This window comes from Artibeus jamaicensis, unplaced genomic scaffold (assembly GCF_021234435.1).
Source record: "Artibeus jamaicensis isolate MK-2021 breed Jamaican fruit bat unplaced genomic scaffold, CSHL_Jam_final contig_387, whole genome shotgun sequence".
Classification (NCBI taxonomy): domain Eukaryota; kingdom Metazoa; phylum Chordata; class Mammalia; order Chiroptera; family Phyllostomidae; genus Artibeus; species Artibeus jamaicensis.
Window position 1 is genome coordinate 14,636,605 of NW_026521812.1, and position 245,610 is coordinate 14,882,214.

Consider the following 245,610-nt stretch of genomic DNA (forward strand, 5'->3'; position numbering starts at 1 on the left):
TTCCCTAAAATGAAGCATCAGCTGGACATCTCCTAATACCCCTAAAGAAAGTTTATCAGACCCAATTGTCCTCATATCTGAGTGCACATGGCAGTCCCAACACCACACCAGTGCCTTTCTCATCTGGCTGTGGTGCCCTGAGTCTGTCTCTTGGTATGAAAGGCCTCTCTCTAGGCACTATGGCAAGAGTTGGGGGCATTGTCTAGGAAGTGGATGAGACAAGACAGCAAGGGAAGAAGGGCCAAGAAGAGGTGACAGTGTCCTCAGGGCCAGTGGACCAGGAGAACAAAGGGCTGAAACAGTTTGTGTACACATCTGGAAGTGTGTTCTGAGCAAGAGCCCTCAGAAGCTGGAGAGTAAAGCCTGTAGAAGATGAAATAAGCCGCAGGACAAAATGGTCTTTCCTTCCTTTTTTTTCTCCACAGACCACTTCCTCCTTCCACTTTAATCTTGTCTCCCTCGTTCCATGCATCTTCCCAGATGGAAAAACATCTCCTTCTCTTCCTCCATCTCTTCCTCCTTTCCCCTCAATTTTTCTTCACTCCTTTCTTTCATTTTTCTTCAGAAGTCTATAATATACATTTTGAATTGTTTTTGTCTATTAGATCAAATAGTATGTTCTATTTTCATTTTTTTAAAAAGTGAAGTAATTTAAAAATTGGGGTTTTTTTCCTTTCTTAAAGAAAACGACCCAGAGTTTGTTTCAAATTGTTCTTTACACACTCATTGCCTGAGATCATGTTTACCCTATAGGTCAAAGACCCCCAAAATAGATAGATTCCATGTAAGACCTTCTGAAGTCCTGCTTTCTAAAGTTTTGTCCCCAAGATTTAGTTTATTTCTTTCTTGAACTCAGAGCAATATTATACAATTTGAGTCCATGGGGAAAAGTTGGTGTCAGTGTGATTTGTGGAAGCTAGAGGTTGACCCTGCTCTGACACGGGATGCCAGCCCAAGAATGGGTGTGCTGGGTGTAAAATAAACACCATCTTTAGGAAGTAAAGGGTTTGGCCATATGAAGGCAAGTGCCTCTTTCTCTGGTCACCTCAGTGTCTTAGAGGAAGGATTTAGGACTCGTCAAGAAAGGCCTGCAGATTGGCCTTATGCGTGGATTTCATGGGTTGTTTATTTCACACAGTTATTTCTTAAAGAGAAGGATAGGGTTAGGGTGCTCAGGATCTCAGTCCTCAGACAAGCACTCTAACCTCGTCCCAGACTAGCTTGTCTTGCATATAATAATAGCTCCCTTTATTATGCCCATATTATGTGGTAATTATTATATACCCTTATACAATTTATTTCACTCATTAATTCTCTCAACTATCATGTATATATACATATAATATGTAAGTGTCATTATTTCTACTCTAGACATCAGGAAGCTGAGGCTTGGAGAGGTCCAATAATTGATCCAAGTTAAACGGATGAGACGAGACAAGACTTTGACACAAGAGCCCATGTTCTTTCCACCACGCTATATTTCTCATCTAAAATAATTGGCCTGGCATGGCTCTGCCTAACTCTAAGAGACTCAGTTATATGAAAATCCACATTTTTATCAATTTCAAACAATATCCTGTTCATTGTCAGATTTTTTTTATTCAAGTTACTTTTACTCTACCAATATGTTCTCTTTCCAAGAAAATTTTCTTTCAATTAGTTTCGCCTTCATATATTTGTCTAATGTGTAACTTGTGCTTTTTCATGTATGCATTTTAAAGAATATAGGTGACAAAAACATTTGCAACTCTGTTTTTTATTTTATAAATAAATTATTATATTTTTGTCAATATGTGCAAATATTTTTATAAAATAAAGTTTGAGGGTCATTAATGGATTAAATAGCTTTAAACTTTTGTACACACTATCAAATACCTTTCCAAAAGTGTAGGGCAAACTTAAACTGTTATTGGTAGCATTATACTTATGCACATACCCTTATGAAAGGTTTTGCTTTATTAAATTTCATTAGTTTTTGGAAAAATTATCTCTGTGCGATTTGCAGCTACAGTATTTCAAGTGAAGTAGTTTTGGGCTAACAATATATAAAATGCAATATATTTGGTAACAGGACAAAATAGATAGTGAGAATAAAGTTATGTTATAGTAAAAAATTACACTATCCTATATAATTTTATTAACAAATGTTACCTCTAATAAGTTCAATAAAAAATCTCATAAAAATGACACCAAATGGTAACACAAATCTACAAATGATAAATAAAAAAGTTAATGTAATAACTTCTATAAGTATAGCCCTGGCTGGTGTGGCTCAGTGGATTGAGTGCCAGTCTGCAAACCGAGGGGTCACTGGTTCGATTCCTAGTCAGGGCACTTGCCTGGGTTGCAGGCCAGTTCCCCAGTAGAGGGTGTGCAAGAGAGATTGTTTCTTTCCCACATTGATGTTCCTTTTTCTCTCTTTCTTCTGCCCTTCTCCCTTCCCCTTTCTCTGAAAATACATAAATAAAATATTTTTAAAAAGAAAAAAAAGAAAATTTTCTCAGCTTAAGCCTCAGAACCTCAATCTCCACAATGGTTACTTATTTTGGATAACAAATTCTTTATCTAGCTAAATCAGTCACCACACTATTATTCTCTCAATTACGCAAAGCTGAGCACAGAGCACTGCCTTTGGTAGATACTAAAATTGTGTGAAGAGGTGAACTGGATCTGGGGAGTTCAGTGAGCATGAGGAGTAACTGGCATAGATAAAATAGAGAAAGGAGGCTGGTCTTTTCTGAGGAATTGGTTTGCCCAGTAGAATGTGGTCATATTGGGAAAGATGCTGAAGGCCATGCGAGTAGTTTAAACTTGATGTTTCAGGCAAGAGGAAGCCAATAAAGATATTTGATTAGCTCTGTGGCAAAAAGAAAAGCAACATTTCAGAAAGATCCACCTCACAATATGGTGCAGGATGAACTACAGCTGGAAAGAGACTGGAGCCAGATGCAGCAGCCAATGAGTGATAGAAAAATTCAAGCGTGAACTAATGAGGGCTCAGACAGGGAGTCCAGATAGAAACAGTAATAACCTCTCAATGCATAACATTTATCTGTTTAAATTACTTAAAGAGCTTAAGTGGTGATATAGTTGTTAATGTGTTTAACAATGAAAAACTGATATATTACACTTAATATTTTCTTCTCAGATCCTTGCCACTTTTTATCTTAATACACTGGAACCATTATCTACTTCACAACATCTTAATAAACGATGTTTTTAAAAGCTGATGCTAGGGAGAAAACTCGAGTTTTCATTACAAGTTTACTAACAGGTACAGCTGTGGAGGGGTAGCTGGCATCAGAAGGCCTGGATTTTGATCCCGGGTCTACCAATTACAAGCTGTGTGGCTTTAAGCAATTTCACCATTCTGAACTTCAGTGTCCTCAGCTGTAAAATGAAGATTACAATACCTACTAATCTACAAGATTATGGTCAAATTTAAATGAAAAATAAACGTACATGAAAGTACTTCATACATTTTACAGTGCAATGTGAGTGCAAAATTTTTTTGTGCACTATTATATACATAAGTTAAAACTAAAGCTCTCACTCCTTCAAAATGAAACTTCATAGAAGATGTCTACAGTTACTTATTTCCTGCAGGTTTTGGGGTACACCAGCAGTAGAAACTTGGAAGAAGTGGCATCAGGTGACATCAGAAATACTGTCAATCAAGAACAGGACCCCAGGCAGGTCTGATGAATGGCAGTGATGCTGCACAACAAACAGAAAACACACCAAAACTTGGGGAAATGGGCTGGGTCTCAGGAAGGTCACACATTGGGTCCTGATATCTTGGAGTTCAGGCCAGGGAGGATTTTCCGGGATGAATCCAAACCCCAATTTCAGAGAAACTTAGGAACAGAAAAACCAAGGCAAGAGCCTAGGCACAAAGACAAAACCAGAAACAGCCGTGTTACCAGAGATGGGTCACAAGGAAAGAATTTGGCATAAGGAACAAGGCAAAAATCTAGCTGTGGAACCAGAAGTTAAGGGTGAGCCATGCAGCTGCAGCCAGGAGAATCACACAAAGCTGAGCTTCCTGGGCTACCGTGCTGGCCTAAGGTTCTGGATATTTCCCCTCTGCTAGCGAGGTTGATGTGTTTTTAAACTTGAGTGCCGGAGGTTCTATTTATACCTATTAAATTTCAGCTTGTTTTCTTTTGGCCCATCAGTCCAGCCTGTCAGTATCTTTTTGAATCTTGACACTGTCACCCAAGTAATTAGCTGTCGCTCCCAGCTTCATGTCATCTTCAGATTTGATGAGTGTGCCTTTTATGCTTTGCTGATGGTTTATTAAAAGTTTGATAGGGCCCTGTGGCACATCCCTAACAACTTCCTCAAGGAGATAGCCAGCTTCAAAGCCACTTCAGACACTCTCAGTGAGCCGCATTTCTTCACCTTCCAGCAACTCTCAAATGTCTTGCTAAAAGCCCAAAACTTTGAAAGTCTAGCTCTGCCCTCAATTTTCCACTCTCCACTCCCCTCCCACAGGGTCAGCTACCTCTGCACACATGCTCACCTCCTCCCCCACTTCCTCTCACTTCCAAGTCACAGTCACCCTTTCTGCCAAGGTCCTCCCCCTTCACCTGCGCCATGAATCCCAGCACCTGCAATCTCCCCTAGGTCTTTTAATGCATTATTTTTCCTGTTTCCCACCTTCTCTTTTTTGCCAGCTTCTCCCTTAGCCTAGCACAATGATTCTCAAAGTTTTAGCATGCATCAGAAACTGCTAAATCACAGGTTGCTGGAGACCAAGAATTTGCATTTCTAACAAATTCCAGTGGTTCTAACATGTGGCCCTTGGAGCAGCAGCATCAGCATCACCTGGGAGCTGGTTAGCTATGCACATTCTCAGGCCCCACTCTGGACCTGGTGAATCAGACACCAAGGGACTAGACAAAACCCAGCGGTCTGTATTTTAATCACTCCTCTGGAGGAGTCTCTTGCACACTAAACAGAGCACTATAGCCAGAGAAATTTGAGTTTGGATCCCTGCTGTGTCCCTTCCTATCGGCATACTAAGGTCACATGTCTTACTGTCCCTGTGCCTCAATAGTTTAATCCATAAACTGGGAATGATAATACCCACTTCTGTGAATGGTAATGAAGATTAAAGAAGATAATGTAGGTAAAATGCTGGTTCAGCACAATGTCTAACTATTCAATAAATGGAAGCCATATGTATTGATTTAATCTACTAGTAAAATCCTGCATCTCTATCATATAAAAATGAAAGTCTTTCTCTCTACCCCGTGTCACACTTTAACCTTCACAGCCAAGCCCATATAAATCTCAATTCTCCTTCTCCACTTTCTTCCATGTCATCGCTCCTTAGGTTGCCACAACTGGCTTCTATCCTCAATACTTCACTACATTGGCGTTGCTAAAATCATCAGTAATCAAATTCTAATGGTAATGGACTCTGCAGGTGTCATTTTTCTAATCTGTCTCCTTTGTTTCATGACACTCTCACTTCCCTTGGTTTTTACAACGCTACTTTTTCATGATGCTGCTCCTATCTTCCTGCTAATTCTGTCTCAGCCTCTTTAACTGGAAAGCCCCTACTAACAGCCTTTCACTGTTCACAATAGACTTTTTTTTCTTCTCACCCATGACTACAGCTTTGCCTACCACCTATCTACCCTCCCAGACAAAAGCCCTCTGGAGCTCCAGACATCTCCACATGACAACTAGATATCCCAACTCAGAATATCCATGGCCCTTCAAAGTTAACACAAGCCGAAGACCAAACCCTCTGTGCTCCTCCAGCTCTATTTCTCCTTCTCCATTCCTTATGTTCCCAGATAGACTGGGAGCTCTTGAGGAGAGAGTCAGAAACTGAGTATTTCTGATTAACTGGCCTCAGAGCCTGTTGAACACTTAATAATGTGTGTATTTATTGAATACATGAATCAACAAAGTGAATTGCCATATTATCTAGTAACTCTCATAAAAATAAATTTTAAATTCTCACAGGAAAAAGGAAATGAACTACTTTCTAAACACGTGGTTGTTCAAAGATATTACTTCTTCTAGAGCTTAATTTTAAATTCGCCAGTATTTAGTGCCTGAAATACACCTTTCCCCATTATTAATAACTAGAATACTTACCCATTTGAGACTCTGGATACTTTTCTTTGTAAATCCTCCAAAATTACCAAGAATAGTTTCATAATCAACCAGTAAGCACTTTAGTTCTGCTAGAATCTGCTTTACCCAGAGACTTGATTACCTTTCAGCAGTTAAGTGGGTTCTCACTATTGCCTGTCTGGGTTTCTGTTCCTTTTTAACTATGTTTGTTCTGCTGCTTTTAGTTTGAATATCATTCTCCTTGATAGAAAAAACGGAGGTGAAATAAAAGTTGAGGAGTTTTGTTCTCTTGGTCATTTAGCCTTACACCACTTATCCCTACTCATCAAGCCTTTACCCCTGCCTCATTCTTTAGTTCAAAAATAGAGTTTCCAGTGTACTTTTTAATCATCTTTAGCATTTTTATCATGACATTAGACTTGCTGATTATATTCTTACATTTTGAGCCACTTTAGGAATAATCATTATTGGCAATGAGCCTACCCTTCAATCTTCTGTTTGCTGGCCAAAAGAGATCAGGGTGAAGAAATGAAAGGGGGTAGATAGGAAGCCAAGCTGGAAATAGAGCAGGTGCCCCCAGCCCAGGGGAGCTCCAAGTAGTACAAGAAGCACAGATATCAGACGGACGCAAATTTCAAGCATCACATCTCAGCTACCAGAAAAGGCAAGCCCTGGGCTAGCCAGGTGTCTCCTGTTGAACCAGGCAGACAAGTATTTTAGCTTCCTATCTGATAACCTGAACATTTCAAATTTGTTGGTATTTTAACTTCAGATTTGCTTTATCTTAGTTCCAGATTGGTATTTAATCAGCAGCGGTTTGGAACAGTTCAGCTTTTAGTTTCTTACAAAGTTAAGTATTTAATGATCTGTAAACAAACACTTGAGATGCTACTTAAAGGGCCTCTACTCCCTCTGTACTTTGTTAAATGAATGAATTCACTCCTGAATGTATCTTCTGATTTTCATTCTGCTACTAGCATGGGGGGAAAATCTGGGTCTAGGAGTGGTGGAGGTTAAATATTTGGGGCTTTTTATTCCCCATTCTAAATGCAAATAGTCTTTTCGTGGAGGCTACTTGGCCATCACACCCGGGAGGTAAGGTGTGGGGAGGAGGAAAAAAAAGCAGGGAGGTGTGAGTATAGGATTGGGGATACACAGGGGCTTTGAGGGAGAAGGAGAACCTGTGTAATTATAGGTTAAAATCTAAAAGAAACTCCAACAAGAAATTCCAGGAATGAGGGAGATTTGAACACACAGGAGATTTTATAGGCAAAGGGGAATTAAAAGCCAGAGGAAAGATTAGAAAACAAACAAGGGAAATGGAACAAAGGCGAGTATGGAAGACAAGGCCACAGTAAAACAGCTGCCTATTACCTATACTCACTTCGGATTCCAAGAATGGGATCGATATTCTACATGTTGTAATGCCTGGAGCACATCCTTCTGAAATATGCACTGACCCTTGAGACCTTCCTATTTCTTTAGACAATTTAATTTCATCCATCATAAGAAAAAGAGCCGTCTCTTACAGGACTGTCAGATTTTCTTTCTTTTTCTTTTTTGATAGCCACTCATGCCTTTCTGGTCCCTTCTAGAATCTCAGGTTTGGGGATTATAGTTTTTGGAAAATCTGCCTCTCCCTAAAAGTTGGAGTTCTCTCCCCAGGCTATTACATATATCATAGTGTAGTCACTTCCACTTCAGCAAATAATCTTCGCTTGTTCAACAGACTTAGGTCCGGAGCAACAGTTCCCCTTTTCCAGTTCTAAGAAATTAAACTGTCAGAAGAACAAGTCAAGTATTCTCAGATCTTCTTCTTCCAAGTTATTGCCACCATTTTCTCATATTTGAAAATCTGTCATGATGAGGTTTCTGCTACCATCCTCTAAAATGTGTCCATCTAATTCTAACCTGAGGTTGTAGAAATAGAAACAGACCCACACTTCCAGACTGACTGTGATCACAGAAGCCGTCACTGTGCAGACAATGCTGCCAGGGAGACCACGGAGACTCCTTGGTCTCTGTAAAGGCCATGGCGTGGGAGGGGAAACTGGGCAGGTATCTCAGGGCCAAGGTCACCAGTGTGAAGTTCTAGCCTGAACCAATGGGAAAAGCAGAAGTCATAGGGAAAGCAAAACTGGAGGTGATAAGGTCAGTAAAAACCTCAACTGCCTGGAGGAGAGTGTGCAAAACATCAAATGTCAGCTGCTTCCCAAACGCTGCAAGCCAACATTTACGTGTGGAGCCAAGACTTCATTTTTTTTTTAAGTACAAAAATTGCTTGAGCAACCCAGTGGAGTTTGTTTGATTCAGGCATGATTCATCCAGTTGTGTTATTTTACAGGTTTGTGAAAGCAGCATCTCATCTGTTTGCTCACTACTCCATCCCTGGGGCACAGACACTGGCACACATTGAGTGCTCAAGAAATTAGTAATGAACCAGTCAAATACCAGTGTTTTCAACTTAAAAAAAAATAAACCAGCATAGTTGTGGTGCAAGGTGATTAGAACTGATTTAAAGGGCCAATACCAAGGTGGAGATTATCATGAAGTGCCGAATCAGCCAGTTGGTCAGGGTCTGTCCTCTGTCAGAGTTACATCAGTTAATAAACCTCACGCAGTTTCAACACTGTTAAACAACGTCCACTTCTAGAGATGAGAGAAACGGTTTAGGTACTTTTACTGTAGCATCTTTGCCATAGACATCTTTGCCACAAGTATTTTTGACATATAACTAACTGGCTATAAGGCAATTTTGCCATAAAAAAAGATACAATTATGACAAAAAAGTGAGACATTAAAAGGGACATAATGAAACAGGAAATATGAATAACAACATTGAAAAGATTAATTTTAATGTGTGTAGATTCATGCCAATGCCACACAAATAACTGTTGCATGTTGGCATTGTACCTAAGCACTAGTCTTCCTCCTGCAGGAAATGCCTGTACACCTCTGTACCTGCCATGAGGGCCCTTGGCTTCTCTTTCTCCTCCCTGTGTAGTGTGTATCCAAATAAGAAACCAGCTCTGCAGCAAATCATCTTCATCCGGAAGGAGTGCTAACTAGTTGAAGACCACCACCATATCTACTTGTTATTCTGTAGAGCACTATGAAGGCTAGCTAAGATTTATGTGTAATTCAAAAAGGAAAGTAAATGAGAACTTTGTCAATAAAATCATGAAACCAACCAAAGAAAAGAAAACCCAACTGTCAACCAGTTATTTTGTCTTTTTTTATAACAAAATTGCCTTACAGCCAATTAATTATGCAGTAAAAATGTTTACAGCAAAAATGCTCTGACAAAGATGTCGACAGCAAAGATGCCATGGCAAAAATATCAAACCTACATTTTATGTAAGTATAAATCAATTATACACTTCAATTACTTTTTTAAAAGATTTTTCCTCAACAAAATTAATCTGAAACCTTAAATAATTCTATTAAATGCATTTTCACCTTGGTTTAAAATTATTATTAGTGGCAGCCTTTAGAAAGGCATTAATTGGCTTTTAAAAAAATTTGTGTGCTGTAAAAACAAATGGACTTCATACCTATCCGTACTGTATAATTATTTAACAGTTCTCCAATTCCAAGCTAAAATTCCTATCACAGTAATAACCCCACTATCATCACTTATGTTGAAATCTGCCCAATGGATTAAAAAGATTTCTGCTTATCATAACACTGCAAAGCAAGATGTTTCCATTTGATAATCTCTGAGGAGAAAGAATACAAATAGCCAACTCTTTGTAACTTCAAAATGTTGTGAACCTTTGAATGCCACTTTTGTAAGAACATTGAACACTTTTTCATGCCAGTTGCCTGATCCAACTGCTACCCTCCTTTGCCCCACAGCCGAGTATGGTGGACAGACACCTAGTAAACCACCAGAAGGTCTGGCAAAGGGTGAGCACTCAAGAAGTCATTTCCTGTGTATGGATGAGATTTTCTGGGGTTCTTTCCTGATGCTGGTTTGCTTTGGGGATGATTATCTAGTGGATAGTTATGTCTTTGATGTGGAGAAGGCTGAGCACAAGGAAAGGTCATGAAAGGCGGAAAAAGGGGAGCAGCACCTTTTGTTCAATCTTTCTCAGATTGTCACTGAGACACGCGTCATAGAAGCTGCATTTGAGTGGATGTTAATAAAAGCTAAGTGTGTGGAAATCATTTTGAAATGTTCTACTCTATAAAGTGAAAGGAAAAAGGACTTAAAATGGGTCTTAAGTAAATGAGTGAGAAACCTCCTCTCTCTAAAACTCTTTCTTTCCAGGTACCAATAAAATGCTAGAATTCTACACTTAGCACACAGACACTTATGGCCACAGTTGGAACAAAAAAGAGTAAAAGCATTTTATTTTCTCTACCAACTCCTTTTCCCTTATCTTTAACTCTTGAGGCTATGGCTGATTATGGGATTAGGCAGTTAACATGCTCCTGAATGAGGAACAAATAGAAATAAATTCCAATGCTAAGTAAAGGTGAATGTTGCCCATGAATGCAGGACATATGATCAAAGGGGAGCAATTGTCCCAGATATGGTATGATTCTGACACCAATTCCAGTGCATGGAGGCTTTCCTACACCACCTAGCAATTCTTGGATACCAGCTGGGTGTTCCATAATTCAACTCAATTCAGACGCTATCTACCTGGAGATTGCATCAGATCCCACAGGTCATGGACTCATTCCTACAAGACCACCTTCCACTTCAGATGCCAACTGCAAGTCTACCTGGTTGCCTATGCTTCTGACCTACAAGCTACAGATCAGGGAGGGGTTCCCACAACCCCATCCTTGGGTTTGATTAATTTCCTAGAGTTGGATTAGTTGCCTCATTGAACTTAGAAAAATATTTTACCTATTTCCAGATAACCAATTTATTGTAAGAGAATATAACTCAGGAACAGCCAAAGGAAGAGACCCATAGGACAAACAGAACTCCTACCCATGCTACCAGTACATCCATCTCCCTGAATCTCCACTAACCCACAAGCTCTCTGAACCTGGTCTTTTGAGGTTTTTATGGCGGCTTCTTTATGGAGACAAGATTAAATCACAGACCATTGGTGATGGAATTTTCTCTCCAGTCCTTTGACCCTTCCTGAGGGGCTTGAGGGAGGCATCAAAAGTTCCAACCCTCTAATCACATGATTGGTTCCACTGGCAACCAGCCTCCGTTCTTAGGTTACATAGGGGCTTTCCTAAAGTCACTTCACTAACATAACAAAATTCACCTGAATCACTTTCTAAACTTAGAAAATTCCAAGAGTTTTAGGAACTATGTGCCAGGAAGGGGGATAAAGACCAAATATTTATTTCTTGCTATAAATCACAATACATATATGGACATGCTGGAAAGCAAGGGGAGCTCTAATGCATCATGACTAAGGTCAGATAGAAAAAAATGGGATCTGAAGCTGGAAGTCTATGTAAAAGAATAAGAACAGACAAGACCAAGAGAGTGAGTTCAGGAGACTGAACCTTCAGAGTATCCCCTGACATAATGCTACAGGGAAAGGGCTTGAGATCCATGTGAGCGCTCTTGACAAGAGGGAGTGGTTAAAGGGCATCATGCTTATTAGGACATTTTTAGGATCATACTCCCAGTTCTTTATATGCTGACATCATAACATAAGCACTTAATGTGTGTGTGCATGTGTGTTGAGAAGGATGTTCCTACTTGGTCCCTTAAGAATCACAACAGCTACTACTCAAGCAGAAGGCAAGGCCCAGCATTAGGCTGAAATAAATGCTGTTCTTCATATCATATGTGTAATTCATGCTCAGAGAATGTGTGTTGTTACCAAGAGCAGAAAAGTGAGCTAAACAAAGTCTCTTTTTCTATAGTGTTTATGACATTAGAAGAATTATGTAGGTTATTGTTAATGTCAAATAAGAGCCCTCTAAAAAATAAGAAAAATGCTCTGAGGGGATCTGAGTTACACACATGTGGCATATGCCCCTATCTGCTTAACCAACGTGAGTCACAGGGAAGGGGTAATGTGGACATAAAACAGGAAACAGGAAACAAACAAAGCCATTTATAACACATGAAAAATGGGAGGCGAGAAAGTTGGCATGCATGAGGTGTAGGAAAAAATACATTTGTAGCTAATGCTTCTGGTGAGTTGTTCAAGAACACCTCACCCTTGGAGGAGGGTTCCCTTTCATTCCGTCGAGGCTGGTGTCTGCATGGGTGATGTGCCAAGTAATTGTCCGGTCTCAAGTTCACAGTGTCGTGAGGCTATTTTAAAGATGAATGGGAACATAAAACATATTTTGTCCTATTTTCCACTTTAACTCTGTCTCTGGAACAAAACTTGTACTTGAAACAGAGCAATGTGATTTTTATGAGTTACAGGGGTGGTGTCTTTTCCTTCACACCACGGACAGTAGAATAAAAACATTTAGAGAAAGACAGCCCAATGTCATGGAAGTATGTGTACATTTGTTCTCCCCGTGGTACGCAGGGGACATTTGGAACACCCCCCCCAACTGAAAACCGGACTCCATTTAGGCTCTACCATCACACTCCATTGCTCTTCAATAGCTAAAAGAGTTTTGCATTTCTTCCCATAGGAACTATAAACTCAAAAAGAAAGATTCTTCTGCAACACACTCTATCAATAAATTGTATTCATTGTACTTTCTGAAATAGTTACTTTTTAAAAATGTATGCTAAGTAAAAGTGAACAGGAAAAAGGGGTCTCCACTTGTGAATTGCTCTTTTTTATTCATATGGCTCATTCACACCACTTCCAGGACCAGGCAAATCATCATAATCTTCCTAACAGAGACACACAATTCCACCTAAGAATTACCATTTTCCTAAACCAGCAAGAAGCCAAGTTTTCATTAGATGCTGAGATCAATCATCACTAAGTGCTCATATGTGCACCCTGGTAATTCCTTCTGAATTTCAAGGTTATTAATAATTTCCAAACTCGAGTTTGTGCTGGTATTTTAATATAGATTATTTGTACTCCTCTGTTGGTGTCATTTCTTTCCATTTAATCATTATCTTGTACAGGCTGGCACTAGTCCATTCAGTACACTCATGGGAACCAAGCCATCATCTCACATAAGACTATCAATTATGTTCTGAAAGCATACAATTTGATTCATGCAGAAACCACTGTACATGCATCATGGTGCTTTCATAAAGGCTCTTTTATTTACTCTAAACAGTATTGTTCCTTTCACTGTTTTTTTCATGTGGCAACTGTTTAACCTTCTTACGTCTTTTCAAGAAATCTTAAAGAACAAAAAGGAAATTCTGACCTTAAGATTTTTTTCCTTAGAAAAACATGCTCCTCTATGAATGGCTGAAATGAGGCAAAGCTTCAAAGTCTCAGCCTAAAGTACCATAAATACTGAACTGAAGAGATGGCTTTCATCCTGTTCTGATCCATCAGCAAAGGCAAGGCCCTCTCTGCCAGCTGATGTCTTCTTCACAAGTTTTCTCCTCGCGTTTATCTAAAAAAAAAAAAATACGAAGCCATAATTTCTAGTAGATCTCTTACTTCAGGCCTTTTAAAGGGATTCATACAGTAGAAGCTGGACACACACTCACACATTCACTCACACACACACTCACACCCTCACACACTGCCCCACTCCTTCACTCAGGATGATCAGGACTCAGCCCAGAGCCAGCTCCGCCTGCTCCCTGTGCTGCTGACTTCTAGAAGCACAAAGAGGCTCATGTAAGCCCAGCATCTGCCCCCACCATCAGAAAGATAAGTGCCTGCCTTTCTCTACCCCTTTTTAATAGGTCCATCACAGCCATGTCCACCTCCACTGCTCAAGCCCTATGATCCTATAGACCACACCACGTGCATCTTCTTCATACTCATGACTCACCCACCGGCACCAGCACACAGATTCACAGGTGCCTGCACACACATGCTCATAGCAACTTCAGGCTGGCCACCCTTCCATCTATAAGACCACAAACCCTATGATGAAGACAGCAGCAAGGAAGCAAAATCTCTTCACCTCCCCAAACCAGGTGAACCTGAGTACAGTGGAACTGGCACACACTTCTGCCTGGAAACTACCATGCAGGAGCCAGAGCCCTGTGCTTCTCCAAACACATAGTCATCAAGAAATAATGAGCACAGCTGGACAGTGGAGAGTACAGATAAACAATCACAGTACAGTTGAAAACTGCTCTGTGCAGCCGATTATCCAGAGTACCATGCTCTGCCAGGGTCAGTGAGGTAGAGAGAAGCTGTCACTCCCTGCCGTTTTTCTAGGATCGGCCGTGTCAACTCATGTAGAGAACTCCTCATTAAAAATAGCCCACACCAGAAACTGGTATCGAACATGAGAGAAGACTCTCTGAATGTATATTCATAACCCCATCCTTTGTGGTCTACAGCACAGGTTTGCCTGGATCTGCTTGCTATACTCCTGAGGATGAATTTTGAAACATGGTCAAATGATTTTGGTCAATTACTCACACTTTAACTTTTCAAAATAAACAAATGAGTTATCTTTGTGAATACTTCTTCAATGTGCATTTTTCTTAATTTAAGAATTGACCTCATATATTCCATCAAGCTTTTCCACTTACATATTTTATTAAATACTCTTTTATAATAATTTTTGTAATTAAGCATTCTTTGATAGCTTTTTGGCATTTATGATTTTAATTAATCCTTAAACATTCAGGTCTAAATAGGGACAAACTCATCTGTGGCGTGGATCTGATAAAGCCTGGGGAAGTCTAAATCCCACCTTGCATCATGGAGACTTAATTTTTTTTCTTTTCTATTATCAATATTTAATATACGAATTTTTTCATTCTCACTGATGTTTTCCAGTTCTTGGAGACTTTTGTAATGGTCTTTATTAAGTCTAGGGATGATAGTGTCTGACTGATTATGAAATATTATTTATCTCATTTTCAAAAATAGGCAATTCTTTACTAACACAGAACTACAGCCACATTGGTTGTTAGACACCCCATACAATTCTTATGATTACTCAACTCCAAATTTTAGGCTAACGGAGCATGGGCAGAGCTTATAATCTTTAGCATTCTTTCTCTGATAATCTTGTGAAGACATGTGTCAAGAGAAAAAGCACATGATATTGGTCACACAAGCAGATGTTTTGATATGAAACAAAAGATTGTTGACCGCCCTTGGCCTTTAACTGCAGGCTGGGAGCAATATAAGTTAAGACTATGCTCCCAAGCTAGGTCTTACACAGAACCTTCTCTCTAGCACCACCGTCAGACTTTGGATCTGTTGAAAGCTCCTTACAAGATCAAATGATCATTTAAACACTTTAAAAAGTGTATGATAATAAAATAAAAGCCCACCTTAGGATGATTTGAAAGCACATTCTGCAGTTAAAGAAAGAAATAAAAATATCCATCCCATGCATTGATGACATACTTTTATGGTCATGAATTAATGGCAGCAACAGACAATTAACATGTTTAGCTGTCTGATGATTTTTAGAAAGATTAGATTATGATCAATAATTCTAGTGGTAGAGATCATTTTGGCAGCTATTCCCTGGTTCACTCAGTTATATTTAATAATTCCATCCAACAAATTATGCCTATGGTTACTTAGCACCTTGGCAGTTTCAGTGAGAAGCTCTTTTGGCAAACGAGATGGCCTGAGAAAACTACTAAAAACCCTCTGTGACTGACAGGCAATTGGCAACTCCTTTGAAAACATTCCAGGATATATCGTATCCACCACATTCTATAGTGTAGAGCTTTGAAACACTCATAATTCATTTGTTTTTGTAAAGAACACTCTATACCCCACCCAAAGGTCTTTTGGACCATCTCACTGGAGAATTGACTTAGCCATTCATTCAGACATGCGTTTCAGTCAGATTCTAAGAGGAGAATCCAAAATTAGACTAACTGACAATGGAGGAAGATGAGATCAGGAGAGATTTCTAGAGAATGTGACCCCTGATTTGATTCCAAAGGACAAGTGGGTTGGATCTTAATAGAGGAAGGGGAGGAAATGTGCTCCAGGCAGAGGGAACAGCACATGGAAACAGACTTGCACTTCGTTGAGAATGGGGGAAGTGAGGGTGCCAGGAATGGGAAGGGTGGTGGGAGTGAGGCTGTAGCACAGCCATGAGAGAAGCCACAACGGACATTCTGCATTAAACCAAAGTGCCTGATCTTTATTCTGAAGAACACTGAAGTTCATTCAAAGATTTTAAAAGCAGAGACATGACATCATATGATTTGCCTTCTAGAAAGATTACTGTGGCAACAGTGTGGAGAATGAGAGTGGGTAAGACTGGAGGCAGAGGACGTTCAGAAGCTACTGAAGCAACACTGAGACGAAAGGGCACAGAAAGGTAGTGACATTGAGAATGGACAGAGATAGACGGGTGCACAGGTATTTAGGAGATAGGATTAGCAGGACAAATTGAAGATAAAGAAAAAGAGAACAATTAAGAAGAGTACTCAGGTTCCCGGTATGGGAGATTACATGAATAGTGGGGCCAGTTTTGGAAATCTGGAATCCTAAGGTGAAAATCAGAATCTTATGCCAAGATAACAAATTTGACCAGGAACAGTCAAATTTGAAGTGCAGATAGAGCTACCTGGTAGAGCCTCAGGTAGTCACCAAGGTGGGGCAACTTGCTTCACTGCTCTGCGCCTTTGTGTGAGTGGAAGGAAGGCTCAGAGAGGGGACAGTGCTACTGCCTGGCTTCTGGAGGCTTGCCTGACACTTGCCCCATCTCCAGTCACTTCGCCCACTTCCCATATGCAACTGGCCGCCTTCCACCTGTTGCCCCGGTGGTGAACCCTAAAGTGAATGTGTTTGTGTATGTCATGAGTCTCTGCAGCCTTTTAAATAGACTTTCCTGAAAATCTGGTTGTTTCTTCTGCCACCCAACCCCCACTGGTTTCACAACCAGAAGTTATGGGGACTCAACTTGCCAATTCTGGAATCCTGGGCTCTGCAGTCTGGCCTGGGGCTGGGATCACTCTCTCCCAAAGTATCTCTCCCATTTTTGATTCATCACATGTAAGTGTGTGACCACCCTTTGAGCCACCACCATTGGCCCCTCTCCACACCACACATCTCTGCACCTTTTCACCTGTCCCTTTGACTCTGCCCCTCCTATGCATCTAAATGGATGTGGCTTCTTTAAATCCTTGGTTGTTGGACTTCCATAGAGCTCGATTTTCTGACAGTTCTTGTTTGTATTTGTTTTGAGATATACCATGTTTTGCTGTGTGTGATGCACATCACATTTTTGTGTGCATTATACAATAGGATTATTATACCCATTATTATACCCATGATGTGTTATCATTATACTCAGGTATAATATGCATCTTTATTTGTACCTCAAAAATTTGGGCAAAAAAGTGTTCATTATACACAGCGAAATACAGTATTGGTCATATGAGGAGGCTAAGCATGTCTACCCCTCCATCTTGCCTGGAAGTCTTCAACAATCAGGTTAACTGCAACTCTTCCTCTCAGTAAGGATTAACAGAAAAAGTGGGTGGCAGAACAACAAAAGTGTTCACACCCACCCTTTCTCCCAGAGAGAAGGAATATTCCCCTGTGTATGGAAACATGTGGAGAAGAATGGAAAGCTCCTTCCCCGGTCAAGGGCAGCACCGTCTGAGCAGATCAAGTGGAAAATACAGAATCTAAAATTATGCATCAGCTGAGATCTTTTGGAACAAGAGAAATGTGTCAAAATGGATGTTGTTTAGAAGAAAAAATTAGCAGTTCTTTGCATAACCCAAGATGGAGAACAGGGTCAACAGATGAAAATAAAAGACAGAGTGATCAACTGTCCTAGTTTGCCAGGAGTGACGGCTACCACAGAATGCAGAATTTGTCGTTAAATCCAGGACATGGCTGGGCAAACAAGAACAGCTGGTCACCTGGGATGACAGATTTCAGCTGAATTAAAGGAAGACACCTTTTAACAGCCACAGCTGTCTAATGGGAGGCGACAAGTTTGCTCTCACTGGAGAAACTCAAACTCAGGTCAGCAGGAGGCTGCCAATAAAAGGAAGGTGAGAGTTGATGACCTTCCAAGGCAAACATGTCTGCGGAATCCAGGACTTCATGAGGCGTGTGTCAAATGAGGGGATAGATTCCATGAGTCATCAAGGAAAAGAGTTTCTTTACTTTCAGACAATCCTCATATTCTCTGTATTCATAGTTTTTTCTCATGGTTTACTGCTCATAGCTTAAAGCCAGTAGGAAGACCAGTGCTGGTACCCTGCCCCTGGGCCAGGCTTAGGGTCTCAATTAAAGGAGAATAACCAGGATCCACTCACAGGAGCCACTGCAAAGGAAACATAACATCCTGCTGTTGAAGCCTTTTCAAAATCTTACTGAAATATAAGCATTATCAAATTAATTTTTGGTTTGCTTTTGGCATCTCTGTAGTGACCTTCCTCTAAGAAATGTATTCATTCATGTATTTTGTAAAAATCTGTGTATATATATATATATATATATATACACATATTTACACAGTTTAAAGTTTAAAGGGGAGGGAAGAAAAATTTAGCTCTGATTCCAGTCTCAGTTCTTTCCTATTCTATTTTTCCACCCACCCCACCACACCTAATACACACATGCACACACACATTTATATTTTTCTCCTAGAAACTGCATTGCAAATAAGATGCTCTCTACAAAGGGCTTGGTTTTACTTGCCATAGTAGACTACAGTTTAATTAAATAGTGGTTGAATTAGGAAAGGGAAGTTAGTTCACACTCACCTCTCTCTAAGTTCCTTCTTAATTCATCAAGGGCCTGCTTTATTTTGTGAGCTGTGAGGTGGTAAATACTATAAAGGACATAGTCTGTGTTATCATCAACTTGTGAGATTAGCAAAATGTCCTTGTGACAATTAAATAAGTCCCTAGTTTATGACTAATTATGCCTTTTATATACCTTTAAGCCTGGGGACCAAGACCATTGATGACTTCTAGCTACAGGGGACAGACTCTGTTTGGTTTGCAGGAGAATGGAGTGGTACACAGTTATAAAAACAAAAACTTCTGTTTGGAATGACTATATATTCATATTTTTTTCAGAACAGCCTCAGTTTACTCCTGTTATTCCAGCATAATTGTTAACAGTTCCCAGCATTGGATGGTTAGTTAAACAATCACCCTACATGTGGTGCCTCTATTGGCCATGGTCAGAGTAAGGGCTGAAATTGCATCACCAGTGGTACTGGATTACCTGTCTCCATCCTTTGGAGTGTCAGGTCTCCAACAGACACACGCTGAGTTGAGATCTCAAGCAGATGTTATGCCTAAGTGCATATGGCAATATTTTTATTACTATTCAATCATGATTAAAAGTCATTTATGACCACTCAAAGAAAACACATAATAAAATTAGAATCCAAAATGTTTCCCGATAATACATTGTTTTGTTCTCATGTTTGTTTAACAACAGGAGAGGGAAGAAGAACATTGTCTGGTTGATAGTAGTGAATTTTTTAAGTGGAATATTCTTTTTAGCAGTGTTGTTCATCTTTCCTGTCAGACTGTCCAAACCCACCCTAGAAAAACAGAAAGGTTGAGATTCTCCTAGGAACACTCATTCTATTTTTCATTATCAGTATGCTTCACTGGATGGCCACAATAGAGGCTACATGACAAAAGTCAAGTCTGCAAATAACTGTGACCCAGATATTTAAGACTTCAGAAAACTGAAGACAAGATCTGGGACTTAGCCAGCTGGCCCCAAACTGGGAAATTTTCCAGGCTTATAGGGCAAGTAAAAGACTGTGACATTCTGAAACCAGCTCAGAGATGCCACCACTCACCGGCAACACAGTGACCTGTACTTCGTGCTTAAGAAGGAGATTTTAACGCTGAGGATCATATAGAAAAAAAAGAAAGATTAGAAATGTGTGACCAGAATGGTATGGATGGGTGGGAAGACAAGGAAGAGAAGGAAGATAGAAAACATAGACCCAAACTGAGGCTGGTCCTGTGGGGGACTCAGATCTGTCCAAGAATGAGGGCAGCTCCCCAGAAAGTCTCCTCGATTGAGGTCCTAGAGAGCTACACTAACACGAGAGAGAGTCCAACTGGCCAACTTCGTCCACTTAACAAAAGCTTTGTTGTCGGAGGGGAGAGAGGATTCTAAATACAGTATTGTGTCTATCACTCAACAACTCCTTACTGAGCATCTGTGATGTGCCAGGCACTGTTCTAGGTCAGGGCAGAAGACACAGTCAACAAATGAACAAACCCATGTACAAGAGAAATTCAGACAAGTGCAATGAGGAAAATAAAGGAGAGTGATGTAATGGCACCATTACAAGGGAAGGGAGGGAATATTTCAGCTAGAGTCATCAGAGAAGGTCTTTCTAAAGAGATGAGTCTGAATGAAAAGGGAGCTATCCTGTGAGTGAGCCAGCTGGTAAGATAGCATTGCATCGATTGGATTTGACCATGGAATTCACTGGTGACTTTACAAAACCAGTTTCATTGGAGAAGTGGTGTAGATGCCATGTAGGAGTGGGGTGCTGAGGTGGGGATACAGGAATGTGGGGCAAGGCCGTGGAGTTGGAAATTGCAGATAATGGCCCATCAGAGAGCAAAGCTTCCTCAGAATTGAAAGGATATGAGCAACTGTGTGAGTTCCTTCCTGGAACATTGCTGAGAGGGAGAGTTAGACACATGCAGAAAAGAGAAGGAAAGTGCTTATGAAATCAGCAGAGAATCAGATCCAGAATACATGTGGAGGCTGGTTTTGACAAGAAAAGGGATACACCCTCGGTATTAACAGGAAGAGGAGAAAGGAAGGGACTTCTGCAGGGCTGGTGTCATGGCTCTGACGGTGGGGAGTTGAAAGGGTTTCCATCCCATTGACTCTATTTTCTTAACAAAGTAAAAACAAGGCCAACAGTGAGAGTGAGGGCTAAGGGAAGGTGTGCAAAATGGGAGATGAGGGAAGAAAGTGTAAACCAATTATCATGAGAGTGGTTAAGTTTGGTAGGGAAATACTATACTGTAAAACAGTGTCAAGTGCCTACTTAAGACACTTAAATTTTATGGTTAATTTATCTAATGAAAAAATCAAGCTGCCTGGTTATTGATTTTTCTCCAACCATACACAGTTGTTCAGTTGTAGGTACAAAGAAGGTAGATAGTTAGGCTCAGCCTGTATTAAAGTCCTCCAGGGAGTGTGAGAGGCAGAGAAGTAAATAAAGGAACTGAGATTCTCTACATGATTATGATTTGAAACCAGAGATCCAAGCTGAGCAAAAAGACAAGTGAATAATACTTGACAGATAGTGAAGTTGTGGTGGAAATTATGGGGTGGGTGTCTCAGGGAGGATGTACCATTTCACTGCGGTGAAATAGTGAGGTCTGAATCGGTGATGTCAGAGGGGAAGGATTCGGGATGTGTTGTGGCACTGAATGGCTGAGGTCATGTGAAGAAGGCAGAAGAAGGAATTTCATAAAACTAAGTGCAGAATGAGCTACCCCACGCACTAAGAAAAAGCCTGGGGGAACTGAGGCAGAACTGGCTTCAAGAGCTATGAGCCCAGGATATCATTTCCAAATGAAGAGTACCAGTAGAATGTCACCAGGCCATGTGCAGTGATTAAGAACGTGCATTCTGGAGTCAGACCACCAGGGTTCAAACCCGCTTCTCCACTTTACACAGAGCCACCTTGGACAACAAAAATAGCAGCCAACACATCCATGGTATTTACTGAGCACTTTACAAGTATTTATACCTCACAATAACCCAGTGAGTCAGGCACCCATATCTACAGATACAGATGTGAACAAGTTTGGCCTCTGTAAAGCCCATAATGACGTGATAATGAGAGTTGCTACCTTATGGAGTTATCGTGTGTGTTCAGTGAAATAAACTGCACAAAGGGGTTAGCATACTACCTGGCTCAGTGGAGTGCTCAGTAAACGTTAACTGATACTGTTGGAGGAGAAGAGCAGGGCTGGCCTCACGGGGCAGAGCTTCAGCAAGAGGGAATAACGCTCTGACAGCAACCCTGGGAAGCAAGGACACTGACCCACTTCTGGCCTTGAGGAACATGGAACACGGAACACACACACAAATCAAATAAAAATCAAATCCTGGCTGAGAGGATCCAGCTAGCTTCAGGCAAAGAAAAGAACCAGAGGAAGGAGTCAGAGAAAAAAGCTAAGAATATTGGCAAGTTTGCTGCTCAAGAAAGAGGGGTGTTAGAGCCTGGAGCAAGCATGAGGGTAATGGAGGGTATCGGGCTGGAAGAGAAATGTACAGCGGAGTGCGGGTGGGGCTGAGGGTCCCGCAGGACCTCATCACACATGGGCGTGCACACACACACATCTGACAGGCTGACCAGATCTCAACCCTTGAGAAAGCTGTGGCCCCACTTTGTGGTAATGAGACTGATGGCCATAAAAATGACAGCCGTCCAAAGAGGAAAAGCTACTTGGCAAAACAGGAAACAGGTGGCCTATTTTCAAAGAGCAGTGTTTGCATTAATGTGACCAACAAGATTTAGCCTTGAATCCAGCAAACACTTTTTGAATGTTCACTGTATGGGGAAAACCCAAAACACCTGGAATTAATTTATTAAAAATTGTGTATTTATTCTTACATGTTTAAACTCCACTCACCTTCAAAGTACTGTCTAATTGATGCAATACCCCTACTGAGACATTTTTTCCACTGCTTGAAACAGTTTTCCAACTTACTAGTTTTGGTTCCTGCTAGTGCTTCTGCCATTTTTTGTTTGTTTGTTTCACCTTTTCCACATAGGCAAAACATTTCCTTTCGAGGACTTTTTTCATCCAGGAAAACAAACAAACGAAAACTCACTTGGGGCGAGATCTGGTAAATAGGGAGGGTGGGGCATGGGGGTCATGCTGTTTTTAGTCAAAAACAGCTGAAAACAGTGTGGGGCAACTGTGCTCATAAATCACCCATCATGAAATGGGCAAATGTGTTGACTCTTCAAAAAAAATTCACTGAAGTCGAATGCAGCCTTTCACAGCAGCAGCTAATACACGGATTCAGATGGGTTCCTAGACCACTCACCTGGTGCAGGAAGCCTGTACTACAAGAGGCCCACCCTCCAGAAGATAATTCCGCAGTTTTTTTTTCCCTTATAAGACATTAGACAGCACATAAGGTGGAATATTTCAGAGTCCTCCACCCTGTTTACAGCTGGGGATGTAATGATTACCTTGAAGGAGACAAGTCAAACGCATCTGCCCACACTCTTTCCCTTTGTTCCTCTCTTTGCAGTGGTTTCTCCTCAGTCTACCTCAGTGGTTCTCAAAAAATTACTGTAGAGAATCGTACCCTCAAAAACATGTGACCAATTTTGTATGGATAATTTAAAGGATTTCAAGAGTAATTCTGATTTTGCCTCAAACACTAACTGTACAGCCCTGTTCCAATATTCCTGTTCCAATATTTATTGATACATAGAGAGGCTTGCATTTTGGATGATAAGACAACAGGCAAGATGGATTGTTTCTAGTCCCATCTCCAGTGGTTGGAGAGCTGATCGCCCTAAAATCTCCTTTAAACTTTGGGTCACAAGGCAGTGGTACGTTGGCAACTTTCTAACAGAGTACTACATCCAAATAAAGAGAGGATGTCTCCTTAAACTGGCTTACAGAAGACAAATCTTGGAAGTACAGCTGAGGTCTGAGGAAAACCAGAGGTGGAAAGACATGGGATAGTGAGAGTGAGGCTTCTCATTAATTGATGAGACCTGTTTGTGTGTGTATATATACAGAGAGAAAGAGGGTGGGACAAAATTAACTTTAAAATTGTGAGTACACAAAGCAAGGAGTATATTCTTATTATTACTTACTTTATTATTTTCCATACTACACACATACATACAATGTTCTTGGTGAAACTGATATGAGGCTAGACCCCCATGTGATCAGGTAGGACAAGATTACAAATGGAAATTCTCAAAATCAAGAGAAATATTTGAGTGGTGGATTTTAGAAAGATTTGTAGGTGTTTGGTTGTTTATATCTTTGTTACTTGTTCACTTTTGATTTTTTTTAGATTCAAGCATCAGTAAGCATACCAGTTTATCTGTTTTTCAAGTGAACTTTGAATTGTAAGAACTTTTTGCCATTCCACAGAAGTCTAATATTATTTAAAGAACAGATATATGTTTTTTTTAATTTAATTATTGCTCAAGTACAGTTTTCTGTCTTTTACTCCCATCCCAGCCCACCCCCCAGTGCTCCCCACCTCCCTCCCATCCCCCCCCCCTTAGTTTTTGTCCATGTGTCCTTTATACTTGTTCCTGTGAATCCTTCCCCTTTTCCCCTGAAATTCTCTCCCCTCTTCCCTCTGGTCCCTGTCAGCCTGTTCTGTATTTCAGTGTCTTTGGTTATATTTTGCTTACTTGTTTGTTTTGTTGTTTAGGTTCCTGTTAAAGGTGAGATCATATGGTATTTGTCTTTCAACCCCTGGCTTATTTCACTCAGCATAATGCTTTCCAGTTCCATCCATGCTGTTACAAAGGGTAGGAGCTTCTTCTTTCTTCCTGCTGCAAAGATATATAAATGCTTATAATTGCAGCACCCAGCAATATGTTTTTAGACCCCTAATAATTACATGAGATTAAAATTACCGGCAATTTATTCACAATTCCAGGTAATAAAGACAAAAGTCAAGCCCATTATATTAGATCAAGTAGACAAAACATTTGGGTGACTGAATTGTTTTACTTCTCAACCATTACATTTGACAAGGTAGAGACAATATTAAAATGGCAATGGAAACTTGCTTGTGGTTGATAAACTTCATAAATGAACTCAGAAAACATGATAATAAAGGAATCTGTTCTTCCTGTAGATTTTGAAACTATATAGCTACGAAAATGATTATTGTGTTCTTTGTTAATAGAGAACATGTCCAGGTTACATTGTATTGTAATATTGCAGGTAACAATGCAGCCAAGAAAATGTTAATATCACTAAAAGAATACCTTAGAAAAAGATACCTTATAAATGAATCAACTTTTACATACATTACACCACTGAAAATACCTTAATGAGCAAAATTGCTTCATATGTAATTATCAGAGGACCTCGCACCCTGTCTTTAATAATGTTGGTGTACATGTATGTATTTGAAATACGTGTGGCTAGCAGACACAGACTTAATTTCTAAATTATATCCTGGACCTAAAATTCTATACTTGGGAAATTCTATTGTCAAAATCTATCAGAAAGAAAACAAGCAATCATCATCACAATCGATTCTATTTTCTAGATAATGAAATTGAGTGGCCCTGTCAAATCTCAGTGTAAGTTAGAACAGAATCTCAGAGTTCTTTTTATGACTCTAAGAAAACAGCTAATTTTCTTTTCATCCTGATTCATTCTTCTTCCATTTATTGAGCACCAATTCTCTATCAGTTTCTGTGTTTGCAGACACTGGAAGATCAGAGATAAAGGTCCCTGACCTCCAGGAATTTGAAGGGGAAAATAATTTCAATATAAATGAAAAAGTTCTATGAGCCAAGTACAGGATTTAAAATGAGCTCACAGGACAGACAAGTGAACTGCTCAGAAGTTTCTTTAAGGAGCTGATTTCTGAAGGATACATGTGTATGAAAGAAATAGGAAAGATGTACCAAACAGTAGTAATAGGATTGTCAAACATACACAGGAAGATGAAGACTTGGCCTTTTCCAAACTGATGGTGTGAAGACAACAAGAAATACATGGCAGAGTGCATTAAGAAAAGAGTTTGGAGAGTCAGAAAACAGCCAAATAAAAAACATTCTTTATTTCTGAAGACAGAAATAGTTATTTCTAAAGAACTATTAAAGATGTTAAACTGAGAATGACATGATCTGATCATTGTGTTTTAAAAAATAATATAATTTAAGGAGAAGAGTGGATTTTTAATACATTTTATTGATTATGCTATTACAATTGTCCAGTTTTTTCTCCCCTTCATTCCCATCTGCCCTTTATCCCCCTCCCACCATCATTCCCCCACCTTAGTTCAAGTCCATGGGTCATACACGTAAGTTCTTTGCCTTCCCCATTTCCCATACTATTCTTAACCTCCCCCTTGTCTATTTTGCACCCAACATTTATGCTTCTTATCCCCTGTATCTTTCCCCCATTCTCCCCCATCCCCCTCCCCACTGATGGACTTTGTTAGACCAGGGCTGGATTTAGAGAAGAATAGTACAGTGACTGTTATCCAGGAATGACAATGGTCAAAACCCAACCAGTGACAAAGGGAAAGAAGTCAGAAGATACTGAGTATGTATGTCAAAGTGATGAAACTCTGCCACTGATTAGACATGATATGAAGGAAAACATTGAAACCTAGACTGCGTACGAGTTTATCTTGGATAACTGGATGACTCCTGGTCCATTGAAGGAGAGAGCACACTGAAGAAAACCAGGTTCAGTAGAGATTCCAGTTTGACCAGGTTCCTTTGAGGTGCCTGTGACACAGTCAAGGGCAACAGTCCACACAGAAATCTGGGATGTAATGTGGGTCCGAGGGTCACCAGTATGCAGGTCATAATGGAAGGCCAGGAAAGTAAAAAAAGCCTTTCATAGAGAGTGTGTAGATTAAGTGAAAGGTCTGAGCACAGAGCACTAAGAAATACCAATGTTTACGGAAAGGTGAAGGAAGAGGATGCCAGACACATATCGTTGAAAACCATAGAAATTTGTATAATAAAGAATGAGAATATTTCATAGACAAACTGGATAATAATACTGAACACTGAGGAGAGATACAGTAAGAAAACAGATGAAAAGTGTCACATTTAGCAACCAGGACCCTGATGATTTGGAGAGAGAAATTTTAGTTAAGTGATGAGAGTGGATTGCAGGGAATTCAGCAGCAAAGATGAAGTGAAGTGGTGGAGACAAGTAGCTACTGGGGAGAAATTCAGCTATAAATGAATTGGAAAAAATAACCTAGTGGATGAAGGGTGCTGGAGAGCCGGTGGGGGCTTTGTGGGAGTGTGGGTTTGTGAACGTATTTGGTTTTTCTGTTTTTGACTGAGAGACCTCCCCGGGGTTCTGGGCTGAGGAGGAAATCCTGACAGGGATGCAGGAGACGGGAAGAGTCAAAGGGAGGGATCATAGTCGTCGGCAAAAGATACTCAACCACACAGAGAGGAGTGGGATGGATGGAACGACGGAAGACTAAGTCCTGACAGTAGGAAAAATAATCCCTCTAAAACGAGGGAGTAAGTTGCACTGTGGTCTAGCAGGAGCGATCTTAGTAGGAGGGGGTGGACAGGCGAATAGGAAGTTGAGAAGGTTGACTCCTGAGAGGCTTTCCGTGGTTTGGGGGACAAAGTAAGTGATCTGCTGAAAGCCCTGGGGAAGCCTGTGCGCCCGGGGAAGCATTTCAAAGTCTGAAGTAGCTTCATATATTTATGGATGTGCTTGTTTGCTTATTGGTAAATAGCTTAATAAAAAACTAATAATTTCACCATTTAAAACTTTGTCAAAATGAGTTAAAAACCATATTTTTACTCCCCTAACTTTTGTGTCTTAATTTCATTTGAATCTTTGTTCTCTGCCAATAAGCAGCACCAGCACTGTAAAAATATTCCACACAATCAGCAATATGCTTTCTATTAGGCAAATTGCAACACTGCTGTAACAAATATAAAAATTATTGTCCCAATATATTTGCCTTATGTTTACATTTACCATACATTGCATTTTTCTCCAAGATGGTGGGATTCCTTTCTAATACCAGGGGTACAAGACAGGCATGAGAATATTTTAATAGGAAATTTGTGTAAATTTACTTTTTACATGAAGAAAATACAATGTAACCACAGTATGCCTAAAGCCTTAACAAAGAATGTTATAATAAACTGTGACTTGTAATTTTTCTCTTATCCTGTCATTTTTAACTCCACTTTAATTGCATTTTTAATTATCTGAAAGAGAAGAGTAAAAACAAATAACACAATGATTTGCACATAGCCGTAGTTTAGCTTAGATTACAAATTGGTGATACATAACTTTGGTAATTGAAATATGCTACATGAGTGAGATTTTAAGGAAAAAATCCTGTATTTCATATGTGGTTAATAGTTGAATTCCTATGAAGTCACTTTCCTAAGCCAAAAATGATGATTTAAATCTAAGCAAGAAAATTTGGTGGAAGTCTCCCAATAATTCATTGAGAATGTAAATGCAATGAACTATAAATTTACATCACTTGCAAAGACTGAGCTGAACATTTCTCAAAGTAATAAATGTGCTCAATATTTTTTATATAATCTGTTTCTTTCCTATAAAGGACAAATGGCTACTGAGAATGACAAAAGATCAGGCAATCAGAGCAATGCTCATATAAAATAATTTAGCTGTGCCAAGTAAAGATTGCTGTTAGATCTATAATCTTGAATTTGGTACAACCCTTCCACAGCACTTCAGTAACTGGATATATCAAACTTGAGTTTAAACCATTTTCACTTTACAATAGTCAAGAATCAGTCATTGGCAAAAATTTTCAACACTGAACCCAGTACCTCTTTCTAGTGTTTACAAGAGTTGTATTGCGTTGGTGAACAGAAAGGCTACACATATAATTTCCCAGTTATAGTACAGTGTCTGATAGTAGGAAATAAATTTATAATTATAAAATGGGCAATCTGTTCATGAACTTTACCTATTAAATACAAATGGCACAGTTTCAACAAAATAGTTAATTTCAATTAAAATTCCTTTTTTACTACCTAGCTTCTTTTACTTACAAATGTAATTAAACAATCACTTTAAAAGTCTGAAAGTAAAAAATGAAAAATGGAGTTTATTTGTGCTTTCTCTTCTCAACCTTTAAATTTTAGAAGATTAAAGTGTGGTGCTTCGGGACTATTATATAACACTAATTGTAAAGTACTTAGTACATGTGCTATCCTTTATGTCTACAACGCTCTTGTAAAGAAAAACCATGTAAGTGTTCTGCCCAGTAGCAATGCCGTGAAATGCCGGGCAAACATTCGGAAAACAGCTGGCCAGGCCAACTAATGCAGTGTCAGAACACGGAAGACAGGGAAAGTTACCTGGCTCAAAGGAAGATAATTAGTGTCCAGTCTCGGATTAGAATTAAGTTTAAGATTAGGGTTAAACCTTATTGTCCTTTCTATCTAATTAAGCTAATCAGCCATCATACAGTGTTTACTTTTTTTAATTTTTATGTTTAATTGTGGTAAAAAAAATTAAAAATTTTACCATTAAGTGTACAGTTCAGTAGTGTTAAGTACATTCAAACTGTGTTGCAACAGAGCTCCAGAACTTTTTCATTTTGTTAAACTGAAATTTGTTACCTATTAACAACTCCCCATGTCTCCCGCCCCACAAACCCCTGACAACCACCATTCTACTCTCTTCCATTGAGTCTGGCCTGCTGTCTCATGACAATGAAACAATGTATCATCCGTCTTTTTGCAACTGGTTTGTTTCACTTAAAGTAATGTCCTTAAGGTTCATCCATGTTGTAATATGTGAAATGACTTTCTTATTTTTAGGCTGAAAATATTTGATTGTATATGTAGACCACATTTTCTGTATGCATTCATCCATTGATGGACATCTAGTTGTCTTCCACCTCTTGGCTGTTATAAATAATACCACTATGAACCTGGATACACAAAGATCTCTGAAATCCTGCTAGTATTTACTATTTCTAACCAAATAATTATAAACTAAATAAATCTGTTTATAAAACACAGACCATTGCATTTATCCTTTCATTAATTTGTATTTATTTGAGAGAGAGAAACATTGATTTGTTGTTCAACTTATTTATGCATTCATTGGTTATTTCTTGTTTGTGCCCTGACTGGGGATTGAACACATAACCTTGGTGTATCATCGGCCCCATGACCTTGGCATATCAGGAAAATGCTCTAACCAATTGAACTAGCTGGCCAGGGCCTGTATTTATTCTTTATTCTTTAATAAGCAGACAAATCTTTTATAGAGAAAGGGCCTAAACAAAATAATAAATAACTATGCACACAGACCATGTTCATTATGTAACTGGGCAACAACATCAGAAACAAAAAAACATCCCAGATATTAGTGAGGTTGTGTGTGAATCTCTTAAAGCCCTGGCCCAGTTGTTTGACTCACTTTAGCAGTCAAGGCAATTAGAACAGTTCAGTTCGTTTCTCTGGCCTTTAATCCTGGCAGAGCAGATGCCTGCATGTCACTCTGGGAAAGGTTCAGATGAGGCTTACATCACAGGGCTGATTGTGAGCAGCAGGAGTGAAAGGCTGTCACCAGGCAGAGCTTGGAGGCAGATGAATCAAGAGGTAAACACGGAAAGATGAGAAGAGGCTCCCTGGAAATCATTTACATTGTTTGTTTTTAGAATCTGACTTACGCATATATATTTTCTCATTATTTTCTAAAGAACTTGTCAAAAGTCAGTAGGAAGTTCAGGTTAAAAAAATACTTTGCTTTAAAAATAATAATAATAAATGTTGTCCCAAAAGATTTTAATTTTAAATCTGAATTCACACAATGAGAGAAAAACAATATTTAAATTAATAGTATCGCTAATTAACTTCCCAAAGCTCTCATTCATATGTTTGAATCAGAGATAACAGCTCTGTAGAGTGGGAAAAAGTAAGTTTACAGTTGTGAGTACACAAAACATAGTTTATTCTGATATTATTATTTATTATTTTTTGTGTTATTTTTAACTTTATTTATTTATTTAAATTATTGTTCAAGTACAGTTTTCTGTCTTTTACTCCCATCCCAGCCCACCCCCCACCAGTTCTCCCCACCTCCCTCCCATTTCCACCCTCTTAGTTTTTGTCCATGTGTCATTTATACTAGTTCCTGTAAATCCTTCCCCTTTTTCCCCTGAAATTCCCTCTCCTCTCCCCTCTGGTCGCTGTCCCCCTGTTCTCTAATTCAGTGTCTTTGTTTTTATTTTGCTTGCTTCTTTGTTTTGTCATTTAGCTTCCTGTTAAAGGTGAGATCGTATGGTATTTGTCTTTCAACACATTGCGTTTTCTATACAAACAACTGTAAACCTACTTTTGCCCCACCCCATATACTATAAATAGCTATGTTTAAAGTAAAATAGATTCAGTAAAATGAAATTTCAAGTCATCAAAATATTTGTACAACATATAATTTTTTTCCAAAATTCTTTACCATGAATTTTTTTCTTAAAAAGAAAAAGCACATAAATATTATTTTTAAAATACACAGAAAATCCATCAAAACCATCCATTGACCATCAAGTGTCTAAAATTATGGGTTACAAAAGGTTTTCATGTTTACAGATTGAGCTTGATGTGATCAGGAAGAACAGAATTTCATGCCCAGACATCACACGGGGCTGTGATCAGGTTGAGTCCAGGGCATTGTAGTGTCAGGCAGACATTTCCATCACTGGAGGGCTGGTTAAAATTGTGTTCCGTGCACTGTAATGAAAAGCTGTTTTTTTCTAACAGCTCTATGGTGATCTAGCCTAGATTAAATATTTAATGCCATAATCTTAACACAACTGATACTAATTATCTTCATGTTCACAGTCCCCCCCAAAAATCCACAAGAAGACAGCAGTCCCCAGTCGCCCCTGGTCCAGAGTCTTGCTTCCAGAGCCAGGCTAACATCTGTGGAAGTCGTCTGGGAAGCTGATGCCATTTCCTGTCTTGAAAGTAGTTTGGAATAAAAACTAAATATATGTATTCACTTACAAGACTGTCAACTACCACTTCTCAAAAACCTGCAAGACTTATGAGGGCTCCATCTTTTCTGATTTGTTAGGGTATTGAGGGGATTGGAGGAAATTGGAACTATTTTTAGAACAATATTACTCCCTTTTAATAGGTTTAATTAGTTAACAAATAGAAGATGCATTATTCTGACTTAATAGGAGACTGATAGAAATAAAATAATAAATAATACCAAAATGAACTAAGAACATGAGAATTCTTAAATCAATATTTTAGGCATATTCTCAATATTTATCCTGATGATAACATGAAATCACCTGGTATATTTTACATAAAATACTTTTAATTATGGATGATTCTTTGTACCCCCTGCTTGAAATAATTGCCAAGAATTCTATTTTAAATCTTTTAACAAGCAAAGCTGCCCAAGAATATGACATCTTGCATTTCTATGCCAGTAGTTTTCTCACTTTGCAAACTTTGTAAAAGAATTAATGAGATATTTGTAAAAATGCTACTTCAGGGGTCTGAGCCCTGGAGTGTCTGATACAGTAGGAACCTGACTGTATGAATATACCAGGTGATTCTGAGGCAAACAATCTGGGGAGAAGGACAGGCTATATAATTTGTGGTAGGCCAGTGCAAAAGGAAAATGTGGGCATCTTCTTCCAAAATAATCATTTCAACATGGCGACAGCACAGTCTTAAACCAAGATGAGGCCCTTCTAAGTCTGAGCCCTACATGACAACATAGGCCTGGTGCCCATGAAGCCAGGCCTGCTGGGGAGTTCAGAAACATTGTTTCAAGTAAAATTGAAGCCAGGCAACCTCAGATGTCTCCAGAATCCTTAGAAACTCAAATAGATCCTACCCCCCAAAGTAGGCATTAATCCAAGGAACAAGATAGCTTCTCTTTCTCGGAAATCCTTGCGGACTTGTGCCTGAGGACCTTCTTCTAGAACAGAACAATGCCTTTTTAAATTGTGTTTTTGGAAAAATTCAAGGAAGAGCCCAATGTCAATAGCTCAATTTGGCATGAATCTATTTATGTTCATTTTTCTCTTTGATAGCTCTTCTGCAGTTCTATCTGATCCATGAGGCCATTGTAAAGTACAAAGACAGGCAGAGGATTTAAAGAGCAATATGGTATGAGCCTTTTCTCCAGCTGTATACAGTCCTGGCCATGAGCCTGAGCAAGTTTTAAATCCATCCTCTAAACCACATATGGAAAGGGACAGAAAGCAGAAAATGACTGTGAACCAGGACGTCTGTGTTTCCTCAAGGACTGTCCTGCCTGAGGCCTTCTGCCTGGAGGCATTTCCTCCCCATTCAAAACTGACACACAGGATAATGGCTCCTCCAAGCGATTTGTTGGATTGAAAGGTCACATTAGAACACAACGAAAGAGTCTGAGCTAAAATGGTAGTGTCCAGCAATTGAACCAAGGGGGCTTCAGACTTGCTTTCTGAGCTCAAGAGACCTCCGAAACGTGTGTATTTAGCTTACATAACTCAGCACAAAATGTGCGTGAGGGAAACCAAGCCAGGCACAGGAAATGCATCACAGAGCCTATGGGTTCTGAACAGAAAGTAGCAGCTCTGTCAGGAGAGAATTTATTGAGGCAAGTGGCAAGTCATCATACGAAACCAATCATGAAGGAAAAACCATTAGAAAATTCTATAACAATGGTGAGGAGTAGGTGAGAATCAGAAGACTACAAAGAGGGCCCTGGCAAGAACTCAGAATTGGCCTTTAGTCCCAGGAATAGGAAGATGATGATAGATAGATGATAGATGATAGATAAATAGATAGATAGATGATAGATAGATAGATAGATAGATAGATAGATAGATAGATAAAAATATGCCCCATTTTGTGTAGGTAACAGTATAAAGAAGTCATTTTTTGTTGTACACATTGCAATGAATTCTCAAGTAATATATTTTGTTTTCTAATGTCCTGAGTTTAAAAGAAAAAAAAACCCTCAAGAATTATAAATGGACAAATTAAACCAAATGGACTCTACAGACTGTATCATGCTCTTAGTTTTTAATTGGGGAATTAAGTTTTCCAGGTCACAAGTTACAAATTTATTTCTGCGATACTGTTAATTAATTCAAACCAGGTATAGTCCTGATTGAGAATTTCTAGATTATTTCATTCTGCAAGTTGTGTTAAAATAAAATATCCCAATTTGGGTAATTGAGGCGAGTCTTTAATGTATTGACATCAGATAGTACATGGTTGAAACAGACTGTATGTGGTACAAGTTAATGAGGCAAAAAGAGAGAGTGTGGCAGACAAGAGAGGATAGAACATTAACATTACATTGAAATGTGGACAGAAAAGAAAATTACAATAGAAATAAACCTCATGTTATTCTATTTGAAAACTGGCTTCAAAATTCTTATGTTACAACATCATTCATTAGAAGTATTCCATTAAAAGCAAGCATATTTGGGGTTTTCAAAAGACCATGGTCAAGTCATGTAATTTTTCTGAACTTCTGTCTCCTCATCAATAAAATGGAAGTAACTTTGAAAAGTATTAAGATTAAAGTAATACTGTATGCATTAGGCTCTTTCAAGCTTCAAGGAAAAGAGATGCCTATTCTGGTTGCTTCCACTTCAACACCTACAGTGCCAGATCTCCTAGCTGGAGAAGAGACTGACCACCTCAACACTGAGCACCCCTGCTCCCCCCTCTAGCAGTTCCAGTTACTCTACCAGCTTCCCCATCTCTGCTTCTAAGTTTTTTTCCCTCTGATTTATGACTTTCTCTCTTTTCCTATTAGCCTCTGCTGCCTTGTGACATACTTCCTCTCTTCTGGATGCAAGTTTGTTCCAAACCATTTCTACCTACCCTGGTAACATACATTCAAATTCTCAAAAGAGAGACACAGCCAGAAAAACATTTCTGCTGGATACAGTTCTCTTGCCAGACCCACTCAAGGTCACTGACTTGCCTATGGATGTTGCCTTCAGATCATTCTGTTGTCTTATCAGCTGTTGGACAAATCAGAAGGAATCACCTGCAGTAAGGTGTCAAAGGGGGCAATAGCTGGCTAGGCACTTAGAGCATCCAGTCCTGTCTCTTTGAATGGGTAAGCTCTTGGCTCAGTAGGGAGCAGAATGTGCGGATGCCCAGATGTGCTGGAAGTATGAAGTGAAGAGGTAGTGATTGGAATCAGCCTTTCTGTTCTCTCCATTTTCAAATGGTACGCACCAAATCTTGATAAATATCCATCTTGATGAATACCAGGAGGCAAAAAAAATAGTGTGTGTGGCCTTTAGGGACAGGGAATATGAAAAAAATAGAGTAGTGAGAAAGGAGAAAAGAGTAAGTATGTGTGGCAGGAATGAGAAGGCAATGAATCAGGACAAGTGACAGACAATGTGAGCAAAGGAACAGACCCAGAGAAAGTGGGGAAGAGCAGAAAACTCCTAGGGACAGGAAAGGCCAGCCTCCCATACATCACAATCTGTCTGCTTTTAATCTTTATTCCCAACCAACTTCAGAGTCAAATGAGGGAAAGACAGGAGGCAAGAGTCTGAGTGGGCTTCTGATTCCCAGGCATTTCTCACCTTCTGCCTCTTAAAATGCGGTCATTCTTCAGAGCTGAATCTATTTCTCTGACAAGGAGACTTGACTTTGGACGGTGAACACACAATGCAACATACAGATGATGTATTATAGAACTGTACACCTGAAACCTATATGACTTCATTAACCGATGCCACCCCAATACATTCAATAAAAATATTGAAAATAATAGAAACATCTCATCAGTCATGTTAATTAGAAAAAAACATAATATCCTCTTGCCTGTTTGCTAAACTCAGGAATCAAGAACATGATAAAGACATAGCTGACAGTGCAGAAAAAAGACAGGAAAAAAAGGCTCCCTTTCTCTCCCACCTTTTCCACCTGTGTGCCCCCTACTGAGGTTTATCAGAGCAAACAGGTACATTTATCAACTCCCTTGAAGGTGGACATATCAAGTACACGCAGGGCACGAATACTGATAATGGCTGGATAAAAGCTAGGGTATTCCAAAAATCCCCAGAATATTTCCCTCAAACCCAGCACTTATTAAATCTTTTCTTTCTCTTCTTTCCTTTCTTCCTTTCCTGAATGTATTCTTTTTTTTTATCATGAAGAAACTTTATGCTCTTTTCAATTTAAATCAAGCAAATCTAGGTCACTTCTGCTTTCCTCTTTACATGTTATACCAGTTCTGCACAAAGGCCCCAGAATGACCTAGCCAAGGCCACACCGTGGAACGAAAGGGGAGCATTGGAGGATACACAGAAGTCAATTCTTCTCTCCATCATAGTCACATTTTTCCATTTGTAATTGATGACCTTACAACTTTAGATGGCCTATACCATGGAGAAAGCTTTTGTTTTATCCCTTCATGGGCCCAGGGAACAAAGGTCACCACTGGAAGTTTAGCTTTAAAAAGGAATCTTCTTCAAACCAGGCTTGGGATTCAGGAGGTTTTATTTTCAGCCCAGTTCAAATTTACACACTCCCAACAAAAATATGGCTCAGACTTTGTGTTTTGTTGGTGTGTTTCAGAAATCTTATTGTGCAAGTAGTTTATTTGAAAAACTGGCCTCTTTCTATTGCATTTGGTCCCTCTACAGAGGAAAAGTAGAAGGCCTTGTCTTGCTCATGTCTTAAACAAGAACAAATAAAATAAGTCAGAAAAATTCAAACTGCCAGTCAAGTCTTTAGCAAGCTTACCAAACAACCAGCTGACTCAGCTAAAATTTTATCCAATTTTCAGGGAACATAAACTAGACAAAGGAAAGCAAAGAGGCTTATTAAATTTGCTGTACAACATAATGAATTTTTTTGTTTATTTTAATTTAAAGCCATTAGTGTATATCTAAAATTTCCTAATCTAAACTTAAAGTCACTAAATCATCATTCCACAAATATAGGTCTTCATTTTCTTCCGTTAAGGAGGAAATTTCCAAATTGTTTAATTTGGACCAAGTTTAATACAGGTAAAAAACATGTGCATTATTATAAGATAAATAAAAATGTAGAGTAAAACTAACATATTGACGTGTACAGTGAATAAGTCTACATAGCTTTCAGATTCTAGTCTTTTCTTTAGCTAGGATGAGAAGCAAGTTTATTAGAAGCATGAGTGCAGGACCTCTCGCCTCTTCTAGTTCATCATGTTATAATTTATTATTAAAAACTCACAAGACTTGCAGGTCCCCATGACATAAGACACCAGACACCATTCCATTTGCCCTGTTTTCCTGCTTAATGTTTCTGAGTACTGAGGAGATAGTCCCTCCAGGCTGTTTGGCCTCCCAGGCTGTCTTTCCATGTCACAGGAGCTCCACCTGGCAGAGGAGGTTGTTAGGGAGTCCCAGCAATGGGAGTCGACCCCCAGTTTCCCCCCGGAAATCCTTTTCACTATATTCTTTCCATTTTAGTTCATAGCAATGCCATCTTTCTCATTGATGTGCAACAAAACAGGAAGTCATTTTTGGTGCCTTTCTCTTTCACATACACCCCCATCCAACTGTCCAGCAAATCCTGGTGACTCCAGCTTCAAGGCACCCAGAACCTGACCATTAATCACTATTGACACTGTTCTCCCCCTGATCCACGCCATCGCTATCTCCCAACCTTTTTATTGTAATAGCTTTCGAGTAGGTCATGCTCTCTCCATCCTGCTCTTCCACAGTCTATTTAGCGACTAAATTTTTACTATTAAAATATGATTCAGATCAGTCAGTCCTCCACTCCTCATTTCTTCCACAGTAAAAGCCAAAGTCCTTGCAATGATTAATTAGCCCTAAACAGTCTGGCCCCCATCACCTCTCCGACCTCCTCTCTCAGTGCCCTCTCCCACTCACCCCACTCTGGCCATGCAGACAGCTTGGCTTTCCTCAGAGCCTGTGACGGGCTGAATTATATTCCCCTCGAATTTATATGTTGAACTTTTCCTGGTGCTTCAGTTGTCCTTCACTGTTTTTATTATTATTTTCCATTAGTTTTGTGCTTTCACTGCTCCTTTGGAAATCCTTCCCAACCCTGGTTCATAAAGATATTCTTAAGTTTATTCTTTCAAGAGTTTAAAATGTTGCCTCTCACGTTTAAATCTACATTCCACCTGGAATTTTTTTCACATTGAAAATAAAAGGGTGCTATTTCTTTGTAAAAAAATTATCAAGTAGTTTGAACAGTGCTTGCCTTCTTCTCGCATAACATACAGTACAGAGTAAGCATCTTTTCCATGTGTTGGTGAATTGTTATACTCCCTTCTAAGTCTGGGTCAGCCTTCAACATTTTGCCCTTGGAGCATTACTGCTGTGCAACACCTTCCAGAGTGCCTTCAAAGAGAAGGTTACTTGTGGTGTCATTTCTGTGTTGAGCAATAAGATGTCTATTTCATTTTTTCCACATTGATAGTTATTTTCATATACAATATTGAAAGATAATTTTTCCCACTTATATTTAATAAAACCTTTATCATGTATCATATGCCCTTAGATGCCTGGTCCATTTCTGCATCCCTTATTCTGTGCCACTTATATATCTGTCACTGAACAAATATCTCACTGGATTAATAACTACAGCTTAACAATACAAGCTGGAAACTAAAGAAAGAAAATAGCCTCCGGGGTCTTCATATCTAAGTGTCCATTGGCCATTCTAAGCCTTTGACATATTTACATAAAATTTAGAATAAGCTTGTTACATTTGCAACAATTTTCCCCAACTCCAAACAGAACCTTTCTCAGAACTTTATTGGACCATAATTGAATCCACAGATCAATTAGGGAAGAATGGACATCTTTAAAATATTGTCTTCCAATGCATGAATATGGTATATCTCTTCTTTATTTAGGTCTACCCTGTAACTTTAATTAAAATTTTACAATTTTCTCTAAGGTAGTGATGCCCATGTATAATTTTATTTATTCTTCTATAGTGGATGATGACGATATTGTTGATGACATCATTTTTTAAATTTCATCCTCCAAATATTTTTTGTTGTTGTAGAGAACTTCAGCTAATATTTAACTCAAATAAATTTTTACCAGATTCTTTTGGATTTCCTTCATAATTAAATGTTTTTGAGAATGATAGTTTATTTTCTTTTCTATAATATCACATAGTTTTTCCTTGATGTTTTGTACTTTTTAGACCCTCCATTGTTATAATGAATAGAAATCAAAACAGAGGGCATCTTTATCACCTATATAAAAAGGAAAACATTTCGGATTTTACTATTAATTATAATGTTTTATGTAGTTTGTTTTTAAAAAACAGACATTCTTTATCATATTGAGGAAAGCTTCTTTCTATTGCTAATATGTTAAGAGAAGGTTTTAGTTTTATTCAAATTATAAACGGGTGTTAATTTTATCACATTCTTTTTCTATACCTATAGAAATTATCATATAGCTTTCCTTCTCTAATCCGTGAATGCTGTAAATTAAATTAATATTTTTATTTTTTATTTTTTAATATATTTTATTGATTATGCCATTACAGTTGTTCTATTCCCCCCTTCATTCCCCTCCACCCTGCACACCCCCTCCCCCACTGTTCCCCCCCTTTAGTTTATGACCACGTGTCTCAAGTTCTTTAGATTCTATATCTCCCCTACTATTCTTGCCCTCCCCCCTATCTATTTTCTACGTACCGTCTATGCAACTTATTCTCTGTACCTTCTCCCCCCTTCTCCTTCTCCCACTCCCCTGTTGCTAACCCTCCATGAGATCTTCGTTTCTATGGTTCTGCTCCTGATCTAGCTGTCCTCTTAGTTTGCTTTTGTTTTAGGTGTGGTTGTTAATAACTGTGCGTTTGCTGTCCTACAGCCAAGATTGCTCTATCCAGCAAAGCTTTCATTTAGAATGGAAGGGCAGATAAAGTGCTTCTCAGATAAGGTCAGGTAAATTAATATTTTTATACAAACTTTTCATTCCTGGATAAAGCCAAATTCATTATTCTTTCATTCCATAGCATACACTTCACTCTCAGTTTGCCTGGCACTCTTCTAGATATTACATAAATACCCTCGTAAGAGTACTATAGAAAGAAAGCAGTAAAAAAGAGAAATTGTGATAAGAAACTGAAATGCTTGCAACTTAGGATTTGGCTACTTTTAACAGTGATATTGAAAAGGTCTAATGCATGCTATTCAGAGTGAGTGGCTGAGGTAGAATAAAGAACATTATCATTAAAAGAGAGGAGTTCTAGAAACTGAAAGGGCAAGCTCTTGAAGTAATTACCTATGTGAGTATTAAAATTTCCTGCAACTAAGATAAGAATAAGGTTGGAGAGAGTAACAGGAAGTCAAGAGCCAAAATTTTAAGGAGTGAGGATAAATGACCTAGGTCTGAGGAAACGACTGCAAAAAGAAGGGATTGAATAGACTGATAATTTGAAATTCAAAGCTTGGCTGGTGTTGGGCTGGGAGGGAGGGGGAGAAAGGAAGAATGACCTGGAACAGCAATATGTCTCAAGGTCCATTTCTGGGAGCAAAGAAAATGTTGAAGGAAAAACTGCCACCACTGGAGAAGGCTGGATGGGATACAGTGTCTCTGGAGAGAGCCAGGTTTCCACTAAGGTGGGAAAGTGAAGAAAGTTTTCTGACAAAAAGGTTGAGAATAAAAGCTTTTGAGAAAAAAATGATGGAATGTTACTTCCAGAAAGCCCAGTGGAAAGCTTCGATGTTGAGGAGAGGTGAGAGAGCAGAAGAGCTAGAGAATACTCAGAGGTACAGAGAGAAAGGGCTGGAGATGAGGCTGACTTGAGAATAATAATGGGTTTCTTGGGGAACTGGCACAGAGAGGAAGAGCACGTGTAATGACACTGTTGCCATCAGGTTCTGATGAGCCTAGGTAGACAGTCATGTGAAGCTATACATTTACAAGGAGAGAGTAATGGGGATCTGGGCTGTCCTCTTCATCGTTAGACTTGAGAATAGCAGCCTTACTCTAGTGCACATGGAGTTTTCTTGACCCAACCAATGGACCAAAGGAAAGGGTTCAAGATGTATTTTCTCTGGTATATGTGCAGGGGTGGTGTATAAAATACATTTTACACATTGCTGGTTGTATTTACTAATATTTTTCTAAGCTTTTTCCATCTCTGTACATAAGTAAAAATGTCCTGTGCCTGTTCTCTTTCTTTGTTACATTTTGCTGTCAAGGTTAGGCCAGTTTCTAAAATGAGTTGGGTAATGTTCTTTTTCTATGGCCTTGAATAATTTGTGTAATATTGAAATTGTTTGTTCTTCAAATGTTTTGTAGAAATCATCCTCAACATTATATACATCTATACTTTCATTTGAGATATTTCAAAATAGCGGTTCAATTACTTTAATGCAAGGGCCAGCAGCCTCATTCAGCAAAGGGCTAGATAATAAACATTTTAGACTTTATGGGCCATGTACAGTCTCTATCACATGTCCTTCTTGTTTATCCTTTTTTTAAACCTTTAAACATGTAAAAACTTCTTTTAGCTTGCAGGCTGTGCAAAACCGACCACAGGCCAGATTTAGCCCAATGCAGCAGAGTTTGCTAACCCCAGTAGGGGTTTAATGACATAGGATATTCAGGGGGATTTTATCTATTTGAATCACTTTGGTGGATGACATATTTGGATGTGAATGTGTTCATTTCTTTTAAATTTTTTGATATGTTGGAATAAAGTTGTCCATAATAGCCTCTTAACTTTTTAATGTCTGCAACATCTGAAGTTATGTGCACTCCTTCATTTCCAATATTATTTGCTTTTTTCCCACTTTTTCAGATCATGTTTGCTAAAACTTTGTCCACTTCATTAGTCTAACAAAGTCCAAATTTTTATCTTTCTTGATCCTTTCTACTTAATGTCTGTCATTTCACTAACCTCTGCTCTCACGTTTATATGTATTTCCTTTTACTTTATTGGGGTTTACTTAGATTTTCTTTTTTTTAGGGTCATTTTAAGATGAATGCAAAGCTCAATCACTTTCAGCCTTTCTAATAAAAGTATTTAAGACTATGTGTTTTCCTCTAATAATGTTTTAGCTACTTTCTGTAAGTTTGTTAGACAGTCCTTTTGTTATCATTCAATTTTTTATGTTTCCTAATTTTCCTCTGAATTTGTCTTTAATAAATGTTATTTTATGTGTAATGTGCAGCCATGTTTTTGTGTACATTATACCCATTTTTATACCCATGGTATGTAGTCATTATACCCATATATAATGCCCATCCTTATTTTTCCCTTAGAAATTTGGGCAAAAAAGTATGCCTTATACACGGCAACATAGAGAGTTTAGAAATATGTTTTTTACTTTCCTAGCTACAGAATTTTTTGACAGATCATCTTTTTGTTAGAATTTTCTAGCTCAATTTTATTTTGGTCATATAACATGGTCTGAAAAATTCCAGTCTTTACAAAATTGTTGACACTTTGTTTTATTATTTTAGTGGTTGTTTGTGTTTTACAGTATGCATCTTTAAATTATCAATTTACCTTCAGCAACATTTTACAGCTTCAGCAATAGTCCAATAAGCTTATAAGGGCTTTCGTTTTCCCTCTCCCTATCTTTGTGCTATTATTTTGTTTCTATATATGCTATAAACTCCACAACATGTTATTGTTATTTTTTCTGTAACCAATCAATTATCTTTTCAAGATATTTAAATATAAAGAAAATAAAATATTTTATATGTAGCCATATAGTTTCCATTTCTGCTGTTCTTAGTCCCTTCGTGTGGGTCCAGATTTCTATCTGGTGTGTTCCTTCTCTCTTTCTTTTTTTTTCCCCTAGGGCTTTCTTTACAAATGTAAAACTGATCATGCCACTCTTACTCAAAAACTCTTCAATGGATTCCAATCACACTTGATGTAAAACTCCAAATCCTAATTCATGACCTGCTTGATTTTACACGACCTGGTCCCAGGCTACCTTTCTGATTTAATTTCTCCTCTCACTGCTTCCCTGGCCTTCTGCCAAATCCATGCCCCCTCAGTGTTTCTGTACTCACTCTGATCTTTACCTGGACAGCTTTTCCCCAAGTGATCCTGTGTCTTCCTCTCTTATTTCATGGAAATCTCTCCTTCAGTGTCAAAATGAACACACACACACACCATCTTCATTTCTCATGCTTTATTTTTTGGAGCATGTGTTACTTGAAACTTAGGTTTTTGTTGATTATCTCTTGTCATCATTAGAATTAATCTCCATGAAGACAAGAACTTTGTTTTATTCACCCACGTCTCCAGTGCCTAGAACAGTGACGGCTGGCACATAGAAATGGCTTAGAAGGAAAATTGCCTTTTAATAATTGCCAAAGTTAACTCTGGTAACCATTACTATCCTATACGCCCCCAAAAAATCTGAAAAAGAAGATCCAGAGTAGCCTGGATTCTGGAAAAAATCAAGAATAATACAGATGTATGGCAATCTTGAATTTACAATTCTTTTCTATTAACTTAAATAAAATAGCTTTCAATTTCAAAGCTGTAATTGCAGTTCAGCCTCAGGGCAATAGAGGATAAGAACAAAGAGCAAAAAAGGCGTTTTTTTTCTTCTTAATTGTCCTTCATATTCCCTAAACTCCCACATTTATTGAGTTTGCAAAGGCATTAAGAAGGAAGAAAGGGAGAGAAGGCTCAAGTACAAAACTTCCTTCAAAGAGTCAAGGAGAGCTACCTCCTCACCTTTACTCCCATCATCATAACCTAACCGGTCAATACAGATTTTAGAGTCCAAGGAATTTGGAAGTGGATGAAATCTGTTTACCTAGTTTATCTCCGAGCGGCTTGTTCAGTTATTTATCCATCCATCTAAGGACTTAAGGGATGACCAGAAGCCTGGACTATTGGACCCAGCCAAAGAGCCCAGCCCCAAGGTCCTCTGCACATGGCATTTCCACACATCTCTTCTGCACTCTGGTTCCCTGCAAGGACAAAGGGATCTTAGAATTATATTGTTAGTTTCCAATGTATACTTAATATTTTTGGCTTACACCAGTTTTAGTCATCAGTTTCTATAGCTTAGAGATGAATTTATGCTATGTAAATTCTACCTATGCCCTGGCTAGTGTGGCTCAGTAGTTGAGTGCCGGCTTGCCAATTAAATGGTCGCCAGTTTGATTCCCATTCTAGAGCACATTTCCAGTCTGGGTTCTGGGCCAGGTCCCTACTAGGGGGTCCACGAGAAGCAACCACACATTGATGTTTCTCTCTATCTCTTTCTCCCTCCTTTCCCCTCTCTCCAAAAATAAATAAATAAAATATGTTTTAAAATTCTATCTAATACAAACAATTTTCTATTTTATATTTTTTCACCCACAAAAAAATCTATGCTTATAACCAAAGAAGAAATTATTATGGTAATAAATTTGGGCAGAGCTTTATAAGCAAAAATTATTTCCCAAATTCCTTTTACCACACCATGTTTTCATATATTATATATTTGAGAGTATTATGCAAAATAATTGTAAGAAATAAAGATACCAATTTTACATTGGAGTCCAATTGTTATCTATGTTCCAGGAATATTCATGATTACAACAGAAGTTAGTATTTTGACTACTTTAGTCTTTACATATAAATTGTCTAAAACCATCCTTCTGTAATCCATAGTTTACTAATAAAATTATTTTTAAGATTAAAAAATAATTTATGCAAAGCAAATAATACATAACAAGCATTAAGAAATACTTGGTACTGTCAATTAACAAGTGATGGTATTTCATGTACATAGACTTATCTATCTTTTTTTTTAATTAGACTCTTTTTTTAAATATTTTATTTATTTATCTTTAGAGGGGAAGGGAAGGAGAGAGGGAGAGAAACATCAATGTATGGTTGCCTTTTGTGTGTCCCCTGCTGGGAACTGGCCTGCAGGGAACTGGTCTGCAACCCAGGCATGTGCCGTGACTGGGAATCGAACCACGATTGTCTCGTTCACAGGCCCGCGCTCAATCCACTGAGCTACACCAGCCAGGGCAGACTTATCTATCTTATGCATAACATCCTAAAATGATTCTGAAAACTTTTCTTCCAGACTTTACAAACCAAAATTACAAGAAATGGCTGATCAAAACAATATACAGTGGAAGACATAAATAAAATAAAGCAACTTTTTAGAAATTGCAGTAATTTTATTATTTCTTCAGTTTATTCTGCAGTATAACAGAAACATCTCTCATTCATCTAACGAGTATATATGGAACATCTATTATAGACCAGGTGCTGGAACACAGAGGCAAATGACACAGGCCAAGTCCCTGTCCCCACTGAACATGGCATCTACTATGAAAGAGAAGTAGTAAGCACATTACAAATGGGATGAATAATAATAATGAGAAACAAAAGCAAGTAACAGGCCCCGAAACTAAAATTGATCCAGGTTAAGAAAGGCTTCTTTGAGGAAATGACATGACTTTGTATTTCATCTAGATATATAAGATTTCATTCTTTCAGAGATTTTGACATACTACAGACTAGAATTTCCAGCTTGCGTAGGTGCTTATGACAAATGTAGTAAAGTCATCTTAAGCAATAGTTAGATTCTGTAGTTGCCACCTGATCATGGTATATAGTTTAAATTACCTTTGGAAACTTCTTAAATTATCCCCTGACATTCAGTATATGCAGTAATATTTATATGCTATTGACAATGTTGAATTTTAACTCCTCCCTGAGTTCCTAGGTAACCGCAAAGTTAATAAGCCCCTTCACCCTTTTGCATTCCAGGAAATGACTAACCATGAAGAACAACCCTTTCCTATGACTCAGATGAGAATGAGGGATGCCACCCTAGCTCCCTTGGATGAAATCAGACACAGATCCTCCAAATTCCCATTTTTTTTGCTACAAAAACAATTAGCTGAACTGCTCATCCCCACTGATCAATGTGAACAAAACGCTTCTTAGCCAAGTTAAGCTCCCTTCTTCCCCAAGGTTTCTGAACTGCGTCACCCTCAGCCTGAGCCAGCACACAACCCTCCTCACACAAACCCTCATACAACCCAACACACAACCCTCCAGCATGCAAGCCTCCTGGTAAAACCTCCTTTGAACTCCTGTCGGACTGTGCCTCTCTCCCATCCTACTTCTCCCCACCCAGTTCTTTCCAGCCTTATTTCTTCCGCTCCATAAAATAAAAACCCACCTGTTTGCCTCATTCTTAACATGCTTGCCTTTCCCCCACCCTGCAGAATCCTTTCAAATAAAGTCTCTCCTTGCTAAGTTCAGATTAGGTTTTTTGGTTGTTTTTATTTTTGACACTAAACACTGGAAACCAACACAGTTAAGTATAATATACTTCTTTTTTTTTAACTCCAGCATTTGAACAGTTTAATGTTTTCTCAGTTCAATAGATAAAATATTTATTTTGTAATGGGGCACAAAAAACTAAGTGCCTTCAAAACCTATAATCACAAAGCAAGATACTGGCTTCATGAGAGCCCTAAGAGTAACTGAGATCGCACTGACAACAAAGACCTGTCTTCCAAACCAGGCTTGTGCCAAAATACGTGTTCACTGAGTGGAATGGCTGCATAATTTTTTCCTCCCTTTCTTTCCTCTTTTTTTGTCCTGCATACATATGGTTGAATTTAGGTAAGCGTCTTTCCCATGCTCTAAACCACTACAATAGAAAGGGAGACAAAAGAAAGTATAATGAATCTCATCTATCAGGAATCTTTAGAGGATGTGTCTGTCACTCTGAAACATGGAAGATTTGCTCACTTAAATCTCTTTATGGAAATGGTTCTGAATTGTATTGCATATTTTATTGCTATCTTAAATAAAATACTCTAAATATAACTTAACCTTTTCTTGGATGATGTACAATGATCCTTGTTTTAAAATGAAATTCCACTCTCGTATAGAGCAATGATGACTGCATGATCTACTCTGGTGCACGGGGCTGCGTGTTACTGAGAGCTTTCTATGTTCTCTTTCCTCCAATTCTCCTCCTCCCCCTTCCCCGCCTCCTCCGTCTCCTTTTTCCTCTTCTTTGACTACTGTCTCTTTTCTATTACAAAAGGTCAAATATATATTTTTTACTTCATTGTATCTGTTGATGATCAGAACTCTTTTTCTTTCAAATGCTGCTTTTCATATGCTTTAGCTCTCAGTGGGGGAGGAGGAAGGACACAAATTTCTGTACCTCTAGGATCAGTTCCAGACCATTCCAACCCTGGGGGAGGGGTCCAGGAACTTTTCTACCTGGGAGACAATTCACAAGCTTTACTATTTTGGTCTTTTCTTCCACCTTGGCTGTGCAGAGCTTTCTTTATTTCCTGATCTTCGGCTATGTTCCAAATGCCAAAAAGTAAAATGTACAGAGAAGAACATCTTAGAGAAAGCATGGTGATGATAGCTCGAAGGCTATTTTTTAGAATATTAGCAGGGGCAGTCTGACAGGTCATGCGGAACAATTTGATTGGAAAAAGCAATTCCCTCTCAGTTAATACAATTTCCAAAATCAACTTTTTTTAAATAGGTAGAAGAATCTGGAAGTGCAATTTAATGAAAAAAACCACTGGACTCAGTTCAAACTAAAGACCTGTCCTGTATTAGCTGTGTGACTTTAAATAAGTGATTTATCTATATGAATTTTTAGCTTCTCAACTATAAAATGGAAATAGGAACATTTGCTCTACATATATGACAATTTTTCTGCCAAAAATATTAATATGTTTTTGAAGTGGCTTATAAACTATAAAAGTACTAAAAGTGAATGGACTGTCCAGATAAACATGATCTGTCACAGACAAATTCTCTAGTCATAAGTTTCTGTGACTCAAGTCTATAATATTCTTTGTGACAATTTCCCTAAATTTCCTAATGATTCAAAGCAACTAGAACAGTGCTTCTCAAACAGCAATCCTCAGGAATCATGTTAAAATGCATTGCCAAATGCAGAATCAGATTTAGAAGGCTCAAGATCAGATGGAAATTTTGCATTTCTAACAAACCACCAGACGATATAGGTACAAATGACTTGGAAGCAGTTTGCAACCCACCTGAGAGTTTGTACTGCAAAATCCCCAGCCTCACCTGGGCCTACGGACTCAGAATCCACATTCAACAAGATGAATGAGAAGTCATGTGTACTTTAAAGTTTAAGAATCATGTTCCTAGCCTTTGGTAGTGATTGATTCTCAAAGTTAAATATGCAAATTATCAAACCTTAGTCCACTCAGAGAAATTATGTGCATCCAAATATAATGGTGAGACAGGCATAGGACAAACATTCTCCTGGTGTGTCTGGTTTCAGAGGTCCACAGCTAGAGAAGAATTATACCTTCCATCTCACCCATATCTGATTTAAATTATATTTAGATAAGACTTTAGAGTTGATGCTGAAGTGAGTTAAGACTTTGGGGCTGTTTGGATAGAAGAAATGTTTCACATGTATCAAGGACATTGATTCAGAATACCAGGGGCAGAATAAATTGTGTCTGTACAAATCTGTGGAAGCCCCAACACTCAGTGTAACTGTACTTAGATATAAGGTCTTTAGGAGGTAACTACGATTAAATGAGATTACAAGGGTGGGGTGGTCATTAAAAAGAAGAAGACATCCACCCCCTCCCCTACTCCCAGCCTATGCACCAAGGAAAGGCCACATTAGGGCACAATAAAACTTAGCTGTCTGAAAGCCAGGAAGAACACTCTCACCAGGAAACCAATCAGCCAGCATCTCAATCTTGGGCTTCTCAGGCTCCAGAACTGTAAGAAATAAATGTCTGCATTTAAACCAACCAATCTACAATATTTTGTTATAGCAGCCTGAGCAGACAGGGTCAGAAGGCAATCACGAAGAAAGGATATATGACAAATGTGAAGGGTGAGCAGGAGTTAACTCTGTGAAGGATGGTAGGAGAAGAGAGCTTCAAAGAAAGGGAACAGCATACGCAGAGGCCTGGAGGAAGGAATCAGGAAGGGAATTTCCCTGGTGACTAAAAGAGAGGGATTTAACTGACTAATAGGGCTATGTGGAAGAGAATCAAATTTCATGTTTAGAAAAGAACAGCTTAGAGGAGGGAGAAAAGTACTGATACACCAAAAAGGTTGTTACTGTTCCAGATGAGATATGACGGTGGTTTGCATTAGTGTGTTAATGTTAATGTTGGTAGTACTAGAGAGAAGTGGATAGAGTCAAGAGATATTTAGGAGAGAAAAAAATCAATAGAATTTAGTGATGGATTAGATGTGGGATTGAGAGCGAGGGATTGTCAAGGATGTACCCTGGGCTTTTGGCTTGTTCAACTCAATAAAAAACAGTGCCATTCACTGAAACAGGAGATATTAGAAGAGGACCATGATTATGAAGAAAAGAGCATTAGCATTTAAATTCTGTTTCTTTTACGATACAAATAACACGTGCAAGTAATATAAATGAACTCTATTTAGTATAAGAAAATGGAGGAGAAATGCTACTGAGATCTCACCAAATCGAAGTACTGTGCTGAAACATAAGGCCTGGAAACCAGGCAGAAATCACAGCAGGTCTACACATCCAAGAAGAGGGAGTCCGTGAAGTCTTATGACACAAAACATCGGTCCAGAACACTTCTGACTCTGCAAAAATCGTGCCACTATGCTAACAATGATGACTCCTCACCCTATCTTTCTTACATGCTCCATATTCAAATGCATAGTCCGAGGTAGCAATGTCTAATTGGTTAGGGCATATGCCCAAGCCCTGTCTTCCAAGAGCATGGAGAGAAAAGAGCTGACACCTTCAATGTCAATGTGAGATGTGGGGCGCTTTTCGATTCCAAGACAATGCTCACTGGGAAATGCCCCAAATAGGAGTGTAGTTAAATGTATACAGAAATAAAATTTCAAAATGTACATCATGTTCCACACCTTTGGCACAACAAAATTCACTCATATCTTTCTTTCTAAAATTACACTTTCCCCCAAATTGTTCCTCCTAATATAATGTATATATTACTGGTACCACAAATGAAAACAATCCTAAATCTAATCATTTACTCCATGTTGTCAAAAGTCCACAAACTCTAGGTAATGTCTCTTCATCCTATAGTTTCATTGTGATATGTATTCTGTGACCTAAAGGATCATTTTTAGAGTTCACCACCACTAATAAGCCACATATATTATACCTTAGTATAGAGTATGAAGAAAGAGCTCTTCAGCAGACATGTAGTTTTTGGCTAGAGTAATAAAATGACCTTAATGGCTCAAGGATTTCATGCTTAATTAGTCACTGGCAAAGATTCCGATAGTCATCCTATTTCATACCCTGCTACCATTATACTAGCCAGGCTCACCATTCCTCTAGCAGGGAGTGACCTATCTGCCTTCTACCACCCTAGGGACTGACTGACTGCTCCAACTGAAATCAGGAAACCCATTTCTGTTTCAGTTTTTCCCACAGCCTCCAGAGAACAACCATTGCACCCCGCTTGTAATACGCCAGAGCTTCAATCACAATGCATATCTCAAAGCCCATGTGAATGGAGTATCTCCTGAAGCTGCCAGAGAAATACATGTATTGGGTTTTCAAAACGAGTCACTCCAACCTCCCAATATTTCCTCTACATTATTCTACATCATTTCCTACATTATTATTCTGAAACATTTCTGATATCTCAAGTTCATCTGTAAGTCTAGGTTAGTGTTAACCAGACCAGCTTCTTCCCATCACATGGCATCAGGAACCTCTGATGTAAACCTATATCAATATATTCAGCCTAATCTAAAACTATGTTCCTCCATCTTTGGTCATATATCTTAAAACTCTGTTTTTTCTCATGTTCTCCAAATTACCAATGATGTAAATTGGTAAAGTACTACAATCTTTTGATGTCTAAGCCTTCTCCTCACAGGTTTCACTTTCATAATTGGTGCCCTGGGGCTTTCTGGGTTCTAACTCTGGATACAATATGCAATATACTATAATTCTAGTTCTCTCTAGCAGCATAAGCACCTCATTTAAGGGAATAGTAGTCACATGTTGATTTCATGAACCATACCCTTCTAATAAAGCTTTCCTTACTGTTATAGAACAATAATCTAAAACTTTATGGCATATAATAACCAAAAGGTAATTAAATTATTATCTTTGGGCCCTGAACTCAAGGGCCCAAAAGATCTAAGGGATGAAGTTGCCACCACTAGTGAAGGATTCATCCAGTTCAATGGCCGTGGGTGGAAGTTAGTGGATTTGGTGGCATTAGAAATCTTAAAGAGATTGTTAAATTCAAATACCTAAATGAACTAAGACCTAAAAACTTTCAGTGAGAGGCTTTCATGTTTAGCAAAACCAGAGCCAAAACCAGAGTTTTCTCATTTCCAGCATGAATTTTTCCTGAGTTGCCACATTTCATTGTCAATTTAGTCAGTTCTTGAATGAAAATAGGCATTTATTGTGAAAGTGTGTACCAAAAGAATTTGGACGAAGGCATAGGAAAGACACCATCCACATAAGCATTCTTGCCCCCAGAAGCAAACTCTACTTTTCTGACTAATGAAGCTTCGATAGTAGATAAGAACAGAGATCATTCAACAGGTCTTAGAACCACAGAGAACCATAAGCATGTTTTAGGAGCAAAAATCTGGCCAGAACACCAAAACTACTACAGCAGAATACCATTGTTGCCATCTAACCTTGGAATGAATGCTGAATGTACCTTTGCCTTTCAACCAGTTACCTAAGAGGCAAAGAAGCCATTGGAAAAGCCTTGGTCATGTGTTATGAACTGGATGCCTTCATGTCAGGGAAAATGAGGACCAGGCTCTTCTAGATTTAGTAGTAGAAGGTTGGGGATTTCCTCTCATCATGATTGGGGAGTCTCCTCCGAATTAAAGGAGAAGTATTGGAATGAAGAGGCAGATGTCAACTGGAGATGTGTGAAGATTGAAATGTTTTGAGAAAAGAAGAAGAAGAAGAAGTAAGAGAAGGGGGAGGGGGAGGAAGAAGAAGAAGAAAAGAAGCAGGCAACTCAATATACAGAATTAAAACTCTGAGATGCCTAGACCAGATATATATATATATATATATATATATATATATATATATATATATGGCAAACAGTCTGAATGACAATGAACATTAAGAAGATATGAAGTCACAGCACTGAACCTTGAGGAAATGCCTACATTTAAAGGTCAAGGAGAGGATGAATAAGCCAGGAAAAAAAAAAAAGAAATTGAGTAGAGGTGTTTAAAACCAGGATACTGTTGTGTCTCAGAAATCAAAGGAAAACTGGTTTAAAAAAGCAAGGAGTAACAGAATTGTTGAATGTTACTGAAAGGTGAATTCAAATGAAGATTTCAACTTATCTTAGAAATTTATGATGTGGAGGGCATTGGCAGCCTCCACTGGAGCTGTTTTTAATGGAGTGAAGAGCCCAGGAGACAGATTAGAGTAGACTGAACAATGAGTGAGAGGTGAGGAACTGCAGACAGCTGGGGTCTTCAAGAGTTATTTGGAGAAATATGACTGCAAAGAGAGGACAGGTAGAACCTGGAGGGTAAAGAGAAGGGGTTTTTTTGGGGGGTGGGGGATGGGAGGGTGGGGAGATGGTTCTATTAGTTGAAGAAATGTTATGGTATTGAAAATCAAAAGGAAGAATCTAGAAGGCAAGATTAAAAATACATAGAGAAAATGAATAAATAAGTGAAATAAATAAACTGAATAATAAGTGTAAAGTTATAGAGAAAGTGAGAGGCTTTGAAGTAAAAAGCACAGGTGGTAGGGTTCACCTCGGCCAGGAGAAGGGGATAGCCCCTCTATTGTAATTAGATGGAAGGCTCTGTGTAGAAATATGTACTTTGTGTTTGAAATAGAAAAGATGAAGGAGTTCCCAGCAGTTGGCTGCTATTTTCTCCTTAAAGGAGGAAAGGCATCTGCTGAGCACAAAGGCGCTCTCAAAAGGTTTCTCAAAATTGTCATTATTGACCTATTAGACCAGATAGTTATATATTGTGTGGTACTGTCTTGTGCCTTGTAGGGTGTTCAACAGCACAACTGACCTTTACCTACTAGATATAAGTTGCAGTCCTCCCTCCCCTTCCCACTGCCAGCATGTGTGACTATCAAAATTGTCTTCAGACATTACCAAATGTCCCCTAGCATTTGGGGGTAGAAGGAAGAGAGCAAAAGTGCCCCCTGTCGAGAATTAGTGGGCCAGAGAAAGTATTGGAGTACAAAAATTGTTGTATAGAGTAGGAAAGCAAATTGACCAAGCAGACACAGAAGGCTTGCTGGGCAGAGTCAAGGCTCATTTGAGGTTGGATATGAGTCCTGGTGGAATCAGTCTGTCTTACTGTACGTTTTCTACCAAGATCTTGCTACTAGAGTACAGGCACTAAAAAAGCAGACAGTAGTGTTTCCCCAAAGTTTAGGTTTTGCCAGAGAAGTGTGACAAGAAGACGTAGAGACAAAGGGCTTGATACATCGGCAAAATACTTGTTGAAATTATAAACCACAGAGTCTATGCAGGTTGCATGTGGAGCAGCAGTGGAAAAAAAAACTTTTTTAAAAAACAGGAATGTTGAGATAACTTTAGAATCTAGAAATGAAGTTTTGGCCAAATATTTTTGAGACACACACACACACACAGTTATTTCAAAAAACAGTTTAAATTATCACTTCTTCATGTACTAAATGAAGGAAATGAGATTAAATAGAAAATAATATGGGTTCCATTTACTTTATATCTGAATTTCAATACATTGTTTCCATCATGCTCAGTTGTTTATGAAATAAGTCTCAAAGCTGAAGCAAATTTACCTTTTCATTTCAGATTTCAAAGTCCCTTAATTTGCTACAGGTAATGCATAAAGAGTAAGGAACTTTTGAAATGACAAAGGACTCTAATTTTACTTAAAGATTGGTGACTAAAAGGTCATGTAACGTTGTTGAAGGTCAGTGCCCAAAATTAAACCCTCGTCTTTTGGAAAGACCAGTAACACCGAAGGGAGAAATTAAGAACAACAGATTCTATTTTGAGAAATGGTAAGAACTAATGAGCCAGTTTCTTCTAACTGCATGTAGCATATGAGGGGTAAGGCAAAACAAAGCAAAACAAAACAGCCAAATATTTTTAACTGAACTAAATACTTCCAAACAAAGGGGAAAGCAAACCATTATCAAAATTGAAGAGTAGCTACAGCTTGTAGTCAACCAAATAGGACTGTGTAATTTGGCTCTAATAAGCAGGCAAAAAAAGAGCTTATGCTAAGAAAAGTTCACTTTGACTAGCTCACATAATTCTCTATACATGCCAAGTTTTTAAGTTTAAAAAAAATTGCTCTTGATTGTTTAGATGTTTTACATTTATAGGTTTAAAATTTGTGTCTTTATGCACAGTTTTTTAAGGACAAGAAAGATATAAATGTATATTAAATATGACCATTTCTGTGTGGTGAAAATAATTGGTTTTATTTTTCTTAATTTTTTTATTTTCCCAAATTTTAATAAAAACATGTCTTTGTAGTAAAATAAACAGCTACCACAATTTAATGATTTGGCATCAAGTGAAAGTAAAGAAATAGGTGGTTAGCATAAACAGAAAACTGCAATGATTAAAAAAAAAGAGGAAATCAGAATATACAGATGGCCCAGACATACGAAAAAATGCTTAACTTCACCAGCCATCAGAGAGATGCAAATTAAAAACAAAATGAGATATCACCTCACACCTGCCAAAATGGCTATAACTAATAAACCAACAAAAATGCACTAAGGATGACATGGAGAAGGGGGAATCTTAGTACATGTTGGTGGAAAGGCAGACTGGTGCAGCCACTGTGGAAAACAGTATGAAATTTCCTCAGAAAACTAAAAATAGAACTGCCTTTTGACCCAGTGATTCCACTGTTGGGAATATGCCCAAAAAATCCCAAAACACCAGTTCAAAAGAATGTATGCACCCCAGTGTTCACAGCAGCATTATTTACAATAGCCAAGATTTGGAAACAGCCTAAGTGCCCATCAGTAGATGAGTGATTGAAAAACTGTCATACACCTATGCAATGGAATAGCATGCAGCAAAAAGAAGGACTTCCTACCTTTTGCTACAGATGGATGGAACTGGAGACTATTACGTTAAGTGAAATAAGCCAGTTGGTGAAAAACAGACACCATATTATCTCACTTAAAAGAGAAATCTAATGAACAAAATAAACAAATGAGCAAAATAGAACCAGAAGCATAGAATCATGGAACAGACTGGCAGCTATAATTGGGGTAGGGGAAGGTAGGGACTGATTAAAGGGTGATGGGATTAGTAAAAGAACATATATGAAGGACCCATGGGCATGGACAGAGGTGGGGAGGCTGATTATGTAACTGGAGGTGGTATGGAGTGGAGGGGGGGCAAAGGAGGAAAAAGAGGGACAACTGTAATAGCATAAAAATATGATTTTTAAAAAAGAAACAATGATAAAACTTATTTCATTTCCCACTTGTTAGCATGTTTAAAAAAGAGAATGTTTGGAGGTTTACACATCCCCATTTAACTTCAAGGTTAATTTTTAAAGAGGTATCAGTTACCACAATAAAAGTTTTTAATGGTGACACAGGGAGAAGCAAGTCAATACAGAAACAATGTTTACTTGAACTCATTGAAAGAGAGCACAGCTTTGCTACTTTACAAGATATGTACAGATGCATTATTGTTGTAAGAATTTGGGGTTTTTATGTTTTAAATACTTTATTGATTATGCTATTACAGTTGTCCCAATTTTACCCTTTTGTTCCCCTCCACCCAGCACTGCCCACTCCCTCAGGCAATCCTCACACCACTGTTTGTGTCCATGAATCATGTGTACAAGTTCTTTGGCTACTCCATTTCCTATACTGTATTTTACATCCCCATAGCTATTCTGTAACTATCTATTTGTACTTAATCCCCTGAACCTCTTCACCCATTCCCCCATACCCGCCACCTATTAGACAACCATCAAAATGCTCTCTGTATCCATGATTCTGTTCTTTTTGTTTGCTTAGTTTGTTTTTTAGATTCAATTGTCAATAGATATGTATTTATTGCCTTCTTATTGTTCATAGTTTTTATCTTCTTTTCCTTAAACAAGTCCCTTTAAAATTTCATATAATAATGTTTCAGTGATGATGAACTCCTTTAGTTTTTTCTTGTCAGGGAAGTTCTTTATCTGCCCTTTGACTCTGAATGTTAACTTTGCTGGGTAGAGTAATCTTGGCTGTAGGTCTCTGCTTTTCATGACTTTGAATATTTTTTGCTAATCCCTTATAGCCTGTGAAGTTTCTTCTGGAAAATCAGCTGACAATCTTATGGGAACTCCCATGTAGGTAACTAACTGCTTTTCTATTGCTGCTTTTAGGATTCATTCTTTATCTTTAACCTTTAGTATTTTCATTGTGATGTGTCTTGGAGTGTGCCTCTTTGCATCCATCATAATTGGGACTCTCTGTCCTTCCTGGATTTGTGTGTCTATTTCCTTCACCAAATTAGGGATGTTTTCTTTCATTATTTTTTCAAATAGGTTGCCAATTTCTTACTCTTTCTTTTCTCCTTCTGGCACCCCTATGATGTGAAAGTTGGAATGCTTGAAGTTGTCCCAGAGGCTACTTACACTATCCTCATTTTTTTAATTCTTTTTTCTTCTTGTTCTGATTGTTTGCTTTTTGCTTCCTTATATCCCAAATCATTGATTTGATTCTCAGCTTAATCCACTCTACTGTTCTTTCCCTATAAGTTGTTCCTTATTTTAGTTACTATATCCTTCATTTCTGACTGGATCTTTTTTTATGCTGTTGAGGTCTAAGATCTTTGAGCATCCTTATAACTAGTGTTTTTGGCTGTGCATCTGATAGTTGCTTATCTCCATTTTGTTTAGGTTTTTTTCTGGAATTTTTGATCTGTTCTTTTATTTTGGCCATGTTTTTTGTCTCCTCATTTGGGCAGCCTCCATGTGTTTGTTTCTATATCTTAGATAAAAATTCCATGACTCCCTGTCTTGGTAGCTCGACCTAATGTAGTAGGTGTGTCCTATACAATCCAGTAGAACAATGTTACCTTATCATTGAAGCTGGATACTCAAGGTGTGCCTCTCACATGGGCTGAGTACACCCTCCTCTCATATTTAAGACTTGATGACATGATTGCTGTAGGTAGATCAATGGGAGGGTTTTACCCAAGCCAGTCAGCTACAAGGAACCAGCTGTGACCACTTACCACCAACCTCTACCCTCCATGGAGGATCACCTGTGCAGGGGCAGGGTGGCAGTGCTCCAAAGAGGTCTGTAGCTGTCCACTGGGTTCACAGGCTATGGGGTTTCCTGGGTGGTACAGGCCAAGGTCAGCCCCCAACTGGGTTTTGCCCAGGGAGACCCTGCCTGAGCTATAAAGCAATCTGAGATGGCTGCTACTTGTGCTGGGCTCAGAGATTCCCAGGAGAAGCCAAGCTATGAATCTAGGCTGCCTGCTGCTAATGCTGGGCCTGTGGCCCTTTTGCAAGTAGTATGGGGGCTGAGGGCTCACTGAGCCTGGCTGTTGCTTTTTTGAAAGTATTTAGAAAATTGTGAAGCATGAGCCAAGACGAGCCACTTATATAGAAAAGCTAGTTGAGTGGGCCCATAAGTTGGGTGGGACAGAGTCTCTGGGCATCTCCAGGGCAGGGAAAACCATGTTATTCAGGGTGATGGAGTCTCAGATATGGCACCCACCTGCCAGTTCTGTGGCTCTTGGAGGAGGGTTCTAAAAACAGACAATGGCCTGCCTTTCTGCCTGGGAGAAGGCTGTCCCCCAGTTCTCACCTTGATGGCAGACACTTCACTTTCTCCCTGAATGTCACTGGTGCCTTTCGAGCTGCTACCCTAGTGCTGGAGCTCAGAAAGAATGAGTCTGATTAAGTCTGTGGGTGGATTCTTTAAGAGGAACTGCTTGGGAGTCCAGAAGTTTCTTCCATCGACTCAATCCCTGCTGGTTTTCATAGCCAGAAGTTATGGGAACTTAATTTTCCTGACACTAGAACCCTGGGCTGGAGTCCTGGTTTGGGGCTGTGATCTCTTGCTCCTGAGATATTCCTCCTGAATTTTTATCCACCACATGTGGATATGGAACCAGCCCATTTCATGTCTCTGCCTGCCTCTCCTACCATCTTGATGGATATGTCTTCTTTAATTCCATAGTTGTCAGACATCCATTCGACTCAATTTCTGATGGTTCTGAGTGATGATTGTTCTATATTTTAGTTGTAATCTTGATGGGGTTGTGTGAAGAGGTGAGCCATGTTTACCTGTGCCTGTATCCTGACTGGAAGCCTCAGGGGTTTTTTTCTTTTTGTTGATCCATATCTCCTAAATTTCTGTAATAAACATGTGTTACATTTGTAATGAGATGTAACTACAACAGTGCAAAAAATAAAAGTCAAAGAGGGGAAAATATAAGCTTAATGGAGCTATGCATACTGTATGAAAACAGAAATGTAAAAAATGTATAGGTACCACAATTTTTTGATCCATTCATTTACTGTCTCAGGATGTCCTTGTTTTTGTCCTTATTGAAGATATGTATGAGAATGGTTTGTATTTTGGTAGGATGAAATGAACATAGAAGTGTCAGACATAAGTTATGCTATAAGTTGCATTTGTTCTATTAAGTATGATTTCTTTAAAAAACAAAATAGTATTATAATTTTCAAAATATTTCAACTTTTTGAGTTTCTGAAGATTAATAAATGATAGATAGATATAAATAGAGAAAAAAACAGAGAAACAAAGAGCTAAAGGAAGAAACAAAGAAAAATTTCCCTTTAGTTCTCTCAATGATTATTGTGTTGAAATTCTAATGCTAGCTTTTCAAATGCTTAATTATTATTATTAAATATTAGTATTAATCATTAATATTATCAATTATAAATAGCTGTTATAATACCTTATAGTTATAGATCATTCTCTGACATACATGTAATACCTATTTTTATTTTCACAACAATCCTTCCAATTAGGAGTCACCTTTTTTTTTAAAGGAGAATGTGAGGCTGAGTGTTTAAATTATCCAGAGATATCAGAGCTGGTTTTTAAAATAGGTCTTTTGGCCCTGGCTGGGTAGTTCAGTGGGTTAGAGCATCACCCCTCTGCACCAAAGTTATACATTTGATCCCCTGTCAAGGCACATACAAGAATCAACCAACAAATGCATAAAAAAAGTGGAACAAGTCAATGTCTGTCTGCCAGTCTGTCTATCTGTCTGTCTCTCTCTCCTCTCTCTCTCCCTCCCTGCCTCCATTGCTTCCTGTCTGTCTCTCAAATCAAAAAAATTTTTTTAAAGTTAAGTCTTCTGATTCCTAATCTAGCTCTCCTGCCCCTGAGTCATTTTGCTTAGTTTTAGATTCCTACTCTGAGCAAGTTAAGTTCTGGAAACATTTTGGTCACTCTAGTGCTGTGAAATACAGTTAATTTAATAGTAATTTTCCACACATCAAAAAAATATGAATGATGTTACTTGTCTATGTTTTACTTAATAGGAAAGAGTGTAGAAGTGATTCATAACTGTAAAACATTCCCTTGATCTGACTACTCAATAAAAATGTTTCTCAAACTGAAAAATTGCAGCATTTTCCCCTGCGAACTTAAATGTTTCTTGACTTCATATTCTCTATTTACTATTTAATGCATTTGAATATTTAATACCATTTAGTGTATTAGTACCATTTAATACCATTTAGTATTAACTTCATCTTGTTATTTTTATCTTGTTTGCAAAAGGTATTTTTTGGCTTTTGAGAAAGATTCTTATAAACCAATTTTGAAAGGAAACAATCTTTTTGCAATAGCTTTATTTAAATATAATTCACATACTATAAAAATCACCCATTTAGAGTGTACAATTCAATGGCTTTTAGTATATCCAAAGGGCCATGCAACAATCACCACAATTAATTTTAAACATTTCATCACTCCCCGAAAGAAACCTTATATCCTTTAGTGGTCACCCTCCATTCCCCGAGAACGCCAGCCTGAAACAATCACTAATATACTTAATGTCCCTACAGATTTACCTATTTGACACACTTATATAAATGGAACCATATCATGTGTGGTTTTGTGTAACTGGAATCTTCAAGTGAACATAATATTATCAAGATTTACTCATGTTGTATGTAATGTTGTATGCAGTAACATGTATCAGTACTTTGTTACTTTTTCTGAATTATATTCCACTGCATGGCTATACCACATTTTATCAGTTGATGGACATTTATGTTGTTTTCTTATAATGCTCTTATGTATTATCAATAATGGTGTAGTGAACAGTCACATACAGATCTTTATATACACATATATTTTTATTTATCTTGGGTGTAAATTTAGGACTGGAATTACTGGGTCATAAGGTAACTCTATATTTACCCTTTTAAAAAACTGCCAGATTCTGACTTCCATCCAATATGGAGGTATAGGTAGACACACTGTGCCTCCTCGCACAACCAACATTAAGGACAACAAAAATTTAGAAACAAAAAACAACCTCACCCAACAGAAAATTAAACTGTATGGAAGTCTAACAGCCATTCATCCAGACTGGTAAGAGGGGTGGAGTCATTGGCTGGTGGAGAAAAATCTCAGCAGGAAAAAGCAGTGGTTGACAGACCCAGGCATGCAGGCAGCAGCCAGCAGACCCCGGGCATGGGGTGGCAAAAGGCAGACCCAGTGAGGTGCGCAAGGCAGCTGGCTGACCGCTATCACACATTCTCATACAGATAAACCAGACAAAAATGGGCACCAAGACAGGCCGCGCAACCCAGGGCCCCAGCGCTGGGAAATAAAGCCTAAAAGCACCAATTGGAAAAACGTGTGGGGGTTGAGCTGCTGGAATAGACTCCCAACCTCACAGGAGAGTTTGTTAGAGAGACCCACAGGGTTCTAGAACATACACAAGCCCACCCACCCAGGAACCAGCACCAGAAGGGCCCAATTTGCTTGGGGGAAGTGGCAGAAGGGACTGAAATCTGAGAGAGCAGAACAAGTGCCATTGTTTCCTCTCTGACCCTGCCCCCATATACATCATCACAACCCAGCAACCTGGGTTGCCCCACCCTGGTGAACACCTAGGGCTCCTACCCTCACACATAACAGGCACGACCAGACAAAAAAAAAAAAAAAATGGTGCAAACGGAAGAACAAATCAAAGCCCCAGAGCCAATACATCTAAGCGACCAAGAGATAGCCAACCTATCAGATGCACAGTTCAAAGCACTGGTGATTAGGATGCTAATCACACAGTTGGTTGACTTTCATCGCAAATTAGATGAAAAAATGAAGGCTGCACTAAGTGAAATGAAGCAAAATGCACAGGGAACCAATAGTGATGGAAAGAAAGCTGGGACTCAAATCAATGGAGTGGACCAGAAGAAAGAAATAAACAACCAAACAGAAAAGAATTAAGAAATAAGAATTCAAAAAAATCAGGAGAGGCTTAGGAACCTCCAGGACACCTTTAAACATTCCAACATCTGAATTATAGGGGTACCAGAAGGGAAAGAGGAAGAGCAACAAGTGGAAAACTTATTTGAACAAATAATAATGGAGAGCTTCCCCAATCTGGCAAAGGAAATAGACTTCCAGGAAGTCCAGGAAGCTCAGAGAGTCCCAAAGAAGGTGGACCCAAGGAGGAATACACCAACGCACATCATAATTACATTACCCAAGATTAAAATGAAGGAGAGAATCCTAGAAACAGCAAGAGATAAGGGGACAGTCACCTACAAAGGAGTTTCCATCAGACTGTCAGCTGATTTCTCAAAAGAGACCTTACAGGCAAAAAGGGGCTGGAAAGAAGTATTCCAAGTCATGAAAGGCAAGGACCTACATCCAAGATTGCTCTATCCAGCAAAGCTTTCATTTAGAATGGAAGGGCAGATAACGTGCTTGTCAGATAAGATCAAATTCAAGCAGTTCATCATCACCAAGCCCTTATTGTACGAAATGTTAAAGGGACTTATCTAAGAAAAAGAAGATAAAAATATGAACAGTAAAAAGACAGCAAACTCGCAGTTATTAACAACCACACCTAAAATAAAAATAAACAACTAGAACAGGAACAGAACCACAGAAATAGAGATCATGTGGAGGGTTAGCAACAGGGGAGTGGGAGAAGGAGAGATGGGGAGAAGGTACAGAGAATAAGTAGCATCAGTAGTAGGTAGAAAATAGACGGGGGGCAAGAATAGTATGGGAAAGGTAAAAGCTTTGACATGTGTCAAATATAGAAACTTATGACACATGGACATGAACTAAAGGGGCGAATGTGTGGTGGGAGGGGTGTGCAGGGTGGAGGGGAATGAAGGGGCAAATGGGACAACTGTAATAACGTAATCAATAAAATATATTTTAAAAAATCAACCCCCCCAAAAACTGCCAAATTCTTTTCTGAAGCAAGTATACTGTTTTACATCCCCAACAGCAGGTTATGTTAATTTAAAACCTTTTCAAGGAGATGAAAATGATGAATCTTTAAGCACTTAATAAAATGTACTTAATGGCACATTAAATATAGCCTATTAGTTAATTGAAAAGTTTCACAAATTTACATTTCCTTTCTTCTTATAGTAATTTATTCTACCTTATGAATACCTATTGGACAAAAGAAATTAACTCTAGGGTTACTTAAGTAAACTAAATTCTTTATAGTGGCTACTTACTTCTAAGAATATTGCAATTAATTTGTTGATAGAGATACATGGGAATTTGAATATTAAAAATGTAAAATCGGGCCCTGGCTGGCGTAGCTCAGTGGATTGAGCGCGGGCCTGCGAACCAGGGTATCGCGGTTCGATTCCCAGTCAGGGCACATGCCTGGGTTGCAGGCCAGTTCCCAGCAGGGGACTCAAGAGAGGCAACCACACACTGATGTTTCTCTCCCACTCTTTCTCCTTCCCTTCCCCTCTCTCTAAAAATAAATAAATAAAATATTTTAAAAAAATAAATAAAAATAAAAATGTAAAATCAATGGCACTGTTGGCACTTGATAGTTTCATTTCCTGATGGTTACTGTTCAACACACAATATTATCATAATAGTAAAATGCATTTTTAATATTTGGGAGAAACCAGGGAACCTAATAATGTCAATGGATGATCAAAAGTGCTTATAATGTAAGAGCCAGATTAAGTATCTCAAACTCAACATATTTTAAGCCCAGTTATTTGCAGAAATCCTATTATCCTCAAACCCTGAGTTTGGGACCCTGGCAGTCCCAGACCATTAATTCTAATAGATACATGGGTCATGGGTTCGGAATTCTTCCCCTCTGTTTCCTATGTTAATTTCAGCAGGTCCCCCTCATTCCCATAGTGAAGACCTGAATTAATTATACCAAAAATAAAAATGAAAATAGACTACTAGTCACACATTCAGTAGATATTTGTTCAGGTACTAATGGGAGCACAGATCTGGTTTTCCTTAGCTCCTAAACGAGTCTATACATTGCAAGAGAATGCTCTGCCTCAACTTGAAAAACAAGTTCAGGGGACAGAGAATCACAGGTGAATTCCTATCCATTTACAGAGCCCCAGAGCTAAAGCAAAGTTGTGCCCTGAAGGACAACGTGAAAAACTGAACACGCAGTGCGGACAGCACACTTATTTTGCAATGAACTTGGGCAGCCAAGTGCTGTTGTGCCACAGTTGTGGATAGTTTCTCCAAAAGAGGAACACGCACATATGGTTTCATTTCACTTTATTTCATAAAAGTCTTTCAATTGGGCAGAATAATGTATCATAATTTTTCTTTTTCTGAGTTTGTTTGGTTTTTCTGGAAAAACATATGATCTTTTTTTGAGACAGGGAAAGGAGAAAAATATTTTTTAAAAGAAAAAAGACTTAAAAAGCGTACCTAGTAAATTAAAAACTAAAGAAAAGATTTATATCTGTCTTTGGCCATTGAAAGACAGTTTTTTTCCTTTCGTTTCCGCTCAGTTGAAAGAGTATATTCTCCTCAAGTCCTAACATTCAAATATTTTATGTGCAGGGTTCGTAAAGATTGTTGTTGGCAATCTCTGCCCAGCTTTTCTGTACCCAATCCTTGGTTTCCTGATTCTTCAAGCACTGAGTAATAATATCCTTCTTTTCACGTTGAAAATTTGCCATCATTCACATTTGCTCAAGGCTTTAGGTACTGCAAAGTTGGTTAGCTGGTAATTTTTTGGTCCAGTTTAAATAAAGAATAGGGAAAGAGCCCCTGTCAAACCCGAGGCTGTTGCTCCCAGTCCTTATCCAGTGCATATTATTTAAATAGGGCACAGAAATTGAAAAGTGACAACCACGTGAAGAATATCTAATCCAATTTTTTTCTCTGCCACCTTTTTCTGGTTCTTCCTTGTAAGAACCCCAGAGAAACGGTTATTGTAAGGGTTCTGACATTAATTCCCTTTTCAGGGGAGGGGAGAAATTGCATTAAATTTATTGAGTGCCTATTGTGCCAGACACATTAGTTAAATCATTTACTCTGAGAGCCACAGCCGTGTTACAGATGTAGAAAGAGATTCAGCAGATAGGTGACTCATGACCCAGGGTCACACAGCCAAGGACATGCACGTCCTCTACAATAAATTACTCTCACTCAAACCCTTGCCCAGTTACCTCAGAAAAACCTCTCTCTCTGCTTATTGCTTTTGATCCCTTTTTAATCAAATAAAAACAAAACAAAAACACCATAAGGGTAGGACTAGTGATATACTTGAAACCAGAAGAAACCTGTAGTTAGTGAGAGGAAACCATACCTAAGAACTTCCACATACCTTCCTGGCCTTGAGAGTTGGTTTAGAATTTTCTGAAACAATCATTATATATCCTCTTCTTCCAATAAATGTATTTGTCCTCAGGCTCCAACATTTGTGATAAATAATACACTTTCTCTTTCAATGCTACTTTGATTAGTAGCAGCATTTTTTTTCCATTTTATTTTTCCCTAGGGTCTTAGATATTAGTAGAACAGACTTGCAAACCCAAAGCACCATTTACAACTTTTGTTTCTTTAGAGAGAAATGCTCTGAAAGTTCCAAAGAGCTAAAGCACAAATGCTTTGTGGGACACACTGTTTTTATGTTGGGAACGGCCAATACTTATGAAATGAGTGTTCAAAACAAAATCAGATCTTTCAACAGGAGCATGCAGAGACAGAGAGACCTCCTTAACTTGACCACTTGCTCGCTCTCCCTCAATCCCCCCTCAGCAACACAGGTACACATGCGCATGCGCACACAAGTGATTGAGGAGCTAAAACAATAATATGCTACTTAGGCAGTTCCAAAGTACATTGGGGAGGGGAGGAGAGAACCAGAGATGTGACCATAGCCCCTCATATAATCATAAATATTATTGATAGTTTATTTTTAAACTTTTGTTAACTCCCATCTTAATGAGTTTTACATAAAATTTAGAGTTGTCCACCAAAGTACTGAAATATCAAGATGAATGTTCACAATGGACTTTTTTTTTGTTTTTGGCATGTTACATTTTCGGGGTTTTTTTCCTAATAAAAGCAAAAATCTATTCAGACCTAGAATTTGAAGACAATTAGAGAATTGGCTATAGGAAGATTTTAACAGAAATCTATCTTGATAGAGAGTATCAGTAGTTATTACATCTGTGTTAAATTAATTGCTTTTATTAGATAACTTTTTTATTTTTAAATCACAAAATAAAAATCCTCAAATGGATTCTCTGGTAAACTTCCATCTACTACCTTCTAGGAAATTCACACTAAGAAATAATTTCACACTTTAATTTTGAGAACTTATAAGTTTCTAAAACTATTCATGCACTGGTTTTATAAAAATGTCATAATTTTCCGTTTGTAATTATTATTATGTTTATTTTTAGACATGTTAGTGTAAAAGTTAAATATACTCTCTGTTAAATGTAATTTTAAAAACAGAGCTGCCAAATAAATTGGGAATTTCTTTATACTTATGAGGGATATCTCTAACCTAAACTAGGTTTTAAAAATCGCTTAATTCTAAAGATTTCATTTTGGAACTCAAAAATTTACAAATTGGCAAGGAAAGCTACAGAGATAAAAAGGATTGCAAAAGAAAAAAAGTTAGAAATAAATTTGCAAACAAATTTGCCAAAGGTACAAGGGAGTCATACTTCAGAACTGAATGGTAAAATAAGAAAACACAGCAAATATTTAAACAGAAAAACCACACAAAATTACTAAGGTTCCTAAGTTTACATTAGACTGACTATTCATAATGAGAAAATAGCAACTTTGTCACTATCATGGAATTCACAAAAATCATGACAGATCTTCAAGCATGTATATTAGGGGCTGGATTTACAGGTAATAATAGTCCATGTTTATTATTCAGGGACCAAAACAAGCTTTATTTTTGCTTTGTCTCAGGATACAAAGTACTATTTTTCCCACTGTGGAATATGACGTGCTTATGGTATTGAAATCAGAGCAAAGTGTCAGATTTTGCTTCAAAATGCACATTTTTTATTTATTGACCATTCTGTACTCCTCCATTTCTATGAATACACAAGGCTTTGCATGGTTATTTTAAAGGGTTTTATGAGATTAATTTAGTTGGTGTGTCTCTTCAAATACCTTCTGTGAGTTTTAAAAATTTGTTCCATCCAAAATACAAGTGTTCCCACATATTTCCTATCGTACCTAACACAGACTGTAGCCCTTTAATACATATCCCATAATCAACCACGAATGCTAATTTCATGTTTTCAAAGTATTATAGCCAGGCTTTACTCATAATTAGTCTCTGTTTTATAAGAAATACTGGTTTTTTTAAAAAGCAAACTTTATAAATATCAACAGAAATAAACACATCGATCACTTTAAACTATTCAAATACAATAAAGAGATCCAATTTATAGTTTTTAAGGAAAATAAAATCATCCTTAAGTCCATATGTTAAATTTTGAATGTTTACACACTGTAGGTGGTGGTGTAAATGTCCAACTCGTTTGGTATCATGGTTAAAGAAAGAGTGCCAGAAATAAAATTAGTTTTATAGCCTCCTTTTGCCACCATTTAATAGGCACCTAAAAGTAGATCTTATTGCTTTCCTAGAATACTTTGTAATATTAATTTTAAATCAAAGTTTCTAAATATTTTTGGCTATAAGAAATAGTTCCATTCTTAAAACATAATAGTTGAAACAATAAATTATTCTGAAAGAGATTGATTTCTAGAGTAACCCTAATCATGATCTATCTGTTATTTATCTATCCATGATAACTCAATATTAAGGCTGTTATTGAAAACAGTGTTATTTCACAGTGACTCAAACTTTTCAATCTATCCACAACTTTGAAACAAAAACTACCATTCCATCTTTTAAAAAAAACAACAAAATATTGTTTTCTTTTTCAATCCTTCTCAACTTACCCTGCTTGGGTATGCTGCACTCTTCTGGGCATACAATTTCATAGCAGTTATCGAAATAATCAAGCCAGAAAGTTGGCTTTATCAAACAATAATTTCCCATCAACAGAAACTTTGGATGTATGACTCATTTCACACAAAACAAATACACAGCAAATAATGATGGTAAAAATGAACACTAAAATAAAAACTGTAATAAAGCTTTGTTATTCACTTTTGTATTTTCTCAAACAGTCTAACACCTGAAAAAAACTATTGTGGGCACTTTCCTGAAAGGCGCCAGCTGTTTCCTCTGTTTTAAGACAACAAGCAGAAACTGAGCTAAAATCACGTTTCCGAGGGAGGGGGTGGGTAGATAAAGCCGCTACAAACTAGCTGTCAGAAATGGGAAGTCAGTCAACTTTTTCCTCTCTGATAACTCTTTATTTGCAGAGCAACAGGGGAATTACGAAAAATATTTTGGAAAATAATACTGTCTTAAAAACGATCTCTTTTGGACCAAGCTCTTACTTCCATGGAAGTACTCAAATCCAAGCCTTAATTTCAACAGTGTTCAAATTTATTACTTGAAACTCTGGCAACATAAAACCGTCTTCTTTAAATGGAAAATGTGACAACTTCTATGAGGTAAATGAATTTGAAAGTAGGAGTGGATGGGGGAGGCACAAGCTTTTTTTTTTTTTTTTTTTTTTTTTGGTGAAGGGGGAAAGCATGCCTAGGAAGACTCCTAAGCAAGCACAAACCCTGGGTCTCTAACGACGTTAGATCAGGCTGCTCAAGGCTCCAAGATCACAGCTCCACACTAGGGACTTCTGGTTTCACTGCTACGGGGCATCGGTGGAATCCCTGCCTTGGGTGAATAGAGCGTAATTGTTGAAAAGACGCGCTCCCTTACGACCCACCGTCTGGTGATTCTCCTGGAAACCCAGCCCTTCCCGGAGCCCCCTCGGGACCACCCGCACATGGCCCGGCACGGGTCCTCAGAGCGACAGGGAGGCTCCGAGTCCACCCAGGAACCTCTTCGACAACTCGAGAACCGCCACCACCCGGAGCCTGGAGCCGGAGGCCAGCGCAAGATAAACTCGACCGCGAGCCCCGCCCGTCGCCGCCTCTCGCCAAGGACCTCTGCTGCGAGCGTGACCGCCTTCCCCACCGCCGCAGCAGCCCGCTTCGCGCCTCTGGGACCTGCGACCTCCCCGCCCCCGGCCAGGCCCCCTGGAGGCTGCGCTTCCCGTAAACTCCCCGCCCCGCTCGGCCCCCTCCCCGCTGCGGCCCCGCCCCCAAGGGACCCTGAGCCGCGCACGATTGGCTCGGCCGCGCTGTCACTCTGCGGTCGCGTCACCGCCCCCATTTCCGACCGCGGGGAGACCGGCAGTGGTGTTAGTGCTCGCGGGGCAGCGGCGGAGGGAGGCGTGCTGTCCTGCTCGCTACCATTCGCCCGCGAGTCGGCGCACTCACCTATCCGAGCGGCTACCGGGGCTGCAGGTCTGCTGGGCGGCAAGGCTGCCGGGCTGCAGGCTCAGCCGCTGCCTGAGAAGCACAGGCAACTAGTCCCAGTCCGAGATGGGGAGAGGGCGAAGTTGACGGGTCCCCTACCCACGCTGCTTTCCTCCCGCCCGCAGGTGCGCTACTCTGTCTAGGAGGTGCCCGCACGTGGCCCTGCCCCAGGTGTGCGCGGGACACCCCGCCCCCGGAGACCCGAAAACTTCACCCCAAGTCCAAAGAGTGGACTGGAGGGCGGTGCCGGGTGCCCGACTCCTGACTGAAAAGTCCTGGAGGCTAGCACGGAGCGCGGAGGGCGGAGACCCGCTGGAAACTTTATCACCATCATCGTAATTACAACACTTTACTGTTTCTCTCCCCGCAGGGGCTGCAGCCAGCTGTCTGTCGTGCTTGCTTGTTTGCCAAAGGAGCCACTCCAGGAAGAAGACCCAGAGGGGAATTGTTAGCCCAAGGGATACCTGCAGCCCAGCCGAGGGGTTTGGGCGGCCTGGATGCGCAGGACCCAAACCCGCAGCCGCTGACGCCGGGCGGCGGCGAAGTTTGGCTGCTGGGCGGTGGGGTGCAGGGCCACTGGACAGCGGTCAGCCCGGCGGCCGCGACGGCGGGAGCGATGCCGGTGGGGGGCCTGTTGCCTCTCTTCAGCAGCCCCGCGGGCGGCGGCCTGGGCGGTAGCCTGGGCGGGGGGCTCGGCGGCGTAGGCAGGAAGGGGTCAGGCCCCTCCGCCTTCCGCCTGACGGAGAAGTTCGTGCTGCTGCTGGTGTTCAGCGCCTTCATCACGCTCTGCTTCGGGGCGATCTTCTTCCTGCCCGACTCCTCCAAGCTGCTTAGCGGGGTCCTGTTCCACTCCAGCCCCGCCCTGCAGTCGGCAGCTGACCACAAGCCTGGGCCCGGAGGGCGCGCTGAGGACAACGCAGCAGCAGGGCGAGCCTGGCGCGGCGAGGAGGGAGCGCCCGGGGACCCCGAGGCCGCCCTGGAGGACAACTTGGCCAGAATCCGCGAAAACCACGAGCGGGCTCTCAGGGAAGCCAAGGAGACCCTGCAGAAGCTGCCCGAGGAGATCCAAAGAGATATCCTGATAGAGAAGGAGAAGGTGGCCCAGGACCAGCTGCGTGACAGGGAGGTACTAAGGAGGTTGCCCCCGGTGGATTTCGTGCCTCCCATCGGGGCGGTTGGCCGGGCACCGGCCGACGCCACCATCTGCGAGAAGAGGGCAAAGATCAAAGAGGTGAGTGTGCACCAAGCTAGAAATCCCTCCCGACCCGCCGTTTTTAAAGGGAGAAACGACAAGCCTTTGAAACTCTTAGTACTGCAACATTACAGTGTAGGGGTACATGGAGGTTTACCACCTGCACCAGGTGTAGTGTCAAAGGCGCTTTCGTTTTCCTTTTTTCATTAACATACTAGATATGGCCAATTACCATCTGAGGTTGAATCCGGTTGCTTCTAACTTAACATGCTTGGGTGAACATCAGCCACATGGCAGGTGGTGTGCAAACCTTTTCTTTCACTGGCTGATGCTGTAAATTGACCCTGAGAACAGAGACGGTGAAGGTCCCCAACAGCCGCAGTAAGACTTGGACATGGCTTTGGAATGAAGCTTGAGTGTAAACGCTGCGCATCAATCTTGCCTTGTAAAAAGATTTTGACAGCAAGTCAGCACACCCCAGCGTTCAGTCTTGCGACCCCATTCTGCCAGGTGGCATCCTGTGTGTACTTACAGACTACAAAGATGAAACTTGAGAACTCGCTATCATAGGGGGCACACTGTTGTTTACTTTAAAAAAAAAGTGAAAAGTTGAAAAAGCCAAACCTACTGCCTCTTGCATTTCTAGTGTAGTCAGAAAAAAAGTATTTCGCGTGATGCAACAGGTTTGCCTCCACAGCAGCACCGCGATGACAGACTTAATCTCAGACAAACATGCACTTTGATAAGTCTTTCATAATTCCTTTCTCGTTATTTTCACGTAAAACTAGTAACACGTGGTGAGCTCATGACTGGCTTAAAGCTGAAGTGGACCTTAACATAATGTTAGACTATCGTTTTAAAAATGAACTTTGCAGGTCCCAGGGCCCAGAACCTGGTAATGACTGAGTCATGACTTAAAACCTGGCTTCTTCCGGGTCACCTGTCACCGGGCACATAGACATTTCTCTTTCCACAGCTGTTTTCCTGTATAAAATGATAGTAGCCTGGAGTTTTACATGGCCCAAGACCTGTAGGAACCGTATTAAAAACACTTCTCAAATCTTGATTCAGATTGCTAAACTACATTATGAATAGAAGTAATGTTTTTTTGTCATTTTATAAAATTTCAGAGTTTCTGAAAATAAACTTTGTCTTTTGACATTTGGTAGGTAATCGAGAGAGGAAGCTTCCTGATCCGCCCATTTTCAGGCAGTAGACTGAATTTTGAGGTGATAAAGAGGTATTTAGCTTGAATGGCCGCAGAATAGAGGCAGCTCGATTGTGTAAGACTTGTGACTGTTCTATAAGACCAGATGAATTTCGTTAATCTGTAATTGAGCAAGTTAGAGTGGATTTGGGCCCCTTTCGGTTGACTCGAGGTAGCTTGCTATCATCCCTCCTGTGCACACAGCTTTTTTCCATAGCCCATCAGCCTTTCCGCTTTGAGACCCTCCCTCAGGCATAGAAACCTGAACTCAGGGGGATGAATTTTACTCCCCCTGACAACTTCTGTCCAGCAGTTTTCCTTCCCCATGAAATTCCGTCAGAGCTGCCAATCCAGGAAGGTGGGAAAAGCTCTACCTCTCACCACCATCTCCCTCCTGTCTTCATCCCAGCCTCCTTAAAAATACCCTACCAAAACCCGTAAGTAAATTAACTCCAAGTCTGTATCTGCTTATATTTATTTCCCTTAAATTTTAATCAGTGTGATTCACACGTCTCATGCTGCTAAATTCCTATGAGCTGCCAGTTACTGCAGCTCATTGCTCTCCTCGGAAATTATTTTAAATACTAAAGATGCGTGGATGTTAAAAGAACTATCGGTACTGACCAGTAGCAATTACAAGTGCCTTTAAAGCAAAAGCAATGGGACAACAGCAATCAGTTCAGAACAGCACATTAACAGTTATGCATATGTGTTCCTGTTAGATTCATGTTGTCTGTGTCTCTCAATCAAAAGGTCTTAATTAACCATGTAAAGGAAATTTATGTAGCCTCGTGTCCATGTGGTGCCAATAGCTTAGTGCCTAGATGTTTTGAAACTGTCCAGTCTTGCAGAAAGTGGTGGAACTATGCATGTCCTTTAAATTCCATGTTGTGAGAATTTTAAAAAAAGCCAGCATAATTAACTTTGTTATTTAGTCAAAGTCTAAAGAAGAGAAATGTATTATGGGTTTTCATCAGATTAGCTCATGCAGATGTGTTCCTTTGTAAACCAAAAAAAAACAAAAAAAGTCATGCTAGTCTAAAATTGGGCTGTAAATGCTCAGTTTTAAAGGGGAAACAGTGGTTACTCATTATGAATAGGGCACTGGACTTTAATTGTACACATTTAGATTCAGTTTGAGGCACCACCATGGATTCCTTGTCATGGACCAATGGATCTTCATGGATCTTTACCTTCTTTTGCTCTTTATCATACCTGTGTTTTATAGTTCTCTTTATATACTTAGGTTCTCTATCACACCTGAATGTACTAATAGTTTCATAGTAAAATTTAAAGATATAGGCAAATCTAATATGTTGGGAGCTTAGACTATAATTTCTGGGCCAACCTTTTATTTTGTAAATTTGTTTGTTTAAAGATAGCCAATACTATTTTTATATTGCCAATACAGTTTGTGTCACTGCTACTGTGGTAAATTTTTGACAAATTTGTGCCTAGAGGAAACAGTCTATAATTTCAAATAGGATGTTGTCTGACATGCTTCACAAAAAGGCAGCACCTGCTTTCTACGACTTACTTGCTGGATATTAAAGCTTGATGTAAAACTTGTTGAAATTAAGACACCCCCCCCCCATGATAACTTTGTAAACAAATTACCTCTGGAATTTCCCTGGAATTCATCATATAGACAACATATTTTCATTATTTGATCTTTAAAAAATTGTACTCAACTTGTGCTTAGCTTTAAAAGCAGTGTTAGAATAATGAAGCACAGAAGTTAAAATTGCACCAGGGAATTAAAAAAAATAGTCAACTTCCCATTCTACCCCAACTTTTTTTTAAAATCAGGAAGCTTGCTTTTTGAGGGGGGATTCCCCGCCCAGCTAAATGTGGTGGGGATTGAGGGGGGTGATCAGGCAGTTTGGGGTCTATTAGATGAGGATTCAGGACCTGTCAGCTCTGGGGTCACTGTTGGCCTGTCTGGGTTTCTCAAAACAGGCTTTAGTTTTTTATTACGGACCAACTTATGTAATTATGAATTTTAAAACATTTTTAATGTTGATAGCTGATAGTTAAAATATATTTTTATACCTTACACTAGCCTTAGGTTGTTCTTGAGTCTATAATTTATATTAACTATTGACAGTTAATCCTTTTATTAAAGATCAGACATAGGAATATTCTACCTTGGCAAATTAAAACAGCACACTTTTATTTTGAAACTTAACTTTCCAGTTTATTTGTATGGATAGTTCTGGTATGGAAAATAATAAAAGCCACAGGTTGAAGAAATGACTCTGAAGGAGCTTATTAAATACCCTTGGATTGTTACCGTGCTTGTTTTGTTCATCCTGCTCTGAAATACACACACATTGAATATGGTCAAATGCAAGATATCCCCATTCCTAGGACTTTTACCAGAACAGGTACATCATGGGGTGTTTGTAAAGGTTTTTCTCTTTAACAAGTAGATGAATAAATTCAGATCTCAACAGTATAAGTACTGGGGTAGATGCCAACTATTGAACATTAATATAAGAAAGCAAGAAAAGATTGTTAAGGGGTAATCAATTATGTTCAGTTTAATTTTCTGTAAGCTGTTGATGATTTGAGAGAGTATTGTCTTCCTCTTATCAGATAACTTAAGATTCTTATAAAGAAGCTATATTTAGGACTTAGAACCTAGTTAAGGGCATGAAAAGAGGTTAAAAATGCATTTTTGAGTTAACACATCTGCATTTCTTACGTGAGCTAATAAAGTAAGCCATCTGGAGAAATTTATCCTAATATTTCACATGTAGAAAAAGTACCTTTGTATGAGATCTCAATTTGTGGGAATTCAGTGGAGAACTTACATATTTGCATTACATTATTATAGAGTTCATGTTAATACAGATTTTTTGTGTAAGGGATTCAAAGCATGTGTCCCAAGGTCAGAGGGGGGAATGCCCGCAGGTCTGTGTGAGTGACGAGGCCTGAGTACACATGCACACCTCGGAAGTGTCCTGGTCAGGTTCCAGGCCATGCCAACAAAACGAGCATTGCAGTACAGTGAGTTGTAATCTTTTCCTTTGGTGAAAGGTCTTGCTTTCAGTTGTATAAAAAAAAGTAACATCTGTGAAGTGTAATAAAACAAAATGCAGTAAAATGAGGTATGCCTGTACATAGGCAGATCAAAACTGCCCTGGAGCTGGGTTATACCCTATAGCCCAGTAGAGAATCTGCAGCCTTTTAGATTTTTTTATAACCTACAAAACCATGAAAGTGTGTGTTTGTCAAAGATGAGTTACAGTTGGTCAAAATAGATACAGCCATCCTGTGAGCTCCAGAGATGCTGTGAAATGCCTTTCCTGTACATAAGTAGACAAAAATGATGAAGGAAAAACCAGTGTTTGATAGTTTAAGGACAAAGTCCTCTCTTTGGGGAAAATTGAGTCTTGACTTCTCCCTCAGTGTTCTTAGCCTAGTGCCTTGTTTAGTGGTAAGTATGTAATTGAACTGTATCTAACCCCTTCCCCCTAACCCCTCAGTTCTAAATCTGTTTAAAGGTCCTTTACACAAACTCTACAAATTAATTTTTATTACTAACAATATGCCATAAAAATTGTAACCTTCTGGTTTTTAAAAGTAAACATATGCTCAGAGTCCTTAAGTATTGTATCTGGATGAGGACTTAGATATAGTTCAGTTTGTTCATTTTACCGTAGAGACCCCTGAGGCAGAAAACGTTCTGGAAATCACGTTGCCAGTTAGTAGTAGAACTGAACAGAGAATGGAAACCCCATCATTGGTGAGTGTTGCTCACTGTCCTATCATAGCTTACCTCCTAAATAAAGTGCCCAAAGAGTGTATAAATTGATTGTCCTTACTAATTATTTGCAGACCCTAATGTGGAGTGAGTACAAATCACATACAGTATAATCTTCAGAGCTGTAAATCTGACCTCATATTAGTTAAGTTACATTACCTATAGTAATTTTTTAATTTTACTAATGGCATGATTTAGAAGATTTCATCTTTCTAAACCTTTCCAGGGAAAGTTCAGTAGACATTTTTTTCTCTTTATAAAACTGACTGCAGGAAGCAGAGGTATTTGTAAACATCCAGGTGGGCATTCTTCATAAGGAGACGTAGGGAAGAAAAGGAAGGGAGAAGAGAGGAGAGGTGGCCTAGAGAAGACACTTATTTCAATATGGGGACTCTTTCAAACTGTGTAAACAAGTTTTATTTTTAAATTTATTTTTAAATTGTGGCTGACACCCAATATATATTACTTTTAGCTGTATGATATAGTGATTAGGCATTTATAAACCTAATGAAGTAATCACCACGAGAAGTCCAGAACCCATCTGTCCCATACATAGTTGTCACAATGTTACTGACTATATTCTCTGTGCTGTGCATCACATCCCTGTGACTTTCTCCAAAACTGGTCCTTTGCATGTCTTAGTTGTCCTCATCTTCTTCAGCTGTCTCCTCACCTCTCTCCCATCTGGCAACCATCAGTTTGTTCTCTGTATCTATGAGTTGTTTTTGTTTTGCTTGATTTGTTCATTTGTTTTTTAGATTCTACATATAAGTGAACTCATTAAGTATTTGCCCTTCTCTGATTTATTTAATTTAACATAATACCTTCTACATCCATTCATATTGTCACAGATAGCAAGATTTCATTGTTTTTTATTGGTAAATAACATTCCATTGCATGTGTGTGTACACCACGTCTTTGTACATACTCTTTTGACATTGCACCGCGTGTAACAAGGATTGACAGTTAACCTGAAAGACTTTAGTTTTAAAAAGTACTCATACATTTAAAAATCACACCAATCTATAGGCTGTTCATTCTAGGAGCACGCTGTTCTCTTCACCCAGATGGGTTCTGGGGATTCTGTGGATGCCCTCCTTTCCCTCCCCTCCCCCATCTGTTTGGAGCAGTACGGTGGTGAGAAGGGGTGGTTCTGAAGTCCCATGCACTGCGTCTGAATTTGACCTCTTTCATTCACAAGGTTTGTAACCTTAAGGAAGTTTGTTAATTTTTTAGAGCTTCAGTTTTGTCATTTGTAAAAAGGGGATAATCATAGTACCTATTTTGGGGGGATCAGAAGGCTTAAATGTGACTCTGCACACAAAGCCCTTAGAATGATGTCAAGCACGCAGGGAGCATATGATAAATGCTACTTGCTATTGTGACAGTTATTAGTCCCTACCTGAAGCCATCAAGCAGAGGTAACATTATTTCATTTATTGTTTAATAAATCATGGAAGTGGCTGATGAAGTTTCAAAAAGTTACCAAAAACAGTTCAGATAAGTTTGATGCTTAAAGGGATCAGGATGATCTTCCAAATAGCCATAATTTTATTGTGATACTGTCAACTCTGATTTTCTCAGATTTTTGACACATTCCAGAAAACCTTGGGTGTTTTAAAAATTACATGCTTCTTCAGCTTCTGTACTTTAAAATGTATGTTAAAGAATTAATTTGTCTCTTTCTCATGGTCTTGTGTACTTTCACTGAAGCTCCATCTTTTTGGAGCAGTCACAGTTCTTAAATTACCTCCTTAAGCATGGAAATTGGCCCCCAAAGGAGAGAGAAGGATCGAATAGAATGCATTTGAACCTGTTTTGTCTTTGGAGGAATGTTTTTTAAGAAGTGATAAGAAAATTATTTTAGACTTGGTAAAAATTTATATAATTATGATCAGTTCTATAATCACACCTCAATGTGGTCACCCAGTCAAACATCACATAAATCAGTCCTACTTTATAACTCAAAGATTTTGGCCTTTTTTTTTCTTTTTGTGAAAGATTTGGATTCAGATTTACTAGGGTTGTAGGCCCAGAAGGACCTCAGAGACTGAAGACCAGGGCTTACTTTATGTATGAGAAACAGGGCCCATGAGCTGGGGCACACGGAGGTTCCTCCCCCGGTGGTCTAGGGATGGAGGTGGGAACTGCCTGTTAGTGCCAGGCCTTGCCAAGCCCATGGTGTCTCCACTCTGATGGCTCCTGCTCAGCCCTGACAAGGAATTACCTGAGAAAGCAATACTGGCTAATTCCTTTGCTCTGAAGAATGCAACAGCCCTGCCTGCCAACCCCTCCCCCCCACACACACACACACACACCCACTGAGTCCTGATGAAGACTTCTGTGATCATTAGGTGCTTGGAAGAAAACTTAATAAGATTAAGGTTTAAGAGCTTTTAAAAGTGGTGACCCTCTTTTCTGTCTGGGATATACTCTGGCAGTTGTTTTAAGTGCTTTAGAGCCCAGCAGTCCTGCAGAAAATTCAGAACGGAGATAATAAAATTAAAAAGCACAGGTAGGTGTCCTTTGTAGTTACTTGACTTTTGTGACTAGAATACATCCCTTACTTCCTTTTTTTCTGTCAGTTTATTTGTATCCCTGGCTCTTAAGCTTATCAAAGGCCCAGTCCTTGATTTTCTTCAGTCTTTCTGATCACTCTTGCTCTAAATACAGTGACACTCAGGATACATTATTTGAGCTTTCATTTGCAGTTTTCCACGTATTTATGTGTGGGTGTCCCATTAGATTACTATCCTGCGTCCAGTTCTTAGTGTGAGAGGGGGCCCGGAAGTGAGGGGCTGAAAACCTTCAGAAGGATGCCAAGTTCTTCAAGCAGTGGTGTAATAAGCAAGCTGCACACTGAAGCTTTGTTGCAACACTGGTGGGGATGCCTGTTTGCCTAGGCCAGCAGTTTATGGAAAAGGGTGTGGCAATAATTGATGTACATAGGCTGTGAATGACCATATTTGAGGTGTGAACTCAGGTTACCCAGAGACCATGAGCTGAAATCTCCATATCTGCCAAATCCTTCTCATTGAATGGCCTTTGCAGAGTCCTATGAAGACACTTGATTCCTAAGGGACAAGAGAGTCAAAAGGTAGAAAGCTGGGGCTTGTAGCCCACACTGGCAGTAGCCGTGTCCAGCTTTCCTGAGCTGATGTCTGGGATATGACCGTCGGACCCTAGTTCCCGTTAACTAAGTAAGATTACGTCCTGGACCTACTGAACACAAACATAGTTGTTTCCTCACTGTGCCTCTGTTTGTCAGGGCAAAAGGCAAGAGAGAAGGTGGACTGATTAAGGCAGCAGGGGAGTGTCTGTTCAGTCTCAAAATCTCATTCCCAGCTCCCTGAAACTTCACCATCAGGCCCTTCCTAGGGCCAAAATGGCCTAGGGCCATTTGCTTCTTAAAGGCTGCTGTTGAAAGTATATCACTGAAGTTGCCTGGCAAAAATTGTTGTACTTTGAGATTTGTCTTAGCAAGGGCAAGAATATGTTTGTAGAAGTAAGCACCTTTCGTGTAATTTCATTATAAACTAACACTTGCTTAGGAAAGAACATTTTAAAAGTACACAAGAGTAGAAAAAAGATCCTCCATGGTTCAATCACTCAGTCACGAGTAGTGTCAACACTACAACCCACCCCAGCATATAGATTATTTCTTTCTATAGTTGTGACCACACAATATATGTATGTGCACGTGTGTGTGCATTTCTTTTTTTAAAGTGTCATTGTACAATGGTATAATATAATATAATATAATATAATATAATATATAGACATATCCTTGTCTATGAAGTTTCCACCTCATTTCTTATTGCTGCCACCCCAGAAGTAGAACTTCCCTTTAAATTCCTAGAAGGGGAAATGAATGGGTCAAAGGATCATATAGCACATTTTGAGGAATTACTTTCTAAAAACAATTTGTACTTCCACCTATAATGACTGTAGTCTGTTGAATCTTTATTGGTTTCATAAGTGTTGAAACAGTATTTTGTATATGTAATTTGCCTTTGAGAAACATTTCCTCTCACTTTGGTTGACTAGCTGCATTTCCTTATTGTGGGTTGTATAGAACAAGGACATTGTTCAAGGAGCTGGACTGGAAAGGGGGCAGAGCTGGGAGACCTGTTGGGTAGGGTATCATCAAAGGTTGATCTACCATGGCCAGTAAGACATGAACTTTCAAAAGAAGTGAAGTCTTGAAAAGCAATAGAGAGCATTTTATTTTTAAAAACTTAGCAAAATTTGCTTCTTGCCTGGGTTGATAACGTAGGATAAAAAGCCATCTTTATTGATAGGAGTGCAGTAGTTGCCCCTTATTCAACAGGGACACGTTGAAGACCCCCCAGTGGATACCTGAAACCATAGATAGTAGCAAACTCCATCAAAACGATGGCTTTTTTCTTAGAGATAGATACCTTTTAACTTGAAGAAAGCACTACATGTTAAGTTAAAGGTTCCTCTTTGGCATAGCCAAATTGCCAGCATCACTGCTCTTGTGCTTTGGGGCCATTATTAAATAAAATAAGGGTTACCTGAACACAAGCACTGCAGTACTGTAGTAGTTGATCTAAGAGCCTGGAGGGCTACCAAGTGACTAAGGGTAAGGTTCTGGTACGTGTATGACCTCCATACCCTGGACAAATGGATGATTCACACCAGGGGTCAGAGCCAGTGAGACATTTTACCATTTTATCACAGTACTCAGAACAGCACACAATTTAAAACTTATGAATTGTTTATTTCAGGAATTTTCCATTTAATAAGTTTTGAACCACAGCTGACTTTGGGTAACTGAAACCACGGATAAAGGAAGATTATTGGAAACACTTTGGGATAACCCATTTTACAAAGTCTAAGCTTCCATTGGCTCAGCTTCTTTGTTAAGTTACAGCTGGGTTTTTGTATCAGCTATTTGAGGAAGATATGTTATCTCTGGAGATCTGGGGAACAGGAGGGGGATCTTTCTCTTCATCAGGATGGTTTTCTATTATTTTAAGATTATAGTTGAAGATCAAAAATAGTCCTAATAGAATCTCAGAAGTGATTTTAGTGATACCAGAAAATGGCAAGTCTTACAAACCTGAATTCTTAAAGAAGAAAATTAACCAAAAGGAAATCATTCAAAAGACTTCCTAGCAATAACTGTATACATCTTTATGTTTGAAGGGGTAGACTGATCTTTTGGAAATATGTTAGAGGCCTTTAGTTTTTCTTTTTTAAATAGGGTAAATGTGCTTTTTATCTAAGGTATTTTATTTTAGAATAAAAGAAAAAGCATGATTTGTTACAAAGTTTGGTCTTATTTTTTATTTGATTTTATTTAATTTTTTTTGCTAATTTCTTCTGATAACATGTTTTTGGTCCTGCTTTTAAAAGATAGTGAAGAGATGCACATTTCAAAATGCATTTACAGTCTGATCTTGGTTAGTTCATAAAAGTCTGTCAAATGCCAGAACTGTTTAAATTTGGCTTTGACTATATTAACATGGTGAATAACGATTGACATAAATGTACTATGTTATTTATATAAATTGTGGTTTGAGATGATAGTAATTTTAGAATATTTAGGATGCTGTTCTCTAAGATGCTGTTATTTTTGCAGTCAACTAGCAGTGTAGAATGTCCACCACAGGTTTTCATCTAAGAGTGAGAAATGCCTCAGACAGTTCACATTGTATTTTCAGGAGTTATTGGCCCAAGTCAGCAATTTTATATGGCATTCTTAATAAGTGTAAAAGGAATTTTATGTAGTTAAAAAATATATTTTATAATTGGCATGTGTTAATACTTTGTGTACATTCACTTGTATTAGGCATTTTGGCCAGTCTTTGTTTTTAATCCTCCTAGGGGTTACTTAGCTTAGAGTGTATGATGAAGAATTCAGTAGCTTTAAGAAAAAAGTCGGGGGGGAGCAATATGAGGAGCATAAAAAATGAAGATGATTTATTAACTACTGTTGAAAGCTGCTTTAACAGTTAGGGTGAATAAAAATGATGATTAATTAAGTGTTCTGTGACTAATAAGATAAAATTGTAGCACAGGGCGGAAGTGCTTCTGTTTTCTTGTACTCCAAGAGTACAGAATCGCTGTGACATTGGCTATTCATAGCCATGAATCTGTTCCAGAACTACAAAGTTGAGCAGGACAAAGAGCTTCCCGCTATTCACCCACCAGGTCAGCTAGCCCTGGGCCTTGCCATAATATGACCCAGTAAAGACTTGTTGAGGGAATATGCTTTTTAAAACAAATATACCACGTGGAGTTACTCAGGTTAAGTGTGACAATCCCCCACCTTTATATAATCACAGAATCCAACAGTGGTATCCACTCATCTTTAGAGCCCCTTCTAACCTGTCTTCATGACCTACAAGCCATTGTATTTTGAGGGGAGACCTGAGTTTTTATACTCATATTAGTCAAATGTGACTTGTAAACTGGTTGCAAAGGTGGTTCCTAAAATATCTTTTGAGCAGATGTAATATTGCTGAAATAATTGTAAATACTTGTGAGGTTTCTTAAGGTCCACACTTACTTGAATATAAAGGCTCTGTTTCATTTAAAAGTTAGTCTATTTTATATTTATACTAACATTTTGTTTATCAAGTATAGTAGTCCATCCACCCTTATCCATGGCTTTGCTTTCTGTGTTTTTAGTAACATGGTCAACATGGTCTGAAAATATTAATTGAAAATTTTAGAAATAGACAATGTATAAGTTTTAAATTATGTATTCTTCTGAGCAGTGAGGTGAATCTCCACTGTGCTGCATGAGATGTGAATATTCCCTTTATCCAGTGTCTTCACACTGTATATGAGGTATGACCCCCTCGAAAAATAGGAATTATTTTTAGGGGACAGGCCCCTTGTAGTACAGGCTTTCCCCACTAGGTGTGCGTCCTAGGAACCCATCTGTATCAGTGCACCAGCTGGCATTGTGTTGAGAGGCTGCGTTTGGTTTCAGTGAATTTTCTTTGAAGACTTTCAGTGTGTCTGCTCATTTCATGATGGATGATTATTGAGCGCACCTGCCCACACTACAGTGCGTTTTCAGGAGTGTTGGACCAAAACCAGCATGACCCCCATGTCCTGTCCTTCTCATTCACCCAATATTGCTCCAAGAGACTCTTTTTTGTTTGTTTGTTTCCTGGATGAAAAATGTCCTCAAGGGGAAACGTTTTGCTGATATAGAAGAGGTGAAACAAAAGACTGCAGGATTACTAAAAGGCATCAAATCAATGACTTAAAACTCTGTTTTGAGCAGTGGAAATAACGTCTCGATAGGTGTATTGCATCAAATGGAGAGCACTTTGAAGGTGACTGAAGTTGAAACATGTAAGAATAAATGCAGAATGCTTTATAAATAAATTCTAGTTTTTTGGGTTTCCTCTCCATTTGTCACGTAGTAGCCATCCCAGTTATCAGGTCAACTTTTCCTGTGTGCCAGTGCTTGTGTTCAAGTCACCCTGCAGTCAGAAGGTCAGGAGGAGCCTCAGGCTATGTCGCAGTCCCTGTGACTTCCAACTCACTTTATCTCATCAAGTAGGCATTGCATGATCTCACAAGAAGAAGGGTAAGTACAGAACAATAGGTATTTTGAAAGAGGGAGACCACATTCATATAACTTTTATTATAGTATATTGTTAATAATTGTTCTAGTTCGTTATTAGTTAATCTTACTGTGACTGATTTATAAATGAAACTTCAATATAAGTACATTAGTATAGGAAAAACATAGTGTATGTAGGGTTTGATCCTGTCTATGGTTTTTCAGGCATCCACCGAGGGTCTTGGGATGTGTACACTGTGGATAAGGGGCACTACTGTATGTGATTTTAATTTAGGTAAAGTCCTCATTCATTTCTGTCCATTATCTGGAGTTGTGGACTATACTTAATAAGAGCTGTCTTTTTTTACATTTCAATTTCATATATGATATACCCAATTAAGGTTTTTTTCTTACACTAGCAAAAAATTATTTGAGGAACAATGGCATGTTTACAAGTAATGCTGACAGTACCACACTGAAATGAAAAATCATGTGTTAAGTGTGACTTTCTACAAGAGAAATTAGAATTTCATGAAAAATTTCTCTGTAGGAAGATATACTTTAAGAAAGAAACCCTTCTGTTTCCTAATGTGATATTGCCTCTCCTGAAAAGTACTATCTCAAATAAATATTTGCACGGTACAGGCTCTATGAATTTGCAAATGGTCCCTTTTGAATTCATTCTGCAGATCACTATTAGATTAATCTTCTTAAAATAGCATTTCTCTCCTGTTACCCAACTCATTGGTTTTCATGGGCCTTCATTTCCTGCGGAGAAGCTATGCAAAGAACCACCTAGAGGGCATGTTCACTGACGTTGCTGGGCTCTGCCTCTAAACTTTCAGACTCAGTAGGTCTGGGTGGGCCCCCTAATTGGCATTTTTAACATGTTCCTGGGTGATGCTGACACTGCTAGTCTGGTGACTAGTTTGAAAACCATTGCCTTGAAGTGCAGCCCCAACTGCGCACAGCTGATGTTGGTAGTCTTCTATAAATCTGGCTCGGTCTGCTCCTGGGGTCATTTCTCTTAAATTAGGAGGGACTCTGCTTTAGCTAACTTTGTAGTTACTATCTCCAAAACACATCTACTTTATGTCTTTGCCTCACTGACTTTTTTCCTCTCAAATGTGTCTTTTCACTTGTTCATTATCCATGTCTTTCACGAAGCCTTCTATCACATTCCCAACCTTTACTAATTTCACCCTTCTCCAAATTCCTGTGGCATTTACTATTTGTCTTTGGCCCATATGTTGCTAATTTCATGGGCATATATTTTCTTCCAAGCAGATTTCCTAAGTGTGGAGACACCTTTTTCTAGCTCAGAGGTTCATGGCCCAAAATTTATTTTTTTAATTAATTTATTTAATTGTTGATTAAGTACAGTTTCCTGTCTTTTACTCCCACCCCAGTCCCCCCCCCCAGTGCTCCCCACCTCCTTTCCATTTCCACCCTCCTTAGTTGTTGCCCATGTGTCCTTTATACTTATTCCTGTAAATCCTTCCCCTTTTCCCCCTGAAATTTCCTCCCCTCTCCCCTCTGGTCACTGTCCCCCTGTTCTCTATTTCATTGTCTTTGTTTTTATTTTGCTTGCTTGCTTGTTTTGTTGTTTAGCTTCCTGTTAAAGGTGAAATCATATGGTATTTGTCTTTCACCGCCTGGCTTATCTCACTCAGCATAATGCAGTTCCATCCATGTTGTTGCAAAGGGTAGTAGCTCCTTCTTTCTTTCTGCTGCATAGAATTCCATTGTGTAAACATACCATGATTCCCAACATCTCCCCCTTTTTTGTTTGTTAAATCAATTGAAACTGTTAGGCCTGTGACACCTACTGTTTGCTGTTTTCGAATCCAGTCAGGAGAAAACAACTTCCATATACATTGTAAAGCACAAATAAAGATTAAGACAAGGAGGAGCCCAAGGGCTGCCAAGACCCAAGCTCCTAAATTCAGTCTGTAGAAAAATGTTAGTAATGCAAGGAAATGACAAGAGTAACAGGTTACAATACACTTCAGTCTTTGGGAGAATTAGCACAGACTTCAGGAAGTTACTTTAAAGATGTGCAGCAAGGGCTTGTGTCTGAACTCAGGGTGAGAGAGTTTTAGAAGTTTCTGTTTTTTAAATTTTTACTTATTTATCTTTAGAAAGGAAGGAGATAAGGAGAGAAATATCAATGTATGGTTGCTTCTGGTGCATCCCCTGCTGGGAACTGGCCTGCAACCCAGGCATGTGCCCTGACGGGGGAATCGAACCACGATCTTTTGGTTTGCAGGCCCATGCTCAATCCACCGAGCTACACCAGCCAGGGTGGGTTTTAGCAAGAGCAAGTCACAAAACATTATTAGAATTGGTAAACAACCAGTGGCTCTAAAGACCTACGTTCTCAGATTAAGTCCATCAAACCAATTTTGGGGGATTCAGCTAGCCAAAATTGTCAAGGAGGGTCTGAAAAACCTCCTGCTTGGCTAAGGACTGAATGTCCTGAAGCTACTGATATAGCTTTAGCTACAATTTATCAATTTGTCCTTTTAAGTTAGTAGAAAAAGTCCCTCTTAGGTGATGTTGAATACTGCCCCAGGAGTGCTGGCTGGAATTCCACTTCAGGGGGAATGACACACAGCTTGGAGAAGTCTGGATCGAGAGAGTCCAATGGGTGGAGGCAGGTCATGTCAGGGAAGCCTTTTCCGTGATATGGCTTCATCCTCTTCGCCAGCAGTTCCAAAGTGCCATCCAGAGTTTGCATTCTGGAAAGCAGACACAAGCATACCCTCTTCCCCAAGTTAAGAGGTCTACAGGGCCCTGCAGAGTTCCATCTCCTAGCAGATCTCTATGTAAAATCTGAGGGTAAGGTGGTTTTGACTCTTATGTCTGAAAATATTTTTCAATTGGAGTACAAAGCAACTCATCGTAATTTAGAAAATTATAGGTAAATATGGCCAACAAAATCAAATTTGGGGGGGGAGAATCATGACTCCCCCTTTTTTGTTTTTTAAAAAGATTTTTAAAAGTGTGATCAGCTTGTACCATAATTGCCTGACCAGTTGGACTGTAAGGTACTCCTGTTAAAGCAGATGCATGAGAAGGTATCAGAATAAGTATCAATAGAAACATGAACATATTTCAATTTTCTAAGGAGAGCATAATGAGTGACACCTGTTTGCCGGATCATTTGAGAACTTAGACCCTGAGGATTAACTCCTGTAAATGGGGGTCCCTTGCTAAGGGCTTGACAATCAGGACATTCTTTAATAATTTGAAAAATGGTTACACGCCAAGGGCCTTTTGTGACTCGACTATTTGTTTCCCCTTGGGAGAATAGCCAGTTCTTCCCCCAAGGAAATGATCGGTGTTTATAGGTACTGAGTTAAAAAATGGCATTTTGTCTCCCCTGGAGAAGGGCTAGTTCTCCCCAGGAGATAGTACACCTATATTTCATTTTTACAATAAGGGTCACAGCTCTGGCATAAACAAGGAGGATTCTTAATATTTCTTTAACACGTCACACCTCCTATGTCACTTATATCAAGCTTTAGATTGACAAACTTATCATATTCATAACTTTTAGAAACAGTGTTTTCTCCATTGGCAAATACCTTTAATTTATTTTTAATTGGAATTTTGACCTGCTTCGTTTCTGACCTGAGCTGGTTCACCCCTCCTTAGGCAACCTGGTGGCTCCCCGCGCCCGGTGGGTCACAACTGCCCTGGCATGTCCTGGACTGCACCAGGTGCTGGCTCCAGGAAGGGTCTCCCCCAGGCGCAAACCTGGGGGAAAGGGAGGCAAAGGAAACCAATCTCCACCCTGACCCAGCCCCCACTCACCGCCAGCATGCAGGCATGGGCTGCCGCACCCAAACCACTGTGGAGCCCACCGGGCAGGTTGTGAGACTTGCAGCAGCTGGCTGGAACCGACAGTGCGCACTGGTCCTCTCTGTTCCATAGTTTAAAAACTAAAGATTCCTGATCTAGGAGATATTCAGCAGCCCAGTAACTGCTGAACTAGCTTAAAGCATTGCTCTTAGTCATTAGAGAGCTTGTTCCCCAAGGTTGAGGAGAAATTCCTTAACAAATAAATGAGCTTTTTCTGAAATCTTCCCCGCGGCAAGCCACAGCGATTACCAAACCAGTTTCAGGGTTCCAACCCGCCCGCTCTGTCCAATACCTCCTGCTAGCCAAGGGCGCATAGTAAACCGGAAACACTGGTCCAGCGCAGCCGCTGCTGTTGCTGTAAACACTGCCCTGGACAGTGTGGAGGGACAGAAGAGGGGACTTCTGCGATTGGAGCCTCGATCCCTCCAGAGACCACCCTGGGTGCTTGGGCTTTCCGCCCAATCTCAAACAAAAGAATCTTTTTCTAAAATTCCTTCTGCCACAAGAGGCGTTAAATTCAGTCACTCTCTTTGCCCGCACTCTTTAGATCCTATCTCTTGCTAGGGAGCAGAGTGTAGTAGGTCAGAAATGTTCTGTTGGTGAAAAGAGGGTCAGGAAAAGGGGCACCAAAAATTTCAGGTACCCTTAGTTCTGCGTATGGGTCTCGGGTTCACTTCCCAGGTGCCTAAACAGCTGGGAGTGCTCGGAGCACCGGGTGATCAGTCCTTATCTCGCGCTACACACACACACACACACACACCCGCCCCCAGCCCAAAGGTTCACGTGAGATGGATTCCCTACCAGGCCCCTGTACATCTTAGGGATTGGACCCCAGACACCTGCGTGAGGCGCCCACTCATGTAGGGATGCCCAGATCTCCAGGAGGAGGGAGGAAGTACCTCTTTTCTTCAGTGCTTCAGCAAGAAGCTGAAACGCTCATAAAATACCTCGCTACTAAAGATAAAAAGGGGATGTCTTTGCTTTCTTCTCCCAAGCCTAAAAACCTGCCCACAGGCCGCAGGGAATGCTTGGGGGGGGGGGGGGGTGGAGAAAGCAAGACTCTTATTATGAAGGAGAGTGCAGGGGAGAGAAATAAGAAAACCACTCAAGGGTGGTAAGAGGAACCTTTCCTCTTATCTGTAATACACCTGGGGTCCTTACTGAAAGGTGCCCCTGGTCCCTCTGGAGATGAAGCGCTATTTTCTGTCCTCTTAGGCATGCCGTCCATGATATTGGCTCATAGCCTCTGATTTGAAATGGGTCCCAAATCATCAGGTCCCTGTCCCAGGCGCCAGATGGATTGAAGGAGGTCCCGAATTCTCATTGGTATACAAAAATGCCTTTGATTTCTAGATACTGACTTTGTATCCTGCTGTTTTGCCAAATTTATTTATTAGGTCAAGCAGTTTTTGCATAGAGTCTGTAGGAGTTTCCATGTACACTATCAGGTCATCTGTAAACAGTGACAGTTTTATTTCCTCCTTTCCTATTTAGATGCCTTTTATTTCCTTTTCTTGTCTGATCACTGTGGCTAAAACTTCCAATACTTTATTGAATAGAAGTGGTGGTAAATGTGGACAACCTAGTCTTGTTCTTGATCTTAGTGGAAAAGATTTTAGTTTTTGCCCATTGAGTGTGATTCATGGCCCAGAATTTAGAAGTGGAAGGCAATTTGTCTTACATATAACCAAGAGTAAAACCAATTTAAGTATATCACCAGAGTTCTAGTCACGCTGTGAGGCTATGTGGCAGACCAGAAACACTTTGAACCTCCCTTTCCATATCTGTGAAAAAGAGCTAATAATTCTCTTTTGTAGAGTTGTACGAATTAAAGTAAAAAATGTATATGTGATTGTCTGCACAACTCCTGGCATGTAGCATATTCAGAAAACAGTATTAGCAACTAGGGATTGACTAAAACAATAGCTCAGACTTTTCTTAAGAAAAGGGGCTGTTAATGAGTAATTGGATTCAAGAAGTCATTTCCAGGAAAGAAAAGGAAGTTTTGGCTGCAGTTATTGCTGTGTTAATCAACAGTCTGTATCACTGCTACCACCCTCTTTAGTTGTTGTTGCACAAATCCCTGCTTCCTGTGGCAGGAAGGTAAGCTTTCCCCCCCCCCCTTCCTTTCAGTTGTTATCTCATGGACGTGATGCTCATCCTTAGGAAAACCAGGCAAAGGGTGTCCATTCTTCAGGGCCCAGTTGCATCTGGCTTCCCAGCCTGTTATCACTCAGATACAGAGGTTTCTCTTTTTTGCCCCCCTAGGAGACAGGGAAGAAACACAGAAGAATGAAATCTGGAGAAATACCTTAAGTGCACAGAAAGAAATATTTTGTGAGCCGAAAACGTTTCATTCAGAGATAGCTACAAGTATAAATTTAGCTCAGTAATTAGGCATATGGTGCTTTCATTTAGGAAACTGTCTACACCCTTTGTGATAAGATCCGTTGAATATTAGAGCTGCTGCAGCTTTTAACTACGTTGGGAGCAGAGATTCCTAATGCATTTAAAACAAGAATTGAAGAGTGAAATGGAAAATAGTTAATAATTTGTCCTTGGTTGATTTTAATCTGCTCTTTATTAACTTTTTAGTTTATGTCTGGAGGATTAAATTTGGAAACAGAATACCAACAAATGTTCTAAAAGTTTACTTCCTTTTACTGGAACATTATATTCTTAAAGACTTTCTGAAGCACATTTTGGCTGAATTTAATGTTAATGTAAGAGATGACGACATTTTTATGATTCAAGGTAAAATAATAGAAAGCTTTTAATCTGGGGTTTTATTTTTAACTTTTAAGTTATTTCATGTTAGAGTTCAAAGTAGGATTTATTTAATAAAAATCAATTAATATAGAGAGGTATTTGTCTCTGGCTACAAGTATGTTTTAGTCTCATTTAGCCCCCATCCCATCTGTTGTTTTCTTACTAGAATTTTAAATCTGCTTTCCGTTGATGGTAAGGAAAATAGGAAAAGTAAAAAGCAAACAGTATTTGTATTTCTCATGCCCTGTCAAATGTTTCTAAGGTTGATTGCAAACAAATAGACAATTATAATTTTATAAATGGGGAAGAGTCCTATTTTAAGATATATATTCCAAGATGAACTGAAATACAGAGTTTTAAAAACAGTCGCACTTGGTGGGGGAGTTGGGAAGGGTTAGATTGTGTTCAACTATTTCTTAATGCTTCAATAGACTGCCATTAGAATATGCCTGTGTGTCATGTATTTGCTTCTGTGGTTACAGTTCTCCACCCACCTGTGATCTAGTGAATTACACTCTAGGTTTTTATAAGGCAACAGCACCAGAATTTAGGATTTGAGGTTTCTTTTAGGGACTAAGAAAAAGCTTGACAAATTATTTTACCAGGTCTGAGTTAACTAGTTTTAGATTCCTCATTAGGAAAACTACTCTGGATGTATGTATTCTGATAAGTAAAAGTTTTTACCTGAATCCTCTATTTGACTCGAGGTGGTAAGTGAGGTTTAGGATTTTATAACCATATATATGACACAGGTCAGGATTTTTTAGGTGTCTTAATTTAGCTTTAATTTAGTGGTCGTTTTCTGTCATACTATTTTACCCACTTCTGTTAATCATCGTCCATCCCTTCATGTTTTGTCTCAGAGAGGTGATGCCAATGACACAAAGGTACAGAGCAGAAGAGTAGCGGAACCGGGAATATATATGTATATTGCTCATGTGAGATTACTTAGTAATCAAGGAGTGACCATCGTTAGCAGGGACTGAGCAGCTCTCTTGTTTCCTGGAACCTTGAGAGGTGAATTCTTAGACACTGGCGCTGACAGATCACCTTTTCCCTGACCGCTGGGCACTTGCTGCTACGTTTCAGAATTCCTGAAGGAGAAAGCTGTCTAGTTACATGTTCGGTTAGTATATTTGTAGGCCTTCAGTTCTCAATGGAATTGCTCAGAAGCTATCTCAGGAAAGGAATGCCTTTGATTTGAAATCTCATGCATCAACATAGTATTGCTATGGTTTTCCAAGACACTAGGAGATTTCTGTACATAGCCCTTTGAGGAGCTGATCTGGAGGAGGTAAACCAAACTGACAGGGAGGGAAGATTCTTCCTTCACCTCTAAGTGAGGTCAGGGCTTCTGTGCTTTACTCTGGTGTATCCTGTTTTCACCACCCCCGGAGGCACAGAACACATTAGTGGGCATAAAAAAAAAAGTGTTTGTTGTATGTAATGCACCCTAGAATTTTCCATCATTATATAACAATACTCCAAGTCAGATATTTTTAAAGTAGAATATACCTTATTTAAAATAAGATTTTTCTTCCTTAATTGACTCTTAAACCTCAGCTATTGGTTCGTGGGCATATTTGGTTTATGCTTGATAATTTTTTCTTTTTCTTAGGTTAAATAGAGGTGTCCAGTTAAGACCAACATTTAATGAAAATTATACAGCATCTCAGTTATACTCTAAAATATACTTCCTTCTTTCTTCTAATGTGATGCGTGTTACTCTTCTTGTTCTGAGAATAATCTCCTTAAGCTTGACCTAAATATAATCAAAGCAACCAAGAACTAGATGTTTACAACCTCATCTTTGCATAGATTTTTTTCTCCTTCATCTACACTTTTAGAATGGTGAAGGTGTGAAAATAATTACAGCATACCATTTGTTGAGTATTTACTTCTCGTCAGGCACTGTGCTAACCACTTTATATATATAACCTCATTTGATTTTCAGAACAGCACTAAGAATTCAGCATTATTTCCCCCATTTTTACACATAGGAAATTGAGACCAGAAGGGTGAAGCAAATTGGCCAGGACACAGAACTTCTGGGTGCCTCACCTGGCATTTGACCTTGGGTCTGTCTGGTCCTGTCTCACACCCTCCTCCCACTGCACTCACTCCCAGCAGACAGCCCTCAGTCTGCACCAAGCCCCTTGCCTTGGCATTCATGAGGGTCACACCCACCTTGATTACAGAATGAGACTGCTGTCTGAGAGTCACTGCTGCGTGGAGAAATAGCAGGGAAGCAGAGGCCCGAGGGCCGACACTGTTTCCGTCTCAGCTTGTGGCAAACAACATGCTAGGGTGTTTCATTTTGTTTGGTTTTTACCAATTCTGAAAGTAAAGCCCATAATCAGTTTTTTTTGGAAAAGCTTCTCTTAAGAGTAATATTGTGTTCAACATCAAGCACATATTTTATTATTGTGTATTAATGTATGTATATACACCTTAATGATAAGTATGATATATACATAATATATACATGCTTTATGTGTGCGTGCATGTAATTGTCTAAAATAATGCTTTAAGCATTAATGAAAGTAATTGGGAGTTCTGGAAAGTTGTTTAAATTAAAATGAAGGGAAAAAAGATAGTCTGAAAGCTGCCTCCTTTCCTCCCCTAGTCCTGAGGCCAACACAACTCCTAAATTTTGGAGGAACCAATCTTGCTGCTATTGAATTTTTAAGTGAGACATTTCATAAAAGATGACCATATTATCACAAAGGAGATGTGAATTTTAAATTCATAATGAGGTATGTTACCAAAAAAGATTCTGTGAATCAAAGTACTACACTCTCCGGAGTCTCATGTTGTATATGGAAGCAACAACAAAAGCATGTTGAACTCGTCCTAAGCGACATATGCCAGATAGTATAACTCTTTCTGAGAGTATATGCAAATGGGGAAATACAGTCGTCATTTATATCCAAATGCTTTTTTTAAATGAGCTTAGTATTATTTTCCTTCAGTAAAAGAAATTAAGAAGTATTTCCAACAATATCTCTTCCGGAAATATTTAGAGTACCATCCTGCAATGCTGTAGAGATAAGAGTAAACAAGACAGATGTAACAACTGCCAATCTGGAACCTGAAGAGATAAAGAGTAAAAAGCCAGTGTGAACTCATAGGGCTTTTGTCCTTTTCCATCTGACTTATTTTACTTAGCCAAGTACCCTCAAGATCCATCCATGTTGTTGCACATTGTGGAATATAAAACGAAACAGTAACAAACAAAACAGAAACAAATTCTTAGATACACACAACAAAATGGTGATTACAGGGTGAGGGGTGGAGGGAGGAGGGTGGGATGATTAAAACTGGTAGGAGTCCAATATGGTAACGAATGGAAACTAGACTTTTGGTAGTGACCTTGCACTAGAGTATACCCAATATCAAATTATAATGTCCACCTGAAATTTATATAGTGTTATTAACCAGTGTTGCCTCAATAAAAACAAATACATAAATAAAAATTTTTTAAAGTGTGACAATTGCTTTAGTGGGGGAAGTTCAGAGTGTGGAGGAAGAGTGTAATCGGGAGAGTTAACTCAAATTTGGGGAATTCAGGAACTCTTTCAAGAAGCAGTTAAGTATTAGAGAAGCTGAAGAGGAAGAGGAGTTCGCTGCATGAAGGGCAGGATGAAGGCTGCAGGCATAGGGCATGGCCTGTGTGCAGACTCTTGGGGTGAGCTGAAGAGCCCGACCAGGAAGCGTGGCGGAGATGAGGGCCAAGCAGTAGGCCAGAGAAATAAGGCAGAGAATGAATCTTATGAGGGGTTTGCACTTTATCTTGGGATCACTGGGGGCCAGGAAAAGGTTTTAAGTTGGGGAAATAATATCAGATTTGCATTTTTAGATAAGACCAGAGTCAGGGAGTTATGTTAAAAGACTGGAGTAATTCAGGTAAGAAGTAATAATGGCCTAAATGCTGAAAGGGGTAATGGAGATTAAGAAAGATCCTTAAGATATTTTTAAAATAACATTTACAGAACCTGTGAGCACTTATATGGAGTGGGAAGGAGGAAATGGAGTCCCAGACAGTGCTTGGGCTCCTGGTTTGTGTGAGGGCTTGGGTGAAGGAGGGTAGGACCCACATGAAAGAGAGGAGTGGAGAGGTATGACGGATTTAGTTTGGGGTGTTTTGCATTAGATAAGAAAGATGTCCAAGAGAAAAGAGTCTCTTGTAGGCAGGTGGAAGTAATACATTAAGCAGGGCAAAAAGAGGGGTCAACTAAAGGTACCAGTCTTAAGACCATCAGGCCATGGAAGTAAATAAGCACTTTTGGGGACATAGTGTCCTGTGATAAAGCCTGAGCAGCATCAACTTCAGGGATCTGCAGAATAAGAGACAACAGAGAGGGAGCCGTCAGAAGCATGCGGAGTAAACTAGCAAAGTGGGGCACTTTGGAGCATTTTTGGTTATTTAATATTTTAAGGGTGAGTCTCAACGCTCACATGCTGCTGAAAGGCAAAGTCATGAGAACTGGCCCTTGAATTTGGTAACAAGCAGGTAAAAGTGCTTCATACTGGAGCACATTTTATGGCATATTCTGGCGGAAGCCACTCTGCAGTGGAAGTGAGGAAGTACAGAGACGGCTCTTTGCAGAAGGTCACAGCGGATGTGACTGGAGAGGTGGAGTGGTAGCTACAAGGTGACAGAGGTCAACCAGAAGATTAAGTAGAGAAACTGGCGGCTTGCTGGACACTGCTGAGCACACAGTTGGGACTGGCAGCCATGGACTCAGGATGGCTCCATCTGCTCATTTGTTTGATTTTTCTTTGGCAGGATTCAGCCACTCTAACATGTTTGGGGAAGGCAAACTAGTGGGATTGACCTAGTTTTGGGGTTTTCCTAATTTTGGAACAGAGAAGATACATGGTCCTAAGTGCTTTGTTTGTGAATCTGATAAAGGATCACTGGTTTTTGAGAATGTAAATCCACTTAATTTAGTCTAAAGAAACTGGGGAGGAATGGGTATTATAAAGATAAGAGGGTGTATCACTTAGACCCAGGTCAAGAAGTACAGAAAGACTTCACTGAAACTGGAAGGCCTCTGGAACCCGGACTGTTATTCCTCTGGTTTCTTATCTTGAGCTACCTCGTCTTTTGTCTGTAGATATATCTGCTTTATTATCTCCTCTGCAAATAAGCTTCTTATGAATCAGTCCTCCAGTTTACATGGCCAGTGAGTTTAGCTACTAATAGAGGTTCTAAAAAGCATCTTAGAGATTCAATTCCAAATTCCCAGAATGGAGACTCTGACCCAGCCGAACTTCGGTGTCTACTCAGCTGTGGCCAAGGGAAGGAGTGATGATTTTTAGTAGCTGTGTAGCCGTGGCACACAGCCTCCTGCGTGGCAGAGGGGAGAGGGTTGCCTGGCTGCACAGTGGTCTCCCACTACCTCTGCTGCACCCAGCTGCATTCATCTTATTGGAAGTTTCTCTGTTGTAGGATTACTTGTTAGAGGCAGACTGTCTGGCGGTCTGCTGCATTTTAGAACTCTTAGAAAGTTCTGCCTTCTTGAAATGACAGTTTACCAGCATTAGCATTTTTAGATTCTTCTGTTCACTGTGATGCAAACATGTCTGCAAAATATCAGTTCAAGAACCTAGCACACCTGCCCTGAAATGTTCACCATTTAACAGCTTGCTGTATTGCTGCTTCACGTGATGAAGTTTAGACACTTTCATTGTTAACAGTGACCAAGTAAAACCCCCCACAAACACAAACACACACACACACCAGAATTCGATTTCAAATTTACAAAAACGGCAGGTCTTAACATTCTGTTTTGGAATCCTACCTGTTCATCAAGACCCAATTTAAAATCTCATCAGTTGCACAAATTCTTACCTATTTCTATTTCCCTTCACCAGAAAAGCATGTCTCTTGGCGATTTTATGACTTGCTTTGTTTAGTCCTCCATCATAAATTTATTACATTTTTACTATTAAAGGCAGCACATTCAAAAGGCAAAGAGATGAAAGGGTCATGGCTTTGTCACTTATCCTCAATCCAAATCTGTGTAGGTACACAGTGCCTTTGAGTTTTTCCTCATCTGTAGAAGGGAGGACAGAACCTACCTTTCGATGGCTGTTGGGAGCCACTGAGTGAATAGGTGCAGAACATTTACTTCCACTCTGATGCAGATGTTAATTAGTCAGGGCAATAGTCTGGGGATTGAAAGACCAGGTTTCTAAACCCCATCTGCCACTTGGTAATTCACAGCGTGGGAGTGAATGAGTTACTGTTGTTCTTCCTCATCTCAGGTAGGTTGTATGCTGTGTTGGTCTTCTGTCGTGGCTACAGTAAATTATTATGAAGAGCCACAGAGAGAACAGTACAAATTAATGTCTCCCAGAGGGCAGAGTCTGAGTGGGCTTATTTGGTTTCTCTGTACTGGGTCTCATAAAGCCCAAATCAAGCTGTCAGCAGTCCTGGGTTCTTACCTGGACATTCTGGAGGAGAATCTACTTAGACATTCATGCAGGTTGATGGCAAAGTTTAGTTCCTTGCAAACTGTAGGGCTGAGGTCCTATTCCCCTTTGGTCTGGGAGCCAGGAGCCTCCCTGCTGCTCCAGGCTGCCAGTGTGCATGTTCACATTGCCCCTCCAGTCTCACACTGGTGACCCCACGTACTGCCCTGTGCAGGTGACCCTGCCACTCCCCCTTCTGCTGCACCTCGCCTGCCCCCAGGTAAAGAGCCGTCTCTGCCTACAAGAGCTCAGGTGACTAGATTGAGTCCACCTGGATAACCCAGGCATATCTCAGTATTTTAAGGTCACTTTAATTATCCTCATGCAACATTCATTACATTTTCATTACATCTGCAAACTCTCCATTTGCCATGTAAAATGATGTATTCACAGGTGCAGGGATTGGGGAGTGGGCATCTGGGGTGGGGGGGTAGGGTTTCTACTTGCCATGTGGGTGCTGTGTGTGTGATGCCGTTCGTGCAGCCAAGTACAGTCCTTCACATGCAAGAGCTACTCAACAGCCACTGGAGAACGTGTGGCCTGTTGCTGTGATTTGTGATCAGCCAGAAAGGTTACTCAGGATGTCACTCACCATGCAGATGACTGGTAGGGTTAACCCAAATCAAAAGACTCGGGGTTGGATAGCAGTTTTTTTGTATAACCAACTGTAATTACTAAATGCAGATAAATAGGGAAGAGAAACCAAAGATGTATTAATGTGTAAAGAGTATGAATAAATAAGAAGAATATTCTATTCTGTATTCTCAGAGCTTCTGTTGAGGCCTTACTGAACGCCTTTGATAAAGTATCTTAATCTTATTATTGTTCCTATTTTGCAAATGAGTATTTTGAACTCAGTAGAGATGTATGTATGTAAGGTGCCCAACATTATAAGACTACTAAAACTCTTGAATGACAAAGAGTTCTGATGTGTTTTTTTGCCCCATCTCATAAGTACAGTGTCAGAGTTACAAGCCCAAACTCTGAGCCATACTCCTCGGGTTTGACTTTCCTCAGCTACTTATGTGTCCAGTGGGCAAGTTATTTATCCTCTCTGTACCACAGTTTCCTCATCTGTAAAGTGGGATTATGATAAGCCTTACTTTGTGGAGTTTTTATTGAGGATCAAATCAAATTCTGGCTAGTACGCAGTGCTATATAAATATTAGGATTATTCTAATTAAACAGTTTGTTTTAACCATTGGTTTTCAGCTGGGTCTATATTGCCCCTCAGGGGACATTTGGTAATGTTTGGAGACACTGGCTGTCACATCCAGGCATATGTACTATAGTATCTGGTGGATAGAAGCCAGGGATACTGCTAAATATCCTACAGGACTTCCCCCTACAACAGCAATTATCCACCCAAAATGTCACAAGTGCTGAGGCTGAGAAACCCTGTTTCCAACCCATGGCTTTTTGTGATTTCAGTAACAACTATTTTGGAAATGAGATATTCATGTTTCATTAGTGACTTTTAACACTGAGGATATTCATGCCTGATAGCCATGGGGCTCTGCGTTCTACAATCAAATAAAAAGAACATTTTCCAGTGTTAAAAAAGAAAAACCTTTACTCTGTGTCTGTTTTCATATGTATCATAGATTACACAAGTGAATGCTTAACCTCTAGCATACACAATTAGGTGTTAGAAATGCTCTGTTCGTGGGAAAAATAGAATGGAATTTCTAATTATCTTAATTCACTGAGCTGTCTTCTGAAGATCACAGGAAAGAAATGACTTGAATTTGGGAACTTGCTGTTGCTACCTATGTTGAAACACTTTAATAGTCAAGATAATTACCCACTACAGTTACCTGTTCACAGTGTCCCTACATTGTAGTGTATAGCTTGGAAAGGCCTGGAAAGTTTTGCCAGTGTCATTACTATTTCTGACTATAGTATAAGGCTTGTGTGTTTGCCGTCGTCACTGCCTCCTGTCCTGTTCTTATGCACATCTAGTGACTTAGAACATTCGGCAACTGCTCCTTTCTCTCTGCCGCTCACCCGTCACCTCCACCTCTCGTCCAGCTATCTGAATTGCCTTTCTCACTATCCAAGACTATCTTTTTTCATTCTAAGTTTTAAGAATTTGTTCCTTTGATGACTCAGTCAGTTAGCCATCAATACCTGCGTTACCACTGAGTACAGAGGCTGCTGAGACTGACATCCTGGGAGGGAAAGGACAGGACCTGGGTGCATGCCCACACCTTCCCCTCCCTCTCTTGCCAACCTGGAGAAACGGGCCACAAGGTACAGTTGTAAATACTTATGGGTTTTAAGGGAAGACTGACATGCAGAGTACCAATTAGTTGCTTAAAAATAATTAATAATTGATTACATAGTATAGTTACTAAGAATTGGTAAAATATATGATTGTGATCATATTACAATGGAAATACATTTTTCTTATTGTATTTAACAAATTCTTGGCTTATATAAGTATCCTCAGAAGGAAAGTATTAATGAGAGTGAGGATGCCATCCACTTTGTTCTTTTTGAGTCATTATGTTACAACTTTGAATCTTCAGGCTTAATGAAAAATACCCAGGCACTTCATTTAAAAGGAACAAAATGTTTTTGATACAAACCCTATGTGCCATGCTTTGTCATCAGGGCTAGAAACTGGGAAAAAACAGTTTACAACAGAATTACATTTTCTTAAATGTAAAGCTTCACAAGTGTTTTTGTGACCCTGTTTAAAAGTGGCGCAACAGTGACAACTGCCTCTTCACAGACTTCATGATTAAGAAGGATTAGCCTGAGTGTAACTGGCAGCTCTCAAGGGTTTGGACAAAGTCCAACTCCTTTCCTGTGATCTTGGGCGGTTTGAATGGAGAGCCTTGTCTGTCCATAGCCACCGTATGGTGGTTTGGTGACATCCTTGAGCACCACAGCAAAGGTCAAGCTACACAGTCAAAAACTAGTTAAGGCCTCCTTTCAATTTTGAAATGCCTGTTACCCAAATCTTATTTTGCTACTTTATAATTTAGAACCTTGTGCTGAAGGCATTTTGGAGAAACACTTCACAGCTTTGCCAGTGAAATATGGAGAAGTGCTTAAGTTTCTCCATAATTAGTTAATTTCAGAGAGGGAGACCCTGAATTACAATGAAGCAGCATTTATTTGTATTACTAAATAGAAAGAAATTTTGTAAATAAGAATCAGTTCAGTGGCAAACATCACAGGACTGTGCTTCTGTGAGTGAGTATAATGGTATTTTATAGTGATGGCCTCAAACCACAAGGTCCAAAGGGTGGATACGAGTTCATGCGAGGAAAGCAGTTCTTTTACAAGGGATGGCTGTGAGTAGTTCTGAGAACAGTGTTGAGGTGTGAAGCTGGGTTTCGCAGAATACCAGGACAGCATATCATCGTAGTCTTGGATCTAAGGTAAGCAGAGCCCAGGACCCAGCGACCCAGGTCAGTTGAGGAGAAAAACACAATGGAACCAGAATACAGCACATAGTAACGCTGATGAGACGTACCACATATACAGCTGTGCACACTTTAGCCCCCTGTGGGCAGGAATTAAATGTCATATTGCCCATGGAGCTACAGGCATGAAGATGTTTGTGAGAGGAATGAACAGTTCAGCCTGGCACAGAACAACAGATGGAAACAGAGTTGGGAATTGGGGTCCCACTGAATGGGAACTCTGTTCCAGGGTTTGCTCTCAGCCTGGCTGACAAAAGTTTGGTCTACCTCCTTCAGCGACAGCATGTTCTGCAGGAGTCAGCCAGTGTGATGGAGGGCTGAGGCTACTACACATCCTCTCCATTGCCCAGGGTAAACATTTGCAGGCCATGTATTCGATCTAGATGTCAGGATGGATTGCTGGGTGTGTGTCCTTCCAAGACAGGGCTAAGAAAGCAGGAAGAATGGACAAATCTCTCATAAATCCTGTAAAAAGGTAAAGCTCCCTGTAAAAAGGTAAACTATTTCTTTTGGTTCTGAGAAGCATTTAAACAAGGATATTTTATATCATTAGTGAGTCCTAAGCCAAGGACAGTATTTTTTATTCAGTACTGGGAAGCTATTTTCAATCAATAGTAGAAGGTCATACTTCTCTATTTGGAACAACTACCTTATTTCCAGAAAGGAAAAATGTGGAATTCTAATATTGTTCAAACAGTAAGAAGAAGATACACAATATAAAAGATTTGGTTTATATGGAAATTGATAGCTGAAGATCACAAGTACACTGACCTATTTTAAATAAGATTTGGTGTAGGTATATAATAAAACAAAAATGAAAGAAAGTTGTATTCTTTCACATATAAGTATATATATTTGATGGAGAGAATTTTTACATTTGAGAAAAAGAAATTGTAACAGCTAAAATGCTCTAAAGAAGTAGATAAAAATTAAACATTTCAACTAGTATTCTTACTTTTACTAACCAAAAGAACAGTATTTAGTAAAAACACTAGCTATGATTTTTAAACCAGAGCCTGTTTTTACTTTTTTATTTTGATTTTTTTCCATTACAATTTACATTTCATATTATTTTGCATTTGTTTCAGATATATAGCACAATGGTTAGATAATTATATATTTTACAAAGTGTTCACCCTGTATTTCCAATGCCCAGCTGGCACTGTAGCTATTACAATATTGTCGACTATATATTCTGTGCTATACTTTACATCCCCATGACTGTTTTTAACTACGAACCTGGACTTCTCAGTTCCTTCCCTTTTTCACCCATCAGTCTGTGCTCTCTGTCTAGGAGTCTGTTTCTGTTTCATTTGTTCATATTCTTCTTTATATTCCACATAAGGGAAGTCATACGATATTTGTCTTTCTCTGACTTAGTTCATTTAACATAATACTCTCTAGGTCCACCCATGCTATTGCAGATGGTAAGATTTTGTTCTTTTTTATGGCTGACTAATATTCCACTTATATATGTACGCAGCTTTTTTTATCCACTCATCTGTTGATGGGTACCTGGTTTACTTTCATAGCTTGGCTACTGTAAATAATGCTGCAGTGAATATAGGGGTGCTTATGTTAACTAGAGTTTTTCAGATAGCTTAGGCTAATTAATATAGTTAATAAGAGTTGATCTGAAAGTATTAGGATATCAGTTATTACTAGCATGATGTGTAACTCATAGAAGATACCTTAATTAATATTTAAGACTTAATGTTAAATAAGATATGTCTTTTTGATAATAATATTTACTCGAATAATTTACCCCATTTTTAAACAGATATTCTACTTTTTTCAAGTAAAGTGGAGGAAAACAACTCATTGTTCCATGAAGTTACTGTTTAAGGGGTGGATTGAGGAGCGCTAACTGCATCTATATTCTTTTTTAGTCTTTTGCACTCTTCCCCCTACCCCTGAAGTGCATCAGTCATTTAAAGCTTAAACAAGGACTCAGCTACTATATATTCATTGATAAAACACACCATTTATTATTATATAACTGTTCTGATCAAACATTTAGAGTAGTTTCAGCTACCAAACAACATTCTGAAATGAAATAATAAAGAGAAAAGCTTTTTATTCCCCCAAACTGGGAGGATAAGCCTAATTTTGATCTGATCACTCATTAAAAAAAAAACAAAACTGAAGGGTCGCTACTCAAATGTTTAATACATTAGTGGTTGGTAGTCGATGAGTTAAGAAACACAATAACCTCAGTTATTTGTTTGAACTGAGAACATCACTGGGGCCGTCTGTCACTGTGTCTTCCATCAGGGTTGTGCCTCTGAAGCTCTCCTGGGTTTACCCTCATTTCTAGGAGCAGCACAGGCCCTGGCTGCTGGCATCACTCCTTCATTCAAGGCCAAAAGAAGAGGGAAAGCAGGGCTGCTGGCCTGCCCTAACATTCAGGCCAATGTTACACTGGCCTGAACTTGGTCACATAGCCACTCTAGCTATAGACACACTTGAGAAGCACACAGTTGGCTTTCACAGCTCTGTTCTAGGGACAAGCAAGGGAAAAGAAGATTTGGGTGTGGGATGACTCAATCTATACTATTTGCCATAGGTAGACTATATATTAATTCTTGTCTCTATTTTTATTAGTGTTTTGCAGCTTTGTGTGGGCTTTTTGAATAGTAAAATAATCTGACCTCTGCTGATAAATGTGGCATCTTTTTTTTAATTCTTAAATTTATGGAAGTCTGCCTGATTTTTAAGCTGTGAAATAGCTGAACAAAATTGGAACTCGTTGTACTCAAAGCTAATACTAAGTAATGCAGTCTACTTTAACAGGTCACTGAATTTCGCATATATTTAATGCTGGGCACTTGCCAACCAGCAACAGTAGAATGAATGATGATTATCTTTTTCTACCATTTGAAAAATACTTCAAGCTTTATCATATTTTGCAGCTCTAACAGAATGGTTAGAGTAATGCATTTTCAGACCCAGGAAATATTTGCTATCGCTTATAGAACATCTCAAATGAGCTTCAATCCATAGAAAATATTAGTTTATAAGGTGGTAATGACACAAGCATATTAGATGTTAATACTTGCCTAAAAAATGGTACCACATATAGTACAAAATAACGGTTTTTCACCTGTAGTACTAACCTTAGTAACATAGTAGAAGTCTATGCAACTATCACAGAAACAGCATTGAAAAATAATCAATATATCTGAGCATTTTTTTCGTAAATGCTTAGCAAGAAATTCGATGTTGTTAATTTGGGGGTAATTTATAGAGTGTTATTGACATTCAAATTCATATTGAGCAATATGTCTTTTTTCAATAGCCATAAAACAAAATTATTAATGTGTTCTGTTGCTAATAAAATATCATCTGTAAAACCAGCAATTAAGGTTATGAGCTAACACTATAGGATGCCCAAATAGAGATGAACAGGTATCTTTCAAAGGAAGGGACTTTTAGATGTTAAACTTCATTTAAAGCAAAATTCTTTATCAGCCTACATAAGATATCTTTATCCTACAGGGCACTAGAAGCAAGAGAGATTCTCATTTTCATTTCAGCTTCTTAATCTACCAATATATGTAACATTTCCCTTCTGTATCAGTGAGGTTTTCAAAAAACAATTATTAGACGGTAGTTTTGCATGTCATGTTTCCCAAAGTCTCACTTAAAAGTTAAATTTAGCCCCAAATAATTAAATAGGTAATAGGAAACATAGGAAGAGGTATAGCAATGACACAGGGATTAACAGTTTATTTGGAAGCTTATTTGGCAGTCAAGTTCCTTAGACTGCATGGGTCCCAGGGTTTAGCTGAGGACAGTGTGTAAGACACTATGTTACAGGCTTCAGGTTCCGCTTGAATTCAGAACCAGCCTCCACTCATCTGGTAGAGGTCTGACCCCAGGAAAATTGCGTAACCTTCTGATTTCTTCATCTCTGCAAGGAATCTCAGAAGGGAGACTGCCTTCTCTGCAGTGGTTGCTGATGAACTGAAGGAATATGTAACTGTTTTACCTATTTCCTGACACAAGTATTCAATATATAACGGCTCTTCCAGTTTTTAAGTGTGATAATTAACTACCTTTTTTGTGACACACCAATTATGGATTTTAATTCTTATAGAATCACTAGTTGCTACTCCAAAATTATACTTGGGATCCAGCGTTTTTGGTATTCAGTACATATAAATACTGTGTTTCATGAGTAATTTTTAAAATACCACCTTTCATACAAACTCTTTATTATTCCTGTGCCCAAATAATAATGTCTAAATTTATTATCTGCAATATACAACAGGATTATTTTCAGAAGTTTAAAAAACATTTCTCTATGTGACATTTTATAACCAATATATTTTTAACAAATTCTGCCTTCACATAGTAATAACATAAAATTATGTCATAATTCTTTAGTCAAGACAATAGTAATTTCTGGTTTTAATTCGTAAAGGAAACACTTGTGCCCTGCAACTCTCCAATCCATAGCAGCTGTATTCATAACTGGCAACACTTGGAAGCCACCAAGATATCTTTTAGAAGGTGAATGGATAAATGGAGGAGCCTTAAAATTATACTTACTAAGTGCAAAAGCCAATCTCAAAGAGCTACATACCATATGATTTCAACTACATGACATCCTGGACAAAGTACAACTGTGGAGACAGTAAAAAGATCAGCGGTTGTCGGGAGAGATGAAGCACAGGAATTTTGGGGCAGTGAAATCATTCTGTATGATATTTTAATGGTGAATGGTGGACACAAGTCATTATACATTTATCAAAGCCCATAGTATGTAAAACAGCAAGAGCAAATCCTGGTATAAACTGTGGACTTTAAATGATAATGATTTGTCACTGCAGGTTCATCGATGTAACAAGTATACCTGTTACACAATGTTGCCAGGGGGGGAGGTTACTGTGTTCCAGCCGTGCGTAGATGGGATATCTTTGTACGAAAATCAATTTTGCTCTGAACCTAAAGCCGCTGTAAAAATTAAATGTATTTAAAGAACATACACACAAAAGAAAGAAGAAACACTCATGCCCTGCAACAAATGCTCTTGATAACAGAAGCAGAATAGGACTTGACTCTCTAAGGCTAGTTGGTTTGCTGAAAGAGACAGAGAGAGAAGAAAAGAATTTAAAAAGGTGAAACTTCTGGCTCTTGTTTATTTTTATAAAGCTCAAACTAATTCTTTTTTATTTAACAATAGTTCTAATTTCATAGTATTTGTGATGTTTAAAAAGAGAAAATTAAGCAACAAATAAAAGTTATTAGCCTTTATGAACTAGCTATAAGTGAGTTCCTTAAAGAGAGCACATTTCTGTTTTAAAAAAATCATCATGTCACTACTGCAAAAACTATAAATGTAGTGAAAATCTGAAGCTGTAGAACAACATGTGGGTGAAGGAATGTTTGGACTTACCTTTTAATTATAAATAATAAAACTAAAAAAAATTTTTTTTGAGATGAGATACCCTGTGAGGATAGTATTTTGTGGTCTGTGGGATAATTTTTTTAGAAATTCTTGTCAGAATAAAGGGAGTTTCCGGTACCCCAGCTGGGGATACCATTTTCTCTTGATTGGCTAGGAAAGGCCTGTGGCTGCTGATACGTCCCAGGTTTGGAAAAGCCCTCCTGAGCCTTTACCCGGGGACTGGTCAAGGAAGATCAGCCAGCATCCGGCCTGCAAGGGACCATGCGCTCATCTCCATTGACCACAGAGGCTCAGTGGGGGTAACCTAATAAATGCAGTTTTATAGGTCAATTAAAAATTAACCAGATAAACAGACCAAGAACTGGGAGGTTGACCTTTTGGACCCTAGAGACAACATCTGTGTAAAGAGACCCTAGTCATGAACCCACAAGACAGTTATTTTTAATGAGGAAATAACTGTAACTGACAGACCTCAGCTGACGCAAAACTTATCTGTGTAAAGAGTGTTCTCAGCAATAACGCTTCTTTCCAAAAGAGGAATGTACTAGTTACTCCCATGTGAACAAGCCTTTTTCTAACCTCTAAATTTTGAGATGCTCAATTATTATCCTTTAGGCTAGTTTAGGGATATGTCCTACATTTTAGTCAAGTTTCAAGGTTGTTTCTTGGTTTGTGGTATGTTTTTGTATGTTTTGGTTTGTTTTATATGTTTTGGTTTGTTTGTTTTTGTAATCTCCTGCGCTTGGTAACAGCACAGAAGTTTTCTAAAATAACATCAGAATTTGATCACAAAGCAAGAGAACTGTTAAATAGCATATGATCCAATTCCCTGAGCTAGACCTAGAAAAACTGGCTTTTTCTTAGGAAAATGAGATACTTCTTAGAAATAGGACAATCTGTCCTCTGAAAGTAACAATTAACTAGAATTCTCATTTTTAAAAACTGACTTTATCGGGCATTCTGACTCTTTTTCTAAAGAGATTGCTGCTGCTAACCACTCTTTCACTTCACTGGGAAATTAAATGCTCAGTGGCCCATTAGGGTTCATACAATGGCATTAAATAATTATCCCTCCTTTATATATCTCCTGCTCTCTGAAAAAAAATACTAAAATTATACATGGGAGGATTCAGGACACCTGGCTCTGAAGAAAACACGCACACGTATATCTCTGCTCAATGGTTAAGCGCAGCCACGAGTACTTGGTAACAAACAAATTGCACACACGGAGACAAAGAAGCAGAGTGGTGGAGAAAAACCAGCCAACATTAGCCACAGTGGTGGTGATAAAGCTCAGGAAATATCACAGCTGGAGACAGCAGGTGTTGGCGCAGTCAGAAGCTTGTGGTGAAGGAGAAGGAAGGGTACATGGCTCTCCATAAATTCAGTGACAGGCAGGGCCAAATAGAACAGAGCCATCGTCTTTGCCCAAGTAGACGGTAGGAGCAGGAGGAGAGGAGTTGGGGACAGGGCTGGACAGAGCTGAGGCGGAGGGAAAAGAAGATGATGAGAGTTGAAGGATGGGAGTCATCAGGCAAGGAAAGGAAGTGCTGGAAGGTTTCTTCCTTGAGCCAGCTCACAAGCCCAGTTTGGTGTGTGCTATTTGGTGCCAGGCCCAGCCTTTCTCCATAGATGCCAGATGAGGCTGCGCTCTATGCATGGAGCAGCAGGAGAGCTCAGAGGCTGCAGCTGACTGTCTTTAAGGTTTGCAAGCAGCAAGAATGTCAGGGCTCTCTTAAGAGATGAAGTGGAAAGAACTAGAAGGAAAAAGTTCACAGCCTACTCTTCCTCTGCACTATGCTGGGCCTCAGCTTCTTCATCTGTAAAATGGGTTAACGAGACCCCAGAAGGATGCTGCAAGGATTAAATGTGTGGTAAGTTGTTTCAAGTTCCTCTCACAGTGCCTTGTAATAGGTGTTTGACAGTTAAGTCATGTTCCCCTTTGCAGCGCCTGTGGTTGCATTTGCAGAACAGAGTATTTGGAATTCTAAATGCCTTCTAAAATGTGAACCTACCACTCATCCATTAAGAAGAGAATTACTGTTCAGAAGTGTATGCATAATACTTTATGTATCTCAAGTCTCTAAGACCTCACTCATTTTTAGCAGAGAGGTAGCCTGGATGGTGGTGCCAGGGCAGTCCAGAGCGGGCACTGAGAACAGGCTGCACCAGAAGTGAGCCGGCACTGCTGGCTGAGCTGTGGGAAGCAGGCTGGAGGGGAGAGACGTGTCCACAGGCCAAAACACAGAGCGGTCAGGTCTAGACCTGTGCCTGTAAACCAGAGCGTGCAGTACAGACTGCTGGTCTATGGGTGTCTGAGACTCAAAAATATATTTTTTATCCTTAGCTAGCATACTATTTTCTTTCTCTAGACCTCTGGAAAATATGGCTCAAAAACTTGAAAACAAGCTTATGTGTTTTTTCATAGTATTTTCTTAGTGCCGTTAATCAGGGTCTTCACTTTTGTTTTGCCAAATTCCCCATCATTTCCAGATGCTCTAGAACTGGTCATTCCATTCCTGTCTGGTTCTTGAGTTTTTCAACCTCTCTTTTGGGCCCACATCAAAGCAGGGTGTAAGCCAGGGAGCTGACCCTGGTTGCAGAACCAGAGACTGAATGTATTCTATCCCTCTGGCCTGGGGTTGCCCAATGAAGTGCAGGACTCTGCATTAAATTTGCATGTCAGATAAACAGAAATACTTTTTTCCAGTATCAGTATGTCCCCATGCAATCTTTTTATTTTTTTAAATCTGGCCACCCTACTCTGTCCTCATGTATAATTCATGTCCTGCCACCATTTGGGATCAATAAGTAGTCATGTCATTGCGACATGGGGAAAAAGCATCTTGAAAATATATATTTCAGTGTTTGGAAGAGATTGATCAAGGCACATGAATGAGCATTTTAATTTCTTATGGGATAAAATCAGAAACTGTCATAGCTGGGACGGTTTTTCTCTGTGCTGGGCGATAACAGAGAGAAGGTAACTGGACTCAGTTCTTGCTCAGTGGAAAACTGCCCAGAGAGTACTCCCGGGACTATCTCAGGTGGAATCTTCATAATAAAAGGGTGCTAAGTGCTGTGCTTCTCCCAGACTTAAGGCCTGTGACTGCAGACTCATACCAAGCTCTGCATTCTGTCACCTCCAGGTGACATTGGCCTCTTTCCTGTTATGTTCATTAACTTCTCCCTATGTTGCCCTGCCCCTCAGAGTGTAGTTACATGTCCTCTTTCCTTCTGGCTGTCCTTCCATATCTCTGTTTAACTCCTGTGACCTGGCAGGGCAGTGAGGAGTTGATGTGGACAAAGGCCAGGAGCACTCACTGGCTGTTTTCTACCAGCCGAGCACATTATCAGAGGTGCTTTCCAGACCGTGCGTTGTGGAAGATAACGTTATTCTTTTCTTTACATAGACTTTATTTTTTAGACTGGTTTTAGGGTCATAGCAAAAGTGAGGGGAAAGTATAGAGTTCCCAAATGTCCCTGCCCTGACCTGTCCTCATCCGCCCCCACTGTTAACATCCTGCACCAGAGTGGTCTGTTTCTTAGTATCATTACTGTTTTTTAAAGATGAGAACAGTAAGGGTCGGGAGGTCAGGCCTGTCACGGCCGTCCTTGGCGCCAGGTCTCTCCCTGGCCCAGGTCTCTCCCTGCTGGTCCTCTCAGTCTTCATTCCCACAGGGAGGTGTAGGTGGTGGGATAGCATCAGATGAGAAGTGGCGTCTCGATTGTTGTCCGACGTTCACATCTAAAAATTCTTTCCCAGTGGATAAGGGAGGGTCTGGGTGAGCTGTGACCTGGCTCCCTCAGGTTCATTTTGATCTTCTTTCCTTTCTTCATGGGCAAGTTCCACCAAATATTTTTTTAAGTTGATACAATGATCTCAAAGTGTTTTGTGTTGAGATTTCATCTGTAAGTTCTAGAAGTTACTTTCATGTAACAAGGAATTTCAGCCAAAGTTCTGTGGACACAATTCTCAGGCTTTTAAAATTAGTGTTTTTCAAAACATTAACTGTGAGTATAATTTTAAGAGCAAAGGCCATCAATTTTCACTTTAACAATCAGTAAGGTAGATTGACCTCCCGCCCTAGACGCCCTGAACCAGACCCCATCCTTCACAGTGGGAAAGTGAGTGTCACTAAAACGGCAGACCTTCCCTTCAGTGTCAAATGACAAGCAGTTACATAAATGAGCCAAAGATGGCCTTTGGCCCCGAGGTTGCCCATTTCTTCACTTTGTTAGCTCCTAATTTAGCTGACACCAAATTTTTACACTTCCAGTTATTTTTAAAATAGCCCAAACAAGCAGTTGTTTAGCCATTCTGAGATTGCTTGCTTTACATGCCCCTCGAAACTTTGCCCAGCATACGTTGGCCATTGATAAGACAGGGCCTTGTGGTTATAAGGTCCCAAGCTGCTGTAGCCCTTTGGAGTCCTGTGACCCAGAGACTCTCCACCATGCCTCTGAGGGACTTTGCTTACACACGGGAGCCCCTCTGGCTAGGAGTTTGCTTGCCTTTCCCATTCGGGACGTGGGCCCCCTCCCTTCATCCTCTGGGCAGTCTCATGCTGCCAGAGACTTTCCCTCTCATGCAGCCCTGTCCAAGCACCACACAATAAAGCGAGCTGAGCATTACTTACCCTCATGGCCATACCTTTTTTATACAGCAGCAGCCCTAAAATCCTTCAGGGAAATCTCCTACACAAGTGTCAAGGTTTCAAGAATGTCAATATATGAACTTTCAGAAACAAAGTTGACACATATTGCCTTAGAAAACTCGTTTTATTTTAGAGCAAGTCTTCATTCTTTTCTCCTCCATTTTGGATACCAAACAGTTGTGCATATTTACAAGGCATTTTTGTGTGCTATATAGGTTTGCCTGGTTTTGTGTATATTGGCCCCGTTTACAGTATGTGTTGTTACTACACAAAACTGTGAGGCTCTTTCAGATTGCAAAGATCAGAGACATGCTTGGGTTCTCAATAAAAATAATTAAAATGCCTATAATTTATCAAGCACTGTGTGTCATGTGATGTATTAAGCTCTTTACATGCATTATTTCATTTATTCATCATCGTAACCAATGAGACTGGTGTTTTCATTTATTTACACTTTATGGGTGCAGGAAGTGGGCTCAGAGAGGTCAGTTGCCTCACTTAGGGTCAGGGGTGGCAGCGCTCAGAACCCAGCTTGTCAGCTGCCTGTGCTGTGACCTGCTCTTACTCATTCCTCCTCAGTAAAGGAGAAGATTTTCTGTAAGGATGCACGGGGAAGAAAGTCAACAGTCTCAGCAGGCAAAGAGCCGTGTTTCATGGAGTAGAGTTAAGATCATTTATCAACATTCAGAATTTAACAACATCGTTTGCAGTTCCACGGCAGCTCTGCAGACCCAACAGAATCCCCGTGTCTGCCTCCCAGCCTCCTCTTACTTTTCTCTCCTTGCTTTTTGTCTCATGGTTTCACCTTATGCTTTCAGTTGCCCCATAGCTTATTTTTATAGCTTTTTCTCTTTTTGTGTTTTGTATTTCTCTGCTTCTACATCACTTTAGCCTCTGAATTCTCTGTGTCTCCCAGTGACACTCCCATAGGTAAGGTAGGTGATTAGGTTGCTCCATCCATTGGAGAGACAGCGTCACACCTGGATGCCTCACTGCAGTGGTCATGTCCAGCTCACAGTTGTCTGCCTTTGTGTCAGGCACCAGGCCCTGCATCAGTCAGCTGTGGCCAGGGACCTATATCGCCCTGTATAAACTATGGAAATTTTGTGTAAGAGCAAATGGGAAGGGGCTGTAAATGGGACTTGAATTTGTAGCTTTTTCTTCAGAGGACAGTGAAAGTTGAAAGCCTTTTTCTTTAAGTTGAAATTTCTTTTTTAACCTAGATTTTTAAAATTTAAGTATAGTTGTTATACAATATGATATTAGTTTCAGGTATAAAATAAAGCAATTCAGCATTTTTATACCTTACAATGTAATCATCTGTCACCATGCAAACTTATTACAATATTATGACTATATTCCCCATCACCTTTCACCCATCCTCCACCCCCCTGGCAACCATCGTTTTGGTCTTTGTTTCTATGAATCTCTTTTTGTTTGTTTGTTTGTTTTGTTTTTTTAGATTCCATATGTAAAGGTAACCATGCCATATTAGTCTTTCTCTGTTTGACTTATTTCACTTGGCATAATACTCTCTAAGTCCATCTATGTTGTAGCAAATAGCAAGGGGTTTTTTATTGCTGGGTAATATTCAAATATATATATATATATATATATTACATATATATATCGAATCATTTTTATCCATTCATCTGTCAGTTGACACTTAGGTTATTACATATATAAATTCAAATCATTTTTATCCATTCATCTGTCAGTTGACACTTAGGTTATTTCAATATCATGCTATTGTAAATAGCATAGCAATGAACATATGGGTGTATATGTCTCTTTGAACTAGTGTGTTCATTTTCTTTGGATAAATACCCAGAAGTGGAATTACTAGGTCATATCGTAACCTGCCTGGCAAAAACAGTGGCATTTTCAAAAGGATTTTCAATGTGACTATTATAAATAACTTAAGGTTATATGATTAAAGCATTGACCAGTAAAAATAATTGCTAAGGGTAGTTTCTAGCAATTAAAATGTAATTTATGAAACTAACACATACCTAGAAAATTTTAAGCAAATTTTTCTTTTTTTTCCCAAGATTTTATTTATTGATTTTTTTTTAGAGAGAGCAAGGGAAGGAGAAACAGCAAAAGAAACAGCAGCGTGGTTGCCTCTCAAGTGCCCCCTACTAAGGACCTGACCCGAAACCTGGGCATGTGCCCTGACTGGGAATCAAACCGGCAACCCTTCGGTTCTCAGGCCAGCATTCAATCCACTGAGCCAAACCAGCTAGGGCTAAAAATATTTTTCTTTATTCATGGTTTCTCATGTCCTTGACTAGGTCAGGCCATAAAATTGAAAACAAACTGTTAGGTACGACAGCACAACATTTAATTACTTTTCTCTTTGTTCTCTTACATATATATAAACATTTATGAGTATGTAAGGAGAATGTTAAGCTTCCATACATTATCTATTAGATTATAATGGAATGATAGAATTCCATTCTATGGAATGGAATGGAACAATGTACATTTGCCTTCTGGTCCTTTAGCATATTATTATTTATAATTTAGCTGACCCTCAATAAATGGCATTACATAATTACTCAGCCCTGATGCCAAATGATAAGAAAATGCTAATCAAAGAATCCTCTATAAGCACAGAGTCAAGGGGAACTAATGCTATTTTTAAATATTCTATGCCTTAATTCTAACTTCTCTGGGTAAAAATAATGGATTGGTATTATGAAATTTTTAAAACCATTTTCTCTTATTTGTTTCCACTCATACCTTGCTTAGCTGTACCTTTCACCAACACAAATATAAATACTCAGGAAAGTAAGCCAAAAATTAAAATTTTGGCTTACTTTCAATTTATCTTCTCTCATAAGCATTTCAGTATTACATGTGAAGTCCCAATCAACATCGAGTTTAGGCCTATTTTAATCCTTCTTGGGATGTCAAGCTGTACAACCCTAATTAACTTGATGAAAGACTACAAAACAAAATTAAGGAACCTGTGAAGAGAGAGGATTAATCCTATTCACGGACTTCTTCATTGGCAGTTGAATTCTAGAAGTGACCTTCTTGTCCTATCAGCTCACAAGCATGCAGAGTGTGGAGAGATTAAGTGCCTGCATCCCCCTGGTCCCTTAGCTGGTTAGCAGTTTAATACTGTGAAATTAGAAGCTAGTAGCATTTTGATGTTTTCAGATACCAGTGCAAGTCATAAACCTGAGTTGAAAAGTTCATTTTATATATGACTTGTAAATTCAATCTCGCTGTTATTGTGTGCGTGTGTGCGCACACCTGATGTCTTGTGTTGGGCCTTACCATGGTAAAGCATTTTCAGAGGTCACCAGTCACTGAAATTACATTCCTGGAGAAGCCATTCTTGATGCTCCATTCAGGGCATTTTGACCATCTTGTTTTCTTTTTCTTTAACTCATAGAGATCCCACAAGATGAGGAATCCATTTTGAGAAACATGTCACAGAAACTTTGAAATGTAAAAAGCTAAGCAATTAGTGTCAGATTTTCCCTTGGGGAAAGAAAAGATAAGAAAAGTTAATATATGCCACAGGGTGTACTGTAGAGGTTACTCAAGTAGGCTCTGTGATAGTGGCACATTTTGTAAATGATAGCTTTTGACAGAGCAGCAGTCTTCCAAGGGAGAGATTTATGCTTTCTTGGCGTCATTGATAATCTACATGACACCGGCTTCCATTCAGACCTGGTCAGGTGTATTCCAAAGGCTCTTGAATTTATAACGTATTTTTGGAAATTTACAGGAACAGAAAATTTATCAAATGTCATACATTTAAGAGCAAAACCAAATTAAACACAGGTATAATCTCAAGGTGTTTTTGTGGATTTAATGTACCTAGTTTTTCCAGAGGCTCATTGGTTTCTGTCTCTGCAATGTGAATTTAACTGGTTTCAGCATAAGGTTAAAGTTCGATAAACGTGTGATTACCCACCGTGTGCCCAGCAGGGTGCCAGGGCCCGTCCATCACACAGGCCACCTTCATGTAATCTTCCTGTATACACCCTCTGAGGAATTATAATTCCGGTGTTTCAGATAAAAGGAGTCTCACAAAAGCTGTGACTCATCCATGATTGTGACCAATCAGTGGCATCGTTGGGATTGTAAATTAGGCTATTTTACCCTCAAATCTATTATACTTTCCAGTAAAATTAACTTATAAGGAGAAAATCTTAAAAACACTACCTCATATGCATTTTATTGAGATCAACAGTCCGATTCACCAAAGGGAGACTTTGGTACCTACTCATGAAGGGAGGCAAGGCTTTGGGGTCAGGCCACACTGGGGTGAACTCTGGCTCCTCAGCTGTGGAGAATTGTCACGACTTTGGGCTGAGTTGTTTGCATTTTAACTTCCAAGCTTCAATTTCTGCATGTACCAGTGCTAATAAAACACATTTCATAGGGTTGTGATGAAAATGGAGTAGTACAATATTGAATGTAGAGCATTTATCAGAGTTCCCAGCAGACAGTGCAGGGTTATTTTTTTAATTATTTTTTCATTAAATTTATTGGGGTAGCATTGAGTAATGGCATTATGTAAATTTTAAGTGCACAACATTACAGTTCAACATCTGCATGCTCACCATCTGAAGTCCAGTTTCTTTCCATTACCATTCCATTGACCCCCTTTTCCCCTTTCACCCGCCTCCACCCCCTGCCGCTCTGGTAACCATCATTCTGTTGTCTGTATCTATGAATTTGTTTGCCTCTGTTTTGTTTGTTTTTGGTACTTTTTGTTTTATATCCCACATATGATTGAAATCAGATGTTTTCATTCATTTCTGTCTAATTTCCAGTTGGCCTAATACCCTCAAGACCTGCCCTTGTTGTTACAAATGGCAATATTTAGTCTGTTTATGGCTGAGTAGTGTTTTACTGTGTATGTACCACATCTTTATGCAATCATTTGTCAGTGGACACTTACATTGTTTCCATGTCTTGGCTATTGTAAATAATGCTGCACTGAACGTAGGGAGTACACATTTGGTAGAGCCATTGTTAGTAGCACAGTAAACATAGTGAGGTAGGAAGGAATGTACATATTGGTTAATGAAAGATATTATTGTGTTAGGGACATCTGCAGACTGTCTTACTCATAAAATTGTATTGATCTCACTGAAGATTTTTAATGATAAACAACTCATATAGTATTTATAACTTTATGTGATTTTTAAAAGAGATTTTAAAATATGAAGCCATATTAAAAGATTTTTAGATTATGTCCATATTCTAATAGCTGTTGTTAATGGATTTGGAATAATGGCATGAATAAGTTCTACTTGGGGAGTCCCCCTTTAAAAAATGTATACACACATAATGATATATATTCTTTAAATTTATACAACTTTTATACAATAGTTATACAACTATTTTGACAGACTCTTAGAACAATTTCTCCCCTAGAAAATTATTCACTTTCTGCTAGAGTTAATGTCTTGCACAGTAGATCAAAACGTTGTTTATCAGCCAGGAGAAATTAATTTGGTTTTCATTATATGTAGCTAAATTAATTTTGTTGAGAATTATAAAAGAAAAAATTATGCAACTAATTGGTGACAGAGAGGTTAGGACTTTAAAACCTTCCTGATACAAGGAGTCTAGGTTGGGAATATACAGGATCAGTCTTCAGTTGCATAGGGATGCACACATATGTATACTAGTAAAGATTGATTATATTAAAGTAAGCTGAAGTTTTCCAAAATCTAAATATAACCATAAAGTTTCATTTTTTAAATTTCCTGCAGATATTTAAAAATACTTCTATACAGACTTGGTCAAGATAAATCAAAGTGTTTAAAGCAATAACCTTGGATATTTGTTTTGGATGTTTGTGATATACCGTGAGGATGAAAGTAGAGAGAGCCTTGTATAAAAGCATGAATTTTAAATATAGAGTCTTTGCAGATTTAATCTGTCATGAGAATGAAATAGATAAATGTAAGAATGGTTCATCCTTTTAGGGATAAGCTAAATTTCTCTTGCTGGAAGCTGACTTTTGAAAATGATGTGTATCTTAAATAGGATTAAGTGGATTCAAAAAAGAAAAATATCCATTTATAAACATAAGAGGTGATGTATATATGTGTATTAATATGTGTTCTAGGGTATTCATACCATTGTTACCATTTTAATTAATCATCTTTTTTTCACAAAGCAGTGAGTTTTAATATTCTAACCTTTAGGTCTTTAATGTATGATCTACATTGTAGCAGGAACATTTAAATTCAAATCATAATCCCATTTCCACCTCTTTTCTCAGATGATGAAACATGCCTGGAATAATTATAAACGTTATGCCTGGGGATTAAATGAGCTGAAACCTGTGTCAAAAGAAGGCCATTCGAGCAGTTTGTTTGGTGAGTAGAATATACTTTGTGTCACTTGTCACAATACAAATGACTAATTTCTGTTTAATTGACTCAGCTTGTGGGTAGTGTAGACATTTATGTGACCCTCCAGACCATGTGGCTAGGACACGCGCACACCCAGTGAATTATCTGAACAGACTGTGTAGAGTTTGTCCTCCCGGCAGAGCACTGGTGCCTGTTAGAACGACCTGCGTACCTTAAAAATATTGATACCTAGGACAGAGCTCCAGAGATTCCAATCTAATGGGTATGGGTGCAGCATCGTGATTTCTAGGTCCCAGCGTGATGCGGGTGATAACCAGCAGAGGAGTATTTTGTTGGCTGAGTTAACTGCCTCCTATCAGATGAAAGCTGTGTCTTTATCAGTAAGCTGGCCAAGGCAGCCAGCCATGGTGATCTTCACTGTATCTCAGTGACTCTCAACTTTGGCTCTAGGTTTCTCCTGTTTACAACATGGATGAGAATGTGAGGATATATTAGGTTAGTTATGTGAACTTCCATATATCCTCCCTGGCCCTCTGTGGGCCGGTACTGTGGGTATTAATAGCATTCCTGTTCTGGAGGTGAAGACACTAAGTAACAGAAAGCTTAGTTGGATACCTTGGGTCACAGAGGTACCCAGTATTCTTTCCCCTGCACTGGGTTCCTTTTTAACCCTCACTGTTTAGTCTGTAAGTAACAAGATGAAGGGAATGAAGTCTTACTCTGACACTTCCAAATTCACCATAGAAAATGTTACTTTCTATACTTTAACTGAAAGTGTCAAATATAGCATCAAATCATATAATAAACAACAGTAACAGCTGTCACCATGTGTCAGGTGTTAGACACCTAATAACCGGCTGAGGTGGGCCTTAAACCCAGGTGTGGGTACAGTCTGAGTCCTCCCAGTCACCGCACTGTGCTTTCCATTCATTTAGGATTTTCCATGTGTTTGGCTCTACTGCCTGCACTGGTGTTAATAAATACAATACAAGGCTTTGCAGAGTTCATAGGGCACTGAAGAGACTTACGTGTAAATACTGAATTATCAAAGCTGTGGGCAGTTCGTAGATGTTCATATGAAGTTCTGAGGAACCAGGGGGATCTCAGGTAGAGGGAAGGGCATGCATTGCAAGAACAGGAAAGGAAAGCTGGGAAGGGTGGAAGAAGGCCTACCACAGTGACACATTTTAGAGAAGAGGAGAGCCTAAACCTGGACTCGTGGCAGTTAAGAGGATTTCAGATGTTTCTTAAGCAGTGTCTTGAGAACATGGTCAGCAGTTCACACAGGTGATGAGCAGTGGGCATTGAAGAGAGAAGCTTGGAAACTTTATGCAGACTCAGAAGCCTTTATTTTTTCTTTGTTTATTATAACTTTTTAAATGTAATTTCATTTTTGCTTTTTTCTCTATGAAATTTTCTTATACCATTAAGAAATCAGTTATGTGTTAAGTTGTTATAACCAAACATTATTTGGTCCTATGTTATATTGATGGTTTTTAAATTTATTATTGAACCTTAAGAACCTACTAAGTCTCTTACTATGGAATATAGAGATAACAAGACATGACTTCTTGATTTTAAGGAAGTTTACAGACTAAATGAAATGCATGTAAATAATTATTATAGAAAACAGAAAGGACAAAAGCAATGTAAAGTCGAGGGAGCTGAGAGGAAATAAATCAGAGTCAGTAGTGATTAGGTGAATGGAAGGGGAGGTCAGGATCAGTGAGGGCTTTAAAGAGGGAGTTGAATTCCATGTTGGAGTAATAGTTTCTTAGAGCTATCACTAAATAAGCTTAGAGCTAATTCTATTTAAACAGTTTTATACAGGTGCACTTTGATATAATTATATTAAAATTAATATGTGTGTTGCTCCTATTTTTTTAGATCTATTTTTTCCTGCTAGAAAATGCAATCAAAAATGAAATTTCTAAGAGATTTATTTTCTACAACTCAGAAGAATCTTTAAAGATTAGTGTATCCATCTATATATAGCCTGTGAACATTTTTCGTTTGGCTTTGGTGCCGTTTTTAAGTTTTCTTTCACTGGAATGACTTTAGACTGTGTTCACTATTACTGTTCATTAATAAATTCAGTATTACCCTCTCTCCAGAGTATGGTCAATTTGTATGTATGGTATCTGTTGGAAGTAATTTACTGAACACAGTTTTTTCTGGTATTTTCAGGTAACATCAAAGGAGCAACAATAGTAGATGCTCTGGACACACTCTTTATTATGGAAATGAAAGATGAGTTTGAAGAGGCAAAATCCTGGGTTGAAGAAAATCTTGATTTTAATGTGGTAAGTTAAACAGAAGTTTCCAATCCAGTCTTTAAATCTCAGTTAACCTGGGTGGATTATTGTGTTGTGCCCTCGCAGGAAGAGATTGTACAGCTTTTCAGTAGTATAATACTACGTTCCTGAGTTGTCCTCCTGTACGACACAAGTATGTGCCTTTGGTTTTTTGGCAACTTAAAAGTAAGAAAAAAGAAATTCATGTTTATCTAGGTCTGCGTGTGCCAAGTAATCTTATTCAAGTCCCACAACAGCCCTGTGAGCCAGGCATTATTTTCACACCTTTACAGATTAGAAACCTCAGCCTCGGAGCTCTACCCAGACCACACCGCAGTCTGCACTGTGCACTGTGATTCCATGACAGCTGTGTGGCTTTAATGCTCAGGCTTCGCACTAAGCCAAGGTGCATTGTTATGACTTTGTTAAATTAACATTTGCTGTGGGAAGCACAGGGTGCCAGATGGGAAGCTGCAGTTTAACAAAAGACCACAAGAGAAATTAAAATACAGAAGTTTATTACTCACAGGTCCCAAGGTAGTGCAAGGGTTGTCCCCGGGGGCCACAGAGGAAAGTCAAGGCATCTACAGACAGACTATAAGACAGCACCTGGGGCACATTCCTTTATTAGGGTAAGCAGAGTGCTTTGGAGTTTCCAGGCTAAGGCCAGGTTGGTCAATTCAAACAAACAAACAAACAAACAAACAAAAAGTGGGGTTTGATAAGCTCTACTGGCCTTTTCTATTTCTAAGAGGTCCAGGAGGGGAAGGCCCTGGGGGGTCTCATCACGAGGGCTGTCTGAGGAATCATATAAGACACTTACATTTTCTTACGACTCCACCAGCCATGCGTTGGCATAAGGGATGGCCTAATTTTAGTTTAAGGTGTTCACAGGCCACCTGGCCGTACCCAGCTGATGCGGAAGCAGCAATACCATGGTGTACCGCAGCCAAACTCCTGACACATCTCCCCCAGTAGCTGCCTCCACTGTCCCTTAAATAAGGCTTCAAACTTCGTTGACTGTATGCTCAATGATAAAATTTTGTCGATATATATTTTAAGTGTTTTTTAAACTTTTGTATGTATACTGTTACTCTTAACAAATACCTCAAAACCCATTGCACACCAAGGAAAAGATCCCAAATTAAAGATAGTGGACACTTCTAACACTTCCTAATAACTTTGATTCAGAAGGAGTAAGGACTTCACGTGTGGGGCCTCGTATTTAGTTCAAGTATCTGTGGAGGTACACAGATCTGCACGGAAGACTAAGGATACACTCCAGTGGATGAGTTTTCTGGCTTTAATTTAAAAATAATCCTAGGACAAAGAATCTAAAACAGACCCTTGGGTATTCCTTACTCATTCATTAGTTAATTCATGCATTAATTATTTACTAAATATCTTTTAAAGGTTAGGTACTTACCCTCCTAGAGCTTATAGTCTAAGAGAAAATGTAGTCCTAGTACCCAGCTATGGCTGATTTTCTTGAAAAGGCAGAAAGGACGAGGAAATTACTACTTAAAGAGTACTGGGACATATTAGGTAATCTCTTTTCGTGGGCTATGTTATTTAGTCTTTGTGATAACCACACAGGGGGAAGGTGGTATTTTCCCTATTTTTATAGATGAAGAGGTGTTTGCATTGTCTGCCCAGAATCATGCAGCAAGAGCTGTGATTTGAATGGGGTCTGCCTAACTCAGTGGCCCTGTTTTTGTTGGAGAGGAAATGCAGAGTTGAGAAGTACATAGGTATAGAAAATTTGAGTCTTCCAAGGTTAGGTTGTAATCTTGGTATCACAGTGCTCATTAAGTGCATTGTTCCATTGGTATCCAGTAAATATTAATTAAATGAATGAGAAGCGGAGCTGTCTTGTCCTGCTTCCTGACAGGCTCAGTGGAAGACAAGCCAACAGAGTGTGAGGGTGGCTGTAGCGTTTCATATTTTTATATGTTTGAATTGATCTGCAGTTCAAGTGCCGTTGATCTACTTGGTTTTACCTACCCTACTTTCAGAATGGATTTGTGCTGACTCCTATGTTCATTAGCATAAATACAAATGATCAGGAGGTTCATATTTGGGCATATGTACTGAGCTCCCTGTCTTTACTATCACTTTAAGGAAGTACTGATTACCCAGATCCTTACATGAGGAATATTGAAAACTATGAATTTTATAGGCCATGTAGAAATTTTCTCCAGATAACAATTTCTTATGTAAACTCTTAGTAAAAGCCAAAGTTACATTAAAATTATTCTTAAAAAGCTTTGTTCTATGTTGAGGTAAAGTGACATCTCTGTACAAGAGGCCAGGTGTTACAAATGACAAAGGAAGATGATGGGCTTGCTCTAGACACTAACCAGTGACACGCCAAGACTAATCTTTGACAGGCACCTGGATTGTGTCTTTGATTGTAAAGAACACCATATGTTTTAGGTAACAGAGATACTGGTGGCAAAAGTGAATTTGCTTCAAAGTTCCAGGCTCTTTTTTTATCTAGTATGAATGCTACCCTACTTTACAGGAAAATAAGTTGTAGGGTTCTTTATCTGAAGGATATAAATTGACCTCAAGAAGTGGCTTTGGATTTTGTCAAGTGCCTGAATGAGTACTTGACTAAAAGTCCGGAGCTCTGAGGCACACAGCCCTGAAGAAGTGTGCCTTGCCTCACCATTGCACTTGTAATAGGTCTCTCTTAGAGCTACATCCCAATGGGGTGTATATAACCAAGTTTACTGTCCTGTTGAATGGAGTTATGTAATTTTTTCCATCTGCATGCTAATCAGTGCTTGCTTAAAGTGATGATTTGGGTTTTGGCTTTAAGAGGATACTGAGCAGCTTTCTCTGATTGTTATTAGTGATAAATCAGGCTGCTATTTAAGGGCCCTTCTGGACCTGCATGGTAAAACCACCCTATTAACATAGAAAAGACATGTATTTGCCTATCTCTACGACTCAGAGAACTTACGTTTTGTTCATCTGAAGAGGTTTATGGTGTCACTTAAATGGGAAACTAAAAACTGCTAGGACATATGTTACGCTAAGTTACTCTGTTTAATATTACAATCTAATCTGTTAAAATGAGTTCTATACTTATTTTTAATTTATTAAAATGTTAATAAAACACATACTTTGAAGTGTTTTACAAATAAAGGTATATACTAAGCCTAAACATAGGCAAGGCTTATAGGCAGCTACCTGTCTTTAATCGGTGGCTTTGAAAAGTTTCATGTTCTCTCAAACATGTTTCTCAGTAAGAAAAAGCATAGTTATAACATGTTAGTAGTGGACAGTTATTATTAAACAGTCATTGCACTGGATTGTAGTGGGACAGTTGTTATTACAGAGAGTTAATATCAGATCGTAGTTGAGCAGTTGCTATTAAACATTGTTACTGCATTGGTTTGTGGTGGGAAAACCTGCTTGTATCTCGCATACGGGAACAAGCTGAGAAATCCAGGCTTGTCATTATTGAGTAGAAAGCTGACAGGGAATTTGGAAGAACAGCTAGTAAATAAGTAGTCTCTGAGAATTATTACAAGAGGGAGAGAGAGAATTACCTTTTAAAAAGTCTCTAAGAATTAGTATCAAATACTCGGAGTACAATTATCATATTTTTAAAAATAAAAGTTCTTTTCCAGGAGGGCTATTTTCAGTTTAGTGTGATCAATTGCATCTGTCAAGCTGTGTGGAATCACAGAATAACTAAGGAGAATTCTGGTACAAGTTGGATTCTAAATGATTGTCATAAGGCTTGAAGGTGCAAAGGAACAACATATCCGTCCTTTAGAGGAAGCTCTTACATCTATAGTCAATACTGTCAAGTCTGTTATTTTATTTACTAAGATCTATTAAAACAGGTTGTTTTATAGATAATTTTGGTGAATAGATTGGTTATTAAAAAAATACAACCTAGACTCTAGCTGTGTAGCTCAGGTAGAGTGTCGTCCCAACACACCAAGGTTACAGGTTCTATCCCTGATCAGGCCACGTACCAGAATCTCCCAATGAACGCAGTGAATGCATATGTAAGTGGAAAACAAATCTCTCATTCATTCTCTCTCTCTCTCAAAATTCAATAAACCAAAAACTTTTACAAATACAACCTACCACATTTCTCTTGAGTTATTTGAAAGCTATCATGTCTAGTGGGAGGAGGTCTTTCAGGTACTTGTACTGAAAGAGATATTTTGAAATACTCATTTTCCCACTTACCCAGATCGGGTTAGGATCTTCACGCCCATGAGCTCATGATGTGTTGGTTTGAAGAAAGCCTTTCTCAGTAGAGAATGGAAGATAATGTTAAAGATTGGGGGAGGAAGATATACAAAATGGTTTATTGACTTAACTTTTTTTTTGCTTTTAGAAATGTTTATCAATTTAATAATTTTATACATATGTATATCAAATCAGAGCATAGAAATAATAGGGAAAGGGATAAACACTCAAAGTGGGAATTATCAGTCTAAGACACCCAAGATAATTTGAGAGATTAGTACTGAAACCTAATTTTACTGTGATTTTTAAGACTTAACTCTCGATTTTAGGTATAAACTTAGTTCTGCCATATATTTTATTACATTTCTATATGAATTTAGTTAAGGATGTTCTTTGAGTCAGAGGCTATTGGTAGAAGAAAGTCAAAATTAAAGAGTAACTTTTCCAACCCAAGTATTTTTGTGAATATGCCTATAGTCAAAACTTTCCAGCTTCCATTTGCTCATCAGTTGTGATATTAACGGAGAGGTGCTTGCCATTTAGGCCTGGATCTGCATCTCAAACTGCAAATCACATAGGACTGTGTACTAGAAGCCATAGAACATGTAGGGCAGCTCTGGAAAGCAAGCACAGAGGAAGCAGACTGCCAAACTCACTTTTACCCGTAGGATAAATCCCTCAGGATTTTGGTGTTGCAGGCTGTTTGGGCTTCCCCTCGTACATGCCGTCCTCTCTCTGTCCCAGCTCCAGTTCTGTCATTAGGGTAAGTCACAGAAAAGTTTCAGAACACGTTAGAAGACACTACATGAATATTAACCGGAGGAATACATTCATTTAAATTTAATAAGATTACTTTAATTTTGGAAATTGAAACCAAAGTTTATAATAATGGCCTAAGATCCTCATACTATAGAAATTGACTTTTTAAAATCCAGATGTCATATAAATTATATCAAGCCCAAAGGGAGGTTTGGTCAGGATTCTATATTTTAAAGGAGAGATTTTAGCCTATGAGAAATAACAACTCCCCTGAGGGTCAGAGATGGATCAGTTTGCATTAGCATTTAGAATGTTATGATTCCAGTGTTTCTGACTTCCCAGCAACCTCTCCGGAAGGTGACTGAGGCCGAGCGTCTCCGTACAGCAGCAGTGCCAGCTGCTCTCTGTTGAGTGCTTTACCTGGGTCAGGCGCTGTGCACCCTGCCGTACAGTCCCAGACAGATAGTGCCTTGTAAGAGATGCATCGTTCCTTCCACAAATGAGGAAACCAAGACTCACAGAGGATACACGACTTGCCCAGGATCTCCCAGTCTGCCAGCTCCCTAACCACCTTCAGTTGCAGGTCTTTCTGCCCCTAGGGTAGTGTTTTTATAGTCAACTACCCCCAGTATAGCCAAGGAGTCTGTCGCAGTGGGAGAATTGTTATCTTCTTAGTCTTTTTTATCTAAGGATCTTTAAAGAGTGACCTAACATGTCTACATTTCAGTGTTCTGACCAAAGATGTATTATAACCCAGAAAGTTGAAAGAGCTCTCAAGTTAACGTTTCTAAATAATTTAGATTTCACTTTGAAAAAAAAAGAAAGGAGAAAAAATTATATGTTGAGCATTCAAATGTAATTCTAGTTTTCAAGGAAGCTGTGATGACTGTTGAGTGCAGCTAATGGTGAAGTGACATTCCTGAGCCAGATTTTTAAAGACAAGGACAGAGCAATCACTGGGATGCAGCGTGGATTCACTAATAGCCAGATTTGCTTCTTAGACAGGCTCATTACACTATTAGATCCATGAAATTCAAAAGGCAAAGCAACTGACCTTGAGCATGGCACTTTGCAAGGTCACCTCTCAATATCTTACAGATGGAGCGGGATAAATAGAATTTAGGGTCGAAACTATATGGCTGGATCAATAACTAGTTGAACAACTGTACCCAGCAGGTGATTGATAGATAGTGTCTCAATAGATCACTCTGGTGGTGTTTGAAATGGCTCAGTCCTCTGCCTTGCAATAATTCTTATTAGATGTCTATATCAAAGTATTGGTTATCTAAGATTTTTATAGGAGAAAGAGAGATTACATGTCTAATGAACCCATAGCCAAAGTAAGAATATAAAATCATCTTAACAGGTGTCAGTTGACAGAAATGTGGAGAACTGTTCTCAGGTTTAAAAACTGAAAAACACAAGTACAAATTGAGAGTGATACAATTTGAGGGTTTAGATTCTTTAGAGTTTTATTATTATACATTGCTACCCTAAAACATAAGAAATATAGCTGCATGATCCAAAATAAATTCATGGGTTCCCTTTCCTCTTTCTTATCAGCAATTTTGTGGCATACTAAAACTTTTACAAATATTGTCATAAACTCATTAAGAGTGATATACCTCAGGGATAAATTACAGCTATATAGAGTGATTTAATTACATTATACTAGTGCCTATTTCAAATTATGAAACACTCACCAAAGAGTATTTTAATACTTTTCCATAACTCCAGCCCAGTAATTCCGCCTCCTAAGTAGCTTTCATAGTTTTTTTGCAGGAAATATTTTGAAAAAAAATTTAACTTAAGCAGTTACTTTCAATTGTTAGATCCTTATGTCTTTTTAGAGAGATTATGTAAAACTGAATGAGGATATATTTCCTTTTTTCCTGTAACTGTTTTCTCCCACTACAGTGCAGACTCTAGGAGTCTAAGGAGCTTGTCAGTCCTTATTGCCGTGACCCTAAAACCTAGGACAGTCCCTGCAACATAGAAGTTGGTTAATCAATGTTTGTTAAAGGGAATTTTCAAAAATCTTGGGTGATTTGACTAAGTTTATCTGATAAATATTTACTCCAAATATTATGATTTTCTATTCACCCCTATGATTTGAAGAATATTAGGCAGAAGTGAACAGTTACTGAGTAAGCCCAACGAACATGAAAAGAAGATAACTAGAACTTAAGGTATGCCTTACATTTGTCATAGGTTAGCTGTACTAAATTATCTAGTAAAAGAATGCAGGAACAATGAATGCCCTTAACAGTCATATGTTATAACTCAATAAAAATATTGGCAGCAGTTACCAATTATTGCCACAGTGGTATGACCAGTAACAAAGAGACTTGGTGTATTATCATGGGAATTGATACTGGAGTTCAGGTAGCAGAGCCCTGGACCTAGAATTGAGTACTCAAGTTCAAATCCTGATTTAACTACTTATTAGTTGTCTGACCTTAAAAAGTTACAGTAACCATGATAAACCTCAAGCTCTCCATTTAAAATGGACATAAGGATAGTAATATTTTATAGGGTTGGTATGAGGATTAAAAGACATAGTAAAGAGCTCCTTCTTTCTTTCTGCTGCATAGAATTCCATTGTATATATGTACCATAATTTTTTGGTCCATTCATTTACTGACGGGCACCTAGGTTGCTTCCAGCTCTTGGCTATTGTAAATTGTGCTGCTATGAACATTGGGGTGCATAGGTTTTTTTTGGATTGGTGTTTTAAGGTTCTTAGGATATAATCCCAGCAGTGGAATTGCTGGGTCAAAAGGCAGGTCCATTTTTAGTTTTCTGAGAAAAATTCCATACTGTTTTCCACAGTGGTGCCAGTCTGTAATCCCACCAACAGTGGATTAGGGTCCCCTATTCTCCACAATCTGTCCAACACTTGTTGTTTGTTGCTTTGTTTATGATAGCCATTCTGACCAGTGTAAAGTGGTATCTCATTGTGGTTTTAATTTGCATCTCTCTGATAGCTAGTGATGGGAGTAAAAGACAGAAAACTGTACTTGAACAATAATTAAATAAAAAAATTTAAAAAGACATAGTAAAGAGATCAGCACAAGATATGGCATGTTGTAAATAATAATAATAAAATCAAGCTACTATTGATATAAACAAGAGCTGTTTCAGCAGTGCGCACCATGAATATGTTTCAGCATCGTACGTCATGATCATCATCTCCTTCACAAAAAGACAAAATTTCTTCTCAGGTGTGACCATTCCAGGGTGCAGGCAGAATTTGGGAACCAGACCTAAAACCAAATCCTTAGACCCAAGTATAAGTCTAAATGGCCTTTCAGGAAGAAAGAGTAAACGAATAAAAGGAGAACACAGCATAGAAAAACAGAATGCCCTGGCCATAATGCATCTGCACAAATAGAGAATACTGAGCATTGTATCTGCTGTTGATTAGAGGGAAGAAATAACATAAATAGTTTGCGGTTGTTCTCTCGTGAGTTGTAATTACTTTACCTGTATACTTTAACAAGATTTTTCCCTTCCACATATAAATCTCTCTGGGTAAGCATATATGACTTGAACAAAACGTGAAGATTTAGTGCCCTTTATCACAATGTTTTTTCCTCAGTTATGTACTGTCATTTATATATAAACCCCCTTTGTTTTGTTTCTGCAGAATGCTGAAGTTTCTGTTTTTGAAGTTAATATACGCTTTGTTGGCGGCCTACTCTCAGCCTACTATCTGTCTGGAGAAGAGGTAATAAAAAGTGGCAAATAGGTGTACTTACAAAATATCTTAAAGTTACATTTTTAGGGTAAAATGTGCTTTTGTGGCATATATTTAAGGATATCTACTGAATTTTCATATTTTGATGGGCCTCTTGCATATACTGAATTTCATAAAATATGTACTAATTAAATGGGCACAGTGGCAGTGTTTGGCAGAACATGTAGTCAGGAAATGGTAAACAGTGCCTTCGGAAAAGCCTGGCTCCATTATGTTCAGGAGAGTGTGGTTATAACTACAAATTATGCCCATGGATAAGATGAAGAGGTCTAGTGTAGTAGCAGGCTTGTGGATGAATTTTTCCCTTTAAAAATTATTTTAACATTAGTATAATGTTAGAGTAATAAAAAACTTTTTAAAATGAAGAAAGCTTGGCAAGCAAGACTCAAAAATGACAGCATTTAAGCAACCGAAGGGCTTTAGTGAGCTAGTCAGCCTTCCAGTGAGGAGTCTTGTCTGCCAGTATCCTGGGCAGAGTGCTTTGGAGCTCTTCCTGGGCGAGGCTTAGTTCATCATCTGCAGTTGGGAGCAAAGCAGGAATTTTTAATTTCACTGCAGTCTGTTTAAAAACAGATTTTTGTATCATTCTCATAAAGAGTATGGATTTTCTTAAAAGGTTTTGGACAACTTTAGGAGTAACCTAAGTGTCCACTAAGAGTTGTTGCATGGGCCACACCTGTAATGTTGACAATGTTAAGAGCTGACATCATGGAAAACCAGCCATGTATTTCAGTTACATGTGACTCAGATTTGTGTTAGCCTCAGCATTCTAGCTAGAGGAAGAGTGGATCTCACCTAGGGTGGTATTTCATGTATATCTGTGCTCCTTCAAATGGGTGAGGTGGAGCAATAAATGTTTAATAAAGAAAAGCTGCTTTAACATTGTTCTGTCTCAGGTACTTTCTTAGCCATAATAAAACAGCCTGCATAATCTTAACATTTTCTCTCTCGTTAGATTTTATGCTACCACAGAGTGTTTCGGTTGTATAGATGGCTTCTGCATTCCCCTTTATCTGTCCTGTGTATATCTTAAAGTCTGTTCCTCATTACAGGCTTTGTCACCTTCTCGGCCAGGGTAAAGAGAAGGCACCCTCTGGGACATTATACTTCCCTTTTTCCTGGCCCAAATAATTTCATTTGTTCAGTTTGGTTTAGGGTATTCTAAGCATTAAACCAGGGAATCCATACTTTTAAAAAGCAGTACTTAAAATTTGCTGATGTTATTTTCGTTAACAAATTTCTGCTTTACAATACTTAAGAGTATGCAATGCCTGGGTGTTACTGGTTTCCACACGGCAGATTCAGGATGACCTTTGTTTTAACTTTCTTCATCATTTTATGTGGAGGTGAGACAATTTAGGGAAAATAAAGACTGCATGCATCCTTCTATATCTGGGCTCAAATAAGTTCATCACGAGTACAAAGAGAAACAAAGACATGTAATTCTTCTAAATGTACATCATGTTCAATTAGGATACTTTTCACATAACAGTGTTTTAAGTTTGTGCACATATATTTATGTATGCTTATTACTGACATATAAGTATTTACATACTTATATAAATATAATACCCACAGATACTATAGTTTGCCTATAGACAAAATCATTTGTCTATGATGTTGGAAGGGTACTTTTTAAATTTTATACAGTGCTTAGCTAACCTTAGTAAACAAAGGACGAAAAAGAACACTTCCATTGAAAACTACTATTTGTTTTGTGTATTTGCCTGGTTCCTATCCCTGTGGAAACATTGCTTTTTATTATATTTAGATTTCCTATACCTCAATTTTATTATAAATAGTAATATATTTTCTTTTATATATCCTTTTTATTTTTTGTAGCACACATTTTAATTGTAGTTCATAATAATCATCTTCTTAATATAGTTTTTGCCTAACTAGTCCCTAAACATTGAGCAGTTGGGTCAGTTTCAGTATTCTTGTATTTTCAATCATGTAACTATAATCAGTCAATAAATACTTATTTTCTAAAGTGGGACTGCCAGGTGAAAAGTGACTAGTTCTAAACGGTTTCGGCATCACTTCCTGCTTCTTCCTCCCACTTCCCTCATCACTGACAATCGCTTCTCACTGACCAGGGCACTCGGGGGCATTGGCTATCAGGAATGTAACTAGAAAAAATTATTTTACTCCAAGCCTATGCTTGAGGTATGTCTCTATGTGAAAAGGAAGAAAACTGAACATTCATTTAATAAAAAGAACACCAACACACCCCAATTATGAATAAGTTGATTTCAGATTGTTGATAAAGTTCTATAACACACACTTTTATGAAGATCAAAGTATTTACTATGATAATCTAAGAAAATCTATCTTCCTAAATTATCTCATAGAGGAGCTACTAAATTACCATAATTTAACATTCTAATTTCATCACTGAGGCTCAGGAGTATTTTGAGAACATCTTATAAATCATCATCGGAAGTGTATAGTCCCCCATTGATACAAGCTCAAAATTTTTAAACTTATATTACAAAAATAGAAGAGGAAGTACCACTGATTTGTGTTACATGCTCCAGGAAAATTATAATCAGAAACACTGAACAACAATCAGGAATGCTAGTGGAACTCTAATCTATAAAAAGAACAATGGAAACATTAAATACCTATAGTAAACTTTGATTTCTAGGACATATTCAGAAACTTCAAACACCCTAGCTCAGTAAAAATGTCTTGTAATGCCATTGGGAGGTGAATGGGGAGTAAAGCCACAAGATTTTTAAAGTCTATATAAGAAATGCAAACAACCACAAACACTACAAACAGGATGGAGACAAGATGAATACTAAATAGGAATAATCAGTATTAAAGATAAATCAAAGAAATAGCATTGCTCTATTATGAGCTCAAGGGAATTTAAAGTCCTCATTGGAAACAGTAAATAGCAGCATCTGGAATATCTTTATCCAAAATACGTTCTACAGATCATCAGTTTCTTTAGACATGACAGGATAAATCTGTCTGTATACATACTAAAAATAAGCCAGAAAATGCTACATCCTGTATTCTTTCTTAGACATTCACAATGCACAGAAAACCAAGTGAAATAAATTTTATCAGTCTCTGTGTTTTCCATGCTTACTTAGCTATAATTCCCCTCCTTTTTTATGTAACATCTTCTAACAATGAGTTATAAATATTATTTCCCAGAACAAATTTTGGAAAACACCATTAGTAGAATAAGAGAACCAAAGCAACAAAATGATATTGAAAATTGGCTAATGTAAAATAAGACATTGCAAGAGAAGATAATACATGTAGAAATAGCATGTATGAATATCCTACATATTATTTGTTTAGAGCAGAAACCAATGGCTGTATTGCACAGAAAGTGAATTCAGCAGGACACAATGATGCCACAGAATCAGAAAGAAGGCTGAAGAACAGGTCAGATCTAACTCTCTTGAGTTGCCACAGAGGATCTCTCTGGCTTGACGATCTCTCTGGGACATCCTAGAATTAATAAACATGCACTATTTTTTACATCCTTGTCAAAAACAAAGTCCCAGAAGAATGAGGTCACTTGACAGTTATGGTTACATGCAGCCCCTTGGGAACCTTGGGGAATGAAAGGGTGAAGGGTATGATAGATGCAGTCTTCCAGAGGCTTTGAATTCAGTAGCCTGTGAAGGCCAAGGATAAGGAAGTATGAATAACTCCTGAACAGCAAAGTGATGCCCTTTTGGAAAGGTGGGGAAAACAAATGTTTGGGAGCCACAAACTAAAACAAAGGAAAAAATATATAAGTCTACTGTGGGAAAATAAGGTTGTCACCAAAAATAGAGAAACTTACAGAAATTGGTAACTTAATGAAATGCTTCAAAAAACTTGCCTGAAGTTTTTGAAAAACTACTTTATCCTGCTCATTTAAAGGGAACATTTAGATCTAACAAGATATTTGTTTTAAGTGTGTGAACTAGAACAAAAGGCCAACTCCTGGACACTAAAAAGACTGAAGAACTAGCTTTTGAAGAGAAAGGGTAATGAGAACATCTGATACAGGACTGGGGAAACACACACACTGGATTCTCACATTAGTTCAACTTACTCCACCAAGGTGGCCTTCATTTGCAAGGCAACAAAAGGATTCTTTTCCCCAAGTTCAGTAGAAGAAATCTGCTCCACACACCAGCACCAAAGACTGTGAAGGAGTTACTGAGAAAGAGACTAGCTGATACCACCGAGTTTAAGAATATCAAGGGGAAAGCATGTAAGGAGAGGGTGGGATTGTGGAATGGGAAAGGGAGAACTAAGATTGAGTTTAGTTCAGGAAAGATCTATTGTTTTCTTGTAATAGGATTTGGATTTGGGGTGTTTAGGGGCCTGGACATGGATGTGGTAGACTTTTTCTAGTGGTGATCATAAAAGTGTTTATAAATCCCTTAGAAAATTAGGATGCATTGATGGGGATGCATTTTAAACTCAGTGTTTGAAATAGTCCAACTGTAGAGAAAAAGTCACCTCCCAGACCATCCTCCTGCCAGTTTCTGCAAAGAAATTAAAGTGACTCACAGAAAATATATAATATATACAGAATTGTGAAAAAGGGAATAAATTCAGAGAATACTAAAGTCACAGGAAAAATTAGCAAACAGTTGGTACAGCAACTAGGCTTTTGGCCCCTACTTGTCTTCAGGTTTCCTCACAACCAAAAGAAAAAAGGGGGAGAGAACTAATAGTAATTTGGTTTTACTATTTTTGTGAACACTAAAATTTGATAGCATAAAATAACTCACATATAATATTACCTGTATACATACTAAAGTTCCACAAAGATAGAACTCTCTGGAATAAACTAGAAAAATCCAACAATTTCATTGGATCTACTAGAAATACATTAGTACTCCTTCCCCAAATCCTACCTAAACTTGAAAAACACGGCCTGAGAGATTTATCCTGCACTCTCAGATATATGAAAGAGAGTTTAATTATGATCTCTAATAAAGATTTGAATACAGAAAGCAGAGATATCAACAGAGGGAATAACTGGAAAAAATGACAAATTAAAAAAATGATGACAGGACTCCAAGATCAAAAGATAATATAGTAAATCTTTACAATGAAGAAATAATTGCCCTGACCGAATAGCTCAGTGGGTTGGGCGTCCATCATTCCACAGAGCAAAAGGTCATTGGTTTGATTTTTCAGTCAGGCCACGTGCTTGGGTTGCTCACCAGGTCCTGGTTGGGGTGTGCAAGCAATGGATGTTTCTCTCAAACATCAGTGTTTTTCTCCTTTTCTTTCTCCCTTCCTTTCCTTCCTTCTAATAAATAAACAAAATCTTAAAAAAAAAGAAATAACAGATTTGAGCAATTTAAATAAAAGGAAGGCTAGAAGTAATGCCACAACAAAATTGAAAAAGTTATGTAATTAAATTCTTAACCAATATTTATTATATGCTATAGACAATAAGAGTTTTTCAGTATATATATTTTGAAAATATATATATATTTAAATATATGTTTATTTAAATATATGTAAATGTATTTAAATAAATTTAAATAAATATAAATATATTTATTTTTGAAAATAAATATATATATTTTCAAAATATATATACAATGCCACCATTCAAAATATAACATTGGAAATATTTAATATGCATATTTAAAATGGTGAAATAATCACATTAAAATGTTAAAATAATCTCAAATAAAAACTACATTGTGGAATGAATATATAGAGGTGGAAAAAAGTAAGTTTATAGTTGTTTGTATGGAAAAACATATGCAGGTTATGATTATTACAGTAGATTTATGAACTGTGTTTTAATCCTTAGTTTTGAATTGTACAAATTCTATTGGGGCAAAGAGGGTGAGGAAGTAGGAGGACTCACAACTGTGAACCTACTTGTGTTCACCCCTGGATAATATTACAATAGACGACCTAACAAACCACTCAAGTATAAGCATCACCTTAAATTTTGTGGAGAGAAGCCAAAGTTGTACTTAGAGGAATACATAGTTCTAAACACCTGCATCATGAAAAAATTATTATATGATCAAGTCTATATTTTATTAATTAGAAAGGTGAAAGGAAAATAACAAAAATAAGGACATAAATAGATTGTAAAATGAGATAATAGCTGGACTTACTACAAAGCTTTTCCTTCTTCCCCTCATTAACATTCTTACTGAGAATAATTTTCTGGAAAAGAACTCAATAACAGGAAGAACTATATGATTCATCTGTTAAGCCAGTGATTTTCATCCAGTGCTGCAGCACTCTGGTGTGCCACAGAAATTGTTAAGATGTGCAATACTTGACTACTTAGGGGCACTGACCTCTTGTCCCTTAGATTTTCATATGAAAAATGACAACAGCCAACACAATAGCTGCCCAGTGTGGATGAATCAAAATTATACCTAATTTTTTTGGTCAGATCAACAAAAACATATTTTTTGTTGTGCAGCCAAATTCTGGTGATTGATTTCTGTGTGCCAGGAGATGAAAAAGGTTGAAAATCACTGTATGAAGCAATGGAGGCGTTTGACAAGGGCAAGTCTGGGTGGCCGTCTCAGCAGGAAGATTCACCATTGTGTGTTTGCATTGCAACCACTGGGGCAAAGAGGTGTGTTGAAATGGTGGTAGTCAGATTGGGCAGTGACGCAGATAAAGCAGTGACAGATGTGTCCACAGACATAGTCACGACCCAGGAGAAGTCCTGTATGTCTTCAGTAGATGTGGGTTGCATTCCTGTGGTGTGCTGGACACTGTTCTTTGCCTTGAGCTATAACTGAGAATAAAATCCCCTCAACTTCTGCTCTGTGGAGCTTATCTTTTAGTGATGAAATGTAACTCATAAACCCACACTGAGAAACTTGAACAGACCTGTAAGGGAAAAAAACGTTGTGATTTTAGTTTTACTTTTGGTACGGCAGGATAGTAAGCAGGCAGAAAGCAGACTTTAAGATGTCCATCCGAACTGACCTTTATATTTCCAGCCTCTTACCTCTTCAGCCAGCTCTCCACTTTAACACTAAATAAAAACGAAATCGTGTCACCCAGCCCTTCTCTAAACCTTCACCCGTCTTGATGGCCTTACAAATTGATTTTTTCATTTGGCCTTAAAAGCCTTTGTAAATCTGACCTCAGCTTACTGTTTCTGATTTCCTTCATTGCCCTCTTTACACACCTTCCTCTCTAACCACAGTGGGCTTCCCCCCAAAAAAATATTCTAAGCACATGGGTGTGCTTTTTACATGCTCAGTCCCTCCGCCCACAGGTGGCTTTCCCCCTGTTCCTTCCACCTCTGCCCAACCTAGACAGGCCCCTCTGTGAAGCCCTCCCTGACTACACTGCTGAGCCAGCTCTCGCTACTCCTCCCTTGGGGGGTCAGGCATTTCCCTGCGGTTTCTGCACATGCTGCTAATCAATACACTTCCTCGTTTATGGGTCTGCGAGTCTTCCTACTTCCTCACCCCCTTTTCCCCAGTAGAATTTGTACAACTCAAAATGAAGGATTAAGTTTCTGCTGTTTTTATATCCCTTTGTTTAGCACTATATGCATAGCCTTAGAAAAATAGTGTTTGTTGACTAACCCTCTGTTAGGTTTCCTGTGAACTCCGACAGAAAATTTTTCTAATAATTTTAAAAGTAAAATCTATGCATTGGTAACATAAAGAAGTAACTGGCCCCGGAGTTTTAAGGTAGATTATTGGGAAGGAGAGAATGTAATAAGTTGACTGAAAATATGCCCAGTCTCTAACCTACTGTATAAGCCCCTGCAACTCTGGCCCATCGCCCCCCTCCCTCCTCCCCCAGGCCCCACAGAACATCTTCCTTTTTACTGGTTCTCTACATGCTGGTTCTCTACAGAGAAAGAGTTATGAAAACCAGTCAGCTAGAGGCTATGTCTAAATTACAATCATTAGTTAATACTGTAGGTCATTTATTGTACACCTTTTAAATAGAATTAGCCATTAGTTAGAACATTTTGTGAAATTTTAAACCGAAGAAGAAATTAGAAAAGCTACATGTGAAAGGAATTCAGTAGCATATGTTTGCTTTAATTGGAGGAAACTATCCAGCTGAAATTTTCCTAACTATTTACTGACATATTTATGCTAATTTCTTAGGAAGGAACAATCTTAATCATATTTGTTAAGTGTTATTGATTGTTTTCTTATGTTAATATGTACTAATGTGTTTATCTTCATAGTTTTTTAAAGGTTTTGATCCTTATACAGACTTCATTAATTTACTGTTTTGCATTCATTATTCAATTTCTGTGAAAGAAAAGAATATGATATAATGAATAGCTAATATTTTCATGTAAAAAGTTTAATTTAGTAAAGCATGATATTAGAGAATGGTAATTTTGCTCATACTTATAATTAAATTACCATTGTTAATGAGTTACCACTGTCTCGTATTGAATATCTGATTATTATTGAAAGTTTAAACTGTACTTTAAAAAGATCTAGAGCATATGAAATTGATTCTAAAACAATATGCATTGAATTAAGTGAAATTATTTACACTTATGTCCCAGAATGAATTACAGAAATCCTACCTACTCCTAAACTCAGGTTTGCTATATGTGTTTCTCCATGTTATTAATCTTTATTCTGTAATTTAATTATTTTCAAAAGTATATTTTATCAGCCATAAGAACTTTATCTCAACAATTTTCGACAGCTTTTCTACAGTTTGCCATTAATTCCAGCTCCCAAACTTATTCATGCTAATGTATAAATGGCAGAAGCTGATCCAACTCCATATCTGATTGGTGGACATAGTAGACCGAACGGGAGTGGTTGGTGCCTAAAGGAAAAAGAAAGTCAAAAAATAACTCGTTTCTTAAATATTTGTAACTTGTTTAGTTTAGCATTGTCTTACCCTTAGTAAACTGACTACAAATTTACATCCATAAGAATAGACCTAGGTTATGATGAAGTAGCAACCTCAAAATCCCAGCCTTTGAAGACAATATGCTCTGCACACTACATGTTCCGCCCACCCCACTATATGGTTTACTCACAACTCTTTCTCATCACCCTCCCTGCAGACCCCACACTGATGGAGCAGTTGCCATCTGGTCATTTTTCCAAGGCTGGACTTAGGAGGATAGAGGAAGGGAAGTGGCAAAAGAGAACCTAGAGAATCACACGTGGGCTTTTAATACATCTATTAGAAAGGTCACATCTGAGTGGCCAGACCAAGTCACATGGCTATTATAACTTAAAGGGTTGTCATTAGCACCATATGCCCAAGAGCAAAATTTAGTGAATAGTGTTAATGACTGCCACAGAGCAGCCACTTAAACTACAGATGGCCTTCTCAACTGCCAGCAGTAGAAAACACAGGAATTTCTGAGAACAGAGGAACTTCCAAGGTCCCTGAATGGAATCAGTCAGCAACAGCTAGGAAAAAGCTTCCAGCCTTTGCAACCAAGGAAGTAAGTAGAGCCTCGTGCCTACAGATAGGAATACACATTTTCACTAACTTTTCTCTACAAAGTTCTGCTTCTCTGAGAAGTATCTTCTACTTTAAGCTTCTCCCCTAACCTACCAAAAGTCAAACAATAAAAGGCTGATGAACGAGCTACATAAACTGCCCTGTGAAAAAGGAATGCCTGCCACACCACTGCAGTGGTCTGGTGTTGGGGCCAGTCCTTGCTCTTTGGCAGCACCCTCCTATGTTGATCAGACATTAAGGACCTGGTGCCCTTCCTTTAACCACTTTCTCCTTTTGCCTGTGTTCCTGAGGCCAGTCACTTCTCATTTTACAAAAGCCTAATGAAAAAAATGAGGTAATGTGTTTGTATTTAGATTAACCTTGAATCATTTCATAATTCACAATATCTGTTAAAACTGATACTTCACATCATTTCTACCACCTGCATTTAGAGTAGCAGATTTGTGTGCATGTTTTAAACAGAAGTTGTATTTTTCCAGGAATATTCCTATGTATTTTTTCATTCATATCGTGGTGTCTTCGAGAAGGGCACCATGAGGTAGGTATACCAAGTAATTCAAACTTTCATAGGGCTAGTAGAAAATTCCTCAGAACTGTGATAATTTACCATCTGGTAAGTTCATTTATTTAGTGAATAAGTAGATGCTTATTGAATACCTGCTTTGAGGCACTGCACTTGGTGCTGCAGAAATAATGAACAAATACTAATTTATTAGATTTCACAACAACCCTATAAAGTAGGTGTAGGTATTGTTTTTATCCTCCTTTTATGAAGAAACAGCATAAAGAGTTAAGCCAAGCACATGCACCATGGCAGACCTGGGCTTCAGACTTGGGCATCCTGGCTCAAGCTGTCAAGTAGCCAGATTTTGGGGATCGTAAGATAGATAGATAGATACAGGCCATAGTACTGAACTCAGGAGTCCTCAACAGTTAAGTGATAATTGAAGGAAATGAAGTTGCCTAGAGCATATAGACTGAGAAAAGAGGATTTAGCATTTGAGCATTCATGAGAATAAAGAGCTAGAAAAAGAGACTAGAAGTGGTGATCCCAGAAGTAGGAAGAAAATCAGTAGAATGATTATCATAGAAGACAAGGGAGAATAGTATTTTGAAAAATGAGGAAGTACTCAGTGTGTCAAAGGCTGCTGTGGGGCAAGTTGTTGAAGAACTGAAAAGTGCCTTTGGAATATAGCAACATGGAGGTCACAGATGGCTTTACTGAGACTACTTGTGGTAGAGCAATAGCACCGAATCCAAGTTGTGCTTGATCAAAGAGGAGAAGGTCTTTAAGAAGCAGGGGGACGGTGGGATTCAGAAGTCAGATGGCATTGGGATTCAGAAGTCTCCATATAGTATGAAAGAGTGGAGGTAAAGTTGGGCACACAAGTCAGTAACTTCATAGATTTGGTTGCAAAAATATTATACAATTATTGTCTTGTGGCCCTTGTTAACTATATGAAAAAGTAAAAGACAGGACTATCTGGTCAGAGTTGGGGAGAGAACAAACCTTTAAGATGAGCATGCATAATTTAACATTGCAATTCTAGAGCGGGTTGACTAGAGAAACATGGTAGAGTTTCTGTACAGTGTCTAGGTTGAAGACATCAGTCCCTTCAGGTATGTGATGTTTCTTTCTCTAGCAGTGTTCAGCAGTTCAGATAAAAGCATATTGAAGGTATTAATACTTGGTTGATTTTAGTTGGGTTTTGCTAGCCAGGTGTGACAAAGAAAAGCATGTATTTTAAGGTATTAGCAAAAATTCTATTGAAATTATAGACCATGAATCTAAAATAAGTATAAGACAATATGAAAAAAAGCTAGTGAGTGATGGCTAGAGAGAAAAAGCACTAGTCAAATTGCCTGAAGGCTAGCTGAAATGGAATAGGAGCAGGAGCAGTAATTTAGAAATGACAAGTAGTTAAGTCTATGTAGTAGGATGTATGAGTAAGACATTTTAAAAATGGGGCATGTTTGAGTGATTTCATAATTCAGGATGGCGTCAGGAGACTGGTTAAGGGGGGATTTTGCAGTAATCTATTGATATGGCTATGAAACACATTTTAATTGAGAAAATATAATATAAAAATTGGTTTTTAAAAAATACTAAGCAAAGAAAGTCCTTTAAGAATTAAAGTAAGTATTTTTCTTTAAAAAAACCTGAGTAAGTCCTTAGGTTTTAAAAAAAATACTAAGTCCTTTGCAGATTTCAGTAAACTTAATTTTTAAGTTGCTGAGATATAAACATTGTTTATATAATATTGTCAATCTGTATAAAAATACATATTGAGCAAATGTCACTGCCTAAAAAAAGAGAAAAATATATTTATGCTGAATGAAATTTAAATATAAGATTGTTGGACAAGCATTCACAACTCTAGAGCTTTAAGAAATTAGTCCAGATAATTAGAGATGACATTAAAAGTGTAAACAAAATGCATATTGGGTAATTAGTTGAATTTAATGCAACTAATATACCTATGCAGAGCTGTTTGTTTTAAATTATAACTAGGTGATATTTATGTACAATAAATGTGGTAAATTTGAGCATAATGATACGAATTTGTTTTAGATTTCCTTTAAAAATTAAATCTTACCTAGTATAGCTCATTTGATTTATACAAATTTGCTTGGTTAAAATTTTTTATTGTTTAGGAAATAGGTACTATCTTAGCCCATTTGGGCTACTGTAATAAAATACCACAGAGTGGATGAATTATACACAACAGACATTTATTTCTCAGTGTTCTGGAGTCTGAAAAGTTCAAGATCAGAGTGCCAGAAGATTCAGTGTCTGGTGAGAGCCCACTTTCTGGTCCACAGCTGGCCATCTTCTCGATGTGTCCTAACTTGATGGAAGGGCTGAGGGAGCCCTCCAGGGCCTATTTTTAAGGGCACTACTACCTTTCATGAGGGCTCCACCTCATGACCTAATCACTTCCCAATACCCCACCTCCAAATATCATCACATTGAGAATTATGAATTAACATATGAATTTGGGGGGAGGAGGACACAAACATTCAGTGGGTAGCAGGTGCCTCATAAAATAAGTCCTTTAATGATTTTATTTACAAGCTTTCTTGTTACCCTTTTATGATGTAGATTTATACTACACGTGTTTTTTAAAGTTTTTTCCTCTGAAACATTTCAGAAAATATATCATTGACAAATTTTAAACCTAAGTATTCTAGTAACTAAACTAATTTTTGCTCCATTATGAAGTGTTTCTCCAAGCAAGATCTGCTAATATGTCTGAATATGTCACCATTAATTCTGCATTAGAAAGCAGAGAGTTCATTTTATCATTTAGCTGAAAATGCTTCCGTATTGATGATAACATGAACCCAAGCCTTGAGGGTGATGTTTGCTTTTAACTTCATAACTGATCTTCATTTTAATTTGAAGTATCCAGTTCCTCAGGAGTACAAATAGTGATTAATTCTAGGGGCTTGATAAATGGGGGAACTCAGTACCTTTCATGGTATAGGCATAGAACACAAAGATTTTTTCAGCTTTTTACTCTAAGCACTTGTTTTGTTTTCCATTTTTGTCCTTAGGAGGTTAGGGTTAGACCAGATAAGTGGAAGAAATTGTCACCTTTGTGTTATGAGTCCTTTTTGTTTAACATATTTACTTGTTTAATCTTGTTTTAATAGACTTTTGAAGTTCTTGGTATAAATAATAGCAACAACTGCTCTAATCTATAAATCACTACTGACTGCTGTGTTTCAGTTCTTACATATAACTTGGTATTATAATTATTAAATTATTACATAGGCTTCTTACTGTAGTCTTCTCTAACTAGTCAGGTAGAAAGTACACTTACTGTTTAATTTAGGCTTGACTATTAACTCAGATACCTATAGCATGTATGTGTTTCTGCCATTTTGTCTTTATGACTGTTTAATATAATCTGCTGCTTTATGACTCTGCTGACAATTATGTTGGGTTGGCCAAAAAGTTTACCTGCCTTTTGTCTGTATGATGACTCTAGTAGCACTTAGTTGTCTTCAACTTCATTAGATATAATTTCGTTAGATTGTATTGTGACAGCTGTCATGTCAAGGTGTATTTTAAAAAAACTTCTCAAAATTGGTGAGTTTTTGTGCAGCCATTTTAATATTGAAGATGGAAGAAATACACGGCATTTTTGGCATATTATGCTTTATTATATCAAGAAAAGTAAAAATGCTCCCTGGCTGGTGTAGCTCAGTGGATTGAGCACCAGCCTGCAAACCAAAGGGTTGCCAGTTGGATTCCCAGTCACAGCACGTGCCTTGGTTAAAGGCTGGGTCCCCAGTGGGGGCACATGAGAGGCAACCACACATTGATGTTTCTGTCCCTCTCTTTCTTTCTTACTTACCCTCTGTCTAAAAACAAATGAATAAAATATTTTTTAAGAATGTAACTGAGACAGAAAAAAAAAGATTTGTGCATTGTATGGAGAAGGTTCTATGCCTGATTGAATGTGTCAAGAGTGGTTTGCAAAGTTGCTCGGTACTATTTACATTGGCCAAATAATTCTTGGCTGTGGGGCTCTTATGCATTGGAAGATGTTTAACAGAACCCCTAGACTATACAAGTCAATAAAGTTATTGGTGAAAATAAAAAATGTGCCTTTTATTTTACAGAAAAAACTAAACGGACTTTTTGCCAACCCAATACTAACCTAGAGTTAAATTTTGAAGAATTAGTTATAGTGGATCTTAAAGCTCTGTCATCTATATTAACATTGTTTAGTTGTTTATGATTTTATACCTTTATTTAGCAAATATTTTGTGCCATCTATGATTATTTCAAGCATCTATTATATGCTAGACTGTGTTCTTGATTTTGGAGGATTCAGCAGTGCATTAGACCAAGTCCCCCATCTTATAAAATGTTCATGCTAATGAGGTAAAATGTGAGGTTCACACAGTAATTTCAGAGAGAGGTTAAGTGCTGTGAAGAAAATACAATACACTCATGTGATAAAGAGTGGTTGGGGGAAGGGTAGGGAGGCGGGCAGGACTACTTTAAACCAAATGTCAGCCAGGATGTGAATGACACCATTAAAGATTTGGAGAAAATCATTCTAAACACAGCAACCTGAAAGTTCTAAGTAGATCTCTGCCTTTCCTTTGGGATGAGGAAGAGGAGGAGAAGTGGGAGAGCAGCAGCGGTGACGGTAATGGTAGTAATCAGACCATTTTCCCAAGGGTTTGTTGTGTGTCAGGTGTACAGTGTCGACACTGGGGGCGTTGCATGACCTCCCTCTTTCGGACACACGGAAGCTCTGTGCAGCCGATTCCTGAGTCACGAAGGAAGCAGCCGAACTGGGGTTAGACCCTGCTCTGCCTGCTGCACAGTCCTGCCCACGGGTTATTCCCAAAACGAAAGTTGTACCAGGATTAGGACCACAGTCTTCTTTTTCACTTGATCATCAGTTCAACATCTAAACCTCACATAGTGAAAAAGTGACAGTCTTCTGTAATCCATGAAATCTGCCACCTCTGAGTGACAAAAACTGTTTAAGGTACAAAAACTAAACTAATATCTTCATAACACTTGTGAGTTTATAACATAATTTATTCAAGTTGTATTTGAAATTATTTATTTATTGCATTTATGTCCTTTTCTCAAATACAAAGTTGTCCTTGAATTTTTTTCAAATAATTCTAAGTTGCAAGCATTCTCACTTTTCTTCAGTTTCTTATCCTCCATCCCCTCACATTCTTCATCAGTGGAATAAAATGCTTTTCATTTTCCAGTAAGTATAGGTGGCAAAAACCTTGTGACATACATGAAAATCTGTGTAATTTTATCACTAGTTCCTATTTTGTTCTGAATTAGTGTTGGGTACAGATCAAAATGCTGGTAAAATTATATCTGTATTTTGGTGCAACACTTCACTGATTAAGGTATATATTCAACTTCTTTGTAAGTAAGGCATATGGAAGACAATGATAATTGAGAACACTGCAAGATATAGATATTCACAGTTTAGAAAAAAGAATTGCATTTTCAGTTTTGAATCATATATTCTAATAAAGAAATATGAAGGAAAATGATATTACCCTGTTACTTCAAATGAAACTAAAATTGTTTGGCTGTATTAACAGACATAAATCGTGAAGGTTTACCAATACAATTGGAATGCTTTTATGTAATTAGAGAATTCCAAAAAGGACTTAGAAATGACTCATAAATCTACCATATGTTGACAGTACTTCAATAAATTTCTCCTGACTGTGAACAAAAATTTGGAATCCAGTTGCCTATTTGCTTTTTATATTTTATTTTAGATAAAGAGAGGAAGGAAAGCTCAGATATATTGTCATATATCATAACAGTAACAGTAAAAATGATTTAAATATTTACTTATCATAGTCTAAGATTTGTGCTGAACAAACCATTTATAGTATGTTCTCTTTCAATCGTATTAACTGCTGTCAAAAGACCAGATTCAAAACCAGGTCCCTGGCGGTTAAACTAAGATTAGATCTAGACCCAGCATCCTGCCAGGAGTTTTTCCTAGGGGTGCGTCCCCTTGTGGAATGTAAAGATGCTACCTCAAGTAATGGAGTTTAATTAGTCCTCAGGTAATGGGCAGTTCCCATACATTCAAGTACTGCCAGACGCATTTCACCTCCGTCTGGCATTGCACATCCCTCTCATTCTACTTACCCATTCAGTGCTTTTCCCCCAAGTCCAGACAGAGACAGAATAATCATTTACTCTCTTCATAAACACTCCAAGAGAAACACCAACGCTTTGACTCTCCTCTCTTCCCCTTTTTGGTATCAAATTAACAAAGACTAAAAACCACGTTAATACCAGTTTGATGAGAGTAGAGCAAAAATTTATTCAGACATGGCTCTGAATAGCTATTAGGTACTATGTATATAAACGGTTCTTAATAAAGGCAGTTTTAGCTCCAGTTATTCTATACTAGGAATCTGTTCAAAGGCAATAATCCAAAATGTAATCATATGATGCCTAAAGAAGTTAATGGACATGTTTTATAGACTCAGTAAATAAAAGGAGACATCTCAGATATGCAGTAATTAGAGAATGGTGGTAGAGCAGACCATGGGATGATCGCATAATGGCATCCTGGGCCACCACCAGGATTCATGCTTGTGCACTTATATAATGGCACGGACAAGTACTGACATAAATAAAGGAAGATACAAAACTTTGTTTATAATATAATTTTAGCTATGGAAGACAGAGAGAATAATTACATAGGAAACTATTCCTAAATACAAATTTTATTTGCCTCTGGTTGATATATAATCTTTCCCCCTGCCTTTTTGTGTTTCTATACTTACCAGATTTTTCATAGTGAACTAGTAACAATCTTACGGTCAGAAAAATGTCAAAGGAAAATTGGAGTACACAGAGAAAAAATTATTATCCAGCTCTTGCCCTCAGCCTTACTCAGGACTCAGATTTGAATTTTTAAATTTTTTACAAGGATATAGCCTCCTTCTAATATTTGTTTCATAAATGACCTTTACTCAGAAATAATTGAATTTCCTTCTTCATAATCAATTTATAGATTGGTATTCAGATGGTGATTTATTTACAGCAACATCTATTAGATGTTAATGTTATCCTCAGTTTACGTGGAATTGGAGTTGAAACAAAGCTTAAGTAAACAGATTGCTCCGAAATCCTTGTGGTCTCTCATCCAGCTACTTAGTGTTTGCATTATCAAGAGCACTTTTTGCATTATCAAGGGCAGTTTTAAAAGATGAAGGATAATTATACTAACAATATTTTTTGTTAAACACAAATCTAAAATGTGATACAAATTAGTATATATTGTAGATTATTTCATATTCTAAAATATATGTGCATTGGAAATTTCTTTGTGTTTTCTATTATCAGCCATTTAAAACGCAAGAGTAGAATTATTCATGATAAGTGTAGAGACTCAATAAAAATTATGTTTATTACTAACTTAGAAGGAAATCTGGGAATACTGAGGCACTTGGCACAATCTGTGACTTTGTCTTTCTCTACAGGATTTAATTAGAAGAAGGTATTAGGGAAGATATAGCAGAGACCCTTTTTTCTCTTGTTACAGCAGTAAGTATCTCTTAAGAAACTTCAAAAGCAATGCATGTTTGTTTGAGGAAGAAAAAAATAAGAGAAAAGCTGTTCAGAAACGAGCCAGGGGAAAAGAAAATCTTGTCTGAGGGATAAAGGAGGTGACTATGTAATGGAAAGCATACAGTCTACCAGACACTCTTGAGTCTTCTCAAATCAAAATACGGATTCACTTTATGGTGGAAACCCAAGGTAATTAGAAACTGTACTGTTTTAAATCCAAAGCAAATTTCACTATATGACTATGATATGAATTGATAGAGCATAGTTATTGATACACAAGTATTAGAAATTTCTATATTATTTAAATATAATCTTTAAAAAGGTTTGCAGGAACCTATAAATGTGATAAAAAGCAGACAATGTCTTCTGTCATTTTACTCTCTCCTCACCCTAAAAAAAAACTCTGCTTCTTTGAGATCCTATAATCGGAGTAGACTTTTGTATAATGATCTGAGGCTCTTCCTACTTAAAATCATATTTCCAAGGGAAATTGTCAAATTTTGAGTGAATTAGTAAACCATTTGTAAATACGGGGCTACTTGAACTGTTTGTTACATTAGATACATCACCCTAATGAACTTACTTTTACGGCCCTGATGGTGTGACTCAGTTGGGCATCTTCCTGCAGAGGAAAGTTGCCGGTTCAATTCCCAGTGAGGACAGAAGCCTAGGATGTGGGTTCAGTCCCTGGTTGGGGCATGTACGAGAAGCACCAGATCGTTTCTCTCCCTGTTCCTCCCTTCCCTTCTCTCTGAGAATAAATAAATAAATAATATATTTTTAAAAAGTAATTCTTATGGAATAGGAAGAACATTACCCTTAGAAGCTGGGGTCCATGCTTCTCAGTTGCTGGTAGGTTGTTGACTCACTGCACTACTTTGAGCAAGTCATTTTGTCACTTTCAGATTCTTTTTGTTAATTGAAAATCATGGGATATGAAATAAATGTCTCTTAAACATTCCTCTAAATCAAGTGTTCTCAAACTGATAAGCTGATTCACAAGTTCAGACAATGGTATAAATTGGAGGAAGAGTGTGGTAAGAGTAGTTTTCTTCCCATAACTCACCACTTACTGTCTCATTTTTGTACATAAACACAATGGCACCTTCTGGTAAAATGTTGAGTTATGCTTCATGCTGTACAATACTCAAATATTCCAGATACATAAATGCCTGGGAATGAAAAGAGTGGGAAAGTCAGACAACTTTATGCCCTAGGAAACCATGGAAGAGAGGCTAAGAAGTGGAGCAGCCCTGCACAGATAACTGAACTGCTGTGGACGCAGAAACAGCGGGGAACCGGCACCGATGCTGTACTTGTGGAAGAGCCACGGTCTTGGCTCCTTCCTTACCGAAAACTTGAATGAGGAGTTTTATCCATTATAAACCATTGCCCATTTCAATAACAAACTCAAGGGTAATTCTGACAGCTGTAGCAAGAATGAGAAACAAGGATCTTACATTCAGCAAAACCGACTTTTCCGTGTAAAGGACACAAAAGCAAACTAATTAGCATGTAAGAACTTAGGGAATATTGATTCCCGGAGACCTTCCTGATGATTCTACCAGAAAACAAGCTTCAGACAACCAAAGGCCACACGTTGTATGATTGTATCTTAACCTCAAGAAAGCCGTACTATGTATGTCTTTCTTCACGTTATTCATATAGGCCATGCCTGATTTTACTAATGTTCGTCAGTTATGTTTTTTCAAATGTATAGTGTTGGCATATCTCTAACTGCTGAAAAATAATTGTTTCACTTATTTTGTTTTATAGCTTGTATGACTGGTCCTGTGCTAAAACAGAAAAAAATATTTTACCTGTGACCTACCACAAATAGATACAAGAGCTATTTTTACATATAAATGTCCCTTTCAAACTAAATACTATTGTGTGCTGATTTGCAAGAGAGTCTGTATAAAGGGAGAAAAGACTTATAAATGCTGTGTTGTGAACCAATAAGTAGATTCTCAGTGTGGTATAAAGTACTCATAGGAGGTTTGTTCTTGGCCTCCTAATTTTGACCATATCTTTCCATTCTAATGCTATTAAGTGACTTAGAGACATGACTTAACAGTAAAATAAGCTCCTAAACCACAGTGGCAAGCACATAAGACTGAAATTATACAGTCATGACTGCCATTCATTTAGGAATTGGCTGTCCCATTTGCTCTTAAATATCAAGCAAAAGCAAGTGGAGAGTTGGCTGTTAAACTGCAAATTCAGCATCATGTGGCTCAATAGCCGTTGCACTGTTTGCTAAACTTAAAGATTATTAAAGATTTTTGCTTGATTCACTGAAGAAACAGTATAATACCTGTAGTGTAAGTATTTTTGACTGAAGTACTGTTTTTAATCAGTTTATTTTCCATTCTTACTGAATCACCTGTGTCCATTTTCTGAGAAGCTTAGTGCTTCTCAAACTTTGTAGCATACCAGAATCCCCAGGAAAGCTTATCAGAAAAAATTATGGTACCCACTCTCAGGACTTCTTATTCTGTAATTCTGGGTGGGAGCCTGATAAGTTACATTTCTTACAAGTCCCTGGCTGAGGCTGGGGGTGGAAGAACCACACTTTGAGAACCACTGACCTAGTATCATGCAATTAACAGGATTCCTTTCTTCAAAAAATTAACTAAGAAAATAGACATCCAGAATTGGTTATCACCATTGTCTAGGAAACCACACCCTAATGTACTAAAACAAGAACAGTTCTTGTTTATGAATATGATTCCTTTATTGGGAATCATAATAAACTCCTTCCCTAAAATATAACAAATGTTATATTAAATGCAGTGTAAGCTATGTGGTGTTTCATTTACATTAAGGAAAACTCTGGTTAAATAAAGCAAATACAAGAGCCCTCTCATATAATCCCTGAAGAATTTGTGACGCAAATTATTATTATTAATATATAATGAAGATTTTTAAAGAATCTTTTGAAATCTTATTTCCTCAAACTCCAAGGTTCATGTTGGACTATACTAGAATTTTTATCTGTTTTTATTTTTGTATCACGACCCCTTAAAAAAAACAGTGGCTTTTCCTCATGGTTCTCCATCATTTGTTTTTAAGAGTACTGCCTCGGAGTGAGAAAAATTAGGGACAAAGTAATAATATTCCACTCTCACTCTATTTTGTTAACAGGTGAAATTTTCAGCCCTCATCTTACGTTTTCACCCAGGCCATGCTTTTTGTTCAATGTTAGAAGAACTTGTCTCCATTTTTTTGCACTTTGATTCTGGGAGTCTGCCTCCTGCCCCTTCAACTGGACTGTAGACTCTAGCTAGACACTTACGTTTTCACTTCCCTTTTATCTTTTCCCACTGTGCTTTGCCTCAGAACTTTGAGTCTTACTTTTTTTTTTCAGCCTTACTGAGATATAATTGACTTATAAGATGTACAATTGATGGTGATTTTACTACAGGGCAAAATGGGATTCAGCCACCTGCCGCCATGCACAAGCATAACAAATAATTGGTGGGGAAGGAAAAAGGGTTTCATTAACAGGGTACCCAATTTGGGGAAGATGGAGACTCCTCTGCTCCAAGCCATTCTCTTCTGCAAAGCACATCCCCTTGTTCCCAAAGACACAAACCCAAATCCATGCCCAGAGACCAACTCCCCTCCCTCCTTATCTGCCTCCCTGTGGCCCAAGGCTGCTCTGTGAGCAGGTCTCCATCTCTCCAGTTCCAGGCTCTCTCCGCCCCTCTCTCTGGTGCATGCACTTGTGGGGCCACATCTTCCTCGCCTCGCTGCAACATTCTCTTCCTCCAGGTGCCGAGTGCACTGCCAGATCACTGCAGGTGGTAGTGCTGAGGATTCAGTCCCCTGAGCTCCAGCATGCAAGGCTGCTCGCACCCCTGGGGCGGGTGAACTTTCCCAGCCACAGTCTGTGTGCCACTCTCGGGGTGAGAGAATGGGAGCATCCCAGGATTCACGCGGTGTGGCGTGGGGCCACAGTGTCCTGCCTGAGCCCACTGCTGGCAAGGTGCTGGCAAGGTGCATGTACCCCATGAGCCTGCTTCTGACCATGCAAGAGGGGCAACTCGAGAACTTAACTTTATGGCCCAAATGGTGTGGCTCAGTTGGGCATCATCCCACAGAGGAAAAAGTCGCCAGTTCAATTCCCAGTGAGGACACAAGCCTGGGATGTGGGTTCGGTCCCTGGTTGGGGCATATATGAGAGGCAACTAATCAATGTTTCTCTCCCTCCCTCCCCCTTTCTGTAAGAATAAATAAATAAAATATATAAAATGCTTCTGTATTGATGATAACATGAACCCCAAGCCTTGAGGGTGATGTTTGCTTTTAACTTCATAACTGATCTTTATTTTAATTTGAAGTATCCAATTCCTCAGAAGCAGTACAAACAGTGATTAATTCTAGGGGCTTAATAAATGAGGGAGCTCAATACCTTTAATGGTATAGGCATTATCCAAAAAATGGGATAGGCATTGTACCATTGTGGTTCTTCCCCCCTGAGAGCGGGGCCCAGTGTCCCACGGGCCCCCCACTGGTGGGGCACGCATCCTGCTCACACAACTCAGCCTCTGTGAGCTGGCTTCTGACTGTGCAAGCAAGGGGAATGCAAAAAGGGGAGGGCCTCCATTTTCAACTTTTCCCCCCAAATCCTGCATGCTGTGGGAGTGATCAAATTCTCAGCCAGTTCAGGCCAACATCCAAGATGAGCATCAGCCCACATTGTGTCTGTGCCCCTCCTCCCGCCACCATCATCAGGAAGGGGAGTGCGGCCTCTCCGGCCGGGTCAGGCTTCCCTTGCCCCTCAGCAGTCTAGCCAGAGCCACCTCCCCATTACAATTTGATGCATGTGTATATTGCAAAATGATTAATAATCACAGTAGCATTAGTTAACAGCTCCATCTCCTCACATAATTACTATTTCTTTTTTGTGGTAAGAACATTGAAGATTAACTCTCTTACCACCTTTCAAGTACGTAATACAGTATTCTTAACTTTAATCGCCATGCTGTGCATTAGATCACTGGAACTTAGTCATGTTATAACTGGAAGTCCTGTACTCTGGTCCACAGCCCATTTCCCCCACCTCCACCCCTGACAACCAGCGTTGTACTGTCTGTTTCTACGAGCTCAGCTCTTTTAGATTCCACATGTGTGATATCATACAGTATCTATCTTTGTCTTCTCACGAGTTTTACTCTTTTTAAAGCCCACAGTGCTGCTATCTCAGTGTTTCTCTTAGCGCTAGTTGTTTGGAACAGATCCGGTAGATCAGCTTCTTGGCCATACCAGTGACTCCCATCTGAATGACAAGATGTGGACAGTTCACAGAAGAAAAGACGTACATCTGATGTACATAGCTCACAGTGTGGGAAATCTGCTTTGTCTGGAGCTGAACTGCAATCTTCAAACACACCTAAACGATAACTTTCTCTGCAGTTACACACAATTGTCTTTCTATACATCTCTGACACTATTCCCAGTTTTACATGGTCAGGCTTCATGACGGCGAGGATTTGCCTGAGTACCTTGCGTAGTACTCATAGCAATACTAGATCCATCTTCATTTTCTTTTTGGAGGAGAAATGGAAGTTATTACTTCATCCTTCCCTGTGCATCATAAAACACTACCCTGTGGACGTTTCTCCGCTGTTAAACTTCAAAAGCAAGTGTTACTATGAGTCATTGACCACAGCTGTCTTGTTGACTTACGTATTCCAAGTGCCTTGTGCACCTTGGCATGCAGTACATAGGCACTCGATAAATATTTGTTGAAAACTGGATTGACATTTTTAAAAGGTCAGAATTAGAGAAGAGGTTCCTTTTAAAAGTTTATAATTTAGAAAGCTAAACTATTTTGAAGTGTGTAATGTATGTGTGTGTGTAATAGTTTTAAAAGCATTTTCAGGGATGTCAAACTCATTTTCACCGGGGGCCACATCAGCCTCATGTTGCCTTCAAAGGGCCGAATGTAACTTTAGGACGGTATAAATGTAACTACTCCTTAACTAGGGGCAAGGAGCTTGGTGCTGCCACTGGGTAGAAACAAGGTGGTGGACCGGATAAAACAAGGTGGAGGGCGGGATTCGGCCTGCGGGCCGTGTGTTTGCCACCTGTGATTTTAGGTAGTTCAAAAGTGGCCACAATAGATAAGTTATGTATTTTGCTAGTTATTACGTATTCGTATTTTAAAGAGAAAAATGCCTCTCAAGTTATTTCAGTTTGATATTTTCAAAACTCTTGAAAATAAAAAAGTACTCAGTTATGTGACATTTTGATATTCTGATGGGTGATTGTTATTAATATAAGGCATTGTTTCATTGAACTATTTATCGTACTGTAAGAATATAACTGACATACTAAAAACAGATATAGTGTTGTCATGAAATATTTTAAAACTCCTTAATGTAAATGAAAACTACTGAAGACCTTTCAGTCAAGTTAACATAATCCCGGAATTGACAGACTACAGACATGCCCATTTGCTTCCATTTGGTCTATGGCTGCTTTGACCCTACAGCTATAGCTAGTGAATGAGTGAGTGGATGACTGAATGCCCTCTCATCAGAAATTCCACTTTCAAACATTTAACCTGAAGAGATGTATGTAAGTATGTACAGGGATGTTCGTTCCACTGCTGTTTGTAATATCAGAATAATGGAAACCTAAGAGTCAAATAATAAGGGACTGGCTAAATTGCGGTACGTCCATACCCTGGTAAACCAGATAGCAGTTTTAAAAAGATGTTAGAGAAACATATCCACTGATATAAACCAGGGGTCATCAAACTAAAGCACTCTGACCAAATTTCGCCTAAGACCTGTTTTTGTACTGCCAGAGCTAAGAATGTTTTTGCAATTTAAAGGATTATAAGAGGAAAAAAATTAACAACATGAGATGCAAAGAGTATGTAGTTGTCAAAGTCCAAAATACTCTCTGACCCTTTGCAGAAAATATTTGCTGACCTCTGACATAAAGTGTTGTATTTAATGTACATTAATTTGCTGTGATAAATTTAAAACATTATGGCATAATGTACATGGAGTGATACTATTTTTTCTAACAAAAATGCAGTCCATCCCTGCTGGCATAGCTCAGTGGATTGAGCATGGGCCTGCGAACTAAAGGATCGCAGATCAGTTCCCAATCAGGGCACATGCCTGGGTTGCAGGCCAGTTCCAGGCAGGGGATGCACCAGAGGCAACCATACATTGATATTTCTCTCCTTCTCTCCTTCTCTTCCCCTCTAAAGATAAACAAATAAAATCTTTAAACAAATGCAATCCATATCATTAGAAGGAGAGACAAAATGTTAACAATTGTTGTATTGGGTGTATAGAGTTAATGATGTTCTATAATTTTTGTCTATTTGACATGATTTTTCAATAATGAGAATATATTCATTGTGTAATGAGAAAATTTAAATTTTTAATTTAGATGTGAAAAATAAGAATAGGGAAAAGGGAAAACTTCTCTGAGTTCTAAGGTGCAAAGGTATGCAAGGTCTGTCCAGAAGGTATCCAGCCACATAATATGAAAACTAGAGAGATTTTTTAAGAAAATACAAGAAACATTGTACACAGGACAATGACACCTCAGTCCCCTTCAAAGTAGGCACCTTGGGACCTCACACAGTTCTCCCAGTTGCCATAAGCTGCCCCATCATATTTTCCTGAATCTCATCAACAGTCTGAAATCTCTTCCCTTTCAAAAGTGAATTTAGTTTTTGGAAAAGCTAGAAGTCACAGGGCGCCAAATCTGGGCTGTAGAGGGCTTGGGTCACCTGAGTGATTTGATGTTTTGCCAAAATACTCTACACAACACATGGTATAGGAGTGGGTGCATTGTCATGATGAAGCTGCCAATCACCAGTCGCCCATACTGTGGCCTTGAGAATAATCTGCATAGTTTCCATGGATGAGTGTTCCAGCTTAACGCAAGATTTGATGCAGATACGTTGCTCTGCTCACTCAGTCTTTTTTAGTGTAACAGCCACACAGTATATCTGCTCACTCAATGGTTTCTGCCACCCCCCACTGACTAGTACAGTGAAGTTGTCATTGTTCACACATGCACATTCCAGTCTATTCTTCTTGGCTGTCAGGTTACATCGATGCACAAACCATTTTCATTGTGTTAACAATGGCTGGACTTTTTCCAGACAGACCTCATATTTCACTTTGTAGTTGAAGAAAGTGACACTGAAAGATTAATCAACTTGCCAAGAGGGGTGCAAACATGAGAACAATTGCACTGCTCCCACATTTTCTGTTCGGCAGCATCACCATTTAATAATTTAAAGTGTTCATCAACTCCCATATAAAAATTTGAACTCTGTGTCCAAAGGTACTTTAGCAGTATCAGTGTATAATATGTAAAAAGGAGAGTCATGCAGAAACCAAAGCCACTAGCTTAATGGAATTCAGTGCACAACCAGATAGGTTTCCATTTACTTAGAATAAAGAAAACATTACATTTCACATTTTTTTTCAAAACAAGCAAAACCTGGGTAGACATGGGTATTTAGTTTACTTTGTATATCTACAAGCTATTTCTGCTGAATAGTATACTAATGTATTGCCTTTTCATACCTATAGAGTTAATAGTTCAAATTTAGTCATCTTATACAAAAAGGGCACATTTCCAACTGAAGTTCATTCCCTTCCCAAAAGATAGATGCAAGAGAGACTTTTGACTTATTCTCAGACCTTATTTACAAAATTACTCAGTAACTTAGGCAAGCAAATACACTTCTACAGACAGTAATCTTCATTATAATGAACTGATAGCTAATCACAAAAATAACAGTAGGACCATAGAATGCAGACATGGAAGCTCATCAGTTTGGGGACCATTTAGTATATGGACAAAAATTCTAACATTTTTCCTTGATTCCTAAGGGAACCACTGTCTTATAGCAAAGAACAATGATGATGATAACTATTGTTATAGCTTCCTAAAAAGCACTTGTGCATTTAATCACATTTAGTCATCTTGTGATTTGGGGAATGATTCCCTATTCCTCCATCTAGAAACTGAGGTGTAGAGGGGGTTAAGTAAATGCACAAGATAATATGGCCGAGACAGCTGAGGACCGGCCCTGCATCTCCCAGCCCCAGCTCAGTGTCAGCGTGTGATGCTGATGCTGAGTCACCAAAACAAGATCCTGTACATTCCACTGAATCAAAAGAACAAACAAACATGTTTTTAAAATCGATGCAAAGAAAAAGGTTAAACTATAAATATTTTGATGCTCTTTAGCAGTGAGATTTGGTATCTAGAAAAATTTACTAGCATAAAATAGCTCCTAACTCAAAAATGCCAGGGAATCACAATATACTTGCACAGATGAGGCTGTCTTCTTCCTCTTATCTTTCTATGGAACAAAGGTTTCCAAGCCTGGAGTTTGCATATTTCAAATGATGTGTGACATTTGCCTGCAAACGGAATAACAAACAGAACAGTCCCTAGTTTAACCTATGATGTCACATATGAACAACCTCTGTGTGGCAGGTTCCACAAATCACAGCAAGACAAGGTGCATGCTTTCACGATCCCTGTCTCTTTAGCAGGCATTATGGTTTATTTAAAGATGTTTTCTTTTTTGTGAAAACTTATGTTCAGAAACTATTTGGCATACTTACCTAATACTAAATGTTATTTTTTTAAAACATCATATTGGTAACTCGTCCATTTTTTAAATGTAAATTGAGATAAAACATACAGCTCAACAACCCATTTTTAAGCACTGGATAATGGTTTGAACCATTATGCAGTTATTTACTGTTCTAGGGCTGGTGCTTGAGGAGTTAAGACATCTGAAATAATTGTCCTTAAGTGTTGTTAGAAGAGGAACATATAAATCTCTAATACTGTATTCTTTTCCCAGCTTCCTCTCTTCACCATTTACCTCTATAACAAACTTTATTCTTGAGAAGACACTTTTTAACTTTTTAAATATATTTTATTGATTATGCTATTACAGTTGTCCCATTTTTTTCTTCCTTTTTTTCTCCTCTGCCCTGTACCCCCAATCCCATCATCATTTCCCCCTTAGTTCATGTCCATGGGTTGTACACATAAGTTCAAAAGGCTTCTCCATTTCCCATACTATTCTTAACCCAGAAGATACTGTTTTAAAGGACCCTAATTATTTCTCAAGATATTTCCTTTATCAGACGGTCAATATAAGGTTTCTTAGTGTTGTAATTTATGTATCTTTGTCCCTTATCTCTCAGAAAATTACCATAACCAATGAGAAGTGAAGTGATCCATCCTCATCTTGGCAGAACTAGTGAGTAGTAGGCCCCGAACTAGGACTCGGGCCCCCTGATTCCCTGTTCAGTGTGTCTCCTACCACTTCACCTTGACTCTGGCTTATGCTCAGGGAAAATGCAGGCCAAGTTCAAGGAGCTAGGAGCACCAGTTGCTGCCCACATGGATACCGGTGATGCCTACTTGAACAGTCTGAAAATATCCCCAGTAATCCTCCCCATTTTACATCTTGCTATTTTAACATTATAACATTTTCCCAACTCAGGAACTAGGGAATAAAATCAGAGCACTCAGGAAAAAAATCAGTATCAGTATTCATTTATTTATCAACATTTATTCATTTTGACTAGGGAATAGTATATATATATATATATATATATATATATATATATATATATATAAAGGCAAACCTTTTAAAAAAGCTAACTCGCTGTTAATTTTTTATAAGAATATATATCTTTTAAAAAGCTAGCTAAGCCTAAAATGCCTATTCAGTATCTAGATTTTTTAATTATAAGAAGTTTTTTCTTGCGCTTAAATTTTGTGCTTTTATAATTAGAAACTCAAGGCTAAGGTACAATTATATTGATTCTTCTTGGTATTAACTCAAGGTCACTGGCAGGTTAGCATGCTTATCCTCTGTGTTTTGACTAAACAAGTTGGAGAGATGTTAGTGCTTTAATTTTTCAGGAAAGTGAAAAACACTCTCTTCATCTAATTGCCTAAAGGCTAAAAACTGAATTGTATTCAATCACAGGGGAAAAAAACAAAACAATTGACAAAAGTATTCATCTAATTAAAACTTACAAACTTAAAAAGAATGAAGTTCATAATGCCATTTGACTAATACAACCAATAATATTTTAAGAATTCAGGTTTTGTTTTTAATCAGTTAGAGAGAAGATGCAAAGATTAGAAATAGGCAGTAAAAGAAAGCTGTGTGTGCACACCCTTTGGAGGAACTCTCAGGGCACTGTCCCTCTGTATCAAAAGAATCGCAGACATTTGAAAAGGTGTGACTCCGGCATTCACTGGGCTGTGGTTGTCAGCAAACCACCGCCCCCCAACAGTATTGAACTAGAAGAGGGCCTCTCTGAACCTCAGTTTCCTCATCTATATACCGAGATTATGGAAACATTTGACCTTTGATGTCCCTTCCAGCTGTAAATTTCTGCTGGATTAGCAGCAGAAATAAAGACATATTTTTATATGTCTTTATTAGAATATTTAAACCATTAGAGGTTCCAGTCTAAACTGAAAAGCCAGAGTAGCTCAGTATTTATTGGTTGAATGATTAAATTTGGTCCATATTATGTGTGTGAATCAACTCAGCTAACAATATATGGGTTATTTTAGTTATTTTTCAGCCAAAGATATTTATCATACCTATGGCATCTTGTGCTGAAAGCTTTTGTAGCAAAATGAGTAATAGGTAGACTTTGCTTTTACTAATGGGAAATTAGTGTTTGATCTTTCACAGTGAAGTTTTCAGCATGAGCATGTGAAGAAAGCCTTTGATAGTGATTGTGCACTTCAAACTGAAGAATGCCTGAACTGAAGCGGGTTCTTTCCAGAGCTGTCAGTTCTTATTCATTTCTTCTTTCCTAACTCTTTAGTCTGGCATGTAAATATTCTTGTACAGTTCTTCAGGGATCTGCAAACTAGAGAAGCAAAGAAAGCCATACATCTTGTTTTAGAGCCTTGTCTAATCCTATCTATAAGGACAAAGTAACAAGATAAATGTTTTTATTTGGTAGATTCTAAAATCTGAAGTTTCTTAAACATTGATCAAAGACTGTGATGATTTACTTAATTTTAGTAAAAATATACAGTTTTGGTGTAGTTACTTTGAAATTCTTAACTTTGGACCATAAATGTTTCTATCTAAGTCTGTTTGTGACTTGCATGCTTGAAAGATTATTTTAGAAGCTATTCCATCATATTTTACCACCCTTCTTTTGGTACACTATATTAGTTTTTATTTTTGCTGTGAATAAAATCAGAATCTCTATAATGCAGGGTGATTTATTTTTTTGAAGATTCTTGTTGAATCATAAGATGTTTGCCCATCTCAAATTGATTAGTGTGAATTGCACGAATACTCTATTTAATTTTAATAGTCATTTTTTCAAAAAAAGAAAACATCTATGATCAGTGTAGATTACATTTTATTAACTGTCACTATTTTGTCTTGCCATTTTAACTTTATAAAATCCTTTCCACCAAATAAGCCCTGAAAACCAAGGTTGAGTACGAATCAGGTGTCAGGTTAACACTTACATTCATGAAACATGACCATAATTTTGCTTTTTTGCCAGTCTCATTTTAGTACTAGCTTTATGACTTCTGAATACTAGTTTTATCAGTGACAAATCAAAAGTTAGAAATTATAAGTCCTGCTCTCCCATTTTACTGGGGAAACTGACAAGCAGGAAAGTGAAGTGACTGGTCCGGGCCTCCCACTGAAGCCGCAGCGGAGCCAGACCTGATGGCCCACGCCCATGCTGGCCAAGTTCAGCACTCCCTGCACCGCGCCTCCCCATTTAAGGGAGCACTGAAGTCCCACTCAGGATACTTGTGGTCGTTTGCTTTCCAGCACATTATCCAAGATGTTAAAATTTAACTGCCATTTGGAAAGATTTGTGACATTTCTCCCTTATTACTTTAACAATATTAATTCTGTAAGCTAGCTTGGAATTTTATTACAAACTCACTGCATTAGCCAGAAAGATGGTGTCTTTAAGTATCTAGATTCCTCCTGCAGGTAACTTCTCTTTATATCTCAGGAGAAGGCAACAAAGCAAACATTAAGAGTTGGAACTGATTCAGGCTTACATGTGATTTTGCCGAAAGCATCAATAGTTTAATTAATGTTTAAGCCCCAACTATTTTGTAATTGTGCTCCAGATTGAGACACTGGAATATTTGATATAATTATTTATAGACAGTAGAAACCAATGGAACAGGATTGAGCAGTTTGCAGACACTAGAATATCGGTGGGTTCTCATTACAGTGCCCCAGGTGGGTCTGTTTATCAAATGAACATTTATTGTTTTTTAATACTAGGCATTATGGAGTATTTTTATTAGTTATAATTTTTATGAAGTTAAATGCATAGATCTTAAGCTTACAGGTAGATGAATTTTGACAATTCTGTACACACTTATAACTAATACTTCTATCAATATATAGATCATTTCCATCATCACGAAAAGTTTCTTTTTTTTGTATGTCGGTTTTTATTTTTTACTTTTTATACTTTTTTTGACATTTATTATTGAGAACTAGTTACTTTGCTTGATACTACATGTGTGTATATATGTATATATGTATATATGTGCACACACACACATATATATATGTATATATATATGTGCACACACAGGCTCATTCACATACACCACTGAACCAGACAAAGTCCATGCTTTCAGGAGGCTTATGTCTGGTGGGGTTTTTAAACAATAAACAATAAGCAAATGAGATAATTAGAATGTGATAGTGAGACCAAAAAAAGATTATATGATACACAATAAATGAGAATAGCCAACTTTATGTAAGATTGTTGAAAAAGACCTGTCTTAAAAAGGAACATTTAAAGGGATGGCCGAAGTTAAGAATGAACCAGCCATTCAAACAGGAGAGAAGAGCCTTGCAGCCAGAGAAACTAGCAAAGGCAGAAACCTTGAGACAGGAAGAACCATCACTTCCTGTTAACTGGACTATAAATATTTCCCTACCCTTACTCATAGAAGTATTGTGACATCAGTAAATTTAAATACGAAATTACCTGATTTACCTGATCTGGGGTGGATATGTATAATTGGAAATGACCAAGAAGTAGAGATCTTTTCTCAACTTTGAGAAAGAAAGGAAAATTACTCAGGGATAAAAGAAAGTAATACATTTAGTGATCTGTACCTTGCTTTCTGTAATCAAATGTTGCATTGTGTGATACCACTGTAGGAATTCGTAGAAAGAAAAGATCATGGCCCGGGACCTAAAGAATGGGTGAATTTGTATGGGCCAACAGGAGGGAGAAGGGGGTGTTTCAAGATGAGAGAACTGTGTAAACACTCGTATACTAAGGTGGAAGGTGGCACAACCAATAGAAACAAAGGATGTGGAGTTAACTAACCTTATTGTGTAATCACCTCACACTACATGCATGTATTAAATCATCACATTGTACACAATGTTACATGTCAATTATATCTCAGTAAAGCTGGGGGCATAGATTTTTATAAAAGAGATACTCAAGTGAACTGAACTAGAGTGAGTGCTTGAGACTATGAAGTCTCGAGCTGGAGTCGAACTGGTCTTTGAGAGAACAGAATATAATAGATTGGTCTGATTCATAGAGGTCATGGAAGGTCAGTGGATCAGTTTTGACCTGATATGTTAAACAATAGGAGGAATTACTGGTTTCTCGAACAGGAGTATTGTATGGTAGAAAGAGGCAATGGGATACTGGGTTGGAGGACCTTCTTTTTGGCCATGCCATTTCATTGTACCCAGTGATAAAAGTATGGACTGTGCTCTATCACAGAAAAGGAATGAGCTTTGTATGAGACATGTCAGGGAGATTGACATTGATAATGACTGAAGAGCAATATATCTAAAGTCAAAATGCGTGCTCTCTGGATGGGACTCTCAGTGATGGGACCTTTTAGTCTGCCTGGGACCTTAAATGACTGATTTCATCTTGGGCATGTTAAGTGCCAATAGCCAGACAAGACACCCAGATTGTGGTGTGAGCACACAAGTAAAAGTACATAACTAAAGCTGAAATGGGAAGTTGAACTTGGGAATGGGAACAGCTGATGAGAACTAAGGGCTTAGCTCATGATGAAGAGCGTGTGTCAAGCAATGGGGGAGGGTGCACACACACAGACCCTGAGCAGAAAATACCAAATCAGCAGCTGGGTAAAAGCCAAGACAAGAAATAATTTCAAGCTGTTAAATAAGGGAAGTTCTTGGGGAAACACCATAATCATTATCAGCATAAAAATACAACTAACCTTTTAGTATGGTTGCTATGTACCTTAAGGTCTTTAAATATAATAATGCATTCATTTCTTTCCACAACCTTTAAAAGAATAAATGCTATTGCTATCCCCATTTTAAAATGAGGAAATTTAGGCACAGAAGATTAAGCAATTTTCTTCCCAAGATTACCCAATTTGAAGAATGTTTTTAAAGCCTCAGCCCTTAACTTGCATGCCATATGATTATAGTATCAGTGATGGTGTTTTAACTCCATAGTTTAACTTTTACCTCATATAAGTTTCTTGAAAAGGAGTTAATTAACAGTTTAAAACATTGAGTTGAAACTAAAAACTCAGGAGATGGCTGAGCAGTAATTGCATAATCCCTAACAGGAGAAAAGAACTCGGAATTTTCTAGGTTAAAGACAGAGAAAGGGGAGGAAGAATGTACCTTTTGGTTTTTTTTTTCTTCCTACCTTTCCATACACTGTGAGTTGTTGAAACAGGAAATTGCCCACTTTAAAGAGAAGTTGTTTTTTAATAAGTACAATTTTAATCATTTCTCCCACCCCCACCCCACCCCCCCCCCCCCCCCAAATTCTTAAAAGAGGAGTTGTTTTTTAGCTTTTTCTACATACTGCAAATCCCTGAACTCCTGGAATATTAATTTATTGAAATTGAATGTAAATCAGACTTTTACATTAAAACACACGGCTTTCTTAATTTTCATTACTAAATAAGAGTGGGATTCCAAAAGAATGGGGTTTCTGAAATAGTGTCAACATTGGTATTACTGGACTGTCTTCAGTGTGGAACCCCAAGTAGCCAGATCTGTCTGTGGGGAGACTCAGGTTTTAGAGCAGGAGTTGTGACTGGAACCCTTTCCTCTGAAGAAGCCACACGCCACTGCTTTGACAGCACTTTGACGAATGCTGTCTCTTTGGCTGGGAGAGGACTTTGCTCTCTTCTCCAGGTTTTTCAGGGCTTCCCCAGCTTTTCTCCCATCTCCCTTGCCTGAGGAAGAGGCGGGGGAAAGTGTTAGTTCCCAGCCCCCCATGCTCAGGCACACAGTGTGGCCAGCAGAAGGGACAAGACACCTGCCTACTGCCCTCACTGTAGCAGCGGAAGCTGTGGCAGGCCTTCCTTCAGTGAGTAAATAACTCAGTGCTTTCCTTTGGACTGGAACTGTGGATGGAAGTCAACTAATTTATCTTCTGAAAGCACAATTTTTCTCAAGTGAATTGGCTGCTCAAAAACGTTCAATATTTTTCCACTTCAACAGAATAAAATTCTTATCCCTACATGCATGACCCCCCACAATTTAGGCCAACGCTGCCTGATTATGCCAGCCCTTATTCAGCAGTATTCCCCTTTTTGGTCAGGCAAGCTGGCCAGTTCCACTTCTTCAGACTCCGCTTGCCTCTGCCTGTGGTTAGACTGATACCTTCAGGGATGCCCCCTCCACTTCCCACCCTTCACTGCGGTCTCCAGCGTCACTAGCCCCCAGCACATGCTGCACACAGCCCCTCCCCCATTGCCATCTCCACCCACAGCCTTACCAAACTGCCGTGAACTCCTGAACCATCTTATCTCCAGCTCTCGTTTTATCTGTGCCCTAGGTATTTATGGGCATATATCATCTTCTTTGCTAAATTCTGGGCAGAACCAGTACTTAAACTTTGTATCTTTCAAATCACCTATACTTAACACCAGGGGGAATGAAAATTATAAATGACTAAGAGGACATACCAGGGCCCTGGCTGGTGTGGCTCAGTGCACTGAGTGCTGGCCTGAGAATCAAATGGTCATGGGTTCAATTCCCAGTCAGGGCACATGCCTGGGTTGCTGGCCAGTTCCCAGTGGGGGACCCACGAGAGGCAACCATACATTGATACTTCTCTCCCTCTCTCCTTCCCTTCCCCTCTAAAGAGAAATAAATAAAAAATCTAGAAAAAAAAGAGGACATATCAGTTATTTATGTAATAATGTGTTTTTGAAATTTCTTTTTTGTGGGTGTTACCTTTATTTTATTATTTCATTAAATGTATTGGGGTGATATTGGCTAATATGATTCTATAGATTTCAAGCGCACATTTCTGTGGTACATGACCATTGCACAGGTGCCCACCACCCATAGTCAGACCATCTCCCATCACCATGTATTTGGTCCCCTGCACCCTTTACTACCACCCCATTCCCTCCGGTCTCCTTTCACTGCACCGGAGTAAATAAGTGAAGAGAGAGTGGGACCAGATCTCCTGGTTTTCAGTGCAAGACTTACCACCAACAGTAGTGATTCTTCCCCGGCTTACACATTTGATTCACCTGACATCACCTGTGCTGCTTTAAAATATTCTGATCTGGGCCCTGCCTGGTGTAGCTCCGCAGATTGAACACTGGCCTGCAAGCCAAAGGGTCACCGGTTGGCTTCCTAGTCAGGGTACATGCCTGGGTTGCAGGCCAGGACCCCAGCAGAGGGTGCGCGAGAGGCAACCCCACATTGATGTTTCATTCTCTCTTTCTCTTTCCCTTCCTCTTTCTCTAAAAATAAATAAAATCTGTAAGAAAAAAAAATATTCTGATCTGGAAATTAGAATCTCAGGAGTGTAACCAAGACATCAGTATTATTTAAAATCTCCCACGGGATGCTAATGTGCAACCAAAATCGGAATAAATACCCTGTACCCCATGGCCCTTGGGCCGCTCTTGCTTTCCTAGGTAATTCTGTTAATTTGGAAATTCTTGTAACTCGAGAAAGTCTAATTTTTTTCATACGTGGAGCATTTTAAAGTAGAAAAGTGCTAAATGTGAGATGGTAGTATAGTACATTTTGTTTTGCTTACAACAGTAGCTTACTTCACTGTTTAACTTTTCAGATATTTCGAAAGAAAGCAGTGGAACTTGGGGTAAAATTGCTACCTGCATTTCATACTCCCTCTGGAATACCTTGGGCATTGCTGAATATAAAAAGGTAAAACTCTTCATTTTTGACAAAATATTTTAAGTTGAAATAGACACAGATTGGATAATTAGTTGTGTGATGTCGGCCACTTACACCACTCGGACTCTCAGCATCTGTCCTTGTGTCGAAAGGTGTTGGTTTTGCAGTTGTCCTGTGGCCTTAGATGGGCTCCTGTCCTGGGACAGCACGACCCCAAGAGAGTGACCGAAGCCAGGTGTCGTTCAAGAGGTTTGCACCATCATGGTGCACTGCTGCAGTGAAAATGTCTCTGTAGATTCCACAGTATCCCATTATGTTTAAAATTGTCATGAGAACACTTCAGAAACCGAACACACGAACTAATCAGATCTCCCACGCCTGAGACCTGAGTGCGTGAGGCTGCCCCGCCCACCCTCACAGGAAGGAGGGGGCCTGCTCACTGACCAGATCACACCGACCTGCTTGTCTGATCTGGGTGGAGAACCTGGTATGACAAGTCCATGGGAATGTGGCCTCAAGAAACACCTGGGCTGAAGACTTTCTGGAATCGTCCTAGGGAATTGTTTGAATTTTCATGATAACTTGAGCCTTTTGTTAATAAACACTTTTATCTTAAGCTTCCTTCTTACCTCTTTCTTCCCCATAAGTAATTAAGTGTATATGTGCCTTCTGGTAAAGATGATGATAGCTATTTGTAAAATTGTAAAATATGAAGGTTTGTTAGAGACACTTTACACATATTACCACATTTTATCCTTATAACAATCCCAAAATGTCAGCACTGTTGTTATCTCTATTTTAATGATAAGGAACTTGAGTCACAGACAGATTAAGTCATTTGCCTGGCGTCATCCTGTATATAAATACGTAGAGCTGGAATATGTATTCTGATGTTTACATACACCATTGATGCCCAGGCATAAATTAAACCACTATCTTGTTTTATAAATGTCAAGATGCGCAGGTGGTTTGGCAGGATTATCAGTTAAATGTCATGCATCGTTTTGATCCGTATGTTATATGTGGATACCTTGAAATCATCCTGTACCTGTCTATAGTTGTGGGGGGGGCGGTGGCTGGTCGGACAGGGGCAGTGGCACGGAGGCAGTGAAGTGGGGAGAGTCCCCTCAACCTGTCCGTGTTAGTTGAGGTAGTTCTCTACTCCATAATGTGATGTCTCTGGATCTGCTTTTCCTTGGAAGGGTCCTAAGGCTTTGGCTGTGCTCTTGGAGACCAGAGCATATGCTGCTGCAGGGTCTTAAGGCAGGAGTGGGTGTGAGCTTGGCTTAGAGGCAGCATGGCATTTGAGGTTTGTTTTACTTTTATTACCTTCCTCATCTTCAGACTTTGTATTTAGAGACAGTATTCTGACCTAGAAACTACTCTGTTACCTGAAATGAGATCTGGTTACAGAAACACCATGCACATTTAACACAACTTTTCCCTGCCTGCGCTCCGAGAAATATGATGTGGGCAGAATAGTACAGTGAGGTAATTGGTTATGGAGAGACCTAGTTCTAGGTATTCTAGAGGTACTGTAGGTTTGTCCTTAGAGCAATTATTTCAGCTCTCCAGGCTTATCTGTAAACTGGTCATTAGGCTACTTTAATTGTTATTTTGTGAAAATGTTTAGTTTCACTGGCCACTTGGAAATTCTAATGAAACATGACCCCTCTCCTCATTAATTGCATGTTCCTAAGTATACATATTTTTGTTTTCTAAAAGCTGACAAATTTAAAATAATAGAATGAGTGATCACTTTGTCTACCCTAAGATTCCATGGAACTAGTTCTCATTGCTTCCTGGAAAGAAAGGAAATTATGTGAAGACCTACTAAAACTAAACTAATAGAGAGACGTGTGGGCCTACATCTTTGCAAACATTTAGTCAGTTATTGTAAGGTGCTAATAGCATTTAATTAGTTCTAGCCTCTCTTGAAAAAAACAAAAGAAATTGGGTTATTTTAAAACATACTTCACTTTATTTAGTGTTTATTTCTAACAGCCAAGAGGATTTTTCCTTAGTTAAATCTGTCCTTAGTGTACAGTGGAGATATTTTTTGGTATATAAAGGACTACTTCTAAAAACTATTAAATACTGAATCCTCTTTTATTTTTCATATCTATGCCCCTTGAAATTTCATTAACAGGGACATTCAAGTTTTTATTAACACCTTGTTTTGCATTTATAGTATTTTACATACATGTCATATAATTTCTAAGATTATAGGAAAACTACATGCGGTGAAAAATAATGTTCCATTTTGTTTATGTGTTCTCTAATGTTTTCAAGTTAAACTAGAGGAAATTAAGTGACTATTTGACAGCTGACGGGAAGACTTTTAATTTCCTCTGTGGCAAGAAAACATTTCATATTTATCTGCAACAATTACATTTCAGGGTACACTGCTAATGTCAGCCTGGACGTACATGCTGTTTCATCGAAACCTGTTTGGGCCAGGGACTAAGGACAGCCACCATGGGAGCTGCCATGGGGCTTCTCTTCTAGGTTTAAAGACAGTTTTAAAGGCTGTCATGAGTAGAAGTTTTAAAGAAAAGAGGAAAAAACATGTCTGGCACAATCATATTTTCTTAATTACCTTCTCGGAATAAGGGAATGTCCATAGAAGGAATGCCCAAAGAGCAAAAAGGACTTGAAGATGCTTTCTGAAATAGCTGTGTGTTCACTGTTGACTGGCTTTGAAACTCTTGGTGATACTTAGGGTCAGAGAGGCACTGCTGTGTCATCTACAATATAGTTCCACTCTCGCCTCCCAGTTTCAAAATTGTTAATGGATGCTACTCTTTGCCAACAACTATCTATTAACAAAAATGTGAACTTCTTGGTATTATTTGTTCACATCTTTCTAGCATTCAGGTTATTATTGAAAGATAATTGGTTTCTTTACCTTTTCTTTGTAAAAATAAATATTTATTTGAGTCTCTGCTCTGATGAAGGTTTTATGCTAGTTCCTGGGAAGACTGTTCTCTTCTTTGCACTTTATTTAAAAAGAAAACAGACATGGGCTTTTCTTCAGAGTATCTACAGCCTGGTTGGTAAAGCATGATATATATATTTTATGTTATATTATCCACTCACTCATGTAATTGACAAATGTAAGAGAGTCTGTGCCAAGGAGAGATAATAAGTACTGGACTGAATTTAAAGCAAGCAGTATTTTGACTTGGGGAGGTTTACGCATTTGGATCTAAAACATCAATAAGCCAAATTGGAATTCAGTATTTGTGCAAACTAAGAATAGCAGAGAGCCTAAATAATTTACTCATATTCTACATTAGGAACTCTGTCCCAAAAATCTGTTCAGAAAAAAAAGTATTTTATAATTATCTCTTCTGCTACCCCTGTAATAAATGCTTAATTTAAGAGCTAAGCTGCTATATTAAGTTGTAAATTAATCTGATTGTGATTTAATAGCAAGTGGTTTAATAACACATTTGCCTCAACAACACACCAGTAAGGATGGAAAGTGTGTGACTTACATACACCTCTGCTAAGAGAAATTCATTGGCTTTTTAACAGATTAGATTTTGATAGAAGTCAATTTCTCTAATGTGTAAATGTCAAAATTTGATGTCTGATCTTGTTATTACTATTAGCAAGGGGCCAAGTGCATTTTTTCTTCCAACCTAAAGAAGAAAAATTACCTCTGTGGTTTGTAGAGTACAGTATTTCATCATTTCCATATATATATATATATATATACCTATATATGTATAATTCAAGCCCAGATTGAGTAAGCTCACTGGATTTTGAGTTTTCTAAAGTGTGTTCTTAATTTTAAATAATATAAGTGCTATTCTCATTATTCATTTCTATCACAGGACATAGCTTCTGGGCATTCCTAATAATTATTCTGTCTTTCTTGATAAATGAGTTAGTTTTAACTGTGTACCATTTTATCACTTATTTTCTCTTTGTGGATTTTTCTGAAATGACACTTTCCTGGTGGTTCTATTAGGTTAGCAGAACTGTCTGTAGCATATGCTTTTGCTGCACACGTCAAGGAATGTTCTGGAAGATGAGCAGTCTTCATTCTAGCCCTCATTCCTCAGCAGGGCAATAAATGAGGCGCAACTCTCTCACCTGCTGTTATTTCCTGTATGTGAAGTTTTATTCACTGCTCTATCCAGAGCAAATGTATACTGTATCATTATTTATATTTACATTGCAGTTTGTATCATTATAACTAGATTGCAAATTGCTTTACTTTAACTGAAATGGGGCCTTAATTAAGAATAGTACATAACTTAATTTTCCAATAGGGAAAGATTATCCTGTGTGAAGAATTTAATATATATATTTTAACAAAAGGCAGTAGTAGCACCTTTACTAGGACTCTTAATACTTCAGTCTTATAAAATGCTTAAATATTAAACTATAGTTGGTTAGTTTTAATAGACACAAACTCTGAAAGACAGTCTAATTAAGTAAGGTATTTAAAAATACTTTCCATATATCTTCTTGTGTTTTTACTTGACAGTTGAAATACAAACTTCTCAATCATTAAATTTACTAACCATTTTTAACATATCTGATTTCAGATTTGAAAGAATTACAGAATACAGTTCCGTGCCTTAACATCATAAGAATAATGTAAAAAATAGCTAGGAACAAATTTTCTGAACACGAGCAGATGAAAGTTATTGAGCATACTTGCCAATATTCTAAGAGGCGAACAGCCCGTGGCCACCCCGCACAGTGTCCGCAGCTGGGATGCACCCCAAGCAGCAAACCCGAGCTGCATCTCGGGTAGTTTTCTCTTTATTACCTGTGTTATGGATCCGTTAAATTCAAAGTTGTACAAACTCTAGAAAAGTAAAACAAGTTACAGTCTTACCAGGTATTTTAAGCTAAGCGGTTTTATGTTTTTATGCTTTCTGATTGGATGATTTACTATATTAGGTTTCTCTCTTCTATCTATTTTAATTTACTTAGCCATTTCAATTCTTCTGGAAAAGGAATAACCATACTTTAAGGTTTTAATACTGATATGCATAGTTACTAATATTAGATATGAGAATATTATTAACCTAGTTAAAGCTGCTGTTTATTAACACTGCCAGTATAGCTCTTGGCCTTGGATATTTCATATAACTGAGTTTGTCTTCTTATAAGTAAAACTAAAATAACAATGGTCGTATCTATCCTGATGATCCCATAAGGCTTTTGTAGAAATCTATTGAATTAATAGGTAGATTAATCATTGCTAAGTTCTATGAAGTAAATGTAAATTGAAATTATTAATTCGTGATCTCGTTATGAATTTTTATTATAAAATATTTTATATGATAAAATAACATGGCAAAAACTAACTTGGTTCTGATGCCTTTTTATGGTAGTCTTCTGTTTTTTAGCCACTCAGTGCTTCTAATCTATTCTCAAGCTCAAGTCCATTTCCTTAGATCAGGAAGGAAGATGGTGTTGGTAGAAATAGCTGCAAGTATGGAGAGAATGTCGGTGTAGTTCCTGTGAGATATTGTGGCTCCGTGCGCAAACATTTAACCTTAAAATTGTTTTGGAATTTATAGGGTCAAAACAATTCCTCCCTAAAATTATATTTATTGTTAAATTATCTCCTCTACAAATAAGAATTGTTTAACCATAATATTTAAGAAGAGTGTAAGGCAATAACACGTAATGTTTTTCCCCAAGTCCCACATGCTAGCTAGGGCTTAATCAGTATGGTACAGCCCATCTATGGAAAGGTGTGTGCATTCTTGCTGTAAACACACACACTCCATCTCCTACCTCCTGAGTTGTGCTACTTCCATCAAGGGTCTGACTGCTCCAGTTACTTTCCGTCAGTGATGCTGTGCTTTCCCAGTGCTTTGGATAACTGGGACTTTTTTTTTTTTAAATATCATTGCTGCCTCCCTACTCCCAATGTGTTTCCATTGCCAAGAGTAAGGTCCTGGGATTTTTATAAGCCTCCTTGGAGGGCATTCTCATCTTCAGCTGGGGTGAAAAATCACGCTTTATGTGTAGTATGTATATACTGAGGACGACTGCCTTTCTCCTCTCACTGAACTCTGAAAACTTTTCCCTGCCCATTGTCAACTTACTGAAATATGGAATGTCAGAAAACGGGTTGAAAATGCCCAGCTGGAAGTAGAACAGTGGGTCTCAAACTTAGACTCTATGAGAATTGCCTGGGGGGTTATTAAAACACATATTGCTGGGCCCCACCTGTGCAGATTTGGATTCAAAGGGTTTTAGACAAGAACCCAGATTGGAGTTTCTTTCTTTGTTTTAAGATTTTATCTATTTATTTTTAGTCAGAGGGGAAGGGAAGGAGAAAAACAGGGAGAGACACATCAATGTGTGATTGCCTCTCGTGTTCCCCGTACTGGGGACCTGGCCTGCAACCCAGGCATATGCCCTGACTGGGAATTGAACCGATGACCATTTGATTCTCAGGCTGGCACTCAGTGCACTGAGCCATACCATCCAGGGCCAGATTGGTGTTTCAAACTGGATCCCAGCTAACAGGAGACACTGCTGCTGCTGGCCCAAGTTACACTTTGAGAACTGCTGTAAGACAAGAAGTGAGCTGCCATCAGAGCTGTTCAGATTCTTAAATCTCACAGCTGCTCAGGGAGGCAGCCAACTCCCAACATCGACGGAAAGGGCTGTTGTTTCTGTATTTCATTTCCTTTTTTACCCAACATTTCCACTTAAATCTAGGCATCACATCGCTTCTTCTAAGAAGTTAATTCCAGCTACTGATTAGCCAGCAAGAGTTTACAATGTCCTTCTCCCCCTTGCATTATTATCATCCTTATTTAATCCAGTAAGACTAGAAAGCAGCACACTTTGTGCCATTTTAACATAACAGAGGGGGGAAAAGATATTTTGAATTAAAGACTTTAGGAAAACTTTAAAATGAGAGCCATTTTGATAAAGCCATTCTTATGGCTTCAGGCAAAGTGACTTTATTATGAGCAGCTGGTGACCTGGCCCTGCACCTGAAGGCACTCCAGGGCCAAAGACAAGAGGCAACCCCTATCCCCCCACCCGAGGAGCAGGGACCTCCGCTTCTTCTGGATCATTGCATCCTCTCGCCAAGCCTCAGATCCCTGTGTCCATGCCAGGAATGCAGTAGCTTGACCAAACTAAAGGCATTTATTTATCGTAAGTAGGCAAGAAAGATGGTAACATTTAATTTAAATGGCACCTGTGTCTAGGCCTCCTCTGTTGAGACTTAAGGGACAAACAGTTCTGAGCAAAGGATACTTCCCCGTTTCTTAGTCATGCATTGTGAGGCAGTAGGAATTGAAGGGCCTAAGAGTGCCCGAACGGTTCCCTTTCTTCCCGTTCATTCAGTCGTAACTGAAGTTAATGACCAGGTAAATGGGGTTATCAGAATCTTTTTTTAAATCTCTGGGTGAAGGAGCAGACCATATCTGTCTTTGAACACAGGCTCTAGCAGTCCTCGTGACATCTCTGTCCCACCCTTCCCTCTTCCTCCCCATGAGTCCTACTGGCCACAGACCACTTCCGCTGTGCTGCTGGCGGGGCAGGGGCCAAATACTGACATGTGAATGGAGTAAGCCAGCTGGCCTCTCACTTAACCATGTATTCATTCCTGAAAAGGGAGTTTTGTGCTATACTTTAATAAGGTCCTACATTTTAAGGCTAAATTGCAGCATATGATTAATCAAAGTGCAGAAATTTACCATAGGTTACGTGTAGCCAATTTAGATGCAGTCAATCCCAAGAGGATTGCTTGCATCCCTTAAAAATGACTTGAGGTTTGTGTGTCCGGTAAGGGGCCTAACGCACTCTTCAATTTTTGGTAGATTCAGAGTCGTGGTACAAAAACCTATGGGACTGGATTGTTAACTGTGGCCAATGCTTCCTCCACAACATCCCCATGGTGTCAGCAGTTAATACACCAGGAAGATTTTGCTTAAGGACAGTGTCAGTTATGTGAATAGTGTGAACTCAAAGCCGCTTCCATCTCAAGTGTTTCGAATGCACATAACTAGTGTTTTACAGACTCGGCTTTGTTCACACTATTCACACAATCGGTGCCAAATCAGCCTTGATGATTTGAAATGTATTCCACAGACAGAACTTAGATTAGGAACAAGTCAGAACACATTATTCTTACATTGCCTTTACAGGTCAGCGGTTGAATAATCTTTTCAAGCAACTCACTATCCTAGGTTTTTCATGAAACAACAACCAGGTTTCCTGTGATTGTTCTCAAGACCAGGCTCATGTTGTCAGTGCGGGGCAAACCTTTAAAATATCTAATTAGTAAAGTTTAACTTAAAGATTTATGACATTTTTTTAATAGGCATTTGGTATCAAAGACACTTTCTCAGCCCTTATAATTGTTACTCATTGTAAATATTAATCTAACTGCAATGAATCTTGAGTGGGAATTGGAAGGTCAATGTAAAATATTTATACCTAAACCAATCATTTTAAAGGCCTCACAATCTCAGTGGGTGTGTTAACCACTCCGTGTTTCCTGCTTATGCAGTAATGGCTGGAGTTGACCTGTTTTGAAAAGTGGGATGAGCAATAATTGATTACTGTTTCTTTTACTCACTGGAAAAGGAAAAGTGATGGAGCAATAGTAAGAATTCATTGTAATTGTTAATCTGAAAATTAATGTGCAGCTGGGCATGAGTACAGGCAGTGCAATTAGGTGATTTAGCAATCGTGACAAATTCTCTTCATCTGTAAGGTGCAGTGGTGTTAGGTCTCCTTTATCTGACTCAGTAGCAGGCCTGGTTTCAGGAAGGCTGTATCAATGCTCACGTTGCCCTTTCACCCTGGAAGTGTTTGTTAGAGTTCAGCCTTATTAATTAAATCTCACTTTCTCCCTTTGTCATGTCATGCGATAGTTTTTATGGAACATTTATACAAAACAGTGATTACTGGTAATTGACCTGCATATGTTGAATAATCTTAGGATGCTACTGAGAGTTTAATGTACCTTGTAAATTGAGAGGCTTCCAATTAAGTTGAGTTCTTAAGATAATCACTTTCAAAACCAATCAAGTAATAGGACATTAGTAAAGCTCTTATTGACTTAATTGTGACAAATTAATAAACAGACCCAGTGCAATTACTGTAATGGCTTTATCAGTGAGCAGTTTTCCAAAATTTACACATAAATCTATTCTACCCCCTCAAAGTACGATAAAGTTACAGAAGTCATCCTAAGATGGATATCATTACTAATAGTTATACATGAGTATATTGTGCAAATAGCTTGGATTTTGTGTGTGTGTTTCCTTCTTTTTAAATGTGATTACATTTCCTTCAAAGGTCACTGAATCTACTTGCTAAGCCCTTAAACCACATGATTTTATGAGATCTTCTATTATGTGTTGGACAAAACTACTACGCATTCTTGTGTTTTCTCATCTCTCCTTTTTTGTGCCTGTGCCTTTGGGTTGATGCCCTCTCTTCTCCAAGAGTGTTGGAATGCAATGTCTCAAAGAGCTGTAAGCATAGTGCCTTGTCATACCTGCGTGGCAATCTGCAAATAGACTTTGGAAAAACAAATGAATTATGAATTACTTATTTACCATGTTGTTTTAATATATGACAGTACCAGTTCCTGTAACTTTACTGATTGTGTTTAAGAAAATAGCAGCAAAAAGAACAGGAATATAAGTTCTGTATCCACTACTTTAAGAGTAGTGTGACAACTTTATATATTTCTCAAAATACATCTATGTGTTTAAAACCCTGCATTTTATTTAATAGCTCCATTAAAATAATGTGATAACACATATTTTTCTAAAATGCCTTGGTTTTCTCATTTTTTAAAAGTTGAGTTAATAGTATCAATTTTACATAACAAAACCTAGAAATTTAAGAAATTGGGGGTCTTTTACATCTAGAAGAGTAGATCACTGTGGAATTACAAGATCCTGAAATCATGGTGGGCATCCATACAATCTATGCTTAAGTTAGAGCTTAACAAGGAAGAATGCACTTTCAAGTAAAGTGTGTGTGTGTGTGTGTGTGTGTGTGTGTGTGTGTGACACACACTCTGTAATTCTACCAAGCCTCTCCTGTGTTCAGTTCACAACACATAGTCTTCCTCAAACAAGGACAGCATAGAGTCCTCATAGTAATTGTCATCATCTGGGACCACAAAGGGAGGAACACAATGAAACTGCCCAGCTGAAGAAGGGTTATTTTTAAATTATTGGAATACCCTAAAATACGGACTACAAATAGAGCTGAAATTGTGGCAATTTCATTAATTATGAGGTATTTAAACTTATGGTTCTTGAATTTAGTAGGAAAAATTTATTAAACACTGTATAAATGCATCGCGTTTGGGCATTTATTTACATGCAATCACTGTAGCCAGTGGCATGATGGGATTTGCAGCCCACAGTTATATCAGGACCACAAGGACAAGCCTGTGGCTTGTAAACTTTCTTGATCTCTTACCAGTAAAATATTTTTGAACACTTACTCCAGAATATATACTCTCATTTACAAGTTTTATATATCTATAGCAGTGTTTTAATATCTTGTTCATTTTAAAACATTTCAAAAATAAAATTGTATAAGAATAAGATGTAGATGGTGATGAAATGTTTTATTAAGAGAAGATAAATGATATTTTTAGTGAAAGCAGTGTGATTCATTATTTTTTAATTTTAGTTTAATGCTTGTAATACTGTGAGTAATTCAAAGTTCTTTTCACGTGTTACTTCAAAATGTGGCGTTAACTCTGCCCAGGTGGAAAAGGTGATTCAGTAATATTGATGACAGAAGTGTGGTATTGACTCACCTTCCTAAAACATGGTGTTTGTTTTAAATCCCATACTTTAGTTATGCAAAGGGTATTTTTGTAATTCTGCTAGAAAATGTACATCTTTCCTGATATTCATTTTTGCACACTTACAGAAAACTCACCTCTGAAAGACTTTAGAGCAGGATACAAAATTTCTTTCTCTAGTTTAAGAGGAATATGAGTTTAAAGGTAAACCACTTTCACAGGTATTTTCATAAACATCCAATTTCAAATGATTTTGCTTAGAGTTCCTTTAAAATTCAATTTTTTTTATTCAGGTTAAATTGTCATCTTTATCTTCAAGTGATGGACTAAGTGTCTTTTCTTCCTACGTCTTGCACTTTTCTTCTTTTTAAATTATCTGTTAGGTAGCATACTTCTGACAACCACTTATCCCAGAAAACATCAGCAAATAGGGACACATTCTTTTTTTTTAATCCTTACCCAAGAATATGTTTATCGATTTTAGAGAGAGTGGAAGGGAGAGAGAGGGAGAAACATCGACGTGAGAGAGAAACATCAACCAGGCGCCTCCCATACGCGCCCTGACTGGGGGTCAAACCCACAACCTTCTGATGGAGGGCGATGCTCCAGCCAACTGCACCCCCGGCCAGGGCGTTGTCTTTGCCTCAAGACAATCAGAAAATCAGAATATTTTGTCAGTACAAAATATTTTCATGACCACTCTCCACCTCTTTACAAAGTACTGTAATTAATCTCCATAAAGGTATTGGATTTTAAAATTAACCACATCAATGACATTCTCTTCCTCATAAACCCCAATAGAGTTGGCCCTCCTCCATTTCTGTAGGTTCTTCATTTGTAGACTTGACCAACCTCAGAGCAAAATACTCAAAAAATAAAATGTTCTGTAGCTGACATGTGCTATGTAGTTAGAACTAAGATAGTTGCTAATGTACTGAACATGGGTAAACATTGTTTGTTGTCCTTATTCCCTAAACAACACAGTATAACAAGTATTTATACAGCATTTACGTGGAATTAGGTATTATAAGTAATCTAGAGATGATTTAAAGTACATGGGAGAATGTGCACAGGTTATATGCAAATACTACCTCATTTGATAGAAGGGATCTGAGCATCCCTGGGTTTCGGTGTTTGAGAAGGGGTCCTGGAACCATGCCCCACAGATAGCGAGGGGTGACTGTGCATCAGAGGCTCTAAAAGCTGTGGAGCCGGTGAAGGTGCCCCTGTCAACCTCTCCTCACTGTGTTGTCATCCCTACGAAAGACACGTGGGCCTGCCTCTTTTATATGAAACTTTTCACATAAGCACCAAGGGAGGGGAGCAGTGTGTATCTGAATATTTAATTTAATAGAGCTTTTTTCTTACTTTTAGATTTAAAAAATTAGAAATAGCAGCTTCAATAGTTTCTTCCTGCACTCTAATTAAGAGCTTGGCATTCTGCTTCAAAGGCTGCTGCCACAAACAATGCCTATCGAAATGTCACTTACCTTTATCAAGCCCAGACAAATGTCTCATCATTTGGCAGTTTATAATGGGCATATTGTCTCATTATATTATGTGGACTTTGATCCTTTTTAGATGACTCTTGAGAATACTTTTTAAATTGGTTTCAGTGGAAGTTCTAAATTAGTTTTAACCAGATCTAAATATTGGAACTCTAAATAATCTTGTGGCACTTTCTCCTTTATTTGTATGAAGTTTCTGCACTTTAAAGTGGGCCAGTTGTGGAAGTATGCCTGAAGAGGTTTTTAATTAGATCAAGAGCTTTTCTTAGGTGAGTTATTGGTTTTAATATGTAGTAGGTCAGAACGTGCTTGAAGACATTCATCTTTAATATTGACTTGGTAAGCAATAAAATGATGGAGGATGTCGATTTGTACTGGAAGAATGATGGTTTAACATGAACAACACATTTGGTGCTGGGACCCAAAATTTTTAATAAATTTAGAGGGTTTTAAATTACTCTGAGGCCTATGACCAAGAGAGTGGTGATTTCATATTTATATTTAAAAAGAAGTTTCAAAAACTGGAATTACAAGGTGAGTATAAGCTCTATAGAATAATGTACAAAAATAGTAAATTTGTTTTTAAACCTTTTCTAAAGACAATAAAGTTTTGGTCTCTTTTCTAACTAAAAGAGTACTGTGAAATGTATTTATTATCATGTTGATACTAAAGGAAAGGTGTGTAAAGGGTAGGAGATGAGAAGCAAGAAGAATTGTGATGCCCACACTATATGCAATAAGACAATCTAATGTACTAGTGCCTCATGCATCTGTAATTCTCTGTAGTTCACAAATGAGTTTCAAATATATGTATATTTTTTAAGTTTTATTAATTTGATTTCACCTGGTCTGGCACAGACATAAATATCCAGTTCTGTAATTCAAGTTTTAAAAAAACAGTTTGGAACAAAAAAATTAATTTTATGCTTTAAATTTTTCTGATACATGGCAGAAAGACAGGGAAGACTGCCTAAATATTTTACTGCCACAATAGGGTAGCACTGCATCTGTGCATTTGTACTAAATTTATCACTAAGCACTCCCACGTTATTAAAAAAGTTTTCCATGGGTCTGGTTGCATTTCACATACCTCCCAGAAGTAAATTGTACCAGTAACCCTAGGGTTTGTTAAGTTCACTTTCACTATTTAGGGATAAAAATAAATGTCAGCAAATAGAATCACCTCTCTAAAGGGCTAACTAAAAATGAGAAATTATATGCATGCCATATTTTTATCTGGATATAAAAACAAGGGTTGTACAAATCTACCCTTCATCTTCTGTTCTAGAGGAAAAAAATGAATTCTTTTAAACCTTGTTAGAATCCGTTTTTCTGCTTCCCTGCTGTCTTAGTGACTCTTCTACTTCTGTGCTTTCTCCTCATCTGGGTGATTATGTGACCAAAACTTGAAACTGTGTTCGGAGTCTTAGCTAATCAGGAAGAGCAAATGCATTTTTCTACAACACAGCCACTTGTGCTTTTTCACTGCATTGCCCCCAGGCCCTCAGCAAGGCGAGGGAGGCCTTTTGGTCCTGTCTCCCACCTTGACGGCATCACCTGGACTCTCGAAGGCATCATCAGTCCTCTCTTCATCTTGCACACAACATACTCACCAACGCCTCATCTTTCCCACTCTGTAGAGATGTGAAGATTTTCTCTGTAAGCCTTGTCTGCATTTTTTTTAATCTTGGTACCCTATTATTAAGTTCTAAATTTATACCTGAATCACCTCTCATTCGCTCCTCTTTCCCCCACAGGGGAGTATTTAAAGCCATCAGTGTACTCATGAACACACTCCCTCGTCTTCTGAGCCCTCTCCTCTTCCCACTTGCTGATTCCCCATTCATAACATTTCACCTGAATCTGCTTCTCTGTTTCTTTCTGCTAATCTCTTCCAGCTGTTCCCTTCAGGCCTCCATCATCACTTACTTCAACAGTTGCAATAACCTCTAATGGATCTTTCTGTTGCCAGTTTCCCAAGGCACCTTCCAAAGTTCCATATTGTTGACATGTTTTCTAAAATGGAAATTTCATCATGTCGCTTCCTTATATATTCTTCTTTAGTGGTTATTCATTACTACTACCAATTGGTCTTTTTTATTCAATTCCCTTGATTCACAGACAAAAACAACTAGGAAAAAAGGAATCTGTTAATTTAATTTGGAGAAGAGTACATTATGTAAATTACATCAGGTTCAAAATTGCTATAACTAGAGATGAGTCCACCATCAAAAAAACTAAACTCAGCAAGTGCAGGTATACAAGGTCTGTCCAGAAAGTATCCATCTATGTAATGTGCAAAATAGAGACATTTATTGAAGAAAATGCAAGATACAAGAAACATTGTACATAGGACGATGACACCTCAGTCCCCTTCAAATTAGGCACCGTGGGACCTCACACAGCTCTCCAAATCGCCATCGGCTGTCCTGTGGCATTTTCATGAATCTTGTCTATAGTCTGAAATCTCTTCACTTTCAAAGATGATTTTGGTTTGGGGAAAAGCCAGAAATTTGTCAGGGCACCAAATCTATGCTGTTTTTCACAGCATATTATGTCTATGGAAACTTAATAGATGATCTATGAAAAGAAGACAGGGCTCTGTAGGTAAATGTGAACACCAGGTTAAAGAACTTTCCTTACTGTAAACCTCTCAGAGCGATTAATTGGATTAATGTGCATTGCCCATCTCTGGGACAGAGCTTTATTAGAACATTGTTTCCCAAACTTCTTTTACCTGGAACTTCTTTTATCCATAACAACTCTTGCCATTTTCTGATCTGCATTTCTTGTCTTCAAAACACACTGTCATGAATTACTGGTTCTGATGAGTATCTTTTTATGTCCTTCAAAGTAGTCATCTTAGTAAATAAACTTACTGCCCAAAATGTATTCGGAAATAATTGAGACATATCATTTATTATTCCTTTATGTTAGCTGTGAATAGCATGTGTTTAGGAATATGAGATATTAATCTCAGAAAGTACCCATTGCAGAGAATTTGTGTTGTTGCTTATGTTTATGCTTCTTTTTAATCAAAAAGGAGCAGGCTTACATATTGGCCCTCAGGGGAGTGTTGAATACTGGGAGATGATGTGTAATTCTGCCAGCACTCGTGACAGTTAATCTCCCAGTGTTCGACACATAGTTACCTATGTGAAGCTTTGCTATGGGCTGATAAGGCCCACACTCTTTATTTCTGTATTTTGTAATTTTTAAAAGGTGTAAGCCTGACACAAACTATAGCTATTAATTTTCTTCTGTGGGTAGGTAAACCGTTTGCATTTTTATTTAGAAAGATTTTAATATTTTTCCATGTTTTCTAAAGCTCTTCAGATGTATTCTCAAACTTTGTGACTAAGAAATTAGTTTTTTAACAATTAGTTTTCTAAAAGAGTCTGAGCTATTTGATTTTGTGAGAAAAATTTAAGATGTATATAGAAACTGTTATATTATTGAATTACAAGTATCTTTTGTATACTAATGACTTAGGCCTGTTTGAAAGGCAAGTATAGATGGTTAAGTTTCTTCATTAAAAAATGTTGAAGACACCATTAAAAGATATTTGAGGATTATCAATATATTTTAAAGAAAACCCTAAATCATTACTGCAATGATATTTTCAGAGTGTGATCATTTTTATTGACCAAAGCTTTGGATTCATTGTAAATAACATAAAAATACCAGTGGGGTTAGAATGAAGTCAATCAGATTCTTTGCTTTTGTAATAAAGGTAAAACTTTCTTCAGTTAAGTTATTAAGGAGTAAATATGCTGGTGAATAATCAATATATAATTACCACAAAGCTGTACTGCAAGAGTTTCTCTGAACCATGTCTGAAAAGTTTAGTATTCTAACATCAGCTTTCAGTCGAGTATGTTAAACAGAAAGCTAGAAAATCAGCTAATTTTTTGTCTACTCTTTTAGTGTAATGGGTATTTCACATACTTAGAAAAATTTTGGTTTCCTTTAAAAAAAAGAGTGTAGTCATGAGATACTACAGCTGTATTTCTATGTAATGAATTTTCTTTTAACCTTAATGAACAAATTAATCTTGTATAAGTTTATTATTTTACTAAATTGTATAGCTTCTTTTTTTCTGATTATAGAATTTGAATCTACTGTAAAATCCTATAATGTCTTACTCAGTTTTCCTTTTTGAAGAGATAACAATGATATATGCTTTCGTTTTCAAATTAAATGCGTTGGCATAACTTTGGTTAATAACATTATATAAGTTTCAAGTATACAATTCTATAATATACATCATCTGTTTATTGTCAGTGTGCTCACCACCCGTAGTCTGTATGCACTTGACCGCTTTCCCGCCACCTCCTCTTCCTGCCTCCCTTCCCCTCTGGTAAACCGTCATACCATTGCAGTGTCTGTGAGTTTGTTTACTCATTTGTTGCTTTCTGTTTATATCTGACATAGCAGTGAAATGGTATGGTTCCGTCCTTTTCCCTTGGACTTTCTTCTTCTCTTCTGGAACTTCCGTTACCCTTCTGTTTGACCTCTAAACATTATTCCACAAGTCTCTGAGGCTCTGTTCAGTTAGGTTTAATCCATGTTCTCTCTATTCAGATATGATCAGATTTATTGATATCCTCAAATTTACTCTTTTCCTTTGGCAAGTTTTCCTTTAATTCTTTGAATGTGTTTAACTAGTTGCTTTGAAGTCTTTGCTAAATCAGCATCTAGACCCACTTGGGGTGGGGGGGGGTTCTGTTAACTGTCTCTTCCTGTGCATATTTTCCTGTTTCTTTGAATATTTAGTGATTTTTGGTTAAAAACTCGATATTGCGGATATATTTGGGAATCCTGTTTGGGAATCTTTGATGTGCGTTACATGCTTCTAAGAATTATTTTGTTGTTTATCAAGAAGCCAACTCGCTTGGATTCAAATCATAAACGCTGTCTTCCCAGCAGTGTGCAACAGCTGAGACTCCTGCTAGTTCCTTCCGTTTCCAGCTGTTGTTGTTTTTAACCTGACCTCCTGGGGATCTTTCATATACCTGTGCAATTTAGCATTCAGTCAGTATTTGGGCAAAGTTTTTGGTAGGCCATCACCAGGCTGCATACCCTTGACATGTGAAATCAGTATGGCTTTAGCTTTCTGTCTCCCGAGTTAGTCATGGATTCAGGAGAACTTAATCAGCAAAAGCAGCAAATTCAAAGATCTCATCTAGTACATGTATGTCTTACAAATGTTCCTTCAGATTTTTTTTCATTGTTCACATTGTTATAGTTGTCCTGATTTTTTTCCCCTTTGCTCCCCTCCCCCCAGCCTGTCTGCCATCCCCACAGGCAATCCCCACACCATTGTTTATGTCCGTGGGTCATGCATATATGTTCTTTGTCTGATCATCTAAACTCTGCACCCTCTTCCAACCAGTCCCCACCTCTGGTTTTCATCAGCTGTTTTTCTGGTAATCCACTGATATCTTATTAAGAGGTTCTCCAGTGAGTGGGGGCAGAGGTTATACTCAGACATTTGGTCCCACCCCTCTGTGGTCCATTAATTTTCAGGATTGTCCTTCACCCTTAGATTTTCAGCAGCTCTGCCAGCTTTTAGCTCTGTCAAAAGTAAGACTGCAATTTCGTAAGGTCCAGGAAAAAGGCACTAACTCGAATTCAACTCACTGCAGTTACTATCTGTCAGTGGTTAACACTCTTAGTTAGTGCTTTCTTTCGGTCACTTTCTGTGTCTTTAAATAACAACTTACTGAGTTTTAAAAACCCATACACACACAATACAGATTTTATCATTGTTACCTTTGGAGTATTTGCTAAACAACTTCCTTTACCATTGAAAGCCAGCAGCAGTCCCTACGTTTAAAAATATTATATAAGGAATTCTTCGTGTTGTTAAACATTTCCTCACATGCTCTGTAATGACTGAATACTATTAGATCTAAATAGGCCATAATTTTCATCTTCCCCTTATTGTTAGATAGCCAAGCTCTTTTCAATTTCGCAACTAGTATAAATCATACTCTAATGTGCAAGATATGTATTTGAGGAGATAATATTACTTACACTTGAGGATAAAATTATAATTGTTTCTTTAGGGTAAATTTCTGGAAATTGAATTATTATATTAGTCACTGTGAATATTATTAATATTTTTGATACATTTTGCCAAATATCCCTGTAGGATAGTTGTACCAGTTATCATTGCCAATTGTCAGTAATCCTTTAGGATTGCTCACTTCTCTTCCAGTCACAGAAATTTAAATTTATCATTAGGGGTTTCTTTTTCTTTTTTTTTCTTTTTTTTTTTTTTTTTGCTAAAAGAATTATTTGGTTTTTATAAAGCAAAAATTATTTCTGATTTGTTGCTTTTTATAAATTGCATAACTAGTCTTATTAACAAATGAGCAAAATATTGGATTGAGTAGGATCTTTAGTTTATTTACTTTAATTATTAGGTTTTTATTCAGTACTAAGAATGCAGAGAAAATATTTATATTCCACTTTAGAACACAGAAGATATGTTAGAACAAGTTTTATATTTATTTCCTCCCTTCCCTCTTTTTCAAAACTGCTCTATTGAGATATAATTCACACACCATGCAATTCACCCATTTAACTTGTACAATTGAAAATTTTTAGTACATTCACAGAGTTGCGCCGCCATCACCACAGCTGATCTCCCTGCCTTTTGAGTAGTAAAACGAGGGCATTGGGTAGAACACTGGCAAGGTCACTGAGCTGAGAGATTATGGGGCAGGGAAAAGGGAAATCCTACCCCAGGAGAGCTGGTCTTTTCCCTCCCCAGTTCCTAATTCGGAGTGTCTCCTGTGATTTTATGAACAACATTTTTAGGCAGTTTTATGCACATCAAACCATGGAAGGCTAGTCGTGATGATTAAAGTTTCCTATGCTGATGTTAAAATGAAATTTAGACAGTACTTCTTATAGAGATGAAAGGCACTAGTAAAAATAAGATAACAATAACCAAAATAAAAAATAAACACTTTAAACTTCCATTTTTCTTTTGCTAGAAATACAATAGCAAAAAAAATCCGTGACAAATAATGGTTCTTCACATTTTGAGGTCAGTTGGTGAAATTCAAACAAGGACTAGGCATTAGATGATTTGAGGAAATTTTTGTTAATGATCTTTGGTGCCTTGTGATATTGCGGTCATATAGGAAAATGTTGAAATGACGAATGCTGAAATATTTAGTGTCTTGGTGGCTGTAGTGTCTTTAAAATAATTCCCCAAAGATTAGTACTCATTAATATGCTTACATATAAATAGGTAAAGCCAATATGGCATTAATATAAATGTAAATATTAATAGCTGTTAAATTTAGGTGGTGGGTAAATCTAAGTGTTTATGAACTGCTTTTCTTTGTATAATTGAAACTTATTAAAATAAAGTTTCTAAAATGTATCTGCATATTTTAGAAATGAAATATTATATGTCTTCACAGTGTTTAGTCAGCTACTATTGGTGTAAAAAGGGGTGGATATTCATTCATCTTTGTTAGTGTGTGCAAAAAAATTAGCTTTGGAATGCAAGTCAAAAGCAATAGTGATTATGCATGGGTGAGAAAAAATAGGAAAGGAGTAGATGAGGCAGGAATTAGAAGTAAAATTTAATCTTACTTTTTTATGCTTTTTGATACTTGAAACATTTTATATCTAATAAAAATAAAGAGAGAAAAAGAATATAATCTCAAGGTACTATTAAAAATTGGATCATTAAAAAAGAAAAAATAATTTTTTTCATGCTGTAAAGACTTCAGATTTTTGGAAAGCATCAGGCTTGTGGGTATAGTAACTATTGTTGACCTAGAAATTTAGAATTTGTTTGGGGAGCATTAAAATAACAACTTCTTTAACTTCGTTGCATTATTTATATCAGCATTATATTTCTTTTTTGTCTCCTCACAGCATGTTTGCCCTGGAGAGTTTTATTTTAAAGGAAAAAAAATATCATGAGTTAGTTTTATATATATTATTTTCTTCCTTTTCAAACAAATCAATACCGATTGGTAACATCTCAATTTTTCCTTGCTGACAAATTCCTTTTGCTCTCCCAGATGGAGGAAATTGGCTAATTCACACCTAACATACATAAGAACAAAAAAGGTGACATGATGTGGTACGTGAAGGGTGGAGCACACATGACTGAAACTTTCAGTTCCGTTGGGGGGACCTACCTCATCCCTGCCACTACGCTGAGGATCATAGGCAAGCACTTAACTTGGCCGAGGCCCAGTTTTCTTTGGTGAACAGTGGGAGAATGCTACCCACACGGGTTTCTGAAGATAAATTGAATCATATAAAGAACCTCCTACCTGTCATGCCCTCATTTAAAAGAGGCATCTATTGGCTATTTTTTAAGTGTAGATTACCAGTAAGTCTATGAAGGGCTACTATTTTTAACATTGGTTACACTTCTTCATTTATTTGCAGGTAATTCTAATGAGAATGCAATTTAAACTATTTATTTGCAAACAAGATGTCTTATGAAGGTCATTTTAATAAAATTTAAAAATTAGTTTAATTTCAAAAATCATTTTAGACCAAAGTCTCTTCAAACTTGCCAAGTAAAAATAAATTCCTGAATTATCAAATATTTACCCTTTAGAATTAAGCTTTATACCTTCAGTTGGTTTAACCCATTAGTTCATTCAATTGGATCAGCAGCTCCAGAAATTACAATGTCCTTTAGAAACATTACATGTTGTCTCCAGTAAAATACTTGGCATAATAAGCAAGTTTGGGCCTAAGAAATACCTCTGTGGTCGACTTTTGGAAATCATTCTGAAAATGAGTGTTGTGATGAAAATCCTCTTCTGGCAAAGGATAATTTACGAAAAAAAGTCTTAACTAATTTCCTGTGCATATGGATATTCATAAGTAGATAGATTTTTAAGTGATGATTCATTAAGGACTCATGGATTACTTAGCCACCTGGCAGAAGGGGTTTGCGTCTGTCTACAGCAGACTGACTGCTTCCCTTTGCAGGTGGCGGTGAGGGAGGGCTGGACCAGACTCTGGTCTTCCACCTAAGTAACTCATAGAAGATGTCACTGGTCTCAACACTGGAAATATTTTTTAATTTAATTTTTCTGGAAGACTTACAAGATGTGAAAGATTTCTTAAAGTGCTACATATTTGGTAGTTGTACAGCAATTAAATTGCTTTGAGAAAGTTGGCTAACAGTAGCGATTTGTTAAATTTTTAAATCTTGGGAATGCCTTACTTTGTTTCATTATTACTTGTGTTATAATTTCTATCTCCAAGTGAACATTTGGTGAATTTATTTTTGAGTAGACATCTCTAAAATTGAAGAAAAAAACCTGAAAACAGATTTCTTTTGGTTAGCTAAATGTCAGTTGCTAATTCAAAAGATAAAAATACCTTTCTGGACTAAACTCTGTATAGTTTCAAAGCACTTTCACGTGTATTACCCCATCTGAGCCTGCTAAAATCCTACAAGGTGGGTTTTGCAGCTGTTACTTCGGTTTAAAGATTTTGGCTGCCTTAGAGAGTTTAAGGGACTTGTCCAAACTCACACCTGAAATTCTCCTGATGCATAAATTAAATTTAAAGATGACCTGGCCTATTTGCTGATTTACCTATAGCTTCTCCCTTGTCTAAATTCTCTGGATAAAATGTTTTCCATTGTTGTTTTTTCAACATTTCTTCTTCCTCTTAATGAAGAAATGTTGATGAAACTACTAAATTGCTAAAGGAAGGAAACCAGTAACATTTTGCATTAAGATCAAAAAGAGAAAGAAATAATAAGAGAAATTAACTTTATAATACTTAGCTATGATTAGCTCAGCTATTGAACAGGTGAGCCTAATAACAATTTACAAAAAAGGTGTTAAATGGCATGAAAAACAAAACAAAAATAACTGTAGTTTCAAAACATAAATTTTATAATTATTTATGTACAATAATACTGTGATTTTTTTTCACTGTTGAATATGCCTTAAAAGAAAGAAGTTATTGTCCAGATTTTCACTATTTCTAAAACATTATCTTGGGTGAGGAGAGACTTTCTGAATAGGGCACAGAACTAGAACATACATATGAAAAAAGTACCAAATAAAAATTAGTGTGGCAAAATCAAAACACAAGCCACAATTGGAGGGAGAATTGCAAAGCACATGATGGATAAAAAACAAGTTTTCTTAATGTATAAAAAGCTCTTTTTAAAAGCATTAGTATGAATGTGGATGGTTGATGTGGCATGATTGTTGTATTTAAAAATCAGATCTTTCAATAGAGGATTGGTTTAGTAAAATGTGAAATCCCTTTTATGAAATATTATTTATCATACAGCTGTTAAAATGATTGTACTAGAAAGGTGTCTGTGATGAGCTACTGAGACAAGTACTTTGCAAAGTAATGTACACAATACAGTCCTATTTATTGGAAAGAACAAATCCCAAATAAATATATCCATATGTTTATGTATGTATGTGGGTAAATAGCATTATTTAACCAGGATTGAAAAGTGGCAGATATTGCAAGGGGGTAGGGATACAAGATTAGCTTTTCGCAATTCATCTTTACATTGCTTCATTCATAATAATGAGTATTACCTATGTAATTTTTGAAGGTATAAAAAATAATAGAACTGGGAGAGAGGCAGTAATACCAATACATCAATAATGCAAGTTCATAAACATGTACTTCACAGAAAAAGTTATGCATTGGCACTGAATATCAGAAGCTCATATAAAGAAATGCAAATTAAAATAGCATTAAGATGTTTTGGGATTTTTTTTCTAACAGATTCACCAAGTTTTTAAAATTTGATAAATGCCCAGAGTTAGGAGCTAGGACATTCTTGCACACAAGGGAGTATGTATTGGGGCAAACTCTTTAGAAGGTAATTGAGGGGTGTTTATTAAATTTTAAATACATATGTACAGTACAGAAATTCCACTTGCAGGATTTTATCCTGGAACTCTACTCGAGAGTCTACAACATTGTTTTTTTTTTTAATTAATTTTATTTAGTTATTTTTCAAGTACAGTTTTTTTTGTCTATTTCTCCCATCCCAGCCCCCCTGCCCCGTGCTCCCCACCTCCCTCCCACTTCCACCCCCCCCTTAGTTCTCGTCCCTGTGTCCTTCCTATTTGTTCCTCCAAATCCCTCCCCCTTTTTCCCCTTAACTTCCCTTCCCTCTCCCCTCCGGTCACTGTCCCCTTGTTCTCTATTTCAGTGTCTTTGGTTTTTTGTTTTGTTTTTTTTTCTGCTTGCTTGTTTGTTTTGTTGTTTAGCTTCCTGTTAAAGGTGAGATCATATGGTATTTGTCTTTCAGCACCTGGCCTATTTCACTTGTTTATAACAGCAAAACTTCAGACACACTGGCATTGTAGGCAGCAGCCGTAATGAGGCACCCCACCAAGATACTTTACTTTTTCATGAAACACAGTATATAACAATATGTATAGTTTACTTTCATGTGTATTGTTTTTTGTCTAGTGATCATGCACTAAGATATTTTGGAAGAGATATCAGTATATTATTGATTGTTTTTACTCTGAGAAATAATACTGGGATCTGGAATATAAGTTCCTTTCCATCCCGTAACCTTTTGTATGTTTGCAATTTTTTGCCCTATTACTGTTGTTTTCACAACTAAAAAAATTATTTTAGAAAAGCTATTGCAAAAACATTTCCTTGAATTTAATAAATTGAGTTTTATTAGAAACTAAAAAAGGGAAATTAATATGATCAAATTTGTTTTTTCCCTTGCAATTGTTAATTATGGTTATTAGAGCAAAATCTAAACACAGATCATGCTTTTCTTCATCAGGGTCATTCCTGTCTCTGTCTTTGCCATCTTAAATGGCACCAGTACCCACCCAGCTGCTAAAGCCAAAAATCTAGAAATTGTCCTTAATTTCTGTCTTCCCTCATCCCCAAATACAATTCTTCCTGACAACTCTTACATCCAGACATAGCCTGAACTCTTCCACAACTGCTCTTGGTACACAGTCCAGACCACCGTCTGCCTCTCGCCTGGACACCTGTTTGCTAGGCTCCTTCCAGTCTTGCTCTCCTATAATCACTTCCTCCCACATCCAGAGTGAACTTTTGAATGTACAAATCAGATCTCATCGCCTCCTATTTAGAACCCTTGAGTGACCTCCCATTGCCCTCAGAGTAACTCCAAATGCTTTCTGTGGCCTACAGGCGATCTGCCCCTTCCTCAGCTCTCCAGTGTTCCTCCCCTCACCTACTGTCCTTCAGCACACAGCCAGCCTCCCAGAGAGTCGTGTCCACCTCGGGGCACTTGCAGGAGCCACTCCCGGGTCTTTGCTGGCAGGTTCTTCTTTTATCTTGCTGGTCTCAGCTTAAAGACCACCAGCAAGACAAAAGAGATCTCCCCTTCAATGAGGTCTTCCCAAGAAGCCCTGCTAAAGAAACTCCTCATCAGACCCTGTCACATCATCCTGCTTTATTTTCTCCTTAGCACTTAACATTGCAAGATAATTGTGCCAAGTTTCTCGTGGGCCCTTGCTGTTAACTGAAGTAGGTGATCTTAAATTCCGAGAATGTCCATTTTGTCTGTGGGGCCCAAGGGAGCATTTTCATTTTAAATGAGAGGAAAGTAGTCCACAAACATTGTTATTGTTCTTAAATTGACATTTTAGGAAGAAGGAGGAACTCATCAAAGGTGTAAGATTTATTTTGTGCCAAGAGTAGCCCCAGTTCGTAAAACCCCAGACTCCACCTTCCAATTTATTGCTGTATTTCACAACAGTTCATTTCAGACCAGATCTATGTGGAAAGTCTGGTCTCCCTTACGCTGGTACAGTGCAATTTGTCCTACGTTCAGCCTCTCCCCTTCCATTCCAAATTCCTCTGTCTCTCAGATATTCTTTTCATGGCATCCTAAAATCCTATGCTCAGTGGGTTGGGAGCAGCAGTGTTTGGGGCCTAATCATGACGTGCACTTCTCGGAGCTTGCAGTTTGCCCTGGACCCTTAATGTACTGCAAACCCCATTAGCAGGAAGGAAAGAATGAAGGGCTTTTTCTCCCTTCCTTTTCATTAAGGTTACAGTGGCTGTGCTTATTATTGCTAGTTTCAAAATACTATTTTTAATGTTTTCCTTTTAGCACATTATAATGTTTTCTAGCAAATGGAAGTTACCAAAAGCTACAAATTTTGTGTGGGCACTCATTTATCTAAGTATTTCCTTAAAGGTAACATAGGAATGATTGTATGGTCTCAAGATGCTATATTGATATTTTCACTCTACAGAACTAACAGATGCTAAATAATAGAGATGTTTAAAAGCTACAGTTTTATGTCTGCCAACATACATTTTGAATATGTCTGCTATAAAATAGGTAGTTTTATTATCAAAGTTCTACCCACCATTGAACCACTGATATAGTACAGTTGACCCTTGAACAAGATGGGGGTCAGGGCCGCCTCCCACACACACACAGTTGAAAATCTGTGTGTAAAGTTTGACTCCCCAAAACTTAACTACTAGTAACCTACTGTTGGCCAAAAGTCTTATAGTAATATAACCAGTTGATTAGCACAGAATCATATGTTATGTATTATATACTATATCATAATAAAGTAAGCTAGAAAAAAGGAAATGTTAAGAAAATTATAAAGAAAACACATTAACAGTGTTTCTTGAAAAAAATCCACATATAAGTGGACCCACACCATTCAAACTCATGTTGAAACACTTTTTGATGTTAATATCAGCAGTAGGAGGCTGCCAAAAGTTGAGACCATGTAAACTACCCATTTTTATTATTTTTATTTAGTAAGTTATTAGTTCAGTTATGTTTTTCATAATTTTTCCCTATAATATGAAGAATATTAATTACTAAAAATATATAAACGTGTAAGCTAAAGGTAAACACCAGTGCAAAATACATTGAGTAATAAACCTTGCTTGGAGTATTTCCTGATTTTTAAAAAATATGCATTATATTAATGTTAGTAGATTTGTTTCTGACATATATATATATAAATGCAACAATTATCAAATGATAGCATCTACTACGCAAATATCTTTTTGAGGGGGTGATGGTGGTAGAAGGAACAGAATTCAGTTTCTGCATTTCGATCTTATTCTCCAGATAGGGAGATGAGTTTAAGCATGTAGAAAGTTTACTAACAGAGAAGACGTCACAAAGCAGCATATAGCTAACTATGCGCAGATTATCCTCTACCCGGACTATGTTCTGTATGAGGCGGTCTCTGAGGGCAGGCAGAATAGACAGTGATTTCGTGGTAGTAGTTCTTGTTCTGTCCAGGACACCCACCTTTACTGTTGAGTTTTCCTGAACAATTTATTCTTCCTCTGTGCTCTGTATTCTCCATTGTTCTTTTTATTCATTTCTCATGATTTTTCTGATCTTTATGCCTGAAACTTTAGGTGCCACACTGTTTCATAACACAGTTTCCCACAGCTTCTAAGCCATACGTTGCAGGCAGAAGGCAGGAAAACTAGAATGAAGCGGCGCGATGGCTTTATTCTCCAGCATCTGTTCTGAGTGATCCTGAATCTATTTGTTCTAACCACAAGCTATGCACACATTTTTATTTGCATGATACTTCTTATGTAAAAATTTCAGACTAAGACAAGCTAGCATTTTAAATTATAAGGTGGTTTAATTAACTAAGTTTCTTTTTGCTGGTTAGATTTCCATTAAAAGCAGTGCCTGAATTTACATAAGGCAGCTTAAAACAACACACTGATTATTGGCCCTGATTACCTAGGCATCAGCTATTTTCTTGAAATTTATTGCTGTTAATTTATTGTTTGGGAATTTTAATAGCATTTGTAGCATTTAGCAACATTTTTCCACTAGAGGTTTCTTAATTTAGCACTTATTTGACTGATCTTGCCTTAAAAGCAATGTATTGCCTACTCTGAAGTATAATGATAACTAATTTACTAAGCATTAGAGAATGAATCTTTCCCAATTACTCCCAAGTAGTTTAATGTCTGGAAAAAACCTACCGTGAGGATCTGCTAAACTTCGTAATAGAATATCGATGTCCTTCATATATGAGTCAGACAAAGTTCACTTTGTTTTATTAAAAGTTAATTAGACCCACTTGATTTCTTTCCTAAAGACCTCTAAGGAATGCCCAAAGGAAAAACAGACATTGTCCTCCAAAAAACTGTTTTACCTCTACTTAGGTACCTGAATGAAAAGTTAATTGAGTTGCAATTGATACCCTTTTAAAGCCCCAGAATTTCAGAACAGGCTATACTGATCATTCAAAAAAGCCTTGGTAGGTTTCCTACAGTGTTTGCTGGTTGTATTGCACAGTACCTGGCACATAGTAAGCACTCAGTAAATTATGGTTGACTGACTGACTCAAATGTCCTTGCTGAGTTTGGCAAGATACCTGCAAAGTGCTCATCTTTTAATCTGTTGCATAAAATCATTTAATATTATTCTTTTTACCTCAGACTTTCTGCCAAAAACTTACATTAGTTATGGCAAAGTGGATAGTGAGCTGTTCTTTCCATTAGTAATTGCTTCATAGCTTCAGCTACATCTTAAGATCAATGGTGCCAGAGTTTTAGTTTTCATGGGCCAAGTAAAATTTTCCCAGTTGTTGAGAAACTAGCCTTAGTTGCCAATGTTTAAAGACACCAAAAAAGAAAAACTACCTACTATCATTATTTCATCTGAAAGGAAAAATATAAGCCTGACATCACAAAAGTGGGAAGGACATAGATTCAGAATAAAAGACAATCTTTAAATTGAAGAAAAGTTAGCCTTCATAAAAATTTACCATGCTATCCTTACTTTTCTCATTGCATCATATCTCAGCTCTTAGAAATCACAGCTTCAGACCACTTCAAGTTTGTGATAGTAGCCTACACGAATAGCCTAGAAAGGATGTTGTTTCTGAATTGACTATCAGAGAGCTTATATGGTGACACTAATATAGGATTAAATTATTTCAATATGTTAGGGTGGAACCCAATGACACAACACTTCATTATTGTTTTTTTTATTTTATTAAGTGAAATGTGTATTGAACACTTCTGTTTCTTGGCGCTGCCCTTGACTTAGAGATCACACAGGTGCATAATATGGAGTCTGTCCCTGGAGATCTGAGACTCGAGTGGAAGAGAGCAGTCCTGCACACTCTGATCACCCGGACAGACTCTAGAGCAGAATTTGGAGAGTTAAAAACCGGCTCTGCGCAAATTTCACTTAGCTTGATCCATAGACCCATAAATGAATGGCTGACAAAGAGATAAATAAACAGCCCAATTTCACTATAGTCTTGAATCTTAATTAATGTCGTAGAGTGATGGGATGTGTTAAACTCCTACAGTAATGAACAATTGTGTATAAAAGCTGAAACCAAGGGAAGGAGATGTCTGGCAAATTAATATTAGTGAATTACCATTTCTGAAGATGGACTCTACTATGCATCCGGAGGTTTATTTTTTAGAGTGTTTGGACAAAAATGCTTGCCTGTAGCGCCCCCTTCCCCAGTTTTAAAGAACTTGATGCAGTGGTCTACAGTTGATAGATTTGAACCCCAAGAATTCTAGAAGCTGCCAAATGGAATAACAACTGGCCCACTGTAAAGAGAAATAAGTTTCTACACCTTGGACATGTTTGCCTCCATTACACATTTCCAAATCCATGCTTATTATCAGTTTAGACAGTTAAACTAACACCTTCCAGGTGGTATTTATATAGATATTTTTATGAATATATGTTTGCTTTTAAAAAAAAGAATTGGACAAGTGGGCTCTGTAGCACAATGGGTAGCACATTAGACTTCTAAAAAAAGAACTGGACATACTACTAAATTGTTTATAGTGGCAAAAAATAAAAATAAAAAATAAATTAGCCTCAATGGCCATTGGTAGGGGCATGTTTATATAAATGAGAATTTATTCAATCAGATACTATGCACTCAGCAACACTGATGATATACATGGATTGGCATGGGAACTGTTCATGAAAAATATAATGTATATTTTAAAAACCATGTAGAATGATTTACTAACTTCAGCAAAGTACATGTTTGCAAGCCCACACACCTGAAATGCACTGAAGTGCTTTCTCATCCATGCTGCTAGCCTTTCCCCAAACCAAACGATAGGATAGCCCAGTTTGCCTAATAACTGGGCAGAAACTACATTCAATTACTGCAGTCTGTTGACAGTGGTGGGCAAGGAGATCTTACCCAAAGGACAACCCAAAAACAGAGTTCCTGACAAGCTTTAGAATGCCGGTCCCTGGGACTGGCGGTTCACCTCTTAGTGAGGCCTTGCAGTACAAACCTTACACTAAGCTACAAGTGTGGCACTGTGTGAACCTTTTCAGGAAAAAGACATTTGTGATCATTTAAGATGAAATCATTTAATCTCAGAATCAATGAGCTTTGGGAATTCAATTAAATGAAACAATGATTCATGAACTTTCTAATTAGTATTTTCTAATTTGTGCTAAAATCCTAAAAGAATAATTTTGGATTATCGGCTCTTTTGAAATAAATATCCCTAGGTGCATCTTCATTTGCATATATAAAGCTTTATCATAATATAAAGAATGTGGGGGATTTTTTGCCTAAATCTTGTTGACTCCATTGCCCACAAGCAACCTATATTCTGGACTATGGCCTCAAAGGGAGTTTGTTTACTGATCAGCTAATCAGAAATTATTCAGGCATGAATCCTCAAGAAAAAAATTTATGGGCCCATTTGCCATTTTGCATAGAATAGCAACCATCAAGGAAAAGTGGATTTTAAAGTCAAAGCTAATTAAGATTTTTATAACTATTTATTGCTTTGTGCATATCATCATCTGGCTTTTTAGAATTGTTTCAGTTCTGTAAATTTTCTGTTGCATTTAACTATCCAAAGTAGACAGATGTATTTATTAATGATGCAAATTGTGCCTGGGCAGTAACAATAACATATAACTCTTATGTACCTCAATTTAAGATTATTTTGAAGATATATACCATCAATTTAGAGCAACCCTCTGACTACTTGATCCATCCTCAGCTGTTGCAGAAAGAGTTAGCAGCTCTCCCCTGGGACTCAGCCCTGAGTAGAATAGTGTCATTAGTACTATAATTCCTTTCTCTGGTGCTGTTAACCATTCCCCAGGAGAAAAAAGAAAAAAGGCATAAGGTCCATTGCTTATCAGAGCTGCCGAGGTCTTTAAATAAAGATACCTTCTTGTTTTGAGTGCAGGAGGAGCAGGGAGAATGTTGCCAGTGCTGATAAACTACATTAGAATTATGTCTGTAAAGAATATAGTGATATTCCACATTTTCAAAAGAATCATAGTGATTTAATGTTTTGAAGGCATGATTCTAATTGCAATTGTCAAAATCAGTTATTTTCACTTTGACATTTTATTTTCAAAGAAATATTACCTTTGTAGATTATTGAAAATTTAAACTAAATTAAAAATCAAAATATATTTGAACCTTGAACAATGCAGAGTTTAGGGATGTCAACCCCCATGAATTAGAAAATCCACATGTAACTTTTGGCTACCTAGAGCCTTAATTACTAATGCCTACTGTTGACTGGCAGCCTTATGCATAACATAAACAGTTGATTAACATACAGTTTTTATGTTTTATGTATTACATTCTGTGTTCTTACAGTAAAGTAAACAAGAAAAAAATCATAAGAAAAAGAAAATACATTTATAGTATTTGTGGGACAAAATCTGCATATAAATGGACCCATGCAGTTCAAACCCATGCTGTTCCGGTGTCACCTGTACATTAAATGACATTTCAATTTAACATGGAAAACCTGGAGATCGGAGGAAACCGAGAGGAATGAAATTAGAGTGATGCAGAACTTTGCAGTTCGGCTCCCGGATTCAGTGAACCAAAACAAACACTTGGCTGCTCCCCAAACTGTGTTAATTGCCTTTTTGTATGTACATTTCCATATGCTGACTAACAGTTTTGGCTTACAACGCAGTCATTGTAACAAAATTGGGAATATTTAAATATTCATTCCCTTCATGCCTGGCTTGTGGAACTAATAGTTCTGAATACAAGCTGTTATTTTATCTTTAAAATATTGTTTAAATAGTATTAGCATTAGTAAAAATAAAGGTAAAATAGATAAAGAACACCATGGCTGCTTTAAAATACTGTGGTAGCCAATCTGATTTAAACACATTGTGAATCCCCTCCTTCCTCAGCTGAGACTGGTTTTGAGCCAGAGGTCTAGAACGCCTAACTGCATCATGACATGCCCGGGGCACCCCGACTCCAGGCCAAGGGAGCAAGGCTCTCCCGAGGCTCATTGCCCTTCATCCCAACTCCACCATTTTGGTGTGAGATGCCCACTGTTCATATATATCATTGTAGATATTAGAGCCATACAAATATATAGATTCCTCAACAGACTCATAGAATTTAAAGATAAAAAAGATGGTGGGACTCATTCAGCGAGTTCTCACTCATTGCACATGTGCTGTGCAAGTAGGCAGCCATTTCCCTCACACACACACACACACACACACACACACACACACCATGCTCTCCATCCAGCCAACCTTCAAGTCTTTAAACCTTTGCCTAAGAAAAGGCAAGTGACCTAGTTTAGTATCTAGATATAATGATGCCTTCTCTGATTTCTTGGAACCCTTCCCTGACCAATGCAACTATTAATCTTACAGTTTTACTGAAATACATTAAGTCTGTAGGTTGAAAAAATAGTAAGCAAAGCCACCCTTTCATGGAAACATACCATGTATTCTAAATTCAGCATTTTTTCTGTTAGCATGCCATATTCTTCTCCGGTGCTTTTAATGTTCTTCCTCCCGGTATAATTAAAGTGGTAGAAAAGAATGCTAGTTTTTTTTTTCTGATATGAATGTGTGCAAAGAAGGAGAGAGTGTATTTGTAACAACTCTTTTCAATTTTAATTGTTTAAAAATATACTGAAAACTTTCAGTATTATCTCTGTTTTTTTCTCGACTTACCACAATAATAGTGGGAAACGTATGCCTAGATACAAGAGTACCTTAAATTTTAGTGCAGTACGTGTGTACTGTTTCAGTCTCCCACCTGAGTGTGCCGTCACTCTCTTGAACACCCTGCGTGGAAAAGAACAAGTCCCCGAAGACCTGGGGACCAGGTGGGGTTTCTCCACACACTGCACCCCTCCCTCTCCAGGATGGAGTCACTGTTTCCTTCCCGACTATCCTGGCATTGCCATATGTTGCAGCTTTGTGTTTAAGAGTTGCTCTAGAATGTAGAAATCTGTAGTGTTGCTCAATATGCTTATTGACTTGGGTCAGTGATGGTATAGTTGGACTATAAAAAATAATGTCATGACAACAAATTGATGACCAATTACTATATGCATCTGCTATATGTTAGTAAAATTTGAAAGTAGCTGTTTATCTTATTTAGATGATTGGGTACTCCTTTTATCTAAGCCAACCAAAAAAATAAAAACCGATTCACATTCTCAGAACTTAATAAATATCAGGCATTTCTAAAGTGAATTAATATATGATTTTCAAATATCTTCTGCTTTTTATTAGGTTGACTATAAATCATTGTTTTGGAATGAAATCTAGGCTTTGGTCTATGAGGAAATCAGGAGTAAGCGTGAGGCCAGAGTTGTCAGGAAATGTACTTAGGGTAGGTAAAGTATTATGAAGAGAAACATAAGAAAGGAAGTTCAGTAAATGGAAGGTTTGGAAAGGATATAGTGTGAGTATACTGTTAATGAATCTTTGAGATTTATCCAATATCCTAGAAAAAATGTTGAAGTGCTTCATTTAATTAGGATTTGGAGCGGGGTGGGGATGTTTTAGTCTGATTTTATTTTATATTCTACTTGGAATGGTAGAATTCCAAGCACTTGGACCTTCCAAAATATTTATCTGTTCATCAACAGCAAGCACATAGTAACTTCTTTGTGACTTAAGTGAACACTAATTTCAATTTAGAAAAAGAAGTGAAAGCCTGAGACTGGTAGCCAAACACAACAATGTTGGATATTTTTTTTAATATCCAGAGTGGGCTATTAGCTAAGGAGCCATTATTCAAAAGCTGCCTTTCCCTTGTATTTTTTAGAGCTGAAAAACAATGGAATTAGTCTGACCCATAACTCTTCGATCTCTTCTCTTCTTCAGTGGGATCGGAAGGAACTGGCCCTGGGCCTCAGGCGGCAGCAGCATCTTGGCCGAATTTGGAACTCTGCATTTGGAGTTTATGCACTTGAGCCACTTATCAGGAAACCCTATCTTCGCCGAAAAGGTGAGATTCTCTATTACGCCTTGCATTGCAAAGCGTTGCTTGTGAGAAACAATATCCTCTGCTGAGAGATTTGATAACATTGAATGTGGAAAAGAGCAACCAAGTTTAATACAGCTCTTTAAGGAGCTTTGGTACATGCACCATTTCAATAAACCGACCTAAACTAACGGTCTTTCCATGGTGCCACTCTAACTCAGTATGAGAGGGCGTGGCTTACACAACCGATTCTCTGAGCCTCAGGCAAGTCACCTGACCTCTATGAATATTTTTTTTATATCTAAACGTATATAGTATTGTATGGACTATATAAACCAAGTATGTGAAAGACTTTTTAAACTCAAGGTATTATATAAATGCAAAGTAGCTATTGAATCCATTTCTGATTTTCAAGAAACAAATTTTACAGATATTTGGATAAATTCATACTACCCTACCATGCTGCCCTTAGCTTTCAGCTCAATTCTTAGCTCCCCCTCATTGCAAAATTCCTTGGAAAAGTTGTCCCTGTTTGTTACTCTCCCTTTTTGTCTCCCACCTTCTTCAATGTTTTCCCAAATGGGCGTCTGTCTCGGCCACGCCTGTGACCAGTGAGCACCACATTGCCAGATCCGCTCATCATTCCCACCCCTCATCTTCTTTGTCCTCTCAGTGTTGGTCGCACTTGGTTTCTTCCCTCTGCCTGAGATGTTCCGCCCTGGGCACCAGGCACAGGGTCTTCCCCCGGCTTGTCTCCTTCCTTCTTGGGTGCCGCTTCTCAGTCTCCTCTCTGGGCTCCTCTTCATCACCCCAAAATCTAAATATTAGACAGCCCCAGAACTCCACCCTGGGTTTCTTCCTTTATGTTCACTCCCTACATTATTTCACCCATGGGTTTACATGCTATCTATATGCTGTTGATTCCAGACTGATTGTTCTGGTCCCAACCTGTCCCCTGAACTCCAGACTCCACATCCAAGTACCTGTGCAACATCTCACTAAGAGGTCCAACAGACAGGTCCCACTTAAAATATCTCAGACTGAAACCCCAGATCTGCTCCTACTCAGTATTCACTGTTTTGGTAACTGGCACTTTAGTTCACCCAGTGGCTCAGGCCAAAACCCTTGAGGTCACCCAGTTCCTCTCTCTCTGGTAACTCCAGGTCCTAAGGACTCTGTGCTGCCACCCTGTTACAAGGACCAATCATCTCCCACCTGGACTCGGCAGTTGCCGCTGACTCCCACTCCCTCTCTTACATGCTAGTCACACCAATTACAAACAAAGGTCTTTCATGGCTCCCCATCACACTCAGAGTAAAGTAAGGCCTCATGGCCTGCATCTCTCTCCCTTTGCTTCCTGTCTTCCAAACCCACTCTCTTCTCACAGCTTTTATACTTGCTCTTCCCTCTGTCCTAGTTACTTTTCCTCCAATTTCCTGCATCGCTTGCTCCTTTCATTTCCTAAAATTTCTGCCCAGACACTTGTCCATCAGCCTCCCTGGACCACCCTGAGCAGGATAGTGCAGCCTCACCACCTCACCAGACTTTCTGTCCTGGTACCACCTTGTGTCTTTTCCATCACATTTACCACCACATGTGATAGTACTTACATTGTGAATATTATGCTTTCTTCTGTTATCTCTGTCCTCCCACTGGAATGGACTTCATTTATCTACTGAAATATTTCTGGTTCCTTTTATGGCATCTGACATACGGTAGATCAGTGTGCCTGTGTTCACTTACTGCCTATTATTTTTGTAAGCCGGCAGCAACTGTCTTTGTTCTAATTCTGCATCATTTAAATCAACTTTTTTTTTCCCTAACATGGGGAACTATAATCAAGAAAGACAGAAGAATGGCACCAAAATTGCTTTTTGGATTTTAATAGCAACATTTTATTTCCTTTTGTAGGTAATGAATATTCGAACAGTACTGAACAACCTGGAAAAACCACAAGGCCTTTATCCTAACTACCTGAATCCCAGCAGTGGACAGTGGGGTCAATGTAAGTCAAAGGTTTAACATTGTTTTAGCTCTTTATGGTACCCAGCACTGTTCTCCTAACCAAGCGGAAAAGCAGAATGAAGCACAATCTTCTGGGAGAATGCTGAGAAAGGGAGAAAGAAAGCACAGTTCCTTTAATAAGAAGGTGTCTGTCATAAGAAAGACAGGCTGTAAGTGTTACCAGGAAACTAGAGTGTTTATTTTTCATGCATAACTGTGAGCGTGATGACATATAAGCACATTTAAAGCCATTAATCACAAGGGGAAGATCAAGTCAGGGTAGTGTGAGGATGTCAGCCTGAAATAGGCTGGTCATGTGCACAGGAGGGAAAATTGTTCCTTTGTTTTAATGACTATCATCAGAGTTGCAGACAGAGTAGCTAGATCATTCTACTTCATAACATTTTCTTTCTGCTTGACTACAAGATGAGAGAGGAGTCGGAATCTTTAAGGGTTGGGAAATTGAAAGAGCAAACAGGGTATTTTCCCTACTTAATTTTAAGCCCAGCAGATAAAGGTTTCTTGCCGGGAGAATTACTTCTAGGGCAGGAGAAAGTATTATGCCAGAAGCCCTCACTTGAGATCCTTACAGTGTCTGACCAGGGGTATAATGATGCAGAGGAATTGAAAGAAATGTTCTCAAACTGATTTGGAAAAAACAGCGGTAGATTAAGCAGCAACTGAGAGCAAGTGAAGAATACTAAGTGAGACGCCTAGCTGTGCCGACTGTGTCAGAATGCCTTGACGTTTTACTGTAATTTGAGTTTTTTCATTGTATTTTAATACTATATATTCTTAGATGGCTGTGCCTCATTGTTACTTTAGAAGTACTTTACTTAATAATTTAGTAGGAAAAAGCTGCTAAAAATCCATGTCTGTGGGTTAGTAATGGCGAGAGAAGGCCTAGCTATTGAGATTGTTAAACCATAATCAAGGTCATCGTTTAACAGGAGTGTGATCCACAGATCATTTGACACCCCTGAGACCTTTCAAGGGATCCTCAAGGTCAAAGCTGTTTTCATAATAACACTAAGACTCTCTGCCACTGTGTTGACATTTGCACTTACGTTGCAGAAGTGTTGGTGGGTTAAACTACTAAAGCCACAGCGCAAACCATGGCAGAGGCTCCAAATGGTACTAATAGTCACATTCTAAATATTCACGGCAGGCTGAAAGAGAGAGGGAGGGAGAGAGAGAAAGGGAGAGAGGAAGGAAAAGCCAATTTCTTAATGTTCTTAATGAAAATGTTCTTAATGAAGCAAAAATAAATTACTGATTCTAGAAAATCTCAGCCATTGAATATTCTTCTTTGTAATATTTTGTGTAGTTAAGTTGAAAGTATACTGACAACACTTCTGCATAATAAAAATAGTGGTCGCCTCATCGAAAGGCACATGTGTGATTGTATGACCGGTGAGCTGACCTGGTCACTGTTGCTTTGTGGTCCCCAGCTTCACGTGAAAGAACAACTGGAAACAGAATGCCTTTTCTGAGTTGGGTCATTAGTAGATGTGTTCTTGATAATGAGCCTGTCACTTCAAAGAAAACTGACAGTATCTGTGTCAGTGATGAAATTTGAACTTCTAAGTAAAAATTTGAATTTTGGAAAACTTGTATATGCCACCATGAATGAGCCCATTACCCTTAACCAACACTGAAAGACTGTTCTGATGAGATTGGTGGTGATATTAACAAATATGGCTTTTTGCTGCTGTCTAATAAAATGTGCTCAACGTTTAGAAGATCTGCATAATTCAGTGAGCAGTATTTTCCAAATGACCAATGCTTGCTTTTAGAAAATCATGTATGAGAAAAGGATCCATTCAAAGTACGAGATAGACCAGTGGCTTTAACTGCAATAGTACAAAAGTTCATCAATACGGTTTCTAACTCTGCATTACAATTAACTTTTTAAAAACTTTAACCTTCAGAAAAAACTAGTTGTCAGGTTTTGTTTTAGTATTAAAGCAAAATATCCATAATAATCTGAAAAGACTATTAAAATACCCTTCCCTTTTCCAGCTCTCTAACTGTGAGGCTGAATTTTCTTCATGTTTCAGCCAGGACAAGATATAGTGTGGGTTGAATGTAGAAGAGATAGGAAAACCCCCATTTTCTACTACAGGAAACGTTGAAGAGATTTACAAAAATGCAAAATAGCATCACTCTTCTCACTAATTATTTTTGTTTTGTAAAATACAATATATCTTAATGAAAATATTATATAAGGGGTATATTATTATTTTACATAAATTAATAAAAATATATTAAATTCTGTTTTAATTCCACTATGGTAAACATTGCTAATATTACATAAGCAGGTTTGGAGGGGTACTTATTCATTTTTAAAAGTGTATAAAGAGGGGCTAAATGATAGAAAGTTTGAGGACCACTAGAGTATTTGAGGTGAAACAGAACTTAAGCAGCTTTCTAAGGACAGGATGACTCAATACGACTCTCTAAAGAACAGGGTTTTTAGAGTTCTCCTTCTCATGAAAGATTCAAAAGTTTAAAACAAGTCTCTAGCTAGGATTTACAGTTTTCTTCCTATGATTAAGGACTTAGGAGTCACTGTGAAAAGGGACAGAAGAGTTGATTGTACTAGAACATCCTGGCTTCACCTTCTGGGTCACAAATATACTACGTATCTGGCCACGTTTCCTGGTACAAAGAGCCCTTTATATTTGGGTTGCTTATGGGTCGGTTTCCTGGTGGAAAACCTAAACAGAGTTCGTGAGTCCCAGGTCTCTCCTCTCCCAGCCCCATCCTGTGTTCTAGCCACAAGGAAGACACAGTTTTTATTCTTTACTCAAGGCCTGCGTGGCCGTGCTCAGATCTGGGCTTGTTCTGCTTCCTCAGCCCTTTCACCATCTGCCTCTAGCAAGGCCCAGCCCAACTGCCATTTCTTCTGGGAGGCCTTCTTCTTTAAGACCCAGTTTGGGATTTGTTAGCGCCCATTCCTCCTCTGCCCACCCCCTTCTCCCTCCCCATCCCAACACTTGGGCACTGTCCTGTCGCAGCCCTTTTCCTAACGATTTACACGCATAACCATCATCCCAGGGCTCAAAAACTTTCAAGGGCCGTGACTTTTTCTCAGTCGTTTCTGTTCACCCAATACATGACATCATGTACCTAGCAGGTGTTTACTTACTCGAAATCTGTGAACACTCATGTACTCTGTATCCAATCTGACTGTCTGCCTCTGCTTTGAACAGTTTGCCCTTGCCCCTCAGTTGTAGCTAAGAGACAGCACCTAGTCCTGGTCACTGATAATATAAAGAGCTCTCGTGGCTGTTGAGGCCATACATGAGGCTCCAGGTCAGTAGACAGAGTTATTATCATGCAGTGTGGCAGCATCATTGGGGGATGGCTTTGAAGAGGGAAGTTTAGATCCACATGAAGTCTACAAAATTAAAAATTGAAAATATTGAGTCTGTAATTTTTGTCTTAATTATTTTACTATTTGCTTTGTTTTTTCTCTTTTTGAGTATTAGGAATCTTCTATGGGACCTGTTTCTATTGGGAAGAAAAGAGTAAATCACCCTTTTCAGAAAGAATGTAATATTTGAGTGACTATAGTACACATTACCTTCAGGGCATTTGGGAATAAAAATAGTACATATGTTCTTTCTAGAAATAGGCAGCCCTTTCCTGCTGACAAAATCAGGCATGTTCTCTTCTACATCCACTAAGATATTTATTTACACAGGCCTCTGTTGCCAACACAAATAGTCATCCAGACACAGGGGAATCCTAGTGAGTGATTTGCTAAAACCTCAACAGGACTTTCTCTTGTTGCTCCTCTCTGTTCCTTAATTTGTATTCCTTCCAAATATGAAAATGTTATAGGTAGGAAATAAAGGACTAGAAAATTAACTACTGCCTACCAAAATTAATTAAAATAGCTGTATCAATATGTAATTCTTTCCCCTTTAAAAAAAATCACCAAATGCCCAGACTTGCTTCTTTCATTTCTTATAGATTCATAACCCAAAGAGGAAGAAAATGAAGCTGCTTCTGGCTGTTAGTTTTCAATTCTCATTGCTTTGACTCAGAAGGACTTGTCTGGATCATGGCCTCGTTTCCTATTACTTCACTTAGTCCTTATTATTCTGACAGGAACCACACAGTTGATTTGCTTCACCATGGATGTCTTGCATTTGCCCCCTGCAATCATGTTTATAACAATAGGGCTTATTACTGATGAGATAGGTCTCAGCCTGTTTAATTTTTAAATGTCAGAGGTTTCTGTGGTGATTTATTTAGGAAACTATAAAGGTTACTTCAAACATTTCTATTTTAAGAACCAGCTTGCCCTGGCTGGTGTAGCTCAGTGGATTGAGCGCAGGCTTGAGAATCAAAGGATCGTGGTTCTATTCCCAGTCAGGGCACATGCCTGGGTTGCAAGCCAGTTCCCAGCAGGGGATGCACAAGAGACAACCATACATTGATATTTCTCTCCCTCTCTCCTTCCCTTCCCCTCTAAAGATAAATAAATAAAATCTTTAAAAAAAAGAAATCTCATTTTAAAAAGAACCAGCTCTACAATTGTAAAAACACGAATTTTACATGAAAATTAAAACTATTATATAATTTTGGACTTTAATAATAAAATCACATATTTAATTACTTTAAAAAACAGCCCTTCTAGCTTGAATAGATGCAGTCCTTACTAAGACTGACTTAGAAGAATTTTGCTTTGTTCAGTGGTTTACTGAGTAGCTACTCAATGCAGTTTTCCAAAATAAGTGCACCTTTACTAAGGCTCAAGTTCTCTATGAATTCTAGGAAAGATATGTAAATAGATTACACTGTTCTCATAGGTAAATGTACTTGAAAAATAAAAGTATTAAATCAAGCCCATCTGAATATGAGACTCCATGTGGGTTGAATCAAATGGCAGTTACCAAGGTTGTAATCTCATTTAGAGTCTGTGGTCAGTTTTCTCACTTTTTAAAGATTTTATTTGTATTTTTTTATCCTCACCTGAGGACATTTTTTCAATTCTTCCAGAAAGAGAGTAAGGGAAAGAAAGAGAAATATCGATGAGAGAGAGAAGGATTGAGTATTTGCCTCCTGCATGACCCGGGACCAGGGATCAAACCTGCAACTTAGGCAGGTGCCCTCACCAGAACTCGAACCTACAACCTCTTGGTTATGGGGACAACGCTCCAACCAACTGAGCCTCACTGGGCAAGGCAGTGTTCTCACTTATAATGAGGATATCTACCCTACAGTTTGCAAGGTTGTTAGTAATGCATGGACTGGACCTGGCGTAATAAATGGCAGCAGAAGAGGAATGTTGAAATGGTGTGTAAGGAAGAGAAAGTTCTGCCCTATCTTCTGTCTTACATCCCTACCCAAGAATGTGAACCCTTCAGACTGATAACACCAGAAAACCCGTCTGCTAATAGTGGTCATGATAATGAGCCACAAGAAGCTGCAGAGCTTCTTGTGTTATTGCAAGCCACTCTTTAAAAGATTTGCTAATACTCATAACTTTGACATGTTTGTACTATTGAGAGCTAAAGCAATTAAAATTTTACTTGAATATATACTGTGAAATACTTTATTTTGGTATTTTTACTAGAGAACCTGATTTTGGGAATTAGCGTGGATTATATGTTTTTTATCTTCGTGCTTACAAAAGTACCCTGGTAATTATTTAGAATGTATCACATTACTTAATAGCATATCTGCTCATTTTAGAATGTCTTTCTGAAATCAGGAGATTTGCTGGAATTTAAATGTATCATTACGTTGCAGTTGACAATGGGGGTTTTGCATCCTAGCTTGCTAATGTGATTTGGCTGCATTATCTGAATTAAAGGCTGAATCACTCTAAAATGCATTTCCCTCTCTTGCAGATCACGTATCAGTGGGAGGACTCGGAGACAGCTTTTATGAATATCTGCTAAAGGCATGGTTAATGTCTGACAAGACAGATCTGGAAGCTAAGAAGATGTATTTTGATGCCGTTCAGGTAAACCCAATAGTTAAATCACCTTTGCCACTCAACTCTACTTGTAACTAACATAGTATTCAAGCTTTAGTGGAAAAAACACGGAATACTACATGAATGGGTTACAAGTTATTTCCAGTTAGGTAAAGGAAAATATCTGCTAATGTAACTATAATTATATTGGATGTATTTAGTTCTGAGAGGGCAGTTAAATTTTTTACATGCGTCAAACCTCAGTGAAGATTTACATGTCTGAAAAAAAAGGTTCACGTACCTGAAAAAAAGGCAGTTTTCTTCAGTGAGCATGATTCCTCTGCTTAGAGTCAATTAAAATTGGGGAGAGGGGAAAATCCTGAATTTACGTCCTGAAAATTGACTAAGTTAAAATTACCCAAGAGTATAGACAATCCTAATGCCTACCTTCATTGGAAGGAAACGTATCTCCCGAGCTGTAGGGACAGTACTCTCAAATAAAAATCCAAACTAACCAAACTGATGTTTGAGACAAGAGGACCAGTAGTTTTCAAAGGTCTAAACTGGAGGATGACAGCTAGTGGAGGGTGCGGGGAGGTGAGGGTGTGGAGGGATGGAGCAAAAAGGAAAAAGGACTCACGGACATGGACAACAGTGTGGTGATTGCTGGGGAATAGGGATATAAGAGGAGTAAATGGTAATAGGAAAATTACAATAAGGAGTAAATCAAAAAATAAAATAAAATAGAGGACCAATAAGAGGGAACAAATACTTGTTGAACTGCCTACTGCGTGCTAAATAGTGTGTTAGGTACATGCTTTCAGACATTAGTTCGTTTCCTCACAGCAGTTTAGATATTATTCGCCTTATATTGCAGGCAGTATTGCAGTTGTATTATAGATAAGACAACTGCACTTCACAGATTGAGTGTGAAACCAAAATTCACACTAAAATTTGTTGTCAACCCCTGCTCCTTTATTCCTCACCAATGTGGATTTACTTGCGAATATAATTTCCATACCAAATATTTCTTTATGGACAGTAAGTTAGCAAGATAAGTTAGAAACTAGTTAGAGAAGTCTATAGGAGGTAGTCAGTGTAAGAATAAATTAAGCCTCCTTCAAAAATGAAAATAAATTTTGAATGTAAATAAAATTTAAAAAGAATGTCATTTTATATAAAATACTTGAACTTGTACCCAACTTTTCACAGCAAATTTTGTAACAGAGTCAATTATCTTTATGATTAATTAAAGTAGTTTACATATACTATATTATTATCAGGGCATCTCAAATAATGTTGTAAAATTATGGCTAAGTCATCAGAAAATTGACCTTTTTATTGACTACTTTATTTTTATAATTGAGAGTAGTTTATAGAAGGAAAAAATGGAAATTTGGAATTCCGATAACAAAGTCATTATTCTAAAACTGGTCTCCCTAGAACAGGTCTGGCTGGTTTTGATGTGGGCTGATTTATCTACTCAAATAAAATGCAACTTGCTTTGCTCTGGTTGACCAGATTAAATGTCATCTCGGTCCCTTCTCACGGTTAATAGGGAGCTTCACCAATACAGCAGGTACAACTCCGCTATTTCACATATAGGAGCCAAAACACCTTAGTTAGAACATTGGCCTTCATTTAGCTCAGCCTTTATTAAGGAACATGATGAACGTCAAAAGTCTGCTGAGATATGGTCCACGTGGCCTTTCCCAAGTTTTTTTTTCTTTCATTTCTGTGAGGTTTAGGTTTTAACCTAGGGAGTTCTCCATACATACAGTATGGTTTCCATTACATCATTTTTAAATTACTGTCCTGGCAGACATTTTAATTATTCTGATCTTGGCCCTCTAAGACCTGATGTTCCAGGAAAAGCAACTTTAAAATATTCTTTGAAGTATTATTTTTTCCCTCAGTTTCTAGATCTATCAGAGGTATACCCACACAGCTTTTAACATATTGTATTTAGGCAAACCATTGACAGGAAAATCCATTAAGAACAATTGAAGTCAAAGTGTTTCCTGTTTCTCTTAATAGTAAAAACATCTTCAATACATTGTGTTTTTAACTTAGAAAGCAAGGCTAAAGCACTTAAACTTCTGATTGTGAGAAGTAGCCATGCCTTACATAGCAAAGATTCTTTGTCTAATAGTACTTATAGGGATCATTATCACCAAGGAGTGGACCCTTTACATTACTGTCCTGGACAGTTGAGTTACTGGAGATACATAGTTCATCAGTTTTAGCTTCAAGTGGATCTTAGAAAGTGTTTAATCCCAGAGTGGTATATTTTCTTTGACTGTTTCAATAATAAAATATCCTGAGCTTTCAATTGGCTGTCATGACCTTCTCTGGAGACCACACTAAACACCCACAGTGATGGATGCCCCACCCTGCCGGAGGTCCATTGGAGTGAATGGCCCCTGGGCAGGCGATGTACATATTGGATAATTAGGATTCTATAGGCTTCACCAAATTATTTTCTTTTCAAATATACAAGGATAAAATGACAAAATATATGGCTTTTCTTTCCTAATCAATTCTCTGTAGACTTGACACAACATGTTTTTAGAGCCATTAAAAGCCTGTTTTTCTTTCTCTATGTTTATTTACATTTTTTAGTTGCCATACAAACATTGCTCTAAAGGTCTTGGAACTTTGTTGTCTAATTTATTTTGAGAAGTAGCAATTTGGTCAGAATAATGCCAAAAATAATACAGTACTTTATGCAGTATCCAAACAGGATAATAATGTTTCTCTAATCCATGCTCAAAAGCTATTACTCTTGCTCTGTAGAAAGAATAATTTCTTGGGTGATGAACAGGTATCTGCCTAAAGGACTTTATTGCAATTTCTGCTATGAGAAGTATAAATAGCTAAGTTGTTCAGTTACATTAAATAAGAATGAAATATTAATATAATAACTAAATCATCAATAAAATTAGCTTAACTACAGTTAATGAGCACAGTAGTGTATTTATTTCTTACATCTTGGCTTCATTTGTTTACTTCTAATAAAGGTAGGGTGAGTTTTATCTGCCTGTGTATTCATTTTACACTTGATCTTAGCCAAAAGGCTGAGAAGCGATGTATTCATTTTAATTTATTCTTCTCTATCACAAGTTTTATCTGTGTCTACTGTCCCCAAATATCCTAAAATTCCTCTTTTCTGATGATAGTGTAATAGGTCTAGACTTTCTCATAGCTCTTGTCCTTCTATGAAGTAATTGGGGGAAGGGGGGTCATTTTCTATTGCAGTAATGGGAAATTAGTAATTCCAAACATTCTTCATTTTTGCTTTTTAAAATGTAAGGCTTATTTTATTTTCTCTATCTACTTTAAAGAATATCAGTGGTCCTGGGGCAGAAATAAAAGCTGTTTTATAAATAATTTTTATAAATATTAACATTTCTCCCAAATTTACAGATCCGTATTTTTTTATAAAAATATTTATTCATTGTATACTAATGTACTTTGTAATAGAATTATGAGGGCAGGACTTGATTCTAGTGTCACCAAACTAGAGATGTGAATGGTGTAATAAATGACCTCCATCGAGGGCTAGTCACATACCGACCACTTTATAAACAAAACGTTACAGGGTATTTTCTGAGCAGATACTTCTATTCCCATTTTATAAATAAGAATACTGAGATTTAGGGATATAGTAAGCAAATTACTCACAAAGTTCACAGATGGAGGAAAGTTTATCAAGGCTGGAATTTGAAGCCAAGCAATCTGGGTAAAGAACAGGTCCTTTCGCCGCTCTGGCTTATTATGCCTTGAAACCCAACAGAGCAAAAGGAAAGGGTAACACCACTGGCCTGGATGTCACACAGATATGCTCTGTTCTTCATCCACGGCAGGGCTTGTGCTTTGTGTCGCTTTCCCATTTCTGAAAATGGAAATGCACTAAACCAACTACCACGACTCCAGCAGTAACTGTCTTTGAGAAGGGGACAGCATTTTAGGTGGGTGGACTACAAGTGTTTGATCACGGAACTGAGCAAAAACGACCGCACTGGCCCCACAGGGTTCATTCTAAGTCACCAAACTAGTAAGGCACAGAGGAGAGGAAGAACAAAGAAAAGAAATAACATAAAGTTTGAGATTGAACTGGATTTGTAACACCAAATTCAAATGGTGAAGTTATGTTATTTTTTTAATGTTTGGGGGTGTTTTTAGTACAGATTTTAAAAGAGATGGCAAATGCTGGAAATAAGTGTTATTTTCAGGCGATCGAGACTCACCTGATCCGCAAGTCCAGTAGGGGACTGACGTACATCGCGGAGTGGAAGGGGGGCCTCCTAGAGCACAAGATGGGCCACCTGACCTGCTTTGCTGGCGGCATGTTCGCACTTGGGGCGGACGACGCTCCCGCAGACCTGACGCAGCACTACCTGCAGCTGGGTGCTGAGATCGCCCGCACCTGTCATGAATCTTACAACCGCACATGTGAGTACACGCTGTTCTTCATTTACACTCTATAGCCACGTGCTTTTATTTCACTCAGTAAGGAACTGTGTCGTTGCTGCCCTCAAAAAATATCCACATTACCAAATCATGATAAATATCTTAAAGGATTTTGTACTTTCATTTTAAAAGACACTGGTTTTCTACATAAAAATATTTACTTTTAGTTTGCCAGCAAACAGAAATCCAGGCCATAACACATGTAACACCAGTATAATTTTTTTCACCTCACTTCAGGTAGGTAACATTGGATAAGAGTTTCTGTCCCAGTGCAAATACACTCAGTGTATTTGTGTGTAAACCATTATTAATCTTCCCAGTGTCTCCATGAAACAGATTTTCAGTCTGGCTCCCTCCTTTTAAAATCGGGTTTGAAGCACAAACACGAAATAACCATTCATGATGTAATGACTTAAAATTTAGAATGACTGGTTTTCTAGCTTGTAAGGTATTTCATGGTGCCTTGTACCTCCCCAGTGGGTGCTCAGTAAATGGTGATTAAATAAAAGAAAACGAAGAATCATTACCATTTTCTCAAATGCCCTGTTTTAGATGACTGAGCTTGAAAGCATATTGAATATTATTTACTATCTAATGTTTATAACTATTCTTTGAAATGCCATTGATGTGGCATCATTCTTGAATGTCGTGCGGTACTGTCTTAGTTTAAGTTGTAGACACTGAGCATTCCCCAGAACAATAACCTCTGTCAACCGTTGCTTATTCTTTAGATGTGAAACTGGGACCAGAAGCCTTCCGATTTGATGGTGGTGTTGAGGCCATTGCTACCAGGCAGAATGAGAAATACTACATCCTACGGCCAGAGGTTGTTGAGACTTACATGTACATGTGGCGACTGACTCATGACCCAAAGTACAGGAAATGGGCCTGGGAGGCTGTAGAGGTGATGTTTTAATTTGCTTATGTTTCTTATAGATAAATGTCTCAGGAAAAAAAGTTCAGTAGTACCTATAAATTTAGCATACCAACTTTTCTATAATTTTTAAAGCTTTGACCAGACTTTTCTTTTCTCTCAAGACTGAGCGTGGTCAGTTAAGTCATCCTGTATCTCTGGCTTCAGCTTTGCTTAATACACACACACACACACACACACACTTTGATATTGAAGGAGATATCTAGAATGGCATATTATAAAATTAAGTTCCCACAACTGTAGAAGTGATGACCACTTAATTCCACAAAGGGCTGTAGGCAACTTGGGGATAGTCACCCCGGCCTGTTGTTGGTTTTAAGACACCACTATATACTTTTTTTTCTTTTAGTCTTTGGCCACTGAAATGATAATACAGTATATGCTTTTACTTAGGTTAAATTAGCCACTTAGTTTTTAAAAGAACCTGTAGAAAAACTACTTTCTGCAAGAATATTCCTTCACTAGTCTCAGGTTTCTCTGAATATCTGTAAGTATGCGCTTTTAATTCTTTGTCACCCCCGGGTCTGTTCCTGCCGAATGCGGTGTATCATCTTCTGAAGGTCATCAAGCGTGTGCCGGATGCCAGTGGAGGCGCCCTCCAGAGTGTGCACCAAACAATGTCTAATTTTAAGAGCTATTATTCGGAAAGGAGTGGGAGGAAATTCGAGGGATAAAAACAAGCAAACGCTTTAATTATACTCTCTACGTTCTAGCACTCTTTGTTAGAAAAGTTAGCTGTCTTTCAAAGCAGTCTATCAGGAGTAGCATCTCTCAGGAAATCTGAGATGAATATTGCCTTTGTGTAAAATGTAATATCTTAGGAAGCCGTTAATGAATCTCGCTTATTGCCTTGTTCATTTAGTGCATATTATCACTAGTCATCAGTCATTTTCAGTAATAGATTCTTTAGGCCTCTTTTTTTTAATTTTTTGTAAAGTTTTCTAATTACATTTAGTCAGTAGTAATTTCAACTTTAAATATTTTTTTCTCTGAAAAAATATTAAAATTACAGTTCATCAAAGCTCTGGTGATAGGGAATTATTTTGGTCTTCCATAGGCCAGCAAAGGAATTAAGGCCAGTACTCATCTTGCAAATATCAGTTTCAATTAAAAATAGCAAGAATAATATACTTCATCAAATCATAAATACCATAATTCATAAGAAACCCCATTATTTCATATATTATTAAGAAAGTGTAACACTACCAACTAAATTATGACATGACAATTTTAGAGATGTTAAAATGTGAAACATGTGTGACAATTGATCAAAAATGGAAACTAAATAAATCTCTATTGCCACAGCAGGGTGCCAAACTCATTTTCACCGGGGGCCACATCAGCCTCATGTTGCCTTCAAAGGGCCGAATGTAACTTTAGGACGGTATAAATGTAACTACTCTTTAACTAGGGGCAAGGAGCTCAGCACTGCCACTGGGTAGAAACAAGGTGGTGGACCTGATAAAACAAGGTGGAGGGCGGGATTTGGTCCGCGGGCCCGTGTGTTTGCCACCTGTGCTGTATGGGCAGGAAGCTTTGATTCTCTCAGTTCTTCAGGGGAGTTTGTTTGTGAAGCAGTAAGGTTGATTTGATGAGATGGCGATTCTGTTCGTTGCCATCTTTTAGTGTAGACTCAAGTGAAACTGTTTCACTGCGTTCCAGCACAGGGATCCCCCTGTTTTTGCAACTAGTAACTTCTAGGACTGAGAGGCAGCGGAAACGGAGAAGTGTGGGGCTAATGCCTTTTCTGAAGCTCACAGATCAGACTTGGAAGGTGTGGCAACACGCTTCTTGCCTTGCTGCGTCCCTTCAGCCAGTGTTTGTGCTGCAGCTGCTGCTGCTGCTGCTGCAGTGAGCGCTGCCCTCTCATGCTGGCCGCGTTTTCTCCAGGGCCAGTGCTCCTCAGCTGCTCTGACTCCGAGCTTGCTCCCCGGCAGCGATCAGTGGTCTGGGAAGTGGGGAGAGTTCCTGGTCCCAGGGGGCAGCCCTCAGCCGATGACATATGGGAGTTGAATGGATAACTCTCCCAGGCTTCCCTTGAAGAATAACTCTGCGATGTGTGCTGCACAGTTCCTCGGAGGGTTTCCAGCAGCAGTGAGCCCTTGTTGCACACGGCTCTGAGCCACTCAACATACTTCCCTGGCTCTTCTCCCTTCCCTGTTTCTCTCTCCTCACTTCCTGATGTCACCTTCCTCCCAAATTTCCTGCATCCAACCCTCGTCTCAAGCTCTATTTGTAGAACCCAAATTAAAACATGTAGGACCTTTAAAATCACCTAGTCCAGATTCCACTCAAAGAAAAGACTCCTCTACATATATCTGTGCTGAGTGGCTGTTCTTCATCAATTCAAGGACTTCGTAGCAAAAAGGAATGTGCTACTAATGTAATTCATGTCAGTTTTTAGTGGCCGAAAGCATTAGGAAGTTACTCCCTTTCAAACCAGAATTTACAGTGTTCTGTGCTCTAGAGCAGCTGAAAAACTAACCCCCCTCTCATACATTTCAGTTATCTGAAGACAGCATCTTCTGCTGACGGTTTCCTCCCTCATTCATCTGTTTCCGCCACCTTCTCAAGACATGGTTTCCAGCTGTGTTCTTCCAGGGCTGAGCGTGCGACTCAAGAACCTCTCTTCTGAGTGCTATTTCCCACAGCTTGTGGCCCAAGTTGTTCTTTTAGGAGATGGAGAAAGCCCCTGGCTTATATCCATGACCATAATGTTATAGTCAAATGATGTGAACTACTACATTAACTACTGTTGAGACATCTCTTTTGTCCCCCGCTTGTTTACACTCATACGTACAGTTTGTAAAGGATTGGTCAGCCATCTTCCCGTCTCCTGACAGTGCCTCCCTGCCCAGCCTTCTTTCAGTGATACGCTCGATGAACCTGCTCTCTGTGTCTTAACTACATTTCTTAACAGTGTCAAGCAAGATAGGAAGGGATATAATCCAGCGTACAACTCTGGAGGCCTCCTCCGCAGGTTACCAGCAAGCCATTAATCACAGGTGTTCAGGCACTTGGGAACTGACCTAGCAGAAAAATCACCTACCTGAATGGCTCTTTTGCTTTTGCTCAATAATGTCAGTAATAAATTTATTGAATTCCTCTCAATTAAACATGTATAATTAATATTCTGATAAAACGCATACTATAAATTATGTATATAGTCATATGTGGGTGTGTAAATATAGATCGTATAATGGTTACAAGTGTAGGTTAGGTATGTGTAGATTATATTACCAGACGGGGACTTGGCCGTGAGCAGGTCTGCCTAGGGCCAGCTGTAGTGAGTGGGTTCTTGACTTCGTATAGGAAACATTTCACAACATAAGTCCAGATGACTACGAGGATGTATTTATTAAAGCTGGGGACGGTGAAACAAGGCAGGGATCAGCCTAGAAGCAACAGGAGAGCCTAGTCTGGGCTGCCTTAGCTCCCCGGGAAGTCAGAGAAAAGAGGGCCTTGGGGACAGATTCAGGGGGTTAGCCCAGGACAAAGGGCCCAGCCGCCAGCTGCCTGTTGCCTTAGAGTTTAGGGGACATGTGCCTGTGGGGGAAGAAGAAGAACAAGGGAGTGGCTCGGGCTCTGGGGAGATGGCAGGCTGGGCCCTTTGTCTTGAGGCTTTTTTCTCTTTCTTGCCTTAGGGAATCTTAGGGGAGGGTTGCAGCAGAATTTGATCAGTTTTCCAGGTGTGTCCCTTTAGGGTCATTGTCTCCACTGATTGGTCAGAGGCAGGGATCATTAGTCGTTGCATCTGGTTGTTGCCCACCTGGTTTTGCTGCTTTTCTGGGCCTGGAGCTGAAATACAACTGAGGCCTAGATGTCGTCTCTAGAGAGGCGACCTTTTTATCTGGCTGTAAATTGCTCAGCCAGTTCGTTCTGCTCTCTGTCTCAGTTTTCCTATTCTGCTTGCCAAGGAATTTTCCTAGCTTCTTACTAACCTGTCTCATCTCCACTGGACCACAGTTGCAGATAAGCCTTACACTGGGAAGTTCATTTCTTTATTTGCACAGACATTTTTCTCTAGTGCCCTGAAGTTAACCTTTTCCATGTGGACATTCTGACTCTCGGGGAAAGTTTTGTCTTCCCAGGTCCTGCATCTTCCTCCCCAGAATTGATCCCTGTTTTCAGACCCTGATATGTTCATTTAGCTGGGTGCTCAGCACACACTCAACCAGTTTGCCTTGTTATGAGTGCTCTTCCATGGGATCCACTTTGGAAATCCTCACGGGTCAGCTCTTTATCTCACCCACTAGATAGACAGTGCTTTTCTGTCCTCACAGTGATGCTTTCTGACTTATGATTTAACTCGTGCTGCCCACTGTTCTTTGACCTTTCTTCCCCCACCCCAAAAATGTAGTCACTTGGAGTCACGTGTGTTTTGTCCTCTTTTGTTCAGAACTCCAGTCACTGGAATTAATCCTCCTATCCTTTTCTTCACTATTAGCACATCCCAGTCACACATAGTCACTTATAATAAGTAACAGAAGCGTTTACTAAAATCAGGGTGAGCTCCGTGCCCAGAGGCTGAGTCCCCAACACAGACTGTAGTGAAATGGTGCTCTGATCAGACTCTGCCATGGGTACATCCCTCCACTGTTGAGATTCTGTAAAACGAGGGCCTGCACCGGGGGCCTAGGAGAGCTGCTTTTCCCCAGCTTTACCTTCCTAAAGTCTTAAAATTTAGACTTGACATGAAGGTTTTTCATTTTCTGAAAATTTAAAATGCATCTTTAGCATTTTTCCTTTTGTTTTGTTTTGTTGTTAATTTACCAAGAGCCTGAAGAGAACAAAAGAAGCTAGGCCTCTCTCCACCTCTGACAGGCCCCAGTTCCGTGCAGACTGTGTCTTCACCTCGTTGTGTCGGGATGGCAAGCCCGTATCACTGCCTGGGTCCGGGAAGCGCTGAGGCCTCAGTCAGTACGTCTAGGCTGTGCTCTGAACTACTAGGGCTCACCCCATTAGGACTGTGGGAGGAAAAGCACAGTGGGTGAACTGAAAAGAGGAAACACTTCAGGCATTGCCAACCCCCCAAAGTAACTCTTTTTCTGTAACGAAAGAAGGAGCTTACAGAAATTTCTATGGGAGCAAGAGCGGCCTGGCACCCTCCTCGTTATCTCCAAAGAACTTCAAGAGAAAAACTAAGAAAAATTTTTGTAGTTAAATTATTTTTTAGGAAATGTCTAGAATAGGATTTCGTTATGTTCCATAATAATAAACTTGCCCATTTCTTCTAAATACTGATTTTTTTCTTTTCCTTTTTTTTACAAATAATTTTTAATCAATCCAATGTGTCTAGTATTCGATTTTTTATCAAAGGGAACTTGGATCAAAAAAGGAAAGAAGGAGAAAAACATTTGGATCTGAAAGTTCTTTCCTGTAGGCTTTTCCCTCCCTTGTCTCATTGTCTGCAACTCAGAATATAATCAAAGCTCTTTTTTTTTTAAGTTGATCTTATTTTCCCTGAGGCCTTTTAAAAAGTACCAAATCATGAGACATTTTCTTTATTCATGTAGCCTGCCAGTTAGATTTTCTTTAACCTGGTAATTAAATGCTTCACCTTGTGGCCCCGAGCTGTGCTCCTGCTGCCCTCTGGCCCTCGCGTGCAAAATCCATGCCCTCATTATCTGCCTCTGCGGACGGGAGCCGAGCACTCAGCTCTGTGTCCCTGCTCCCAGGAGTCGCCTTCTCTCTTGTCTGGCCTCTGCCTTCTTAGAGGCATGTTTTCCTCCAAAACTTTTTTCGAGCCAGTAAAGATTTTTCTGAACTAACACAGCAAGGTCTGTGTTCTCCCTCTTTGCAGTAGTTGGGCTAAATGGGACAATGCAATTATGCACATAAAAAGGGGGGCGGGGTTATGACTCATAAGAGTAAACTGAAAAATTTAAAATGACATGAGAACCTAAGAATAACTTTATCTTGTTAATGTTTTCTATATGTTTTTTTAAGATTTTATTTATTTATCTTTAGAGGGGAAGGGAAGGAGAGAGGGAGAGAAACATCAATGTGTGGTTGCTTCTTGTGCTTCCCCTACTGGGAACTGGCCTGCAACCCAGGCATGTGCCCTGACTGGGAATCAAACTGCAGTTGTTTGGTTCATAGGCCCGCATTCAATCCACTGAGCTACACCAGCCAGGTATATTTTCTTTATTTCACCATAAATATTAGGTTTTATAGTCTTGAAGTTTATTTTTTTGGTCCACATTCTGTGAATTAGAACCAGATTTCAGGTGAGGATTTTTATCTGGCTACATGGTTAATAGGATTAATAGGGTATGGTAAGTAGGAAATAACTTTTTCATGGACAACTAGGCCTGGTAACTGGCAAAACAGCCAATGTCATTTCAAAAGCAAAAAGCAGTCAGCTTAGTGGCAGCAGACAATGTAGAAGGCAAGTTGTTTTAGGTTGTCACCTAAAAATTTACTCCCACACTACCCAACCCATCTCTTTTTCCAAATACTTGTCACGGTCAGACAGCTACAAGGATGTAGAACCCTTTCACCGTAGATGGTCACCAGCGGATTCCTCCCATCTCCTTCCATCCCAGACTAAAGAAAAGGAAACCTATTTTAGAAATAAATACCAGCCACAGTTGTCTCACTGCTTTCCATTTTCTTGTATCTCTGACACCCGTATCACTAATTAGTGTCCCACCATCAATTTTTAAGCAATGAGACATTCTGATTATAGTAGCAGCTGGTTTTGGCCCAGCACACTTTTCCTGTACCAGTGGTTTTTAACCCCATTTGACATGAGTAATCTTCCCAGGCCAGGGGTCAGCAAATGTTTTCTCTGAGGGCTGGAGAGAATTAGGTTTGGGGGCCGTGCACAACTGCTCAGCTGTCATTGTAGCAGAGAAACAGCCACAGACAACATGTAAACAAACGAGCGTGGCTGTGAGTCAGTAATACTTTACCAAAATAGCAGATAGGATTAGCCTGTGGTGGATGGTTCGATGAACCCTGTTCTAGGTTATAGGGGGAAATGGTAAAAACTACTGAAAAATTACTGCAAAACTCAATATAGAAGTGTATCCAATTAGGCAAAAAGATATTTCACCCATATTTCCTTTAAGTTTTCATACTTTCTTTGCATTTACATTTTATAGTTAATTTCCACCTAAAACTGTTATAAACTATCAATTCAATTTGGATCCTTATTTTACTTGAACCTGACAATCTAATAATAAAAATTAATCACATTCGGTTGCCTGATCATGACCATTTTTCCCCTCTTCTTTGCATCTAGGCCCTGGAAAATCACTGCAGGGTAAACGGGGGCTATTCAGGCCTCAGGGATGTTTACCTGAAACATGACAGTTACGACGATGTGCAGCAGAGTTTCTTCTTAGCAGAGACACTAAAGTAAGTAAAAATTATTCTAAAAGCCTCGTACATGTTTTATCTTGAACACCTTCGAACACTGTCAAGTATGCCTGCCTCTGAATTGCCATTCCCCACGTGTGGCAACGATCCCGTGTTTGCTTTCGGTTGCTGTGTAAGTCTGATAACTTGAGACAGACTGCTCATCCACTAGGAGCAAAGCACAGGGCAGCTTTTGCGCTCTGCATCAGTAAGTGTGTTTCCCCAGGTTTCGCTATACTTGACTGTTGTCCATGGCTCCCCATCAGATGAACAGAGACGTTGAGGTGGTTTTGCTGTGTCCTTCTGGTTTCACTGCCTCATATACTCATGTTTCTCTCTCCAGATATTTATACCTAATATTTTCTGATGACGATCTACTTCCACTGGAACATTGGATCTTCAATACCGAGGCACATCTTCTCCCTATTCTCCGTACAAATAGAAAGGAAGTTGAAGTCAATGAAAAATAAAAAGACATTTTACATTTCACTCTGCTCCATTCCTGTCACTGCATACCTTAATACTTCCTTTTCTGGTATTCAGGCACATGATGAATTTTTATTACTAGGTCTATGATTATTCTGAGCTCTAAATTGTTTTGCAGTCTTTTTATGTTTATTATCATAGGCTTAGATGGACTCCAGTTCCTTATCATATCCTTTATTATCCAGCCAGTAGATCACAGATTTTTTTAATTTTATGTAATCTGTTATCTCTGGAGTTCATGAAGGTATGGTATCATTTTTATTAAATTGAATAGAATGGCATACCAGCGACCTCTTAATTACAATTTTGATTTGACTGCAAAACTTTATCCTCCTCCATGAGGAGATGTCTGCTTTAAGCTGTAATGTTTTGCCATGTTGCAAAAAGCCATACTAAATTAATATTAAAAAGCTTTTTTTCTTTTCCATCTCATGTTCATATGGTTTGTCTGTCCACCAGAGACAGACCGTACAACTGTGACAGCCTCCTTCCGCGGGTCTATCGTTATCCGATAGAACGTCTTCTAAAATACTTCAAGTACATGTTAATTCAAAATAGAATCATCCCAGAAGAATCATCTCATACTGACCACAGTGTATTTTTGTTGGCGAATTATACTAGTGTTTACGACTTTGTGAATTAGTTCTCAAACTTTGCTTTAAACATTTTCTGTCATTTCTGGGTCATGTGCTGGTTAATTTCTCCCATTCACCATCACACAGCAAAATGAGCTTGCAAGTTCTACAAATTTCTGCTCTTACTGAATTATCTTTTGTAAAGGGAAATAGTATCACTCTTGGTGTGTTAGCTTTCACTTTTTACTAACTACACGAAGAATTGGGTCTCGCCAAAGAGAGGGTGAAGATTTCACGTGGTTGTTAATTTGCATTTCATCATTAATTTTTTTTCTTGAAGTAAGCATTACATATGGATCAGATTTTTCAAAGGGCCCTTTCTCAAATGTAATGTTACTTCATTTCAGTTTATGAAAGCAGGATTTAAGTCTGAAAGAAGCTTTACCAATGTATCTATTCATGATTAATTGAGGAAAATGTAATAAACTTTTAGATCATATAAAAATTTATAGTCTCTTTTGTCTGGTTAAATTCAACATAGATCCCCCAGTTCAGAAGGAATATGTAGGAGTGGATGTTCCCAACCCCTTGCAGTCCTGTAGCAGATCAAAATAATTATCTGGCTCTTCAAAGCATTGTTTTGAGATATAAGTGGTTATCCCAAGAATAGATTTGATAGATTTGGTGATACCTTGTCTTTTTTTATATTGGATCATTTTATATATATATTTTAACCACCCACATATTCAACGTACAGCAGTCAAATAGATGAGTACAACCCCATGGACTAAGCTGAAGCATATGAAATTGCTGCATTTATAGTTTAAAAAGTATCCAATTTCAGCAACTTCATACGGTTCAACTTAATGTTTTTAAAACAATTATTTTCTGAGATCTCTACATACTTAATTGTTTTAGCTATTTCAGCTTTCAAAAGTGATTCAAAAGATTTCCTTTGTCTGAAAGGAACACCATGTGTGATCTGTTCTTGTATTGTACATTGCTATACAAAATATATGTCAAAGAATAAATTAATAAAATTAGTAAATGAGAAATATCCATTAATACATCATTATTGACATGCTAATGTGTTTTGAGGCCTCAAATAGCTTCCACTCATATCCTTGGCTCCCATTATGAAATGAATGGATAGTAAGAGTTCTTTCTTCTCAGGACTTAGAGGCAAAATGTAAAAGATTATTGCCAAAATGGGCCATATATATTTAGATTATAATTTTTATATAAATCTGCACGGACTAACCAATTTAAGTTCATTTCTTTGCTCTTAAATTTGACTTGAGAGAGCACAAATTTGATGTGTATTGCTGCAGCAGATAGGGTTTCAATACCAGGTTTATGTACCTGCCGCACTGTGATGTGTTCGGGTATAAATGGGCGAAAAGATCATACTGCCTGTTCTGCCTGTGGCAAGAAAAAAGTTTTCTTCAGTTCGAGAACTTAGATTTTTTTTTTCACAGAAGTCCCAAATATCAAATATGTAAACAAGATAAGAAGTTAATTTTATGGTGATGTAATTTAATTAGAGTTATATTTTTTGTTAATTATTTTAAACAACTGAAGTCCTTAGGTAGACACTGTCTTTCATTTATTTTCAGCAATTTCACCTAAAAGTTGAATAATTAAAATAGCACTTAGTTTTCTCTTTCTATATGTGTTTTTGGTTTACTTTGTGCAATTACTATTACACATATAAGTTCTATGGCAATGTATAGGAGTCGATGGTTGTCATAACCCCTCCATCTGTATTACCCATTCTTTACTATGACTGTTTTTGATTTGGCCATAAGTCCATTCTGCCATTTCCAACTTTCTATAAATCTTTAATGTTATGGGAAACATAATAGATTGACATGTAATTTTTAAAAGCTATATTTGTAAAATTTCTCTATTGTGAATAAAGCCTTTTAATATATCTCCTTATTTGTTATCTTTTCCTCTTGCAAGTAGGTTTTTACATATGTAGGGGTGAGTGGGCACAGTTGCAAATGAACATCTGAAATCCTAATAGTAATTCCATTCCACACCCAGAATAGCCTAACAAGGAAACATTTCCCATTAAAAACTTTAATCTGTAAATAATTTTGCATACACAGTCTTTGGGTAATCAAATAACTTTATTAAGATTCTAACATAATCGACACCAGCGCATGTAGGTTGGAGACTGGGAGTTGGTGTCTGAAATAGCACAAAGTATGATCCTTGTCCTTTACGGTTGAGGATATAAGACTCACCCTGCCCCCAAAACAAACGTGTTTAGTTATAATGAATGACAAGTTTAATTCTTCTGTTCAGGGAGCAGGTCGCTAGGATTTGAGTAGTCAAAGAGGCTTAGTAGAAAAGAGAGAACTTAAGCTACTGGAGGGCCTCCAATATTTTTTTTAAAGCCTAGGTTTTTCAAACTCATGTCTACTTATTAGAATGTTTTAGACATTTTGGTTTTTGTTCTCACTGCCTGGGACTGCCTTTCCTCAGGGTTTTTATAAACTCATTCCGCACTTCATTTGGGTGTCTGCTTCATCTGAGTATTGGCACTCACCAGAGTTGCTGTTTTGACAAATTCAGTATGGCATGTCCTATTACCCTTTGCCCCTTAGAACTTACTGTTATTTTCTGCCTCACATTTGTTAGATCACATATTAATTTCCTTATTTGTTTATTGTTGTTTAACCCTTTAGAATTTAAGCATCATGAGAACAGAAGTTACTTTATTTGGTATGCCCCTTCCCCCCATCTCCAGTGGCTAAGGCAGCATCTAGCACTTGGTGTAGCACACAGTGAATGTTTGGTGAACAGGTGAATGAAGGAATGAGATTCACAGGGTTTGCTACAGCTATTTGCACATTTTTAATAGGGTATACACTTTTTAAAATATTAAGTACCAGTGTCACGTAGCATGCTGTTGTTTAAAATAATTATAAGAGGGACAAATTTTTTTATTGCTGCTCATAGTCGTTTTAAGAAAACAGAGTAAGTTTGTGTTTGTAACTCAAATTAACTCTCAAAAAACATACTTTAAAAAAATCACATATATCATGTATGGCATTATGTAAAATACACCCCAAAAGAATGTGAGTCATAATTTCACCAGTATAGATTGTTTTCAGTGTTACTGTTTGAACAGCCCACTATTGTTTTCTGACTTCATCTCACAGTCCTTGTCTCATAAAAAGAAAACTTTCTACATCATCAAGCAAAAGAATTGGTTTTTCATTTAAAATAGAGCTACTCAAATGAGAACCTTCTGAATTCAATTATTTGAAACACAAATGATGTCGGTTATGTTTATTTTGTTGGTGACCAAATTATTAAAAAGTATTCTAAACATAGTTTTTATGTATACTAATCGTCAACCACTCACACAGAGTTGGCAGCTTAGCAATTGCTATACCCAATTTCTGATAATTATATGTAGATAATTTCTTTAAAAATTTTAAAAACAAAAATAAGTCATTTTTTATTTTATTTAAGCATAAAATTCATATATCTAATTGCCATTCCAGCTCCCTAGGTCATGGCTGAAATGTGAGAGTGGGAAAGGAATCATTTAATCTTGATTTAATGGCCCAAAGATTGATTTCTGTTTTTCCTTGCTTATTTCATCCACACTGGCCAACACATGAGTCATTATCTTCAAGAAGTATCTGCCAGGCATCAGATATGCATAGAAAGTATTAGAACTGCATAGGAGTCTAGACAGCATTTAGTCCAACTCTTATTTTAAAACATGAGAAAATGGGATTTTCCCAAGGTCGGGAACTGTTTCGTATCCTGGCTCTATACAGCCACACACAGAAATTTGCTAAAATCTATGGAAAAGAACAATATATGAGAGCATATGTTACATCCAACTACTCCAAGATAAAGTGTAAATTCAGAGTTCGTGCTTGGAAATTGATCCAAGGCCCTGTTTCTCAAAGTGTGAGCTACAGTTCACCTATATCAGAACCTCCCATAAGTCTTATTAAAGATGCAGATTCCAGAGCATACCCCAAATCTAACAAATCAAAACTGCAGTAGGACCCTGGAATACCAAAGTGGAGAAGTACAACTTTAAGGTACAGGGAGGTGGAAGTCCCAGGGTTACAGAAGAAACAATGAATTAATTAGCGAGTCATGACAAGCATATGCACATCTTTTCTGTATTTTTGTTTCTATTTCAAGGTTTAAGCACAACAGCAACTTGAAACATGATTTGGATCACTCAGGGATTATAGATTCATCCTTTCACAAAAGTATTTCTGAGCAATAAACCACATAACCTACATCTTTTAGAAACAGATTCACATTGGATTTTTAAAAATAATTCTTTCTCATTGTGCAAACTCAAAAGTATTAACTTCAATCACCACTGTTTTTATTCAATGACTGTCTCATTTGCTTTCTTCTCCCAATAGCTGCTTTTAAAGTCAGTGCTCATATTGTTTCCTCTGTTCTTGTTGAATTTCAGCATGATTGTCACTTGCACAGACAACACAAGAATTCCTCATTTGGCCATGTATCCTGTAAATATGTAAGATATTCTTGGAAATGACCTCTGAAAAACACCTTAATTTCTATCCCCTCTCCCCTGTGTTTTTGCATTCATTGCAATGATAATTGTCAAAATTTGTTGGCCCACCATTATTATTATAATCACTTTAAATCCACTTAAAACATGCCATTACTTACTGAATCAATTTAGGTAAATTTGTGTCACAGATCTATTTAATTCCCCAGTGCATGCAAATTACCATGCTTAGGAAGCAAGCAGTAATAGACACAGAGCTTTGTAACAAACTTTTCGCACACTGGGATGTTTTGGCCTTAGGCTATGAGAACATATTAATTCATAATTTTATGAGCAAGGCCTTAAAATGTACTACATTTCAAGTCATATTTTTCAAAATGACTGGCACCTGAGAGTCTTTTATTTGTTTTGTCTTATTTTATTCTGTTTTTGACTCTCTCAGAAGGAACAAATAAATGACTCTAATTCACAAAATTTGGGGGAACTTTGTTCTTGACTTTCTGACTCCAATAGAGTGGAAAGTAGAAACACAGCTTAGAATCATCTCCTAGGACCAGTATAGGAGACCAGCACATCAACTTCTCAAAACAGGCACCATGTCATGGACATGACCACTTGGTTTATTGTGACCTCTATTTAGTAAATAACAGAAGGAGAATAAACTAGGTCTCCCTCTGTGTGCAAAATATCGTCACCACTCTGCCACTCAATACAACACTTTAACCTTAGTGGTTAAATGAACCCTAGGTATGTTTCACTGCTATTCACACTTCTAGCTTGCTAGTACCAAATTGATAACTTCGTGACTTACATAGTCTTAGCCAGGAGCTGCAAAACTACTCACATTTTGAAAGCCACCATTATAGTAAATTAAATCCCTCTAGTTTTTTTATCCGGTACAGTGTATAAGGGGTGGGAAGTACAGGTGCATTTGGACCAATAGTATGCAGACTTCACAAGGAATCAGGACAAATGAGATCCAAACTTAGCTCTGTTACTAACTTCCTGTGTGATTTGGAAGAAGCACTCCAATCTTCATATCTCAGTATCCCTATCTGTAAATTGAGGAGAGCGATTAGTCCACAGAGAGCCACTAGGCTCTGCCCAGAACAGTGTCTGTTGTGAGATGCTGGAGCAGGAAACAGCATACACAACCCAGGAATTCCACACCCATGGACCAGAGACCACCACAACCAAATTACAAGACATAGAAACCTTTGTTTCCTCATCTATAAGGTGGGACGAATACTACCCACTTCCTGAGGATTTCAGTTGCCAACGTATATGAAAGTTCTTAGCTCTCTACCTGGCAGGATCACACATTGAATTCCAGTCCCTATTTCCAGCTCTTACATCCTATGAAAGAATCTTCTCTCCTCATTGGGAAGCTTCCAGGTAGTTTTGCTATGACAACACATTTGCTATTATTTTGCTTGCTGTTTCCAACTACCCTTGGGTTTTTGGATAAAGTCCTTCAATCAGACTGCTTCAAACACATGTTATTACTCATCTTCCAAGGTCAGAGTTTAGCACTTACTTCTGACATGAGAAGACAGAAATATTCAGCTCTTTCTTTACACTTGTATTGTGCACTAATTGAAGACCTTTTCACTTATTTTTTTAACTGAAGAACAGAAGTTTTCTCCTAGCATTCGTAGAAGAAATCAGAATCAACCTGCATCATTGTCACACTGATGAGAACACTATTATGAATTGTGTCAATGACCTATTGAAATAATCCTGTGAAAATGAAACGATGACTGCAAGGTAAGGACTCCTTTCACATTTCAGTTATATTTGCATTCCAGAGTAGCTTTAAAAAACAACCAAATCAAGTTTATGAACTGGGAAGGATGTGGAAATAATTTCTCAAACAGCCAGTTTTGCTTGCAAAATCAGTTCATATGTTTGAAAATCACTTGTAGAGACTGAAAACTAATCACATCCAAAGAAAAACACATAAAGTGATGTTGAGAGTCTATTTAACCTGTCCCCACCCACCCAACCCACACCCCACAAAAACCCTTAGTTCCTACAGCACTGGGGACACAAATTCTATGAGAGTAACACTTCCTTTCCTTGTGGTCCTCCTCCCGTGGGAGAATAAGACAGCTTCTGAAGAGGGACTTGCAGCTCTGCCCCCAGGTTCTGCATAAGCCTCGGGGTCCTCCTTTCCTCCCTGACATTCATTTTTTTGCACTCTGCCAGAAATGGCTCTCCTGTTGCCTTTTCCTCCTCTTCTTGGGAGATGCTTTCTCCTTTAAGTCTCAGTGTACCTATCTTCTGCTCTGTTCCCCCAATTTATTCTTGCTTCTGGGACTCCCAAGGATTTTGTGCAAACTCTTATTGACATGTGTTACACTATAGTGTCACTATTTCTTTTCACTCATTCATTCATTTTACAAATGTTTACTAAGCACCAAGGATATTCAAGACACTACCCTAGGACCTAGGGATTCAGCAGGGAGCAAGTTAGACTTGCTTCTTGTTTTCAGAGAGCTAAAGACTAGGAAAAAGGCACATGTGCACCAAAAAATAAATAAAAATTTTAAAGGAAGGTACAAATGGCTTGTTCATTCATATAAATAAGGGTTTCTTTGTCTTTATTCAAAATATTTATTGTACTTTTTTCCATTATCATTCACCGTCTTATAACCCTGCTCCCCACCTGGCAATTACCACACTATTGTCCAAGTACATGAGTTCTTTTTCCCTTTTGCTCAATCCCTCCACACCATAGCCTGCTTCCCACAGCTATCAGCCTGCTCTCTACCCATGACTCTCTCTCTATTTTGCTTGTTAGTTCAGTTTGTTCTTTAGACTCCATATATGAGTGAAATCATAGGGTATTTGTCTTTCTCTGACTGGCTGATTGGCTTATTTCACTTAGCCTAATGTTCTCCAGGTCCATCCATGCAGTGCCAAAGTGTAAAATTTTCTTCTTTTTTACAGCCGAGTAGTTTTCAGTAATTATTTCTTCAAACAGGTTCTTAGCCCCTTGCTCACTTTCTTTGTCTGATATTCCCGTGATGCAGATGTTGTCACACTTTATGTTGTCCCAAAGTTTTCTTAAACTCTTCATTTCTTTTAAATTCTTTTTTCTTTTTTAAATATATTTTATTGATTATGTTATGACAGATGTCCCATTTTCTTCTCCCCCTCATTCCACTCCACCCTGAACCCTCTCTCCTACCATCATTGCCCCACCTTAGTTCATGTCCATGGGTCATACACATAAGTTCTTTGACGTCTCCATTTCCCATACTATTCTTACCCTCCCCTTGTCTATTTTGTAGCCACCATTTATGGTTCTTATTCCCTGTACCTTTTCCCCCATCCTCCCCCTCCCCACTGATAACCCTCCATGTGATCTTTATTTCTGTGAATCTGTTCCAGTTCCAGTTGTTTGCTTAGTTCATTTTTTTTGTTTTTGTTTTTTATGTTCAGTTGTTGATAGCTGTGAGTCTGTTGTCATTTTACTGTTCATAGTTTTAATCGTCTTCTTTTTCCTAGATAAGTCCCTTTAACATTTCATATACTAAGGGCTTGAAGATGATGAACTCCTTTAACTTGATCTTCTCTGGGAAGCACTTTATCTGGCCTTCCATTCTAAATGAAAGCTTTGCTGGATAGAGTCATCTTGGATGTAGGTCCCTGCCTTTCATGCCTTTCATTATTTCTTTCCAGCCCCTTCTTGCCTGCAAGATTTCTTTTGAGAAATCAGCTGATAGTCTTCTGAGAACTCTTTCGCAAGTAACTGTCTCCTTTTCTCTTGCTGCTTTTAAGATTCTCTCCTTATCTTTAATCTTGGGTAATGTAATTATAATATGCCTTGGTATGTTCCTCCTGTGTCCAACTTTTTTGTGACTCTCTGAGCTTCCTGGAGTTCCTGGAAGTCTATTTCCTTTGCCATATTGGGGAAGCTCTCAATCATTATTTGTTCAAATCAGTCTTCAATTCCTTGCTCTTCCTCTTCTCCTTCTGGCACCTCTATGACTCAAATGGAACACTTCAAGTTGTCCAGGAGGTTCCTAAGCCTCTCCTACTTTTTTGAATTCTTGTTTTTTCATTCTGTTCTGTTTAAATGTTTATTTCTTCCTTCTTGTCCACACTGTTGATTTGAGTCCCAATTTCCTTCCTTTCACATATTGGTTCCCTGTACATTTTCCTTTATTTCACTTTTCATAGCCTTCACTTTTTCCTCTATTTTGTGACCATACTCAACCATTTCTATGAGCATCCTGATTACCAGTGTTTTGAACTCTGCATCTGATAAGTTGGCTATCTCTTCATCACTAGTTGTATTTTTTCTGGAGCTTTGATCTGTTCTTTCATTTGGGCCATTTTTTCTCTCGGTGAGCCTGTTACATAGTAAAGGGTGGAGCCTTAGTTATTTGCCAAGGCAGGGCAACCCAAGTCACTGCATTGTGGTGTCGTATGTGAGGAAGGGGTCCAAGAGGGAACAATGCCACTTGCTCGGCTCTGGGCTGGCTTTCAGTCACTTCCCCCACTACCCACAAGAAAATTGGGCCTTCCAGTGCTGATTCCCACATGGGTGGGTTAGTGTATGTTCTAGAACCTTGTGGGTCTCTCCAACAAACTCTCCTGTGAATCTGGGAGTTCCTCCCACCACCACAACCCCCACAGGTGTTTTCAGTCAGAGTTTTTAAGGCTTTATTTCCTTGTGCTGGAATCCTGGGTTGTGCGGTCTGTCGCGCTCTCCGGTTGTTCCTCCCAGTTTATCCACAAGTGACTGTGGTACCTCTTGGCTCCACCAGCTGCCGCCTCACCTGCCCTGGTCCTCCAGCCATTGCCTTGCAGTGAGTCCACTCCACTGTGGTATCCCGTCTCTGCCCCTCCTACCGGTCTGGATGAATGTTTCTTCTTTAACTCCTCAGTTGTCGGACTTCCATACAGTTCAATTTTCTGGCAGTTCTAGTTATTTCTTGTTTCTAAATTTGTTGTTGTCTTTCTTTTGGTTGTGCGAGGAGGCAAAGTGTATCTATCTACACCTCCATTTTTTGGCTGGAAGTCCCTAAATTCTTTTTTTTTTTTTTGCTGCTCCACTTGTGTGTTGTTTTTCTACCTTGTCTTCCAAATCACTGATTCAGTCTTTTGCTTCATCTAACCTACTGTTTATTCCTTCTAGTGTGTTATGTGTTTCAGATATTGCATTCTTTGTTTTTGGCCAATCCTTTTTTGTGGTTTCTATGTCATTGTTCTTGCTGTTAAATATCCTTATAATCATTACTCTAAACTCTATATCAGATATATTGCTTACCTCCATTTCATTTAGTTCTTCTAGAAAATTCTCTCGTTTTTTATTGGGAACCGTTTCTTTGTCTTCCTATTTTTGGCTGCCTCTCTGTGTTTGTTTCTATGCATTAGGTAGATATGCAAAGACTATGGTACAGGCCTATGTCAGACACTGCCTGTTAGTGGCCTGGACAACCTGTTTGGAGCCATAGCTTGTGGCTCTGCAGCTTGTGGATCTTTATGCTGGGCCTCAGTGTGTGTGGAAAGAACCAAACTGTGCGCCAAGGCTGTCTTTTACCAGTACTGGGCCCCGGGGAGGCTCAGCTAAAGTCTCAGAGCTCCCAGAGTTCTGCGGTGTCCTGCAGACTTTCTGTTAGGCTTTATCACTGAAATAGCCTTCAGCTGTATACCTCAGCAGCACTGAGATGCACAGGCACAGGGTGGTGTGAGAGGGATTCTTGCAGACAGGGCTTTTGCTTCCCCTCAGGCTGATGCCACTTAGGAAGGGAGTGCTCTGCCTGAGAAAGATGGTTTCTGCAGTATGGGAAATGATTGAGCACAAGGATCCTAGTGGCTGACCCTTCAGCTTTCTCCCCAGAGCTACCAACACCAGACTCTCCTCACTTGTCTTTAGTCCACTCTACACTTCCTCTGCTGGAGCCCAGGGTAAGTGGCTATAAATGAAATTTTGTGTGGCCCTTGAAGAGACTCTTTGCATCTCCGGCTACCTCTCCCTGGCAGACAGAAACCTTACTGCTTTTCAGAGCCTGATGTTATTTGGGTTCCATTCTTGCTTCTGGTGCTGTAAGCTGAGAAGCTCAGTTTGGGCGTTAGACCCTACACTTCTCAGAAGGAGCCCCATGGCCACTGAAATCAGTCCAGAACTTCAGCTGCCACCCATAGGAGCCCAGCCAGCCCTCTTGCACCTTCTACACCCTCTCTTCCAGTCTCATCCTGGTGGTGTTGTTTCTTTCATACATCCTTGATTATAAGGCTTCTTTCTAGCTAGTGTTCAGTTGATTTTTCAACTGATAATTTAGCTGTAATCCCAGTTTGGTCCTGCGAGGGTATGAGTGTAGCTCCCACCTACTTCACTGCCATCTTGGATTTAATATGGTATTTGGTACATATTTGTTTTCAACCCATTTGAGTTCTTTTGTCCTGTATAGGAGGCATTCAGAGAGCATTTGTTAAAGAGTGAAAAATTGTTAGAAAATGAAGAAAAAGTCACAAACTTTTGTTCAAAAAATATAAACACAGATTTCACTTTATGTTTTCTTACAAGAACATAAACCCCCTGCTAGGCCCTACTAACTCAATAGTACATCTGACTGCAAAGTTGATTACAGATTTTATCTTTAGGGGATAATCTAATGCTTACCTTAACTGCAAGATAGTTAATTATACACTGTCATTAGAAAATGTTCATCACTGTACTTGCAAAAGCAAATTCACCAAAATTAGGACAATTTCCTCATCTTGTAGTATGTTCAAAATTTATCAGTTTTTTCAAGGAAAACCCATAGGAGTCCAAGCATATCCCTCCATTTAAATTTCTTCTGGACACCAGGCTGTTGGTAAAATCACATCACATACTCTCAGTGCCATTGGGGTTTGGCTGCTTTTGTGTGGGGGGGTGAAGTGTTGTCTGTATATTTGTATTAGCCATGCTAGATAAAGGCTGCCCACAGACCCAGGCCTGACTTCTTCTGGTCAATGAGAGACTTAAGGAACACTTTCAGTGATATAAAGAAAAGAAGAACTCCTCTATGGTGAATGCAGTCCTTTTGTAATCCTCTCTAGTAGTAGGACAAGGGATTCTAGGACTAAAGCAAATCCATTACTAATTAGATTGTTATATTCTTCCTAATAAGTTCAGCTCAGTTTTCTCAAAGGGACTTTCTTCAACCATTCTCACAAGTGACAAAGATGACTGATTAGAATTTTCACCCTCTTTTCCTCCACCTTATCTTTTTGTCTCTAGCATCTAGAGGAAGTGTTAATATACATGAGCACACAACAGAGAGGGAGAAAAACAAAGGATCTCAGAACAACGAATCAGCACCTAAAAAATTTGAAAGTCACATTTGTCACAATTATAAATCAATATGTAGGATTTCTTTGAACACTAGATAAAAATGGTATAGTATGTCAAACCCCTGATTAAAAAGTAAACAAATACAATAGTGAACTCTAACAAGAGCTTAGATTTATTTCGCAGCTTGAAAAAAAGGTATAGGATAGATTGTTTTCTTCTTTCTGGTCCCCTTCATACAATGATGATTACATTAAGGAGAGGCTTCAAAACTTCCACATTGTTTGTCAGGGCTTTTAACCTCTCCCAAAGATCAGATAAAGTCTGCCAAACCAAAAAGCATTCTTGGCTCATGTACACAGCTCATTCTTTAAATAGGAGTTTCAACATGTCCAGGCAGGAGCAAAGACTTCTCAAGAGTCTTTACCTATTGATTAATTGTAGAAGAGGGGGTTTTTTAATGATTCACGAATATTCCCTAAAATAAATGCTTAATTCTCTTTTAGAATAAAGAGTGTAGAGGGAAAACTGAGACATACATATCCTTCTGCCACCCTGCATATATGTTACATTAGTTTTATGCCCATGATATTTTGAACTAGAAACAGGAAAAAAATCCATTCGGCAACAAGGTTGTATTTTTCCTCCTGAGATGGAAATCTAAGACCAAGTGCCAATTACTGCTCTTCTGGGCAGAGGTCATTGGGCTGCTCCCCAGTACACAGTGGGACCTTCTCTATGACCTTTGGCTAAACTACTGATGTGCTCCACATCTCAGGAAAGAGAAATCAGGGAAACCTTCCTTTATCTGTATTGTTAAGATACCAAGATTCCTGGATAGAAACCTCAGAAGTAGGCATCACATTGTGAAAAAAAAATTTAAAACAAGAATTTTTTGTGTTCTTTTGTGGTCATTGTCTTTGTCATTATTACAAGTGGTACGTCAGCCATGAAAACAGAAATCATTCCATCTCAAAAAGAAGAAACTGAACACAGGGACTTAGTTACGTAGGTGACAGGAGAGCTGAGAAGCCAAAGGGGATGGTGAATTCTCATGGAAATTCAGAAATTAGTAACTGCAAGATGGCACTATCTGGGGACAAGAGCTGGAAAAACACAAGAGGGATATAATGTTACCAGAGACCAGAAATGGCCAGAGCATGACCTGGATCTATACTGGAGGACTTCCCATCAAGAACTGAGATCAAGAGGGAAGAAATAGTCCAACAGGAGCTAGAATCATGAAGGTGATGTAGCTACTGGTTGAGACACAACTAGAAGTACAATCAGTGGGAGAAATACCTTGGCTCCTTGGTCTCCTACTTTCCGATCTTCTACAAATGCCTCCCATTGGTCAAGACAACCAGAAAACAGGGCAAGGGAGTCTGAGAAATGTAGTTCCCTGAGAGGCAGAGATAAGCTGAAGAGTTTAGGAAATATTTATGAAAGAAAACAGGTAAATTACTCGCAAAGGTGACAAAAGCTAGATCTACTATTTAGGACCTCTGCTTAGCTTGAGAGGTCCTTACTGAAAAAACAAGTCTTACGACTACCAGATGCTTGAACTGTCAGAGTTTTGATTGCAATAATCTATGCTTCATCCCTGAGCTGTACAGCAAAAAGTATTAAACGTATTTCTGAGCCTTCTTACCTCAGTAGTTAATGTGCTAGAGAGAAGCCACATGTGGCCATTCGTGAAAGTTCAAAAAAGTTTAACAAGTGCTTTCAGTGAAACAGTAGGCCTCAGAGAAGGAAATCTGTGAGTCCATGAAGCACTTCCTGTCAGAGAATAGAAAATCTGGGTAGGCCTGAAATAAAACCTGTGCAAGGCGTGGCCATCCAAATGATCCTCTTTAGATGTCAGTGATTAAACTTTGACCAAACTGCTTTGGATCACAGTTGATTTTAATTCCAAATTTTCACATGACCGATAGTAGCGCTTTCTAAGCCTTTATCCACCAACCCAAATACATCAACCTAGTTTTATATCCTACTTATTGAAGCATAAAAATGATGAAAGTTAAATGATCATGCAAGTGAGAGAATGTAGGCTTTTTATTGTTTTTGTAAGATTCTGACTTTTTGTTTCATACTAGGGTTTTTTTGCATTTTTTTTTTTTTTTTTTTTTAGCTACTTAAAGGAAAAGACATTTTTGGTCATTTTGTTTTGCATCCCTCACTGGGTTTCCATTGCAAAGCCTACCCTTCCAAGCTCAGTTCAAATATCCCCTCTGAACCTTTTCCTGTCTTCCTCTTTGTGGCTCTGTTAGCGCCTTGGATAAGCTTCGGCACATGTACTTATTACATTACATTGGAATTATTTACCATTCTATCTCTCTCCACTAATGATTTAGACAAAAACAACCTATCAGAAGCAATTTAACTTTACAGATTGGACTTTACAGATTGGACGTTACAAACATAAGCCTGTCTACCCTACAATTTGATGAGAAATTGATACCCCAGTCACTGTTGCCAAGCTTGATCATTCGGGTGTCAAATGAGGTGGTTTTGCAATACATTGTGGGTCCAGAATTTGATCCTTTTTGTCATTTTTACCGAGATGAGAGTGGAGCTTCTCTCAGTTTTGCTAATTTCTTTTCAGCTACTTGTTGCTACTCTCCATTATTTGCAAAAGTTGAAATGACCATAATATCCAATTTAAGGAATTGGTTGCAACAAATTTTTCATATGAGGACAAACTGGGACAGCCTTAATGTCCAAAACTAATTTGCTGAAAGATAATATGTAACTTATTTTTCTTTTTATAGAAAAATATTATCATGATGCCTATTAATACTTGACCCTAGCTCATAGTATAAAATGAGCATCTAATCAATGAGTATGTGCTATAGACCAAATGTTGTGCCCCCACAAAAAATCCAGATGTTGAAACCTAGTCCCCAATGTGATGGCGTTAGGAGGCAGGGACTTGGGGAGCTGATTAGGTCATGAGGGTGGAGCCCTCATGAAAGAGACCCCAAAGAGCTTCCTCATCCCTCTTACCACATGAGGACATGGGGAAAAGTCTATGAACCAGAAATAGGGCTTTCACAAGGAACTAAATCTGCCAGCACCTTGATCTTAAACTTCCCAGCCCCCAGGACTGTGAGAAACAAATTTCTGTTATTCATAAGCCACCCAGTCTATGATACTCTGTTATAGCAGCCTGAAAGGTTGAAGACACTATGAGTAAAATTTTGTTCTTTTTCCTTCTAAGTTCAATCCATCTCAGTAGATGGTCCTCCCTCTTTTGGGCACTCAACAAATGTGTGTGTATTGAAAGTTCTTTCTTTACTGAAGATTTTGCACAAGTGCACTGGTTCAAATTTAACTTTACTCAGCTAAGATGTCATTATTCTGAAGGGGAAGTAAACATCATTTCTCTCACATCTTCACTCAGACAGAAGTTTGTTTCTCCAGTTCCCAGTTCCTCCCCTGCCCTCCTCCTCCTCCCCAAATGTTAAGCAAAACACTCACAATCTATAAGCCATATGCTAGGACAAAGTTATGCCTTTCCTAAGTTATTTTCTGCCCAACTTTAAGAATTTCATTTAGACAACACTCCTAAGGGCTCTCTGAATCGGTATTGTGTATTACCACTTAAGGCACAAGGGGAAAAAGAATTAGCAAGCTCATAAATTATTCTTGAGTGGTTATCCACTTCTCAAATCACACCTGAGTGTGATTGCAGCAGGCATTCTTTCGAGCCGGTCCTGGCAAAGTGTTAGCTGGTGTTATTTTCAGGATATGGTGCAGGAAATATAAGATTGAATTCAGTATATTAATGAACATTAGTGGTTTATAATCAGTTTATAAGAGGAAATCAGTCAAACAAAAACGTAATCGGCTTACTTAAAATGTAATTAATAAAATGACTAATTCAGGTCAGAAGCGAATTGCTTTTGGCAAGACCGTTCTTGGGGTAGCAGTGAGATGCAAGCCCATCAGAGGACTTCAGCAAAGTAGGCTGGTTTGTGTGTGTGTTTGCTAGTTTTACAAAGTGCAGAGGTCTCACATAGTCTGCAACCAAAAGTACCTGCGCTACAAAAATTGGCGTGTAGGCCTGTGGTGATCTTTTTAAGTGAATTATTTATTAGAATGAAACAAGAATAAAGAGGTATTTTGGATTATGAGATGGAAAGGTCATATTTTAGAGCAGTTTCCATAAAACAAATTATTTGCTCCCACATTGACTAACAGCTTTACTGCTGAATTTTTAAATGGCCAATGCAAATAATAATAATTAATAATATCAACAGTCTCATATTTGATTTTTATGACATATCTTCACACACATTATTTCATTTAATCATTCTAATGGAGAAAATGCCATTCATATGTGTATGCGTTGTGTGCATTTTTCAGTGTAAACGGCAAACTTTGGCACATTTCCAGAGTGCACACCAAAGAACATCAACACAGGAAATTCCCGGTGTAGTTTCGGATAAGCAATTGGTGATGGAAGTGCCCACGCGGGGGGCCTGCGAGTGTGTGTGCATTCTTCAGGGACAAGAATCTAAAACTTTAATCAGATTCTCTAAGGGGCTGGAGGAGAGTCTCTGACCTAAAAAAAAAAAGATCAAAACTGCTGCTTTAGAGAGATGCTACATTAACAAATATAGTTGGTTCAGTTAACCTCAGAGCTCCCAAAACGTAGGTTTGTTGCACTATTTGGATCTGGAGATTTCTGCTGGAATCCCTCATTTTATCTTTGTGATCTTATTTAATATAAGGGGAAGAGCTGAGCCTCTTTTTTATTCATTTGGTAGCTTTTTAAATAAGGATGTTTGTTTGTTTGTTTGTTTGTTTGTTTGTTTGTTTTTAGAGTGGGGAAGGGAGGGAGAACGAGAGGGAGAGAAACATCAGTGTGAGAGAGAAACATTGATAAGTTGCCTCCCACACGCATCCCAACTGGGGACCGAACCTGCAACCCAGGCTTGTGCCCTGACCAGGAATTGAACCAATGAGCCACATTGGTTTGCAGGACAAGGCCTAACAAACTGACCCATACAGCTCAGGGCTCATTTGGAAGTTTTTACTAGAATACCAAGTAAGAGAGGCACATGTATAGAAGGAATTTTCTAGTGTGTGTGACTCTGTATATTTTCTGCTAGACAAGGCAATCTGGGGTCTCAGCCAGCTGCATCCTGGTGAGCTATACACTTTGGGAAGCTGTGTATAGTCTCTCAAGTCTCCAGGGTGCTGATTAAAAGATCTGTCGTATTTATTTGTTAGGTCATCAAAAAGTGACAATCTGAATCTAACATTCTTTGAGACCTTCTGTTACAAAGCAGCTCATGAAGAAAATGTACAGCCATTGGGAGCAAAATTAAATCACCCAGGATTAACTAAATGCCACAATCACTCCAAGTACTGAGAGATTACCTGCAGATAGAAGCTTCTTGCAATGGGAAGGCATACAGATGTGATTTATTTTCGTTAAGTTCATTTTGTTCTTTTTAATTTTTATTGAATTTATTGGGGTGACATTGGTTTCAGCTATAAAACTCTCTAATACATCATCTGTGTATTGTCTTGTGTGTTCACTGCCCCAAGTCAAGTCCCCTTCCATCACCGTTTATCCTTCCTTTACCCTCTCCCACCTCCCCTACCACCCCCTCACCCTCCGGTAATCACCATAGTGTTGTCTGTGTTTATGAGTTTGGGGTTTTTTTGCCTAAGACCTTCATCTTTTTCACCCAGCCCTCCAACCCCCCACCTAAGTGCTGTTCCCAAGAACATGCATTGGCTTTCCTGTATGTCATGAGCCAGGGCCTGATTTGTGCTTCTGTTCTGATTTTCCTCATCATACTATTCTCCCAAATACTCTATTTTACAGTTACATGTGCAATTGATCTCTATATAGAGATTTATGTCAAAATAGATGCCACAAGCTAGGAAATGCTAAATGAATCCCATGACTCTCTTTTGTAGGGAAGAAATGCTGCTGTTGACCAAATACCAGCCTCGCTGGCTGCTCTCTGACTGGGTTAATATGTTCCAGAATTGTATTCTTAAGCAGTTGGAGTGTTCATTAAAACATTAATTCTGGAGCTGTCCTACAAATACAGTTTGCCAGTTAAGTATGAGAATAAATATGACTGTTCCCTTTCACACAGAATCCATATAATGTGTAACTTTCTATTACCAAGCTATTGAGCTTAGAGTGAAAATTGTCCTTAATGCCAACATAAACAAGGTCAGCTAATCGCAGGAACAAAAATTAAAAAAAACAGTACAGAAACCAGAACCACAGCATCACAAGGAAAATGTCCCAGTGAGTGAGAATTCAGGAGAGGATCTGAGGGAATCGATTATGGGACAAGCCATGAAATGCTTGTGTCTTAAAGCCAGTGGACCTCACTTGGCCTATTGCTGCTTTCAGAGTTTCTTTACCGTAATTAGGGTTTATATTCAGACCCTAATTAAAAACAAAAATGACAAAACCACTGTAGCAACCCAAGCCTCAGGGTCTCAGCCGCATTTCCGCCCAGAGAGCAGCCAGCCACGTAAAGCCTGGTATCCCTACACCACAGGCTTTCCCTCACATCCTCTCGGGCTCTGTCCTGCTCTGGCACCTCCGGCTTGTGCCTTACAAGCCCCAGCTGTTTTCCTCCATCATTTCCTAGAGAGCGGATCCTTCGCGCAGGGCCAGGAGCCAGTTCTGGATTTGACAGGTGCCGGACTTGGAGAGATCACAAGCATATGTCTGAAGCACTCAGCATGGGCTCAACAGCCTGTGTTGTTTCCACAGACAATTTATTCAGGACTCTTCCAAGGACCCTAGAGTCTAGTGGTCTGTGACCTCATCAGGTCATGCAGGAAGCCGGCAAATCTGTCACCCAGGAAAAACGAGGCCAGGCCTTGTGTTCACACACATAATGCTAGTGTCTCTGCTATGAAGGAGTGGTCTGATGGGGAAATCTAATTAGCAGGCATCTCTTGAACAGCCAGTACTGTGCTCTCCACCAGGACAGGCCACGGGTTCTGAGGTGGGAGAGCAGAATACCCAGCTTTGGAGCTCAAATCCAGCTCTGCCTCTTGCTAGATCAATGTGACCTTTCATTGCACTGATTTCTTAGCTACTGATGGCATGCCTGCCACGTGGCAGTTACTCTTCCAAGTGCTTTGGAGACAACGATGGACAAACAGACCAAACTCTTTTTTCCGAGGCAGCGTACATCCTAGAAGAAGACAAAAAAAAAATTCGTGAATAAGGAAATTACAAAAATGTTAGCAAATGAGAACTCTAGGGAAATTTAAATGTGGAACAGGGTAAGACCATCAGGAGCGCTGAGAATGGTACATACTGTATGAGTTGTTTGAGGACTGGGTGGTCAGCGTGGGCCGCACCGAGAACTGACCAGAGCAAAGGCACAGAGGATGTGGAGAATGAGCCAAGGAATTATTTGGGTTCTTGAGGAGAGAATTGCTCCAGGCCAAGGGACTGGCTGGAGCAAAGGACTTTAGAGATTATGAGGCATGAGGATGGGTAGGAAAGGCTGAGGAACAACAGGGCCACGGGAGTGGAGTGAGTGAGGGCATCTGTGGGAGGGGAGGGCAGTGGGAGCAGGGCACGGAGACCACTGTCAGGAGCGAGTCACCTTCTCTCAGGCCTCCTTTTTCCATGGGTAATGATATATACAAACACGCCTCTGAGAGTGGCCATGAGGATATGGTGACTGGTGTGACGGCTTGGCACAGCACAAAGCAGAGCCTCCGTAAAGCCCGGGCACCTTCTTTTCACCTCTATCACCTCAGACAATAGAACTAGTACAAATGAGCCCAAAATTAGGGCTTGGAAATGGGAGCTGTGCCCCAAACAGAGTAGCAAACATTTTAAAATAAGATATTTATTTCCAACAAAGTTGAACCTTTCCAGTACCCTCCGTCCCTACCCTCCCCCACCAGCCAGCAGTTCCAACTCATGGCCACCCCAGTCCCTGGCAGCAGGTGGAGACTGTACAGCTTAGAGACTCCAGGTCAAGAGAAAGAGTCCGAGGTAGAGGAACTTTGGTTCTCAAAGGGATTTCCTTCCCTCCCCTTGTACCCCTTGCCCTCCTACCCCCCCAGGGTTGACCAGGCCCTAAACTGGGGGGAGAAATCTTATCCTGCGGGCCCCCTGGTTGCGTGCTGCTGGACACAATTCAGAGTTCCCCGCGTACTCCTTTAAGGAATGAAGTTGGTGCTGACTAGCAGGTTCTTGGGAAGGAGGAGGGCCCACGGGAGAAGGAAAAGGAGCAGGTGGGGAGCTTTCCCAGGGAGGAATGCCTTAGCAGCAGGGAATGTAAAGGGCCGTGCCTCTCTGCGCACCTTGCAGGTGGGAGAGGCTAGTTGCAACTGCCCGGGCTCGGGCTTCCCCCACTTCTCTCACGGCCGATGAGAGGAAGCGAAATGCTGGCATGGAGAGAAAGAAGCCTTGCCTTCCTACCTCGGAGGTGCTGGGGCTTAGATGGGTGTCTGCTGCAGCCAGACTTCCAAAAGCAGAACTTTCTGAGGCAAATGCCTCTTTCCTTGACACAGAACCTCCCCACTGGCCCAACGCAGCGAGGTGGTGTGAACCCTTCCAGCGGGACCGCAGGCTGTGGTTTCTTTTCCAGCCCACCCTCCTCCTGGAGGGAGAAGAGGAGGCGGAATGAAAAGAAGAAGCAGGGGCCCTAGCAGGCATCCAGAACCTGTTCCACTTGTATGCATTTGGCTTCCAGGAACTGTTCATCCTCATTCTTAACCAGCAGCTGCCCCATTCCTCCTTCCCTCCAAGAACTATCTGTCCCTCCCTGTTCCATGTCAGGAACAGCTGACAAAGCTCTCAGCTGAAAAGCTCTCAGTCCCAGGTAGGAGACCCAAGACCTAAACCCCAGTGAAAGCTCCGCCCTTGTCTGAACCCAGACAGGGCTCCAAAGGGAAGAACTGGGCAGTGACTCAGAACTCAGTGCATTTTTAAATGAGTCGGGAAGACAAAACTGACACAGACTCAGTAGAGAGTGCATGATTAATGTGTGATAAGCGGCACCAGTGATCAGAGACAGAGAGAGCCAGGAGGCCGGGGATATTCTATGAAAAATGAGGAATTTATGGATAAAGCCAGCAGGGCAACCAGCCTGAGGATGAGTTAGTTGTAGAGGGTGAAGACAAAACAAGTTGCACAAGCAGGGTGGGGGAGGTCAGACTAAGGAGGGTGTTGAAAGCAAGGAAGACAACTTTAGAATTCTCTGTTAAGAAATCCTCCATTAGGGAATACTGGGTCATGCAGGCTTCATGCTGATGTCAACGATGAAAGGGCAGGGACACGGCCTGAACCAGGCCTCCTCCAGACAGCACGTCACACGCTGGGTGCATCACCAGGAGAGAATGCCGCTCAGGCCCTGGTGTGCGGGCAGCCACAGAGAACTTCTTTCTGGGTGGATCGGGTCTCTGGGGAAGCTTCTCGGCCCGGATACTCTATTTCTGGCAGCCTACGATGGCTGCCAGGACAGGGGAGGCTCTGCCTGTGAAAATAATGTCAACCGCCTCTGGAGGTGAGGCTGGAAACGAAATCACTCGGAAAACTCACAGATGGCAAGCTCAGCCTGCGCTGTGTTGGCGCCATCCATTTTTGTTCTTTTATTTTGCATTTGCTGGTTCCCACCACAGTGACCCAGGAAACATTTTGTGACAGAGAGCTGAGCTGGGCGGCAGGACAGGCACAGCGAGGTGGGCTCCAGGTTCCATCAGTACTTGACAGAATCTGCCCCTCGGGCTGTTGCCACACCTCACCTAACGGCAGCAGACGGCCAGGACACTCACAGCTGACCTCCTGCCCTCCACTTCATTGTCCCCTCCCATCTCATTGTTATATCCACCCATGAAGAAAAGAGCCTTCTCCTATTCTCCTCTTCTTCTTCCAGCTGGCAAGGACTCCCCTTCTTTTCTATTTATCATGGCTTAGTTTCGATGGTGGGAAAACGGCAGGGGATGAAGCAAAGAGATAACTGCATCCCTAGCACACATTTCATATCATCCTTCATTCAAAGGGTGGAGGTTGGGGTGGAAAGGGTGGCGGCTGCCAGGGAAAAAAACTAGTTATCTACACTTCCTAGTATAAAAAAAATGTTCCTCTTCCCCTCTCTCACAATGTTATCCGTGGTGGAAATCATGATTTCTTCATTTAGTAAACAGCTATGGCACAGTCATGCCATGCTCTGTAGCAAATGTTAGAGGCCTCTGTTGAAGGTCTGTGTGGTTGCTGTTCCCCAGTAACTCAATACCTTCTCCCAGCATGCACCTGCCCATCTCTACCAGCACCGCGGTAGATCACGTGATACACAGCAAGGCCAGACCCAACCGGGTGGAGAATCTCTGGAAAAAGCCAGATGTAAGGAATCCATCTGTCCCCTCAGTGGGCTTTCAGCTCTACTCTGGTTTCGTTAGCAGTTAAATCTTAGAGTCCCAGGCCCATGCATCTCCTGATACTGAAGTATATACTGAAAGCTTACTAATCATGCAATTTGGCTAAATTGTCAGGAAATTAGGAGGAATGTCAGCAAGGCAGGAAGGAAGTCCCACTGAGAGTGGAGGGAAGCAGCCCTAGCCAGAAAGGCATCTGTTAAGGCAGGCAGCAGGCCTGGCCGGGCCACAGATGCCTTGAGCATCTGATGGATGCCGGGCCTGCTCTGACGGGAATGAGCTCAAGCAGACCTGCTCCAGGCTTCTGCAAGCTGAGTTCCAGCTCTTAGAAAAGATCATTGGCACTTTATAGGGCAATGCATGCTGAGGTAAAGGTTAAGCCAGGAGAAGTTCCCAACTCTAGTTATGAGATATATTCTCAGGGTTTTAAAGACAAACCCCACATCTTGGCTTCCCTGCCTCCTAGTAAGATGTCCCACTAGGTCTAATTCTATGTCCACATGCCATCAAAGGCACGGAAGTGGGACGGGCTGGCTCCCACCAGTATGTCTGGCACCCACAACATTTTCACCAGCTACGTGGATTGTCTTGCTGGTATCTTGAGTCTTTCACAAAAACCATGGTGTTGTTCTCTGTACCAAGATATTCCAGAGTAATTTGGCTCCACATCAGAGAGTGTTGGCAGTATTTAACAGCCTTGTAAAAATATATTGGCAACGGTTGTTGGCCATGTAATATTTTTTTAAACCACAGTGTTTGGGCTGCAGTTAAGTGTGTGTATCACTTATTTAAGGCTTATGCTGTTAATTAATAAATGTTTGCTTTAATCCTGCCTATCATTTATTTCCTGACCCAATGTTACTTTTATTCTAAAACAAAACAAAACAAAAAAAGTCCAAATGGCAGAATGAACTAGTTGGCTATGAACTTGGGAGTATTAACAGTTACCTGCACTCACCCCGTACCCCTCTGTTCACCCTTTCCTTGGCTCTGTGCTTATCTCAGACCTGTAAGACGCAGCTGTGCAACCTATGACTGCAATTCCCCTGGCTTTCAAGGACTTCCTTTCATCTCTCGGGGAACTATAGCCCATAAATTTTGGCATCCTGACAGTTTTGACCCTCTTCTGGGCCATGTGACCAGCTTGAGCTCTGTCCTGTCCTCTCAGCTGTGGCAGCTGTGGCCACTCAGCCTCTAGCCCAGGTGCAGCTTGAGACCACAGGCAGCTGCAGGGATTTCCACAGATGTGTCCTCAGTGCACTCAGAGCTGGTGACCAGGGCTGGTGACCAAGGGCTGGTCCTGTGTCTTTAGCCTTGTGGCAGTTTCTTTCCAGACTTGTTTGAAATCATAGCCACTTAGGTCTTGGCCGGGAGAGGGCTACTTCTGTCAAGGTAAGGTGTCCCTCCTGCAGTGGAGGCCACACTGCTGAAGCTACATTTTGAACTAAAGGATATTTATCTTCTAATGAGATATTTTAGGCAGAAAGGAGAAAAAAATGACTGACTGCCGCAGCCTGCATTGAAATCAGCATGCCCTTGAGTTTATATGGTCCAGAGTGCTCTTCAGAGTTACAAGGGGCATAAACTCAGGGGTTTGGTAGGTCAGTAGATGTTCAGGATGACTGAAAGCTATCATAAAAACGCACTTACCTTTTATCCTTCCCACCTAAAGTGCACACTCCTGAATGGACCTCATCAGTCTCAGCTGTTTCAAAACTCTTCTCTGGACATCAGTGAAATGGCCAGGCTACCCAGACCAAAGTGGAGGGAGTGGGGCCATTGGAAGCCTGGCTGAGGTAAAGATGCAATTTTGGGGATGGTCATGAGGCTACAGTAGCAGAAATTATGGGGTCACTTGCTTAAGATAAGGACAATTAGCAAACTAATAGCTGGCAACCATGTTTACCTTCTCCCAGAGTCACTAAGGCAAAAAGTACCAGTGTTTTCTCAAACATATTGCCATAAGCAACTTGGGAGAAGAAGATATTTATTAAAAGCACAAAATCAGAAATGTAGATAGAAATATAGATGTAAAGTTTTCACTCCAGTATTATTTATAATATTGAAAAACTGAAACCAACCTATAATAGAATAAGAGAAATAGCTAGATAAAATTAAGGTACATCAATAAGACAGAGTATTGCATAGCCATTAAAAAGGATGTTAACCAAAAAGACTTAACAATGTAGGAAAATATTCACAATTAAGGAAAAAGCAGAATAAAAATTGTGTGTGCCATGCGAGACTATATTAATAATTCTTAATTTTATGTAGGAGAATTCTGTATCATTTTCATTTTCTTCTGTGTTTTCCAGATTTTCTGCAAGAAACATGTATTATATGTATATTCAGAAAGCCTAAAGAGAGGACTAGATATTTTAATTAAATAAGGTAGTCACTTTATATAGGATATGTTAAAGGTTTCTCAAGATTCTTAACTCCCCACTTGCATAAAATATTATTTAGTTTTAAGTACAATTCCTTAATTGAAAAAAAGTACTTATTAAGTATCTAAAATTTGCTGGGTAATTTATTTATTTGTGAAATAAATATTTACTAGGGACTGAGCAAGAGGTATGGAAAATAACAGAATGGATTCTCTGCCCCCTTGGAACTACGAATCGGAGGTAAAAGACAAGAAGAAGCTCTCCCCTCAAGCATCTCCAGAATCCAAAGGTTACAGACAGGCCTGCTGAGGACACACAGGTGCGGGCTGAGGGCGTAGGCTGTGGGCTGCAGGGTTCTGCCAAGAGAGAGGGAAGGGAATGGAGTGGGCTGTTGGTCAGGAGCCCAGGGCAAACGCGGGTAAATGCCTCATGGTTTCCTTCTTGTGGCTTGTATTAGTTCGCCAAATGTTTCCTTATCCCTTCTACTGGAGGGGTTTAACTGTGTTCAAAATAGGCTACTTTTTAAGAGTCCCATTTTAATTGAAAAAAAAGAAAAGAACGATAGGAGTTTCCATGACCATAACCACCCTACAGCTAAGCAGAGGAATCTGCCACTGCCATGGACTGAATGTTCATGCCACCCCCACCCCCACCCTCTCAAGTGTTGGAAGCCTGTGGGGCGGTGTTAGAAGGCAGGGGCTCTGGGGGGCACTTAGGTCATGACGGTGGAACCTTCAGGAATGGAATTAGTGCCTTTATAAAAGAGATCCCGGAGCGCCCTGCTCCTTCCACCATGTGAGGACACAGACATCTGAGATCCACATGTCATCTCTTAGGAGCTTTTTTCTTCTCTCTGATCATGAAAAACATGTAGTTGACCCTCGACCCCTGAACGTTCAAGAATCTGAGGCATATTTAAAGCCTAACTACAGAAACCATGCAGTCACCCCACCTCAACACCTGAACATATATTCAGTCTTGCCTTTCTCCTATTATATATGAGCTCATTGGTCCTGATTCCTTCACCACCATTTTTCTTGTATATCTGTGGCCATCAGATAAAAGTCCTAGTATTAATAAGGATTTATTTACTATGTATTAATAAGGACATGAAAAGGTAATTCCCAACAATAGCCCTGTGAAACGATTAGCCTCACAATATGTCTCAGTTTTACCAGACGAGGAAGCAAAGGTAACGTTGTGTCGGGTTGTGTACAACTGTGTAACCATGAGTATTTGCATGTTGAAAGAGATAAATCCCATGATGGAATCTCTAACATCAGTGGGGGAGAGCTTTGTCTCTGTCACACACAGATAAGCCTCATCCTGTCAACTGATTTAACTGCTCTTTTTATGAACCTGCGACCGATAGAGCCTGCGTGATTTTTTTAAATGATGGGGAGAAATTGTCAGATGATGTGGAAGGTAGAGTTTGTTTTCCTAGGGAAGGACTGAGGACACAGACAAGAGGACTAGCTACGGGGAGAAAAAGAAGGGGGTGGGGGAGAGCTGAGTAATTTCGAATGAAAAATTAAATTAATTTAAAATCTAATTTAAAGCAAAATAGAGCAGCAGATGTGGAGGGAGTTGAAACTCCTCCTTGGATTGTATCCCCTAAACTTTCCTGTTCTTTCATTCAGCCTGAACATCATCCTATTTATACCGAATAGCAAAACTGGATTAATTAAGAAATAAAATACTCCAGGCAGTTTGTTTCTAGGGATTGTGTTTATACACAGCATGTATAAGAAGACAGAAATGCTTATAATTTTAATTTCTCCAAAAAGAAAGACCACCCACACTTTCTACCCCAAACTTTTTAATGATGATTTCCCTGTGGGGGGCTCTCCGTGATCTGTAAGGCCCAGAATTAAGCATTAGTAAAATACATACGTATTTTTGCAGTTCGTTTATTCTCACAGCAAATGCTTATTGGTGAACACCTTGTGTGAGTCAGAAGCCATGCAACCTTCTCGGTTGTGCACGTGGTTTTACAGGCAGTTTGGATGCCCAGATCCAAAGTCGAGTTGCAGGCCAGATTGGTCAAGGCTTCTGTAAAGTTGTCAACAGCAAGACAGGTCATATCAAAACATGAGAGAATAACACTGCTTCCTTTGTGCTGTCACAGGACAAGTGTGAAATAAAGCAGCCACCAAGGAGCCTTGCCAGGAAATTTGTGCTTTTCGTGGGATGAATTTCCACTCCCTGGAGATGTGTGAATAGCAAATCAGGATGCATACTGCTGGTTTGTCTCCTGCTAGGCACGGGTCTGACCCCTGCTAAAACACCTCTAAATTTAATCACAGAAGTTGTCTGGATCTACCCTCATCTGGTATAAAAATCATTCCACTGGGCTTTCTATTTAGTGATGCTCTGCTCAAGGTGTTTACATTTTTAAAAAATCTAATCAACGGCTCAATTGAAACCTGCATTTGTATATGTCTTTCTGCGCGTGTTTAAGCATCACAATAGAATTTCTAGTGACCAGGCAAGAGAAACCAGATGGGGATACTCATGTGCAAAGGAACCGATGTTAGAAAGGTGAGAAATCTCACTAGCTCACAGCAACAGCAATCATATCTAATGCTTATTGAATGCCTACTAGGTGCCCAGCACTGGGTCAGTGCGTCCATGCTGTCTGAGTTTCCTGGCGGCCATAACAAAGTTCCACAAACTGGGTGGCTTCACACAAAGTTATCGTCTCCCAGTTCTGGAGGCCAGAAGCTGGAGATCAAGGTACCAGCATGGTCGCCTCTTTCTGAGGGCTATGAAAAGGACTGTGTTCCAAGCCTCTCTCCCAGCTCCTGGCGGTTTGTTGGAATCTTTGGAATTCATCGGCTTGTAGGTACGTCACTCCGATCTCTCCCTTCACCTTCACATGTCATTCTCTCTGTTTGAGGGTCTCTCTTTCTCTCCAAGTTCCCTCTTTTCATAAGGACACCAGTTGTATTGGATTAGGGCCTACCCTAATGACCTCGTCTTAACTTGACCATTTGCAAAGACCCTATTACTAAACAAGGTCACCTTCCCAGGTCCTGGGGATTGGGATTTTGATATCTTTGGGGGGAACACAGTTCAACCCATACCATGTGCATTATTAGCTCACTCAATGTTGAAGTAGGGACTATGATCATCACCATTCCAACCAGAGCACTGAGGCTTAGAAAGTCTTGCTTTCTTTTTCCGAATCCATCTACTGCACAAATGGCAGAACCAGGGTTCAGAGCCAGACTGCTTGACTCAAAAGATAATGTTCTTACTCACCACTGGGATTTTCCTAAGAAGCCTGGAGAACTTTCCTGAACTTTCAACTGCTTGACACTGGTTATGCTCTGTGATCATCCGATCTACTCACCAGAATACTGGCTACCAATGACTGGGCACCTACTGTGAATATTTGCATAATCTCATGTAACTCCCTTCTTGGAGGGGGGGACTTTGGAAGCCTAATACTCTTTACACTCATTCAGAGATCAACAAATTAAAGGTCACAAAAGTTGAGACTATCTGGTCAAGGTCATAAATGAAGTCAGGGTTGAGCCAGGATTCGAGTCACGCTCTCCCCTGTCTTCATCCTGAAGGTGTATTTCTCCCCACTGTGCT

The 245,610-nt window shown here is 38.7% G+C and overlaps 1 protein-coding gene and 1 long non-coding RNA gene across 3 annotated transcripts; one reads left to right on the plus strand and one right to left on the minus strand.

Annotated features, from left to right (window-relative positions):
* Positions 1–13,380: 13,380 nt before the first annotated feature.
* Positions 13,381–43,720, minus strand: LOC128627376 (uncharacterized). 2 transcript variants are annotated; one of them, XR_008391559.1, is made up of 3 exons: positions 43,574–43,720; positions 24,493–24,636; positions 13,381–13,575 (listed from the first exon to the last, which is right to left on the minus strand). It is a non-coding gene; the product is annotated as an uncharacterized LOC128627376 (long non-coding RNA). The 2 variants fall into 2 exon arrangements; XR_008391560.1 differs by lacking the exon at positions 43,574–43,720 and adding an exon at positions 30,230–30,542.
* Positions 43,721–68,573: 24,853 nt separating this feature from the next.
* MAN1A1 (mannosidase alpha class 1A member 1) lies at positions 68,574–219,346 on the plus strand. Its single transcript, XM_053664799.1, has 13 exons — positions 68,574–68,787; positions 69,033–69,893; positions 115,269–115,365; positions 117,550–117,665; positions 126,283–126,363; positions 162,055–162,149; positions 195,541–195,664; positions 197,552–197,645; positions 203,512–203,627; positions 207,815–208,034; positions 208,784–208,956; positions 216,236–216,351; positions 216,695–219,346. Exons 2-13 carry the CDS (start codon positions 69,279–69,281, stop codon positions 216,819–216,821), a joined length of 1,974 nt encoding a protein of 657 aa, XP_053520774.1. The 5' UTR covers positions 68,574–68,787; positions 69,033–69,278; the 3' UTR covers positions 216,822–219,346.
* The last annotated feature ends 26,264 nt before the right edge of the window (positions 219,347–245,610 follow it).

Excerpts from the sequence above, each read along its gene's own strand:
- MAN1A1 (XM_053664799.1), top strand. The coding sequence starts at position 69,279 with ATGCCGGTGGGGGGCCTGTTGCCTCTCTTCAGCAGCCCCGCGGGCGGC. Across the intron at positions 197,646-203,511 it reads CAGTGGACAGTGGGGTCAAT|ATCACGTATCAGTGGGAGGA; the intron begins GTAAGTCAAAGG and ends CCTCTCTTGCAG. Across the intron at positions 208,957-216,235 it reads GGGCCTGGGAGGCTGTAGAG|GCCCTGGAAAATCACTGCAG; the intron begins GTGATGTTTTAA and ends CTTTGCATCTAG.